The sequence below is a fragment of the Thunnus thynnus genome, chromosome 8, assembly GCF_963924715.1.
Source record: "Thunnus thynnus chromosome 8, fThuThy2.1, whole genome shotgun sequence".
Classification (NCBI taxonomy): Eukaryota; Metazoa; Chordata; class Actinopteri; order Scombriformes; family Scombridae; genus Thunnus; species Thunnus thynnus.
Window position 1 is genome coordinate 25,312,896 of NC_089524.1, and position 265,714 is coordinate 25,578,609.

Below are 265,714 nucleotides of genomic sequence, written 5' to 3' on the forward strand. Positions count from 1 at the left end.
AAAAGCTCAATTTAACACACTAAAGGAATAGATTGATATTTTGGGAGATATGTTTATTTACTTTCTTGGTGAGAAAGGAAAGATAGCACTGTGATGTCCATAGGGTAAATATGAGGCTTTAGAGCCAACAGCGGGTTAGCTTAGCTTAGCATAAAGACTGGAAACGGGAAAACAGCTACCCTCGAAAGGTAACAAACCAGCAAATCTAAAGCTAACATATTAACACATTACATATCCTTTGTTCAGTTTGTACAAAAACGTGCAATAATTACTTTACGGGGGGATTTTTTTTTTGGCCAGGGCCAGTAGGTTGATTTTGTTACCCTCAGCTGTTTTTATGCTAAGCTAAGCTATCACAACGTGATTTAGCCAAGGATCAGCATTGCGATCAACCAATCACAGCCCTCTGACATCATCAGTGTGCTGCTCCTGTAATTCTCTCAAAATTTCTTTTCGGCCCCAGAGACAGTTTCTCTTACGAATAAGTATGGTTTAACTAGCCACCAACAGGGGTAGTTCACATCATAAGTTGTTTCCAGAGAAACTACAATGTTCCTGTTCATTTTATTGATGAATTATTCTGACCACAGCAAAATTAGGGCTCTTTTATTATCCTTACCCTTTATTGTTAGTGAACAATACTCTAGCTTAACTTGCTAGTAGCTCATACAGCCACAGCTCTAGGTAGGTACTAGTCTGTAAGGATAAATATTAAATATTAATGACTTAAAGACATGCAGTTAAAGATTTTGTTGAGTTTTCTGACTATTAATAAATTAATAAATTCAATTAGGAAAACTTAGCTTACCTCTGAAGAAAAGAAGCACAACTGTCTCTGGGGCCACAAAGAAATTTTGAGAGCGTGACAGGAGCAGCACACTGGTGATGTCAGAGGGCTGTGATTGGTTGATCACAATTTTGATCCAGGACCGCAACGTGATGTTGATCCAGGAACACGTTCTACTTGGCTAAATCATGTCGTGCCCAGTTGCTGACTCCAGCTTCATATTTACTGCATGGATGTAAGAGTGGTATTAATCTTCTCTTCTAACTCTCGAGAAGAAAGCCAATGGGCGTATTTCTCAAAAATAAATTAAGTAAATAAATGAAGTTCAATCTACTTTCCTCTTAGGCCTTCAGTTATAACAGTCTCTGCAGTAATCGGTTAATTTCTACTTTCTTTGTCCTCTGCCTCTTTTCCTCCAGCTTCTCTAAGTCACCCTGCCTTCTATTTGCATTTCTACTGTTGCGTGTGTTTTATGCCCTCCATCATACAGCAGTAAACACGAGAGCCACAGAGACCGCTGGTTTGTTTTTTTAATTAGGTAAATGGACTTGGGTCTGCTGGACCAGACAGAGAAATCACTCTCTGGACTCCAGCGCTGTCATAACGATTTCTTAAATTAATGAGTTCAACTAAATGTTATTAAAATCTTACTGTGCAGTGGATTCTGTGTACTTTTACCCGCTGCTGTTGTGTTTGGGGTTTCTTGGGTTTGCTCTCAAGCTGACAAGGTGAACGCTCCACAGTCTGCAAAGAGCCAAGTCGAGCAGAGACAGATGCTCATGCCAAAAGGGATATTCACCCACGCAGCGGGCGGCCTCAAACCTCAGCCTTACCTGGTCCTGACAGGCTGCAATCTAACTCTCCCACACCCACAGAAGGTGAGGCCCGGCTGGGTTTGGCGGGTGGAGAGGTGGCACTGCCCGTCTTTCCAGGGAGGATCCCTTCAGACGCAACAACAAACATGCGCTCAGACAGAGGGGTATTATCTGTTGTTATTATTGGAGATAATTATGTCAGATAATTATATCTATTAGCTATGTTGTGTCTTTCAGCCGCTCCAATGTCAATATTATTCAATCTCAGTCCAAAGAGTGCTGTAGCCCAATGGGAAAATACTGTGGGTTGGGTAAAGAGGGGGTGAGAAGGGAACACAACGTAAGTGAGGTGTATAGATTTTATTTATCTCGGTAGTAAAGCTCTAACAATAATAATTAAATACACAGTAATTGTATTTTTACAGCAGTTGTCGAGTTATTTACAAGCTCTTATGATTAAAAAAGTAAAAGATGGAATTTTAATTTAGTATCTTAATCAAAACAAAAAATGTGAGAACACTGATATAAAAATGATCAATTGTCAAAATATGTACAGTACATCCAAGTAAAGACATCATATACTCAAATTATATAATTATATGATTTGACTGTCATCTGTTGTAACTTAATGAAAAATCAAATCTGTGTTTTTTCCCATTTCTAGAAACACTCTGTTATCCAAATTCCTCGTTTCCCTGTCCTACGTGAGCTTTTCTGACTTTTGAGTGACTGCTTTACTCACAGAGGGCCTTTGTGTGCTGCAGGTGTTGAGGTATATGAGGCTGTGCTAAGGAGTGTTTCACTCCTATGGGCCCCCTGAGGCCCCGAGGCCTGGTCCAAGAGAAAGACCAGAAGCTGTTTCAACTTCCTCTACTGTTGTTTTGTATGGAACTTCAAACACTGTACGTCAGAGCGCACAGCCGACCACAACTGCACATACATGCTGCATGTTTCTCTCTCTGTTTCATTACACGAAACGTTGCTGCAAAATTGAGGGCTCTTTCTGCTGGACTTTCTAAAATAAAGGCATGGTGATCCATTATTGTAGCAGCCTGTGGACAAAGAAGAATGGCAGTTTGCTAAAATGCTTATGAATAAAGATATTTTATGTGGTTTAAGTATGGTCATCCCCTTTCAGAGTCTTTGTATGTAAAATTTAAATCTGCAAAGTAATTAGAAACGATTATTGTCAGAGTAGAGGTATGAAGTTGTAAAGAAGAAGTACTTCAAATTGCACTTAAAGTAACAATCTTAAAGATCTCTGTTTCATTCTCTTTGGTGGCACCTATGGCAATAAATGGTAATTGCAGGTATGTTTTTGGGTCTCACTTCCCAGAGATCCAAACAGTGTCACCTGTGTGACATCAGTCAGTCGGCAGTTGAAGAGCGAGTCTGGTGCGTTAGCTCCGCCTACCCTCTCTGGTAGACCAACAGCTGCTGGGTGACAGAAAACGCATCACTAACTGTGCGCCACTTGTGATTTTCTCCCGGGAATGTCGCCACCAACACTCAATTCGTAATACTGCAAAAGCACAGGCTTTCATCAGTGGGTCATAGGCTCAATCACCATTACTTTGAATTACATTATTAGATTAGATAAGATTATTACTTTGAATACAGTAGTTAAACAAAATTTAAGTTTTATTCTGCATTTCTCTGCTGTTTTACGGCTGTTGCTGTTTTACAAACCTGTCCCTGATATTTCATCAATATTGTTAAAACTGAATTTAATTTTCTAAATGGCAACCTTTAATGGCTTATTCTAAAAACTCATTACATCGGCCTTTTTAGTTTAAATGTTCTTTTACCTTCTTCACTAAACAACTTAACACCCCCCCCCCCCCTTTTCTTTTTTGCTTTAAGACTTATGTGGTTACAGACACTTTTACTGCCATGGTTGATGCTTATTTTAAATTTTGTCTTTGTTGTCCTTCTAGTCTTGCATCTGTGCAGTTCTGGGATGTGCTACAAAGTGTTTATGAGATGACATTAATGATATAATTCTTTGTTTTGTTTCCCTTTTTTTTCTTTTGTCTATTCCAATTTGGGACCTTAATGTTTATATCAGGAAAAGGATCTTCAAAGCGTGGACTGAATATAAGAATGTCTCAGTTATATTTTGTCTGAAAGCATTCTGGGTGGGAGGGAGGGACATTTTGAGTGAGTTATAAAGGGGAAAATTAGGAATTTATGTGTTTTTGTTACTCTATTTTAATAAAAATGGAATTTGAACTTTTATTTTATTCACCCTTATATAAAAAGTTGCTGCTTGCAGTTAAACAATGATTGTTGGTTTGCTATGAGTTATCTTGAGAACATTTCTTGCTTTATTTTACTTTATTTTGAGGATAGCCATAGCAACAAAACAAAACCCCTAAAGAATCATTTGTCCTACATTATATATCCAGCTGAGAGTGACGATATACAATACACTTAATAACATAATATTAGGCTATAGCAGTAAATGGAGTCCAGTCAACAGGTAGAGCAGCGAAGCAACAGAGATCCCAGAATGGATTTTGTTAGCGTCTCTAAAGCCCCTGGAGCCACAACACTGACCTTTCCTGTTATGGAAATGTACTGCTGGCTGTTCTAGGCCCACAGCCACACACTGCTTGTTTGAATGGCCACACAGGCCCCCTTCTGCTGCCCGCCTCTTTCCTGAAGACTGCTTTTACTGTTTGTGCTGCTATGTGAACGCACGTTTGTGGAGCATTGTTCAACAGAATGGGCACAAAGTGTTCCCTTTTTTATGTTATTCTCCGTCTTTATTTTGGCAACCTCCTACCCTACTGTGTGGTACAATTGTGCGGAAATTTACTCTGAACTGGTTATAATACCTGATAAATAATGTCTGCTTCTATCTGTGTGTATGTTGGATATAAACCAGTTGATCTATGATTCTAAACTGAAAAACATGAATATAGAGTCCACTCGTTGCCTTGCCGTTAATTTCATGCAGCTTGCCATCACAGAACGCTCTCTCTCTCCTGCCCGTCACTGTGATTAAGGGCTAAACTGGGGCAAATGAAGTGACATGTTTTGCTTTGCAATGAAAACAGAGCTGTGTTAATACTTGCATATGAAGCTGTGTGAGTGTCAGAGCGGGGACTCATACTGCGCACCGGGTCAGCAGTGATGCAGCGCCACGCTCTGTCCGCCATCATCTGGACTTTCCACGTGTGATGTGATTAGAAAGCAATTTGCTCCTTGACAGTCTGACCCAAGAAAAACACCTGCTTTATTAAAACAAAACAAATTACCCCATTTAGCCCAAAAAACACAGAACTGAACAGTTTAGCGGCCTGAATACATCACATGGATGGATTACTATAACCAAATAGAGGTTTTAGGAGTAAATCAGTGCACCATGAACATGATCCTTATCATGACGTATGGCCGCACTCCACCAAAATCTCCAGTATTTTTGTTTGACCCACAGTCTGGTCAGAAAGGTTTAACTGAACTGAGCCAAACATAGCCGTTTGGATTATCAGGTATTGTAATTGCAGAGCAAGTAATCCACTATAGATTTACAGTGTGTGTCAGATTATTTGTCAAACATTTACATGTTGTACTGCGCTATGTGGCCATGCAGGGATTTTTTTGTGAACTGTGATCTGATTTTGTGCTGTGTGCTACAGAACTCCCAGGCTTGTACTATGAGCACACAGACTTTCTCTGAGGCCTCTTTCTGGATCGTATAATATTGTGGCTGTATATTTCACATTGTTTAGAAATGAAACAGATTGCGCCAAAGGGAGTTACACTGTGTTGGGTTACATAAAAAGCAAGCTACCTTGTAAAATAAATAGTTTTTGGATTGATGTGGCTAAAGTGTCAGAGAATCTGGAGGATCTACAGCAGTTTTTCCAACACGCTCTGCATAAATTGGAGATTTTAAAGACAACAATTTTGGCAAGAGAAGTTTGGCCACAAGAAAGCCCCTTAAAGCAGAGGGATTATACAGTGTGACGTAAACAAAGATCAGTCCTTCAGTGCTAGTAAAAATAGCTTTAACAAACATCTTGCCAGCAGGAATTTGCATTAAATTTGACTTGAAATATCCTAGAAATGCCATGCAGCTTAGCACTGCTTAGGTTTATGACGTGTCCCATTGTGAGGGGGTTTGTCCCCCTGCAAGCCCTCGGAGAACTGTAATCGCCTTGCCACCTTTTGTTGGATGTTAGCGTAGCATAGCATGCCCTCGCATTAGACTAGTCAGCTCTAAGCCTGGATTGTTTATGATTTGTCAGAGAAACTAAGCAAGGCATGATAATCACTAAGCTGTTGGGATGCCCTTTCAGTTTTGGCATTTTGTACGGTTTTTGATGCTGCGGATGCACAATGAGGCCTTTTCATATAATATGACCAGTAAAGCTCAGTTGAATTTTGTCGCTCTCAGAAACCTGTATGCAGTTTCCCTGGTGGGCCTTAACAAAAATCTCTGTTAGAACTGGTTATTTTTCAGTGTTTCGACTCCCACAGCACCAGGTGTTTTTTTTTTAACCAGGTCTCTCAGGCATGACTGGGGTCTTCTGTGGAAAACAAAGAACCAGCAACGTTATCTCCCCACTCCATACAGTTTCTCTCTCTCTCTCAATTAAAGAGGGGGAGGGGGTTACCCTCATCTATCTTTAACTCCTGTTAAAGTTACAGTAAGCTCTGTAAAAAGGAAGAACATCCGCACCTTCAATTCTAAATAAAGTATTTTCCTGTTCCTCAGTGTTGAAGATGAACAGTTTTTCACTTCCATATGCAAAATCTGAGACAGTCTTCTCTTTTTTTGTACGCCTCACTGAACATTTGCTTTCTGTCTGGCTCCTTTCAGTGTCTCTCTCTCATTCACTCTCCCTTCCTCAAAGCTGCTCTTACTTTATTCAGTTTTAGACGTCCCCTCTGCTCCTGTGTGTCTCTGTCTGAATGTGCTGTGTTTTCTGGTTTTTCTTTCACTGTGTGTGCCGACGGCGTACTCTACATACAGTAGGATGCAGCGGGAGAACGGCAAAAGCCAGCAGCCCTCACACATGAAAACACCAAAAATGTTCCAGCTCTACTCCACTTTCATATTAAAGTAATATTTTGTCATCAGGTTGTTTTATTTAGCTGGGTTAAGCTGCTGGACAAGAATCAGAATGACTGTTGGCATATCTGCATTTAATAAAATAACCAACACAACCAATTGTAAAACCGGAGGACAAATGACATGCCAAATAGTTTTTAAAAACATTTATCAATTTTTCAGCATTCCTGCTTGCTATGGTTCTGTTCCAGATGCAAATTGCAGCCTTGTTTACTTCCTTTTTTCTATCATGAGCACATAAAAGCCTGCTTTCTGATTCCTATTTGCTGTTACTACACAGACGGCTACTGTTTTTGCATGTCAAGATGGCAAATTGTTGTGTACTTTGGCCTCTATTTTAAATGTACAGGTAGCAATTTTGGTCTGGACAGTACAGAAGTATAGATTCAACTTCAAAAGATCTTTGTGTTAAGATCAAACTGCCTGCAAAATAACCCATATTAATATTTATGCCTGTAAACTGAATTAAAAATATAAGATTAGTGAAGACAGACTGGAAGGATTAATTAATGCTTTTGCAGTTAATTGCAAGATTAAACTATTTTACCAGTAAAAATATAGTTTTGAAATATTTTAAAACAACAACAGTTACATGTAAAAAAGTATTTAAATTCCAAATGAAGCCCTTTCACCCTCCTCCTGTTAATGTATTAGCATAATAAAATTGTCATTTTTTATGTACAAGACCAAGGGAACACACAGAAGAGAAATGTCCAACTCCAACTTATTTTTACAATGATTAACTGTGTGTTTCTAAAAGTAAGTCTGTCTCTCTGCTTTTAAATTACTGAGTCAACCAAATATAGTTCACAGGTGCTGCCAACAATCACATATTAATGTCTGTTAAGAATATCAGTCGTATATATCAGTGTTTGACACAATTTGTTTATGGGTTGAATTTAGAAACAGCTCGGGATTATTTGAAAATTGATCCGTGGCTCTCTGTGGAGAGAAACTGGCCGTACAAGGGATTCAAGCAGATGATATAAAATAGTCAGCAGCAGTGCTTCTTCCCCTAGTTTGTATCTCACTATTTATTAGCTCCAAAGTGACAACTCCAGGCCAACGTTAAGCAGGGATTTGTCTTTTGAAGAGTTGGCCTACTTATGCCAAGAACACAAAAGTCTAAATCTTTTCTTTCAGCGCTTCTCTGTGCGCTTCTTAGCATCACAGACAGACAGACAAGATTCCAGCACTGGTGCCAGCCTCACTAACGTCTGTGTGTGTGGGTGTGGGTGTGTGTGTGTGTATGTGTTTAATGGTTGAGTGCACGTGCATGTGTGTGTCTGTGTCAGCATATGAGCATTTTTGGACAAGAGATGGAGGGTGTTAGTGAGTTCGGAGGAGTCGGGCGGTTGGGTGAAAAGAGAGATGAAGCAGATGCTATTTCTCAGTTAGGGCAGCGTTAGTTTGGGCTGTGCCAAGAGGCTGCAGCCATTGGCACGGGACTAACAAATGTGTGTGTGTGTGTGTGTGTGTGTGTGTGTGTGTGTGTGTGTGTGTGTGTGTGTGTAGTGTGGAGAGTAATTGCAAATGGGGGGTGTCTCAGTATTGCATTAGCTGTGCCCTTATAAAGACGGCAGCAGGATATACTGTTCTCATACTGAAATGCCATATTAAACAAACACCAGGCAGTGGGTGGTGAGGCAGTGTGTGTGTGTGCTAGTTTGCGTGTGTGTTGTGCGTGTGTGTGTGTGTGTGTGTGTGTGTGTGTGTGTGGAGGGAGATGGTGTCTTTCTCTGTGTGAGGCCTTTAAGGGCTTTAGGAGCTGGAACACCGCAGTCCTCTTGATGTAAAAATAGACCGTATATACTTACAGTCTATACACTCTGTATAGACAGTCAAAAGATTCAAGCCCAATTACCTTCTGTGTGCACGAAGGACGATGGTCTTCTAACTTTGTACTAATGTGGAACAGGAACAGCTGTTGAAGAATAACAAAGGCATCTGTATCATTCTCTGTCATTTTTGGCATTAGTTTTGCAGCATCATATATTAACGTTAAAATTTTAATCCTGATTGATTTGGCGTCGCCTGTGGTTACCGGTGGTAACAGCAAATGTGGGTTTGATACCACAGGTAACTTAATGCAGCTCTGATATGGCTGTAGGAGAATGAACAGTAAGCAGTGAGGCTGATATCAATCATATAAAAATTCAAAAACACTAGATTACATGCATGCATCATTTCCTGTGAATCCCTTGTGCATAGGTGGGTAATCAGCGGGGGAATGGTAGACTCAACAACAATGAATACAACTACATAAAGAGGTAATTACAGAATGTAAATACATTAAATGGCTTTAGCTGAAAAAGCATAAATCAGAAATAAAATCAAAACTTAAAATCAAAATTTTAAATATTTAGATTATTTTAAAAATAAGTGATTTAAAAATCAATAATACAATCAGATTTTGAAAATACCATATATTAATTTATTGTTTTTATTACATATTGGCTCATAATCACTGTAAAATACTGTAAACTGTGGTGATCAGCGTCTTCTCCCGGCTAACTAGTTAAGCTAAGTTTTCAGGGTTAATGTGTATCAGGATCCGCAGCCATTTAAGATCAAATTGACCTTTACAAGAGGAAAGCCAGTGTGCTCCTTTTCCTCTTCCTTCCTTCCTTTCCTTGCTCCCTCCTCTCCTCTCCTCTCCTCTTCTCTCCTCTCCTCTCTCTTAAGGTCACAGTTCAGCATGTGTGTGGCTCACTCCATCAGCTCCAAGCAGCTGGCCCAGGTTGACCCCGGTGGTATGGTCCGCTCACACCAGCAATAAACACGCACGCACTGGCATGCATGTATACACGCTCACACAGACTTACACAAAGACGCACGCTCAGCAGCGACAGTTTTAGACAAACTAGAAGACACACACACACACACACACACACACACACACACACACACACACACTCTAAATGTTTGTTATGTCTGTCTGACCGGTATTGTGCGAATCAGGCTTCATGCAGAGCGTCTGATACACTTCCACTGTGTGTGTGAAACGTGCAGCTCAGTGGTTCACTGCTCTTTTTTGTAGATGAAAAACACATGGAGACTAAATTATTGGGTGGAAAAGACTTCCTAAAGAAGGCAGGAGACATACTGTGTATGTATGATTGAAGATCAACAGGAGAGGATTACAAACCCTGTTAGCATTAGACTCTCATTTCTATTCCACAGCACTCCTGTTTTAACCAACTTTCATGTCCAGCCAGCTTTCAGCCTAACATTGGTTTTGTTGCATGAATACAGCATTGCTGATCACTATCATAAGCACGTTTGGCCTCTAAGGCAGCAGTAGAATCTGGCAGAGGCTGCTGATTTCTGGGAGCTGTCCACATTTAAACCCCCTGGGCTGGCTTGGCAACAGAGAAGCGGAGTGGTGTGATTCTTCGAGCACTTTGGCATCACAGGCCAAATCTAACAGCCACATAGAGAAGCACATACAGTTGATCTGTCTTTCTCTTGTTACATTAGCGTGCTCCATCTACACACACACACACATTCTGTCCTGTCCTGTGCCCAACATTAGATAGTGAAGAAGACGTGTTCTCAAAAGGCCAGCAATATGTCAACAAAGAAGAAATGGGATGCTACTTGTATACAGGAGTAAATGCTTTTAATACGCAGATGAAGACAAGGCTGTTTCATAACTTTACAGGCTTTATGGCTCATGGTAAAGGAATATTTTGACATTTTGGGAAATGCACTCATTCACTTTCTTGCAAATAAGATAAGAAGATCAATACAGCCCTGATATTTGTACGTTAAATATGTTGCTACAACCAGCAGCCAGTTAGCTTAGCTTAGCATAAAGACTGGAAACTGGGGGAGAAGGCTGGCCTGGCTCTGTCCAAATGTAACAAATAAACTCACTGACACATTATATGTCATTTGTTTAATCCGTACAAAAAACATCATGTTTATGGAGGATTATGTGCCAGACTATTTCTTGGCCGATTTTCTCATCTAACTCTCTGCAAGAAAGTGAAGAAAAGTGTGTTTCCCCAAAATGTTGAACTATTCTTTTGATTTGCAGTCTACACAGTTTCACACTTTTCCTTTGATGAAATATTTTGTTGTCTCTTGTGCATTTGGAGACAAATGAAGGCAAAGTTACACTTTTAGAGAAATTTTTTAAAAAAAGGATAATTATTTCTGTACCATTTTTAATTGGCACATTTTTTTCAAGTTGCTGTTTTAAATTAAGCTTTTTACTCTGAGGTTTCAGCGGGTGAGTGGACTGTTGGTTTCTGTGACTGCAAACAGCAGAGCATCTTCACTTGAGAGAGACAATGGAAGAGAGAGAGACTGGGTCTTGACATTGTGGTGTGTATGTATGCTGTATGTGCGTGTGTGTGTGTGTGTGTGTGTGTGTGTGTGTGTGTGTGTGTGTGTGTGTGTGTGTATAGGGCTCTTTGCAGATGTAGGGCTGGTTGTGTGCCAGCAGCTTGGATCTCTGGGAGCAGACCCAGGAATGAAGTCATTACCAGCCAGACCAAGGAGCCGCAGTAATCTGTGACATTGTGTCTTCGATGGAGAGAGCCAAGCACCCAGTGTGTTTGTGTTTGTGTGTTAACATTAGTTTTGAAGTGTGTGTGTGTGGTACAGAACACGATTATGGTCAGTTTTCTGTGTCTGACTTGTATCAGTCACACTCCCTCTTCATATTTATCTCCCTCTGGTCATCATAAGATTTTTTTCAGAGTTGTAAGTTGTGTTTATGTGTCTCTCTCTTTTATGGGGGTGAAATGTGAGAATGTCTTGCTGTTTTCTCTTTGCTATTTCAGGATTATGACATTAGACAGACAGACTGACTGACAGACTGACAGACAGAGAGACAGACAGGCAGGCTGGCAGACAGACAGACGTCTGACAGGCTGACATTTCTGAATGGCCACTTGAGTTTACAGCTGATCTGATTTGAATGTGGCTGGATGTTGGAGGAGAGGCAGTGACAGACTGACGGTCTAATCCAATTGGTTGTTTTATTGGATAGAAACGACAAAACTCACCATGACCATTTTTCCTTTGCTCATTCACTTGAGACTGGCGTTTCTCTGAGATGTATGGGGCCTGTCTGATGCTTTCCATGTTATATTTGTTTATGCTTGGCTAGTGAGGGGGGATAGAGGCGAGGGGTGAGGCAGAGAGCCAGAGAGAGAAATCATTGAAGTTCTAGCCAATGTTTATGTTTGTGTCTGGGTTTCCCTCTCCCTCTCTCACTGTCTTTTCCCTCATACCCACAACAGCAAGCAGCTTCATTTCTTCAGCACTTCTCTTCTCCTCTCTCTCCGTACCTGTCTCACCCCCTCCCACTCTCAAGTACAATTCACTACCTCCACCCTGCTGTCTCTATACACCTGCCAACCTTTACTCTCCTGCCTGTGTTTGTGCTCCAGTCTGGCTCTTGGCGTGGTCCGTCTGGACGCTGAGAAGGAGGAAAACCCGTCAGGTGGAGCACAGCTGGGAGGAGCTCTGAGGCCAGAAAGAAAGAGGGCCTGTGGTACAGGCTTCAGGATTTTCCATCGGAACACCAAAACCCAGACGTCTGTGCAAGCTTTATCAGGAAGGAGTTTTCTCCGAAATGCACATTCTGTGCAACACACACCAAATATTGACTGGAGGGAGTGTGTGTAAACTTGTTCCTCCAACTGCAGTACATTTGTAATTGTGGAAATTTTAATGGGCAGTTTGACTCACGCTATTTCTCCACATTCTTTGTCTTTCTTGCCATCTGTCTTTGGCATTTCTTCATGTGATTGTGACTAACTTAAATCAGCACTACAGGTTTCACATATCAGCATAGAGCTCTGTTTTTAGAAGGTGGGTTTCCGATAACTACCCAGTCTCCTGTCTTTGTTTCTCCCAACCAAAACACATTAGCACCCGCACTGCTGTTCCAATAAGCCCTCTCACCTCTGGCATATGAGGTGCACCCCACGCTGCTTTTAACTCATTTCACCTCATTTTAGAGGTTCAGAGGTACCTGAGGTCATAGCACAGAGACATACAACACCACTAACCCGCCTGTCACCACTCACACAGGCAGACGTGTAACATGTCCACCACCCAACTCTGCACGACTGAACAAAAACTGAAAATATCATGCAATATAATGCAATTAAAAATATATTTAAATATATGGTAGGATTTATACATATATTGTAAATAAAAAATATATACTGTACATATATGATCTGCAGTATGTCCAATAGTAAGATGATGAAAATATTCTAATTGCAGCATCCAATTGAAACCAAAGTTAGCATAAACAACGACATCATTTCAAAATCAGTTTACTTACTTCTGATCTACTCATGTAAATGTCATAAGTTAGTGCCCACGCATTCAGTAAAGGAAGAGCATGGTTTTCCCAGAAGACAAACAAACTGTCAAAAATTGCTGGTCATTTACCGCAGAGCCATCAAGCTCACCAACCACCGTTAGTTGAGTTGAGATTTACTGGAAGTTAAACGAGCACCTTTCTATTTTCAGTATGACTCCTCCTATTTAAACTGCCAACCCCACCCTCAGTGGCTTTGTTTACATGGTGTTTGCTTTCATCTTCTTTAAGATTGCATTGATCCTGAAGAAATATGTTGATGTACACAACGTTTAGTTGGTCAGATAATTTCCCTCATGCATCTTTAAATATCAGGTATGAATCCACACACTCATACTTGTTATATTAAAGCCTCTCAGGGTGGGTATGGTTACTGGTTTACCTGAAATTACAGGAATAATTTTAAAAAAAAATTCCACTAACCCTTTCACCTGGAATTTTTGCTGTAAAATACTACTGAGAAAGTGTAAACGTGGAGAAACCTTTGACCTTTGGGGTTTGCACTTTCTGCCCACCTCTGCAACAGCTGCTGAGCTCTGAATCTCTGCTGTGCTTTAACATCTGCTGAAGCTCACCTTGTGCACTCATCTGTATCCCTTCTAACTCACCACACCTCTTCTGATCAGACTGACAGGGATTCCCGGTTAGTTCACAGTTAGTTTACCCACCCTCTGCATCGCTGTCACCTCTCGCCTCCCCCTGCGGTTTCTCTTGCCCACACGGTGTTGAGGTTTTCACTGCACATGAGTCAGTTAAGTTCTGGTAGAGGCACGCTGTGGTGGGCTGATCTTTATGTTCTACCTGATGAGAATCCATGAGAAGGAGACCCCCATGATGCCTCACTCAGAACCACACAGGGACACAATGTGCACTCTCTCATTTATGCAGAAGTGAAACTAAGTGAATGACAGCTTATTGTTTTTGCAATTATGAGATATTCAAAGTCATTTTGTAAGTATAGCATTGTGATACTATAACTAGCAGCACACTGGTTGTTAAATGAAGACAAGATGTCCTGTAAAATTTGATACATGTTTACAACAGACAGCGTGGGTAATAATATAACAATTTTCATTCCTTTTCTCTTCTGAATAGGTTTTTCAAACGTGGTGGTTTCCTTAACAAGAGTCTGCAGCGATGTTAGCGTTTCTTTGAGGCTGAACTTGCTTTGAGCAAAATGCTCATGCGTTGTGCTAACATGCTGATGTTTAGTAAATATAATGCTTATCATATTCACCATTGTAATTTAGTGTATTAGCATGCTAATATTTGCTAATTATCATGTAACATAAAGTACAGCCGAGGCTGATGGGAATGTCATTAGTTTTGCATGTACATATTTAGTCATAAAAAAAGAACTGCACAAATTAAAAATCTGGCCTGATACTAGTGCTATATAGAAAGTTAAGGGATCAGTTAGTTGTTAGAGTCCATCCTAAGAGGAACATGAATGTGTGTACCAAATTTCATGGCAATATATCCCGCCCTTCTTTTTTGCTTCGTTCCCAGATGTTAGCAGTTAAAGTTGCAATAAAGTAGAATTATCCTTTAAATGATCAGTCATTTGGTGTAAATATATCTCCAGCAAATAGAAACATTAAATTGGAGGCCTAATTTTTTTTATTTGCTAAGTCCACTATTTCAATAGCTGAGTGCTCACCCTGAGACAGAATTATCAAAACCCTTCTAACCTTTTATGAGCTTTTATTTGAATGTCATTATATGGAGCATTAACTTCTTTCTCAAAAGGGTGAGCTGTGTGGGAGAGGGGATCCTGTCATTGAGATGAAGCCCAACAGAGCGTCATAGATGCACAGCAGAGCGTTTACACAGACCCCACACAATGCGCGGGCGGATTGCTGCTCGTCACCTTCTCAGCTGTGGGGTTATTCTGAAACTGCAGGAGAAAGGAAAGCCCTCACTTCAAAGTGTGTGTGAGAGCGAGCAATGGCAGTTGACAACACTGTTGAGGTCGCAGGTACACGGCACGCTTCAGCGGGTTGGAGGCTGGTGGTCTCTATCACACCCACACATCCTCTTTTTGAGGCCTGAAGCTGCATCACTTAATTTCTCTAACACAGTCTTAATGTCACTGCTTCTGACTCACCCTGTTCTAACTGCATATCAAATCAGATTGTCTCTTAAAGATACATTATGTCTATCCACCCATCAAACATGTTGTTTCAAGTGATAGCCACCACTGATCATGTGCAGCAATGATGAAATTACAGGGTGTTGGGAGGCACTTTTATAGTCATTACCAGTCTCCATCCAGCAGAATTGATGGGAGCAGTAATATGAATATGATCCCTCACTGGCTTCCCACAAAGCCTGTTATGCCAATTCAGATGCATTGCTGAACCCAGTTCAGTGGTGGTGGTGATCAAGATGTTCCAGTTAAGATAAGAGACAACCTTACTCGAAGTCACAGCTTCAGAGTTCAGACAGGGATCCAGGCTAGCACACTAGGATGCAGGCCACTTAGCGAGTTGGTTTATATGTTGCTGTACTGTAGCTAGCAGAGGACATGGGGCCTCAGCATGAAGCTGTAAAGGTGCTGTTGTTTTCAGCAAGTGGGTGTCCTGGTTGTTAATTAGGTCAGCACAGCCCTCCTGGGAGGAGAGGGCAGAGGGGACACTGTAGAAACCCCTCAGCCCCATCACAGCCAGATGAAAAGAAAACACTCCCAGTACAAGTTCCATATGTCAGGGTGGAGGGTGAAAATGTGTTTTAGATTTCCCCGCTTTCCCCTTCTCTCTGGTCCTGTTTGATTCTGAGCTGGAAGGGAATAACCTCTATAGAGCTCCTATAACACCTCTCTGTCCACGCGTTTTGGTTTGTTTCTACACTAAATGAGTGTGTGTGCGTAGTGTGATCTGGTCCAACATATCTGTTTCTTCCTTCCTTTGGGTTTTAGCTAATCCACTTCTCTAGGCTTCCTTCCCAGAACAGCGAGACCTTTCTAAAGAAAACAGGGCAGAGCAGCACCTTGGAAATCCCTCCACCTCTCTCATTAAAGATGAGGATGAAGACAAAGTTGATTTTCCTGATTCAATTTAAGCCCATGAAACTGGACCTCAGCCACGCCGCTCTGAGAGTGGGATGAAAGGGAGACAGCTGGAGAGAGAGTGGAGCAAAGTTTAATCTTACCAAAAGAAAATTATGGTGGTGGTGCATGTTTCGGTGTGTGGCAGACTGACTGGCTGATTGCTGTAGGTACGATCACTGTTTTAAGTGCTATACATATTTGAACTGAAATTAAAATTTATTTTTGCTAAGAAATCAGTCCAAATATATATCCTTGGCAATTGTTTTGTCGTTTTTCTGCTGTGATAGTGCCCCTTACATTAGTGTTCTCAACTGGGCGTGAATTTTTGGTACCAACTGACACTGTAGTACTGATCCTGTACTGGTAATTTGAATGGTGCACAGTCTGTGTGGGCAAGCATTGATCAGTTTATATATAGAATATATCAATATACAGTTCCAACGGCCACAATGTTGCTTAGCTCACCTCTCTGTTTTGGGCCCTCCCTGCATTACTCCATGACTCAACATGTACCTTGTGTGTCGTGTTTTGAATCATAGAGTAGCGTGTGGAACGCTGAGGTTACAGGACTACCTTTTTCTTTCCAAATCACTCCCTATTTACTGTGTAGTGCTGCCATTTTTTCTGAGTGTCTGAATTCTGAGTGTGAAAATTTATCCACAATAGTTCCCTCAAAAAATCCACAGTTGAATGAAAGAAGTACTTCTGCTAACAATGCACAGCATTTATAGATGCAAAAATTACAGTTGTGTGACTGTACAGCTGACAGTGACGACACAAAATTAGAAGGATTAATGAATAAATCTAACTTTAATTTAGAAATCTCAGTTTAAAGCTCACTATTGAGTACATTTATTGAATGTTTATTATGTAGGGAGCAGTGAGTGAGTGAATGAGGGAGTGATTTTGAACACGGCCAATGAGCTCTGTCAATCACCGTAACTGACAAAAAAGACAGCTAACGCTAATTAGATGCTAACTAAACAACATGAATGAAAAGAATGTCTAGCGTGAACCTGCGCTAGCAAGCTAAGCTAACTAGTTAAACTAACTAGCTTCAACTTTCCATGTGGAAACCATTGACTGTATATAAATATGGACAACGTGTCTCCACTTCCTGCCACTATGCAAAAGTGAAGCCCAAATATCTCCTTTCCAGGAGCTGCCATCTTGCTTGTGTGACGTCATTTGGAGCCAGAATCTACGCAGAAGCGTCAGGCGGCAGGAAGACAGCCCGCAGGACACGCCCCCTCAACTGTTCTGCTGTCTAAAGGAGGTTTGAGATTGGCTGTCACAGCTGTCAATCATGACATCACCTTTTTATATGGTCAAATACTTTATATAACTTTTATATAACAGAAAAATTAGCACTTGGACAAACATCAGCATGATAAGAACTACCTAAAATGACAGACACCGTCTTTGGGAAAAATGTATTTGACGTGTACTTTGATTTTTTAGTTTGGCTCATGTCCCATCCACTAATATGGAGGGGGCAGGATTTATGACCTATACTGCAACCAGTGACCAGGGGGCAATCGAGATATTGTGGCTTCACTTTTGGGGAGCTGTGATGACGTCCATATTTATATACAGTCAATGGTGAAACTAGTTAGCCTAGTTTGCTAGCTTCCATTTTCTGAGTGGTTTACAAACTTAACAATATGATGGGTCCTCCTAAATGTTGAATGTTGAAAGAGACAGATGTCCTAAATTGAAAAACAATTCATAATAAACACTGTACGAGCACTGTAAGAGGGGGGCGGGGGGGTATCTTTTACCATCATTCATAGGCTATACAAGGCTATGCTACATGCTCCAGTCAGTAGCGCAGTTGACAGCGATACTTCTGGCAAAGCTGGTTGTCAAACGTCAGTCAACCGCTGCCACAGGAAATGTCCAACAAGAAGCTTGAAGCTTTGACATGTTTCCACAAATATGTGCTAAAAGGTTTTATCCTTGGTTTATAAAAACACAATAGCTGCAGTATCATTATTGTTTATATTTCCTAAAACTAAGAAGTCAAATTTCAGTTCAACTTTAAGTTGATAAGTCAAGAATTAATGTGATGAGACTGATTTGTATGTAGAGAGAAAGACAGATAGGCTACTGTGTGTGTCTGTGCAGTTGCACCCTGCACATGTATGCGTCTGCCTGTGCGCATGTGCAAACATGTATGCATGTGATTGTGTACAACATAATGACCCACCAGCAGAATTGCATGTCAGGCAAATGACAGACCTGCAGAGATAAAGACTGTTCTTATGTTCATGTAATTCAAACAATAATCTGCTGTGGACTCGCTGATCCTGCCAAGCTGGGCATCTTCTCTGTAATCACACTAGAAGAAAAGAGCAACCACTCCTGTCTTCTACCAAGCCCTTTATTTTTTATATCCGTCGTTAATTATACAAAATAACCTCTTTATCACAGGGGCTCCTGGACTTCAAATATGTGACAAGATCTGAATCAAAAGTAAGAATTTAATTCTTGTTCTGACTTCCAGGCTTATTTAAATATGTTAGCACTCTTGTCATGTGGTGACTAATAGGCCTGAACTGAGAGCCAAGCCATATTTTTCGTTTTCACTCCGCAGGCCTATAAAGCAGCAGTCATTTCTACAAGTACCTAGTGTGTGCGATTTTAACATCTTCCTCTGACATGACTGTGTCAGCTCTGTGGACAGCAGTGTATTTGTCTCTGTCAGCAGCCCTTCAGCGACAGCAAGGATCAAAACTGTGGAATAACAAGCCAGGAAACCAAACATGCTAAAACTGACTCAACTCCACAGTTTCAACTGGCAGAGGAAGTCAATGAAAAAAGAGGGATATTTTTGTTCTGCATTGGAAGGAACTAGAAGTGGAGCTTAAAACAGGAGAAACAGAATGATGGCGATTGGAAAATCTTTGAGAGGTTGGGTGAAAACTTTTTTTTCCCTCCTAAAGATATCAGTCGTATATGACCGATGCGGCAGTTGTCTGTGCGGTTGTTTCTGAATCAGGTGATGTTGTGTTGTATTCTGTATGTAGAATGCAGCACAACAAAACGAATGTAAAAGTACAAATGCACATCGGCACTTCTACTCCCACTCTGGTTTGAGGTAATGTAACTGAAAAGATTACATGGAGCAAGACTCAGTGTAAAAGCACTGAAGCAATGGCTGACCGTAGTTCCCCTCATAAGAGGGGATTCGTGTATTCAAAGTAGACCGAGAGTGTGTTTTCACAACTCAAATCTGAGACTTTTTCCTCTCATCTCACTCTACCAGCTGTGTTTTTGTTGTCTTTCCCCCTTTTTCTGTCTCTCTTTTCATTTCAGAATAAGTGCTGACAGGTCTTTCAAACACTGTAGAAACTTCTCTTTCTTCAGACTCTTTGACTATTGTTCACTTTGAGTTAAACTGTCAAAGCATTTATGTCCAGACAATGCATGCGTGGACCATATTTAAGACCTTACAAACTGTAAAGAATCTCTATTCTTTGCTGTGCATTTAAAGTGGTAACAGTGTTGAGCATGTTTGTGTGTGTGCCGTTGCGTGTGTAAAATAAAGCCCTATGTTCGTCATGTAAAATAAACAATGTTGTGTGACTAATTGAGCGAAAGGCATTGTGCAGATGTGGCTACACTGGATCAAAACCCGCGGTCGAACGCCACATATCTGCTTGACACATCATCTCTCCCAACGACATCCCTCCGCACCCCCCCTTTGGCCTCTCTGGGGAGCCACTCCAGGCAGCTTGGCTCCAGCGTTCTGCACAGGGGGTGTCCATGGAGGGCATACCCAAACTGTGATTCCCTCCTTGGGCCCACAGGTACACTCATCACCCTGGAATCACAGTGGAGGAGGAGGGTCACGTGTGGTCATAAACATGGTGCAAGCACAGTTAATGAGTCACAGTAAATCCCTGATCTTGGCTGACATTCTGTGTTGTTTGGTGGAAACATAAGTTATTGTGGGGAGCAGAAGGAAAAGGTCACTCTCACACTTTTTCCCTTTTGACTCACTCTTATTCATTATGTACTTCATGTGAATTCTTCCTGCACCTCTCTACATATAGTATATGTCTGCCAGTGATGAGAAAACATGTCAACTGAACGTCGTTAATGCCACAAAGGCTGCAAAATCCTTCGTCTTTCATTTCATGCTGTACATCTTGTGTAAAAACCATTTCCATGAAACCCTTTCCAGATGTCCCTTCAAAAATTTAAGAATTAGATAAAATATTTTCTTCTACATTATCTTTGCTATATTTATTTCTTCCTTTACATACCGTAACTGAAGCTACAGTAAACTGCTGTTTATCAGAGGTGTAGTGAAGTGTGTTGTGCAAAATTTCCCTGACATTTCCCAACATTCTCAGCTTCAGTGAAGCACACTTTTACACTCTTACTTTCAACTGATATCAGCTGACATTTCTTCTTTCAGCGCTACACTTCAACCGATAATTCAACTGCTTTCAAATGAACAGAGTACTGACAATTTTTCAAAATTTTTGACTTTTTCATTTTTCATCTCTTACCAACTGACTTCACACCCTTTCACTGCTTCTTTAACCGATTTCAGTATATGAGTACACTTGTTGAGGTTGAATTTTCCTCAGAAAATGCAGCCTTTTCTAGTGTATTATGACAAATTCAACATGTTCTGAAACTGCGATTTCAGATTCACTGTGATTCACCGATCCTGGATCTGGATCTGGTGAAAAAGTGAATCCACTGTATATAAATGCATAAAAGCAGTACTTTATTGTTGTATCTCATTTTAAAATTGATCAATCAAAAACTATAACCTCTTCAGTAGAAAAAAGCAGTTTTAGATGACAAAAAGAAGAAATGTGTCACTTTCCATCCCCAACAAATTCATGCAACTGACTGCACAACATACAGTATAACATGTAAATTAAACGGCACATTCATTCACCAACCAAATGAGCCAATCTTTACCGATGCTGCTGTGTTCATCCTCCTCTGTGGGCTTCCGTTTTCTTCTCGTTGTCACAGATTCATTTGCAAAATGCCCTGTTAGAGACCCCCAGGCCACTTAGAACCAGTTGCCCTCTGACCTCAGGGAGGGGTTAAGTATGGGAATGAGGGGGTCACAGAAAAGCTAAGGGTTAATTGTAGTCCCTCTTAGAAGTAATCGCCAACATCACCCATGCTTACCACCCCTCCTTCCCCAAGTGCCTCCCAGCACACCCACACATTTCACAGCAACATCAGCCGTCCAGCTCTCTATCCTCTACAGTGTCCCTTCATATCCTGGCCTGCAGGCAAACAGTCCCCCTTTTTATGTAGACAGATAGATGCTCAGCTTGTTTCCTGCTACATATTTAGCATACCAGAGAGCGCTAAAAGGTCAGGCCTTGCCCAAGCTTCTCCCCTCAGGACTTGATCTGGACTGTAGCCATGGGTCACCCAAATACACAACCAGACCATAGTCTCAGACAATCAGACATCCTCCAGAGACTGAATGCAGCAGGGATCCAGCACCGTCTACTCGTCTACTGGTAAAGCCCAGAACACACAAGAATGATGCCAGCTATTGCAGGGATATCTGGAGGAAGAGGAATGTTAATTGGAGAGGAATTTTCTCTTTTTTTCTTATTATAAAAAACAATTGCAGTTTGTCATCCTATTTGAGCTTTTCATATGAAGGACAGTTTATGTGTGTCTGTGTGCATGAATGTGAGGGGCGACATGTGTGTGCGAATGTGTTCATGGGAAGCAGAATGGATGAGATTAGAGGGCTGGATGGAGCGCGGCAGGGTAAGAGGGTGAAATGGAGAGACAGAGGAAAGCCGGGTTGGAATGGGAGGGTAATTGGCTGAGATGAAAAATGAGAGTCCTTGACCTTTTGTTACCTCCAGGGATGGCTGATTGCATGAGAGCCCATCCAATCGCCCCATCCCTGTGCCACTCCCTCACCCATAAAGATCTTTAACTATAGGGAGGGAGGACAGGAGGGATGAAGGTAAAGACAGGCAGTGGAGCTCAGGGGGGAGTCTCTTGGTTGTTCTTGGGCGTGGTGGCCTTTTATTACGTGTGTGTGTGTGTGTGTGTGTGTGTGTGTGTGTGTGTGTGTGTGTGTGTCAGGGTCTCAGCTGTCTCAGCCTCCATTAGCCTCTAATAGGGATGTCACTCTGGGCTTTTAACTCTGCTTGTTAGCATGGCAGACAATCATCAAACCTGCTGCCCCCTCGCTTTCTGCACACCCAGTCCCAGTCCCACAGATGTCCCCATTAGCAATGCTCTCCACCCACCCACTCATCCACCCACCCACCCACTCACTCATCAAGGACTGTGTTCAGAATAGCATACTAACGTACTATTCATACTAAGTATGATGTCAAATTGAGTATGTACTGCATTCCAACTGCATAGTATTTGTATATGTGTTCGCAAGAAATGCCCAGATGTATACTAGATTAGTGAGGGTTTCTGAGTATGCAGCGTGAGCTTACTGGACATACTCAACTACCCCAAAATGCATTGTGTCTCTTCAGACTGCACAATGGCAGAGATTTTGAGCCAGGGTTCAAGCTGTTAATATGCGAATTTATTAAGTTTTAGCGAGAAAGTAACCCTTTAGATTCCCAATATGTGGTCAATTCATCCAAATATCACCTGTTTGGAAATTTGCGGTGACGTTTTCAGAGATGTGAGGAGTTGCTGGCCAGGTGAGACCAGCCGTCATTCATGTGACACAGTCATGTGACTGGGCGAACACAGCCCAGGTCTCTACGCTTCATGTACAAACAGACACAAGCAAGTGCATGCAGGGTGAAGAGGAGCACTACCTCAACACCTGTGGGAGACAAAATCCTCGGCAGCGTTCTCACCTTCGCTGGAGACGATCAACAACGACATGCGGGCGCCGCAATCTGATGTGCAATACAGTTTTAGCGGGAATTCCCCAGCGTCCTCAGTATGACCTGCTGTGTCTGTTAGCAGTGTGGTGACAGGTGTGTCTGTTAATTAAAGCTCAGAGCTAATGACAGGGCGGCAGACCTGAAGCCTGGCTGAAAAGAAAAGCGACCCAGGGGGATGGAGAGCAGCCAGCACGAGCTGACTTGTTGGCTGAAATTCTCATTGAGGACAAAATGACTAGTCAGTTGAAGAAAAAGCATTATGATGTTGATTTTTTTCCACTAATTTCTTGAATTCAATTATACAGTACCAGTCAAAGGTTTGGACACACTTTCAAGTGAATGGGAAGGTGTGTCCAAACTGCTGACTGGTACTGTATGTTTTCAATTAAAACAACTAAAACAAAACCTATTTAAGTTAAATGTGCAGCTGCTGTCATTGAAACTGAGGATAAAGGTATTCCTCATATCTGACCAAGAGAGTGAAGGAGAAAGTATATCAATAGGTTTAAATTAACATCATCATTAGCTCAAGATTAGCCATTAACCTCAAGCATTTAAAACAATTTTTTAAAATTTTGACTGTAGCAAGACCACTCAACAACTGGAGCGGTGCAGTAGAGACAACACGACAAAATGAATTAACCAACAGATGAAGAATAACGGTGACTGGATGAACCGAAACCGTGGACTAATTTGAAAAAGGGGACAAAGAGCTCAGATACATGGGAAGGGAATTAAAGAAGAAAAAAGCAGAAACAGAGAAGGATTGAACCCGAGAGAGCAGGCAGCTGTGAGGAGGTGCAGTTTGTCCTTGTTAAACTCACGGCCATATGGCCGGCATCTGAGCTGGTTCTGGAGGTGATTTTTATAGCTGCTTTTATAGCTTGGCAAGCTTGCGCTGCTCCAATGAAAGAGTGCCTGCCTACCTGCCAGTGCACAGCCATTCAGCTGATGGAGAGGAATAAACATGAATAATGTCCTGAACTTTATTCTACATTTGGAATATTAAAAATCACCGAGATCCTATGCCTTGAAAAGAGATTAGGTAGGATATATAGTTGGGGCTGCTCCTCTGTCCTTCCCCTTTTGTCTTTTCTTTTCTTTACTACATTTCTTTGTCCCCTGCTCTATTCATCATTCATCCCTCCAGGCCCTTTTGGACTGTTAAAGGTTTATGGTGAAATGTGTCCATTTGAAATGAAAACAAACACTGCTGATTTCAGTCATGTCATTCTCTAACCTGATGGATAATAGTATTACGCTGCAATAACTGTGCACTGAAGACTTGTGCAGTGGTCACAGTCTCTGCTGGGAGGGAACGAATCACACTTTAACTTTCACCAAAAAACAGGGCAATGTTTCCAGTGTTCTCCATCACATGTACCCCATTACTACTATTATAATCAATGATAAATGCTTAACAAATGATTGTGCATGATACTAACAACACTGATTGCTGCATTTTTAAGATAAACATATCTATTTCTAAGTGCACACACACACATACACACATTTTCAGTACTTTGAGGTCGTTGTGTGCACTTTTTTCTTTCTTACCGTAAATAGAAGAAGAAGCACAGTTGATTCTAAGTAAAACCACACTCTGGGAACCTGACTTCATTCAGCCTCACACACATACATTATATCTGCCATGCAGCTAATTTCTTTTCATCTTTTCCCACAAAGTTCATTAGGTTTTGCTGCCGTTGTTGTTTGAGTTGCCAAGCCTCTCCACCAAATTGCATTTCTCAGGCATTTCTCTCAGCGTTTGAACTGGAAATATGAAGGGGATCAGGTTTCCACTGGGGGAATTGGTGTGTGTGTGTGTGTGTGTGTGTGTGTGGTGTGTGTGTGTGTATCTGTGGCTAAATGGAGGTTTCTTGCCCTTTGTGAGAGTTTGTGGACAGACAGATGCTCCACACACATTACGGTGAGGCACGCTGTGATGCTGCATTCAAAAAGTATTTTCAAGTATTTTTTAAATTTATGTCAGTTTGGTAAACCTTCCCAGCAAAAGTATAAGAGAGTCCAGTGCAGGAGAAAAATATGACCAAAGAGAAACTTATAACAATAAAAGTGAAACAAGTGAAAGTACAAAAGCTAAGTACAAAAGCAGTGACTAAGGCTCAAAAAGTTTTTCTATTTTTACACTGAATTACATGAAATGAAACCTAAAGCATTTTAAATGTACAAACTGTGGGGAAAAAAAAGTAAATCAAGTATGAAGTGACAGGAACTTGAAATGCAAGATCAGAAAGAGAACAATCTTAGATAAACTCGAGTCTTTGATCTTTTCTCGACGTCAAAAATGATCATGAAAGTTGGTTGGCTTGAAAGACTATGACTGTTCGAATTCAAAGTGTTGCTGTACATACACTGACGCACATGTTTGGCTGAAGAGGTGATGCAGAAAAGTGATTGTTTTTATCTCTGTTTCAGGTAACCACATGTGTGGGTCCTGTGTTCATGTTTACATCATGATAATAGAGTCTCGACTCACCACGCTGCCTCACAACAACTCGCCTGCTCTCTCTCTTTCATCGTGACACTGTGTCATGGAGGACTTGTGGATCATGGCCAGCTTAAACAGTTTCCTTTCTCTTCCCACCCTCCCCCCTCCCACTCGCTGTCACATCAAACCTGACCTTCAGAAACCGACTGCAGGGCCGCTTTGAGTGTGTGTTGTGGTTTTGGCAAAAAGTGGGTTATGTAGGAAGGTGATGAGAAAGAGAGGCACGAATTCAACTGGATGAGAACAGATAGTTAAGAATGTTCGATTTGACTGCGTTTGTGCAGATATAAACAGCAGGAGAAAAGCACAACTAAGAGGAAGGAGAAGAGCTGAAAAGAAGGGTGGTACAAAGCTGAAATTTGAACTCCTGCCAAACTATTGTAAGAGTAGCTGCTCCGCCCGCAGCTGTCCTGGTAATCTTTCCCACTGCTCTCTCTCCCTCCACATCTGTCCTCATTCCTCCTCTCCTCTGATGATGAACTGATCACCAAAACAGACGCTTTCCTAACCCAAGAAAATCTGGCCACACACTAACATAAGGGTACCTCTATGCACAAACACACTGCTGTGTGATAGATTGATGCGTTGTGAAATCTAAGTGCGTATTCCAAAGAAAGAGAGAAGCAAGGTGGAAACAGCGCCGAGTTGATGCACGCAGGGTGAAATGGAGGAGAAAGGAGGGGACGTTAAATGGAAAATGGCTGCGAGCCAAGTGGCAAAGTGCCCTTTCAGCTGTCTGCTTGTTTTATACACACTCCTCCATCACAAACATCTCATCGCTGTGGACAAGCTTCAGTGTATGTGTGTGTGCGTGTGCATGTGTACCTGCAATAACTTGTTCCTTTGACCATAAAATGTAAAAGGCTTTGTTTCGCAGAAGGACGGTTAAGAAGCGACTATTTTGTTCGGCAGACAGGATTGGGGACACGGAGACGTGTAATTTAAAGTACAGGCTTGCTTCCTGTCAGAGACTCATAAAGAGGGATGATAACACACTCATGGAGATGGGCCTGTCACAAAGCGCTCGACAAGCCTGCTAATGTGTGTGTGTGTGTGTGTGTGTGTGTGTGTGCCTGTAAGCGTGCTCATCGGTCAAACTCCTCTCCTCCCCGTCTGCGTTCAAAGAAGTGTATTGTCTGCTCTTATCTGTTCATCTGTGCAGAAGGAGTGGAAGAAGGAAAGGAGGAGGAGGTGCAAGTTTGTAGTTAAACCTCCTGTTGCCTCCCTGCTTTAAAGCTGTGATTTATGTTCGCCTCTTAACCCTGACAAAGCAGACAAAGACTGCATATTACTGAATGATGAATGTTACTATTGATGTGGAAGCCAGGGTCATGTCAGAAAACTTTAAGACATGAGCGACGAATGTGAGACAAAATCTAGGAAAAAAACCTGAATAAATGAGTGATGAAGCATAAAGAATGCAGATTCCTTTCATACGGGACACGAGGGCTCACTGAACTGTTTGATAAGTATGAAAATGATGTGAATGACGTGTGAGACAATGCACTCCACCACCATCATCAGCACACATAATGTGGGAATATCTTTTGGAAAAATGGTGTTCATCCCTGCATTAAAGAGAGTTTCACAGTTTATGCCAAGGAGCATTTAAGCTGTTCTAGATGCTCATGACGGCCCAAAACCTTACTAAGAAGTTTATGTTGTTGAGGATTTGAGTCAGGGAGACACATATAGACAGAAAACAATTCAGTCTCACGGTGGAAAAACGTGCCCATGGCTTCAACTTCATGACCTCAGCCCAGCCGAATGTAAACTAAGAGGAGAGTGAAAAATATAAAATGATAAATTATCAACACAATTATCAATACAACACTAGCTACTTAATATCCAATGTGCACAGGATGCAGCTGCGTCACATTCTGGCCTTGCTCCGGCTCAGTCATAGCTCTGTCATAGTTTCAGTGCCCACTGGAAACGTTTCAGAAAAGGAACGTCACTTTGCGGCACATTTGAAGCACATGTACATACTCGGCTGTACTTGAACATGACAACTTTTTCTAACTCTCTGTGATTACCAGTGGCAGCTGGTGACCCAAAAAATTGGGGAGGACAGGAGGAAAACCAACTCACAGCGTCATGCTATTTTACACCAGTTGGCTACTTATGTTCAATTGCAGGGCCGTGCAGAGACCTTTAGAGGGGCTCAAAGTTAAAAAGGGGCACATGGAACAAGATTTTAAAACACCACATACACCGACATAATTTATAGCATAACCTGTTGAATTATAGCAACCCATATTCAAACAGAACGTAACGTGGAATCCACAACAAACAGCATCATACTATATCATTGCCCCCCCCCCAACCAATGAAATTGGAGGGGGGTGACAACAAATTTATGCTCTCATCAAAAGCAAACAACATGTCACATGATTTACACGTGTTTCTTATGTATTTTCTCAGTTTACAGAAATATATAAAGTACCACAAAGCTTATAAGCTGATTCAAGTACAGATCAGTGCTGAATACTAGATCGAACACCAAAAACATTCATAGATCTAAAAGTGCAGGTTCTTATCACAAAGTATTAATGTGTATCAAATACATGACTGACACACTCTTATCTATATGCACAACACACAAAAATAGCCTACAAAGCTGACATATTAACACTGTTGTTATTTTAGTTACTTTTAGTATTTAAAAAGTCTTAATTCTAGTTACTTAGCTGAACTTAACTATTAAGCTTATTACTCATATACGGCTCAGCTTAAAAACAAACAGTGAAGAAATTCTCACAAGCAAGCAGTCAGACCTCCTGCACACTCATTCACAAATCACACAACATCAACAGGTGACTAAACAACCACTCAGTTAAAAACTGGACTTATTCCAAATGAATCAGACTCTTTCCATGTGAGTGCAGCCAGCTCACTGTAACTCCTCAACAAGCAAACTACCCACAGCACATTATATGATCTCTGCTGCATTCTTGTTAAGAAGATAAATTCACACAACAGTCAGAGAGAGACATTTAACCATCAGAGATGAGATTAGCGACCAAAGAGACAGAGAGAGAGAGGGAAGCTGTATCTGACTCACGTTATCTGATGTCTTTTTCTTTCTCTCATGGAGGTGAAGTATTCACGTCATAGCTTTCCACTGCGTTTGTTGCTGTTGGTCATATTGTTTGTTTGTCAACAGAACTTATCGTTGCTGGTTAACCAGTCAGATATCATTAGCAACGATGACAAACAAGCTAACTCTCACAGTTGTTTCATTTAAATTATGTTGTTAACTTTCTATTGTTGATAAGAAGAGTTCACTTCAGAGCAGCAGCACGTAAGGCCGCCACACGCCACCGTAGTCCCGCTGTGTGTCCAGCCTGGACAGCTGAAATCCATTCTCACCGTTAGCTTAACAGTTCTTAACAGTCCTACTACATTGGCTGCTACAGCAAGCTAACTGTTGTGTTGGCTAACAGAAGTAGCTATCTCAATAAAAAAGGGAAACGTAAATCTGAAAACAGAAATTTGGACTCTGTTGAAAAGGCCTAAATAAAATGTAATTTTTTAGTGACGTGTTTAAAAGTAGTTCACGATTTGCGCGTTATAATTTCTTTTCTGAAATGCTACTATATGAATCTATCACTTCACACATACACTGGTAGAGAATTGAAGATTACATTTGGAAGCTATTATTGGACCAACGCGATGTCAATATTGTATTCTGGATGTTGATTGGTTAGGGAGGTCGTCCTCCTTGGAGCATCATTTTACATGTTTTACCTTAGATCCCGCCCTAAGGAGGACAGCAGGAGCCCGTCCTCCTCTGCTCTCCTTTCTCCTCTTGCCTGTCCTGCAGGTGTCGCTGTTGAAGCATTTTAATCAGAATTTCAATGATGGATTTTTTCTAAACAAGAGAGAAAAATCATTTTATAAATGATACTGTGAGTTGGTAATGGTTTACTTCAGCCAGTTACTCTTATTTATATTTTGATCTCCCTCTTGCTCTTGGTGATTAATCATTTTAAAAGTCAATATAGCCGATCTACCAGCATAGATGCTGTCATTGACCTTTATTTTTCCTCATTTTGTCTGATGATGTTGAGATCATGATTTTATCAGTAGTTTGGTATGACTGCTGGTCAACATACATCGTATTTCTGAGCCGCCATCAAATTTCATACTCGGTCCGTTATCTGACAATAGAAACAGAAAAGAGCAACAGAGAGAGCGACAGGCTGAGAACATCTCTCTTTCTTCAATGCTTTTCTCCTTCACCTTCTCAGTCTCTCTTACACAAACTACAAACACAAAATTCTAGTTTTGTTTTGTATGTGTAAAGTCAAAGTCAGAAACAATCCATACTAATGCATGTGCATGTTTGCTAATCTGTGCACTTGGTTTGATCCATCCCAGTCCTTTATCCGTCTTCTTTAGCTGAAAGCAGCTGCCTGCTGTGGCTGAAAGTGTTGCTGATGAGAGCATGAGTACAACTACGATCCAAAACAATGAGCAGCAAAACTCTATAAAGGCCTGTAGAGCTGATGGCAACAGTAGAGTCAAGTCATAAGTCTCTGTGGGTTCTTCACAATGTGTTACTCCTTTCACATACAAGCAGTTATGGGATCCACTGTTAATATAAAAATATTTATTATAGCCACTTTAAATGGATTATCCTCCTGACTGAAAGATATGCAATAGTTCATTAAAACATTTCGTTTCATTAATACATTTGTGTAAGTAGAATAACAGATGTCAGAATGTGAGAAAAGTACAAGTGCATAAAAAAGCTATTAAAGTTACAGTAATGAGGGTACTTGTGATTAAAATGTTGAGCACTTCAAGCTGCCAAACATGAGCCTTCCAATACAATGCGCTAGTATTGGTATATCATACTATTCAATGGTATAGTGCAAGTTTTGTTTCTGCTGTATTTAAGGCTCCCAGCAGAGCAGTAACCACCATGAATGCAATAAAACAAAGACCTCTATTTAAAAAAGCTGTGTTTACTGTTAAAATGCTGGAGCAGTGATCTGTAGGTTTTGCCCAGTGTATTCTGTAAATGGTATCAAGTAGATTGTAGTTGCTATTTTGGAAAGGGAAAAAAAGCATGTTCAAAATCCCCCAGCATCCACTACGTTCCACCGTTCCTGATTGTCAGTGCCCCAACATGAGAAAACCTGGCTGGGTGCGGGCCAGCTGGAGCAGCTCTGAGCTCCTCTGAGAACCAGAGTTACAAAGGCTCACTGTGCTGGAGTGGCACTGAGAACTGCACCCTGGCAGCAGCTCTGAGACTTAACCAACACTGGGCAACACTTGAAAAGACCTGAGATTTTTCTGTCTGCCTTTCACCTCCATCCACCTCTATTTCCTACTGGCGTCGCCCTGTCTTAGCTTTGTTGTCTGTCTGTCTGTCTGTCTATAAAGGACATTACAGGTGGATGTATTTGACAGGCTGGATGACTCACCCTGGCTTTTTTTCTTCTTTTTGTTATCATTCTCTTTCCCCTTCTGTCCTTTTCTCTTTTCATCTCTCTCTCTCCTCTTTCACTATCAAAACGATCTGTATCAGTATTTGTCATGGCAGCCACTGCAGAGGACTAACACTAGGAGGAGCCCCCCCCCCCCCCCCCCTCCCCCCCACAGGGGTCGGCTGGAAAAATCATCATCAAATCATTTCAAAATTTCTAAATTGTCTTCACCCTGTTTGACACTTCATAACTGGATAAGCAGTTGCACCATAAGTGGAAATCTCTCACATTGCCATGACACAAAGTTTGGCTAACAGGTTAGCCTGGGCAGCTAATGTTAGCTTCTTCCCCGCCTAGCCTCAAACTGAAAGGTTGGTCTTGGAGTGAAAAGCACAATAAATACAAAGTTACACAATGAAAGCTGTGAAACGTCTAAGTCGTTTGAGTGCATGGATTTAAAATCTGAGGGCACAGTTCGAGGGCACGGATCATGAGTCCAAGAGCATAGTTTATAAACCGTGTGCAGAGGTTTCTAGACTACAGATTCACACATCTTTTTTTTTCTCAGCTGACCTCAGGGGGGCTCCACCGGCAGCCTTGTTTTTCAAACAGAGAGAGAGAGGGAATCTTTGAGATTTTCTGCCCTGTTTGCACGTGTTTTTACGTCACAATCCCCTAGCAACAAGGTTGTGATGTCATTACTGTGAGACGACGGGACTGAGATCAGGTGCACCGAGGTCGAAGCATGCCTCTAATCCCATTATAAGAGGCCTAAATGGCACCCACTAACTAACAACAGGGAAGGGGGATAAAGTATTGGGTAGAGGTGATAACAGAGGGGAAATCCCTGCTGAGGTCATACTCCTATTCTGAGGCCTGAGCACCCCCCCAGCTCTACCTCAAACTGGGCCCAAGTTAGGCTGTATAAAAAAAATCCCGACCAAAACCTTGTCACAGATCTTCAGTGCCCCACCTGATATAACCTACTTCACTTACTAAATTAGAGCGCAGGAGCAGAAAACACAAGACTTATAGATGCAATCTCTTTAATCTGTAACATTTCTTTAAAAAATAAAGTGTAACCCTGTGGGATATCTGTGGCATTTAGCAGGATTTGTGATATCCTATTTCGGTGTAGTAAATCAGGAGTAACGCAGAGAGCCAAAGAATGTCTTGGACTGAGTTTCGGGTCTAATCACTTTATCCCTGCTTGTGACCGCATTGCTACTGTCCCAAACACCTTAATACAAATACTGTACCGTTATAAGAATCGATGCGACTGAGGCCTTTGAGAAAGCTATAAATAATCAGGGTTACCCAGACAAGTCACATTGTAGCACCGTTCCTGTGCACACTGCCGCTGAATCAGGTGGGTTTGACCATAATCTAAAAACAAACAGCAAATATTTGACTTTCAGGCTGCTCTAAAATGTCACAGATAAGCTCAGATGCCACAAAGTGAGGTGATTCTCTGTTAAAAATGTTTCTCTGCCACTTCTGTGGATGGAGAAAGACATTCTTCATGAGCTTTTCTCTTGTGAGTCTTTATACTTTAAGACCAAAAAGTGAATAGTGTGTCTTAAAGGGGACATATTTTGCACATCAGGTCTATATTTTTAATGTGGGGCTCTACTGGAATATCTTTGCATGAGTGAAAAAATGTATTTAACTCACACTGACCCTTCACGCAGTCCATCTAGAACAGGCCAGCTCTTGGAAACTGCCCTTCAGCAGACTTCTGCCGGCTATAGTAGTAAGATTTCACCACATTTTCTTGTTCTTTACTCGAAATGTCTACTTCTCAAATACATCTGTACATGTTCAAGCCAGAATCCAATCTGAAATATGAGAGATGATAACGTGAACAACAACCTTAGCAACAAAGGCTACAGAACGGACAGCTGTTAATGGGCACACACAACAAGACAATTTCAGCAAACAAAGCATTCAGAGCAAACTGAAACTTGGGCTTTCGACTTGCAGGGAGCATTTTTACATAAGTTAACCACAAGTTTTGGAATTTTGACCATGTTTAGCATAAATATCTGACATCATAACAGTATCTAAATAACAGAAAATCACAAAAAGAATATGTCCTCTATAAAATCTTTTTTTCAGATCTGATAAATAAAGGTCAGTAACATTGCTGTTCTCATGTCAGAAACATGTTATGCACCTTATATCATTTCCATATGTGCAACTTTAATCAAAAGTCAGCTAAAAGTGAAGTGAAATGCAGGCCAGCAGGGAGACTTATGAGCTTTTTGAGGGCACACACGTGCATGTTAGTTTACAAAGTGTGTTTGCTGATAGTAGTTCTGTCATGTGGCAAAGCTTGTGTTTGCCTGGACCTTCAGGTGGGCTACACCCACACCCATACAGACATCAGTAAAGGGCAGCTCCTGACCCATGACCCCATAAAGGTTTGGGGCAGGTTGGAGGTGACAAGCAGCCACTTTCAGCAGGTTTATGTTCGGTGAGACTATGTTGTTCTGCTCAGCCTCTTAGGGATGGAGCTGACCGCAGCATCATGGCCATTAGGTCACTCTAAGGTGTGAAACCACTGACCGGACATCTGAGCTGTAGTCTCTTGTCTTTTTGTTCCCGGCAGACAAATGCAGCCCGTCGTCGAAAATCAAAGTCGCACTAACTCATTCTCGCCACCCCATTTCCTCCTCCTCAAATCTTTCGACCAACTTACGTATAAATAAACATGCATACAGGCAGTCGACTCACCTTTCCTCCCCACCATACCGTTAAATAAACATGCTGGGGGAAGCGAGGGGTTAATAGGGCCAAGTTTAGGGAAAAGGGGGAGAAGGGAGGGAGTGATGGAGGCATGGAAGGTGAGGGAGGCCCAGGGGAGCTCATTATATTCAGACAGAGGAGACATTAACATACACACACTATTACACACACTCTGACACACACACACGTCCCAACTTTTTTTTTAACACACACACAGAGACTTATTACTCTTCATGTGTAACATATGCTGGCTTAAAGCTCCATTAACACACAAAGTTTTATAAGCGTACTTATTGAAAGCAGTAACCCAGAAAACTCACTGGTTCCTGGTGGAGTGAAGCCCATAAGCTACATTATAACATGAGAAAGGAAAATATGGCTGCTTTTCCAGGATATTAAACTATGTGTTGCAAAGATTTGGTGTCTTATATCTGTCATGTTAAAGTGGGGTTTTGCCCGGAGTTTAAGAAAACTTAATGCACTTGAAAGTTTCTTTCAGGAAGTATATCTGTGTTATTATATTAATATTACAGTTCTTTTTTTCTTTCCCTGCCTTGTGTTAGCTTGGCAGTGTTTATTTACAATTTCTTGTTTTATGATCATCGCTATAATTGATAGTTAACTATGGCTCTGCTCTCCCACTGTTGGATGAACATAAACAAGTACTAAAGCAAAGCATGTGTTACTCACTCAGCACTCTGTGTGTGTGTGTGTGTGTGTGTGTGTGTGTGTGTGTGTGTGTGTGTGTGTGTGTGTGTGCATAACCCGGGGTGTGAGAGCCAGGAAAGCCAGACTGGTTTCATTATGCTCCAAACTAGCCCATTATGGTTAGGGAAAATCATCCAAACCCTAAACAGTTGCCATGGCGACGCCGTGTCACCTCTCTTTTTTCAACCTCCTTCACTCCCCTCCTTCGCTCTCTTCCAATTTCATCTCGGCCCTCACCTACGCTGCCTCCACCCATTCTTTTCCCCCCTCCTCCTTATCCTCCTCCCCTCTCCTCTCCTCTCCTCATCACACTGCCACGCACACACTCTCTCTCTCTCTCTCACACACACACACACACACACACAAACACACACACAAACGTGGCACTCGCTCTCTCTTTTCCCCCAGCGATAGAGTTTCACAGCCACCTTCCCTCTGCCCTCTCACACTGACTGCCCTCTGCTTAAAGAAAAATAAACCAGTGGAAAAGAACACAGAGGACAAAAAACAGCAACAGGGTTTTGAAATTGTAGGGTCTCTATCTTTTTCCTTTCTGTTTCATTTTGTTCAGCGTTTCTTGTTCCTCAAAAGTTTTTGGCTGTTCCACTTCCTTTCCTGTAATGTCCAAATCAGGTTTCTGTGTAGGGGATAAATAGCATGAGGAGTAACTGAATCAGATCCTGATAATGGTCAGTATTAACCAGTTCAAGACGATTGTTGTTGCTCTGGATTAACACTGTTCCTCAAATCTGTACTGGGAAAGTCTCACCTAGAAAACATTCCTCCCTTGATCAGGATAGAAATTGAATCTTGCATCAATAAGTTTTAGTATTCTGTATATTTTAATATACATATTATGGCCATTAACATTTTAAACATCACTGATCTGTGCAAACTCATGCTGTGCAGCCAAACTTTGTTCATACCCACAGAATTATTATGAATTCTAGTGCAGATCCTAATGTTTTTAATGCTGAATTTTGGGAAGATGTATGTAAAATGATGCACAAGACAACTAGAATATTTCCGTTCAATAATATAGCTATTTCACTCAGTGTAAATGTTACTGATGTATTAATGTAATAGGTTTGTATTTCACCATTAACCCATTTTCCATTTCTGTTGTTGTTTTTCATGTAAATACCTGTTTATGTATATATTTATTTCAGGGTGCCATTTTTGTTGTTGTTGTTAATTGTGTCAGGACAGACCGGCTACATAAACATCATTTAAGTTTAATGAGGAGCAGGAGCATGATGACACTGTCAAACAGTGTAGGATAATGTGTTTTCCAATCTTAACGGAATAGTTTGGGAAGTTTTGGAAACAGGAGGAAACAACTAGCCTGGCTCTGTCTGAAGGGAAACAAAATCAGCACCTCTACAGCTCACTAATTAATCATGATTCATCTGCTCAAAAAGAGAAGTGTAAAAATGACACATTGTGGTTTTACAGAGGGGTTATGTGCCAAACTATTTCTGGTCTGTGCAGGGACTTCCTGAAGTCACAGACAAACATGATTTAACATTAATTAGTGAGCGCTAGAGATTTCTGTTGGTGGATTTTGTTACATTTGGACAGAGCCGTGCTAGTTGTTTCCTCTTGTTTCCAGTCTTTGTGCTAAGATAAGCTAACCAGCTGCTGGCTGTAGCTTCACATTTAACTGGCATTTATGAGATTGGTATCAGTCTTCGCATCTAAGTCTCTGCAAGTAAGTAAACACCTGTATTTCACAAAATGTCAAGCTTTTCTTTTAAGACTACCTAAAGGGAAAACTGTATGTTATATGGTTAAAATGTAGAAATCCCTTGTGAGCACTGAGAGGGTGTCTTGAGGAGACTAAAACACACCTGCACACATGCTGAAGACATTATTAATGACTTAAAGTGGTTTAGTAGTGCTGTGCTTTAGAGCTGGTGGTCTGTGATTCTTATTGGGTTGTGTTTGATGTCTCCTCTTAATGGCAAGGTCCCCTGCGTTATGATCACACACATACAGAGGCACACTTTATTACAAGACTAGCCATTTTCCTTGTCACCATGATAAAGCTCTTGGCGCTCTACCGCGGTTGTTTTAAAGCCCAGACACCCTTAGCCATTACTCAGGTGATATGCCAGCAACTGGTGATCAATGTGTCTCTAATAGAGCGAATAAGGGGGAGCAAAAAGGGAGAAAAAGACAGCGATATTGATAGAGAGAGATAAAGATAAGCACAGAGAGTGATTGCACTTTTACCTTCTCATTCATCACCCAGTTCTTATAGAGCACTAACTGGCCCCAACCTGCTCTGCAGTAATAGCCTGTCTGGATGCTGTATTTATGAGGTGCCATCAAAACAATGGCATTTGTCTAGGCACTCGGATCATACACTTTTATCATCACTTTTATCATTATGTCTTCATCTGTGTGTGCACGCGTGTGTGTGAGTCCACTGAAAGGTCTGTTAACCCATGCGTTAGTAGGCGTGAGGAAAGCTCAAGGGTGAGTGTTGACTGCAAGGCGGTTAATGCTGCTTAAAGTTCAGCCAAATCCTAAGGTCAACATGCTTGTTTCTGTATATCTGTCTGAACTCCAATCTGTTCATCTGTATTACTGTCTATCACTACCTCTATCTTAGTGTTACTTGGTAGGTTGGTACACAGAAATGTCGGTAGGTTTTGCAGCAGTTTCAGGTTGAAACCACTGTGAATCATACAAAGGATGAAAAGAGCACCACGAGTAAGGAAGAAACAAAGAGGACTTCACTGTGCAGTGTTTTGTCTGTGCATGGGAAAGGGAAGCTGAAGAAGCAAAAAACTTTGATAAGCAGGGGTTGGGTGGAGAGGGGGAGGTGCTAGTGTGTGTGTGTGTGTGTGTTTAAGTGTGTTGTGTGGGAGATGTTGAGAGTGGGGAGAGTGAGAGTGCCAGGCGATGTAGGAGGGAGAGAGAGTGAGGGCACGTCTGGAAAGCATCAAGCCGTGGCTCGGCATATGTGCATGAACATGTGCATGTGTGTGTTGTGTAGCTCCTCTGGTCTCTGGCTTGTTAACCTGCAGGTCACGGGCAGCTTCAGGTGATGAAGTCAATGCCTGGCACACAGCATGGGAATAATGACCTTTTCCATAGAGAGCACATACTCATGAATAAACACACACACATAGAAACATACTTACATACTGTGTGTGTTCATGGGCCTCTCTAGTGTTTTTACCTCTCCATGTCAAAGCCTGCAACACCTTCAAAGGAATAGTTTGACAATTTTAGGAAATATGCTTATTTGTTTTAATGCTGAGAGTTAAGATGAGAAGAGCTTTCTAAATGACATGTATCTTGTTTGTTTAATTTGTACAAAAACGAAAGTGTAAAGATTACAATTTGTGGTTTTATTGGGGATTATATGCCTGCCTATTTCTAGTCTGGGTGCAGTGACTTCCTGGAGTCTTGTCACCATGACATTGCCATGCCAAACCACAAATTGATGTTTTTACACTTTTGTGCAGAGCAAACAAATTAAATAGGTTATGATAATCAGTGAGCTTTACAGGTGCTGGTGGGTGGATTTTATTACTTTTGGACAGAGCCAGGCTAGCTGTCTTCTTGTTTTCAGTCTTTATGCTAAGCTAAGCTAACCAGCTGCTGGCTGTAGCTCCATATTTATCGTACACCTACACACAACTGGTATCAATCTTCTCATATAACTCTATAAGAGTTTTTCCCAAAATGTCAAATATTCCTTTAAGTCTCTCAATCCTCTCATTAAGATGAATGTTACCGAAGCAACTCGTAGTATAGAGCTAGTAGTGCCTGGTGCATATTCTTGCCTGGTTATCACGCCTCAGGAAAACTGGAGCCTGGCGTGTCTGAAAGGAAACCATCTTCTCTGAGATAAGACAAGTTTGGTGGGAGGCCACTCCTTTCAGAACAGTGTTTATGTCTTTGATCAGCAGTATGCGTGTGTGTGTGTGTGTGTGTGTGTGTGTGCGTGTCTGTGTTACAGAGAGAAGCAAAGAGAGAGACCAGCAGCTGGTATTGTGTTTGTGTTTTGTCCTGTGAGACCTAGCCTGAGCTGGTGTTGTATTACATGCACTAGTGTTGGGGTGAGTTGGCTCGATAGCCAAGAAGTGAGGGGTGACAGATGAACAGGAGAGGGGGTGGGGTGGCAAGGGGAGGAGGGAGAAGGGTTGGTACCGGGCAATTAAGCCAGCATCTGACACCCAAAGCACTTCTCATGCTCTGGCACAGGCTATTGTAGTCTGGAATTTGAGAAATGCATTTGATCAGTACGGTGTGTCTGTGTGGGTGTTATTTTGGACGACTCCTGGGGACAAAACAGCCACCAGAGAAGGGATAGAGAGAATAGACAGAGGAGGTGGAGGGCAAGGGTTACCTGATGAATACATGTACTTTTATCACCGAATCCAGCATCCAGTATTTTCTTGTCAAGTAGAATGTGGGCCTTGTTCTACAAGGGAAAAAGCTCTGCAAACTAACAAGATACAAACACAATATTGCACTGTTTGATTAACCTTTATGGGGCGAGTCTGTTAAGTGAGAAACTGATTGAAAAGGAAAGAGAGATGTGTAACATTCCAGCTCACATTGTTTGGACGACAGGAGTTAAAAGGAGGAGGGCCAAAAGATATTTTATCTGGCAGTGCAAACTCTGTGCCTCCCTCCTCACTCAAAGGGAATCCCATCTTTTCTCTTTGACCTCAGCATTCCTCAGACTCAGGAGCGAATTCAAGGCCAAAGTGTGTACATGCGTGTGAGATCAGTGTCCACCTTCAGACGCCTTAAAGTAATTAATATGATCCTCAACCATGCAGTTTTGAGGGTTGAGTAACTCAAAGAGGAAACCTATACCTGGGTTATGGCTTCAGTTTCTCATCTACAGTTGAGGCCGACCTGCTGAGATGAGTTTACTGCAGCTGAAAAACGAGCATCAGTTCAGTCCTTCACCTCTGTGTGAAATATAGAGCTGTTGTGATGCTCTATAGACTTATACACACAGCTCTGCATTTATTTATTGATTTTGATTTAACTTTTTTTTTTCCAGCTGAACTGATATTAAATAAAATAAATGTTATCATTCTCAAAACACATGTTTAACATGTGTGTTCTAGCCTGTGTTGTTTTGAGCACTTCATCTTTTTCAAGCAAGTTAACACCCTAACAACACCAGAACATGTTATTTATAGTCAACATTGAGTTATCTTTGCATCTTCTCTTGTGCAGCAAGAGGATGTTGAAAATGTTTTAAGTATCTGAGTAATGGCACATAAAAAGCCTTGACACTGAGCACACAACAAACAGAACTATCAATTTAATAGACTAATCCGTGGTACATTAAAACATTTAGACAGCTAGAGCATTAGCCTGTAATGCTGAGTTGGCAAAAAGCTTAAAAAGACAGCGTAAAAGGGAGGAGAAAGTTTTGAAGATTTATTGTTTACACTGAGAAATCAGCCTAAACAATAAGGATGAAAGTAGATTTCAATTTGATGTGGCTAGCCTACTATTTACCTAATGGGAATGTAAATAAATAGTAATTTCAGTACATGTGGTACCACTCCCTATCACCGAAAATGTTTAGAGCAGGTTGGTGCTTTCACCCTAATGGCTGTCAGGAGGATACTATCACTGTGCATGTAGTGCCATCTATTGAAATCAAATGTAACTGCAGCAACAGCAGCACAGTGAATCTGTTTTCAGGTTGTAGAAGGACACCTAGTGGTGCAATGAGTCACAGCAGAGGAAGTTGTAACCAAACTTCCTCTTTATCTGTTGTTTCAAAATGTAATAAGTGTGAAAAGGCTCAGAGATGGAAAGAACTTATGTGAAAAGTCGGTTTATTACAGGAAGGTAAACAAGGCACTGTACAATGACACTATAAACATTCCTGGTTGGCTGCTGGACACATAGCATGATTAGAAATGTATGAGTGTAACGCTAGTAACCAAACTTGTTAAGTGCTACGATTTTGGTCAATTCTATGTATGGATTATCATCCAGAGTTTGCAGGGTCACAGAGCAGTAAACTAGAGAAGGATGTGGCTTTTAGTACATCTTCAGGGCTGGGTGAAGCGCAGGTATTTCTTCCCAGAAGGCACCTCTTTAGTGGTCACACCGTTAGGGAAGAGAGCAGCTGCTTCAGCATCAGAGAGAGAGGGAATCACCATGACTTTGTCGCCAGGCTGAAAGGGGTGTGAGAAACAGGAAGCGTATTTTAAATTGTGATACGTTTCTTTTTTTGGATTGTAGCCAGTGTCTAAGGCTTCCTTCAATTACTGTAGTGACAAGACTGTTTTCTAAAGTGATTTTTCAGTATTTCAACACAAGTGGAGCATAGAACAGTCGCAGCTTGAATTCTGATCATACAAATAAATAACATCACTGATCTAATTGTCTCCATTAGATTAAATTTGATGTTAGTCAAGCTCATGAGTTAATGTACCTGTCATTACATCATCTGCCTGTAAAGAGGGCATGCATCCAGGCATCTGACTGATATGAATACATGATGATTCAACTGTTTACCTTCCAGTCGACCGGTGTAGCGACCTTCTTCTGTGCAGTAAGCTGCAGAGAGTCGATGACTCGCAGCAACTCATCAAAGTTCCTTCCTGTGGTTGCAGGGTAGAGGATGGAGAGCTTCAGCCTCTTGTCTGGGCCAATCACAAAGACCTGAAGAGGATTACAATGATAGCGGTTTAACATAAGACCCAGAATATGCTACAGTTTTACTCTTGTGAAAGTTTTACTCTCCAAAAGAATTAAAATATATATTTTCCTTAACAGTTGGTCATCCATTTTCATGTACAGAATCAGTTTTAGACTGACATGAGGACACCATTACATTTCAGCTTACTTAGGCGACAACCTGCAGAGAAACCAGATAACATTTAGATGCTACCACTGTGTCTATTGCCTGTGTAACAAGTAGCCAATCAACAGCCTGTCTCACACAAAGGCATAATTCTGCTCTGATTTGATTGGTTCCCAGATAAATGTGGCCATCTGCAGCTAAATTTGAGAATAAAGGCCAAAGCCTTTCAGTGACAGGAAGGTCTGATCAGGGCTGATTTTCCTGAAAAAGGCAAATTTCGCTTGCAGTTGGTGTTAATTTTGGTTCATGATACTATCTTTTAACTTTTGTTTTTGTCTCATAACAATCACATGCTCTTTACACACCAAGAGGGTGGTGTAGTGGTTTAATTTAAAATACAGAGAGAGGCCATTTGCAGAAGTGTAACACTGAGGACGTGTGTCTTACACAGCGAGCAGTGAGGGGCATTCCATCCTTGTCGATCTCATCGGGGTCCAACATGCCCAACTTCACGGACAGCTCTCTCTTGTCATCAGCGATGATGGGGAAGGGCAGAGGGCTTTCAGCCACAGTGTTATATGCCATCACATCCTATGGAGCGGGAAGGGACACATTGTCATTTTTTTTTTTTAGACCTGTTAGTTGGTGTATTTCATCATACTCAGCAAATAAATCTCACCACCCTGACATGACCCTGCACCCTGCATGAGCCACAAACAGAGGTTCAATAGCATGTTACAAGGCCATGAGAAGATCCAACAAATACATGCTCAGACAGAGAAAACACTTGGCTCAAAAAACACGTGCAGCTGTTTTCTATTTTTTTTGGTAAGGGAGGTGGTATGGAAGATTTTAAATGCCTAAATAAAAAACAAATCAAACAAAGAAATAAAGTGAAATACAATAAACATTGTCATGCATTTCCTTTTTATGTATGCATTCTCAAAAAAGAAAAACCTCCCCCGCACCTCCTCAGGGAAACTAATGACAGCGCTTTGTGTTAAGGTCCAGGTATTAATGTACATCCATACATATGTATGCTTATATTTCTGTACCAGTTTATGTTATCATGTATTGGGAGGAAGTGGGAGCTTTTATTGTAAGGATACAGGAAGTGTTGTGAACATGACCACCGCCAGTAACTTAGTTGTTGAGTCAAAAGGCTGTGTTTTTGTCAAGTAACTCTTTGCATTCAGTGTTGGCAGGTCTATGCTGCTCTCTGCTGGACAAAACTGAAATGCACCTTTTCACTTTGTTTTATGTGTTGTGATTAGATTTCAATACGGTGTGGAAAATTCATATCACAGTGAAAAATATTAAGTTGGTTATTAAAGACAAAAAACAACTTATTGTCCTGTTAACACTTTTTTTTGTAATTATGACAAAGTTAATGCATACATAAAGAGGAAATACATTTAACAATGTGTGTTGTATTTCACTTCATTTCATTGTTTGGTTTGTAATTATTTTAGGCTTTTTTTAAATCATTTTATTTTAGGCATTTTGAATCTTCCATAGCTGGAGATACAACTGTTTCAAAATCAAAACCAAGCAGTTCATCTTATTGCCCAGTGACTCCACTCCCTCTTGGGCCAATCACTGGCCTTAGAGAGGAGGCGTTGTTATAACGTAGCAAAGCCAATCACAGGGAGAGTCCCGTCTGTGTTCAGGGGAACTCATGAATACTTGACCCCTCAGTTTCTGCCAAATACCACACGCACACATGCACAATAACAATGTAACTCAGCATGAGAGGCAAACAAGAGATAAGTTTTACAATTACCTTGACCGATGGATACAGTTTAACTCAACAAATCTACAGGGTTATAGACTCTGGGGCAAGGAAAATATGTAAAACAAAAATCCTCTCCACAAGAGGTACACAGGTGGAGTCTGAAGATCATTACCATTTGATTGCAGTGACTTCTGACTTAGCTGTCAAGGTTACTAGATAGTAAGCCTTTTAAATGTCATAGTTAATTACTATCATTACATGTCCTCCACCCACAGTAGCCTGACCAGTTTGACAGCCCTATCCTTTCACCTCTTACACACCAAATTTAAACAGATCGAGACACTGGCTGAAGTACACAGCATGTACCTTGCTCCAGTTGCGGTGATCCTCAACACTGTCAATTGACAAGGCGATCATCTTCACACCTCGCTTCTTGAACTCATCACTGATGTTAGCGGCACGGGCGAGCTCAGTGGTGCAGACAGGAGTGAAGTCCTTTGGGTGGGAGAACAGAATACCCCATCTACAGATTAAAGAGGAAAATATTGATATGTTAATGAAGCGATGAGATATGTGTTCTACACATCTTCTGTATAAAGGCCTGGCTTAGAATCATCAGAGTAAAAGATAAATGGACTTTTATCCAAAGTGCTATACAATTAGCCTCTCGTTCACCCATTCACACACATGGAAAGCTACCATGCAAGGCACAGACCTAACCATACAAAAGTACCAAAACTGTCTTTGTAAAGAAGCAAATAAGCTCATTGACGTACAGCAGTTTACCCTCACTTGCCCGTTAAAGACTGACCTTGCATAAAGCTCAGTTTTATGGACAGTCATGTTATGTCCTTCGATGCTAAAAGTTCAAGCAACCACACGCTAACTGAAATTCACTAGAAAAGCTCTTATTTCTTGTAGGGTGACCAACCGAGACATTTACATGCTTGAGGTGTCTTAGCATGTGCATTTATGTCTTATGTGTGTTATTATTTATGCCTAATTGCAACCATGTTTCCTGTTAGGGACACAACTTTCAAAAAGATTTAAAAAGAGGCAAAATACAGACAGGGGTAAGAGCACAAGGAGTGGAAGTTAAGACAAAAGAAGAGGAAGAAATGGCTAAGAAATGAGAAAAACACTAAACATTGTGTCTTGGGAGAGGAAATTCCAGCCACAGATTGAAGCAACAGGTGTCTGTGAGAATCTGGAAAACTCATGCTCAAGACATTAAACGCAGCTGTGCTGTACTGGGAATGTTCAGTGTATTTGACAAAGAGTGGGTGAAGGGTAGGGCAGACATGAGTTTTAGCGTGTAACATTTGGAATTCATCTCAGCGTCACATGAGTTTTCTGCCTCATATTATTTGTGTGGATTTACTCTTCAATGTGTCGCAACTTATCATCACATGATAGAAGCGACAAAAAGAGCTTTGCTCCTCCCAGGCATTGTGATCACCTGATCATGGGGTGACCAGAGGCTCCAATTAGATTGGGAACAATTGAAACAGAAGTGGAAACAAATGCTGGACACTGACACAGTTTCTAGCAGGAACATGTTCAGAGGCGGGTGTTGCTTTTAACATCAACAAGAAGTGAAAGTCTGCACATGGGTTATTCTAGGAAAAGAGATACTTCACGAGAACTCTATTTATGCGTATGAAATGAACACCATTTGTAGGCTTGATGGAAAGGTGGCTGTAAAATGTTTATTGTTTGCTCTGCTGGGATAATACTCAACCAACCGTCGCTGAAAGACCTTATGGAGCTTTGAAAGATAGTATTTCAACAGATGGTTTTCTCTCACAGGGGCCTATCTCAGCATCTTTTCCCACCAAGGAAAGAAGGAAGTATTTACGCAATCACCAACGGCAACTGAGCACAGCCCTTACATTGATAAGCATAGACGTTATGTTTGGACAATATGGCCGGTAACATTGCTGCAACATCACATCTGCTAACTCACTGTGTGTCCATCATTCAAGACAAGGAGATCATCACTGATTCATCTATCAGTTATAATCTGAACTTAATATTAAACATTTGGTTAAAAAAATGTATACAATAGTGAAAAAGGTGTCACAGTTTTCCATAACTCAAGGTGACAAATGTCTTGTTTTGTCTGGCCAACTGTCTAAAATCCAAAAAGATATTTGATTTACAGTTTTATAAAAACAGAGAAAACCAGCAATTCCTCACACTGAAAATGTTTTTGCTTAATAAATGACTTAAACTATTTATCATTATCAAAACCGTTCTGTCGAGTTCTTCACTTCTAGGTGGATGATACAGTCTAAAAGGTAGTATTGAGTTACTCTGATGTAGTTTCAGAAAATGACAAAACCTGTTTAACTTGAACAGTTATCTGTGTGAATACCACACAAAAAGCACTTTAATAGAGTTACTGGAGCATCATTCAACGAAACTGTGCACATTTACACCCATAAATGCAAAGCTTTGTGTGTGTGCGTGATGTGCATGTAACACTATTCCTTTCTCTCTGCTGTTTCGAAACAACCCAGGCTAGCAGTGTTGGGCGTTAGCGTGGATGCCAACATGGGGTGCAAGCAGTGAAGCGCAGTTCCAAGTTCACACACACAATACAGGCCTTGTCCTGACTGGCATAAGCACAGTCAGGACAAGGCCTGAAAACACTGTATCAGTTGTTTTCAACCTAGACTGAAACCTAAAATATAAACATCAGCCTTGCTTCTCTAACTCTCATTAGTCTGCAGCTAAAACATGTCACATCCAATCACACATATATGTATTATATTGGTTGGAGAACAACTGTGGTAGCATGTACATTATATTACATTTACTTAAACAAAGTAAGTATAATTTTGAGGTAGATGTATTTTACTTCAGTATTTCTATTATATTACATTTACTACATTTCAGAGAGAAATACTGGTCTTTTTACAGCATTACATTTATTTAACAGCAGGTTGAGATTTTACATACAACATGTGATCAGTGTATAATTTGTGACGCAGTGTTATAGAGTTAGAGACATTCTGTATTAATGCATATTAATTACAATATTAATGTATCATGACCTAACAATGCAACAATATAACACTGTCAGAGGCCATTGTGCATACTTTTATTTCTGGTACTTTAAGTACATTTTGCTGCTGATAGTTCTACATATGTAACATTTTGAATGCGGGACGTGAAACTGTTTTTATGGTGTGATATTGCAACTTTTACTTCAGTAAATGATGTGAATATTTCAGCCAAAGTCTTAATGTTACTTCATCCTTAACTAATCCTACAGAGTCATGCTTTTGTAATCCCATGTGTGCCAGCCAGCAGGTGTCGCAACACTGGGATGCTGATCAAGGTCTCTTTAAACCACGCGGTTTGTCTTTGTTATGCACAATGATTCATTCTTTCACGGATCAAGAGCTCGGAAGCGCCTCGGTCTGACAACGGGCCTCCGTTCACAGCTGCCGTGACGCAGTAAAATGTTGCATTGTCCAAAGCATTTCCAAAAACTCAGAATAAAGACAAAAGTTACATTGTAATGCTTGTACATGAAGCTGGCACACTTACGAGCTGCCCAGGAAATCGTGAAACTTGATCCTGCCGATGGTGGTGTCGGCCTCGAAGTTGGGGAACTCGTCTCCCAGCAGAAGTCCAGGCATGATGGGCTCTTCTCTGCAGCACACACACGACAAGCGACGAGGCTGCAGCTGGAAAACAAGCAACCTGTGATCTGGACTATCAGCGATCAGGACATGAGGGGATCCGGAAAGAGGCGGAGTTCACCTCCCTGTGTAGTTCACCGACCAACCAGAGCACACTCTGTTTTTTAAAAACCTTTTTAACAACGTTATTAAATGAACAATGATATTATAAACAAAACAATACAGGGAGTAAATGAAAAAGACCAAAAGCAGAAAAAACAGACACGTGTGAATAAACATTCCCACGTATTTATGCAAAATTATAAACATGTATACAATTGACCTGACAGTATTGCCCACAGTGATTCTTCAAAGGTTTTTTGTTTCACAGACAGAATTATAGCAATTTAGATATATTTGGTAGAAACAGCGGAAATATGTTATATGTTTTTATCAGTTTGAGTGCTGTTAGACTCCGGAGCTTTTGTTTTTTTTTAACATAGGCTATTTGTTAACATTTAGGTCTGACAATATGATTTTCTTTCAGGGGCAGTGGTGGTGGTGATGGTGTTGCCATTTTAAGTTCAGTCTGACGATTTCATTGCCTTCCATCAAGCTATAAATAATGTAGTCGTTATGCATTGGAGGATTTGGAGGACTTTATCTGGGCTGGAGGTACCTTTGTTGCACTTTTTGGGGGCTCCAATCTAAAATCTCACCTAGGTCCAACAGCTAAGTAAAACTGTGTACTTTTATTCATTGTCACCCTCCTGTGTGTGTTTGATTACAGTATTGAGCAAAATAAATGTGATTATCATTTTTGCTATTATCATGCAGCCCTTCTAGGACTGGAGGTTCTATTGTTGCACTTTATTTGAGTGTGAACCCATATTTGAAGGTCTATGACTGGAGGTACTGTTGTAGCATTTTGCTCAATTCTTGTGTGCAATTCTTGGAGTCTACAATCTAACAAAGAAAGATGAAGGTCTGCACACTGTAGCTCCCTTAGATGCAGTTTAATGAGACATCCACTAGTGACGTTTCAAGCCTCGTACATGCTCTTCTTCAGACTCAGACTCAGACTTCTGGGTGGGGTCTACAATCTAAAATCTCACCTAGGGCACCAACATAGTCAGGGCTGACCCTGGTTAGACTATTCAAAAATTAGACCATGCTTTCTACAATAGGGACTAAAACATTATAACTCTTCCAGATTACTAAGGCAATTTATGTCCAAAGGTTAACTGAATGAGTGAAAACTAAAAAAAAACACAAAAAGACACAAAAAAATCTGTCGAAACATTGATTTTATTGTGTGGAAAAATTACTTTCCAATACAAGGAGATAAAGGATTCTGGCAGTTTCTTTATATAATGAACAAATCCTATGAAAAGACCAAAAACAACAATGAATTGATCCTGTAGGTATATTGCCTGTGTGCCTTGCCTGATACATATTATTATATCTATGCCATAGAGCTCAATTGTCCAATAATCCATTGCTGTAAATAGTCCCTAACAAACAGGCCTTTGCTATTTACTCCTGTTTGACAAACCTTTGCTAAAATCTACAGTGCCCAACTGTTTAATAAAATTACTGAGCCTTAAAAATTAAACTAATTGTGACATCTTTAGTAGAAAAGAATGAACCTAAGTTCAGTATTAGACTGGTGTTGGTTGTCATCCTTTTGTTGAGTTTACTGACAATAAGAAAATATGCAAAACTCCAGCATTATCCTTTAAAACATTCCTGATATGAAAATAATCACAGCATTTATCCACCAAGCCATAATCTCGGGAATACTCATAAGGAAGTTTATTTTTCTATTTTTACTTTATCTTTATCGGTCAATGCTTTTATACACACAGTCAGAAGAAAACGGTCAAATGTACATTTATGGTAAAAACACAATTTCCCACGTCGCTTTGCGGTAAGGACAACAAAGATGGCGATTCAGCTCAGAGGTACTAGACGTGATGTGAATTGTCAAACGTACAACAGATGAGCTAAAGGACTGAAAACCCGCACAGCACTGCAGAAAAATCACCACTGCGGTGCAGCAACAGCACACTGACCTGTCTACGTCGGTAGATTAACAGACTAGATGCCCTCTCCGAAAGCAAAAAACCCCGGTCGCAGCGGAGGAAGCCCGGTGTTTGGCAGCTCCAACGGCCGCTACGAGTTCATGTCGCTGACGAAACCGCTAAACCGTTCCTCGACGCCGCCGCACCTCCTCCAGCGGCAGGGCTCCGACCCGACCACTGCCCGGCTCCGAGCCTCGGAGAGCCCCACTCGGCGCCGGGGCTCCAGCTCCTCCACCGGCTCGGGGAGCGGTCAGGGGATGCCGGAAGAGGACGGTATACGGATCAACCCCTCTTTCATCCGCGTAGCGCTCAGCTCGCTGCTCGCCATCGACCTGTGGCTGTCTAAGCGGCTGGGGGTGTGTGCCTGTGAGGACTCGTCCTGGGGCAGCGTGCGCCCGCTAATGAAACTGATAGAGATATCGGGACATGGCATCCCGTGGCTGGCTGGCACCGCCTACTGTCTGTACAAGAGTGACAGTGCTGCAGGACAAGAAGTCATGCTCAACCTCTTCATGGGTAAAACAACACTGCTGCTTGTCTTCCTTAATATGGTGTCACCCACTTCCTAACTGGGAATTCTCACACACACACACGTTTAAGTCACTTTTGGGGACATTACATAGACTTAAATTCATTTCCTGGATACGTACCCTAACCTTAACCACTGACTCAAAAATCAGCTTTTTCCCAATTTGGGACACGGCTTTTGTCTCCAATCGGACAAGCCCTCCCCAATGAACTGGTCTTTAGTTTGAAATATGTCCCCAAAAGTAGGCTAAGTCAGACTACATACACACAACTCTTGAGTCTATGCAGACAAGTTTATTGGCACTGCTGACATGCAGTATTTGTGTTTTTCTTTCAGTGACAGGTGACAGGTTATGAGACAGCAGGTCTGTCTCTAAGTCCATGTTTTCAGGTTGTTAGAGACGCTGTGAAGAATACTTTCTGCATCTTCTTCTGTGGTTTATCAGATTCATTGAGTCAAGATGTATAGCAGTGTTAAATTGTGATGAAACGATTAGTTGATGAATCAGCTACAGAAAATGAACTGACAATTCTGATAATTGAGTTATAGTTTTGCTGATGCACTCTCTTTCGTGTCATACTAAGTTCAATATTTTTTGGACTGTTGGGCAGATGAAACAAGACATTTGAAGATGTGAACTTGGGCTCTAGGAAATTGAAATGAGCATTTTTCACAGTTTTTTTTACCTTTAGTGTTTGCAGTGGTTGGTACTGTGGATGTTAACGTAGTATCAGAAGTTTAAATGTCATCTGACTATATTAAAGTGCTTGTCAGATGGTTGAATAATGTCTTAAACTCCCTCCTGACATCTTTTTGACTGCAGATGAGATGAATGCAGCCTAACTGAGAAAAAGAAAAGGCTGTTTTTAAGAGGAATTAAACTGTATAATGGACTGTGCAGCAGACGTGCCTCTCAGTGGTCATTTAATATTTACCAGTCGCCCTTCCTCCTGAATATCTGATGCAGGGCAGCAAGTGGCAGCCTCTGGTCCTCTACATTAAAGTTAGATGTGTCTTATCATGGATGCTTCTCAGCTGAGAAAGAGGAAAGCTTTATGATAATAGTATTAAATGTATGATTATGCAGGCAGCACCAAACCACTTTTCACTCTCACAAAAGATAACCAAGCTAACCATATGCTGCACAGCTGACCTGCTCCTGAGCAAGTCAAGTTTAGGCTACAGAACAAAATCACAAAAATCAAAAAAGGCCACTGTGTCCTTATAAAGGGCAAATATGAGCTGCAGTTTTTCTCCAGATATCATCATAGCACAGGTGTAAATGCTAAAATTAATGGAGGCTGAATTCCATTTAACTGTCACACTGTCAAGACTTACTGGGACACTTGAGTGGAACAGAGCCATCGTTAATGTTATTAGTAGCACCTGTGCTTTTCCTGCTGTGACAAGTCAAAGGCACGTTCCCGCTAAGTTGGTGAGGGCTTAGGGTTGTCCCACTATTAAATTGTCAAGTGCATGAGGGCTCTCTCATTGACATTTTGAGCCCTTTATGCACACTTCCTGTGCAAGTACGCATTGCTGCAGACTTTGCCTGAGGGAATTACCCTTAGTTCATAGCGTTGTGACGTTAAATCAGTGTTAAATACAGGATTACTACTTAGCAGGGGAAGCCTGGAAGTGTTAAAAAAAATGATAAACAAACTGGCATGTGGGTGTTCAGCCTGGCATAGTAGTGTTTACAAAGAAACACTACATTAACAAGGATTTAAGATGGTACATAAAAACAGATGAAATCAGAGGAATACAAGCAGAGGTTATATTACACACCTCGTTTATTCATCAACCATTTATTTAAATTTTTGCCTAATAATGCTGTTACCTTTCGTCCACTCTGTAAGGAAGACGTTCAAATCAGGCAGTCACTCCATTACTTGACTGTAGTGCATGTGATTATTTTATGGGATGGATTTTATACTTTGTTTAATATATTATGTGCTTTATGAGTGACTGGTTTTACTATTTTTGTCTTTCTATGTTTTTGTTTAAGTGAACCAATATATAAAGTATTGAAGTTTGAATCTTAGGTGCGTTGGCCATGAAGAAAGTCTCAAACCCACAATTGTATGTAACATGTTTTGTTACTTACCAGTTAAGTCCATGAGGATTCAGAGCTTAGGGATCTGGCCAGAGTGTCTGCTGTGAAAAAGACGTGTACCAGGGCATTGTTGTTTAATTACACCTGTGTTTGACAATTAGTTTGAAAGGTCTATCACTGTTAGGTTTTGTGAATCTGGATAACTCAAAACTACAGTGAACGCACTTTGTGAAACTTTTACGTCATATACTTTGTGCAAGAGACCAGGTAAACATTTGTCAAGGGCAATGCGTGAGTAATGGCACAAACTCAGTCTTGAAATACCACCAGAGGGGGCTGCAGCAAAGAATTCAAATCTTATGAATATATGGCTTTAACAAAATGAGTAATCTGCATGCATGTCTTCCTCTGTGGCTTATTCTGGTTACAATAATGTTCTGTGTGTTATAGGCAGGTTAGTCATGCATATAAACACCACAAAAAACATCACTGTGTGCCATCATGAGTCTACAGCACCCAGCAGCCATGTTCACCACTGGGGTTGACCTTTTATAGGCCGTGACACACAGTTGGTGGTTCTGATTATTTTCTATTATTCCAGTGAAAGGAACAAAGTTTTTAGTGCACTATTTCCCATAAAGCTGTGATGCAAAAATCTACCAATTACAGTATCATCTCTTTATGCCTCTAAATATTTAATTCCAGTGTCTCGTATCTGTTTGCCAAAGGCTTTTGCATTAATGTGACTACATTGCTGTTTCTTCATGCAGTGTAGCACTTCTTCTTCTTCATCTCCTCCTTTATGCTTCCAGGTCTGCTGTTGGACCTGGTCCTGGTCGCTATTGTCAAGGCTGTGGTGCGCCGCCGTAGGCCAGCGCATAACCGCATGGACATGTTCGCCACCTTCTCTGTGGACCGCTACTCCTTCCCTTCCGGCCATGCCACCCGCGCTGCCATGTGCGGGCGGTTCCTGCTGGCACACCTGGTGCTGGCCGCCCCCCTCAGGGTCCTCGTCCTGCTGTGGGCTAGCATGGTGGGGCTGAGCCGAGTGATGCTTGGCAGGCACAATGTGACTGATGTGATGTTTGGGTTCTGGATGGGCTATTGCCAGTATAACCTGGTGGAGATGCTTTGGCTCTCACCTCAAACCCTGCAGGGGCTACTGGGACAGTTAGCTTAACGTTGAGGACTGAAGGAGATGGAGATACTGTCTGTTTAAATCTTGATGGAAAGAGCTCCTGCACACGCTTTTGTCTTTAAGACAGATTTATAAGAAAAATGTCCTTTGACTAGAGAAGAGCACCCTGTCACACAGTTTTCTCCTGCTGTTTCATTACTCTAATACAGTAGCCTCCAAAAGTACAGGATTTTAATCAGAATAGACCAGAGAGGAACAAATCTAATCAGTTTACCTCCTGAAGCCACCTCACTCACCTCTACCACCCTTAGTGGCCTGAATCATGGGCAATATAAAGTGTATAAACAGTTCTAGACACTGAACATTATTTAAACTGCAAGTATATTTTTGCTACTAAGGGAATGTTAAGTTCAGTTCAGATATTTATTGTCCCACAAGAAGAAATTCTTTTTGCAGCAAGGCAGCATATAAACACAAACACAGGAAACAGTAAGACAGCTGAGTACATGTAAGTAAATTTAATCAAGTGGGGTCTATGAGCTCTCCACTTGTGGATCTGACTAGACACCCCCTATAATTTCACAGCACAGAGGAGAGGTTAAACAATGAATAATAATTATTATTATTAAATGAATAATAATTAACATGAATGCTTTACTTTGGAAAAAGAATTATAGCTATAATAATAGCTTATATACTTTATTCAGTTAATGTAGAGGCAAACTAGCCTGACATTGCCAGACTAATTCACACTAATTTGCAAATGCATATTAGGATTTCCAAGGGGCGATATCAACAGGCAGACCAAAATTCCTCTGCACACAACAGGATAGACCTACAACCAATCAGACCACGTTACTGCTAAACAGTACACTAAAATATGTTTGTGAAAACATTTGAGGCAACGCAGTAACAGAATCGTGATCCATATTTGATCAGCACTGCCTAGTTTGACAGTTTGATCTGAGTTTTGTGAGTCTGGTGTGTTGCGCTTTGTAGACTTTTTTCCTCAACTTTATTTACAACAGTTAAACTCAAACAAGAGACAACCCCCAGACCTGCAGACTGTCAGTCATCGTATCAAACACATCACCTGTTTGATAAATGGTTGTGAACCAGACAGTTCCAGGCCGGGTGGAAATCGTTTTGAATGTGGGGGCGGCCAGATGCATCTGCCAGAGCAAGTAAAACATGAGCTCAGCAGATACATCTGGTTCCCAGGCTATGATACTGTACTTTAACACTAATAGTATCAAGTAGAAACTAAATTTGACTAACTGTGTACAACTAGGATTTATATGCCTAGTTGTGTTACAGGTCACAAACAGTGTCCACACTGTTAGGCTCTTCCTTTAGGCCAGTTTTACCCACTGATTCAGGGTTCATGGGAGCAGCTTCCCCGACCTGTCTTCAGTTGTCGTCTTTCTGTAGCACAATTTCAAGGAACTGAGCTTGATATTAGCCTGTTGATTTGCCCGCCCAGCAGTTTATGCTGCTATTCCCCTCCAGTCCTCAAAGATCTTCTCTCCTTTCAAAAAGCACACTCAACTTTTACTTCACTCTTCCTCACAACGACATCTGATAGGATTAGACACTGTTGTGGATATTTTGAGTGATCATCAAAGTCATCTGCAACTTGGATGCTGTCTCTTTCCGTTCTGCCCCATGAAGGTCTGACCCTTAGTCTTTAACCTAAGCAGATCAGCCTACAATATGAAAAAATAGTCTAATTGGTTCACTTGTTTCTAAACAAGGAACTGCATTTTACCCGCGTCAGTTCAGGTCACGTTGCATGGAACTTCAAGTCACCATCACATCCTGGCTATGCATTCCACCTATCTGTGTTGTCTAGGAAAGCCCCCTCCGACCTTGGTGACAATGGTAATGCTGATTTACCCTTTATCAGAGAGGTTTGTGCTTTCCCCAAAACATCACAGACAGCTGGAGTCTGAAGGAGAGGAGAGAATATCTCCTTCCTGCATAAGATTTACAGTGTGACCTCAAAGCCCAGGCTTGACCCAATGTAACCCAATTCTTAACCCCATAGAGATGGAAAATTCCATAACAGACACTACATTGTTTCAAGGGGACTAACCCTGACCCTCATAAACATTAATTTCACCAATTTATTTCTCTATGTCATTCTCATTTATTTGACAGTATCACAGTTTCATTAATAATCAACCACATCAGATCACATACCACTGATTTACTAACTCAACTCTGATGGATTACATATGCTTAACCTCATTGTTATCATGTCATACACATAAACATAAACCAATCACTGTTGTCATTATATCAGATATGTGCTGTATATACGTCTAAGGTTTAGTATTTCAACACCAAATCACTACCTTTATTTACTAAAAATGTGTCTCCTTATAAAGGGAAAAACATCTGATGAGGGTCTAAAAACAGAAATGTCATAATTTTTAACAGTTTATTGCAATAAGCAGTGTGTGGGAGTCCTCTTCTCTAGGCATTGATAGTTTCAAATGATGTAACAAGGCTGAAGTCTCAGTAAAGTACTGACTTACTTTTACATTTGTAATATGAGGAAAGAAAGCTTTATATTGAATGGACTTGAGTCAAAGCAGTAGGGTGGTACATACTGTATCTTTACATCTTCATTGTTAAGTAGTGAGCCATCCATTCACTAAAGACAACGTGCCAAACTGAAGAAAGATCACCACAGTCTGGCTTGGTTTATGTTGAAGTTACAGATTGGTAAGAAGAGAGAAATTACAATTGAATGATGATGATAATAAGATTAACAGCTATGACTTGTGAGCGGTAGCAATCACAGCCGATCGATCCATCCAGTGTGATGCAGATGTATGGGTGATTAAAAACATATCAGTGCTCACGGGGAACTCTAAGATATGTTCCGTTTAGTTGATGGGTTTCCATCACCTCAAATTTTGTTCATAGAAGTGGCAACTTGCTAACATTTTGCACTGTGAAACCATTCCTAAAGACACTGGCATTGTACTTTTCTTCCATTATTTTGCTCCAGCCATGTTTCCAAGCACTGCAATAATTTTAACCTCACAGACCAGAATAGATTATTCATTAGTAGATTTTTGACACCATAATACCAGAATGTAAAACTACGCACGTCATTCCCTTTCAGAGTCTTGGTAGCATGCAGTTTTTTATTTGGGCTAGTGAGGGCATGTTAACTGTTTAATTTGTTATGTAACAGCCTGGTATACTGCCAGGCTTCATGGATCAGTGACCAGAATTGGAAGGTACTGAAAACTTTATTCCCTGCCGCATGTTGACCTACTGACTGAATCTGATTTTGTGTGCGTGTGCGTGTGCGTGTGCGTGTGTGTGTGTGTGTGTGTGTGTGTGTGTGTGTGTGTCTTTAGGTGCATGCACTATTTCCCAGAAGCAGCATGTTTGATGATTAATCCACTGATAGACCTACTGACTGAATGCCAGTCTGAGATCCAACATTAATGTTAAAACTTCCAAGTGACGCCAGCGGTCAAGATGTTGTAACACAGATGTGTGTTTGACGTTAGCACGGTCTTAGAGTCTGTTGACCCATATGTAAGCGATTAAAAGTTGCTGTGTAATGTTTTGTGCCCTTGGCTGTGACATGTGTAGTTAAAACTGATCTGATATTGCTTTTAATAACCAGAAAATCATTTTAAAACAAAGTCAGACAACCAAATCTGAAAAGCTTGTGACTTTTTGGGGGGATGTGTTGTTCAAGAAATAATTTCACTGATTTTAAACTAACCATGAGAATCAGTATATTAGCCTACGTACTGTACACGTCATCAGGCTTTTTATTTTCAGTGAACTGGCAAGTGAATCAAAATTAACAGTCAAGCCAAAGGGCAACTTCCCACCTTAAACCTGAGTTTTATGGTCAGTCCAGTATCATAACATGTAACTGTGGAGCTTAATCCAATACTTGATGTTGGACTGGGCCTAAAAAGATTTAAAGTAAAGGAAGTGTTGTGCATGTTTTACTGCTACTGATCCATTCATTCACTATGGTCTCCTGGCTGAGTGACTCCAGGCACATCTCTAGACTTTGTGTGTGTGTGTGTGTGTGTGTATGTATGTGTGAGAGAGAGAGACCTGACCACTTCTTGCTTACTTAACACACTTACATTAGAACTGCCAGAAACTACAACTTGTTCATCTGCAGGTGCATCCTAATTTCTGTTTATTGATCAACTTGATTTGTACATTAATCAGGACTTTATATATATGGTTTCTGTGTGAATGTATTTCAACTTATTACAATCTTTTGACAGAAAGAATGTTTAGTTCTCATGTCTGTAGTTTTTACTAAAATTGTACTTTACTTTCTGAAAGGTTTTTGACTGTGGCTTGTTTGGACCAGATCCAGGTATCAGGTTTGAAATAACATAATTTAACAGACTGTTCCCTGGTACACTGCCCCAATTGTAGACTGTTTCATTGACCTATAACATGCTGTGCATTCTGCAATAATTGACCAATGAGCTTCCCTGTGTGAGCGATAAGACGACCAGCGAGAGGTGGTAGCTTCCAGCCCTTTTTATTTCATGACGCTTCTGTGATAAATCTAAATATGCTGGATAGTGAACTTTGCAACAAAATGATTTTTATGGTTATTTTTTGTGTTGTTTTTCATGTTGACAATGAGAAGAAACTTAAACTTAAGAAAAATATGTTTATCACAATGACTACAGGCACAATATATTTATGTGTGTTATGAGTAGATGTTGCACATTCCACATGTCACCTGTTTACTCTCAAGCAAAAAAAAACACCAGTATCAAGAGAGATACATTTTGTTTGTTTATTAAGTTATTGAGTATTGAAAAAATGTCACATCAAGCTCTAAAATTATGAAATGTCTTGGTTGCACAGTGTCAAACATGAATCAATAATGTTCACTGCACTCAGTTTTGCCTGCTTATACACTATAAATGATATTGTGTGTTTTACTGTATAGACGTTATATTTATGTATCTTAATGTATATACATATGCCTGTATGGTCATGTGATTATACTGTGTTATGTTCAATGAATTTGAGTGTTATAGCAGTTATTCATGAATGATTTGATTGTAATTATTATTTTTAATTAAATGGGGAACAAAACAAATTGTTGCATGTCATGTATGACAGATAGATGGATGGATAGATAGATAGATTGACGTGTACGATCTTTGTTACTCAGTTACTCATCAGCACTCTTCCATATTCCACCCACTTGATTTAACTCAGATGACACAAATTGAACTTTAGTCAAAGTTAAACCTATTGGATTTGGGTCAACACAGTTAACCTTGATAGTTGCCTTTTTCGGGCAGGATGGGAAAAAAAAAAAGAAACCGTCAAAGTATAAAAGTCTGTTCTTTGATAATGCTCGTCCCACTTGACCGGCACTCGAAGCCAACATACACGAATCAAGGTAAGAAGGAAAGCTCATATTCTTGTAGTTCTGGTTTATTCTACTGCAGAGTGATGGTAGTTTTAGTGCCGCTGTACAGATAGTTGGTAATATTTTAGTGAGATGATTTATGTGGCTTACTGATGTGCATATTATTAAACTGCAACATGACTATGACTGAAGACAAACTTAGAAAATAAATACATTTTCTAAAAGAAAAAAAACAGCAGAACACAAAATTTTAGCTTTTGCTTTTGCTCTTCATTCTACTTCTAAGACCTGAGAAGGTTTTATTATTGACAGATTAAGGGTCATTATGTAAAGAACATAAGCGCAGATTAGAGTTCAGAAATGTAAGGGCTAGATCATTAATTGCTTTATACTGTATGCAATCAGAAATATCTTAAAAGCAATTCCATGATCCAGTGCAATTGCTAGTGGGAGGCAGTGCAAAGATGTGACAATGTCTGATCTTTATTGTTCTTATGTCACAAATTTGTAGTTATATTCTTGTTTCTGATGAAATTGATCAACAATTTTGTCTGTATTACTAAACACTCTATAGCGGTCTAATATTCCTCTGTAATAGAACATCTATATGCTATCTTACACCTTTTTCCTTCCACTTCTTTGCCCTTTTTTCCTGTTGCAGTTCCATCATGGTGCACAGAGTAGCAGTGATCGGGGCAGGCCCCTCTGGTCTGACCAGCATAAAGGCTTGTCTGGATGAGGGCATGGAGCCAACCTGCTTTGAGAGCAGTGATGACATGGGTGGACTGTGGAAGTTCAAGGCAAGACTTTGATCTCGAAAACTGTTGACAATATTTTTTTCTCTTTTTAGGCTTAAATTTACTTATAACATCGGATGAACTGGACTAAGCTGCTGTCAGTCTTACCATAATTTCTTAACATCTGTCCTTTGAAATCACATCTCCACAGGAAGTGTCGGAGCCCGAAAGAGCCAGTATCTACCGTTCCCTCACCATCAACATCTCCAAGGAGATGATGTGCTACAGTGACTTCCCCATCCCCGCTGATTACCCCAACTACATGCACCACTCCAAAATCCTAAATTACTTCAGGATGTATGCGGAACACTTCAAACTGCTGCAACACATTCGCTTCCAGGTAACAAGATTTACAAAGAACAAGGAAGACGATGTGGTTTGTTAGATATTTTTGCTACTGTTTGAAAGATATCTACAAATTATTATCTGCATGTTAATATTTCAGACCTCAGTGAAGAGTGTCAAACAGAGACCAGATTTCTCTCGCACTGGTCAATGGGAAGTGGTGACTGAGAGCAGAGATGGACAGGTTGAGAGTCACGTCTTTGATGCAGTGATCTGCTGCTCCGGTCACTACACCTACCCTAACATGCCACTCAAAGACTTTCCAGGTAAAGACACATCTAACATATCTTGTGCTTGATGTTATTACCAGGCTTTCATTAAAATGAGGCTGATTTTGCATTCAGTGTTGAAACAACAGCTACAACAGCTTTGTAGGATCAGGATGTTCTTCCCTTCTTGCTCTTGATTCCAACATTTGTCCCAGTACAGAAAAATATAATATATTCTGCTGTGTTGCAGGAATTGAGACATTTGAGGGAAAATACTTTCACAGCTGGGACTACAAGGGGCCTGAAGACATGTACGGGAAGAGAGTGGTGGTCATTGGCATCGGTAACTCAGGAGGTGACATTGCTGTGGAGGGCAGCAGAGTTGCAGAGGAGGTTGGGACATTCTTTGTGATTACACTCATTCTCTTAACTGAAATTAAAACTTTTTTTTACTATAGCAGACATATCTGCTCTGTAAATAATAAGAGAAATACGAGAATAAGAGAAATTCTTTAATTTCATGATTGTGCCCTCTAGTTTTGCATTATTTCGATGAGATGCCGTTCTGTTATCCATCTACGTAGCTGGAGCAGGTGGACTCCTTATTTCGATGCAGCAAATCAAATCTTGAATAAAGTGTTAATGTGGCATCAATCATGGGCAGAGCAAATGGTCACACTGAGCCTGATAGCATCCTGCTACACAACGCAAGAGCCACAGACTCTGAACAACAACCCGCATTAGCTTTACTACTAAAGTCTCCTTCTTATCTAACTTACAAACATGAATACATGTCTTGTCCTGAATCTTAGCTAGTTGACCGAGCCGCCAAACAAACATTCACTGGTGAAAAGTGCACCGCTAATGTCAGTTAGCAGGCAAGATAGCTAATTAACTACTCAGTTGCAGCACATTAAACTGCATGAAAACATACCTGAAAATGTTTCTTTGGTCCCATTAGATGCTGGTTTGGTCATCACTCTTCAAAATCCCTGTTAGCAAAACACTGTCTGTCCATGACTTGTAGCTACAGCACTTTGTTTACTTTGTCTCCTGTTCCGTATGGTGTAACACCGGTAAACTGCCAGCAAATGTCAATGAAGCAGACTCTGACACACAGCTGAGACAAAAAAGAGCATTTCAGATATTTTTCCAAAGACATATTTTCTTCATTCTAATAATACGGAACTATTAACAATACATTTAAAATGTGATTTCAGTTGGACTTTTAAGACATCACAAGACATCTTCAAGATCATTCATTGATGTTGTTTTTGTGCCTATCTCTCTCCTACACTCTTCTCTGGGCTCCACAGATGTATCTGAGCACTCGTCGTGGTGCCTGGGTCATCCGTCAGGTGTCTGACAATGGCCTGCCAGTGGACATGAAGTACAACACACGTTTTGTCCACATCTTGTTCCAGCTGTTGCCAATGAACATCCTCAACTGGATTGGCGAGAAAAAACTCAATGCCATGTACGACCACACCATGTATGCCCTCAAACCCACACACAGGTAAGGTATTTCTGTTTCCTCATGCTTTTAATACAAACATTATGGTTTATACTAATGCATTCAGGACCACACAGTATAATATAGTATGACAGTATATTCTCCCATTGTTGCTGAAGTGTGCAGGCAAAAAAGTCAATCATTACACTGCATTATGATGAAAGGTGTGTCTAATCTGTGGATGTACAGCTCCACTCTCATTCTGTCATTGTCATCAAAATATCTTAAACTCTCCCTTGTCGTCCACTTTCCCCTCCTCCGCTGCCCCTCACCTCTACAGGCTCTTCAGTCAGATCCCAGTGATCAACGACGACCTGCCTTTAAAGATTCTGGCTGGGTCAGTCGTCATCAAACCAAACGTCAAGGAGATCCGTGGCTCCACTGTGGTGTTTGATGATGGCAGCATTGTGGAAAAGGTCAGAGAACTGTGTGGATCCCCTCAAGAGTCTTCTTATACTTCAAGCTAAATCTAAAATCTCTAACTTATCTCTTTATCTGTCTGTGCTACAGGTGGATACGATTGTGTTCGCTACAGGTTATAACTATGATTTCCCTTACTTGCCAAGCAATGCTATGTACAAGTCTGGACACCGTATGGGTCTGTACAAGCATGTCTTTCCCCCCAACATGGAGCATCCCACTCTGGCTGTGGTGGGTTTCATCCATGCCCTTGGAGCCATTATGCCTCAGGCTGAAATGCAGGCCCGCTGGGTCACACGTGTCTTCAAAGGTGAGGCCACATGTCTGTTTCATGTCAGCATGTCACTGTGGTTCAATTAGCAATACTCACACACAAAAAGGTTGAATGGTTATCACATCGTAATGGCATTTTAGCTCATATCCGAAAAACATACACAATGTATCACCTGCTACTAGTCTCGATTCTTTCCGGGCACATGTCAGTCTACAGTATTTACCTCAGCGCTCTGTCTTTTGCCCTTCAGGACATAAAAAGCTGCCCTCAAATCAGGCCATGATAAAGGCTGTTGATAATGACACCAAGGACATCGAGAAAAGGTAAAGCTCTCAATATTTCTGTTTCTTATTATTTGTTGCAACCAGCGTTGTCCCTTTTTCTGTTAGGTCCTTTCAGAGAAAATGAATGCTCACACTCACATATCCTCTCTCAATCCTCTCAATCCCCACAGCTACATTGTGTCAAAGTTGACACCGCTGCAGGTGGACTTTGTTTCCTACATGGACAACATAGCTGGAGAGATCGGAGTGAGGCCAAGTCTCCCCTGGCTCTTTTTCACAGACTACCCCCTGTATAAGAAGGTACTGTGGGGACCTGTCACAGCCTACCAGTACCGCTTGATGGGACCAGGGAGATGGGAGGGCGCCCGCAGAGCAATCTTCACTCAGTTTGATCGCATGTACCAGCCCCTAAAAACCAGAAAGGTCTGAAATGAATGTTGTACATAATCTTTACATGTAATGTTAAATATACATACTGTATAGTCCTACATTATCTGAACATGGAGTACTGTATAAGTATGAGTGTCTGACCATTTAGCCAAATGTAAGCGTAATCATCTCCCTCCTGTCTCTTCCAGATGGAGGAACCACAGGCCTCCATCACTGGCCGCCTGTTCAAGTTCAGCCTGACCGTCATGGCCGGAGGAGCTGCCGTCTACTACATCCATACTCGCAACCCGACTGCCATCCCCACCCTCCTGTCCAACCTCCGCCCACAAACAGTCTGAACATGCTGCATCAGTCAAATGATGTGAAGAGATTTCTCAAACACACAAACTAAATACCAAATTCACTGTTTCTAGATCCTCTAGTTCAGTATACTGCTGTTTGGCTTGTGATTGTTGGAATGATTATTAATGCAAGAGATATCACTGTATCTATGTAGTTAGTCTATTTAAATGCAGAGCCTTGTCGGGTGAAAAAAAAAGTTCAAATGCAAATGCAACTATTTTACATGAACAAAATATGTCATGAAGGAAATGTAACACATCCTGGTTTACATATATTATCAACATGTCCACCAGAGGCCTGAGAGTTTGAGGGTATATATATATATAGATTTACTGAATTGTTAAAGGTCAAGAATAACTAAGTTAACCATTCTTATATAGGTCATATTTAACTTTCAGTAACAGTGAATGTGAATGTGTTTTTTCTGTGTGAAACAACAATATATGCTGTATATTAAACATCTCATCTGAGTGTCATCTTGTCTCAAGCCTTATTGAAATCATAATTGAATATTAGGCATACTGTTCAAGTGACTATACATTAAATAAAAGTTATTTGAGATTAACCTTCTGAAGACTTTACTTACACATAACTGAAACAAAAGAAGTTAAAAAAAAAAAACTGGTTCCACATTAGCACACTGTCTTTCCCTGATGTCCTCCTCTTAGTGAGTCCCCTAGTGATGAAACTTGTGATATACAAAAAGTAAGCAAAGTGCAAAGGAGTCCCGGGGTCCCCAAATCACTAAATGCACCCCTGTGTATGTGGAAACAGTTTTTTTTTTACACACCCTGTGATAGAAGAGACAGCTTTGCACTTTCACATGGTCTGCAAATTAAACTGGGCACACAGTCTGGGAGGCAGCATGCTGTCAATCATTTATCCAGGTGGAGTCGTGCACGCCAGTTAACGCCACACAAACAGCTTCACTTACAGTCTGGTTACAGTGTCACATACAGTCACTGCTCAAACAAATCAATACCACAGAAAAATATTATTGTCCTATTGGACCAAATAATACTCAACAACTTGTTGCCATATATATATATATATATATATATATATATATATATATATATATATAGTTGCACAGTTGCAATAGAGAGAAGCAAACCCATACAATGCAAAGTGCAAAAAAATCAAGAAGGTTATAAGTCTAGACATCAAAAAGGCAAGAAGATACTTGTTTTTGGCCGAGCAAATTACATCCAGAAGGGTTTCAGTGCTCTCACAGCAAGATAACCTTTGGTCCTCTTTCTTAACCGGCAGACAGACGTTTTATGACAGAAGCTGTGATTATGGGTTTCTGAGCAGGAACCTGTGAGTCCAATACAGAAAAATATGGACTAAACTATGCAGACCATAATATATAATCAGCACTATTTTGTAATGAAATCTCAAATGTGATGCAAACCAGTGCAGGGATGCTACAATGGAGGATATACAGCATGATCTTGAATCAGGTGAAGGAGACAATATGCTTTACAATTTACACTCTCTTGTTCGTGCATGTGTATCTGAGCACTCGGTACTTGGGTCATACGTCAGGTGTCTGACAAGTGGACAGGTTCAATACACGCTAGCATAAAGCTAAGTTTGAGTGCGATAGGACATAGGTGCCAACAGGCAGTGTACAGAGGCGATGCATAGTGTGCATAGATTGTATAGAAGTAGATTTTTTTTTCCTTCAATCCATCAGTGCAGAGGTGTTTGCGAAAGAGCTGGGTCTTTAGTCTTTTGTCAAAGATTGAGAGGGAGTCTTTGAATCAAACAGAGTTTGGTTACTTGTTCCACCACCGGGGAGCTACAGAAGAGAGGAGTCTGGCCGGTGACTTAAGGCCCTGTTGTGGTGGTTGTACCAGGCGCCATTCACTGGCAGAGCGTAGTGAGTTGGATGGAGTGTAGACCTGAATGAGGGAGTTCAGGTAGGCGGGAGCTGTTTTAGTTCCTGTTTTGTAAGCGAGTATCAGGGTTTTGACTTTGATGTGGGCAGCAACAGGGAGCCAGTGGAGGGATATGTTTGTTGTGCTGTTCTGGGGCTGGTAAAGACCAGACATGCCGCCGCCTTCTGGATCATCTGCAGAGGTTTGACCGTACATGTGGGCAGGCCTACCAGTAAGGAGCTGCAGTAGTCAATGTGTGATGTTACAAGAGCCTGTAGTAGGAGTTGTGCTGCATGCTCAGACAGGACAAACCGGCATGACCGAGCAATCGAGGCCACGTGACCCTTAAATGCTGTAAAACTTTTGAATGCAACTTAACATGTGGATACCTTGTTCATTATAATCATAATTGTGTGTCACATACTGTAATGCACGTTTAATGCAGTTGGTAACATTGTCACCAGCAAGTGATCATGACTGTCACTGTAACCAGTTTTACAGTAATATACTGGCAACATTGTTGCCATTAGAATACAGTGATGACCACTATTTTTCTCTGTTCAAAGTGATATTTTAGCAGGTAACATGTTCACCAAATCAAATAATCATGTTTTACTTAAATGGCATTGAATAGAAGATGAATGCAAACAAATTATTTTATGATTGTATAACGAATGTGTTGACTGCACTTGGTCTTTCTTACAGCTGGCTTAGTGTGCAGTCATCGCTTTAAATTATGTTATTACTGTAACCAGCACCTAGTCTCTGGTGTGCATTCACCAGACAACTCTTGCCAAATATAGAAACAGTAACCATACTGTGTGGTCAAATTTTTTAAAGTCTGTTTTGAAACAATACATGCTCATACAGTATGTGCATTATACAGTGAGGTATTACTCACTGTATTAATTTACTCTCTTCTTATGGGCCTAATGCGACTCCAAGGTAAGTGATGGGGGACAGAATAAACCGTCCTCAATCTGTGCAGTCTGATGTTCACCTGGGGCTAGTGTGTGGCTTCAGTCAAATCAATCTTATAGACCTACGGCCTTTTAGTACAAAATGTCCAACTCTGAGTTCATATATCCACTAAAGCTCAGAGAAAAACTGAAAACAACACTGTCCAATGAAACACAAAGAAGGGAATTTTTAAACGGTATAGGAATACTGAGGTCCATGCATGAAGTGCAGTTCATTATCTTTTTGCCCTTTTATGCTGTGTAACCCATTGTATCAAATCGGTATAGTGTAAATAGCAGTTATCATTAAGTGTCAATTTCCTTTGTCTAAGTTGGACCATGCAGACATTGATCACATTTGTTGTTACTTCCTACTGAGTGGAATAGGGAAACTCAACACTTTGCTCATTTTCCATCTTCACACTTGGACAGTGAAAAAAGACAAAGGAAACAAAGGGATGGGACCAGCCACCTTATATTTCACACTAAACCACCTGAGAGTCTTTGTTTTGAGGTACATGAAGCTGGAGACACGTACACTGTACAGATTTATTAGAAGTGAGATGGTGAGGAGTTGCTTCTTAACCAACTTTAATTACTTTTATTATGTCTGTAAAGAAAAATGTCGAAAAAGCAAAAGCGTGAAAACTTCAGCATGTGATAGATAATGAAATAATTTCATTTAATAATAAACATAATGCAGTAAATCTAAATATTGTTACAATCCAAAACCGAATAATGATATGTATAAAAATTTAATTGAATCAGCTTTGGAAACATGATATAAATCCTTTTGAACACTAGGTGGCCATTTTTATCCAGCATCCATTCCTCAGGCAGGGTGAAGGCAGTCAGGAAGACCTGCACAGGTATACTGTGTTCTTTATATTTTATGTATATGATGAGTTGGAATGTGAGTTCATGTGTCAAAATTGCTTTATAGTAAATGTGTTTTACCTTCAGTTCTACTGTGAGGGAGGACTTGTTCCATGTATATTAATAATTGTATCAATCAGGTCAATAATGAGTGAATAATTTATGAAGTAAATATAATGCTATATGATGTTTATTCATCAGGATGGTTAGATATCCAGATCAAAGTTAGGAAACAGAATCTTCCTCTTCTACTTTAACTTTCCTTTGCAGTCTCTTGTTGTTTTGCAGAACACAGCATTCTGCTGCAGGATATTTGGAGTATTTTCCGTTCCACCAAACAGGGTTAAAGTCCCTCCCCCGCAGTACTGTTTAACTGATTAGTTGATAAGCAACAGTTCAGCTCATATGAATTTACAAGCTGTTTAACATCTGATCGCAGCTGCACAGGACGTCAGGATCAGCTTAAAGGAGGAAGAAGAAGGTGAGAGTTCCTGACACATATTTCAGACTTCAACAATAAGAGACCTGTTTGATTGCCCCCTACCAATAATGGGTCACTTTACATGCAGGGACACACATTCTGTGCTTGTAAACTAATTTAGTTCCTCAATATTCCTATGAGTTTTAAAATAGTTAATGATTTGAGATAACTGACAGTGCTTCATTTTTTAACTGTTCTTAGGGAGTTATAAAAACACAAAACTTGGCTTTGCTGGAAAGAATCCTGTTACTCTGTGCTTGGGTGTTGAAGGGAAGAGACAAGAGAAAACGTCACTGTTTCAACTACTCATTTAATTTGTCTCTGATTTATTAAAGTGGTCTAACACTCAGCTTCTGCAGCATGCTTCAGGTTAAAGGTGCAGTGTGTAGAATGTTGTGGCATCTAGTGGAACAGACTTGGCAGAGATGGAATATAATATTCATAAGTATGTTTCAATCACCTGAAAATAAGAATTGTGTTTTCATTACCTTAGAATGAGCCCTTTATATCTACATAGGGAGCATGGAGCCTGCCATGTTGCACCGCCATGTTTCTATAGTAGCCCAGAATGGACAAACCAAACACTGCCTCTAGAGAGGGCGTTTTGCATTTTTCGTGGGTTTTGCAGCCACCAGTTCACCAGGTTCTCCTACATGCTTGGAAGAGGTATTCAGTTTGTTGCAATCTGCAACCTAGATGCCACTAAATCCTACACACTGCACTTTTAAGTGTTATTCTAAACATCCTACAGTGTTAATATGCTCCTATAGCAAGAGGCTGCTTGTCATGAACTTGTGTGGATTATAAACAGAAGGTATAGTTAAACTCTTGAGTATCTCCTTCATAGTTTTGCAGGTGTACAAAATCTAGTGAAATAATATTGAGATAATATTCACTGAGCTTATAATAATTGCAGACTTTATGTGTGTAATGTAAATACTATTTTCTGAAGTGGCCATCGAGTATCATTTGATGATGGAAATTATGCTGGTTTCAGGAAAAGGTGGAAACTGTCGGTTTTTCAATCTACCACAGACTGAAATATCTCAAAAGATATTTCATTGTCATGAAACTTGGTACACATGTGCATGGTCCCCAGAGGATAAATCCTAATAACTATGATCCCCTGACTTTTCATCTAGTGCCATCATCAGGTCAAAATTTCAATTTGTCCAATACTTTTGACCAGATACCTGTCAAACTAATGACATTCCCATCAGCCTTAGCTGCACTACATATTTAATTGTAATTTACAAATGATACTAAAAGGCTAACATGAATCTGGTAAATATAATCAGCATGTTAGTGTTGTCATTGTGAACATGTTCGCATGCTAATGTATTTAGCTCAAAGCATTGCTGTACCTGCTGTACACAACACATTTCTGATACTTTTTGTTCCTCCCTACACAAGTGTTCAGTAATGGTTCGACGTGTGGCAGTGGTTGGAGCGGGCAGTTCTGGTCTGGTCTGTATCAAGATCTGTGTCGATGAGGGCCTGGAGCCTGTCTGCTTTGAAAGCACTGATGACATTGGCGGCCTGTGGAGATTTAAGGTGCAGTTTTAAAGAGAATACACATATTTATCTTGTTGTCAGTTTCATATTTGTTTAAAATGTCAGCTCTATGTCTCAGTATCCTTTGTTTCCACAGGATTCTCCGGAGCCTGAGCGATCCAGCATCTACCGCTCTTTGGTGGTCAACACCTCCAAAGAGATGATGTGTTTCAGCGATTTTCCAATGCCTGCTGACTACCCAAACTACATGCACAACTCTCAGCTCCTGCAGTACTACAGGCTCTATGCTGAGCATTTTGACTTGCTCAAATACATTAATTTCCAGGTTATTCCTTTTTCATCATGCCAGGAGTGTCGCTGTCTTTTCACATGTTTCTATAGCATACTGTGATGTAAAGTTCTTAATGGATGTGTGTGTGTTTGTTCAGACCACAGTGAGGAGTGTTAAACAAAGACCAGATTTCTGTGTGTCTGGTCAGTGGGATGTAGTGACTATTAACAGGGACGGAGAGGAAGAGAAGCATGTCTTTGATGGAGTTCTAGTATGTTCAGGCCACTACACCCATCCTGTCCTACCCCTGTCAGACTTTCCAGGTCAGACATCACTTTTCAAATATGTCAAGCATATATTGTCATTCAAGTCTGACAGAATTTGATTTTAATGGGTTGATTTACTTTATATTGGCACATTCTTGCAAGAATCTATCTGTTTTACTTTGCACCATCTGTATCTCTCTAGGACATGAGACGTTTCCTGGAAAGTGTTTTCACAGCTGGGAATATAAAGACGCAGATGCCTACAGAGGAAAGAGGGTGGTGGTGGTTGGCATTGGCAGCTCTGGAGGGGATATTGCTGCAGAGATTAGTAGATCTGCAGAGAAGGTGAGACAAACAAAGAGTAGAAAAGTATTGTATCCAGTGTTTTTGGCAGCAGAACCCAAGGGACTTAATTGAGACAGATGATAAATGTGCTTTCACACAGTCCGTTCATTTTTGGTTTTATTCTTATGCAAGATTTTTATTTTACTATTGCTACTACTTATCGATAAATGTTCTAATCATACAGAAACAGTTTGTTGGTGCAAAAAATTATGCAACATTTTTAACTTGTAAAATTATTTCGGTATGTTCATGAGAATGTTACACTCCTTCGTTTCTATCTCTGACAGACATTTCTCAGCACACGGCAGGGGGCTTGGGTGATTGGCAGGATGTCCAACAGTGGTCTTCCCCTGGATATGACATCTATCACCAGGCTCAACAATATCCTCATGCTGCTTCTCCCCAAAACTGTGGTCAACTGGGCAGTAGAGAGAGCGCTGAACCACAGATACGACCATATACTGTATGGCCTGAAGCCAAAACACAGGTGACCCATTTCCCCCTGGATGACTTATCTGAGAGTCTGTTCCTCTCTACCTCATGATCCCAGGCCCCTTTTTACAGTTTATTGATGGATACATTCACTAGTTACACAGCAGAAACAACACAAATATTGATGCTGGTGGGAATGTCCTTAGTTTTGTAGGTATTTGGTCATAAACCAAAGTACTGGATGAGGGTGCTAGTTGAAAACTCAGGGGGGGTAAACAACATAATAATAATTCTGAGGGGGACATCTGTACCAAATTTTACCATAATCCATCCAATAGTTGCTGAGATCTCAGCCTTGACCAAAGTGGTGGACTGGCCAAATGACAGACCAACCGACATTGCCATCCCTAGAGCCATGTCACTAGCATAACTAAAAAAATGCTAATGTAAGCAAGCTGCTAATAGCACTAGAAAACTGTTTAGAACGAGCTCTTAAGTGTCAGTCTCTTGTCAAAAGAACAAGTAACTTAAGGGTTTGCTGGTGGGACTGCCCTTTATTTTACAGATGTAGATTGTGCCTTTACATGGAAGCACATTGATGACAAAAGATCTGAGAGAGCACAAAATAAATTCAGATCGCTACACAGTCTGCAAGTAAACATTTGAGAGTGAGCAGGTATGGATTTGTAAGGACAGAATTATATATACTGTATACTTCAATATACCTCCATAACTTTACTGTTTACACACATGAACATAAAGAACAAGCACAGAATACTTATCTTTTAGTTACTCTAGTTACTTACTCCCAACTATTTACGTCAAAATATTAATTTTAATTGCTAGATCCATAGATACATAGATATTTCATCAGCATTAATTACGTTGTAAGAAAAGGCTCATGCTCAAAGTCTGCAAATTTCATCAATGACTTCCGTCCATACCAGCAGGGTGTCAGTGGTGCAGACAATTAGATACAAAGGTGTCATTTTGTACGTGATATAATGTTTGAAGCAAGATGCATTTGATTGAATCTATTCATCATTTCCTCTCTTTCCCAGAGTTCTGGACAAAAGGCCTCTGATCAACGATGACCTTCCTGGCCGAATCCTTCAGGGGGCGCTAGTCATGAAACCTAATCTGAAAAGGTTCAGTGGCTCTGGAGTTGTATTTGAAGATGGTACCGTGGAGGAGAACATTGATGTTATGGTCTTCTGTACAGGTTATAATGGACACTTCCCATTCCTGCCTCCAGCTCTGTCTGAGGGGCCTCACAGACAGCTGACATTGTACAAGTAAGTACATGCTGGACAGAGTGTTGTATTTTCCTGTATTAATTATAGGACTATCACCTATATTGTAATATGAAATAATAATTTCTAAGGATCACCTTACAGTTTTTTCAAATTTCAGGAGACTGTTTCCTCCTTCTCTGCAACACCCCACACTGGCCGTCATGGGTCTTTTCCAGACAAAAGGACCAATCATGCCCATAGTAGAAATGCAGGCGCGGTGGGCTGTTAAGGTCTTTGCAGGTAAACATTTGTGAGCTTAACACACACACACACACAGGATTAAGAAGCAAGAGGTGTTAGTTTGTTCTGTATTATCTTTAAGGTTTGAGCCGTCTTCCGCCCAAGGAGAAAATGCTGGCTGTCATTGAGTCTGAGAGGAAAAGAAACATGAAGAGGTACACATGCTTTAGACGCTGATGTTGTTTAGATGGTGCAGCCAGATCATTCAGGGCTTGTCTGTGGAAAATGTAGAATTTCAGCTTTTATACTTAAAATTTGTATCGTGAATGATGACATATGAATCTGCTCCTCTTCTTTGTTTTCTCAGCTATCCCTGCCCACGACAGGCTGATCTCCAGGTAGATTACATCCCTTACCTGGATTTCATGGCTGATGAGGTTAGTTCAGTTCAGTTCTATGTAAAAGTATGTTACCATTTGTAAAAGACACAACCATTGTGACAGACTTTTAATCACAGGTTGGGGTTCGACCTAACTTCCTGAGACTACTACTGAGAGATCCTGTGCTCTGGGTGAAGGTCCTCTGTGGTCCCTGCACTCCATATCAGTATCGTCTCAATGGGCCTGGACGGTGGGCCGGTGCCCGCCAGGCTATCCTCACTCAGTGGGAGCGAGTAGCGCAACCTTTCAGAACCAGAGCAATACCAGAACCAGAGACCACACCATCTGTCCTCTTTTCTCCCTGGCTGCTCATGTTTGGAGGAACTGTGATAGTGACTGTGCTTCTGTCTAAAAATGAGATTGTTCCAGTGCTGCAGGGTGCATCTCAGGCTCTGGACAGGTGCAAGATTTACCTCAAGGACATCTGGTTCACTGGTTAACCACAACAACATGATGATATCTGGGTCCAGCTTGAACCATGGAAAGATAGAGAATACACAGGTCTGAGACTTGTAGACATGATGTATTGTATCTAAGGTGTTTTCCTTTGATGTTTGACATGTAGAGAGACAGACAGCCTCCCTCTTTTGATGTATGCAATGCTGTATAATATAATAATGTGGGGTTATAAAATTGTGAAAGTAGTTTGCACTCATTTACTTGCAGTCCCACTACAGGTGCGTCAGTTGAAAAGGTCAGAGGAACCTGCACACAACCACAACAGCAAAACTGAGGCTTACTGGTGCAGGAAAAATGAGAAAAATAAACAGTCACACAGACAAAAGGAGACAGTTCACATATAGAAAGGAATCTAAGCTAAAGGAAATAAAATGTTAGTACTGGACACATTGTCTCCTTCTTCTGTTTAAAGAGAAAGTTGAGATTTTTTTACTTCTCTCCTTTTTTATTTTCTTGGCATGATGCTGTGAGTAGTCATATTGATAAATGGACTACAACTATTGTTTTTGAAGATATCCATGCAGCCAGTCGCAGGTGGCGCCAGGTAACAAAAACATGACCTTACTGTAAAATCACAAGGTATCACCTGAGTAACCCTACCCCTAACTCACAGGGTTCTCACAAAACAAAAACAAGCAAATAATGAAACAAAACAAATAACTAATAAAAGAAAACTTGAGTGCTGAGTACAACCAACAAGTGTTGTAACCGATCATTCAACAAGGAGACAAGAATATGGTGAAGCAAAGGCTGAAAGTGTGAACCTATACAAAACAAAGACAGGCAACTGCCAGATTTAGAGACTTCCCTCACATCAAATCATTTTGGTGCAGTGTGTTTGCTCATTCGGTTTGGTTTATTTAAATTTCTGTTGAAATCAAACAAGTGCAATGAGACTGCTTAAGAAGACTTGTGTCTGCCTCCAAGTGAACTTGAAGAACACAAAAACAGACCAACCACACACAATTTTCAACCACAAAGACTTTGACAAAGACATGCTGTACTTAAGTTAGTCACTTTTACCTAAATCAAAACATGGTTGCATGGTTTTGTTTTCTGCTGGTCTCAGTCTGCGTTTGTTTTCCTGCTTCCTCTCCATCATGATGCAGAGGGTGTTAATGATCAGTGCAGGAATCTCTGGTCTGAGCAGCATCAAGGCTTGTTTGGATGAAGGTCTTGAGACCATCTGCTTTGAGAGCAGCCATGATATTAGTGGTCTGTGAAGATTTAAGTTGAGGGTCACATACAGTATTAGATGTTCTATACATTTGAGAAAGTGTGTTTGAAAATTATATCACATTTTTACTGACCCTGAATTTAATTGAAGTCCAACCATGATATCATGTGACTCTTTTGATAACTTCTCTGGGATTTACCTTCATGTGCACTCAGCAGTGATGTATCACATTAATGTCCAGTAGTGCATTTTGTCCAGTTATGGCCAAATGTTCTTCAACTTCCAAGAATCTGCACAGTAGAAGTGTAACCTTTGTAAGAAACATACTTTTTGCCTGTTTTTTGTTAATAAAAATGCAATAACAGACGCATGACATAAAGCCTTTCCAGCTGTAATCAAAAGGACACAAAGGTGAGATGCAGAACAGCAGCAACTGTATGAAATGGTATCATTTGAAATGCCATAAGAGACAAACAAATAACAACAAAGCAATGAAAAATCTGTAAAACTGTCAAACCGTTTTCTTTAGCTTTGTGTGTAGTGTTTATCTAAAATAAGCCTGTCAGTGAAGATCACAAGAGGGAGGTGAAGGACAGTCACTGTGTGTGTGGATTGTATCAAGACTGTAGAAATCAATCTTTGTTTTAAGGAACAAATTCTTTCATTTGTCCAAACTCAGTGTGCTTTTGATTTGGCTTGAACAGATAATCTATTGACTGCTCACCAGCTTCATGTTTGATTAACTTTGAGTTTGATTAACTTTGAAGAAAATGCTCCTTAAGAGGTGAGTCTGGGACAGTAGACCACAAAACCCTCAGACAGTGTCAATCACCTGTGGCCTCTTTGTGTTACTAAAACTACCACCAGAAACCCGTCCACCAATGAACAAACCTACGGCATATAAACTATTGTATCAAAACACAACACGTTATCATATCCAAGTCACAGTTTATCACACAGGTGGAGAATTTATTTGTTTTGTTTGTTGGGTTATTTGCTTCTACTTTAAAAGAGCACTTATCAGAAGCTGACTGAGGAAAACACTTTGAATGAAGTCACTTCTATACAGTATAAGAATTATTGTAATATGGTGACATGAAATAAACACATTGTGAAACTTGTCTTTTTTTAACATTTCTTAGAGGGTAAAAAAAACAAAACAAAAAAAACTTCTTTCTTGAATAAAATGTCTTTTATGTTCATTATTGCTGCTGGCGTTATTTTATCATTTTATTATTTTCGTGTTTGCTGTTTTCCTGTTTATGCTGTAATCCAACATGTTATTGGTTTTAATTATGAAATCACACCTTCACGTTTCTCTATGTTGCTATGATTTTGGCATTTCTCTCTTTCTCTCTGCCCGATTTATTTTATGGCATGATTATCAATTTAAAGACCACCTGATTTATTGCGATTCTACAAATAACCTCAGTGGAAAATATAAATAAAATGAAGATAGAAAAAAAAATAATGTTTTTTTTTCCTTTTATTATGTCTGAATGATGAATAATTAATGACAGTAGTTTTTCTTACTGAAGTGAAGTTTTATGTTTTATCGGCCTGCAGCTGGTTCAGTGGTTGCTATGCTAGTTGTCAGGTGCTTCATCAGACGTGATCATCATTCGAGCATAAACAAACTCGGTATCAGCAGAAAAGACAAGCTGTGTGATTTTCAACATTTCACTCGACGATTTCTTAAAAAAGACGACCTCCATATACGACTTTTTTCACTCTGACATCGACTGACGACTGACTAACGTGGATCAGAGTTGTTTGAGCATGAAAGATGTGAGATTTATTCATTTAAAGCCCATGTTTTTTTAACATGTATTTTACCATTGAGACAGAACTCACAGCGTCATCATGTCGTCACATCATTAACTTTCATATCCTTCGTTAAAACAAACTTAGGCTACATTAATCAAACTGGACTTTTGACGTTTTACAACTCTGTAAAGACCCCAGATGACTGTACAAGATTTAAACCAGATTCTAACAAATAAATAATCTTTGAATATGTATTAATAAAATGTAGAATAAATTCATTTTACATCCTTAGGCGGTCCCGTTCAAGAGATTTACACACAGATTAAACATACAAATATGACACTTTTCATAGCTGAACAAAACACATCAAATAGCCATAACAATCATACACATCACATCATATCCTCTGGATTCAGATGTTGGTTTACCAACAATATAGACTGATGTATAAAATTCTTCAGCCTGTTGCGCTTAAATTGAGGGTCTCTAAATCTCCTATAAGAGGTCAGAAGTTGATATTCTCCGTTTAAAACGTGAGCAGTCAGAAGAGACACTGTTAGCAAGTTCTCTTATTCCTGAAAATTATATTACAATAATAGTAATAAAAAAATAATGATCTATATCAATATGAGATGTGATATTAATGTAAATCGTGATAAAGCATCCAGACTCTGTAGGGAGACAATTAGCTGGATTAATAAATTATCCTAAAAATAACATTTCAAAACATACAATCTGCGTTAACGATTAAATGTGTTTATTTAATGTGAAAACATTATATGGAGACACTTTTTATACAAGAGAGTATATTAAAATTATTCTTATCAATAATGAAACAATTGTTGCTTTATTAATGTGGCATCATCAGGTGTAGCAGAGTCTGGAAGAACACTTAAGTCCTGTATCTGTACTGCACTCAGTATTTACTTTATTACTTCAACTGTGTAATACTTTTTTCTCTACTATATTTTGGGGGGAAATATTGTATTTTTTACTCCACTGTACATTTATCTGACAGCTGTGTCCTTGTTTGAAAGGAATTTATATATTGGTCAAATATTTCCTGACGTACAGCAGTATGATGTAAACATTCAGTCTTCATCAGCGCTGACTGCTCTCTGTCATTATTCAAACAGTTGATGATCATGTGACCTGCAGCAGAAGTTTAAAGGTTTCTGTCTGTTTTCAGATTGGTCAGCGCTTCACTTGGACATCTGTCCTCGTGCCAAACCCCAACTGGCCCACCAGCCCGAGACTGATCCTGCGGAGGGTACCAGCACCATCCCTCTCCTGCAGCTCCTCCCCAGGCTCCACACGCAAGTCTCCCCCTTACACACCTCCTGGCTCCCCTTCAAACTCCACCTCTTCCTCTTCTTTTATTTCTCTCTTAAGCCTCTCTCCAAGCTCCCCTCCTTCCTCCTCCTCCTCCTCCTCTTCCTCCTCCTCTCCTTCTAGGTTTTCCCCTGACTCATCCAGCAGGTGGTCACCAAGTTGCTCTCCTTCCTCCTCCTCCTCCTCCTCCTCCTCCTTCTCCTCCTCCAGGTTTTCCCCTGGCTCATCCAGTAGCTGGCATCCAAGTAGTTCTCCTTCCTCTTCCTCCTCCTTCTCCTCTTCCAGGTTTTCCCCTGACTCATCCAGTAACTGGTCTCCAAGCTCCTCTCCTGTCTGCTCCTCTTCCTCCTCTCGCTATAGTCTTTCCTCTTGCTCACCCTGTGGTTCTTCCCCAAGCTCATCACCTACCTCCTCCTCTACCTCTTACTCATCCCATCACTCCTTCCCAAGGTGCTCTCCTGCCTTTCCCTTTCTCTCCTCCTCTTCCAGCTCATCCTGCAGCTCGTCCTCCTCTACGAGTCCTCAGACACCCACCAGGCCTCGTCTGATGACAGCTGGTCCCGAGCTGACGTGCGTGAGGGAGCTGCTCAGGGAAACAAACAGGCAGCGAGGCGGCAGGAGAGGTAAGAGAGCTGCTGGACCTCCAGAAGGTAACCCCGCAGGGAAGCGCTCTTAACAATTCATTTGAATTTCATTTCATTCTGAATTGATTTGAAGTGATTTATTAGATCAGATCGGATCAGATTTTATTTGAATCGATGTGTTGTGATTTTGTCTGATCTGGTCTGACTTGATGTAAATTAATGTGATGATCTATTGATGATATGATCTAATATGATTTGATTTTATGTGATTTGTTTGATTGGATCGGATCAGATTTTATTTGAATCGATGTGTTGTGATTTTGTCTGATCTGATTTGATCAAGATTTATTTGAATTGATTTTATGTGATTTGTTGGATCGGATCAGATTTTATTTGAATCGATGTGTTGTGATTTTGTCTGATCTGATCTGACTTGATTTAAATTAATGTGATGATCTATTGATAATATGATCTATTCTGATTTGATCATACATGTGAACTGATATGACCTAACTTGATCTGATCTGATGGAGCTCTGATGTGGATCACATCCTCGTTGCTGCACTTGTGACTCTGGTCAGGGTGCCTGTCAGAAGGGGGGCTGATCTGGGGGGACAGTGTGAACCTCCCACGTGTTGCACCCTCACAGTGAAGCTCCCCTCTGGCAGAAGAAAGAAGGATCACTCCAAACTAACAATGCAGTCAACAGTGCAGGAGTCCACACAGGGGAGAAAGAGATAGAAACACAGTAACTGTGTATTAGAGGCATTACAGCCTCTGAGTGTCTCTCCTCACTACCAGAGGAGGAAAAAGGCAAAACAGTCCAAATGGTAAGTAAGGTAAGTAAAATGAATCCTCCACAAGTAGCTTGTGGTGGAATCTGGGAGTTGCTCATTGAAAAGGTCAGAGCATCACTTTTTCAGGACATCATGTGACCTGTTTGGCTCACTGAGAGGCAGAATTGACCAGCAGCACAACTGGAATAGGAAAAGGTGAGTTTGATTGCTACAGAATGTTTATTTTTTTATTCCTTATACTCTTGCAATTTGCTTATGAATAATTAATAATAATAATAATAATAAACATATAATAATAAATAATTGTTAGATAGATACAGTAAAGATAAGATGGTGCAAAAATGTGTCTGTTTACAGTCCTCATCCTCCAAGACTAGTTAAGAGTTCCAAGACTAACAGCACCGGCATAAATTTGATGGGGTTGATACTATTGAATATTCCCAAACTTTTACTCAAAGCCTGATTATATGTAAATTGATCTCCCTAAAGGTTCTGCTCCATTAACATAAATTATCCATTTAGAAACATCTAAAATGGCAGGAGAGAAATTTTGCATAAGATTTGGTTTGGTTGTTTTTCTCTGTTATTTTTTTCCTTTCAGTACAGTCTTCAGATGACTTCAGGACCCAAGATGAAAAGAAGATCTCAGAGGACCCCACCAGGAGAAAAGAGATGAGGGACACACCGGGAGGTCGACCATTGATGAGACCAGAAATGAATGAACCCAGGAGGAGACGCAAGCTCTATATAGTGGAAGAGCATGATACACTGGTAATCAATGGAAATCTACTGTAAATGTATAATATTATCTTTCATTGTGCTGTTGGTAATGTGACGAAGAGTCAACAAAAGGAGTAAAAGTGATCTAACAGATACTAGAAGTATTTAGTGTTGCTGTCTTAGAAACTGCAGAATTAATCAAAGTTTTAATTAATTTTATTTGTGTCTTTTCCCTTCAGGGCTGATTTTGGGTGACTCGAAGACCCCAAATCAAAAGAGCCTAGAGAAGCTCCAGCATGAGAAGCAAGATTAGGAACAGCCCCTGGATGCATACTGTAGGGAACAGGTCCACAGAGACGAGGGTGGCAAAGTCATTATATAGTGGAAGAGCAAGGTGAGGCACAATGGTAATAAAACTGTATTAGCTTTCATTTGTGACTTTGTGTGACTTCAATATCCTGAATGGTTTTGTTTTTTTGAAGGCCTAGAAGAGCCCCCAGATGAAGAACATGATGAACAACAGTGCCAGAATGATGAAGGACAAGAAGTAACAACCCTAAGAAGAGATGATGTAAGCAACTTCTACATAGTGAGCATGGTGAGGTATAATAGTGGGCTAATTACATTGTGTTTAATTATTTTGTGAGCAATATCTACAGTAACAAAGGATAACCACAAATCTTAAAATTGGCTCTATAGATACTGTATTATTCATCTCAGAATCAGTGACAGATGTACGTGAACTGTGTTTTCATTGTTAGTTGATCCCTGCAGCTGGTCCTCTCACATGTCTTCTATCTCATTGTCTTCTCTCTTCAGGTGCACCTGGTCCAGCATAACTGTGAAGAGAACAGAAACACTGTCTCTTTCTCCTCCCAGCCTGAGCAGCAGGAGACTGATCTGGTCCAACAGCCTGTGTTTCTACATTGATTTTGTAAGTTGGGTCCAGTAGTCATGTTTTTCTGGTTTAAGCTCTTCATAGTCATCTTATAGTTTAGGGGGAGTGAGGGTCTGATGGTTATTTCATGTTGTACTAGACAGAGACGTAAAGGTGCTTAGCAGACTGTATTTCCAAGCAAACTGGTGCTAATACTCCATGTAAGACTTCAGACATCATCTCTATCTGCCTGTCCATCTAACCTTTGTATTGTTTGCTTGTTTTAGCCGAGTGCCAGCAGCTGGCAGAGGACCTCTGGATCCGGACTAAACACACTCCATTTAAAGATGCCAGGGAAAAGTTGATATAAAACAATCAGGACAGTGTCACAGAGAAAAAAGATTTCAGCAATGATATTTAGTGTGATCAAAGGGTGCAAAGAGTATCTCGAATAAAAAGTCCAAAGAAAAAGACTTGTCTCAGTTTGGTTTTTACTGTTTAAATTTTGGCATTTTCCTTTAATGTTAAGTGTTGGGAAATCACATGATAAAAATGTGTAACAGTCAACATAAAAGCAGGAAGAATTTTATATTTTCTGAACTCCTTTTCACCTCATCACAGGTTTACGAGAACCACTTCACCATATATTATTTTGTCTCTGATCCAGTAGGCCACAATTGTCTGAAAGAAATTAAATAATTATCTATCAGATTAACATTTTTAGGATTATTTTAAGATTATTCTTGTGACTTTTGGATATTATAATCAGGGTGATGACATTAAAAGCTATTTACTGTAGTTATAGAACTGAATTAAGGTAAACCATCTTTGAGGAAATGAATCAATGTACCAAATAAGTGAAGAAAACCCAAAGATTAAAAACTGTAAGATACTGTAGGCAGGAGTTCAGAAAGCCCGAGATAAGAAAATGGAGGAAGCAGAGGAAGCAGTTTCAAAGCAGGATTGAATTAGTAACTTGCTGAACTACAATTATGTCTCAAAACTGTAGCAGTAAAACTGAGTAAATTAGATACAAGATGGTCTTAAAACATATAAACTGTTCTTAAAGCTGCAAGATCTACCAAGAATAAAATCTGTTTCTAGATCAATAAGATGTTAAAAAGAAACATCCTGTGACTGCTGGTGCTGTAGATCATGTGCTTGGGTTGAAGGTCTTCAGAGTATTGAACTGCATTTTCTCATTATCACAAACATGATAGATTTTGAACTGATGTAGATTATCAGACTGGTTTCAGACTGATCCTGGCTTTTATAAATTATATGCATATAAAGAAAACATATTTACATAATGACAGAGTTTTACAAATGTGGCACTATGCCTCCTGTTTTGCAATTTTTACGCAATCATAGTATTTATTTAATAGCGTGAACTCACTGCAGTGACACTCTAACCTCTGTGTCAGATCCTCTGTTTCAAATTACTTATTACTCATATTAACAAGACATTATAATGACAGTATTTTTTATTTACAGTTTGAACAGGATTCACTGTCCAGCAAGTTTTTGTTGAGTGTATTTCTCCATATCTTCATTCGTTCTGAGGACCCACAGTTGATCAATCACAGCCTCCACTGTCTGTCTGTTAAAACCTGACTGAGTAGGTAACAGATTTAAAGAGCGGAGATATCGAGACTGGAGGAGGGTGTTTTAGTCCATTATTTCTCTCTCCTTGTGACGAAGAGGTAAGACTCATGTTTGTGTTGGCTTATAATTGGTTAGACGTGGAACAAGAACAGTGTTTTTTAATTAATAAATGAGAGTGATATTCAGGAAAATTACTGCTGAGTTGCGGTTACTGCAGCTATTATGTGGAAGAGTGTGTTTCTATGTTGGTGTTGTAATGAGAGCACGGAAGTGTAATGGGTGCTCCTCTGACATGATCATCTGCATTTGAGTATATAAATAATTCTCACATGTGAGACTCAGTTTATTATCATGTTGTATTTCAATTTCAATATGTGCTTCCTCTGCGAATAAGTTACCTGTAAACTTGGTATTTTTAACCCTCTTAAAGGTTTAATGAATAACAAACTAGCCTTTGTCATTCATTGTTCAGTGACTGTAATTTCCACTTGAATCCAGATGTTCTGCAAGTAAAATGCACACAGTGGTACCCAAACAAGCTTACAAATTATAAATATTTATATTAGTTTAATTACATATCATCCATCACTGTTAAATATATATTTGAGCACGCTGTATATACTCTACATAAGCACCTACTTTATGTATATAAAGTAACATATCACATTTTTTTACCCATACAATATTTATTTCAGCACTCCTTGCACTCTTACACACCTTGTTGTGTAAGAGCTTTAACATATTTGTTTTTCTTTCCTCTCCAGCCAAACATCTGTCCATCTTGTAATTTATGTGTCATTTTTGCTCTCTTAATAAATCATGCTAACCACACACTTGATAGCCGTTACCATCAGAGCACCACAGAGAACAACGTTTCTTCTTTGTTCTTAAATGAATCAGATTCACCTTTTACACAGCAGACATTTTGACGTGTCATAGCAGAAAAAGCACAGGTGGAACTAATTAATGAAGGCTTCACTTGATGAAATGGATGCACTGAAGCAATAATTATCATTAGTTACACCTGTGTTTGACCACTCAAAAGATCTGCGGTGAATAAGGTCTGTTCAGCTGTAGTGTCACTCCACATTTTTCACCTGGTCATCACAGACAAAAGAGCAGCAGCAGCAGAAGTGAGCACAGAAATAACTGGTTTGATGGGTTTTTGAAGGAAAGGCGATACAGACGTTTTTTAAAATAAGATGAAACGTTAATCTTGTTAAATACTCATCTGTGTTTTACTCAAATTAACATCATTACCTCTGATTGACTCAAGCAACTTAAAAAAGTATTTCTATGCAAATGAATGACTCAAAAACAATGAGGTGTCTTTGTCATGAACTGAAAGACACTAAACATACTGGCGCTTAACACCACAAGACAGCACACACATTTCCTCATCCACCTTTCTTCTCACTCCAGTTCTACCCAGAGTCTTCCAGTGCAGCCAGTATCTCGTTTTCTCTCGCTGTTAGCAGTGCTTCCTCTCCAGCATGGTTCAGAAGGTGGCAGTGATCGGTGCAGGGCCGTCCGGTCTGACCAGCATCAAGGCCTGTTTGGATGAAGGTCTGGAGACCACCTGCTTTGAGAGCAGCCATGATATTGGTGGTCTGTGGAGATTTAAGGTGAGGGACAATATTTTTATCTGGTGATTTGTCACTAAATTGATACTCTATCTTTGATATTTTGAATTATGCATCCTTATACTGCAGCATACGCATGTTAAATAAATGCTTCTTTGAAAATTAACAATTTAAAGCAACATTCATTGGGTTTTCTACTGATAAAATATACATGAAATTAATCAGAAATTAAACTTTTCAACTTTCAAAAGAATGACCATAACTCCCTTATGGAAATCAAGCAGGAAGTTAGTTAGTTAGTTAGTTAGACATCTCAACTTTTGGAACTTTTTTTTGACACTTTTGGAATTACTAAAAATATTATACTTTGGATTTGGCAAGTTGCTGACCAATGGTCTTATACTTTAAAAGTCCTCTGAAATTTGGGACATGATGATATAATGTATAATGATATACTGTACTTGTAACAGTTTAATTGCCCACAAGCAGCAAAGTGAAATATGTGTCTATCATTATCTGTATCGTCCCTACTTTAGGAGCTGTCAGAGCCTGGACGAGCCAACATCTATCAGTCGGTGATCATCAACAGCTCCAAAGAGATGATGTCTTTCAGTGACTTCCCTCCTCCAGCTGAGCTCCCCAACAACATGCACCACTCTGAGGTGCTGCTTTACCTGCGACTTTATGCTCAGGCATTCAAACTGCTGCAGCACATTCACTTCCAGGTTAGTAACCCTCAGGTTTATTTGTAAAAGCTGTAATATGATCAGTTACCTTTTCTATATGTAACAGAAAGGAGAAAACTGAAGAATATGACCCTTTACTGTCAGTGCATTCCAAAAGGACAAGAATATAATAACAATATATATTTTCTGTTACTGTCAGTTTGCAAAACACTTTTTTTCTTTTATTACTCAAACTTTTCAGTTGTATGTGTGAATACAGCTATATGACAGTGAAGTTGTTTCAATTTTTTTGATTTCACATGTCAAATATCAACGTCCTTCTCAGACTACCGTGGTCGGTGTGAGGCAGAGCCCAGACTTTGCTGTGACAGGCCAGTGGGAGGTGGAGACACAGAGGAGAGACAGTCAGAGGGAGACTCATGTTTTTGATGCAGTGATAGTTTGCACAGGACACTACACCCAGCCTCACCTGCCGCTCAAAGACTTCCCAGGTACCAGGAATCATGATATACAATATTTCACCTCCAGTCATCACATTCTCAGTGCTCTTTAATCGGGGTACAACTAAGGCTATGTGTAAAATAGTACATGTTATTTAGTCTTTTGTCTTATTCCATTTCAGGTATAGAGAGCTATGGAGGCAGGTATTTCCACAGTTGGGAATACCGCAATGCTGAGGGTCTGCAGGGGAAAAGAGTGGTGGTGATTGGGATTGGGAACTCTGGGGGTGATATTGCTGTGGATATCAGTCGAGTGGCTGAGAAGGTGCACAACTAAACAGTTTCTGTACTTTTGTCTTTGTTTCATATCAAGTAAATGACACTTTTAATTGTATTTTTAAAAACACTGTGATGCTGAAAATAAAATAAATGATGAGCACGTGAATCCTCCCTGTGCTGACTGGACCTGCAGGTTTACCTCAGCACCAGGAGTGGAGCATGGGTGGTCGGCCGTGTAGGACCGGGGGGGCTCCCAACTGACCTTGTTGGGACTTCTCGAGTGGATATGATGATAAAGAAGCTCTTCCCCTCATGGATCAACAGCATGTTGGAGAAGAAGCTGAACCAAGCATTTGACCACAGACTATATGGCCTGAAACCAAAACATGGGTAACAAGATCATATTAACATTCTTGTGTCTTCAAAGAGTCCATTAAGGGATTGTTACAAGTCTGGAAGTCCTGACAGTGCCTCAGGCTGCAATGAACATGTGTAGCCATACCAGTAATTTAATGCTAGTCCTGAGGGTCCTGTAGTTCTGTCCTCTTTATTATTTCTTGTGTATAAATGGCAGCTGAAAGTCTGCTCACAACATGACAGACTTTTCAGTTTTTTTATGTATCCATATTTTAAAATTCTGACTGCCATGCACTACACTTCATTATTTCTTCACTATTATTTTGTGTAGAAGTAAAACATTTGATCTGGTGGTGACGCTAGACTACAGAGTGTGCTGTCACATCTTGCCTGGACTTAAGGTGTTTTTTTGGTGTTATGTTGTGTTCTGTATGGTCTCCTGGTTTTGCACGTTTGTTTAGTCCCTCGGTTCATCACTGCATCATTGGTTTGTTGGGTTGTGTGCTTGGGTTTGTGTTTGTGGGTGGTTTTGGATGGGTTAGTGTAGATGGCATTCAGTTTGTTTTCTGGGTTTTTGTTCTGTTTCATTTGTGTGTTCATGTACTCCTCCACACCTGCCCTGCATTTGGACTCGTTAGCCCTGCCCTGCTGTCTTCCCCACACCTGCCCTGTGTTAGCCTCGTCAGCCCTGCCCCGCTCCCTGTGTGTCCTCAGCCAATCAGCTCCCTGTATGTTCATTCCCCTCTCGAGTTCTCCACCCATCTCCCCACCTGCACCTCATCTCCTTGTTAGTTCAGTTTCTTTAAGTTCTGGTTTTCTGTTCAGTCTCTGTTGGATCGTTTTGTGTTGTTCCTTCTGCGAGTTCTGTTCAGCCCTGTTTACCTGTCCGTGACCGTCCACTATTAAGAGTTTTTCGTCATATCTGCATTCCGGCCTCTGCGTTTGGGTCCACTCCTGCATCTCCTGAGCCCTGACAGTGTGCAGGTTTAAATGCCTAAACAAGAAGAATACAAAAGACCTTTTTTGAAATGGTGGTAAATGAGATGCTTGCAGGAACTACTTACTTTGTTCATGTGATTTTCTTCATTTGTAATAAGGGAGTGTGACCCCTGTAGGCAAGCTGTGAAATACAACTTTAACTTTCTGATCTAATTGAGACTACAAAGAACAAACTGACCTCTACTCTGTCCTGCACTCGTGTACCTATTCAAGCCTTCACTGTATGTTTGTGCCTCTGAAACGCTCCTTTATATATGGGTCACTTATGCAGCTCTAATGTCCTGTCGGCAGTTTTTTTGCACAGATCCCTGTTGTGAATGACGACCTGCCCGCTCGGATCATCTCAGGTCGTGTTCAGGTGAAACCAAATGTGAAGGAATTCTGTGGTTCCAGTGTGGTCTTTGTTGACGGGAGCATTATAGACAAGGTGTTTATATTGTGCATTCATTACACTGTGGGTCAACAAAGTCACATAATGTGGAAATGGCATTTCCTCTTTAGTTTTTTTTTTTTGTTTTTTTTAGTTATTATCATTTTGGTTATGAAAATACAAAAAATCACAAGTTAATTAAATATTCATGACTTTTCTGTGCATGTCATACAGGTGGATGTAGTGGTGTTTGCCACAGGGTACAACTACAGCTTCCCCTTCCTGCCCTCAACTCTGCAGGCTAAATGTGATTACAGGCTGCATCTCTACAAGCATGTGTTCCCTCCTGGACTGACCCAACCTACGCTGGCAGTGGTGGGCTTCATCCACGGTCTCGGAGCCATCAACCCTCTGGCTGAGATGCAGGCTCGCTGGGCTACAAGGGTTTTTAAAGGTAAAGTACAACACAGAAACTGAGTTTTATGCTCACGGGTGTGCTGACTGTTTGAGAAGATACCTTACTTAATAGTGAAGGCATTTATCGATACACAAGATCTATTATAATTTGTGGTCTTACCATGAACACTGAAACTTGAAGCTGGGATGATAGTAGTAGCTGTCTTAAGACTAAGGCTGTTAAAAATTAGTCTTCTCTAGGTGTCCTTTGTGTATTTTTTAAATTGACTGAATTTTCTCCATGCAGGCTTAACGACCCTCCCCTCAGAGGAGACCATGAGGAAGGAAATTGAGAAAGATACAGCAACAATGCATCAGAGGTAACAAATAATTGTAACACTGAATTATAGAAAGTCTGCAAGCTCCATATTAAACTGTCTGATGACTACAAATAATCTAATCTATTGTTGTGAATGCAGATTATTATTATCATTATGTACAAACCCCTCTTGGCCTGATACACCAGGTATGATAAATATGTTTGCTCATCATATCCTGATCAACTTAAACCTCCTGCTGCTACAGACAGTAATGAACTGTAAACTAAATCTTTAGGTCTTTAAGAAAAAAAACTTTGAACATTTCTATATCTTCAAATCAACCAAAGGTGGTGCCAAAAAAATCCTATGCTTGAAATTTGGTCCACACACTCCTTGATAATAGCTTTTTGATAATAGTTATAATTTAACTGCTTTTGGGAAATCCATAAAGGCTCAAGTCTGACCTGAAGAAATTTCAAAAATTCAAATGGCCCAAAACCATTTGTTCACTGTACAGTAATCTGTCCATGTTTTGTTTTGTTTTTTTTTCTCTACACATTTGCTCATGGGTTACATTCAGAGCACAAAAAAAACGCAACAATTTAGCCATCTAAGAAAAGTGATAGGATAGTCAGTGACATATACTCTGAGGAGGGTGTACTATGAAACCTTATCCAGTAACCAGCAGGGTCTTGATCCACCTGTTCTAGTTGTAAATGAGTATTTGTTTTTGATTAACTTACCTGTTTAAATAAAAGTTAGATGAAAACATAATGTGCAAATCTTCTTGTATGTACATGTGTTACCATTATTTGTGTATATAACTTCATTACTTGACCAATGTCTTAAATTTCTCAAATCTTTTATGTAAAGCATTTGTAACTAAGTCGAGTCAGGAAGTGTTTTAAAATGTGTTTTGTTGTGGGGATTTTTTTGTTCCCTGTGCTCACAGATTTGCCTGCTCAGAGCGTAACCCCCTCCAGGTGGACTACATCCCGTACCTGGACTCTTTGGCAGAGCAGGTGGGGGTTCGACCAAACGTACTGTGGCTCTTGCTGAGGGACCCCAGACTGGCACTGCAGGTTTTGCTGGGTCCATGCACTCCATATCAATACCGTCTGACTGGACCGGGTCAGTGGGCTGGAGCCCGTCAGGCCATTCTCACTCAGTGGGAGAGGGTGGTTCAGCCTTTCAGGACTAGAGTGGAACCAGAACCAGAGACCAGACCCTCTTCAAAGCTGAGCATCATCATGGGTTTCTCAGGTGCTGCTCTGCTGTGTTGCTTCTTGTACAGTAAACAGCAGCTGAAAATCTGTTGACTTCTCATGTGGTTTACAGAACTGTAAGATGTTAGATCGTTTTACATTGAAACCAGCAGATGGAGACAAAGCAAGATCTGCCTATTTGTAAAATTGACCAAAAGTTATAACCAGTGATTTTTATTAATGATGATAAATTATTAATGTTTTATAAACTAATAAGCGAGTAAATACACCTTTTTGGTTGCTGAGTTGTGAAAAATACATTTTAGTTTATGTCCTCTTCTACCATAACTTGCTCATTTTTAATCTAGCTTTTTTTGTTGTTGTTGTTTTGTTTTTTTTGGGAAGATACAGTCTTCACTCCAAGGGCTTATTCCCTAATAACCCTACTGCTCTGGTAAATACTTTTTACCAGAGCACAATCTGTTCTCCACATGTAAACCAAAGGGCATCCCCACTAACAAAAGTCAAAGAACAAGATTAAAACCTAGAGGACTTGCAGATCTTTTACTAATACAGATACTATCACTACACAAAAACTCTATTAACATGATGTTTTCTTAAGCTGTTATTGAGGTTGTTGACCTCAGTAACTGACGCCAGCAAAAAAATGTATATTTAAGAATCCTATAAAGTTGAGACTTTGTTCTGTGAAATCTCCATTTTGGAACAATTACAGATCCAGCATCCAATAAAGTATTTCAGCCAGAATATTTTGTGAAATACAGAACTTGTTGTTCTAGGATTTATAAATATTTTTCTACTGTGTTGCTTGGAGCTGTTAAACATATTGTCTGTCTCTTGCACTACTTCTGAACTCTGCCTCTCTATTATTTTTAGCTGTATTTTACAGTCTTTAATGATTCTCCTCTTTCCATCTCAGTTGTTGTCTTGTAGTTTCTTTGTAATTATGGGATTTGAAAAGCTACATGTTATGCTCTGGATCAGAGAGATTGTCACCATATCAAAAGCATAGAAATAATATGTATATGCTAAATGTCTTTAAAGCCTTTTCACCTCTGTGTCATGCCCCGGCTGGATAGCTGAGTTATCTTTTGTTTCTCCCAGTGTTCTTTGTCTTGTACTTGTTTTATTTTAATACTCACCTCTTGTCTCATTTCAGGTCCTTCACTTCCTACCCTAGTGTGTCTCCCTTTGGTGTGATTACCTGTCCTGCCCTGATGTGTTGCACCTGTGTCTCATTGTCTCCCCTCCCCCAGAGTATATAGTCAGTGTTTCCTTCCTTCTGTGCCAGTTGATCTTGTTCCTGTGTGACAGCGTTCCAGCCTTTTTTTTCCCTTGTGAGCCTTATAGTTCCTGACCTGTTTTTGCCTTTGACCTTGCCTTTAGCCAACTGATTTGGATATTGTTGTTTTGCTGACTGATCACCTGTGAACCGACCCAGCTGTGATTTAAAGGGCTGATTTTTGAACTTTCCAACTGAGTCTGTCTGCATTTGAGTCCAAGCCATTGTTCAGTAGGGGAGAACGGGGTAATATGAGCCACTTCTTACATTTGATGATTTTACTGCAAAATGAAAGTGTATTTGTTTCAAATAATAACTATATATATACCTCAGGTTGTTGTGCACCCATGGAAATGAAAACAAATGATTTAATTATTATGGTTTTAGAACAATGAACCATCAAAAAAGTTAGTCTTATGGCACAATTTGCCCCAAGGTAGGGGTAAAATGAGCATGGGGATGGAGTAAATAGTACTACCATTAAATACTGATATAAAAATCACACAAAATCAAACAAATCAATTATAAAATCAAAAATAATTCTGAACTTTATTAATGCCATCAATTTAACAAAGGCAAAAACTTGTACTTTTAAGTAAAAACATATGTTTGTGTCTTGTTCAACATGTTACCTAAACATTTTCAGTAAAGATTAAACTGTGATCTTTGAGTGTGAGCTACAGAAAGAATGTGTGTGTAAATGTGCTTTTGTGTATACAGACAAGTGACAAATTAAAGAAAAAACTGGTACACGTCTGAATGCTTGACCCCTACAGTGAGGGGGTCTGGGGGCTATGTTATGCTGGCATGGTTTGGGTCCACTTGTACCCTTAGAGGAAAGAGTCACTGTAAATCAATACAAATTGTTGTGAGTCATTACCTTTATCCTATGATGAAACATTTCTATCCTGATGGGAGTGGTCTCTTCCAGGAGGACAATGCCTCCATCCATAGGGCACGAGGGGTCACTGATGGTTTGATGAATATGAAAATGATGTGAATCATATGCTGTGGCCTTCACAGTCACAGTCACTTATGGGAGATTTTGGACTGACATGTTAGACAGCGCTCTCCACCACCATCATCAAAACACCAAATAAGGAAATATCTTTTTGAAGAATGATGTTCATCCCTCCAGAAGAGTTCAGAGACTGTAGAATCAATGCCAAGGTACATTGAACTTGTTCTGGTGGCACATGGTGGCCCAACGCCTTACCAAGACACTTTATGTTGGCTTTTCCTTTAATTTGTCACCTGTCTGTATGTACAGCATGTTTGTGTGTGGCTTAAACTTAACATTAGTCAACAATTAGGTATTTATTCATCAACATTGTAGCACTTGTAACAGGGATCAAACATGAACAGTGTCTCTAGCCTCTAGAATATCAGAAAATAATGTTTGGGGGGTAAATTGATCCATTGACTCAACTTGCCCCAACATCGCTGGCACGTTTTACCCCACAACCTCCATTTTGACAAAACTGTTTCATACAGTGGCTCAGATCCACAGTTATGCTAGGTTTTGACCTTGTTTTGTAGTTTACACTGACTTAAATTAACATAATAATGTCAAAATGTATCTATTTTAATTATGACTGATAATTTTAGTAACGTGATGAATTCACTTTCCATGACAAAAGTCTTTTTTTTTGCTCTGTTTTGCTGACCACTCTCTCCATGTGCTTGAGTCCAAGATGGATTGAGTAATGTGAACTTTACTTTATTAATTTGTGATCACATGATTACTTTCGTTTATGGTTACCTAGATAAAGGGGGTGGCTCATTTTACCCACTGGCTCTATTTACCCCGTTCTCCCCTACCTGACACTCAGGGGTCTCTGTTTTAGAAAGCAAATTGTTTTATATGTTATTCAGACAAGCACTGTAAACTGAGTCCTTCAGACAAAAATACTTGAAGCCTTTAACTAATCCTGCCATTCATTTACTCTTACAAAAACAAAACCTCTGTGCTCACAGTTTATGATTTACACCGTAGTCATTATGGTTCTCAGCTCTCACTGTGCCTCGTCCAGCCTGCAGAGAAAGTTGCCCTCCGCTGTGTGATGTTTAATAGGTACCAGCAGAACAAACACACACACAATAAAGAGCGAATCATAGCATATTATAGCACAGCATAGCAGGTCATCCTGTAAATTATGTTGGTGTATGGTGTTTTAAAATCTTATTCCATGTGCTCATTTTTAATTTTGAGCACTTGCTCCTCTAAAGGTCTCTGCACAGCTCTGCTTTCTGTACATACATTTTGAAACTGCTGATTTCTTTAGACAGGGAGAAGCTATGTTTGTGTCTTAGGCCTATTTTATGTGATCTTTATTGTATTGTATATATGAACTATGGTCCAAAGTAAAGAAAGCTGGCTGGTTGGTTATACTTAAAAAAATTTTTAATGTGAGTGTGTTATCTGACTTCCATTCACTAAATATAGAAATTCAGATTCATATTACCTGTGAGTCTAGTGATCATCATGTTGTTTTCAAGCAGAGGCGCTGTCTGTCTGATTGCTTTTCCACTAACCTCTAGTAACCCTGACGCTACAGAGAAATGGGTTAGTTTTGGCTGTTTTATGCATTTGCACAATCTTTTACCCAATCACACTCCGCCCACTGCTGAGATACAATATCTACATGCAGCGCGAGCAAGTCGTTTACCTCCCCGAACTGCGAAAGGTAAGAAAGTGTAGCTGCATGAACTTGGTTACAGTCGATGGTAACTTTACAGTAACGTTATATAGTATGCATATGTAACAGTCTGTAAAATAAATAGGGTTAGCTGGATTAACTGATAAATGCTGCGCTCTGGAGATTGTTGACAGCGACTCCACAGATTGACCAACCAACAAACAAGAGTGAAGTTTGGTCGGACAACGCAATTTACAGCCTTTATTATGTCCGTCAAAATGTAACTGCAAGGCACATATACTCGTGTTGAACTTTTGTGGAGCAGATCAAACATTTAGCGAAATATCCATATCATGTGACTGCTGTCTGTTAACTGCATGCATCTTCTTACTTGCGCATTAGACATTCTGCAAATCAGCTGTAATTGCCTAATAAACACTGTATAGTCCATGAAAGGAGAAAACGTGTCCAACTTGCGGTTTTGTGCATTAATTAATGTTGTTGTTGTTGTGAGATAAAACATTGTTCAGACTAATCTGGGTCATCCTTCGTGCAGTTTAAGTATGACTCGTCGTGTGGCTGTGGTTGGAGGAGGTAGTTCGGGTCTGGCCTGTATCAAGTGCTGCCTGGATGAGGGGCTGGAGCCTGTCTGCTTCGAAAGCAGCGATGACATTGGTGGACTGTGGAGGTTTCGGGTGGGTCACACTATGTGCAGGTTGGACTTTCTTTCACTCACAGAGTATATAAGTGAGAATGAATAGTCGATCTCTTCCTGGCTGTTGTGGTTTATTGCAGGAGAATCCCGAGCCAGACAGGGCCAGCATCTACCACTCTGTCATCATCAACACCTCCAAGGAGACTATGTGTTTCAGTGATTTTCCCATCCCCGCACACTTCCCCAACTTCATGCACAACTCCCTCATCATGGACTACTTTCGGATGTATGCTGATCACTTCCAGCTCACCAAATACATACGCTTCAATGTGAGAATGCTTCACTCACTTCCTTTATTTTTATTTCTGTTCATCAGACATCAGTCTCAAATATAAAATGTTAGTTAGTTCAATAGGACCTACCTAATAAAGAAAGGCTTTTGTACTGTTATCAACAAACTGTTATCTGCTGCTGCTTTTCTGTCACACAGACCAAAGTCTTGCAGCTGAAACAGAGATCAGATTTTTCTCGTTCAGGCCAGTGGGATGTTGAGACAGAGAACAAGGATGGCAAAAAGGAGAAACATATATTTGATGCTGTGATGATCTGTATTGGACACCACTGCCACCCCAACATGCCTCTCCATGACTTCCCAGGTACCGCCTATAGGCTATAAAAACCTTCAGTTCACTTCAACATGAAGAAGAAATTGTTATTTAAGAAACAACCTTTGACACGGTATGGTCGAGTCTGTAAAGGCAACCATATACAACGTGGTTGCATAATCCTTTATCAACAGAGAGCGGCACCACCCAAAGAGAACAGTATTGTCAGTATAATGTTGTCAACCTTGACCTAAATTTTTTTAGGTCAATGCTGTAGTATCTATTTCAAACACGGATCAAAGTCCTCTCGCAGCAGTAAGTAAATAAAGAAGCACTTTGTGTAGCAGTTACAAATTTGTGTTTTTTTTTTCAGGCATTGACACTTTCAAAGGAAAGTACTTCCACAGTCGGGACTACAAGACTCCTGAAGAGTGGAGGAATAAAAAAGCTGTAGTGATTGGAATAGGAAACTCTGGAGGAGACATAGCAGTGGAGCTGAGCAGAGTCACCAAGCAGGTTGGGTTGACTGAGTTACATACAGAGCAGATATATGTGCTTGGATTGTTTGTACATTTAACACGCTTAATGCAAAAAAACCCACTTTTTTTCTTATTTTCATTGTATTTGTCAGTCACGATAACATTTTATTCCACCAGCAGAGTGCAGAAAGATATGAGCGGCCCTACAGTCAAACGATGAGTAAAACAAATCAACAATGAACCAAATTATCTGGAAGTAAATTTAAAGTTGAACACATTCAGTCTAGTCATGTGTAAATCTGCATGCACATACAAGTCCAGTAAATGCTGTAAATCAGTGTTGAACCAGGTCGTAACTCTGCAAGATATTCAGCACATTTACAACAGAGAGTTATTGCAAATTTACCTTTGTTTTCACATTTAGATGGGCAGATATTTACATTTATGACCACATAGCTGCAGAACATTTGCTGGATTCATTTGATACACTGATTGAGTGAAAGGTTTTCTTAAATGAATACTTCAACATTTTGGGAAGTACACATATTCGCTGTCTTGCCGAGAGTTAGATGAGAAGATTGATACCACTCTCATATCTGTACATACTATATGAAGCTACCTCTGTCATGCCAAGTTCTGCCTGTCTGCAGACGGGCTGTGTCCCCCCATTCACTTATTTACATCTCCCTATATGATAGACACTCAGTAGGTTTTTCTATATTTAGCTGTAAATTTCAATATTAGACACTTAATAATAATCATCATGTTGCATCTCCCAAAATGTCAGACTTTTCTTTCTGATGTTTGGCTGTCTGGCTAGAGACAATGGTGACAGTGGCACACAACCACAAAGTTACACACTGGAGAAATGAAATGTATTTACAATCACTAATATTCAATTTTTCAAACTGTTCATACTAAACAAGAACAGCTGATCCAACCTCCATGTCCTCTCTTCATGTTTTCAGCTTTACCTGAGCACTCGAAGGGGAGCCTGGATTCTGAACAGAGTTGGGGACAATGGCTTGCCCATTGATTTGTTGTTTAGTCGGGCAATGACATTTCTAAAGAAAATCCTTCCCTTTAGTGTTTTCTGTGATCTGGGAGAGAAAAGACTCAACCAAAGATTTGACCATAGTCTGTACAATCTAAAGCCAAAGCACAGGTACTGTATTACTCTGTTCACATCTGTTTTCTACAATTATATCTATCAAAGCTATAGCATTGTGTAGCTTGGAAAAATAGCTTTTGAACTATAGCATGTTTTTACCCCCCAAATGGCAAAAACTAAGAATTGCAATGTCAGTTTGTTGGTTTGTATGTACCTTTGCCATTGCCTCATGTTACTACAGAAGACGATATCTTGACAACATCTATCCATGAAATTTGTTGTAGCTATTAATGGTCTCTATATGATTCATGATTCAGTTGACAGATTGGCGTGAATTTATTGAGCACAATCACCAAATGATTAACCTTCTATAATTCGATAATTCTATAATTCAAAACTTGAACTTTACTTACATTATATCTTGTGATAATGTGCAAGTTACCAAGGACTCAGTTGAGCATGTTCATGCTCAAAAGGGGATAGAACTGTTTTCATTTTAATGACTTATAGCCTCTCATTGAGCACTGCCTTAAGACAAACTTTACAGTTATAGCCTCACTATTAGTATGGCTCTCTAGTACAGTTATAAAATTATCAAAATGTCCTTCCTGTGCATCATGCCTTTATGCTTTTAGGCTTGTTTTAATCCAAATGCTTGCAGTATTTATGTGATTGTAATCCTTTATTCATTAGTCTGAATTTAAATCTCAGGTTGTTCAGCCAACATCCCACAGTGAACGATGAGCTGCCTAACCGCATCCTATCTGGAACAGTTCAGGTGAAACCCAACATCCGCAGATTTCAAGGGTCCAGTGTGGAGTTTGATGATGGAAGTGTAGTGGAAGATGTTGACCTGGTGGTAGGTTATATGTGTATAGACACTCACCCACTCACACTAACAGTTTGTCTGTTCCTCTTCCTTCCTTACACTTCCATAGACAGCAGTGCAGAGGGCCAGTAGTGTGTGTGACTGAGATGAGTTACCTATCTTGCAGGTCTTTGCCACAGGCTACAAGTTTTCCTTTCCATTCCTGGCCTCACATGTGGTCTCAGTGTCTGAGAACAAAGCATCTCTGTACAAGTATGTGTTTCCTCCTGAGCTAGATCTCCCCACTCTGGCTATCATTGGTCTAGTACAGCCACTGGGAGCCATCATGCCCATCTCTGAGATGCAGGCCAGATGGGCCACACGTGTCTTTAAAGGTAGCACAGCTTCTGTAAAAAGTGCAACAGTATTTTTAGTATTTAGTGTTTAAGAAGGCAAATCACTGTATCACAATGTCTCCTTTAAACAGGCTGCGTCAAGCTTCCTTCAGTGGCTGCAATGCTTAAAGATGTCCAGTGCAAGCAGGAGACCATGGCTAAAAGGTTCTGCAGTGCAACTTTGAGATTATTTACAGATGTGGGGTCTGAAACGTACCCAATCTTGTTATCCACAACATGTTCAACTCGTGTCTCTTTTTCAGGTATGTCACCAGTCTGAGACACACTATCCAGGTTGACTATATGACCTACATGGATGAGATAGCAGAGCTGGTGGGGGTTCGACCCAGCATCCCGAGGCTGATGCTGACTGATCCCAGGCTGGGACTGAATGTGATGTTCGGTCCCGGGTCCCCGTACCAATATCGTCTCAGAGGGCCAAAAAAGTGGGCTGGGGCCCGCCAGGCCATCCTCACTCAGTGGGAGAGAGTGGCTCAACCCATGCAGACCAGGCCCTGTGATGAGCCCAAAGCCAAGAGGTCACTGAAGTGGCTTCTGTTTCTGTCAGCTGCTGTTGTGGGTTTGGCTATATACATTAACAGGAACAGCCTTCCAGCTTTCCTACAAGATCCCACAGCACTGTTGGACAGGATAAAGGTGTACTGACTGCTCAGTGATGTGCAATTAATACTCAAACCAATTCAGCTGTGATCAGTCTTCTAACACATTTACACACATGAATGTAGTTTTATATAATAGCACCCCCTCTCCTGAAATGAACAAATACAAGGAGACTGTACATAAGTCCACGATGCCACTACATGATGCCTTCAAAGGTCAACTTAAGTTATACTATATTAAAAAATATTCAACATATTACATTGTGTGATTGCTAGGATCTGGGTCATCCTTTAAAATGATTTAACACTCACCTGTATGGTGCAGTACTTTGGGCAGAAATGTGTCTAATGCTTTTGTGTGGTTTCTGATTTCAATCGAACATATTAGAAAATCCATGTAAACTAACTAACTAAACAGTTTGTCAAAAATGAAACATGAGTTAGATAATCAAGAAAAATCTGTGATTCTTCTATATATTTCATGGCTGAAACCAAGTATAGATCTATATGTATAGATCACTATTACATCCTTTGTCTTTTCACGTGAATCATTTTCTTTAATTTGAAAAAATATATATATTTCCTTACAGTATTTGTTTATCAATAACTTGCACTAACCTGACACATTCTACAATAGCCAATGATAGTAATAATAATGATAATGGAAAACCACATGTAACTCCCTGCAGAGAGTGCAACAACTGATGACTACAACAATAAACAGTGATACAATACCGGCTCAAAGTCTCTGTATCTTCTTTGTCTTTTATTTAGAAATATACATGTATTTTCAAAAACATGGTTTTCTTCCTCTTGGAGCTTCCAATGTGTCTCCAGGTAGGTCAGAAGGGTGGTGGATCCACGTCTCTGTGCCTCAAGTGGCTCATTTGTTACCTTTTCTGTCTATTTATGTAGAGACAGGTCGATAAATCGGCCAAAAAGTACAAAAATGCCAAAAACACTGAATGTTTCAGATTATTCAAAAACGGTGTTGCTGTGACATAGTTTGTCCACCAGAGAGCACAAGTTTAGTGTCTAACTGTCTGGTCTAGTCCACGTTTCTAAAAAATCCTGAAAAAAAAAAACTAATTTGATGAATGTTTGTCAAAAGTGTTCTATGTTTAAGTAAAGATGGTTTAAGATATGTCATTATAACATCATTGGATTTTTGGATATCTCAAATATCAATAATAGCCCTAGGCTCCTTGATTTATTGTTATCTGTGATTGTTTGTGTATGCCCACCTGAAAAATTATTGTTTTCAGAATCAGATTTTTTTTATAATAACAACATAGACCTTTATAAGGACCAAGCTGTCCTGTAAAATACCATGACTCCAACTTACACTTCCTGTTTGATGATTTCTTCATCTTAAGTTGCATTAGTTCACAGTAAATTAAACTGACTGACTTCAGTACATCAATGAATTTATTGTTTTCAACATTAACATTAACACCATGGACAACAATAATAAGACAGAAATGGGTTCGGTCCTCGTCCTCAGGCAGGCAGCAGCAGAAAGTTTGACTCCACCCTTCTTCTTCATTTTGGTCTGGACTGGAGGTTCAGCAGGAGGACGGGTCAGAGGAGGTGAGAGAGCAGTAGAGTCTCGTTCTCTGATAGGTTCATTGTTCATGTTCTCATCCTCAGGGACTGAAGTGACTGGAGCTTTAGTTGGAGGCGTCAGAGGAGGTGGAGGAGGAACCTCAGCAGGGTCTGGTTCTCTGTTTGGCTTTTTGGTTCATGGTTTCATCTCACAGCAGATGGGAGCTGTTTTCTCTGCTGAAGTCTCAACATTTCTGCCACCAGTGCAATCTAAAGAACATACAAGAGATCACATGTCTTTATGTTGAATTACAAGGCACAATTAATGAGATTTTACCTGGCATTTTATGTTAGTGTGGACTTGACATTATAGTGGGTCTTACCTTGAAGACTTGCTGAGCCCACTCATATATGGGTGTGTCAAATAGCACCTTTGAAGAAAATAAGATAATATTGCTCATTAGTTGTTATTCGGAGTTTTAACTACATCTGAAAATGTGAAGTCTAGTAAAAAAGACTCACACTCACCCTGAGGGGTCTGTACATTCCTCGGCTCCCTTCAATGAACTGCCAGGGTATTTTGGTGCTGCTGTACATCTCTAAACACAACAACCAACCAACCATAAATAAGTTGATCCTCAAGGCACAAATGAGCAGAGTGAGTTCTGTTTGAAGAGTGTGTGAAGTCTACAGAGAAAATCTGATTGTTGAGTTGATGATCGAGAACTCATGTCTATGACACACACACACACACGTTTTCACACAGACTATTACAGTACTTTCCAATAAAACTGATGTTAATGTGTTGAAATTGTTTTTACATTTATATGTTACATTAACATCACATCTTTTAAATGATCATGACAGGGTTTAAATCCATAGACCAGTTGCTTCCTTCAACACAGAAAAACACAGTTGGTGGATGTATATTGACATAAAATAGTGTGAACTGTTCACAGTGATATCTGATTATTGTGATTAACCCTGTCATTCCTTTTAATAAGACAATAGTTCCACTTCACCAATTTAACTGGACTGTAGATGTCGACAAATTGATTTTTGACAAATTGTCACTTGACAACAAAGAGCTTAGATATAAGTTATGTTGAAGGCTTAACACATACATTTTGATACCCTATTATTATCTAAATGCACTGAAATGAAAAGTAAAACCTACCAGTAGAAATCACAACACTGGAACCTTTTATCACTCTCAGATGAATCCACTGGTATTTTAATACTCAGCCAACTGAATCAAATCTTTTTTTTCTGTGGCTATGAAAGATTTGTTTAAATAAGTCATGTTTGTCCACTCTGTTGGACAAGATAAAGGCATAAATGTTGTTAATTAATATCTGTTGTGATTAAGAATGTATGATACATTGCTGACTTGCTACGAGGAAGATGCTCCTTATAATAATTAACATAGTGACCATAGAAATTGCAAATTCAAGAGGGGAAAGAAATATTTGCATCTTTACTTAAGTAAAAGCAAAGCAAAAAAAAGCAAATTAATTAAAATAGATATAAATGTAAAAAAAAAAGAGGAAAAGTACACAGCCAAGTAAGTGAAGAGTTTAATGTTTTGTATGTATTTTGTATACAGTTAATTTAAACTAAAGTGATGCTTTTTTATGTGGAAAATATGAAGTAACTACAACTGTGCAATAGTGCTTTAATAAATATAATTTCCTCATTTTAGGGTAATGTTGGACAAAGGTCTATCTACTTCTATACTATATAGAAGTACTTCAGAATTGTTCCTGGGCACTGGACTTCAGTAAATTATTATTAATATGATATACATTGGTAAATGATGCCCCCTGATGGTGGCTTTAAAATCTACCTGATATCAGGTTTGAAAAAGCTTCATGAGCTACACTCCTTTGTGAAATCATGATTACAAATCTCCCTCTGGTATCTCTTTCAGTCTCATGTAATCCAAGTCCGTATTTGAGACTGTTTTCTTTTTTAAGGAAGACATAGTTTTGTGGCACGATTGCCCGTAAATAAGAAAGACATGAAATTACAAACCATCAATACCAATCAATATGGTGCAGGAAGAAGTGAGCCTATTTTGTGCATGTTGTTTTTTTTTTTTTTTATTAAATTGACTGAAACATGTAGAGCAGCAGAGACACTGACACAGCCTTGTTCAACGGATTTTCACCCCATCATCAATAAGTTCACCACTGGCTTTGTTAGTGTAAAAATCTTGAAAACAGTAGGCTTGATTGGTTTTGCCATGCACTCCATTTGTGGACCAATAATATTTTAAACAATTTTACTAGTTGTTCTGTTTTTTTGGGGGGGGGAGGTGGGGGGGGGGGGGGGGGGGGGGGGGGGGGGGGGCAGTGTTAAAATTATCCCTAATCAATATTCATTCAAGGTTAGGTAGAGGTGCGTTGATTACTTTTTTATTGTTCTTTATGAATATAGGTTTGCTGTTTGTCATTGATTGGAGGTATTTTGTCGTTATATCTATGGAATCAGGTATGTGAATTTTAATACGCTTAACTAGGCTATAGAGCATCGATTTGGAATTCATAAAACCCAATCAATCAAACTAGCTAGATATCATAGACAGGGAGAGAGGGAGCGGTAACGTCAGCACGTTGATATCTATAGCCTACGGAAATGTATTCTAAAAATGGAGAATAAAACCTGTTTACTGAATTTAGTTTGAGATAGACTTTAAACCAACCGCCGGTAGTAAACCACCGGTAGACCCCGGAACAAGATTCGTCCACGCGTGACTCGTAAACATTTGGGTTGCCAGGTTCGGAGATGCCCACGATATGAACGTCATTCGAGGGATTACAAAGATTTGAGATAAAAATTTGATAGGCTATAATTTGAGCATACACTTTTCTTTTTAATTCAGCTGTTTGTATAGTTGCACAGTTAAACACCTCGTTTATAAAACTGTATCATCTTATACTTTCTAGGACTACTGATAGATAGATAGATAGATAGATAGATAGATAGATAGATAGATAGATAGATAGATAGATAGATAGATAGATCACAATACATACGACAAGTGGAAAAAACATAGAACAAAGACATCAAAAACATGATAAAACGGTAAGTCAGTCTGAAAGACAGCACCGGACACATGGATAAGTGATGTGTATGACAAAACATAAGGCAATAAAAGCTTCACAGAGCAAATAAAGTGTAAAAAAAAAAGAGCTAACAGCCAGCAGTAATAAATAATCAGAGAGGCCACTTAACATCATTGAAAAGCTTCACAGCAGCAGGCACAAAGGACCTTCTCAATCGTTCTGTTGATCATCTGGGCATAAGCAGCCATGCACTAAAAGAGCTGTTCAGTCCACTAAAGAGATTATTGAGGGGATTGTTCTTTATAATTTAGGATGATCCTAAACTTTGTTCTTGTTGTATTTTCTAAAAGAAAATAGCAGCATAGCCTATATCTAACTGTAACACAGCAACAACTGGCTTCATTCACTCATTTAGATGAATTTAGGCCTACCCCTAACCCAAAAAGATATAGGCTACAGGCTATAAACACTTGTAATGTAGAATAGACTTGCCAAATTGTACTCCAGTATAACATCACACATTTCACACAACATCAACCACAGCTGAGGGTTCACATTTTCAGCTTATATTGTATATATTAAAAGTAAAACATATTTTTGGCTTTGTGTGGTTAAATGTATGTTAATTTACAGTGATTAACACTTTGATAATGTATCAGAATCATCTTTATAGGCCAAGAATGTTTACGCATACAAGGAATTTGACTCTGGTTTAGTGGCTCTCAGTGTACTTACACAGAATAACAACACAACAATCTTCAGAAATATACACAAGGAATGACTATATACAGGTGAAACGTTTCTGTGAACTGTAAACAGGACACAAATAGTTCAAAGAAGTGAAGAGTGCTGAGGTAAATATTAAATGAGTAAAAAATGGTATGTTACTTACTATATATTTTAAATGAATTTAAGCCTACCCTTAACCCAAAAAGACTATGAGCTATAAACACTTGTGATGTAGAATAGACTTGCCAAATTGTACTCCAGTATCACATCACACTTTTCACACAACACCAACAACAGTTGAGTGTTCATATTTTCAGTTCATGTTTGTGTATATATTAAAAGTAAAACATCTGTATGGTTTTGTGTTTAAAAATGTATGTATAAAATGTAAAAATGTAAAAATGTATGATAATTTACATCACCTGACACTTTGATAATGTAGATTTATATGAAATATTAATGTCATTGATGTCAACCATTTCAACAAGTAATTAATATATTTGTCATCTGTAAAGAAAGCTGAATTTTGGTATCTGAATCTACGGTGAATGTGGTATGTTGATGTGTGACTGAACACCTGTACAGACGTTAGAGGCTTTGAAAGGGGGATATGAGAGGATCAATCTGGCAACTACAATCTGCCATCTTTGATTGTGCGACAGGCCGCGGCTCGAGCGGGGCCTCACTCAACTAGAAAAACGGTGTGGCACCAGGTAACGGGTGCGGAGAGACACACGGAACCACGGGACGCCCGCGCACCGGTTCCCACAGTAACGGCCGAACCGACAAGGACAGACTGGCGGCTTGAAACGGCGCAGAAGACACAAAAACAGAAGCCGTGCATGTGGAGAGCGGTTTGTTGGCAGCCAACGAGCAGAGCAGCTAACCGTCGTTAGCGGGCTAGCCAGCTTTTGTAATCTGCCGGCCAGACTCATATTCGTCCACCGCAAACCAGGCCGAAACCGGATCCAGAAGTCAAGCTGTACGACAAGCGAAAGGACAAAGAAGGCACCGGCGGTGGCAGGTGGGTCTGCGTGTCATGCAAGCTGAATTTTTTGAAGTTTTGCACAGTGGCTGATGTGTTGGTGCTCACACAACGTTAGCTGGTTAGCATGCTTTGGCCACTGAAGGGCTGGAAGTGGATGTGATGGCGACTAGTGAGAAACGAAACTATGCTAAACGATGCGAGCTGGCGGCCTGCTATCTAACAGCACCACGCTACACATTAGACGTCAAACTCTGTCCTGCTGGCTAGATGAATGTGTTGACATTTTCGTTCATGCGTTTTGAGCAAATTAAACTGTAATTTGCGCCCGGTCTGGTTGAGTTCCGGGCGAAAAAGGGGCCTGTATTCCCTGCCGGTATGAGCCACCCAGCCCACCAGCAGTTTGATTCATGGAGACGGATGGCCTGCAGACTCCTCAGTAGCACTGATTTACAGGAACAAAACGATACTACACGTTTGGCTGTCATCACGTTTGGTTTCTTTTTCACTGAATTGACCTAGGTGTGGCGATATACTACGTTTTATACTAATATGTCATGGTATGTGGGGTTGTGTGTACAGATGAGCACAATGCTCTCCTCTTTAGCCATGAGATCTTGCAGATCCAACGAATATGCCCCTTAAAGGAGCACATTTTTTCTGTGTGAGTGTGCACATTCAGGGGTTTGGCAGATTTGGAGAGTGTATGGCTTATAATCTCTTATCTGAAGATGTGTAAGATTGCTAAAAGGCTACATGTATTGATTTCTATACATTCATCCCTTGAAAGGAATGGGTCTACATCTGGCTAGTTTTAGGGAGGCCTATTCAGACATATATTGATTGGAGTAGGGCTTATTGATTGAGCAGTCAGTGACTAAGGCCTGATCAGAGATCTAGTGGAAATATCTGTTGCAAGGCTCAACAAAAAAGAGATGTTAATGATTTCTATGTTGTGACCTGCTTGGCTCTAAACTGATTTAATAAAAGTGATATCAAACTTTGCATTTCATACAGCTCATCAGTCAGTCCCCCCAAACTGGTCCCATGTGTATACTTTCAACTGTCATTTGCAATAGCAAATGTTTAACTTGTGCATTGAATCTAAGCACTGAAGCACTCAATGGGAAACATAGCCACCGTCCAGTTTCTTGTGTATTTAATGAAATAACAAACAACTCTCAAGGGAGATCATCTCATGATATTGATGACCTGACTTTGGACAACCACAATATTCTTAAGTGGCAGCCGAGCCTTATCTTTCTCCATGCTTTGTGTTTATCAGACCAACAACAGTAAGTAATTGTAGAGATGCTAGAAGAAGCCTCTTGCACTGACCCTGATCAAAGTGAAGATTACGTGGTAGATACGGAACATGTCCGAATCAGTTCAAGTAATGGTATGACACAACATTTTGTCTGTACGGGCCGAGCTATGTACTACAGTAGTACTGTATCTGTGAGGAGTGGTGATTTAATTGATATGCCTGTTCACAGCCAGTGTAGAATACATACTAAAGGAGAATAAACGTTGTAGTTCTAGATAGTGCACCTACAGATGTTTAACATAATATACAAACCTTTGTCATTGTAGATATTTTGGACCAGAAGTCTTCACTGGAGCATTTCAATAGAGTCCAATGAAGTCAATGACATACAAGTTTGTTGTTTCAGTAAAACATTTTTGTGCATCATTCAGGCCATCTACATGACTTCTTATTCTTCACAGTTGCATTAGCTAGGTCAGTAAACAAAAGGGTAGGGCGCATGCACACTTTACAAGTAAGACATCTGGGTCAAACTGCAGGTTGAATGTGGAAGTTGATCTGCTGTGCAAAAGATACTAACTTTAAGTGTTTATGTAGACCACCAAATAGCAGCTGTGAGGCTTGTATTTCTTTGGCCCTGTTGGATTTAATAATTATAAAGCTGTTTCCAGCCAAGTATTTATTTTCACAGTCTCTAGAATGATAGTGGTGAGTGCATTGCTATGCTGATGTGTAAGTTCAAAACTGTGACACACAACACAGGTCATAAAAAATCTGAGTTTGTCTTTAAGATCTTAGGCTCTTGTGTATCCGTGCAGTGTTTTATTAGTGGTAAAGATGTGGAAGCAAATTCTTATGTGGTGGCTCAGTGAGATCACTGTGGGGACATCTAATAAGCAAGTCATTCCACTATTAAGGTTAATAATTATTCAAGATAGAACTGATGCAGGACACTTTTATGCTGTTTCTTACTGATAGGCATTATCAACAAATTTTGTACTGGCCACATGGTTTGATGGATGGAAATTTTGCCAGCCATTTTATTTTCATCGAGCCAAAATCTGTGAAGAACATGTACACACAAAGTAGTTCTCATTAAGCAGAAACACCAAAATGCTGATATGTTGTGATGTGTCAGAAAAGAACTTCCCCTGATGAATGAACTGTGATGCAGAAGTAGTTATAGGGGTGCAGGGTCATGCTGGAGGTCAGGCTGTGCTGATTAAAGCTGGGTAGCAGGGATGCAGTAGTATGCCAGGTGAGGAATATGAGATTTTTTTTCTTGAAAACGTGTCAAAAGGAAGGATCCAAGGTCCCTCCCTAGGACTGTTGTCATTTAGGCTGTGTGGCCTCTTATCACTGTTCTCTCTTCCTGTTTGATTCCTTTTTTTCTTCAAACACACCCTTATACATCCCACATCCCTCAGGGACAGATGGAATTAAGTAAAATCTGCAAATGTTCAGTCAACTCCCAGTGCTTCAGCTCTGAAATCCAGAGCTGATGTCTCATCAACAAACACAAATCAAGAGCACAGACTGGATGCAGAGTCATTTTCAGTCTGCTCCTCTTGTAGATGAGACCATTAAATTCACTCCAAGATAGCCAGAGCCAGCTAGCCAGCATGAGTCACAGCAGGTTCTCATGTAGTTTATCTGTTCACTTCACAGTTTATGGGACTGCCGTGACTCAAGATGACTAATTCAGTCAGTTATCATTACATTACTTTTTGACTAAAAGTAACTTTATGTATGTTGTAATAATTTTATTGTCACAATTAAGACATTTTACACATTGTGCAAAAACAAAAATTCTAATTAATTTGATATATCCTCCAGCATTGTTTCTGCTACATTCAAATCGTTTTACCTCCCATCTCCTGTCAAGCATCACTGCTGCACCTGACAAAATTAAACACAGACAATGATTTGTAATGATGATTAATGCAACTGCGTCACATTTTTCAAAAACTGAGCTGGCATCTGTAACCAGGAAGGATATGATTCGACGGGGACCTCTCAATTAGATTCCATCGGTTAGATTAGAAGCTTGGTATCAGTTTCAGCCTATGGCTAGCAAGGTACTAGTCACTACTCAGCTAGTAACATTCCCACCCAGGTTTGAAACTACAGCCTCTTCAGATATTTTTTGTGTCTTTCTATTGTTCCACCGTACACAGTGTTCACAAAACAACAAGCATGTGTTCAAGAGACCGAAGAAGGCAAATTTGTGACAGCACTTAGGTCAGCAGGGACTCGTGTCACTCATGTGTTGCAGTGTGTGCTCAGCTTTACACTCTGGCATTATTGTTTTCTGGAAGGACAATTTTTGAGACAGCTGGAGAGTGTATCTTCAGATACAACTGTATTAATTGTTTTGCATCAAGGTTTTGCCATAGCTCAGCCTTCAATGATGAACAACCACTATCGGTACTAGAAAAATGTACAGCAAGAGAAAATACAAAGACAGTGTACGTATAGCCTTTACTGCCCCAAATGCATTTTTACTCATTTGAAGAGGTGCATATAAGCTGCGGTACCTTGCCTACTTCTAATGGACACTGTGATACAGTAGAGGCACAGAAAAGATGCATTAATGCCATTTTTTTCCTGACAGACACCTTTTGAAGTATTAAGTATCTGAAGTTGACTATGAATCCAGGTCCTGATCAAATTGTGCATTCAGGGATGGGTATCTTTTTTTTTTTTTTTTTTTTAATTGATGCCCTTCCAATACCTCATTTTCAGTAGTGACATATGATAAGCTGAACTGGACAAATTAATTTGTCAAGTACAAGTACTAAGGCACTGTACTGCAAAGATCACTACCCACACCATACTCCCACTTAAAGAACCAGTGTGTAGGATTTGGTGGCATCTAGCGGTGAAGCTTCAAATTGCAACTAACTGAATACCCCCCCAACCCCCAGCGTGCAGGAGAACCTACAGTGGCTGCAAAACTCCCAAAAAACATGAAAGGCCCTCTCTACAGCCAGTGTTTGGTTTGTCTGTTCTGGGCTACTGTAGAAACATGGCGGTGCAACATGGTGGGCTGCATGGAAGAGGACCCGCTCCCTATGTAGATATAAAGGGCTCATTCCTAGGTAACGAAAACGCAACAATTCTTATTTTCAGGTAATTATACACTGTAATTAAAACATACTTATTAATATCACATTCCATTTCTGCCAAGTCTGTTCTGCTAGATGCCACTAAATTATACACACTGCACCTTTTTAAAGAAAGAAAGTAATTACAACCTGGGTCTTATGGTCATTGTTTGGACCATCATTGCTTTTGACAGTATTTTTACTAAACAAGATGCAAGTTGTTTTTAAAAGAAAGGCGTTTTCCTTTAAGTGGATGTTCCTTTGCAGAAGTGTTCCAAGGCCAAGTTGCAGATAGAGACTGAGCTCATCAGAGCTGTCAGCTCCCCCTGACACACACTAACTCACACTCTCGCAGACACTGCTCCACCACTGCTACGTTAATAATAAATGACCTCTGTGTGACTTAGGAAAGACACTGCAGCCCCAAACATGCTGTCTCTCTGTCCATGGTATTCCTCATTCACTTTCTGGCTTTTCTTTCTACGTCTTCCCATATCCTAAACCATGAGTGCCCCCCACTGGTCAGTAAATGGTAAATGGTAAATGGACTGTACTTGTATAGCGCCTTTCTAGTCTTCCGACCACTCAAAGCGCTTTTACACTACAAATCACACTCACCCATTCACACACATTCATACGCTGAATGGGTACTGGGGCTACCATGCAAGGTCCCAACCTGCCCATCAGAGGACACTAACCATTCACACACATTCATACACTGATGGCACAGCCATCAGGAGCAATTTGGGGTTAAGTATCTTGCCCAAGGACACATCGGCATGTGGACAGGAGGAGCTGGGAATCGAACTGCTGATATTCCGATTAGTGGACGACCCACTCTACCTCCTGAGCCACAGCCGCCTCAGTGTGTCCAGCTTTCTTATATCAGCTTTATACCACGCGCAAAATTGAAATTGGTGTTTTCTCACTGGCAAGTAGGGCTGGGTGATATGGACAAAATCAAATATCACAATATTTTTTGACCAAATACCTCAATATTGATATTCCGACAATATTGTAGAGATGACTATTTGTGCGTTCACATAATAGCTACATGATGAGATTTTTAATAAATAATAATCAGTAATGTGGATAAAATGACTAAATAGGTAAAGGCAAACAATAGAACAGCTACAACAGTCTGGTAAGTTCATAAAATTACATCACTTTACTGTACAAAAACACAACACTTATGCTATATCGCAATATTACGATATCCAAAAAACACGACATTATATATATATATATATATATATATATATATATATATATATATATATATATATATATATATATATATATATATATATATTATATCATGAAATTGATATATTGCCCAGCCCTACTGGTAGGCATACCCAACTGCGTTTTTTGCCCCGGATCCCAATGCAAATGAATCATCCTCCTCCTTGTATTGTTCAGTGACACTCACCGAAATATTATTAATTGAAACCGCTGGCTGCAGCGTGCTATGCAGTTCACACTCCAGTGTAACAAAGTTTAGTGTGGCATTTTGACAGGTAGTTTACCTGGAGAAAAAGGCTCAGAAAAGGCATTAGGCTTCATATAGCCAATACAAATCCATCAAAAGAACTTTGAGTGTCTGCGATCCTGGTGTGGTCAATTTCTATTCACAGGCTATATAGCAGCTTTGCAACATTAAAAAAATCAAGTATATGCAGGTCTCCAGTCAGAAGTTTTCTACGGCTGAAATTTAGGGATGCTCTGATCTGCCAGACCGGTGTTGAGGTCAGTATTGGCCCTATCACATGGATCATGTATTGGCCTGACGTGACCAATACATAATTTTTTTTTTCATCAATATCTTTATTAAATTAAAGGTGCTCAGTAGAGTGCTCTAGTTTAAGAAAAACACATTGAGTGTTACCCACCAAAACGCAAAACAAAAGTGTTACATTTCTTTCCTTCCTTTTAAAATATATTTAAAATTCTGCATTGTTCACATCAGTGGTTCTTAGCATACATTCTTCTCCTAGCCAGCCTTTGCTGGAGTATTGCTGCATTTTTTGGCACATGACTACCACCTGTACATCACTGAAATGGTGTGAAACATTCGCTGGACTGTGTAATGCTTCACCTGCTTGCATGTGCATCCTGATGCGCTTGCATGCAAACAAAAAAGGAAGTGTGTGTGTCTGTGTTATGGTATACTGTGCAGAACCAACAACCTTTGTACCTTCGTGTGTTCTCATTTTTGTCTCACCCTGTCTATAGGAGGCTGGTTCTGGGGGCGAGGCCAAAGGACCAGACTCAATGAGTTTCCAGCGAAATGTCCGAGAAGTCAGGGCAGAGCACCAAGGCAAAGGATGGCAAAACAAAGTATGCAACCCTTAGCCTCTTCAACACCTATAAGGGCAAATCTCTGGAAACCCAGAAAACTGCAGGTAAGCACCCACTATTATTCTGTTAGTTGAACACTATACGACTACTAATGAGTGCGCTGTGAGGTTGTATTCCTAGAAAGTGTGCACAGCTTGTTTTGTCCTTAGTGACTTCAATATATCAAGGCAATATAACATAAACTTTAAGGATCAAGTTTTTACCTTGTCCCTCTTGCATACCTCTTTTTTTCTGTTCTCCTACATCTGATTTTTTTTGTTCACTCCAGTGGCAGCCAGACATGGGCTCCAGAGTTTGGGCAAAGTTGCTGTCAGCCGGCGTATGCCCCCTCCGGCCAACCTGCCCAGCCTGAAGGCAGAGAACAAGGGAAACGACCCCAACGTCAACATTGTCCCCAAAGACGGTAGTGGCTGGGCATCCCGATCTGAGGGAGGGGAAGAGAGGTAAATTTAAGAACTTGATGCACGTTTATACATTCACACTGAAATTGGACACCATCTTTTTCGTAGCTCTTCTCAAAACAAAGGTGTATGTTACACATCTCAGTTAAAGGTGGAGAGGTTTGCCATCAAGAACATTTCAAATCATGAGTGATGTTGGAAATTTTGCCCTGTTTTCTGTGCCATAGGCAACAGGAGACCCCCCCACCCCAGAACAAACCAGCAGTGCTCCAGTCACAAGAGCTTTCTATTGGGGGCAGTCGTTCCTGGGCCAACAGCAAGCAGACACAGCCAGACGGTAAATATGCTCTTTACTTCCTTGCTAAGCATTACACCTACCCATGCAATAGAGATTGGTTGCGAACACCTTTCTGTAAATTTCCCACTTCTGTCCATGCAAATAAGAGGAACAGTATTCAATTGGTTTACAGCACTCAGCTATTACAGCCAGCATGGAATTCAGAACATTTGTTCTCTACTAAATGTGTTGGTTGGCGTGGAAGGAGCACTGTACACCAACTCAGGATTAGACCTTCTAATTTCTGTGTTCATAATAATGTGCTTGTATTGTGCAGGAGCTCCTCGTGTGAGCAGCCATTTTCACCAGGAGTTTCCCAGCTTGCAGGCGGCTGGTGAGGTCGAGAAAGACGGTCAAGAGGAGGAGCCTTATGGACCAGGCCCCAGCCTCAGACCTCAAAGTATGGCCACACTCATACACATAAATAATATCCAGTGTCCATAGATTACAGTGTTTCCCCAAGGATTTTTTCCAGCAGTAGTGGTGTTGTGCGCATGCAGAGCCCGCGATGCCAGCACCCATATTTCATATGGGTCCATAGAATCATGTGCATGATAATTTACCAGGAGCTTTTGACAGCAGAGGTCCAGATAGCTGTAGTTATAATAAATGTCAAGGATTAAATGCCTCAACACAGAAAATGTACACTATTTTTTTTTTTTTTAAGAGATGCACCAATATGGAATTACAGGGCCAATAACGATAATTATAGACTAAATGACTAAGGTTCAAAACAAGATAATTATGTGTTTGTTGTGGCGGATAGAATACGATAACTGGTAATTTTATTTGATTGATATATAGATATATAATATATTTATTTAGATCTTGTTTGTCTTTTTAATATGTAGACTAATTGGCATCAGACCTTATCGCCTTATTGACATCCTTTCATACTGTTGAACTGATTAATGGTTGATGCCCTCAGACTCTACTGTTCAGAAAGGCTGCAGGTCTTTAACAGTAAACTGGTTAACAGCTCTGTGGCATCATTCATCCTCTCCTCTGTCCTCCTCACTCTGCTGCTGCTGGTCAGACTCACTGCTGCAGGTACTGATGGTAGAGAGGAGGGGCAGGCTGGTGTCAGCCTAATGTCTTCAAGAATTCAACTAATGTTCAGATATTTAGATAATTAGACTCTTTGCTATTGCTATTGGGACAACAAGCTCCATAGAAACATAGGCGCTGCAGATGAGAGGGAAGACAAAGACATCGTATTTAAGTTTATGTTCTGCTTGTTCAACAGTTGCTACTGTTGATGAATTGCTCGTACCGTCTCCCTTACTTCTGGGTGTTGTTGCACTTACGGCAGCTGTGGCCTCTGCTCTGCTTTCCACTGTGTGTGTGTGTGTGTGTGTGTGTGTGTGTGTGTGTGTGTGTGTGTGTGTTTGCCATCATGCAAACAGGCACAGACCACAGATAGAGGGCAGGGCAGAAGAGAGAGAGACAGAGAGGCAGAAATCCTGTTCGCTTACCACTAGCTCTAGTCAGCTGCTGGAAGTGGAGAATGTGCGTCTGGTTTGCATTCGCCGTGATTATTATGTGCGATTTGAAATTTCAGCAGTGGCGTTTATCATTTAGCTGTGCCGCTGTTGAAAGCATATAGGGGAAACACTGAATTATTTTCTTCATCAATGTTTATTTTCTTTTTGTCCTGTTAGATGTTGGCAGTTGGCGTGAAGGTGGAGGCAGGAATTTGAACACTGCACCCAGCCCCCCTGAGATGGAGAACAGGGCTCCAGAGGAGGGTAGTACGGCCCCTGGTACCTCTTCACCTCCTGAAGAAGCTGATGAGCCTGGACGAAATGTAACCACTGACGGCCAGAAGGAGAAGAGGGATGGCAGGGAGAGGTTGCCCCCCTCTGCCCCTCCTCAGCCTAAACTTAATGGGGGGCAGCAGCCTCCTGCTGGGGTGCCAACACACTTCGACCCCGCTTTCAGGAGCATGATGCCACCCTACGTAAGCCACAGTTTGTTTTGTTTTGTTTTTTTTTGGACTGACCACATGAGGATATCGCAGTTACTGTCTAGTTGTTTGTCTCTTCTTTATCCTGTTTGATGATTTCTGTCTTTCTGTCTTTAGATGTTCCACGCCTATCCTCAAATGACTTTTGGCCCAGGGCAAGCAAACTTCAGATACCCTGTACCACAAGATGGAGCAAAGTGAGTTCACACCTGAATGGCAAAGCCCTAAAAACTTGAAAATCCACAGTCAATGCTAATATATAAAGTAAAACATGAGATATATTTTTATTTGTATTGAATTTTATAATTGCATAAATGCATAAATACATCATTCTTAGTAATAAAGAAGAAATGACTCAACTCAAAGGTGATAAAAGTTACTATACCAGCTGATGTAATATCACACAGAAGAACATTGTTTGTTATTATCAAAAAGGAATTTTTTACATGTGTTCAGCACAGATTTGACAAGTGTCAGACCCACGACACTGCCCACAAGTCTCATTACACTGTATAGAGTTAAAGAGAGAAATTTGTTAATGCACTAGACCAGGTCACATAATGAACTTTCCTTTCCGTTGCTCCCTGTTGGATGATCAGGGGTCCTCGCTCAGCACGACCCCAGCAGCCGCCCCCTCAGTCCTGGCTCCAGGACCCAGATAGACCCTCTATCATTAGCGCCACAGAACTGAAGGAGCTGGACAACTTAGACACTGATGCTGATGAGGGCTGGGCAGGTCAGTAGCTATGCATTATCAATGAACTGCTGTGTTTGACTAATCACTTAATCAGCTGGGGAAAAGGTCACTTTACTGTAGTTCTAGCTTCTATCAATTCTGTCCTCTCTACAATCCAGGAGCTCAGATGGAGGTGGACTACACTGAGAAACTAAACTTCAGCGATGATGAGGAGAACCAAGCTGCTAAAGACAAAGGAGAAAACTGGTAAGTATTTTTATCTGAATCACTTAAATTGTCTTGCATTCACTATTTAGCTTCTGTAATTCACTATAAAAGAACCACAAATGAACCACACAAAGGTTTCTCTCTATTTAGCCTATTTATTTAATTTGTTAATAACTATTTTTTTAAAAAATATGAGGCACCATAGTGACATGAAAACAAGGTAAAAATAGCAACAAAAAACAACCAAACATAATAAAAGATAACATAAAATACAAACAGGCATATACACTATATACACTCTAAGCCCCCACATCTCTCCCCCACTCACCCTTAAATCTTCACTATAATTAATTCATTTATTCATAAGTCACTCTCTCACTTATTCTATCACTGCCCTCCTTCATTCACTTCATTGGTAAAATAGGTCATACAATGATACAAGTAAAATTTCACATATCAATATTTAGCCAATTTAGTCAAAATATGTGTAATTTACATTACTGCCTTTCATTTTACAAAGCATGCCTTAAATATTTAGATTTTCTTACCTCCCAAAACTCATCTCTCACACTTCTTTGAAAATCAACTTTTGGAGACTCGAGATAGGTGGGCATCACCGTTTATTTTATTAAAACTATGTCATTGTGACATCGAAATCCAGTGCAAACCTTGGATAATTATAAAGCTAGACTTTATGGGTACTTTGGGTTTCCTATCTCAAGCAAATCTTTGTGACTTTATTTTTATACTGAACACATATGAATGGAGAGGCATGACTGCCTGCTAGGTAAGAAAAATGCGTTCAACAAAAATTCATATCACTATGGCATGCCTTCAAACTTAAAACATTGAAAAACACCGGTAATGACCTTTCAGGTTTAAATTGAATTAATTTGACATGTTTCATCAATGCTAAAGCGTTACAAAACAATCTCACAGTATAGTGACATGTTCTCCAAGTGCAGGACAATATATAATGGAAATCAATATATTGCGGACAGAACACACTGTATGGTGGATGATTTAACATACCACAGTAATACATTCGGAGCCAAATGCTTATTGCACAATGGCATCAGCTAGTGCCAAACAGTTAGTAGGGATGCCATGGTGAGGAAATTTTCCCACCGGTTAATAACCGTGACAACAGTGACAACACTGGTATTACCAGTTATACCGAGCATTTTACAAGATAAGATATTCGTTGATAACCGTCAATATCCATGGAGCTTTTACTTTGATCTTTAAAGTTAGATTTTTAGTTTAGATCTTCCCCTTACTAACAAGTTAGTGATGGTGGACTTCAGACACGGGGAAGAGCCAGAGGATGGCCGCTGCTTAGAACCAAAACCGGAGCAACCCGCCCGCCATCCAGAGAGAGACGCACTGAAAGCAAGCTGAACAGTCAGAGAGTGCTAACACGCTTATTGAATTAGAGTTTTTTTATTTGATGAATGTGGGCACTGACACGTGAAAATGAACTAAATGGGTTTTATTTCTTTTTCTTCTTTTTTTCTTTTCTTTTTTTTTTTAAGCGCCAAACGATGGTGGGGGCAGTGAGAAAGTAATGTAATTGGTGTATGCCCAAACACTATCTAACACCAGTAACACCAACTACCACGGCAAGCCTAACAGTTAGCGCGAAGTAAAAAATTATTTAGACATGACAAATGTATCAACCTGGACAAGGATCAAAAATATTTCCAATTCCAGGAACGTGTTATCAAAGCCTGTTTTTGTGTGTCCAGTGAGATTATGTGTTGTGATAGTGATAGGGTTTGATGTGCAGCTTGAGGATGAGGCAAGCAGGTGAGGACCTGTGATTTTTCCTTTTTTTTTTTTTTATTCTTTTTTTAACCTTTCCAAATTAATATTATTTTCAGGGAATGGATGGGTAAAGTGGATCGTATAAGATCACGGCCACCAGACAGTCAGGAAGGCTGGAAGGAGGGGTCTGAGGATCGTGGAGGCAGTAAAACGTCATGGGCCGACAGCGTAGATCCAAGAGCGCCTTCACCTGGCAGTATGGGGCAGTACAATAAAGCAGCTGCTCCACAGGACTACCAGGTAAAGCTGGTATAAATTGCACAAGCTGCCAATTGGTTTGCACTGATATTGTAACGGCAGGTTCATCAGTCTGTATGCATACTAATTTTTCTGTTCTCAAGGGTGGCGGTCGTTCTGTTGTTGCTGGGGCTCCACGTGGGAGCAAACCATCAGCTACAGCGGCACCTGGTGCCGATGAGGACTCTGAGGCCTGGCGACAAAAGCGCAAGAAGCCTTCAGACGTTTCTGAAGCTGTAGAGCGAGCAAGAAGGAGGAGAGAGGAAGAGGAACGGCGGATGGAAGAACAGCGGCTTGCTGCTTGTGCTGAAAAACTTAAACGTCTCAATGAAAAACACCGCCAGGCAACTGAGGGCAAATCTTCCCCAGCTCTGACCACCAACGATGAGGCAGGAGCTGCCCATGAAGAAGCTTCCTCGTCAGCTCCTGCTCCTGCATCCAGTCCTGTACCTTCAATCCCAGTTTCACAATCACCGGCCCCAATCATGCAAGCTCCTCTACCCGAGAGGGTGGATCGAGACAGGGAGAGGATTGAGCGAGAAAGAGAGAGAGTCGAACCAAATGTAGAGGAGGAGGTTCACTTGCCTCGTCAACCCGGCTCCCCAGTCCAGCGACCTGTGGCCAAAGCTCCAGAGCCGCAGAGCGAAGGAGAGAGCACCTTGGCTGAGGTCGGCCCCTTGACGGAGGAAAACCAGGCTGACAGGACAACAGTGCCTATTCGAGACTATTTCAACATAGAGGACAGCAGAGGTAAGCCAGCTCAGTGTCTACTAGCTGTATGGACTGCATTTACACCTAGCTGAGATCCAATCACAATGTGAGCCAGACCACCTCCAGACGTGGTCTGGCCAATCCCGGAGCATTCCGATCACAATGTGTTCTTGGATTTACACTTTGCATGACATGTTTTTTTTTCTTATCCAGTGAGGATATCCAAATACAGATTTAATGGTAATGCCAGGTGTAAATGGGGCCTCACTGATCGTTGTGCTTTTGCATCTGACTACCATTTAGTTGTACATGTCAATATCATTGGTTTTGTTTTCCTGCAGTGGATGAGCCCCACCTGCCGATACCTCACATGGACACCCCCAGTGGTGAGGAAGTCCCTGTGGCACCACCACAACTGGAGGGAGAAGCAGCAGCTGCTATACGTCCCTCACTCACCTCAGGCTATTCCAAACAGTTTCAGAAATCTCTGCCGCCTCGCTTCCTCAGACAGCAGGTAAGGATGTCCACACCTGGCTTCTTAAGTCACTAGCGGCTGGGATGTTGCTGTCCATATGGATGTGGCAGGGGGGCTAGTGGGCTAAGTAGTAGTTTCCACACTGTGCACCTAAAAAGGACTTTTGGAGTTTTCAGGTTGTCACAGCAAGATGAATCAGTTTAATTTAACTCATCAATGTAGTCCATTAAAAACCAATTAACTTTGTTCATCTTAAATGTACATTTTCTCCATTACTGTTCCTCATTGGTCTTGTAGGAGCAGATGAAGCAGCAACAATGGCAACAACAGCAACAGCAGAGTGGGGGCTCCGTGTCACCATCAGGTGGTGGTGGAGTTCCAGCTACCCAACAACAACAGCAGCAGCAGCAGCAGCAGCAACAGCAGCAGCAACACCGCTCCATGTATCAACCCATGGGCCCCCATCACCAGCACCTGGCCTCCATGGGGTTTGACCCCCGCTGGCTCATGATGCAGTCCTACATGGACCCCCGCATGATGTCTGGACGTCCTCCCATGGATATGCCAGCTAACATTCACCCTGGTAGGGAGATATGTGAAATTAAAATGGAGAATATGTGTATGTTCGTGATTAATGTATTCAGTGTTGAGGGCAGTGTGCCAGACAACCTTTTCAAAGTTGTTCTGTTTTGCCCTCTTCAGGGAGGATGCCCCCTAAGCAGATTGTGCGCAGAGAGCCAGGTGACAACTCCAGCTCTAGCTCTGACTCCTTTGACCACTTGACGCGACCAATTCGTGACCATGGCCTGCCCTCAGACTCAAGGATGGTATGGGGATCTGACCCATACCCACAGTCAGAACCATTACCGTCTGTAACTCCACCAAAAGGACGGGAAGATAACAAGGAGCCGAGGTAAAAAAAAATTTAAAAAGGCAACTAAGCATAAAGAACTTGATCAATTATAATCAAAGGATTTTTATTTTCTGCACATAAAACTATAATTGTTTCTCTGCAGGATGGAGTCTGGTTTGGATCTAGACAGGGGTCTCCCAGCTATGTACCCCCAGGACCACAGTGCATTGGACTCTCGTAAAAGTAACTTCTTTCGGGACCCCACAGAGTCCCTGTCTGCGTTTTCCCAGGGCTCAGAGGATGTGCCGGGGCCTTTAGATAGAGTCCCTGTTGGCTCAGGCTTTGATCCTGAGGAGTCAGGCCTACCAAGTGGGGAAGAGGTAGAAGCTCTAGGTCAAGCTATGCTCCAGAGGAGTGTCTCCCAAGGCTCGAGCCACTCCCTCAAGCTGGATGAGCCCAGGTTTGATGGGCTACCTCTGGGAACAAAATCACTAGAGCTTCAGGACACAGTGGATAGGGCTGAGGATAAGCCTCAGAATGAGCTCTACTCACAGGCTGCAGTGACCAGCAACAGGGCAACACCCCCTGCTGATGGACTCCACAAACAAGAGAAGCTGCCTCTGCCGGCACCTAGCAAGCAGAAAGCTGATCTGCGCTGGGGTGGGAGATCTAGCACTGGGCGTAGAGAAGGACCAGGAGGAGAGAGACCTGTCCGCAGGTCTGGGCCAATAAAAAAGCCTGTCCTAAGGGACATGAAAGAAGAGAGGGAGCAAAGAGAGGAGAGAGAAAAGCGTCACGAGAGAGGGGAAAGAGGAGAAAGGACCAAAAAAGATCAGTCCTCTAAAGCTCCTTCTGCAGCTGCTGCTGTGTCTGAGGGCTCCAGACCTCAGGGTGAGGGGAAGAGAGAAACTCCTGAGGCTGAGGAAACTCAGACTGGCCTTCAGAGAGCCAGAGACTCCCAGCCTTCCTCCGGGGCTCCCACCTCTTCCTCTCAGGAGGAGAAAGCAGACAAACCTCCCAGCAACGACAAACATCCAGAACCCAAACTGCCCTCCAGGAAAGAGTCCAATCTACCTCCGCGTGCCTACCGACGAGAAGAGAGAGAAAGGGAACGTGAGAGGGAGAAGGAAATGGACAAGGACAGAGAAAGAGAGTGGCCTGCTGACTCAAGTTTCAAAGGACGTGGTCGAGGAGAGTATTACTCCAGAGGACGGAGCTACAGGGGGACATACAGTGGCCGAGGCAGGGGTAGTCGTGGTCGAAGCCGGCCAGAGTACCCTTACCGAGAACCTCGATCACGGTCTGACTTACCTTCTGCTGGTGGTGCTGCTGCCTTTCGTAACAGGGAGGAAAGTGAGACTCGCAGTGAGAGTTCAGACTTTGAGGTTATACCGAAACGCAGACGACGCCGTGGCTCGGACACAGATTCTGAAAGTGAAGGTGGGAGGGAGTCTGCTAGTGATACTGGACCTTCTGATCGTGAGCCTAGCACGAAACCTAGCCGTCCACTGAGACGTGAGCTCCCCGGGGAGGCCCGGTCTGGCCCACACAAGCCAGGCTTTGGACCTCCTCACATGGGGGAAAAGGTTGGTTCTAGAGGGGATGATGAAGGCAGACCCAAGCCAGGATTTCTTCCTAAAGGAGAGCCTTCACGGCGAGGAAGAGGAGGATTATACAGTAGACGAGGTGGCCAAAGGGAACGTGGAGGCCCTCGTTCAGCCCCTCTTAGACGACCAGCAGCCAGAGATTCTTCTTCTCAGTGGCCCTCTAAACCCATGGAGACATTCAGGCCTGAGGACACAGAGTCCACATCAAGATATGACAATCCTCCAGCTGACCGGCGGCCACCTAAGTCTGATGGCAAGAAATTTGGGGACGGGGCTCCTCAGAGTAGCAGAGAAAGGCCTCGTCGATCCAGACCAGCACGACCCCCCAGGCAAGATAAACCTCCCCGCTTCCGGCGGCTGAAGGAGCGGGAGGCTGCAGTGTTAGCTAGTGGAGAGGCCCCAAGTCCCCCTGTCCCTCTGCCCCCAGTGCCTGCTGCTGCTGTCCCTAATTCTGCCCCAGCCAAAATATCCCTCTCCCCTACCCTGTCTAGAGCTCCAGGAACCCCTGTAACTATGCCTGCAGAAGTGGCAGCCACTATGCCTGCACCTAACTTACCCTCTCCTATAGAAGCACCCTTGCCTGAGACTAGCAGCCCCACCATCACTGCAGTCGGCACCAAATCCCCTGACTTGTCCAACCAGAACTCCTCAGATCAAGCCAACGAGGAATGGGAAACTGCCTCTGAGAGCAGTGACTTCAACGAAAGGAGAGAACGAGAAGAGAGGAAAGGAGCACTGGAAGCTGCAAATGAAGCAGCCACTGCTTCTGCCCCTGCTCCTGCACCCTCTCAGGGCTCTTTAACACCCAGTAAAAGCCCCCCTGATGGAGGGCTGACTCCAAAACGTGAAGGACCTCCTACAGCCAAGAGAAGTTTCTCAAGTCAGAGGCCTACAGAGAGACAGAATCGTAGAGGCAACAGTGGAGCCAAACCAGGCCGCAGCTACGCAGGGGGCAAGGGGGAGAGGAGGGGAGGGGCCAAAGGCGGCCGCAAAGGGTGAGTTTGAAACAAACAGTCTTTTGTCTGTTCTGAGGCTTTTACTTTGTCTGCTTACATTAACACTTGCACAATGAAGTTGACTCAATGAACAGTGTGCGGTAGAATAACAGTGCAGATTTATTCACACACAATAAACCTTTTGTTTTAATTGAATTCTGCCTCATTAATAGATGTACTGAACAAAACTATAATCTACATTAACATTCTGTAAACTGTTAGTATTATCTGTCCAAATTGCCTGGGCGGTTTCAAGTATTCTCCACTTGGGTAGATTACTGAGCTCAAGTGTGCTGTAATTGGCTATCAAAGTGTTCTGGTTAAATATAGCTAAATATAGCATCTGTATGATGGTATTTTTAGACTCATATTGTACCTTTGCTTCACATTTCTGAGTCAAAACATGTTTCTCCCTTCATCTAATACACTCACGGTCTAGTGGCTTCTTGCTTCAGTCTTACTATGGTAATAAAATAAGAAAGAGGTGTAGTTTTTTGTTGGGATGAGATCAGAAAAAATGGCAAGAAAAGAGCAAGACCAAAAATAAAGTAGAAAAAGTTTAATTAGAAAAAAAATCATCTTTATGCTAAGAAGGGGGTTAAGGTGCTTAGGTTTTTATCTTGATGAAATTTCTGGAACTGGGGTGGCACAATTCTCACCTGAAGGTGGTATATTCATTTTTTTCTGAAGTAACTAATATGATGTTATTATCCATCTTTATTTGCACAAAACACGTCACAACATTATTTATTGTCTCAGACTTTACCACCACACTGTTTTATAAAACATAAAGATGTGTCAATAAGTATCTTGCTGGGTCTCAGTTTTTCTTGTTTCTCTAAACTGTGCAGCCCTTCAGCTCAGCAAAACTCAGAGGGGACAGCACCAGCTGGAGGAGCAACTCAGAGACCTACAAAGGATCAGTCTGCCCGTCGCAAAGATGAGGCCAAGCAGGCTGCCAAGAAGCCCAAAGAGAATGCTCTTTCTCAGTTTGATCTCAATAATTATGCCAGTAAGTAGACCTGTGTATTTGTAATCAGAGATTTGTCTAATGATCTGGCTTCAGCTGCTTGTCACCTGAAAGCTGAACATAAATATCTATTTTTGTCCCGTCACTGTAGGTGTTGTGATCATTGATGATCACCCAGAGGTCACCACCACAGAGGACCCACAGTCCAGCACCAACGATGATGGTTTCACAGAAGTGGTCTCCCGAAAGCAACAGAAACGCCTGCAGGATGAAGAGAAAAGGAAAAAGGAAGAGCAGACGACTCAGGTAGCAGGATGATTAGCTTGTGCCATATAGTTTTTCAAAAAAACTTTGATAATGAGCCATACCTGTTTGATATGGTATTAATATTGATCTGTTTCCTACAGAACTGGGGTAAAAAAGGCTCTGGTGACAAGAGCAGAGGAGGTGGAGGAAAGCTGCCACCAAGATTTGCTAAAAAACAGTCATCGCAACAGCAACAACAACAGCAGCAGCAGCAGCAGCAACAACAGCAGCAGCAGCAGCAGCAGCAGCAACAACAACAACAACAGGCCTCACAGTCTCAGCCTCCTGTAGCCTCCACCCCCCAGGCCCAACAGCAACCCCCCATTTCTGCCCCCCAGCATCCTCACCTTGCTCCCTCCCAACCTGCTGCATCCCCTCAAACTCTGGAAGGAACGGTGGCTCCTCTGTCCTCCATCCCCCCTGCCACTGTGGACTTTACCTCAAAGAGCCTACCCCCTGCATCTACGCAGACACACAGCACTCTGGGTACAGAGCTATGGGAGAACAAGGTAGCAGGCTCCACCGTCCTTTCCGACGTCAAGAAGCGTGAGTTGATAAGTCAGTTCTTGTGAAAAATATCTAAAATTTGTTTTCGGCTCGTGAATCCCACTGTGATGTAGGAGTGAATTTATCATTGAGCTTTTCTTAAAAATGTCATCTGTATATTCCAGTTGGTCCAATCAGCCCTCCCCAGCCACCTTCTGTGAGTGCCTGGAACAAACCTCTTACCTCCTTTACTGGCACTGTCTCCTCTGAGGTATGTTAAATATGCCTGCCTCATCTTTTGCAACTGTATGCTCCACTTAACCCCATGATAAACTATGTAATATGTTGTTTTGTTGTTTGTTTAGGGTGTGAAGCCTGGATCAGAGGGCAGTGTAGAATTGGCAATAGATAGTATTCAGTTTGGAGCACCATCATCTGCAGGCAGCACCGACAGTGATGGAGTTCCAGCAATGCTAGAAACTGGCTCCGACAACAAATTACCTGCTCCCAAAGAACAGAGACAGAAACAACCTCGCGCTGGCCCAATCAAAACACAGAAGGTAGGTAACTGAACTGTGGAGTAAGTTTTCTTCTCACTTTTATTCATATTCATTTTATAAACTCCACTTGATTGTAAACAATGTTCAATCTCTTGTCCTCAGCTCCCTGAGATGGAACCAGTGGAAACCAAGGAGTACAAGCCAGGTCCCATTGGTAAGGAGCGCTCTCTAAAGAATCGCAAGGCCAAAGACGCACGTGGAGGAGAAGGCGAGGGGATGGAGGGAGGAGTAACCGGAGGAGGCGTCAGCAGAGCCACAGAATCCAGTCCTCCCATCAGTGACACCACAGTACCAGAGTTGGGAGGAGACATCGAGGGCATGATCACAGTCCCCTCGGCAGAGTACACCAGTAACTCTAAGGTATGTATCTCTGTCAAATTAAATTGTTTTGGGTTTTTTATGATTATTGTTTTATCAAATCGTCAAAGTCTTAAATAATTAAATCAAGATAAAATTTAAGGGCAATTTATCATAAAATCATGACTCTGTGTGTGTGTGTGTGTGTGTCTAAACTGTTTTTCTGTCACAGGAGTCCGTAACAGACTACACCACTCCCTCCTCATCGCTGGCTGACAGTGTTCCAACAGGAGGCAACAAAATGGAAGAGAGTTTGGTAGCCAATGTGAGTACACATGACACTGGACTAAAACCTCATACACCTTTCTCTTTCATTTTAACGGATTATGGAAAATGTCTGTGTCGTAGAGATTAAAAAAATCCCAGAAATACTTTAACACTCAACACATAATTAAAAGATTGCTTTGGGAACGTTTTGGGTGTGTTTTAGGTGGCATTACCACATTCGTTGCCCCTTCCTCGGCGAGAGACCCTGCAGCAGAGCTCCAGTCTAAGCACGGTCTCTCCTGCTACTGTTGACCTAACTCTTAAGGTACAGCACACTATAGGCGACATTAGATTTGAACTGCTTTCTACAATATTAGTGAAACATAGTCTAAGCACCTATGTCTTTCTGTCTCAGATGGAATCGGCTCGCAAAGCGTGGGAGAACTCCCCGAGTCTGGAGAAGAATTCTCCGGTCACCTCCTCTTCCTCCCCCATCACCTCCTGTGCATCCTCGTACTCCACCTTCTCCTCGGCCTCCATGCCACAGATCCCTGTGGCTTCTGTCACCCCCAGCACCTCACTGACAGGTAACATCCCCGTTACATTTACCGTATCTCTTATAATATTGTTTGTTGGCACCTTGTTTATCTCTTGTTTTACACTGCTGATATTCTACTAGACACCGACTTATCTGCACTTTTGTTTTTGGGATTGTTGGGCTGTGTATGTGAATGAACTTGCGTGTTTATCTCCACCCTGCAGGTTCTGGTACCTATACGACATCATCCCTTGGCACCAAGACCACCACGGCCTCTGACCCTCCTAACATCTGTAAGGTGAAGCCCCAGCAGCTGCAGGGTGGAAGCCTGTCCTCCTCCAGCAGTAGCAGTAGCAGCAGCTTCTCTCAGCTGGGCTGTGTGCCTCCCCTACTGCCCCAGCAGCAGACCCCTCAGGTGTACGTCTCCCAGTCTGCAGCAGGTGAGAGAAACATGGCACCAAACTGTTGTATTAGTTTGTAGATGTTTGCTGAATTTAGTTGATTGTTTATAAGTGTAAGTTTGTGTATAGATCATCCATGTTTTTACATGAAGTCTTAAAACACAGCATTGTATAAACCATATATCTTTGATGTATTACTGTAATGTAGCCAAGGATACAATGTTGGCAACTATTGCTGATTTGGATCCTCTTCTATAATTTCATGCCTTCAGCTGAGGAATTTTGAATTGCATTATCAATACCAAATGTACCAAAACATGAAAGAGAATGAAATTATAGGGGAACTTTCTGCACATGTTTACCCAGGTTCTGCAGCTCAGATTCCAGCCTTCTACATGGACACTAGCCACCTCTTCAGTACGCCCCACCCTCGCTTGGCTCCTCCCTCCTTGGCGCAGCAGCAAGGCTTCCAGCCCGGCCTGTCACAGGTAGGATTTTGTTTGTTAGAGGTCAGAAACACACTGCAGGAAAGTTTTAATGGTGAAGGTAACACCACCTGTCTGTGCTTGTCTACACTATAGCCAACAGCAGTGCAGCAGATTCCCATCCCTATCTACGCTCCACTGCAAGGTCAGCCTCAGCACCAACACACACACCAGGCCCAGCTAGGACTCAGCACTGGTCCTCCAGTCTCCCAGCCACAGGACTTGTTCAACTCTTCACTGCAGCCTTACAGGTAACAAACAACACCACAGGTTGTCGCCACAGCTGAAACACACAGCACAGTGTTGCTAATGTGCCACTTTCCTCATTTTGAGGCCCCATCGTTCCTGTTATCTGATTCTATATCCCGACCGTGTCCTCTCTCAGGTCTCAGCAGGCGTTCATGCAGAGCAGCCTGTCACAGCCCTCCATGATGCTGTCAGGACCATCATTGCACAGCTATCCTGGCGTGCAAGCACCTGAGCTGGGCAAGCCTCAGTCCAGTCTGGCCTATCAGCAGCCTTCCTCCACCCAGCACATTCCCATTCTGTTTGAGCCCCAGCTCAACCAGCCATCTGGCATGGGAGGCTCCCAGCTCATTGACACACACCTGCTTCAGGTAACCCGTCACCTCACAAGAAATATTTGACACCACCTTAGGATGCTGTCTGTTGTATACAGACATCTGCATTATATATATATATTGTTTGGATATTATATCTGACATCTGTGTGTCTTTGGTTCAGGCTCGACAGGGGATGAATCAGCATTCAAACATGTACTCAGGGCAGGTGCAACAACATGGCCAGAGTAGCTACTACAGCAACACCCAATCGCCCAGTTCAGCAATGCAACAGGTACCAAACATGAAATCATAAAGATGGCCATCCAAACCTTAAGCTCTTCCACTTCCCCCTCCCACCATAGTCCAATTTTTTTCTTTTTTAGGGAGTGGACAGGGTTTCTTTAGAGGGAGATAGCAGGTCAACAGTATATGCCACATAGAAGTGGTATACATCATCTGAAAGCTGGGAACCTGAAGATTAATTTGAGATGCACTTCAGCACTGTGTCAAGTTTTTCTAGTCTTTAATCTGTAATCAAAGTTTAGAGTGTGTAAGGGCTTAGAATATTATGATGGAAGTATATGATGGCCATTATCATGTTCAATTACGTCTCATAAGTTGCAAAATTTAACCATTTTTGACCACTCGAGTATTGATTAAAAATGGTCTCCACCAAGATTTTGAGGAACAGCATAGACAAATTCAAGCTGTAATTTGGTACCTTAAAGTTTTGACATTTGGAGATTTCTGTAAGAATTGTATTTATCAGTAATTGGACGGTGAACACTTCTGTTCTGGAACTTGTTCAGAAACCCCTTTATTGTCAATATACCTAGGAAAGTCAGACATCCTCTGAATGCTCCAGGTCTCTAGTTTGTAGTTTTAAAGTTTCATGAGGCTGTGATTATCCTAGAGGTCACAATAGGTCATTTTTATACAGTGAGGTTAAGTTTCAAAAATTTCTCTCACTACAATGAAATGGCTACTATAGGGACTAATATCATCACACATGAACAAAATTTATGCAATTCCAAGAATATTGAAGGGGACCCAAAAATATTCAAATACAACATTAGAATAGGCGAAAATAACACATTTATACTTCACGCAAAAACTGCATGGGATTAGCATAGAGTTGGCATGTTTGTAAAGGGGAGACTGGCAGTACCCATAGAACCCATTGTCATTCATATCTTGAGGTGAAAGGTCAAGAGACCCCTTTTGAAAATGGCTATGCCAGTTTTTCCCTCTCCAAAATTTAGCCTAACTTTGGAGCACTATTTAGCCCCCTTCCCAACAAGCTAGCATGACATGGTTGGTACCAGTGGATGTTTTAGGTCGTCTAGTTTCATGTGATACTAGAATCATCACTCTGAAGACAGTAATGTCAGCCAAGGACACTAGTGTCCTTGGGTAGTTTAAGAGATTAATAGTTTGTTTTTTGACCAGTCTTAAAAAAATTCACAATTTTTTAAAAAAAATTTTTCCAATTTACAGTGGTGTAAAAAAACAGAAAACATCAAACCCTTTCATTTGAGAAGCTGTAAACTGCAAATGTATTTTTATGTAAGAAATCAACTCAAAATTAATTCTGGTTAATTTTCTGTCAATTGACAAATTGGTGGATCAATTCATCAGTTAAGTGTTTCAAGAGTTGTCACATTACCAGCCTGTCAGTGTGTGAAATGTGTGTGTCTTGTCTCTCTCCAGGTGACGGTCCCTCTGCCTGGTTCACAGCTGTCCCTGCCAAACTTTGGCTCGGGTGGAGGTCAGCCCCTCCTGGCACTGCCGCCCACTCCTCCCCAGGCACAGCCCCCCAACATGAACCGACAGCCCCCAGTCTCCCAGCCGTACCGAGGGATCATGGGCCCCAACCACAACATGATGCAGCCTCCCACCAGCAAGGTACTGTACTGTGTGTGTGTGTGTGTGTGTATGTCTCAATAATCTGGCTGGTTTTGATTTTTAAAAGTGCAGCTGTGACAGATTTTTTATTTATTGACATGTTGCAGATGGACATGGATCTGAAACTCTTTGGCACTGGGATGGATGTGAAGCCTGGAACCCCACCTGTCAGCGCCAGGAGCACTACACCCACCTCTAGCCCTTACAGGTACACCACACACACACACACACACCTAAAAACTACATACATATGCAAGCAGCACCATTAATCCAAAGATTATGCTGCATGCTGTGTTTTTCTTAGAGTTTAAATGAAAGTCATGGAGGATTGAGGATTTGACAGCACATGATAAACATGCAACAAATTTGTCTTTGACGCTTAATTCATGTGAATTTGATTTTTGGGGTGAGTTGTGTTTGATGTAGTTTGCAAACAACAAGCATGACTATGAGTGTATGACAGCTCAGGCAAGCTGATTTCACACCTTAACTGAAACTTCAGCTTTTTCTCTTGTTTTCTTCAGACTCTCATTCTGTTCACATCAACATGAATTGGACTTGTATCGTTTAGAAATATCAGCTCAACTCGCACAGACATACATCTGCCTCAGTTTGCAGCTCCCACAGTAAATATACTTCCATTGACTCAGTATGCATTCATGCTGCCTTCACTTCACATTCAGTTTGACACCTCAAAGGTGAAACATAAACTTTGCCTCTATATCATTTCTCTGTGCCTGTTTATTCAAGTACTACTTAATTGCCACAGTCCCAATTTTCACTGTGCTGAATGATTTTTCGATGAAAGATCAATGTATTAAGAGTTGTCAACTAGTGATTTGTAATTTTAATGCACTTTCTACAAACCTCTCCCTGCAGGGCCAGCTCCACCTCCCCTTGTAGTCAGTCCAGTAAGATGAACAGCATGCTGTACCAGAAGCAGTTTCAGCCCAGCTCTGCCGGCATGAGAATGACGCAGCACTTCCCTGGCCAGTTCAACCCACAGGTTAAACATTCACAATAATCATAAAACCTGCATTTTGATTGTGTTTATGCAATACACTGGTTATCAACATGAATGTCAACTTAATTGTCATTCGTTCAACTGAAGTATTAATTGATTTTTCGTTCTTTGTCCCTCTTCATTCAGATTCTGTCTCAGCCCAACATCGTCTCTCCTCTGGTTCGACCTCCTCACGCTAACTCGTTTGCTGGAGGTGTCCAGCGCTCTGCCATGGGCCCTCCGATGTCACCCAATGTGGGTGGCGGTCTGATGCCTCATCCCAGACCCCAGCACCCACAGCACAGCCAGCACCCTCCCCGAGGACCACCTGGTCCCTCACTGGGACCCAGAGGCACACAGGCGGCTCTGAAGGCTGAACAGGACCTAAAGGTTTGATGCCATATTCTTTTTATCTGTGTATTTTGTTACCGGTCAAACAGATGAGATGATCTTTCAGTATAAGGTTGGTTGATTTAAATTTTTCCTCCACCCCACCAGGCAAAGCAGCGGGCTGAGGTGCTGCAGTCCACTCATAAGTTCTTCTCAGAGCAGCAACAGCAGCAGCAGCAGCAGCAACAACAACAACAACAGCAGCAACTCAAGGCCCCGCAAGTTAGCAAAGCATCTCGGCTTGATCAGGGAGGAAAGCCTCCCCTCGACACCTCGGCGCCAAACCACCAGACAGGGAGCGAGCGCCCAGATTCTGACAAACCCCCCATCTCCACAGCCAAGCCCATACGGACTGGCCCCATAAAACCGCAGGCCATCAAACCAGAAGAGGGCAAGTAAAGAGCTGCACACCCTCTACAGATGACAATATGAATGGATGGAAGAGAGGAAGAGAGCCCCATTCACTCAGTCACCTCCTCATATCAGCCCTGGGGGACAGTGTGGGGGGGGAGGAGGATGGGTGGGATGGGTAGAGATCCAGATGGTAATGGTTTCTGAGAGTAGACGCTGTCCTGCGTATACATAATCCTCTTCCTCTTCTTTCTTCCCGTCTTGTCCCACTGTAGGTGGGGGCGTTTGAGTTGGATTCTTCCATCATATTTAGATGCCGATAAAATGGCTGCACAAGTTGTTCCATAGAAAATCTACTGTGACGGTAGATAAAGAGGAGAGCTGGAGAGAAAAAAAATTGAAATGAGATTTGCTGCTGAGTTTGCCATTTTTATAGCTCTTCATTTCTGCTCCTTTTTTAATCCCCCCCCCCTCCAAATAGGATCACGCATATTATAGGAGAAACATGTTTTGTTAACGAAAGAATGAATCAGTTTTGTTTCTGTAGTCAAAACAATCTTGTTAAGATGTCATTTAGTGAAGCACACTTTTTGTTGCCCAATCTCCCGTCATAACTAATCCAGAGAATTGTGCACGTGGAAATGCTCTTGCACCTCATGACCACACGCACGCACTCGCTCAACGGTTTCATCCACGGTTACCAAATGGAGACATGAAATCAGAAATTCTGTTGTTTTGTTCCTTTTTTGTTTGACCAGAATTGAAATGTGAAAATTGCAGCAGTTGATTGAGTTTAATGATTGATTTTATTGATTAGTCTGCCTGTGAGCCTTTGCTCCTGCCTTCTGCTCTCATCTCCTTGCCTGAGAATTACTGATGTGTTGGGGTGTGTGTGTCAGGTGTGTGTTTGTGACATAAACAGGGGGGGAAAAGCTTGTAAGCTGGACTCTCCTGTATATATTTAGCCAAAGGTTAAAGCAGCGCAGAGATGATGTCACAGCCTTTAGGATTGCTGTTGCCGTGGCGGCAGAGTTTTGATTGGACTGAACAGAATTACGCGGAAATGATCACTACTTTAAAGCAGTTCCAGTTTAGGGGCTACTGTCACACACCCTCTCACCGCTTTCACACCCATCCTTGCTGTCACACACAAACACACATGTATACACACTTCACTGTAAAGCACCCAGACCTGCTGCTATTGACTGATTTCAGTGCCCTTAGCTAGAATATAGCAGGATAGGGCTATTTAGAGGAATAGAAACGATGAGGAGTTGATTGTTGAAACAGTAGAAAAACACGAGTGTGTGTATATGTCAACCCTCACAACGAGGGGGAACAAGAACAGGACCGAGAACGACAAAAAAAGATGAAATGAGAAGCCTCAAGTTCTGAAGCATTTGGGCAGAAGGACACTTATTGTTTTGTTGTCTTTATTGATGAGAGCAATCAGTGCTGTTTTCTGTCTCTGCCTCACCTCCGCTGGCTGTCCCACCCACAATGCTCTCATCTCGGGGTTGTGGCGACAAGGGTCCTTCAGAAATGTACAGTAGTATGCACCCTGAGGTGGGGAGGGCGTCTTCCTCACCTCTGCCCTAGCCGGGGGAAGAGTCCTTGCTTTGGAGGATGGATGAGGGAGGGAGGGTAATGATTTTTTTTTCTTTTTTTTTTTTTTGTTTTGTTTTTTTTTTTGTTGTTGTACTTGTACAGGGGTTTCATCGATTAAAATATGTACGGTCTTATTTACATTCTCTTGGTTTGGTTACAGAAACTAATAAAAATAATATACTGTTGACATGTTTTTCAGTGACGCCTGTTTTTTAATTAAAGCCATTTTTCCATCATTTTTCTCTGTAAGTCAGCACGAAGTGCAAATAACCACTAGGTGTCACTACAACACTTACCATCAAAAATGAGAATGACTTGAGCCTGAAACGAGGAAAATGTTTTTTGTTTGGTACCAGTTTCTGGTAAGGCACTCTGCACAAAAGGGTTTATAAGTTAGTTATGAAAATGGCTTTATTAATAGTCAAACTGGTTACTAAAGCTTTATAGATGGTTATAAGCCATCATCTTTTAAGGTAGCTCTTTAATTTATCATGAAGACCCCTTCAGTAGACTGTTTGACCTCTGACCTTCTGAAAAAGGGGCTGCAAGGCATCTGGACCACAAAACCTATTAAAATATTAGTCTGCAGACTTGATTGATTAATGAGAACCATTTATTCACGACTTGAGATATGTATATATTGTATATTTTTAATCAATGGTTTGACTTGAGTAATTATTTAACAGCCAAAGAGATTTTTCACAACCTTGATATCAAAAAGCTTTGAACTGACTTATAAAACATTACCTTGCAGTCCTGTGAAAACCATGTATGGTGAGTTCAGAGTACTTCGTGCAACACTTTTTTTTTGTGATGTAGATTTAATCTTGAATGGATAAAATTACCCAGGTCTACAGAGAGTTCCTGGGCCTTCATGGCTTTGACATGAAATATGAATTGTGGGACCATATTAACATTGGCGAGTGATTTACTAAACTATGTCCAATCAATTCAGTTTGCTGTAGGTGGACTCCAATCAAGTTCTAGACATATCTCAAGGAAAATGAAAGCAAACAGGATGTAAGTGATCACAAACCCTAAAAGTGAAGGGGTCTGAATCCACTGTATCTAATCAAAGTCAACTTTTCTTGAGCTAAGAAAAACAGCCCAGTTTTCTGCTTTGTGATAATGTATTTAGTTCTGTAAATTGTTTGTAAGATGTTTGTAAGATGTAGGAGAATTTTCTCAACCCATGCAGAAGCATTCAATCCTCAATTTACTTGAAACATTCAAAATCACCAAATTTAGAGGTAAGTGGTTTTCACCGGGCAGCGACCAGTGAATTATGACTCATTAACCTTAATAAAGCCATTAGCTACAGCTTGTAAACCCTTTATAAGGGGTGATTAATCAGAAAATGTTACCATTATGTGTCTGAGGTGTATAATACCACATTAACAACATGAACTGTTGTCATTTAAGAAGTTTATTTCATGATGAATTTCAACATTAACAATGTTGACTACAGTGTACAAGTACATGCAATATTTCAATACATGCTGAGTGAGAGAGCAGTTTATTTGACGAAAGATGTTGATTGGTGAAACACTGAAGGGAGCGTACTACCACAGGAGTTTGTGTTGTGAATAATATGGAGTAATTTTCCCACTTGGCGAATGAAACTGAGCAACAGCAATCGCTTCATCTTTGAAACGTCAAATACATATAGATATATATATTTATATATATACAGTATATAGCTTAACATGAAAACAACAAAATCATACATCTGACTGAAAGGCGGTACAAAAATAATTCCTCTAAAAACACGTGTTGACTGTGCCACAGCAAAAGCCCTCCCACTGAAGAAAAAAAAGGGCGACACTGTTCCTCAAACTTCTTCATCTCACTCTGTAGCTTGGTTGTTCGGCTCTTCTACATGGATTCTGGTGGTGTCAGGTTTCTAATTGCTGCTATCACACATATTATGGCCTAAAGCTCTGAGTCTCTGAAGCAGGAACAGGTGAGCAAATGTCACTTTTCAACAGTCACCCATGACGGCCTCAGTTGGCCTGCTGGCGACCCAGCCGGATGTTATAGGACACTATGTGGAAGTTGTCCCAGGCAAACAGCTTCCTCTGACTTGGGTTGTAGTCGATCATGCTGTTGTAGCGGTGCTTGTTCCTGAAGGGGATGGCTATGGCTTTTCCCTGGCTGCTTTCAGTGTCATACATGTAGTTGATGGTGGTGTTGGAGGCCGTGTAACTGGCCACAGTGTACAGCTTGCCGCAGATGATGAAGGAGTTGGCCACAGAGTTCTTCCTGATGTTTGTCTCCCAGCTCTTCTTCACCTCCAGACTGTGCGGGTTCAGCTGCGAGATCACGATAGCCCCTTTGGCCTTGTTGGTGGAGTAGACGGCCCACAGACCCTGCTCATCCACGGCCAGGTCGATGTCCGTGTAGCCTCCCCAGGAGTAGGGGGCCTGGCCGTGGAAGTTTGCGTGGGGGAGGTCACGACGGGCTGCGATGCTCTCAGAGGCGAGGTCATAGCGGATGAGGGTGCGGCTGAGACGTCTCTGATAGTACAGAGAGCCTCTGTACAGAGTGGCACCAGTACTCTCCACCGACTCTGGCAACAGCAGCACCTGTCGGGGAAAAACATTAGACAATAACAAGGAATAACCCAACAAAGGAGACTTCATTTTCTTTTACATCAACCATTTGACTCCTACCTTGGATGGAAAGCCCTTAGAGAGTTGATCCATGTCTTCATACCCAAACAGCTGCCTGATGTTGGAGCCAACAGTGTCAATGCGCCAGATCATGTTGGATCCATAAGGGGGCACAGCTTCAGGGTCCTGCATCCAAACACCATATTTACCCGCTATGTTGTCGGCCTTCTTGTGAGTGACCGGCTCAGCCACTGAAACCAGCACCCCACAACCTGAGAGCAGGGGGGAGAGAGGAAACGAGGGAAAGAGATCTGTGAGACATTTGGTCACTATCGAGAACCTGATAGCATATGCTGACTGTTGTTGGCGAGTTGCCCTATTTTGCCCAGGCAAGTCGGTTTCCCCCTTCAAATACTTTTTCCTGTAGCCCTGCCCTCCGTGGTTGATGTCAGGACTTCAGTTATAGTTAGACATTGCAGAAATGACTGGTTGCTGTTGGGGCTCTGTTTGGGTTGAGGTTAAGGTAAAGTGATGGGTAAAAACACAACATGTGCAGACTTTCCATAATCTTGAAAAGCAGTCATCCTGATCAAATCAGTGTTATAATCTCTCTTTAAACTGTCAAGTATGTTTCCAGCTTTAGGAGATAAATCACATGAAGGTAATGCGAGGTGATCATTTGTCATCATGGAGGCAGACAGCTGGTCTAGAGATGCTGACCGACATCTCTGTTGTCTGAGTCACCACCATCACAGCAACAGTTGGGCTACGACTCATCCTAAGCAGGATCTCTCTTCTGCTGCTTCTCTTACTGGAAAAACGATAAGACAGCCTGTATATTTACCACTTCCTAAAATACACCCTCGCTCTCAGGTCCAGGACGTAGCACCAGATTTAGGGTTAGATAAGAATATGCCTTATAAATACACCCATTACCATGTTGCTTCTCTGTGGTGCAGCCTCATCGGATTAAATGACTTCACATGTCGAGCGCACAATGTATTTCCATGATCTCCAAAAACAATAAAACCTGCTGAGAGCTGTTCTGTAGGATGAGCCATGATGTGGTTGTGGGAAATCCATCAGTGTTAACAGTGTGAGTGACATCCTCGTTAGAGGTGCTTTCCCTTTACGAGACAAACATGAAACTCAGGGGCGGGCCCTCATACCTTCGCGCTGGCACGTCTCTGGTATTCTCGCCCCAAATGCTGCAGTATTAATAGCAGTATTTGCTTTGAGGCTGTCAGCAGGGGGGGCGAGTGTCATGTTTGCCAGGTCAGATGGACGAAGGGAGAGGAGGGAGAAGGGGTGAGGACTGGATTTTAAAGGACTATACCGGTGTGTTTGCAGGTTTTAGCTCCTCTTGTGTTTTTTATGTTTTCAATAACCATTTTTGAATGGTTGTTATGCTGTTTTTTGTTTTGTTTTTTTTCTCACTAGCAACAGGCAAACTTCTGGTTTCTTTCATTAAACATTCATGTGCACAAATATGATCTTAACTTTTGCTTATATGCAAAATAAAAACTTATTTTCAAATAGTTTTTAAATAAGAAGTAAATTTATTGATATACACACATTCTTACTATAGTTTTTGGTCAGAAAAAAACAAAGTAAAAGATCTGGAAAATACCAAATAAAAATAATAAATAGAATGAAATAATAGCGTAATAGAGGTAGTGTTATATTTCCAAAAGGCTTTGCTTTGACTTTTTGTTGAGTTTACATTGTCGTTGGATGCTATTGTTATTAAAGTACAGACTGATTGTAGAAGTTTAATGCAGACTTGATGTGCTATTTGTACTATATTGTATATATATTGCACTATGGATGTACTATATGTGTTCTTTATTAAACAAGTCTGCTAATAGATGTTTTTTATCGCACAGAAATGAATGTAGAGCAGTGGAGGCCTCAAATGGTAAAAAAACTAAATTCAGTGTCTAAGTCACAGCAGCATGGTTTGTTATTTGTGATAAAAGTATGTGATTTGTAGTGGAGGGACTAAAAAACCACTGGTAAGGTGTTTTAATTGAAGGAGAGTTAATAGACATATTTAAAGCTTGAGATAGAGACCTGTGTAATCCTCAGAGCTGTCAGGAGCAGGTACCTCCGTCACCTCGGCCTTCATCTCCTGAAAGCCTGGAGGTCCGTACTGCCACGCTGAGTCTGACAGAGAGAGAGAGAAATGTAAAAATGGATTCAGTTGAATAAAAAACATCAAGGTGGAGGTGATGCTGCAGAAAACTCACCTCTCAAACTGCTGCTGTCTCCCTGCTTGTTGGGCCTGTTTATCAGGTGAGACATTACGCTGGAACCTAAACAAACACACACACATACACACACATGCATACACAGTTAAGTGCTTTCTGCAGCACACTTTGCATGTAGCACACAATAGTTTGTGTTTGTGTCCCCAAACATGGCTATGGCACTACTGACAGCAGGGAATGTGACAGCAGGAAACAAACACCCCTGAATGGATTCCCAGCTGCTCTGGAGACAGACAGTCGGTAGATCGGCCGACCATAACACACACACACGACACACTCGACACCTCATCCTACCCCAGCCCTGTCAACTTCACGTCTTCAAAACTTCAAACCAGCCATTTGGCTCCGTTTCCCCTGTATCACTGTCAGATCGTCTCTTCTCCTTTCTTCATTCCTCCTCTTGTTTCTCCCCATTTATCCCCCACCACTGTCTTTATTTTCCCATTTGGCTCCTTCTTCCCTTCTTTAAACCATTACTCTTAAAGTTCAACAATGTCAAACAATGTCTGTAAACTGTATACTCCTCCAAGGCTTGGATAATACAAACATGATGATGTTCACAAAAGAAAAATGAACTCCTTAAATGGATTTTCATAAAATGTGTGTTTGTGTGTTCATCAGTGACTACTTTTGTGTGAGCACGTGCCTGCTGTGCCTTTACACGTGCAGCGTCCGGCGACTTTAGGTGCATAACGAGTCCTAATGATCCCGAGAACATTAAACGTTAACATCTGGAAGCTGATGTTGACTCTCTGTGTTGATGAAGAGAACCGTGAAGTTGGTAATGGGGCACAATGACGAACACCAGTCACTACAAGGGTGTTTTAAGCAGAAAAATACTTATAAAAGCTAAAGGTAAGGGGTTGAGCTTAGTTGAAAGTCTGTAAAACAAAAGGTCAGTAGTGTTTGGAGGAGGGAGGGAGTTTAATGACTCACTTTCAGTTATGAGGCAGTTCCCACAGGACAAAGCCATTCATCATCATTACTGCAGGTAAACAGCCACATTCTCCTACTGTCTATACCTCAGTGTGTGTGCCATATGTGCCCTCATATCCGGCCTCTTTGTTTTGGATGCCACTGAGTAGAATAACGTGAACCTCAGGGGCCTTATTTCCCAGAGGAGACTCAGTCTACTCAACCCCTGCTAGCAGAGGTCAGCAGAGATGTTAGATCTTATTTAGATCTGGTTCTCAACAGGGTTCAACTCTGCATTGGTGTATCGGTGTTGTCATGAAACGTTTTGCACCTGGAATACACATTTATTTCCCCTCTCTATTCATAATTCATGCCTCAGTGTGTAACATACTCACATGCGGATGAAACAATCATTCACGTTTGACTCAGAATTGGCCACAAACCAGCCATGTTCTCAGAGTGATTGAGACGTCTTAGGAGTTCATTGAACATTGTTTATGACTGCATTTCCTGCTGGCTGCACATTTAGGAAACTGAAAGAAAAATGTACATCTGACAGACACGGTGAAATTGATCGTTTTGGGAACCGTTTCTTCTCTCTGACTGACAAGATTTATATAAATGTGGCCCATTAAGCTGCATCCAGCTGAAGCAAATGCTCATTTTCATGGTGATTTTAAAAGATTTTGTCCTTTATGTGTTGAATGCTGTTTGTCTACACCTTTGAAATTTGTCTTAGTTCTGCTTTCAGCACAGGCCAGGTTTCCCTTTTAAAAAGAATGTTGCCATTTTTAGCGCGCAGGCTTGCTGGCTTGTGTTGTCACTACTGGTGCCAATTCTATGTGGAGGTCTATTTTTAAGGTCATTAAATAACAATATGTTAAAGAATATCAGTTCATGTACTTTGAAAGGCAAGTGTTATTAAAGGTCATAAACACTGCTTGGGTTTTAAAACATAAATTGATCCTGTCAAAGTTGCATCCTAATTTCTTACATACTGTATGAAATGGTTTAAGTGATCTCCTCTCTCCTCTGGTTCTGCATGTGTCCCTCTCACTGTGATCTATTCTACATCTGCCTTTCACCCCGAGGGGCCCTCTCTCTATATTTCAGCCGGCAGGTGCGAACATGAGGAGCTAAGCAGATAACCTGGAGTATGCAGGAGACGATCCTGAGTATATAAGCTATCCTGATGCAGAGGGAGTAAAGGGAGTTGGTAAGGAAGGATTTATTGCTGCTGGGAATCTCAGCTTCACAAGCAGCAATAGACTCTGAAAGCCAAGAGGGCAAACAGAGCGATGGCTTCACTGAAAAAAGAAAAAGGGGGGACGGTGACTTACATGAGATGGTGGGTGAATAGAATAGACGAGCTCGGAGGCTAATTAGAGGGATGTTTGGCAACTGCAAACACACAGAATACCAGAGCTTAACCTTACTGGCTCCAAGATAACTCCCAAACTCTGTGGAGCCCTCTAACCCCTGGAAGTAAAGCACTCCTGGCCCCAAGCCCCCTGTGCCCCTCATCCCCACCAGCCCTGACCCACCAGGCTCTCTGTGTCTGGCGTCATCAAAAGCCCTGAGATAAGACCTGGGCACGGAACCTCCACTTCCAGAGCATGTATCACATTTCAGCCCCCCTTCCCCTCCTCCCCAGCCGGGCTATTCGCACCCTGCTTGCCAAGAGGAGGGAAACACCAGTCATAAAGAAAGAAGGATCTGCTCATAAATACTCATCCGACCCTCTCTGGACTGCCACCATCACCCCTAAATGCAGGCAGGAAGTGGGAAGCAGAAACCTGAGCCTCTGCAGACTGATGGGGCAACAAAACCACACACACACATGCACACACACATCATAAGACCGTGCACACACATTATTCCCCTTTTCTCTTTAAGGGGATTTGTGGACACACATGGGAATCCCGACCACACAGACACACGGAGCATTGCACTGGAATTTTGCATGGCTCTGCATGTGCATGGTCTTCCATACATAGATGACATGCATGTGTCATCACTCCTCTGCACCAATTAACCCATTATCTGTCAGCCGGAGTCACCAAATACACACTGTATTTCAACAGAAAGACAACCTGTCTACAGGCAATGAGGTCATCAAGTTGGGCATCCTAATTGCAGGATGGATAGGGAATATATTTATTTAAAATAAAAACATATGGGCACCACTATCTAAATGTAGGACATTTATAACAATAGAATGTTCAGTGATAAAAGCTATTTTCTATTTATAAGTGACATCAAGCTTTGCATATTTTTGTAATGGCTATGAATGTGTGTGGTAGTTTTGAGTGTATCTCTTACCACCAGCAGGTCTCATCAGGCCACTATCCTGCAGAGGGGTGCTGGGTGGCACCATGGGGGTCTGTGGAGGACAGGGTTTGTTCCTCAGCTTCTCCGTCTCCCTCCGCATATCCTCCATCCTGCGCTGAAGCCCCTCCAACTCTTTCTCTAGACGCTCTTTCTCCCCCCGCAGCAGGTTCCTCTCCCCCACGGCCCGGTTCAGCGCCTCCTGAAGCTCAGCCTGAGCTTTGGCTCCAGTACCCTGGGGACCCCCAGTTTGTCCTCCAGTGAGCCGGGACACCAGCACCTCCAGCAGGTTGAGTCTGGTCTTCAGGCCCTCCACCTCTGGGCCCCCAGTCTGCGGGCAGCTGGCCTCGACGGGGCTGGGTACAGAGAAGGTGTACTGGCATCGCCCACCTCGGTCATTCCCCTTCCACAGAGCAGCTCGGTCCTGTGCATCACCTCGCAGCAGAAGACCACACAGGCACAATGAGAGAAGGAGGAACATAGTAGTGACTCTAAAATCTCTTTCTGAAGAATTACTTTCTCTCTTCTATCACGTCTTCTTTTATTTCTCAGCTCTTAGGTGGAATTCTCCTTTAAATCCCAAATTTCTGTTGCAATCTCCTTTCAGGTATCTCTTCTTTTCCTGTTGATATCAGTGTTGCTTCTCTCCCTCCCCTCTCTTGTTCTTCTCTTGTTCTTCTTCTTGTCTGTGGACAGGTCTGTTGCACTGAGCTCTCCCCTACAGCTCACAGATATTTATACAATCTGGAAGGGAAGGAAGGAGGGAAAGAGGGGAAGAGAGGAGAGGTGAAAGGGAGGGGAGAAAGAGAGAGGACTTTAGAGGAGGGAGGGGAGGTCAGAGGCAAAGAAGGAGGGAGGGGAGAAGTAAAAAGAAAGTAATGGGATGCTGCTTCTTTTGGGGACAAAAATCCACTATTCTCAAATGTTTGTGTGTGTCTGACTTTCTGCAAAAGCTTTTTTTAGTTAAAGGGTCCAACATGACCACATTGTCTATTTCTTGTACTCAGTGTCTCAATAAATTGAATATGTAAAAACATCCCCTGATATGCCAGATGCAGTCCCATGTGTTCAAGGGGTATTTGGCCCCAGCATGGCAAGGAAAGCTGGGCCTCGTTGGATACAATTACCTCCTGAGGAGCCGGTGTCCCCTTTCGTATTGGTAGGGGGCCAGAAGGTGACGCAAGCAGCCGATAAGGGTCGAGGTTACAAGTCAATCGATGACCAGATACCTGACGCTGACCCCGACCCAGACTGTGCCCCCCCCCCTCAGCTGTTTGTTGTGGACAGTATGTGCTTGTGTGTATCCATGCTGCACACTCCACTCCACAAATCTGTATTTAACACATCATGAGTGAGCTGCCAGGAGCCATCCGTCCCTCAGCTCACTCCCTGTCGCTCGCTGCCTGGGTGGATTTGTTGCAGTCTGCCTCTCGTCTCTTTGCTTTCACACAATATCACAGGCACGCTGAACCGCTGCCCGCTGGGCTCGTTTCTACAGTCATGCGATATAGAGGATGATCCCTTGTTTATTTTCAGAGGGGTAGGATGAAAGATTTGAAAGTGAGACACTTGCTCAGAGATGCACGCAACGAGGCAGGTGTGCAAACACACACACACACCTTCAAATCCCAAAAATGTTCACTTTACAGCTCGCAGCTTCCCCTCATATCCTGCCTCTGTGTTTCTCTCCTGGCTCTTCTCCTCCATCTCTTTTCCTCCTGTCTCCTCGCTCTTCATCCATCTCTGCTGACCTGCCAGGCAACCCCTATCCCTCAAAACATCACCTGACCCGGATCCTTCACCTCAGGGAGGTCAGAGGGCAAACGGTGCAAAGGGGAAGTGCACATACGCTTGAAAACACACACTTCTACTTGCAGGTTGATGCCATCATCTTCCACTTCTGTCAGTACTTGTTTACAGACAGCTGGTGGTACCCATGACAGTTATGTTGATCAATGAGGCAAGCCTGCGATTGGCTGGACAGATGGATAAATGTAAGATACAGTAACACACACACACACACAAATATATGTTTAGGATATATCGTATATGTATATAATTAATATATATCAATTTTCATGTTGTGTTAATGTTCATATGATTGTTATTTTGTACTGTCCAAATATTTGAACAAATTGTATTTTGATGCTTGGCAACATTATTCTCATGTCAATAAAGCCCATAGAATTGAAATGAATTGAATGTGTCTGAAAGCAATGATTGTAATATTCAGACGTTGGGCAAACCCTCTTACAGGAAATATCTTAACAATGAGAAACTGAAGAGAGGGCAGACGGTGAATGGCGAGACACGTGAAAGAAAGCATCAAATGAGGAAAAGATGTGAGTAAAACCATATGTAAACAGACAAGGGGAGGATAAAGAGGAGCAGGAGCTCCTGGGAAACTAGAAGTGAGAGGAAAAGGTAAACTACTAAGAACGGAAAGGATAAAGTGTACTCAGACATAACACATTTTTTTTTGTTTGCTGGAACTCTATCTAAAAAATCTCCAGTATCAAATATAAATGAATCTCTTTTTCTGGGGATTTATTCTCTACTTCCTCTGTCTACTGACACGTCCACCTCTCCCTGATGAGAGGCAGGATTTCAGCTGGACAGTGTGTGTGACTGACTAATGCTGGTTGGCATATTGTCCGCTCTTCTTATTAAATTCGCTTTTATATGACTCATGTAATTGCTACTATGCCTGGAATCTGAAGTCATCTAATATGAGCCCCTAACAGAGGACCAAAACATCCTGTACCGCCAATGTGGGTGTGTCTGTACAGGCAGAGAGAATAAAAATGTGCTCTCATGCACACATATAACCTACAGTATAGTGTGACATGGATTTTTTTTTTGCATGTGGATGGACAATGTCTTGACCAGAAGCAAACCTCTGGTTTCCAGTTAACTCAAACGACTTGTCTCAGCAAGACCAGGAGGAGCTGTAACATTTTACAGCCAATTATCCTACCAGAACTTTACTAGCTTTGATTTCACTGTCAATGCAGGCCTTTCACCACAGCTATCATCATTTAAAGAAGTGTAGAGTGTATGACTGCTCTCCTCTTCATCTTCAAAGCTTAAAATAAAGCCATCAACCCCACCATGTGCACCAGCAAGGCAATCTGCCATTAGTCAATGAAATAAAAAACCACTGTGGGACAATTTATTTTCTACTCCCTCAAAAAGGTTGGACAGTGTTGGCTGAGGAGATGGTGGAGCTGTCAGTGTGTGTTTGTGTCCACTGTCCAGTGAGGACGAGAGCTGAGGGTCTGTCAGAACAATAACGCTTCACAGGCTCAAGTCTCTCCAACTTAAGTGCCATCTTGGGACTCCACAACTGCCAGTGAAATCACAGAGCCAATAAAATGGTCGGGTAATGAGAGGAGATAAAAGACAGCGCAGGACTTCTCTGGCTCTGAGAGCATGAGGATATCCAAAGTGGACAAGAATGGAGGGATATCATTACCATTTGATTTTCCCCTCAACATCTCCAGGTATCTTTCTTTCCAAAAACTTTTCACCTTTCCCTTCTGTTTATCCATCTTTACTTCCCCTTTTCGGACTCCCTCCTCCCAGGAGGACTGTCGACCAGTTCAAACCAGATAAAACCAGAGAGCTGCCCTTTAAAATCACTTTATTTCAGAGCAAAAAAAAGGATCCGTATATCAGTCTTCCAATGCAATGCCAGAGTATTATACATCATTACAGAATCAATATTTACAGCTAAAATAAATTACATTAAAAAAAATAAAATGACAACGTATTATACAGTTATTCCTGACACAAAGACAACTATGTTTGTTTCACAGCTCAACTTTTGACTTGCATCACTTAAATTACCCCCTTTTTTAGCATAATGTAACAGCACAGAGGAATAAACGCTCCCTGTTTTACAATTTCAGTGGTGATTGTGGATACCAGCATTCATACAAAGCATCACATTGAGCAACCGGCAGAAATAAGAACTTCAAATAGTGGTTAAAAAAAAAAAAAGACAAGCAGTATTAAACCAAACAGAACCATCTGCAGAGTGAGAGACAGTTTAATGTCACTAGCAGGAAAGTAGGACAGCCGTGACCAAACTGGCCCAGAGCTCAGCACACCCAAAGAGGAAGGTGAGAGGTTTAGAGTGCACACTTGAGAGGAAACAATCATAACCTGGATGTTTTGGTTTGACATGGTCCTGCTGTACAGTATAACAAGCTATCAAGAGGCAGACGGACATTGACGGCGGTGATTTACGAAGTAGCATAATGTTAGAAAGTAGGATGTTGTCAGAACAGATGTTCACTTCTAGTCCCTTTTTGTGATCATCTGTGCTGATGTGAATACATACCTGATAAGTGATCAGTTTTCTGACAAAAAAATAAAAAGCCTCTCTGATCATGAAAGGGAGTCACCTTTGACTACAGATTTGCAGGTGAACCTCAGATGTTCCCTCGCCTTGTGCTGGGCAGAGAAAATGTGCTCGTGTTCACAAAATGTTCCCTTTTAAACATTCTCATCCTCTGTGTTTCGGAGCAAGAGAGCACACAGGGAATCATGGGTAGACATCTGAGGTTCATCTGCTGGATGTTACAGCCCCTTTATAGAGTACAAGGCTGCTGCAGCACATTCAGATCAGCTGAGCTAACAGAGACAGTTGGCATGGATTCCCTGCCTTTACAGCATCTATCTATATGATGTAAATAAAATGCAGGACCTGGAGTTTCCCTGTTGTCAAGGCAAAGTCAGGGCCCTACACGTGATATGTATCATGGAATGGAGCACTCCTTCACATTGACTAGAGGGCTGAGCGTTTTCTACCAAACAGCCCTAATGGCGTTAAAATATTTCCCCCGTTTTTTCTCCCGTGTTCCCTTTCTGCAGTTTATTTTCAAACCAGGGATCAAAACACAGCCTTAGTACTGATCTCAGAGCAGATGTTTGTGAAAATGCCAGCGATAAGATCTGTACTAAGGGCCGAGTTGAGGCCAGATCCTTGGGGGCACAAAGGCTGACACGGAGGAGGGTGTGGGAGGGTGGCTGGCGCCCCCTAGCTGGAGTGGAGAACTGTGTGCAGAGTAGGGAGAGAAAGAGTAAGAAGAAGAAGAAGAGGAGGTCAGTTCTTCCACACCCTCCTCGTTGGACACTAGCGATATCGCAGAATCACTGGAACTGAAAGAGAGACAGAGAGAGAGAGGACAAAGAGTATTAAGTACACGTTAGGTAAATGTAACATGAGTTGGTGTGTTTGGAATAATACTCACTGATAATAATCAGCAGGAGAGCAACCACTACCAAGGCAATAATCATCTTCATCTGGGGAAGAAATGATGCATGTTAAACACTTTCCTCATCATGCTGAACAAGATATGATGAAGGTGTGTCTCACACACACACACACACACACACACACACACATCCAGATAAAACAGACAGACCCACCTTCATGTCTCTCCACCACATCCTCCTGTGCAGCTGTTTGGCTCGGCTACTGAAGGCAGACGCATTGTCCGATAGGCTCTCTGGGACATCACGTGACCGAAGAGCAGATGAGGACACGTGAGGAGAAAAATTAAATTGGAGAAGGGGAAAAAAAAAACAACAAAAAACATCTGTTAATGACAAAATAAATAATACACGGACTATTATTTTTACTTTGATATTGGATATGATGACTCAAACTGTTTGGCTCTGTGTTGTGCATGTGCGGTCATAATGTGTTGCAGTTATGTAAGTCTTTACCTCTGCTGAGAATTAACAGATTGTTTTGGTTTTTTTTTTAAAGTCAACTCGACTCTGTTAAACAACAAGTTGCCAGATGTATACAAGACAGAACAAAAACACATTTCCTCTAACTTCCTCCCCAGACTGCTCGCCCACACTGCTCCCTGTCTCTTGGATACTGTTGTTAACTTGCTGTTTACATGAGTTAACAGGAAGGTTACAGCTCTCTGTCCAAGCCCCTGTCCCTCCTAAGAGTCTTTGTGTCCGTCATGTGTCTGCTCTCTCCACATCCATGTGCCTGTTAACGACCTTTCACTGCAACAAAGAGAAGTGCTCAGACGAGGCTTCTGAGAAGATGCTTGTTAATCTTGAGGAATTTAACGACGGGCTACCTTCACGTGGGTCAGAGAGCAAACTACAAATGTCAATCACAGCATATTATATTGCTCACATGAAAGGCGCCACACGTACTGTAGAGACACGCAATCGGCCACGCAAATGTCCACAGACACACAAATACAGCGACACTCGCATATGTACAACACACACACACAAATGTGCACCAGATGTGCATCACTGTCTTGGTTGGCTGGTGGACATGACAGTAAGAAGTGGTTACACAACATTTGTTTAGATGTCATAATGAGGTCTAATAGACCGGCACTTCAGCCCCATCTCTTCATCCATGGAGGGGAAAATAGAGAGGAAGACCAGTGCGTGTCTTGATGGAAGCTTCGTATGCGTGTGGAGTTGCGTAACAACGGGAGCTAAACACGTTTTTCACACATCTGTTCGGTATACACACACCCAGTGAAAAAGAGTGTGAGACCTGTCAAAAGCTTTCACACACACACACACACACACACACACACACACACACACACACACAGACCTGGTAAAAGACTAAACCTGGACATATCATTAACAATTTTAAAGTATACTGCGTGTAGTATACTACGACACACGGCGGCTCCCACGAGAGAAAACTTGAATGAAGTTGTTTAAAAGTTGAACAGTGGTATGTTTTTCATGCTTCTAACTGAAATAAATAACATATATCACATATTTCTCTCACATGTCTGTCTCACATGCCAGCAGGTTCAAGATCTAACCACAGATTTTTGATAACATTAATGTTGAGGGAATAGCCAAACCTTCATTACAGGTTGATTTAAAAAGGCAGTTTAGGATCACTGGTTGGGCCTCCTTAACAAACATTTTTATCTTAAATTGGATGCACATTGCAGACATTTTGCCATTAACATGAGTAAATGCCCAAATAATCCAAAATAGAGTAAGGTCGGCAATCAGCAAACAGAGAAATGTGTACACCATCTGTTGGCTACTTGTGGAAACTAAAAAGTAGAACAAACATGGCTGATTAAACATTCCCTGTAGATCTTGTGTGTTATCTTCATTTCACTTCTGTAAATCAACAAAACACAGTTTTGCACATGTGGACACACACAAACACACGACACTCACCCGACTTGTCCTGCAGGTCGTCCAGACGCTCGCCCCTCTCTATCACCTTGGAGATGTTCTCCTGCATCACATCGATCACCTCATCGACCTGCGACTGCACCCTGATGACAGAAGTAAGTGTGAGACAGAGAATCATAAATAAAAGACAAGAAATTATGAATTATAAAGGGAAAATTTGGTTAAGGATTTTTTTTTGGGGGGGGGGAATAACTGACCACAGCACAAAGCACCTGTTCTTCTAACAATATCCTCTTCTATCTGTCTAGCCTTGTCCAGTTGGCAGGCAATAAAATGCCAGTCAGACTGGGTTCAGCCTCACTGTGACCTGCCTGCACCTGTTCAGTATCTGCAGAATTATGCTGAAATGTTTGCTTTATTCACGCTACTCATACCTGAGCACAGCATGACTGCTCCAGATTACCCCTCAATCACTTATATTTCAAAGTAAATCTTAGCGATACCTCTTGGAGCGATGCAGGGTCAGAGGGTATAAGCGCTTTGGCAAAGAAATAAAAAGGTGGAGAGAGTCACGGGGGAGAAGATGTGATACAAGACAAAGGAATTTCCCTGATCGCATTTTCCAGCACCATCAAACTAATCAGTTTGACTGCAGGAAATCAGTCTTGGACTTCAGCATGATTGCATGTCGAAGGTGATAATATTAATCCGTAGCCTGAAAGCACAACTTTGGGGACTAAGGGACACACACACACACACACACACACACACACACACACACACACACACACACACACACACACACACACACACACACACACACACACACACACACACACACACACACACACACACTTTAAAGACCAGACCTCAGGAGTTCATGTTCAGAGAGACAGGGGTGAAGAGTGTGAGGTCTGTGCACAACACATTCCTGGAATCTGTCATAACGGCATCCAGTTACATGTGCGTGGACAACAGTGACAAAAAATAGGAACAGAGCTTGGAGAAACAACTACGGGTACCAGACTGTCTTAACAATGACCTCCTCTGTTCTCTTGCTGGAGGTTAATGTGGAAACAGACTGCAGAAGGACTGGGGCGTCCTGGAAGGGTTACACAATAATCTGTGCATGACGGACTCTCTTACACAATCCACTAACAACCTGCAGGTTCTGGTAAACATGACAAACCACAGTTATATAACACCAACGCCAAAACTTGAGTGTGCTGACAAAACAATGCTGACAGTGTGTTAGTACTTACTGCTTGATTTTGTCATTCTGAGGTCCAAATCTGGGCCCTGTTGGTCCTCTCCTGGAAAACAGGCAGTAATAAAGTCAATGTTACTAAATTTAAACCTGTAGTGAAGAACTTTTACATATAAATGAACGTCCATTGCATTCAAACCCTTGCCAAACAAGTTCACATGATGTTGATTAAGCATGTCACTGCTAGATAAATCTCTCTGTATTTCACACCGACACCGGAGTTTTTCATCTGGTGTCGGGTTTGACATTCCCGCGCTGGCTGGATGAATGCATACTGCGCATGCTCTATGGGCAGAGCATACTAGAGCGCACTAGAGACTTCCATCAGCTTTCACATAGAAAACCCACTCACACAAACACACAAACAAACACACAAACACACACACAAACACACATGCTTGTTATTTTGTTCTTGTTGTTATTGCTGCTGTTTTGCTTTTTTTTCTTTTGTTTGGGTTTGTTTGAGTCTAGTTCTTCCTCTTTTCTTGTCCTGTGTCATATGTGTCTACATGTTAGTCACCTGTATGCACTATAAACAATTAAAAAAAAGAGAGAGAGATTACTGCTGGCCGAGCCGGCCGACTTCCAGTTAGCTCTCTGCTAACTTGAATGAGGATAAAATAGTTTAATTGTGCAGCTCTTCTAGATTTTCCAAATGTAATCAGACCGAATGGATCGAATTCTGACAGTGAAACAAGTCATTTTATGTGGGTTGTGTGATGCTCAAAACAATTTATCGACAATTTTACAACCTCAACAGCAGCGACGGACATAGGCTACAGAGCCTATGACATAAGCACGTGTTCACAGTGTATTTGTAATTACTTTCACTGTCAGAGGGGGGAGACAAAAGTCCCGCACTCCAGCTTTAATGAATTTTTTTTGATTTGGAATTTTGATTTTGAGAGCAACATCTTTACGGTCTGAGTTTGAATGATTGTTCTCAACAATTGCAATTCTACTGTGTAAAATGTTCTTCATTTCATTGCCTGGACTCAACGTATTCACACACAAACTCACAGAAAAAAGTCTTCCTCCTCATCAGAGTCCTCTTCCAGCAGGTTCCTCTATAAAAGATGAAAAAAGGTGAGAGGTCAGATATGAGTTAGCTCACGGTCTCCTGATCAGAGAACAACCTGTGAGGGAACTTCTAGTAAAAAATAGGATGCGCCTTCACTAATTTACAATCAGTTCACACTTTCACTGCTTTGTGAGCCCATCAATTGCTTAAAAAAAAGGGATTCCCCAGCAATAATTTCCCTGGGAGGTTCACCAAGTGTCAGGCTGCATTTGACAATTTTGGTTGCATGATAAAAACATTCGATATGGGCGATGACTATGTCACCTGATCCTTGAATGTGGACAAAGACCAACAAGTTTAAAAGGCCAGAATGAAATATGGTAGCACTTAAAAATGTTTCCTGATTTGTTCAGGAACAAGTTTTTGTACTAGTGTCTCGTCAGTTGAAAAGCCCAGCTGCAAAAACTAGTGCTGCTGATACAGAGATATGAAACTGACTCCTCCAGACACAAGATAGCTGCTGTACTGATCGATATACAGTACCAGTCAAAAGCTTTCCTGACTGTCTTCAGAAGGCAGATATGGCCATATACACCATTATTACAGTGCACTTATGATATGATAAACAACTAACAATGAAGGTTATCATGTCTGCTGTTCTGCTTGACAAGGCTCAATAAAAACTCATCTTCTGCTCTGCTAAAGCTGCGGTCACATTACATTTCCATTCACCAAAATTTCCCTCCGCTCGCCTCCGAAAAAGGACTTGATGTCTTGTTTCTGATGAAGGTAATAAATAAAGACGGGTGACAAATTAAAGGAAAAACCAACATAAAGTGTCTTAGTAAGGTGTTGGGCCACCGTGCACCACCAGAACAGCTTTAATGCGCCTTGACATTGATTCTATAAGTCTCTGAACTCTTCTGGAGGGATGAACACCTTTCTTCCAAAAGATATTCCCTCAGTTGATGTTTTGATGATGGTGGTGGAAAGCGCTGTGTAACACGTCAGTCCAAAATCTTCCATAGGTGTTCAATTGGGTTGAGATCTGGTGACTGTGAAGGCCACAGCATATGATTCACATCATTTTCATGTTCATTAAATCATTCAGTGACTCCTCATACCCTGTGAATTGGGGCATTGTCCTCCTGGAAGAGACCACTCCCATCCGGATAGAAATGTTTCATCAAAGGATGAGGGTGATCACTCAGAACTAATTTGCATTGATTTGCAGTGACCCTTTCCTCAAAGGGGACAAGTGGACCCAAACCATGACCATGACCATGAGCCACCAGATCCTCTCACTGTAGGGGTCAAGCATTCAGAACTCTACCAGTTTTTCCTTTAATTTGTCAGCCGTCTGTACATATTGATTATAGTGATTACAAACTGCTGGTGAAACACACTAGTATAGTAACTTTTCCATTTCCAAACACATTGTAGCAGTTCTCATATTGGCTGACCGAAGTTAAACAAAGGTGAACTCTGACCTGCAAAACCACCAGAGTCAGCTGGACATCATACCGAAACAGAAAACACATACTTTTGAATTTGTCCGTCGACTTGCTTCAGTATAAGTTAATGGAAAATGGACTGAATATTTGCTGACTTCATGTGACTGCACCTTAAGATTCCCAAACAACTCTGACAAGAACAATGAGTTTGCACAGAGGCCAAAATAAACCAGAAGAAAATTTGATAATATAACCAAGAGAGGTTTCTGGGAACTTAAGGACGATTATATAACAAAAGGACTGCCTTAATCGCAACCATGTATGAATCACTGATGGCTTTAATAGGTGCAGAAAGTGCCCTGTGTAAATACTATTCATAGAGAATTAGTGAGGACAGCTGGATTAAATTCTCACAGGAGTCTGTTTCTCACTGGAGGGTAGGCACTAGTGGAAAAGAAAGACCTTCATCAAGAAAACAGATTATTAAGATGGCAACAGACATTGCCTACAGTATGTTGTTCCATGAGTTTAGACACTAAAATTCTTCCAGGTTTGTGTAATGCAAGGAACACAGTGTTTAGTGTCTAACAAAATTATACTCTGAAAAGAATAAAAACCTGCTGAATCCAATCAATCATAGTGATCACCTTCTAACATCCATGACACAATGCCACTGAAAAGAGCTGAGAGGACAGTAACCGATGGATGTGCTGGTAGGTAGACAGCTGCAAGCCAATGCCGTGCAAACTAAGATATTTTGTTTGGCTGTAAATACAAGGTCATCTGCAGAAAAAAGAGCTGAGGGAATGGTGGCCATATGATGATAAAGTACTTTATAAGTCGAGGCACTAACGCTCTCCTTCTGCACGTCTTTCTTTCCACTGGCTAGGATGGGAGACATGAAGAGAACTGGTAGCTATTATACAGGACAGGAGGTAAAGTGCTGAAGGTGGGATTATTTTAATGCAAGCCTCCCAGGAAGCTTTGATCCAAGTTCAACACAACAGCAAACAGAGGAAACAGAAGACTGAATAAAGTAAAGAATCAGAGGGAGGACACGGAAAGTGGAGATGGGAACAGATGATCACTTTGATGAGGACCACACATTTGGCCACAGGAGCTTCTTCAATTAACCCTCCTTTAATCCCTCACCTTCCTCAACGGTCCTCTCTCATTCGCTTCCCCTGTTTTTCCACAGTTATTTGTTTGATAAACAGAGTATCTAACATCTGCATCTGTTTTGAACTAAAACAGATGTTCGAAATGAAATCTAAGCCTCTATCCTGATTACCACACTGAATTTAATTTCTTAATCCATCATGTTCTTCTCTCATCCTGCACGCTGACGTCATCTGCGGCTTCGCGGTGGCGTTAATAAAATCCCAACAAACATCACCCCTCCCTCCACCTGTGTCTCACCCTCTCGCTCCGAATGGATCCCGTGACCTCGTCGTCATTGAGGTGCCGTTTAAACTTGGGGGGCATGTTGTCTTCAGGCTGCTCCTCCCGATCTGGCTCCCTCTGTAGGACAGGAAGAAGACTATTAAGGATGTGAGACAGTGGCATCATTGGAGAGCTCATTTAAAACATGCACATCTGCACCAAGCCACTACCGTCCTATCGTCCTTGAGTGATACACATAGCAGCCTGCAGCATGAGAGTACTCTTAATACTGTGAAAGTGAGTAATTTAAATTGCAGGAATAACCACAGCCAGGCCCCGTCTGGGAGCACAACATGAAGAACAAAGAACAAAGTGTATTAACAGAGTAGTGAAAAAATCTAAACTTTGCTCGTGACTATAAAATCCCCTCGCTCAGGAATGATTGCAAAAATGAGACTGTTCATGGTCAGACGATTTGAGGAGCCCCGACACTTCCTGTCAAGCAGCCTGATTTTGTTATTAGACATTTCTTTCATTTCCTCTGCAGTCTACGTCTCCACTCTGGAATATGTTAAGAAAATGTTTTTTCCGTCATGCCTGCTGTCTGTTGAAATATTTGTTTTATAACTCATAAATGTATAAAGACATATGAACACATCACGCTGTCTTATTTCCTAATATTTCTGGTGTGAACAGGCAGTGGGTCTCACTGGTAAAGACAGGAAGTGTCATCATTGCTCTGTGTCCCTTTGGGTGAAAAACTCCACCTTGTCAGATGAAGAACATGCTGTTCTTCCAATTATACACCCTCGGGCCTGTGTTTGAGTGTTACATATTCCAAACAGCCCAAGTAACAGTGTGACAAAAGCACAACAGTGGCTCAATGAAAGAAGTGAACAACATGTGATCCTCAAGCCTCACTGGAATCACTGGAGGACGGCTTTAAATGTCAGAGAAAACACAGCGGCCTCACTCAGACAAACACAACCTCTCTCAATCCAACAAACAAAACATATACCATTGAATCCAGTTCAGTCTGACACTGTGGCTTTGTCAGCGTCCTTTTCTGGCACTGCGATCGGAAAAAGGCCTTTCAGTGGCCAGTAGAGGAGAGGAACTTTCCAGTAAACAGAGGAGAAGAGAAGCAGGGACAGGACTCTCTATCTGAAGCAGCGACAGTGTGAAGAGACACAGAAAAGAGACAGAGGAGAAGCCAAGTCTAACATATTAGAGTTGTAGAAGGACTGGAAAACTAGTCTATTTCAAGAGAGGGATGTTAAAGTTGAAATCCATAAAACAAAAAAGATGTATTGGATTAATTTAAATATGCAGATTGTAATTAGTAACATGCAAAACAAAATATGTACAGTGTGAGGTCAGATTTGGAATAAGGCACTAAAGAAACTGCATCATGAAAACCACAAGAGAGGAATGTAAATAGTTAATGATCACAATCAATATATGGATTGCAACTTTAAGCACATACTAAGAGAAGACTGTAATATAATGCCAACATTAAACTAATCAATTTCTAAGAAGGGAGGAAAAAAGAAGCTGCGTTCATTGAGTCAAGCATACTTATTTTTAGCTGAGTATTTGGGGGTGGTTGTTTGTTTGTTTGTTGTTGTTGTTGTTGTTTTACAACTAATAAAATGGCTTTAAGGTCCGAAAAGGAAGTAATTACTGGAAATGAAGCTGACATCTCTGGAGCTGTTTTCAGGAAGAGTAACGTTAATCATATCACAGCCGTTGACAACTTTAGCCGGTTGAGCTGTTGGTGTATAATTTAATCAAATACAACAGATTATCGTTGTGTGACACACTTAAACCTTTACGTTGATACACACATTGAAACAGCAAAAAATATTTTAAAAGGATATCAAAATAAACGCTAATATAACTAGCTACTAGCTAATTTAGCTTGTTCAGAAAGGCCGCTTGGTTCACTGACAAATGTAGCTACCCGGCTAAGCTAAGCTAAGCTAAACTAAGAATGCTAACGTGGCTAGCTACCTGCTGTTTCCCACAAGATCCTCGATGCTGGCGACAAACACACACACTCAGTTATTAATCCAATGGTTTCAAGGTTTGAGGTGGCTTTAAGGTTTTATCCGTGCATTTTAAAAGCTGTCCGGACGATGACACAAGATTATCATCATGGATGCTAGCCGTCCGCTTGTCTTTCCTCCGTCTCAATCAGCTGACCAGGAAATGAACACAAACAGCTGGAGGAGGAGAGAGACCGCTACAGCCGTCTGAGAGACCGCTGCAGATGTTTGAAAGAACTGAACTCTCTTCTATAAATTTAATTTTCCATAATATAAATATGTACATTTTTCTCAGCCAATAACAGCAGTTAGATATTAAAAGGGGCTGTTCACAGATGCCCTGCATATAGTTATAGTATTGATGTTGTGATGATGATTATTGTGATAATAATGTTTTATTATATAAATATTGTAGGAGCTATTTATTTCTTTGGTCATTTTGCTGATAATAATTAGCATTGTTTGAATATTCTAGATGTTTGCTTTATTTAGATTCAGTTTTGATTTTTGATTTTTCTAGTTATTTGTTTGGTTTAGTTATTTGCTTGTTTAGCATATTTAGTTTTTAGTGAGGTTATATAGGTAGGTAGGCAGGTATAAGACTAGCATGCACCTGGGTGGGCCTATAGAGAGGCAGCAGGAACCATGATTTCTTTGTTCCTTTGTCTGTTTACTTGTTTTTGAGGAATAAACCATAAGAAACGCAAAACTTTGCATGGACAATGGACTTCTTTTGCCTGTGTACTTCACATGTTCAGGGTGCGTCAGTGGCACTTTGATTCTAAGTTTGATTTAAGTTTGATTTTGATTTTTGACAAATGGCCACTCCAAATATCCTCATTATTCTTTATTTATAGATCTATATACTCAGTTTATTCTAATCCACTTCTTTACTTAACACACTCACATATATCTGGCAGTATTGAGTACATTGATAGGTTTACTGATTCTTTCCCTGCAGGTTAATATGTATAAATGATGAATAATGTTTACATTCTTTTATATTTAAAAGGAAAATTAATCTTAAAATAGAAATTGTACTGTTCCATTGATGTGGGACATTATGATTAGGGCTGAAACAACTAATCGATTAGTCAATCAACAGAAAATTAATCAACTGTATTTTGGGATAATAGGTTAATCATTCAGGTAATTTTTTTCTTGCAAAATGCCAAACATGGATTTAATTTAGTTTCTTAACTGAATATCTTTGGGTGTTAGATTGTTGGTCAGACAAAACAAGCCATTTGAAGACATCACCATTGAAACTGTTTTTTCACAATCTTCTGGCATTTTATGGACCAAATAATTGATCAATTGATCAATTGATAAAATAATCAACAGATTGATCGTTAATGAAAATAATTGTTAGTTGCAGCTCTAATTAAGATATCTACAAATGCAGACAACTGTCTCTCTCAACTGGAAATCAGAGGATTGAGAATTGAGGATATCAGCAACACTTGGAGTTCCTCAATTTATGGAGGTCCCTTTACAGTGAAGTAGTGACTGACTACATGAGCTTAATGTCGACATAATTTCAGGATATTACATCCGACTTAAGTTTATTTAAATGTAGGGTTTATGGAGCAGTTTCAACATCTGTCTCCTTAATACATCCATGATATGTCTCCATCACTCAGCCTGTCTCTCTGCTTTACATCTTGTAGGGAGACTTCCTAATCACACATTTAAACTGACCTGTGCAGTGTTAAAGACATATGCTGTTTACTACTATACTGTTTCTGTGCACCAGTCCTGTTTTCAAAGGGTGAATGTAACAAAGTAGCAAACATTTACTTAAGTGCTGTTACTGTATGTAAGTGTTTTAGGGTAACTGTACATACATTTGGGACTATTTTTGATCCACCATATTTCAGAGGAGAATATTACTTTTTTACTTCATTATATTTATTTGACAGCTATACTGATTATTTAGATTTTACAAACAACACCACCCAAAACAAAAACAATAAGTGGATTTTCAATAATGCTTTCATATATTACTTTTTACTTCTATTTGTAATTGTGTATTATGACTGTGGTAAGATCCTAGTACTTCTTCTTCCACTGCCTGTTTTAGGGCAGATGCATGTCTGTCTGCCTTACTGTAGATGTCAGCAGTGCGTCTACCGTCGCAAAATAAGTGATGAAGAAGAAGAAACTAAACTTTTACCGGAACAGCGCGCACGTCAAGTTGGTGAGCCACATGCTTATCCCGCTGTATTTATAGCATATCATGTTTTCTTTATTCACTATTCTGTTTTGAAGCAACGTGCATTTGTGTATCTGCAGGTAGTTAAAACAGGCTGTGTGTGTGCTGCAGTTTGTGCAGAGCTGCCCACAGAGAGATGCAGAGTGCCGCAAGCAGCGCGGACAAGGCTCATCCTCTGTTTGGAGGAGGACTGTCAGCTGTCATCCCTCACAGCTCCACAGACGTCAGTGAGCTGAGGGAGATCCCGGATAACCAGGAGGTGTTCGCCCATGCACACACCGACCAGAGCCTGATCGTGGAGCTGGTGGAGTACCAGGGTCAGGTGGCAGACCAGGATGCTGCCAGGTACCACTTTGAAGACATCGCAGGCAGTAACAAAGCTTTAGAGCCAGGTGCTTTTGAAGTGACTAGTGTTGTACCCCTACCAAAGTCTGAGCTGTCCCTGTCAGAGTGCAGCTCCGCCTGGATGCTCACCGGCACACAGTGCGTATCCAAGTTCAACGAGGAGGCCAGGAATACAGTGACCCTTCACCTAGGTATGTTCCGTCTGCCACAGTTCTCCACAGACGTCCTGATAACCTTCAATGACCCGCAGAGTATCAGCCCTGACAGCAGCAGTGCCGCTGCAGTGGGGACGCACAAGGAGCCGTGGACGGTGCAGGACTTCCAGCGCCTGTTACAGTCTCTGACTCTGCACAACCCAGGACTGTTTGGGTAGAGCAACTGCTGCTTTCTCAGTGTGGGACTTCGCCTGATTATATTAAGTCTTTCTCTACAACACAGGCACATTAAAACATACTAGATCTGTGTTTTGCTCCACGAGAAATGTTTTAGAGGGACAAATAGGAATACATGTTCTGTTTTGCCTTTTGATGTTGACATTGTTCTGGCAACTAAAAATGAACTGAAAACCAAATATTAATGCTGTGAACACAGCCTTTGTCATAATAAAAGCTTTGGATGAAAAATCTTGGACTGTTGTGTAATTTATGAAGTGCCTGACAAAGATTTATTTGTAGGTTTAAAGTGTTCAAGAGTTGGCCTGTGCTGCTGGGATCTACAGACCCGATCAATGTTATTTTTCACAGTATTTTATTTTATTTTATTTGAAAAATGCATCTGAGAGAAATGGCAAATGTCACAGTCATGCACATTTTTCATTTTCTGTGTCCCACCACATTCCCCTTTGCCCACCCTTCTCCTTCTCATTCATTTTCTCCTTCCTCCTTTCTCTTTATGCCTCCCTTCCTTTATGTTAGTCCACCCTTAAGCATGTTACCATGCATACACATGTAGATACAAACAGCTAACAGGGAGAAGAGCCTTGCCAATATAAGTAATGCAGAAACCAGAGATCACGAAATATTCACTGATTAACTCTCAAAATATGCAACAAAGCTTCAATCTTCACATTCTTTACAATGAAATGATGGTAATGAAAACACACAAGTGATGACAAAGGTCAAAGCAGAAGTCAGAGGGTGAAATCAGATACCACATATAACCTTTCTGTGAGGCAGTTAAAATGCAGGTAGTATTCATGGAGCCCCCAGTGTCTTCAGAGGGACTTGACAGTCATAAACATTGGAAATCGAGAAGAGGGGTCCCAGCAGGTAGATGTATCAGGTCAAATGTTTCCATCACTCACTTCATGGTGGAATAATTCATTAGCCTGAACCCTGAAACCTCTTGGAGAGACTTCATTTGAGGGTTTTGAGTTTTGTCGAAACACAAAATTTATGGAATGGAAATTGACCCTTGTTAATTGTTGCTTTGAAGTTAAAACCAAATCTCTCAGAAGTCTTAGGTCACACAGTACATACTGGAAGTAATTTTTCTTCAGTTACATGTGCTGTTATTTGGAGGGGGGGAAAGCATCTAAAGGTTTTAACTTGAGTCTACCATTAAATAAGACTCATCACAGCAGCGGAATTCAGGTAAGTCTTGCATAACAAATAAGAAGAAGCACAGTCTGTCTCCTCAAAGCCATATCAAATCCTCCTCATCCTCTGGTGCAATCACGATGGATTAAGATCTCATAAAGTCAGGCATCCTTTCATGACGTGATCCCTTTGTAGCACATTCCTTCATTAACCACAACGTCCACAGTATCACAACAGCAAAAGCTCCTTCTGACAACTCAGATAAACATTCTGTTATTGGCAATAAAGTCTGAAAAACACTGGCGTCAGACCTGATGAGGGTCTGGGAACAGGGTTCTGACTTGCAGGTCATGTCAGGAGATGATTTTAATACAGAGGGAAGGTTTTTTCCAGGTTCCAGTGTACAGACTGGCTCCTGGACCTGGTTAGAATGGTTGTCTCTTTATAGGTTGTTTCATTTATTCAATTATTAGAGGAGGAAGAAAAGATAGAAAGATAAAGCTGATGGTAAAGATAAAGCAGAAAGATAAGGAATATCAAAAAATGTTTAGAAGTTGTTTTTGGTGGGATTTTTTTTTTCCTATTTTATAAATCATGTTATAGTCCTCAAACATGGATGTCCACACCAGGTTGAGAAGCATCAACTTAAAGGACATAGCTTATGCAACTAATTGCATTAAAATATTGCAATAAGCGTCAATCTTAAGTATCTCTGAGGTTTTCTGAGTGTAAAACCAAAAACTGAAACAGTCTGTCATAGATGAACTCATTAAACATCAAATATGTAATTACATGGCACCAGTGGCAGACCTCTTGATTTTCCTGTAAGTTTGAAAAATAAAAAATCCTAAAATACCCCAATCCTATAATAAAGGCATGAGAAAGACAATTTAATTAGAATGTCCCAAAAATAAATAAACAAATAATCCCATAATGACCTTTAAACAACTTATGGCACACTGTTGGCAAGAAAGGAGTCAGAAGAACTATAAAATAATAGCATGTATTTTTTTGATCAACTCCCACTCTTTCTCAGCTAATGTTGTACATGTTAAACCTTTTAAAATTCCCTGTAAGTCATACAGGCAATAGATGTCTGGGCTCAACTGAACACTACAACACTGACAGTAGCTGTGTTGACTTTGAGTCACAGAGGAAAAGAGGGATGCCTTCATACCGACGGTTCTGACCTGTAGTGAAGTCTGACACACATCTTCCATGTTCTGTTAAAAACATGGCTGACAGGTGGGGTTCCTTCCTTCCTGACAAGTCCCCCAGCAAAGCAAACAGCTTACTGCATCCAATTCATGTGGAAATGATTTCATGACCTACAACAACCTATTTTTCTTGAAAAGGTGTCACTCTGACAGGCAGGAGTATTATTGTTAATAACTAAGCACTTAAAATGTATTGTAAATGATGAAAAACAGCTTTGTAGTAACCAGTAGTCAGGATTAGTTGTGTCTACTGGCTTTGGTTTTACTCAGAGGATGCGTGTGTGCACATGTGTGACACTTTGAGTACATCTGGGAGGCATCAGTCACAGGTGTGTGCATAGTTCCTGTTCAGAGACTTCCTACTCCAGGGTCATTTATTACCCAAACTCCCCTGTTATCACTGTTGTGTTTGTACTGAATACCCTCCCTTTCTTTAGAGACCCACTCCTCCCACATCCCCTCACCACTCCCTCTGGACTCCAGCCTGAACAATCCTCTCCTTCCCTCGCCAACTCCAGGAGTTACTCTCAGTAACAGAGCGGTCTGCTGCTCTCATCAGGACCCTGGAGCTCCTCTTTTTTTTAATTTATGCTCTTCTTCAAGTCTATCTTTGTCAGCCCATGGAAGTAAAAACTAAAAAGGTCATTTCTGAGTATTCACTGTGGAACAATGAAACTAGTCTTGAAACAATTTCCAGCATTTTTCCATATTAATCTGGAAGATATTTTTAACATGCTCATTTCCTAAAAAATTCTAACTGCAAACGCAGGGACATCTTCAGCCAGAATAAGAGAGAATGGAGAGGATTTGTTTACAAATTAACAAAAAGTTTATTAAAAATACGCAACAGAAAACAGATATTATACAGCACCTTTTTTACTACAGACTCTATAACTAGATGTTGTGATCACACATCTGTTATCTGTCACAACCGTCATGTTCTGCATCATTATATCTGATGAATTGAGGTTTAATATATTCTGCTCCAGAGCCTGAAGTTGGCCTAAAATAACAACTCAATGCTCCAGCTTCTTCCTCTTGCTCTGTGGTGAGAAGTGCTCAGCCATGGCAGCCAGCGCCCTGTAGCGGTGAGAGATTGTGTTCTTCACCTCTTTGGGCAGTTCAGCATAGCTGCAGATGAGAGGGAAGTAATTAAGGATATGTTAAGTAAGGATATGTTTTCATGCTTGGAACTAATGTGGAATAACTGTGATAATAAATCTCAGATGCTCAGAATAAGGATAGGGATCATCACTATTGTGCATTTTGCTGGATGATTTGAACCCAATTGGACCCTAACAGTGTGTTAACCTCTGGGTCCACCTAGTGGTATGAACAGGGAATTTCAAGCCCAATCCTTGCTTACGTTTTGTCATATCCCTCTGGCTGGAAACAGGGATCCCATCCAAAGTCTCGAGGTCCCCTGGGTTCCACAATGTGCCCCTAAACATACACACACACAAAAATATACATCAGAGAAAAGAAAATAATAAAAACATAAACCGAGGCTGTGAGACAGAGAGAGAGAGAGAGATGCTAACCTGTGTTATCCCTCTGAAGAGCTCAACCGGTTCGTCTTTCCCACCAGTGAATGCAAACGTGCAGAGAGCCCACGCTGATTTATCCTCAAACCCAGCAAGAAGTTTGTACAAGCCTACAATATAACATGTGACAAGAAAGTTCACCGTTTTTCTATCCAGCTCTAAATATCTATTTAAAAATCATAGGAACCATGTCTTCTATTACTTACCTTCTGGTTTGAGTTTATCCAGGAACCATTTTCTACAAAACAAGGAGTTTCAGTTGTAATTATTACTACTTTTTACTACTATTTAAGATTAAATGGTGGAATAGATGTGGAAATCACTTTACTAACATATAAGGACCAGGCAAGCCTCCCAACGCTTTGAAACACAGACAGGTGTCCTCCACTATGACAGGGCCATCAACCTGAAGGAGAAACACAGACAACATAGGATGCATTTCATCTGTTCAACAGCTATGTTCATGCTGTGTTTACACCTGTATTATTACTGTACCTGACGTGCAGCCTCTTTACACTTCTGTATGGAAATTTCATCTGGCTCTCCCTGGTATTCAGGCACTGGGTGAGGAAATAGTAATGTGAGCAATGACTAGGATGCATGCATTTATTTTTTTTATCATCACTAATTCTTTCTTACTTACAGTCAATCTTTTTTGAGATTAGTTTGTAGGGAAACTTGTCTCCGAGGATCTGAATGACCTGATGGATGTGAACAAAAAGAGTAAAGCATACATCTGGAAGGACTGATTCACATGAAATGAAGCAAGAAAGGAGTTGGATTAGATTACAGGTGGTGCTCACTGCCTATTTTTAGCAAGACCAATGTGGAGCGACAGCAGCAAAAATAGCAATAAAAGCACAAATATCCTGTTTGAAACTGCTTAAACACAACAGCACAGTAGTGAGCATACAATCTGCCTCAGAAACGAGATATTTGACTCTTACCTCTTCTAGTTTTTTAGCGTTTCCAGTCACGAAAACCACAGACCTTCCAGCAGGCACAGCCATGATGACGGACACCCGGAAGACTTAAGAATGACGGACCGAGTACTACCGGCCGAGCAACGGCCAATAAAATCAGCTCGGAGGGTCTCAGCAAATCACCGAGCAGTCTGGAGCTCCGCCTACAGAAAATTCTCCAATCAGAGAGCGGTACGGCTTGCAACGCAGTCCGGGTTGAGAAGTCTGTGCCGGAGTGCCATGTGGAGAGGCGTCTGTAAACAGATACTGAGGAGTATTTTAACAACAGCAGCCGACAATGAGTCTGTTACCTCGCACCGCCGAGGAGTTCAGCTCCGCGGAGTACTGGGAGAGGTTTTTTAAGAAGCGCGGAGAGAAAGCGTTTGAGTGGTATGGAGACTACAACAAACTCTGCGGCGTGCTGCACAAATACATCAAAACCCAAGATAAGGTAAAGACAGGTGCTTATACAGGATAAGCAGGGGTGTGGCATGTCAATACAGTATAAATCATGTTTGCCCGACTATTAACCTCACAAGAAGTGTAGCAATAGATTTCTTGCCTAGTCATATAAATGAAGTACAAAGTAGCATTGAAATACTTCAGTCTTGTGCATGTGCCTCAAAAAATTATGTAGGTACAAAGCTTGAGTAAATGTACTTAATTACTTTTGACAATAATAAATGTTTAATCGTTTTGTGTTTCTGTCCTTCAGGTGCTGGTGGTCGGCTGCGGTAACTCTGAGCTGAGTGAACAGCTGTATGATGTTGGCTACAAACATCTGACCAATATCGACATCAGCGAGACAGTTGTGACTCACATGAACCAGCGAAATGCTGAGCGCCGACCGGGCCTGACCTTCCAGCAGGTGGATGCTACACAAACACCGTATGAGGATGCCAGCTACCAGGCTGCTCTGGACAAGGGCACCCTGGATGCCATGGCATCTGAAGAAGAAGGAGCACTGGCCAGGAACATGCTCACTGAAGTAAGAAACCAGTGTGGTAGGGGTGTGTTTAGATAGTATGTTTAAAAGCTTATCGTTGCATTCTCCTCACAGCAGTTTTCTTGTGTCTGCAGGTGGGCCGCGTGCTAAGTGTCGGGGGCAGGTATGTCTGTGTGACATTGGCTCAGGAGAGTGTGATCAAGTTGGCTGTGGAGCAGTTTGTTCAGCTGGGGTGGGCGGTGAGGCTCCACTGCCTGCAGGAGGAAAGTGGGAAAGATGAGGACTCCTTTGCTCTGCCTGTTTTTGTTCTGGTCTGCACCAAGTTTCGTCAGCCTATGCCTACACCCATTCTGGAGATGTGTCTTGGAGAGGATGGAGCTCCAACCCGTCTCACACAGGTGGCAGAGTTGTTGTCGGCTGTGAGGGAGCATCAGGCTTACTCCGTGTTGAGAAAGAGGCTCCGCACAGGCACAGACGCCAGCTCGAACCTCTCACTCACTCTCTGCCACGCCAAGACTGGTCTTCCCAGATACACCCTCACAGTTCAAGACTCCCCCCCTGGTGCCAAGGTGCCAAGATCGAACCCGTTTGCTATATTTATTGGTGAGCTCTCCTGTTGTCTAATCATGTTTCTGTCACACTGGTTGTGTGTCTTTCTTCTTTGTTCATTTTTACTGTTTTTTTTCCTCTACTTATTCTTTTAGTGCCTCAAGGAAGTGAGACAGCTTGGCTCTACAGTTCCAGCGAGGGGCGAAGGCAGCTGGCCGCCAGTGCTAACTTTCGGCGCCTGGTTATCGTGGCAATGCACAGAAATCAAGAGTACACAGACATGCAGGCTGTCCAGTCAGAACTCTCACCAATGGTGATGGACCTGGCTCCTCCAGGAATGCCAGACAATCAGCAGGTAGACACACACATACAGTAAATAATCTTTTTTAAAATGTGCTTTTATACAATAAAACATTTTATGTCACCAAAACAAATTCATCAGTGCATTAATTTCAACTCTCTATCTCTCATTCAGGTGCCATTTCTGTCAGTTGGAGGTGACCTAGGTTGGCGAGAGGAGGTCAGCAGGGGTGTGAGTGAGCTGAGTGGGGATTACTGTGTGGAGAATGTCAGAGGAGAAGACGGCGAACTGTATCGTAGACTTGTGTTCCTTTCTAACGCTGCCCTCGTCCAATCAGAGAGCCGCCTTGTCTCTTCAAATACTGGTCAGATCTTTTTCCTCATTCACTGTACTTTGTTATGCTCTCTTTCTTTTAACTTATGATAATGTATTTTTCCTTATTGTCAACAATTTATTAACCAATTAAGTATTGGAACAACAATAAATATCAAAATAATCTTTACATTTTGTACACAAAACAATACCAGTACAACAGTCAAAACCAGGACACAAGTGAATGAAGACAGAAAAGACCCAACAAACAAATGTCCCAGAGAAAAGATGAAAAAAACAATAAAAGGGGAAAACAATAATCAAACAATTAAAAAAGGAAAATTATTTGAACTATTTTATTTATATATTACTACAATATTGTTATCATTTATCAAAATGTAGATTAAAAAACAATTTAATATTTGTGTTCCCGCAGCCTCAAGTCACAAGAAGAAGAACAAAAGGAAGGCCAAGTCAACAGCGCCTCCAAAAACATCCTCAACCTCTCTGTCAGTGGACAGCGGCTTCCTCTGCTGCGCTCACCATGAAATCATGGTGGCTGGCCTTGCCATGCTCGGAGTGGGCTCACCACAGAACAAAGGTAGGTGTGTGTGTCGGTGTAAACTGAGTTTCACACCAATTTTGTCCAGTCATGTCAATGTGGTTCAGGTGGATGGCAGGAGGAAAGATCAACAAAACATCCACAGCTTTCCATTGTCTTACATGAAACATCACACTTGATTTAACTTTCCTGTGACTTCTCGTCCCCTCTATCTCCCTTCTCAGACGTCCCAGTGTCAGTGCTGCTGGTGGGGCTTGGTGGAGGAGGTCTGCCTCAGTTTCTGCGGGACTTTGTGCCAAGTGTTGCTGTTGAGGTTGTGGAACTAGACCCTGTTGTGCTGGAAGTGGCAAAAGAGTGGTTCGGGTTCCGACCGGATGATCGTTTGACTGTCACTCTTGGAGACGGCCTTGAACGCATCTGTGCCCTGGAGAAAGAAGGTTAGTGATGGAGGAGTGGGAGAAAGGGCAGCTACAGCTATGCCAATAATACCAAGAAGTAACTTTTTTTTTCTCTCTATAGGTGGACGTTTGTTTGATGTCATCATGTTTGATGTAGACAATAAAGACAGCACTGTGGGTATGAGCTGTCCTCCTGCTGCCTTTGTAGAAACCTCCATCCTGCAGAAAGTCTGCAGCCTGCTAAACCCTAAAGGTACAGTATCTTTGGAATTTGCTGTTTTCTATCAAATAATAATAAAAGAACTGATATTATAACAAAGTGTTATAAAGAAAACAAATGTAAACAGACACCTAATAGGCAATTAATAAACTGTTAATAAACAATTACATCTTCAGAACTGTCTTAATCACATGTAAAGTTTCTGTTAGAAATACTTCATCATAGTTGTGTTTCACTCACAATAAATCTTCTCTCGCCTTCTCACCTCTCCTTGCCCCTGTACAAGGTGTTTTCATACTGAACCTCGTGTGTCGAGACTCCGCCTTGAGGAAAAACGTGCTGGAGCGTGTGACGGCTCTGTTTCCTACCATCCTCTCTCGAAAAATTGAAGGAGAGGTCAATGAAGTCCTTCTATGCTCTCGCGGAGAGAACGAGACATCGGATGCCGCCCGCATCCTTCCATCCCTGAACCAAGCAGCCAAGAATCTGCAGAGTGCGCTGTGCTCTAACAGGACTGGAGACAACCGCAGCCCACATATTGACATTGCAGAGCTGTTAAAAGACCTGAAAGTAGCATGAGTTTTTCTGTGCACAAATGGGATGAAATTAATTATTGTGTCAAGTTTGAAATTATATGATAAAGATGCTGAAATGTGAGGAAGAAGTACATTGATTTTTCTGTTCAGTATAATGGAATGATGATGTACGGTGTATTACATACACAAACACTAGTAAAGAACATTTTTATCATTAATTGTAGTGTGGTGCTTCTACAAAAGTGAATTCCCATTGCTTTTACTTGACCCTCACATAAAATGTAATCTGAACTGAACTCAGTAATATGAACACTTTGCATTATTTCCCCATTAAATTTAGCCTTCGGTTTCTCTTTCACTTGCTTCAGGATTCCAGTGTACTACACTGTGCTCCCTCCTCACTGCCAAAGAATGCAGCCGCGTTATTTACAGTAGATGAATCGTACACGCTGGTTCTGGTTGTAGTGTTTAAGGGCTGCAGTAGAGGGTGTGTTGGATTTTTAAATAGCTTCTGTCGGAGGAGGGAGTGTTTGCCTGGTGTCTGATAAGTTAAGGTACTTTTATAATTGGCCATGAAGTTTGTCTGTCTAGCACCAAGGGGGTTGCCGAGTTAAATTTTCCGATGAACGCGCATGCGCTGAAAACTTGATTCCGTTAGCTGTCAAAGTAGAATGTTTTGCTGTTAAACTATCCAGCAGCGGCTAATAAGCTAGCGGTTAGCTTCCCAAATGTATCCAGAGGTCAAGGGAAACAACTCACTGCGCGCTTTTGGAGTTTTAAAAGACATAAATGTCTATAGCAAGCTGTTTTCGAGGTCTCGTTGTCTGTGAGCACAAAGTCGGACACTTACGTTACCAGACGCACTAACAGTAACTAAGTTAACGTACCAACGGCTGCTGAAGACTCGGAGCTTTAAAATCGGCAAGAACCGACTCTCAAGAGGAGTATCAATTTTTTGGTTTTTCTACATTTCAGCAATGAAAACAGCATAATTGTAAGTAACCATTAACTATGGTAGCTATTCTGTTGACTGGTGTAGCGTAGAACCTGCGTTAAACAGGATTTAAAGGAGCAGGGCAGGTAGACGGGCTGCCGCTCCGTTGCGATGGGCAACCGTGGGATGGAGGAGCTGATCCCGCTCGTCAACCGCCTTCAAGAAGCCCTGAGCGGCGTGGGACAGAGCTGCAGCCTCCATCTGCCGCAGATTGCGGTGGTGGGCGGACAGAGCGCAGGCAAGAGCTCCGTGCTGGAAAGTTTTGTGGGCAGGTAAGCCACATACAGTGAACTGTGAATGAACTGTGCATATCAACTTACTGAAAACAGGCACAGATGACGCATGAAGCCTTTCTGATAAAGCATAGGTTTTAACTTGTTAGTAGTGGTTTTATTAATGGTTGATGAATTTACTGATGCTATAAAAATAAGTTATAAGACAGGAATCTGCAGTTAGGATTCATCAAAATCTGAATTTGTAATATAGCTACTGTTCAGTGCTTGTAATGCTTAAAGTAAAGCCATGTCAACTGTGATGCAGGGGCTTGGACAAGCCTTATACACAAGTATCCACTGAATTGTAACCAGAACTTCAGACAACTAACGTAATCAGTTTGAATGTTCTGTTGAAATCACTGTGTTCATACCTCATACCTCATACCTCATTGTCTCCGCCCAGCACCAGTGATATGGCTATATTTGCTAGTATGAAGTAGTGGATGCCAGAGTTGGCAGTGTCTGTATGACAGTAGCCAGTACAGCATCTTATCTCACAGGCAGGCTCTTGGAAAACAATGAAAGCTTTTCGTAAACATATAAGTCATTCAGACAATACCTTTCAGAGATTTGTCGAGTTAAATCTTATTCTGACCTTTCACGGATCTAATTTTGAGGTCTAAAGGTAGCGAAGCCCAGTTAGAGTTGTTTTGGTAAAGTTTAAATACTAGTAAGACAGTGCTGTTAAATGCGATGAGAGGGTTAAGTGCTGCCATCCCGTCAAAAAGGAATGCTGTTCAGTCACAGTAGTTTCCTAGCTTCCTCTTACCATTATATTCTAGACACTGGGGCTTTGTTAAGTGAAGGGGACCCATGTATTGTCCCGAGTAGTATAGCATCCAAGCCAAAATGTGAAGCCTTGTCAGTAACTGTAGAAGACTCTTAATACTTGCCTTCCTGTGTGTGTAATATTTTATCACGTCAGTTCTTTGTCTCAGTCATGACTATGTTATGACACTCCTCTGCTGAGTTCTGTGCCAGATGTTTGATCTGGAGCAGGATGCAGTAAAACAAACTTCCTGAATCAGATTTTTTTCATTTTTCAGGAGGTGGATTATTTTTACCCTGTGCATTATGTGTTTTATAGTTAACACTACATTCAGCTTTTAGTACTAGCCTTCCTGATCAAGTTGCTGGTATTTTGGATGGTATGGTAACCTAACCAAAACTAATGTACAGCTGACTGTTTAAGTCAGACAGTTCTGACAATACTTTATTAGGCCTATGTCTCACAGAAAAGTATATTGTCGTGTAATGGTCTTATGTGTGCATGTAGACTATGTAAAGTCATTTAAATGGTGCGTGTCAGGCTAATTTTTCAGACAAAGATGCAAGTCTGCATTGGCATCAAATACCAGCAGCAGTTTGCCTGCATGTGTGTGTGTTTGTGGGTGTGTATCCTTTTCCAATTCAGTGTTTCCTCTCCAACAGAGACTTCCTTCCACGTGGTTCAGGAATTGTCACTCGTAGACCTTTAATTCTCCAGCTGCTTAGTGCTAACACGGGTAGGAAAGACACTCTCATTCACCCATGCATTTCAGGTGTCATTTTGTAGCTTGTATTTGAAGCTGCCACCAGGTGGCAGTATTACATTTCACAATGACAGAGCCAGACTGGTGAGACATTGCTTGAATTGTCATCTAATGCTCAGAATGATAAGACCGTGTCCTGTATTTTTTGGCCCTCTAGCCTCTGTTGCAGAGAAGCAAAGTGGTATGATATGCAGCATTTGCATTATTTAAAAGACAGTCTCAAATAACATATAGAAACTTGCTGGAAGAGTGCAATCACAAATAAACTTGACTTTATTAAATTGTATTTATATATCATGGTTTATCATTCTGTGCTCTTATAACTTGACCCATAAAAACATAAAACAGCAGCAAATGTTTTGATGCACTGGATGTGCTTGATATTTCTAAGATATTCTAAAATTAAGATCACAGTACAAATGTATCATTGTTTAACTGATGTTTTTCCAGAGTATGGTGAATTTCTCCATTGTAAGGGAAAGAAGTTCACAGACTTTGATGAGATCCGCCAGGAGATAGAGGCAGAGACGTGCAGAGTCACAGGATCGAATAAGGGCATCTCTCCTGTCCCTATTAACCTACGGATGTATTCACCACATGGTAACATTCACACAAAGTCTATTTCTCTGACATTTTTATAACGTGTGTGTTTATGTGCACTCTTCTGGATGTGCTTGTGTGTGTTTGCAGTGCTGAACCTGACTCTTGTGGATCTGCCTGGTATCACCAAGTTGCCTGTGGGCGACCAGCCAGCAGACATAGAGTACCAGATACGAGACATGATCATGCAGTTCATCTGTAAGGAAAACTGTCTCATCCTGGCTGTCACGCCTGCCAACACTGACCTGGCCAACTCTGATGCACTCAAACTGGCCAAAGATGTTGACCCACAGGGTAAGCCAAGTGTGTGTGTGTGGTGTGGGAATGTGGAAGCTTGATTTATATATAAAATAGTCAGTAATGAAGACATCAGGTTGGCCTTGTGGTTAAAGAGACCATTGCTCAAGAAGAAGACATACTGTACTGCGCAAGACATCTCACTAAGGTGCCTTTGAGCAAGGCACTGAATGTACACCAGCTTAATGCTGCATTTCTGTGGCTGATAACTTCACCTTGACGTCTGTAAGCAAGGATTAATGATCTCATTATTACAAGGAAAATGTCTAAAAGGTTGAGGGAGTTGTCATATAATATTCTTATTCCACAGGTTTTAAAATCACATATTGAGGCCGTAAAAGTTCCTCCTGTTTTTCTTCTTCCCTTTAGGCCAGCGTACAATAGGTGTAATCACTAAACTGGACCTGATGGATGAAGGAACAGATGCCCGGGAAATACTAGAGAACAGGTTGCTTCCCCTACGCAGAGGTGTGCTGCTTATGTTTGTGTGCATGTGTTCTTGTGTGTGTTGATCCACCTAGCTGCAATCTAGTCATATTGCATCTGGTGGAGGCTCTCTGGAGAGGACTGACGTTATAATTGTGTCTGTAATCACCTACCAGAAGCTCACTCTCAACCAAGCACTCATTCCCTCTGTCTTTTTCTCTTTCTGTATCTCTAACTCTCTCTCACTCTGTCTCTTTTGTTCACTATTTGTATATCCATGTACAATATTTCATTAGCTTGTGCCATGTGTTAAAAGATGACCATATCTGTGCACATATGTGCACATTTGTTCTTGTGTGTATTTGAATGAGAGATAGACAGAGCAAAAGTGATTATATTATTCACTGTACTGTTTTGTGTAACAGCCAAGAGTGTGAGTAGGGGGACTGATACCAGCATGCCTGATGGCTAGTAAAAGTGTGCTGTGTGTGTGTGAGAGAGAAAGGGGGAGGTGGGGGGATACAGAGAGAGAGAGAGAGAGAGAGAGAGAGAGAGAGAGAGAGAGAGAGAGAGTGAGAAGCAAGGAAAAAGGCATTGCAGTAAAGCACCACCAGGTGCAAGCTCCCTCATGCTTCTCCTATAGTGCTAATGCATTAGCCATGGAAGCCCACTGAAATAACTGCCCTAGTAGCAGCATAGAGCTGAAGCATTAGATATGGAGCCTAGTGCTATTACATCTATTACTGTATTAAATAGGGGATTTGGCCCGCTTTATACCACATGCTCTGCTGTTGCACAAACACACTCATTTCCTGCTTGTATGCTACAGTCTTAATGGAACAAATGGCGGTCTGGGAAGAGTTCCCAAGGACACGTCAGAAAATGCGAGTTGAATCTGTCTTACATCAAAGCCCTTGATTGTTCTTCTCTCTTGTTGCACATTGTCTTCTTTACAATGATCACATGCTCTTCATTTCCCTTTTCATCTCTTCTTCCCCAGGTTACATAGGGGTGGTGAACCGCAGTCAGAAAGACATTGATGGGAAAAAGGATATTAAAGCAGCTCTGCTTGCAGAGGAAAAGTTTTTCCTTTCCCACCCGGCCTACAAACACATTGCTGCAAGCATGGGCACACCATATTTACAAAGAATCCTCAACCAGGTTAACACACCCACACACGTACACACATAGAAAAGTAAATAGGTTATGCGTGTGTGTTGTTACCCACAATTTTTATTTTTCAGCAACTGACAAACCACATTCGGGACACTCTGCCAGCCTTCCGTAGTCATCTGCAGAGCCAGCTTCTGGCTGTGAACAAAGAGGTTGAAGAGTACAAACAATATAATCCTGATGACCCTGCAAGCAGGACCAAGACACTTCTACAGTCAGTCAGTCATTCTGTGTGCATGTGTATGCAGATTTTGTTTTTTTGATTATTTATGTATCAGTGTTTCTCCTGGTCTGTCTGTTTCTTCTCCTCAGGTCAGTTCAGCGCCTGGCTGTCGACTTTGAGAAGCTAATCGAAGGCTCAGGCGATAAAGTAGACACCATGATTCTGTCGGGAGGTGCAAGGATCAACCGAATCTTTCATGAGCGCTTCCCCTATGAACTGGTCAAGGTGTGTGATTCTGTGCATTGCTTTTGATTGTCTTTGTGTATATGTAGAGCTTGCCATAGTCACTTGGCCAAGTGCTCATCTCTGACTGACAATGTACTGTGGTTGACTTCAGATTGAGTCTGATGAGAGTAAGCTGCGGCGGGAGATCAACTATGCCATCAGAAACATCCATGGAGTCAGGTGTGGTATAGTGTTCTGAGCATGAGTGTTAAATGGTTTTACATCCTTTTACATTTTTCTGTTGTGATATTTTTTGTTTGCACCAGCCAACCTAACATTTGTTTTGTATTTCTTTTCATTTTCTTCCTTTCCTCCACCTGCTGCTCTTTCCCTATAGGACAGGTCTGTTCACTCCTGACATGGCCTTTGAAGCAATAGTGAAGAAACAGATATCAAGGCTTAAGGGACCATGTATGAAATTCGTTGACATGGTCAGTCAAGAACTATTCACCACCGTGAACCAGTGTTTCAACAAGGTATAAATCTCCGTGTGAGTTTTGTACTTGTGCGATTTGTGTTTCAATGTGTTGAAACAGCCTTTTAACTGACTTCTGATATGTTCTCTCTATAGCTTAGTTCCTTTCCCAAACTGCGAGATGAAACAGAGAAAATTATAACCACTGAAATTCGAGAGCAAGAGAGTAAATGCAGAGATCAGGTCATTCACACACATTTGGACTTTGCATTCAAAAATTAGTTTGAGATCACACTACTGGATAAATTGTACAGGTTGTGTTTATCTCTAATTAATGTATGTCTGCTCTATCCAGGTCTTGTTGCTCATTGACATACAGCTTGCGTACATAAATACCAAACATGAAGATTTCGTTGGCTTCACTAAGTGAGTAACCTCTCATCAGTTTTAAACTGTCACTAAATATTTTAATAAACTATAAAAAATTATAACACACAAATATATTAACATGTGCTCTTCCTCTCTCTCAGTGCCCAGCAGATGTACAACCAAAGCAATAAGAAGGTTGTTCTGGGGATTTCAGGAAACCAGGTGAGAATTCAGCAGGAAAATACCTTTTTGCAGTATTTTTCATCACAGTAGCAGCGCGACTCTTGAGATGGTGATAGCAACAGATAAAGTCAGAGTGAAAGATCTACTACTGTATGGATAATTAAGATATTTAGAAGACATTTAGTAAAATCTTTCATGGTCTCCTGAAGATGCATCCTAATTACCTTGTTCATTCCCTGATTTTTCGTCTAGTGTCTCCAAGAAGTATAAACTGTCAACTAAGTGTCCCAGTGATATCTCATATCTTTTACCATACCTTGACTCTGACTTAATCACCCTCAGACCAAAAAATAAGGCTGGCTATACACTTTTACTATTGTTTTCCCTTCTCATTCAGAATTGCCTTTGTCACTATAATGCAAAACAAACATAATATGTGCATATTTGTGCATGATAATTTGCACATCTTAGATGACGATATATACACTCACAATTGACCCTTGCAGCCAATGGTTGTCTGCAGTGCACAATTTGAGTGTGCATGGTGCTGAACTAAACCTTTTCCATCCATCTTACATTTTTATTTTTCCCCTTCTTATTTCCAGTGATGTCACCGCCCCATGTGTTATGTATTAATCAGCATTAATCAGCATTCATAGCTGCAGTTAAATTGGAGATTTTTGTGTTTGTGTGCAGATTTTACTGAAGTGGATCAAATCATGAAACCAGGGTTGTTCTTGGCTTCTCACAGGAATGTAGTCAAGCAAAAAGGAGGCGTTTTTTTTTTTCATCTCAATCTCCTATGATTTATGTGTAACATAATATTTTTGTGACACATTTTAAAGCTGGGATCATTAAAGACACAATCCCCAGTATGATTGTGTTTATTCTGTAATCTCGATGTAATAGGATGACATTTGTAAAACAGCAGTAGATTTCAAGCACAGCTTTAAAAAATCAAAAAAATGTGTCGTTTATTTACACAAACAACTTTGATGTTGCTTTAATAGTAGTTAACTATTAAATAATCAATATTAGTGTAATCTCCAACAACATTAATATAAAGAACAATTAAACACTATCCTAATTTTGCTTCTTCATCTCCTGTTTTTCTCCAGGGTGTGGTCCCTTTCTCAAGTCTAATAGTAGGAAACCAATCTTTTAAAGCCTACTCTCTCACTGCTGCCTCTACTGGATATATGTGTGTGCAGGAAGCTAAGGGGTTGTGGGTTGGCATGCTACTTATGGCAGCAAACATGCACACTGGCAAAATGGCTTGTTGTAGCTTTATTAATCACGTTTTTCACCATCTGCCACTGATACACTGCTAATGTCACAAACTTTTTTTCCCCTCTCAGTGTTCTCAGTATTCTTATATTCTTTACCTCTGGCTCCATAAATATTTGCAGATGTTAAGACTTTCCAGTTTGCAGGATGTGTATGTCATTTCTTGGTATCTGTATGTCATCTCATACTTCCTGTTCCCTAATTCATCACACATCTTTCTTTCAGTCTCTTCCATCCTGTTCTTATCTCCAAATATGCTTGGTCCTATGCTTACTGTGTTTGCCTTTACCTGTACATCTAGTCCTCCTCTCACTGACCAATGTCCACTGGTGGTCAGGAAACATGGCTGAATTATTTGGTGATTGCCTCACTGTTGCTACGTCATATATCTCACAAATGTCTAACTTGCAAATTTTTTTTTCCTCCAGTGTCAACTTTCTCTAACTTTTGCTCCTGTTCTCACTAGTAAGGTCCACTCTCATTACGTGATCTGCTTTGCACACCTTCATAGGAATTATACCTTGCTATGTCATTTTCCATGTCCTCTCAACACCATTGCTGCTGTCAGTTCAGCCATCTGAGCTCCATACCCTTACCTTTGGCTGTTGTGCAGGTCATACGAAAGGGCTGGCTGACTGTCAGCAACATTGGCATCATGAAAGGTGGAGCCAAAGAGTACTGGTTTATTCTCACTGCCGAGAGCCTGTCCTGGTTCAAAGATGATGAGGTAAGGCCTTCACTTCCATCTAATTCCCTGTCTTTTCATCATGCGTGACAACAAATAGATTAATCAAAGCAAGTTATAATTTGGACTAAAATGAGAAAATAGCGAAGTCAAAACACAGCAGTACACTTGAGTCATCATGAGTTTATTAACACATCTCAGCTTGAAACAGTATGTTAATCGGAAAGTTGAGAGATGATTAAGTAGAAGGGGAAATCTGTCATCAATTGAAAATACAACAGTTTCAGTCAAGCTCCTGCAGTTTCATTGAAGAAGTTGGAAGAGCTGTCCTAGTGTCCCTGTTCTGATGTCAGTGGGGCTGCCATCTGTCTGCCTGTCTGTGCCTGCTGTACAGGAGCAGAAGGTCTGCACAGCAAGTGTAGACAGGCAGACACACCACAACAGTCTCATCCTGTCACAGTTGATGTCATGTGAAGAGGGAATGGCAGAGTACAGGAAGTGAGATCAGAGGAGGAGAGCATTTGTGCGTACATTTGTACCGTTGACTAATACATTACATTTGTGATGATGCTGTCGTGGATAAAATTTAGTTGTATTGTTTGACAGGCATAATTGACAGTGTGTAGAGTGCGTTTACAAATAAGTTATTGTTCTTGGTAACCACACTAAAGTTCGAAAGCCGCGTTGTGGCTAAAACCAGACAGATGGACCCTGTATTTATGGAAGTGACATTTGACACCATTATATGCATAAGTAGAAGAGCATCTTTCAGCCTAGCTAACCATTTTTCCTCTTTTCTCTCCTGCCACCTGGACCTGCAACTGAGCCCCTCCGTTTCCCCCATTCATTCCTCTGACGCCCTCCCCTCTCCCCATTCGTCCCGCTCTTCGTTCACTCTTCCCCTTACTCCCCCTTTTCTTCCTCTTCTGGGAGTTCAGGCATTTGGAGCGGCTCACTCTGACACAGCTGGAGCTGCCCCAAGCCAAACTAAGACACACACATACACACATACACACACACACACACACACACACACACACACACACACACACACATGCACGCTCAAACACACACAGTGGACAGACTTGTATATACAGTATACAGTACACATGCGGAGTCTGATGTAAACAAACTGGCATGCAAATAGTGGAGAAAAATATACACTCACTCAGACAGACACGGTCACTTTTCAGATAAACACTGGTTCGCTTGAACACAGTGTTCCCAGACACAGCCCCAGGCATGCATATTGTACACAAACAGTGTTATACGTTTCCTCTGGCTGTCATCCCCTTACTAAGCATTTACCAATCAACTCACACGTACACACAGACTTAGCACATCTGCAATAAATAATACAAAGACAGGCAAGCAAGTATTTCGTGACCACATCAGAGCAACAAACTTTGACTCAGATCACAATGAGACACGTATGTTTGACCACAAGGATTAAAGCTCATATGAGTGTCTAAACCTTTCCAATTAATTAGGTTCAGTTGGATTAGTCATTGCACTTCCTCCTTATGTTGGAAAGTTTATCAGCTGTTTATGTGTTTTCAAGGCCTGAACGCATTGTCAGTCACCCATATTATCACAGAAGATCAGATCTACTGCTTTTCCAAATGCAACTTTGTGCGCGCACGCACGCACACACACACACACACACTGTCATGCAAGCCAACTTCTGCTTCTTCTCTCTTGCAGTTCCCGCTCTCACTCTCCCCGCCCACACTACCTCCACAGACATTTCTTTTTCTTCTACTGCTGCCCCCCCTCCCAACTTTTATTTTCTCTTTCTTTACCTCTGCTGCCTTTTCCTTTCCTCCTTTCTCTCTCTCTATGTCTGTCTCTCTCTTTCTTTCTCTCTCTCTCTGTCTCCCCCTCTTTCTCTTTCTCCCCCTTTCTGTGGTTGGCAGTCTCCCTGGGACTATGCACATTCCTGGCTGGAAAATTTGAAGCTTTGTCCAAACACCAGCTTCCAAGATCTGCCCAGAGAAATCCCACATGGCTGTTTCTACACTGCAGACCTCCCCTTTTGACTCCCCCTCTCCTCTCAACTCCTCCACAGTTTCTCTCACAAATACCCCTGTCCCCCCACCCCCCACCCCCTACCCCCATTGACTCCCCTTCCAACCTCCCTTCTCCATCCCTCGCTTCTACACACTCCAATTTTTTAACGTCTTAAAAGCCATACGGCGCATCGCTTTTCCGTGTACTACGACAGTTGTACCCTGCTTTGACCTCATACTGAGAGTGCAGCCTAATAGTCCAGAGTTTAATCTCTGTAGCACACTGAACAGACATACATTCCTTCACCCCTCAACTGCCAGGGCTCCACCAGGCAGCCTGAAGAAAAACAGACGGCTCATGCCTATACACTTAATCTAGACGCTCCCCTGTGTGTGTATGTGTGTGTGTGTGAGAGGCCTGTTCCATATCTCAAATCCATTAGTCTATAGGAAGAGAAGACACAGCTTCAGACATAGCAGCTCTGATGTATGATACCCCACAACCACCCTAGAGGACACACACACACATACACACAAGCATACGCAAAGCAGTGCCATGATGTCTGTGAACACAAGAGTTATCATATGGCCACACAGATGCACATGCAGAAACACAAAATACCCAATATGTGAGGCAAAATCAGTCAATTTCAAGCTTTTCTACACTGAGTGTGTGTATAAAAACTCAATAGTTTACAGCTGTTTTGCCTTGAATGTTTGTAAAACATTAGTCAGTCACTAGTTACAGCTTCTCTTGCTGGAATTTGCCGTATGTAAACTTCTCTGCCTTGAATGCATCACTCGCCATTTACACAGACACTCAAGCTGATGAATGCTACAAAATGGATCTCATTACGCTTGAATTACTACAGAGTTGATGACTACAGTTTGAAGTAATAAAAGTAAGTGTTAGTGTATGCACATTTAAACACATTTCCACACATTTAAGCAAGAAACATCAGAAAATATTAGACACTGGATTCGCCCCAGCGTAGATGCATGCATGCAGGTTTTCATGTTGTCCTGAGTCTTGTGGGTATGTATATGTTATTCGTGTAGGCTGCTGAAGCGCTTCCTTGCACAGTCTAACCAATGTGCAGACTACTGTACACCAGTAAGATCCTGAACAGGTAGTCTGAACACTGGGATGACGGAGCAGGACCCTTTCTCACTTTCTCTTCTCTTTGGTCTCGCCTTTTTCCCATTCTGGTTGTTTGCTAGCAGTCCTGCCTGTGGTGGAAGGTTGTCACCAAAAGGTTTCCTCTGTTATTCTCTTCTTTCTTATCCTGTCTCGATGCTGTGTTGCGGGGCGAGGGGTCTCACACGCACATCAGACATCCACTCCTACGGGTGTCCCTCCTCCGGCGATGTCAGTGTATCTTGGGTCAGGCGTCCACAGGGCTGTGTCCCGGCGTAGTATCCAGTCTTGACGTGGCACATTCACTCATTCAGCTAGGGATCTGCCTGTTCACTCAGGGAAGGCATAAGGAAATAAGGGGAGTGAGAGATGGAGAGAGAGTTAGGGAGGAACTTAGCAGCCATATATGGGTTGATGGGACCCATGGGGAATCAACTTTGGAGTGGTCTGCAGTTTCTCCCCACTTCTCCAGCACATTCTCTCCTGCTCTCTATGTTCCTCAACCCTTCCACATCTAATCGCACAAAATTCACTCCTCTCTATCCCTCTATCCACCTCTATCCCTCCTCTTCCTCTCTTCCTCATCTCTACTTTCTATTTCTACCCCATCAGAGCACCCTATACTCTCTCCAGTCTCCTCCCCCTCTGTCTAAAGCGATCCCAGATGTTGCAGTATGAGCGCCAATCCCGTTCTGTCATTTTTTTCAGCCTCTGTTACAGGAAGTGGGCCCCTTTGGAAAAAAGGAAAGAGGAACGAAGGAAGAGAGTCGTAGGGTTCAGGGGAGCACTGAGAGAGGGAAGACCAAAATGTACTACCAGCACACTCACATCTAAAACCACATGTGTGCATGTCTTCAAATTCAGATGCAGGCGTGCACACCCACACATGCACATACACACACACACACTCACACAAACACAACCACCAAGACAACATCCAGGATTTTAAGGAAACCCTCTTTTCTCGCAGGCATGCGTTAGTTCTATTTTCCATGGAAGTCAGCCTTCTTTTTCCTTCTCTCCTTCATCTCTATCTAGTCCACAGCTGTGAATATCACCAAAGCAGCTTTCAGAAAGCCCCCTTCTCAAAGGTTAGAAAGAGGGAGCAGGCCAGAGTAGAGAGATGGGGGGGGAAGGGCTTCACTCGAGGAGAAATGTTGTGTTAGAGCTTGAGTCTGAGTAATGACTTTCACATGTGGGCCCGGCCTCTCTCCCTCTTTTTTTTTCGTACTCCTTCTCTCATTCCCTCCCTCCCAGCTTCAGTTCTCTGTACCCTGCCTCCATACTGTCTGGTTCTGCTCACTCTGTCCGCTGCAGTCTTCCAACTGTTTACTGTCATTCATAAGTCCCTGCGGTGATGACAGACTATAGACTTATGGCATCTCTTTCGCCTTCTCTCTCCCTCGTCCACTGTCTCTCTTCCACAAGTTAGCGGGTTGTTAATGTGAGTCAGTCTTGACAGGCAGACAAAATCTGATATGAACTCGGATGCGCTGCTAGCATAGTGTTCACACAACTCCTCTTCGCCTCACCCTCTGACACTTTTCCTTTTACAGTTCAAGTCTCTTGATCCCACTGGCTACTCTCTTCTCTAAGCGCAGCCTGAAAAATATTTAGTACCAGACATGCAACTATTTTAACTAAAGCCCCCAAGTGAACTGTCTTCAGTCTGTGTTGTTTTTTGCTATCAACACCTGTGCTACCTCTCTATGATGTCCTATTTTACTCTGCATACCTCTGTCAACTTTTATCTTACCATATTTTGTCTTTTCTAGGAGAAGGAGAAGAAGTACATGCTCCCTCTGGACAACTTAAAACTCAGAGACGTGGAGAAGGGTTTCATGTCCAGCAAATTCGTCTTTGCTATCTTCAACACAGAGTCAAGGTTTGTGTGTGTGACTGGAGGCCTGTGTTTGTGTACGTGCGTTTCTGACAAGTGAGCACATGAGTCAGAATAGGGAGTTCTGTTCTTGTCACCTGCTTGCTGAAGTTGTAGTGATATTTTACAAGGCGTGGACATATCAGGAAGAAAGGGAGGAGATGTCAGAGCAGAGTCCTGCCCTTCCTTTGACCTCTTCTATTGAACTTTGCCACCGGAACTGAAAGGATATCCAGTGGGTGCTGGAGCGGGTGTAGTTTTTTATACCAGGCTGTTGAGGGCAGGGCTGGGTTTTGGTTTGTAGGTCTAATGTGTGTGTGAAACAGATTGAGAGAGACGGAGAAACAAAGAGAGAGCATAAGAGAAAAAGAAAGAGAGCGAGTGTTTAGGAGCTGGAGCCAACCCAAAGCCTGGCCGATTGTACCAGAGCATGTGGGCTTTGTTTATAATACTGTGCTATGCTGCATTCGGACACACAAACTGGATTTGTGTGTGCATATGCGTGTGTACATGTGTGTATGTGCCTTTTGCCAATGTGTGTGTATAGACCACAGCATACCGACGGCAGGCTCATTAAGCAGCTAATCAAAGCCAGAGAGCTTGGATCAGAGATGAGGCTGCTCTTGTTTGGAAAGAATTGCTCGACTCACCACAAAAAGGAGGGAGAGAGAAGAATTGGAAGGGTTGAGAGGAGAAAGAAAGCGGGAGAGAGAGTATCAGAGCCATCGGCCAGGAATGTGTCAAAGTCTGTCCTATGGCGCCCCCCCCACCCCCCCACCCCCTTTTCCTGCGCCCTCACTCTCTCTGTTTCTCTTTCTGTATTTGCGTGTGTGTGTGTGTGTGTGTGTGTGTGTGTGTGTGTGTGGCAGACATTGCAGTGGTTTTGTCCCTGTCTGACAGTAATCAAAAACCTCAGGAAACTCTTCAAATCTAAAGCAGTCAGGGCTCTGTGCAGGAATTCCTCAAGATGAGTGAAAAAACTCATACTGGCCACAAGCAGAGGAGAGAATAGCGAAGGAGATTAGAAAAAATGGTTGGTGTGAGTGATAAATCAGCATAGAGAACAATTTTAATGTGTGCTCGCTTGTCGGTGCGTATGTTAGCGTCCTGATCCTAGTGTAATAGCACTCTAGTATTGTCATCGTTGGCCTGGCTCCCTGTCTGTTAGCCACCACGCCCTGACTTATTAGCCTCACCCGTTGTAGCACAGCCATATGCTTACAAACGGACAGCCTATTTCTTGATCTTCTCACACACACAAAAAGGTTTCACATATTTGAGGTTAATTGCTATGTGTTCTGAATGTGAGAAGGGAACAACAAAAGGAGGAAAGAAACAACTGAGTGATTAAAGAAAAATGTTTAACAGATGGGCCACAGCCTGCTCCAGATCCTTTGCTTGTTTCTTGCTTTGCTCTGCTGTCTCCTCACAGCACAAGATGTTATGATGGTGTAAAAGGAAAGACAGAGGGAAAGAAGAGCCCAGGAATAAAAAAACAGGGAGAAAATAGATGATGAAGATGAGGGGATAAGTTGCAGGGAGGGAGGTCTTGTCAAGCATAGCGGTTTGGGAAATTGTTTTATTTTGTGTGAGTGCATGTGTGTCTGTAGGTGTGTATCTACCTTGTTGCAAGTATGTCTCTATGTTGTATTTGTCAGTAAATTGTTCTCTCTTTACATGCTTTTGTATTATATACCATAATGCATTTAACACACCAAATTTTGGGGAGACTGGCTCAACTCTTATACCCCTTTTCCACTGAGGATCTGTGGTCAACCAGTGGTTACTAATACAGGGCTGACTCACATAGATCACTTTTACACCAATGAACTGTGTTACCCCTGCATCAAATAATTTACACAAGATGGGGAATGGGACACAGGTCAGCCAGTGTACTTCCCAAATGGGTGGTCATTATGTATATTCAAAACATCACACCAGGCTGGGAGACTTGGACTGCTTGGACTATAATTATTCTCAATACATATTCTTAATTTTAGTCTCTGACGCTCTAAACTAAAGGAGAGTCAAATGACAGCCTGCATTAGTAATTCACACACAAACTCAGCCAACATTTATTTAGTATCTTCTGTAAATTGCTTGATAATGCAAACCAAATAATAGGGAACAGGTTAACAAATAATGAATAAAGGTACATTTTCATTAACTCATTATGCGGTATTCAAAGGACAACTATGTAGAGTAGCAGCAAAGTAACATAAGTTTCATGTTAATTATCAATTAATTATGCAAACACAATTATTTAAATGTGTTAGATGAACAACTTTAAAAGCCAAGTTTTGTAAGTGAGCCAAATTGAAGATGTGGGAGAGATGTAAGCATTTTTAAAGGATAATTACAGTGTTTCCCTCATCAGCACCTGTGTATAGGGACTAGCTTTATCTATCTGGAAACTACTAAATCTCTTTAAGCTCACAGCTTATTGTGTTGTCAAGGAATATTCTCTATAATTATATCTACTCATATCTGCCAGGTTGACATGTTACACATAGAAGTCCAATCCTAAAAAAGGTGGGTGATCTAGATGTGCCGCTACCCATTAAGGTCATCCTGTTGGCTTGTGTACGAAATGAGTCGACAGATGAGTGAAATGAGGTATTAAGAAATTAGAACACAAACATCAAAATCATCCATGTGGTCTTGGTGCATTTTTTTTCTTTGCTGATTCATAATAGGTGACTGGCATTATCTCAAAAATAGCAGCTCTCGAGCGTAGTGATAATTGAATTGAGTGATCGAGCACAAAGCTGTGACGTTTCTTTTTATACCAGAGACTTTTTGTTTTTGTTATTCCACACAAGATATTTGTTTATTTGTGGTAAGAAAGAGGAGACAGCCTACAGCTAAAAATTAATTTTAACATCCTAACATTGTCGCTGAGCAGAAAATGATCCCACACATTGTGAATAAAAACGGTAGCTACATCACCTACACTGAGTTCATCAGAGAAACCAGTAATTATTTTTCATTACTTTATATAGATTTATTATAAATGCCAGTCTTCCTATCTTGGATATTGCTTGTCACATATGACATTAAACAGTGTGTATGCTAGTGTTAACCTGGAGCACCAGAGTGATCAACCTGGGTACAAGACACATCATGATGATCTTGTTATGTACTGAATATTCTTATGACATAAAGTTTTGGTGAGATTGGCTCATTGGCTATCCTTACAGGTTTGTTTAAGATGTGAATATTGTAGAAAGCCCCCTTGAATTTAAACTGTTATCGCTGGCTAGTGTAGTTTTTTAAGGCATCTGACAGTATTGAAATGAATTGCAGGAACGTGTATAAGGACTACAAATGCCTGGAGTTGGCCTGTAACACTCAAGACGAGCTGGACAGCTGGAAGGCTTCTCTGCTTCGGGCCGGAGTCTACCCTGAGAAAGTCACCGTTAGTATCCTGACCCCCAAGTCAACCTAATTAAACCCAACCCTGACCTTAGCTGTGGGGAGCTGCACCTGCCTGCACCTTGCCTTTGTGATGTATGCACTCATAGCCTTTGCTAACCTTAAACCCTTGCCATAACCCCTTACCCCCCTCTCTATGTCCATGTTCCCCCTTCTCCTCCCTTGCCAAAGCGAAAAGGCAAGGCCCCCACCCCTTCCATCTCGCTCTGTCGTTGGCTCTTCAGCACAGCATTCTTGGCCCATGATGTCACTACAATGTGTGTGTGTGTGTTCTAGTCTGTTTCTAATCAGCGGTTCCTCGTCCCTCACCCACTCCCCCTTTTTCTTTCTTCTGCCCATTCCTCCCTAGCTCCCTCTTTTGTGTTCCCCTCTATTCTGCTCTCTTTGTTCCTACCACAGTGGCTCTGTACTCCTGCTCGTCACCAGCATAGAATAGATGACAAGATATGGCAATACATGAGACCAATCTTTATCGCCTCACACATCTGTATTAGCATGAAATCAGCAGCTGTGTTAGCTCAGGAGTCACTGCAGCACATCGCACTGGACTATACATCATTGAATTAAAAAAAAGCCACAATCTGTATGTAGTGTATGTAGCAATTACTCCAAACTCCATCTTGTCTGTCTGTCACCCAGGTGGATGGACAGGGAAACGGGGCTCCAGAAAACTTCACAGACCCCCAGCTGGAGCGCCAGGTGGAAACCATTCGTAACCTGGTTGACTCGTACATGAGCATCATCTACAAAACCATCAGGGACTTAATGCCAAAGGCCATCATGCACCTCATGATCAACAGCGTAAGCTATCCAGACCAGACTCTTAAATGTTTAATCATTTTTTCCTTTCCAGCAAAACCTGCTCTCTTTCTCTCTGAGTCTTTCTTCCTCTCAAACATTCTAAAGTGACTTTCATCAATCATCAATCTTTGTCATAACTTGGCCAGTGAAATCTGTATTCCTTTGTCTACAATACAAGTATTCACAATTTGAAACCCTATTTGAGTATTTTCCAATGACGTGAAAAAGAAAGAAGAAACCATGGGGGGAAAAAAAAAACATTTTTCAACACCCCTTTAAGAATTTAGAGTCATAATCCCAAATCAGAGTAAAGTATCACTTTACAAAGTCTTAACATTTTTGACTTGTCACAGCTGTTTATAATCCCTCTCCATAGGTGAAAGAGTTCATTAGCTCGGAGCTCCTGGCCCAGCTCTACGCTCTGGGAGAATGCTCAGCACTGATGGATGAGTCACCGGAGCAGCAGCAGCATCGGGAGGAAGTGCTCCGCAAACATGATGCCCTGAAGGAGGCGCTCGCTGTCATTGGAGAGATCTCCACCTCTACCTGCTCCACCCCCTTGCCTCCACCTGTAGACTCTTCCTGGATACAGCCCTCCAGGTACAGACGCACACATACAGTTGGACTACAACGATGCGTAGATACATGCAGTAAATAAAAATAAATAAATCTGTGTTACATATGGCTATCACTTACGGGCCTCTTCTCCACACAGCCCTAAAAAGTCAGTGACTGGTGCCAAGCCAGTGACTCGTGGCCATGCCCCACCTGTTCCTCGGGTTCCCACTCACACTGGACGCACTGCTTCCCCGAGTACCGACGGCGTTCAGCAGCTCGCTGGCCAACCCCACCGTGCTCCACCTTGTGTGCCAAGGTAGCTCTGAAACCACACAATTAGGTCCTGAAATCTGAGCGGTTATATCATCATAACCTCCGGTCTGTCACTCAAACATTGGCATAACAACTGGCATATATGCATATACACACTCACATATTCACAATCAGACTTTGCACTGCAGAGGCACAGGGGTACAGGGAGTTGTTATTTGAGCTGGGTGGGGGTCTGCTGGAAAATGTGTTTCTCATATTCTCTTTCCCATCAGCCTCAGTAGACAGGACTTCTCTCTGTGCAGCTTTCTACTGGAGCCAGAGACAACAGGCTGAGCACTCTGTCAAGTTTTCATCTTTCTCTCTGTCTTCATCCCCCCTTTCCCTCTTTCTCCAAGCATGCATTTGTTTTATTGCCTTCCCCAGTTTCCCTCATGCAATAGCCGTTATTTTTCCTTTTCCCCCTACTTCTTTTTCTTGTACATTTCTTCACTTCTCCTCTTTCACTGGTTCCTCCCCTGCTTTTGGCCTGTCTCTCCTTTTTCTTTCTGCCTCATTTCCTCTGTGCTCTCCAATGGTTCTTTAGGTTCTTTCCCGCATACAGTCTGCCTCTTTCCTCTCCTGACACTTTCCATCCAACATAATGTCTCTTTTCCTTACTCACCGTCCCTCCACTATAGATATAAATTGGGCATGAGGTTACTTCTATGAGTCTATTTTTTGTCTTACATATTTGTTGTCATCATTGTCAAGTCACTGGAAACATATGTAACAATAAAACATGTGGCATTGTGGCAAATACAAAAAAATATGGCCAAATAAAAATACAAAAAGTATATGCATGGAAATTTATGAGCAGGGAAAAACTGTGAACCCTGATTCACACAGCTCCAACTTCTTGATGAGCTCCTTGCAAAGTTGTGCATCTCTCTGATGTTTAGGAGTAATAAGTAATCATTATTCCTCAACCTTACTCACCACTTTTTCCACTCTTCGTCTTTCACATTCTGCCAAACCCATGTAGTACTCCATGTAACCATGTAACAGTTTTAAAAAAAGCTTTTCACATCTTTCACGACACGCCTCTCAACCAGGGGTCAGCAATTAGGTGACAGCATGGGCCAGTTTTTTTTTCAGAACTGTTCCTTGGACGGCCAGCACACTTTTATAGCTGCAGTAGAAATGTGGGTCTGTGTTTTAAATATTTGCTTTATTTGAATATTTTTTTATCCATTCAGGAATAAAATGGGCATATAAAGCTGGAGAGCTTGAAGTTCTTTCCATTTGAAGATTCAGTTAAAGTCCTGACCTGTGTTATAACCCGGAGTAGACCCAGCCGCTGTATAGCTAGACTTAAAAAAATATGATAGCTGATGAAACTGTGTTATATGGTCATTTTAGGGATTTACATGAATGTTCTGTTAATACAGTTATATTATATTGAACCGTACAGAAAAACCTTTGATCTAATCTTCTCTCCAGGAGGCATCCGCCAGCAATCCCAAATGTGAAATAACGGTCCTTATGGGTCAGAACTCCATTACCCATCTGCCTCAGTGATCCATCCAGCTGCAGCTGACTGCTACCCCAGAGACAACCATGACCTGTGTGATGTGTAATCCAGCTGAAGCGCTATGCTGGGCTTCTCTGTGACTCCTCTGGGAGCTGCAGTCTGCAAAATTCACTGAGTCTCGAGTCTGTTTTGTACATATTATCACTGGCCATAAATGCTGGAATGTGCTCGGCTGTCTGCTGCCTTTTCTCAAGTGCCTAAGCGTTGTGTAAATAAAAATACCAGTTATTCTACAATAAGAGGAAATAAATGCACTATTTTTACTGTTTTTGAATAAACAGGTGTTTTTATTTTTGAACATGTATCTTGATTTGTCCTTTATTTGAAAAGCTTCAAATGAAAAAAAGAAAATTTAATCCATTAAATCACGTTATGACTTAGTATTCCACTTTATTATTATTATTATTATTCACTTATGTAGCTAGTGGTGTATATCAGCAGTCTTATGGGACCTTATGGGCGTTTTAGGGGTCCCCAGCAAAATAAAGATTATTCAGTCTCAGTCACTAATACCATTCACCATCATGAGAAGTTATCAGAATAATTATTAAATAATAATTACTATTAAATGTTATATCTCCTCCAATTATAGATTTAAAAAAACACTTTTGGTGAGTATCCAAGGCTATGTCTTTTGACTTAGCTCATAATTAGTGCCCTGGTGTGTGCTGTATTATCAGTAGCCTATTGATTTATTGAGTTTCCGATATAATTAAGACGTGATCTGATTGCACGTGGGGGAGACAGCATGTCATCCATCCAGCCTGTGACGTGCTGTTACTACGCCGCACGCTGCCTGCTGGTGGAAACCCGGCTCTCTGAGGCGCAGGGAGGCCGCACAGATACAGGCTGCTCGACTGAACTTTGTGTTAAAGTCGGGCTTCATCTGCCGCTTACACCATGGCGCCACCACAGCAGTCAAAACCAGCTGTAAAGCCCGCCGCCACATTTCATAGCAAGCCGAGGAAAGGAGAGGTGAAGGTACGACACCTAGCGTCCACCGCTCACTGCTGTCACTGCATTCAAGCTTTATGGTGACACACACGTTATTTCGTGTTCACGCTATGAATTTCTTGGAAAGCTGGTTCACATGAAGGGTCCTAAATCAATAGTCTGGTTTGTTTATGTTGCATTGAAAGCCAGAACCAAGAAAGGAAAATGTACCGACGCGTAGCTGGACTTTATGGATTGAAACAAAAACAAAAACCTAAAAATAAACATGCAATGATTCCAGTCTCCTTCACAATGAATGCTGAACTAAACAGGAGAGTTCAGTGGCGCGGAATTTAATCAAAGTACTCCACTTAGCTTAAATCTCAGCAGCAGCAGCTATCATGGCAGAAAACTGTCGCTGTGCTGCTCCCTGTAGGTCGGAAATTTGGAAGCAGCATGAAAATTACAACAGGTGTTTCTCATCAACTGCAAAACGCCTACTGTGTGACGTCACCGGCTGAGGTTTGGGCTCAAGCCAACGTGGTTGAAGGTTTCAGTCCCTGCAGAGCAGCCCTGCAGCAGTTTTCTGCACTAGATGATCCACGGGAACTGGTGGTCCCGGGTTTGTATGTATGATACCACATTATTAGAAAGGAAGTAACGTCTACATGGAGGACCATAAAATTAAATAAAAGCAAGCAAACTGGCCCTCTAGACAAAACACAACTTGAAAACTCAGTAGTCTGTCAAAATTCAGTTTTTAGGTACAAATGTGCTGGCCTAAAATGTTAAATAGATTAAAACTGCAGTGTGTAGAACTTAGTGGCATCTAGCAGAATGGACTTGGCAGAAATTGAATATAATATTCATAAATATGTATTAATTAGTTTATAATCACCTGAAAATAAGAATTGCGTTTTCGTTACCTTAGAGTGAGCCCTTTATATCTGAAGAGGGAGCAGGTCATCTTCAATTTGTTGCAATCTACAACCTCAACACTAGATGCCACTAAATCTTACACACTGCACCTTTAAAATGAACCTCTGACAGTATTTGAGGCTATAATTGAATTATTGTGTATTACATTTTCACTTTAGTCCAGGTAGAAAATAATCCCTAAGTGTTTTATTAAATAACTTACAATGAGAATTCTCTTAATGGCAAAATCCCTTAAAATCTAACAATTCTCCTACTGAAATTTAATTTCAACATAGTTTGCAATGGAATTAGAGCCCTTGTTCATCAAGCCACTGAGTTAAACACAGTGCACCTGTCCATCCAGTCACAGCATCAACAACATACTATACATAATGGAATCTCCCACACATTAATTAAAACATCACTGATATCAAATAGGTGCATAGCATCAGAGTGTGTACAGTAATGTAAGACAGCATTTCACATTACTTTTCATACAAATTCTGAGGTCAACGGTTGAAAGACAGTAGCAGCTCAAACTTTAAAAACATCTTCATATTCTCTAGAAGAGAATAAGTTGTCATGGCTGTCCAAACACATGTGGACCAATGATAAGAGTTAGCGTCTGTCCGTTTGAATGTGCAGCACCGATATAATACTTCAGGCTGACAGTAAATTCATTCATACAAAGTTTACCGTTGGCTTACACCTTAAAAGTCAGTTTGGTCAGGAGAACTCTGCACTCTGTCCGTTAGTGAAGGAAGCGGCTGAGGTCCTCGTGAATTTCAGCCTCATCCCAGGGTCCCTGGATGTTGTCCTTATGCCTCTGCAGCCTGACTAGCAGCAGGGGACAGAGCAATGTAACACTCATCAGCGCTAGGGCGAAGAGCACGGCTCCGCCTGATGACTGGGACCCCAGTCCACCTACGCCTCCGATGCACACTCCCACACACACTCCAGTAAACTGGCGAGGAGCGTTCTCCCTCATCCTCTGCAGCAAGCAGGGCCACAGGGCAAACACCGCCAGGGCACAGCTGAGCATGGCGAAGGTGTGCAGAGCGCCGGGTAACCTGGAAGCTAAACACACAGATGCAAACAAGGCTGCATTTAAGGAGAGGCTACCCGGGGGTGAGGGCTGAGCGTAAGGGAACGACACCAGGTGGGCCAAAAGCATCACAGCGGACATGGCATACACTGTGTCCGTACTCACGGACTCTGTTAGTGTCTTTAGAACTGGCGAGAAGCCAAAGGTGAAAGAAAGGAAAATAGTGGCACTCTGTAAGTCAGCCAGACGAGTCCGCGGCTCACACCCCGATTCAACCTGAGACGTCAAGGCTTGGTACAGTCCATACCCCAGCAGGGCACATACAAGGCTGGTCCACAGCAGTGTCTCAGGGGACAGGAGACCCTAAGAGGAAAGCAGAGAAGTGGATTAATTACGCATTTAATGAACATTAGTTCATACAGAAAGACCCAGTGTGCTCTACAAGGTCCATGGAGCTTTTCTAAAGCTTTACCTGCTCCATGTAGAGCCAGAGGGTGATGAAAATGGCCACGCAGGACAGTTGCTGTCCCACAAAGCCTGCTTCTTTCACCACAGCCCAGTAGCGGTACTGCCGGATGCCCTCATTCCTCCGCAATTCCTCCAGGAACCTCTGGTCCACATAGTTATCAGGGAATGGCTGGCGCTCCCATAGCACCTTCCTCCAGGGCACAGCTGGACCCGGGGCACTGTCTGGCCCCATCACCCTGACCACAAACACACATAGTCAGATTTATGTGTAGGCATATTTGATCCACTGCTCACAGTCGCTGGTGCACTACAAATTCAATACTCACTATTATTTTAACCACACACACAGCTTTACAGACAAGGCTTTTCTACCAACCAGGTAACTTGCCACAGACCTAAAAACTCCAGACTTACTGGTGTGAACTAGTTTGTGCTAATTTATTTGAATAGTTTAGGGAATATCCAGCATTATAGCAAAATATAATGTCAAAATCTAGTTTCAATACCATCATTATTTCAGTCTTGAGCTTACATACTGCACATTCACATTAATTGAATCAGTGGTTCTCAAACTGCAGTCCGGGGACCCCCAAAAAGGGGGAATGATTTATTTTCACTACAATTTAATCCATAAATAACACAATGACAGAATGTATGACTATTTTGGTCATGGGTTTCATACACTTTCTGTAATAAAACATCTAAAAGCAAAAATCTCATCAGACAGGGGTCCATGGTTTAATTTGTGTCAGTTCAGGGGACCTTGATGTGAAAAGGTTTGAGAGGCACTGAATTAAATAATTCATTTAGGTTTAATCAAATCACCACACAGCAGACAAGGGGCCAAAGAGAATCCCAGCATAGAAAAACTGGACACATTAAACAGAGTAAAGGAGGCCTAATGAGATTCATAAAAAGACAAAAGTATATTTTGTCAAGAGTTTGCTGGATTATTTATCACGTGATAGATAATTTCTCCTGAATACAGATAGCCTCAGTTAGTTTCAAGCTTTCGATGGGTCTGAAGCTGTCATATAATGGATTTTTTGCATTAATGATTTCCTCAACAGCTCTGTGACAAATGAAAGCTACTTGCAGTTGAATCTGTTGAGAGTTTTTGGCGGCTTGCTGGTGCTGCTAGAATGAAACTACCGCTAAAACCAGACATGGCTTATATATACGGGTCTATGTGAGCATTAACATGTTGACAATCTGCTGAACGAGCCCCATAATTGTCCAAAAAAGATCCTTTCACCTACCTGGGATTTTGCTCGGTGCCGCTGCTACAATCTGATGATCATTGTCCCGGAAGTGAAGCTGTTTCTGAGAGCTCACAGCGCCCCCTGTTGTTGGTTATAAAATAAAGCACCAAGCCAGCTGTCAGTCAGCCACAGCTGTCATGAATGCTGATTGCACTACGTAACTATGTTTTGTTGCTGGGTAGTAAGCGATATTTCCTAATTGCTTATGCCTAAAAAGAAATAAAATGGCTGTTATTCCCTTCAAACTTTGCTTTTGTGACCTGGTCTGTGATATTTTGAAACTTAGCTATTTCCAATGGAGAAACATCGAATTTGCATCGTCTCACTATCTGAACACCTGACTTTCCGTATTGGCATTAAGGGGAATTTGTGACTGAATATCTACTGACAACATAAATGTGTGTTTGTGGCAATGAGAGAAATATTTTAAGTCTTCGCAAACTTGCAAATGGCTGGTAGACAACTACAAAAAGTCAGTATACATAAAGTCAGAAAAAAACAACATATGAATCACCAGATACAATGATGGAAGACTATATTTGGGGGCTGATTGGTGAGAGTGATTTACAGTATAATCGTAAATCTTGAATAACTACAGACTTCTAAATCCTTTGTGCTCACTTTTATATAACTTTAGTATAAATACGTGTTCATTTAGATTTTTTATGACTTTATGTGAATGAAAATGTGCAAATAGGTTCATTTCAAAATATCACTGTCCTGCTCACAAAAGCTAATTTTGAAGGGAATAACAGCCATTTTCTATACTTCTTAGGCATAAGCAATTAGGAAATAACACTTTCTACCCGGGAACAAAAAACAAGTAAAAATTAGATACACGGTGTTACTTCATCTTCTTCTCTTTGACTAGGTGTCTGTGATAAACATATGTTGCCCCTTCTCTGTTGACATCTTAAGGCCCAACACACAGACTAACAGGTAAACGTAGCATTTTAAACTTAAATTATTCTCACAATGCTGATGGTTTGTGTCTCCTTTTAGAGTTGTTTACCATGTTGACCATTAAATTTGATCAATATTCTTGTCATATAGCTGTGTCCCAGCGCATAGACCACAGGCTCCCGTTTCTCAGGTGAGGAGGAATCAGGCAGTTTCAAAGGAACCACACACAGCAACCACCACGGTAAATTCTGCCAACTCAAAGAAACCTGGGATGTGAACAAATGTGAAATCTTGCAGTTCCACTTTGTGAGAGGGAACATTTACACTATGACACAGTCACAAACCGTCTGAGTCTCTTTACTAATCCACTGAGGTGTCTTTTTGTTGCTGCGTGCTTATGTCTGTAACATATAATCTATATCTTTAACTCTAGTTGCAGACGGGATCATGTCTTAACAGAGACGGTGTTTGCAGAACTGGATCATCCACACATCATCTGATAGGCCAGTAAGTGTCATGAGTTTGATTCTGTGGGGATAGTGTGGTGATGATGATGACCAAATCAAACAAACCCTATCCTGCTTCCTTTTCCTTCAGCTCCCCTCAGCTACGTCCGCGGCGCTTAGCAGGGGTCTCTGATTCTGCACTAAAAGAGTGTCTAATCATCAGACCTCTGCACAACCAGATCCAGAAGACACCAGATGGACGAGCAGCTCTGTGATTTAGATGCTGCAGCTGGATAAAGCTCTGACTGTCCTAAAGGTTTTTGCATGACTGTTTAATGTTGTCTTTGTGTGGTGTTTACAGTGCATATAAACAGTACAAAAGGTCAGTAAAATAATTCAGGTTTGTGAGCAAATACATTCTTTCTGTTCAGTAGAAAAAACAACATCACACAGAGGTCAGAAAAGGGTATTATTGTTTAATTTATACACATTTACAACTACAACAACATAAATTGAATAAATATCTTATGTCCCATTGCCTCTCCCGCACAGCTCCATCAGGGTGGTAAACATGACTTTTCAAAGACAGTGTGGCTGTAGTCAAAATCCTACTCAGTAACACAGAAATACTTTTTTAAAATATGTAGTAGGTTTTATTTTTGTAGAACTTTAAAGCACTTTAAAAGATAAATCAAAACCCTGCTATCACTTCATATAACTAATCCATCACTTGTGAGATATACAGGATCTCCACATACAGTACTTCAATCATTTAAACACTGGAGACCACAGTGAGACCAGATGGGCAGAGAAACTATAAGCACTTAAACTGAGGCAGAGGTTGACCTTTCCTTATATGTGTGATTATGCAGGGACACACAAAACTCCAGTTTGTTGTTATGGCTGAACAGTATCATTTTAACACAGTTTGACTGATCAAAGTTTGGTTTACAGCACTTCCAACATAAGGCTGTTTTCGTAAAAGCATGAACTCACTGTATGATCTTTGTCTTACAGCACAGGACAAATTCAAAGCCCCGTCAGAAGATGGCAACATGGAGCTATCATGAATCAAACACATAAATAAACAGCTCGCACACTGCAGGGCTCCAATGTCTACTCATTTATTGTACCAAGGTGACTTTTCAGGCACGACTGTTCTTCATTAACACAGAGCTTTCATCCAGGTTTCAACTGTGGAGTTCAGTGAATACCAATATATGAAAATGCTCTCAGCAACCATAATCACAAGCCACAGTATCAACTTAATACTACACAAGCAGCCAACGAGAAAAATCTCTTGATCAGTGCTTCTTAACACACATATGAGGACAGGTCGTGGACCCATCTCTGGTGGGATGAACCCAAAATATTAAATTATCCTAAGTACATGAAGACAAAAAAAAATGTTGTTCTGTGGCATCAGAGGCAGTGCAATGATTAGAGGGCAGTTTATAGTGTTGGCTGATAAAATGTTAATATCAGATCAAATACAGATACAAGCATCTTTTTTTAAAAAAAAATGCTGATGTAGCCAAGGCAATGAATGGCATATCAAACTGAGCAGTGCTCCAATGTAACAGTGGTAATGACCTTCCAGATGTCAGTAAAGTTAGAAATAGACTGTCACCAGAGAGACAAGCAGACCCAACATCTTCACACACTAGGTGGCTGTAAGTAGACACCCAACAGCAGTGAGGCTTTACAGCCGCGGGTTAGCAGAGCTGGCTGCCATTTAAACCACAAGCACACAAGTCACAGCAGAGAAGTAGGACAGTAGTCATTAAGAGATTTGGAGATGACCCATTTCCATTTCTCCTACTCCACTGTCCCTTGGGTGCCAAGGAGCAGCATTAGCAGCGTCTCGCTACCTGAACACCTGACTTTTCAGTATTGGCATTAAGGGGCATTTGTGACAGAATATCTATTGACAACATAAATGTGCGTTCGTGGAAATGAGAGAAATATTTTAAGGCTTCACAGACTTGCAAATGGCTGGCAGCCAAATACAAAACACTAAGGCATCTCAGCAACACACAAAGATCATTTTTTGAGAGTACAACTAATGTGTGGGGAAGACATGTTGATGGATTGGTTGCACTCACCACTCCAGTTTGGGAGAAATAAATCAAATTCTTCAGACACCATACCATTTCTTCATCTAGTTCAGCTTAATACTCAAATAAAAACATGTCCAAAGAAAAAAAAAGGACATTTTTGCAATTGGCCACTGGCCTTATAACTTTAGGCTCTGTTAGAAAAATAGTCACATCATTAGCATGATTGTTATGTCACTTTTTTGTGTAGAATTACAGCAGCTAAAGAGATCTATAAAAGAATATACAAGTTTTAAAGAGAGACAGAGACTTTTTCGAGTAAAGAGACAGAGGTTGACAAGTAGAGGGGGCTGACAGTTCCTGTCCCACACCAGGGACTCCCACTGTCCCACAGACTCCAGTGGACTGAAGACCAGAGCAAAAACAGTGGCTAATTTGTTGTTAAGGATGTCAAAACGTCTGTGTGTGTGCATATGTATATGTATATGTGTCATCAAGTCAGGAGATCTTCTGAAATAATCCTCAAGGTATTTGTGAGGAAGCATGTTAGTTTCTCTCTCTCTGTCACCCCCATTTGGGATGGTGTTATGTACGAATTTTCCTTTTATCTTCGAACAGCGAGCGGACTAGGTAGACCTGAACCGCTGATACCAACAGCATAGTAATGAGATTGATCACCGACCAAAAGTTCACCCTGTCAAAGTTACTCTCCTGGAGGTTCCTGTCACGAGCCTCGAATGCTCGAAGCACCGTCTGGATCTGCACACTTTTGCCCAGCCGAGACTTCACGTTGTTGATGGTGTCCTGAAGGAGAGGAGCCAAACAGGTCAGATTGAGTGGGTCTGAGACTGTAGTTAATACAAAAACTGTCCAACAACATTGTTTGTCTTTGTACCTGACCCAAAGTAAATACATTAACTACAAAGCAGAGTGATAAAAATGAGAGTTTGATCTCTAGGGGCAGCTCTATGTTTTCTAATTAAAGCAGCTCAATCTGGTGTATTACTTTTTCCATTAGAAAACAACATGCTCCACAGCTGGTAGATACATTTCCTGTCTCTTACTAAGTGACGCCCAAGTGACTTCTGACACAAATTAAGGGGGTTTCTGGTGAGGGGGTGGTGCAGGCTACTGTCGTGCAAGCTGAAACAATTGGCTGCTCTGAGCAAATAAGTGAAAGTTCATGACATTGTTTATTCTTGTGGCATTTTCCTTGTGACTTTGCCTGTATGTGGAGGATTGCAATACTATCTTGTTGGCAGCATATTAGGTCACTTTGCACCACATGTGTCATACTGCGAGCATAGGTGGCACACTGACAAATATCTCAATAGCAGTCAGCAGAGGGACAAAGTCTAAAATACACAGAGAGGAAACACAAACTTCTCACCGGTGCCATCCATGTCCAAAAGTTCCCACGATACACAAACCCATTGACAACTCTTGAGCATGTTTCATGTCAAATTTGACCTTTTCTAAATAACATGAGATAGAGAGAGATATCAAACTAACTGCACTCTCACCATGATGTCTTCCAGCTTCATGTCCAACATGTCTGTTCCATGGACATACTCCTTCCAGTCGTCTGGGTCCTCATCTGCATCCATGTTGTCCATGATCAACTCAAAGAAGATGATCTTCTCAGAGACGGTACTGAAGGTGTTGTCAAAGCAGAACATGTAGTCTCCATCCTCAGTTTCAACGCTGAGAAAAAAGCAGAAAGCACACCATAAGAGCTTGCACATGTCTTTGTCATTCATTTATGTCTCTCAGGTGGTCTATGTGACTTACGTGTGCACTCCATCTGACTTGTGATAGTCACTGAACAGTATCTGGCCAGAAGGAGAGGAGATGAAGAAATCTACATCGAGACCTGCACCATCTAATACCTGTGGGCGGTGGAGGACACACACTTGAGAAGTGGGTTGTGTGGGTTGACATTTCTCCTGGGTGTGTGTAGCAGCACTCAATTTCTGTAGTACTTCATACATGAAATGTGAGGAATTCTAGGTTTAGATAATCCTCTGAAAGTCTGCTACATTCTCCACTTGAAGCAAAAAGCCTGGAAACCTTGTCCTCCAAAAGTAGACAATACAACAGATAGGTAAAATGCTTGGGATGTCTCCCACAAGCAAAAACAAATGGCAACACCCTGACTTTGAGATTTATTCAGTGCTGTAAGCTACGCACAAAGACTAGCATAACAGGTTCCCAACAATATGTAAATCAAGGTGTAAGCCACATAACTTGCTGCTTCTATTGCACAATAGACAATTTTACATAATATGGACATATGCCAGTGTAGTTTGTATCAACGTACCTCACACAACATAGCAACATACTGCAATACATGCATATTAACCCAAAATAAAAAGGGATAATCAACAGGTTTAACAAGAGTAACGTTATGTCAATGTTGACTCTCATACAGAGAGCTAGTTATGGTTTGTTCAGCTAAATTTACAATTTTATACAAGATTATCTGAGTAGTGAGAATCTTAATGACCTGATATTCAATTTCCAGTGAGGCACCTTTCTTCATAGTCTGGTAGAAACACTCCTTTCGACCGGCGGGTAGAGTAAATGTGAAGTCGCTGTCCAGAGACTGAGAGAAGGACGCCAGCACCATAAACGTCTCCGAAACTAGAGCAACAAACACGGACAGGACACACAGCAACATCCGGGCTGTCTCCATGGTCAAGCCTGCAAGCCTAAAAGTCAAAAAGAGACAAAGCGGTGTTACAGTAGCCAGCTACTGTGTCGGTATGTGGGCGGCCAGTAAGCTAGTAGTGTTCGCCCAAACTTCACTACTGTTGAAATGTTCTCACTCAGGACTGCAGACTGTCGATAGTTCAGGACCCCGCCGGTTTAAAAAAACAACTTTTTAAAATTTATTGCTGAAAAACAATGTCACATCAATTCTCCGTTCTATTTTAAGCTATTTATGTAAGTCATTTTTTATCATCATGTTCAACAGTCGACGCTAGATGTAATAAAAACTACAGGCAAATTGATAGGGTTCTTGTCGAATTGCACTTTGGGTAATGCAGTTTTTGTTTTGTTGTTTTTGTTCCACGAGGCTTAAACTGGGGGAACAAAATTAAATACTATTAATAATAAAAGTGTGACTGACCAATACAAGTACCCTAACCAAATGGGGTCTTTTTTGGTGTGTGTGTCTGTGTGTGTGTGTGTGTGTGTGTGTGTGTGTGTGTGTGTGTGTGTGTGTGTGTTTGGGGGTGGGGGTGGGGATTCATATGGGATTATTAACATAAATTCCCACAATCTTATATTTGTACATCTGTGATCTTTGATCCACATTAATGATTATTATCATCATAATTGCACACTGCATATACTGTTTACTCCTGGTCAATATTTTGTACATTTCATCTCATTCTCTTCAATTTAAATTTAAACCTGTAGCAGCTCTTCTCACTTACATCATCAAATAAATTTTACATCTTGTTTTATTGTAAATTTCTTTCTTTCTTCTTATATCATTTTGGACTACCTAATGTTGTGTATATTTTTGACTGTTATGCACCACAACACTAAGACAAATTCCTTGTATGTACAAACCAACTTGGCAATAAACCTGGTTCTGATTCCGATCTGATATGATGTTGCTATAATTTTAATGATCGATGAATTCCACAGAAGACTGTCTGGCCCATTAAATGAAACAAGATTAAATTATATGATTTATGTCAGAAAAACTGAAATAATACAATTTGCTGCACCAAGCATTGACCTTTTTCTCTTTTAAATAACCAATGCTTGCTTTGGAAAAATCTGGATTTTAAAAATTATACATTTTAATACTATGCGAAGGTGTTTTGCAGTGTTGAAGAGAAAAAGTACACAGTGTTCACTTTCCCTCGAGCACTCACACTTCATCCAGTGATTTGAACATGAACATGATTGCCTTTACAGAAACAAAGGTATCAATACAAGTCATTCATAATGAATAGTTTGACGTTGGAAGCTTGTGCAATAACTTTGAATATTGCGTGCTTTAATGATTTGCTTATCAAAAGATAGATGACGCGTCCCGCTTCACAGCTTCCAACTCACCCCCAGTCCAGTGGGCGGTGATCTTGTCAAACAAGATTTTCATAAGTCTCCTCTGATTGGTCGACAAATAAATATCTCTGTTTTTATTGGTCGGTCGTAGAGCAGGGGTTGAACATACCGAGAGCCAGCTACCCGTCAACAGCAGTAGCAACAAGAGCTGAAAAAGACGCGGACAACTGGACCACACGATGATAATTAGCACACCTCCAGTTTAGGCTTTAGGAACAGACTACAGTTGTTTGTTAACTTGTAACTAACACAGGGCCTCAGCCGACTAAAAAAAGCTTGTCTTCGGTGTATTGTGAAGCCACGAGAGATCAGAAAAACCCCAAAGAGCGAGGATGTTGGTCCCCGCGGGAAGATAATGAAGAGGCTGCGCGTTTTGTTGGTGTGCCTCATTGTAGCTCTCCTGTGCTGGTAAGCTTAGCCCGACATTTCTATCTCCATTCTCATTATTAATGAAGTGTCAGTCAAATGACAGCTATAACAAAAGATGAACCACGTTTCGTGATGATCTTTCCGTCCGTCGCGTCCCTCTGCTTGATGTGTTTTGCCGCATAATATCCGTCAGTCATCATTGTTCAATGACATGAATTATCCTTCCATTGAGCTAGCATCATCAGCTAACTACTTAGTTACAATGTGGTGTGATATTTAGTTGATCTGTAAGTCAGAAAAAGAGCCTTGAGAAGGGACTTGGCAAAATTGGTTGACAAAGTTTGTTGTTTAAATGGCTTTTAGGTGGTTGGTCGTTTAGTTAGCCAGCTGTTGAATAGCAGCATTGCTAGCTAACATTAACCGATGAAGTTGTGATGTTACACAAATGTTTCTTGTCTGGTGGCCAGTAACGGTCATGTTGATCCAAAAATAACTTGACACTGACAAGTTCTGTATCCTGTCTTTCCCAGGATTGATAATACCGCAATTATACTTTCTCTCTGTATAACGTAACGTTCAACTAACCATTATTTTATTGTGATTTAATCAAATTATTTATGTCTACCAAAAGACCTTGTCAAATCCACTTCACCAGATAGTAAAGTCCAAACTGATGTTGTCATTGTTTGCCTAATTAAAAAATCACTAAAACAAACAATCAGTGGTCCAAACTTAAAAGGTTTCAACCTTCAGTCATTAACCAGTAGATATTAAACCCACTGCAAAACGCTGAGAAGTGACAGTCAATATAAAGGTGGGAACACAATGTAAAATGATTAATTAAACACAATTATTCTTGCACAGATGTCACAGATATATGTTATTACTTTCCACAATGTCAGTGAGTTCCATTATTGTAAATGGTGATTGTAAGTCTTCTCCAAATGTACACAGAGGTGACATCTGGTAGATCACCTCAACTCATGACTTTGTTTAATCCCATTGGCACGGAGCAGGTAGCAATATACAGGGTTTGTGAAATGAGATTAACAAGTCAGCTAATATGTCACCTTTATCCAGATTGGTTACTCAGGTCAGGAGCAGCTAACTATCCAGTGTGTGGCCTGCTGATGGCACACTTCTTTCTCCACTGCCCTGATCATTTGTATGTGATAGCCATTCACTATCATTTAATTTAATTGTATAGAGGGTAGATGGACTGTATAATCTGACTCATAATAAGCAAATACATGATACCTTTGGTGGATTATTAGTTGTAGAAAGTACCAACTAAGGTTTGTACATCTCGAAAAACTGAGCTTGTAAAATTATACTCTTAATTCAGATGTGTTGTCACTTCTTTCATTATGATGTTTCCAGGAAATGATAACCTAACACCTGTGATAGGAATACAGACCCATCAATGGTTCTCTAGTGGTGCGAAATGATCGTATCCATTTATTCATACTTGAATGTTCCTGATCATTATAGTGTAAAACCAGTTCTGTTTTTTTTTCTCTGTTTCCTCATAGCATTGGAAATTGATTTTAGTGCTCATGTTTTATTGATCATGACAAGGATTAGCGTTGCGTAATGTCTTCATCAATAAGTAAAACATTCTGAAGCATAGAATTTAATATACTGCCTCAATAGTTTTCCTGTTTTGCAAAAGAGATGCACATTGGTATAAAATAAGTATAAATATTTGGTCAGACTGGTAGTTCAAAAGGAAAAAATTCTAGCTTGCTGGTTGCTGAATTACAAACTGTATCAGACAACGATAAATCATCCTCTTAGTCTCAGCCTTAGGTTATTTGTAACCCTTGTACTTTTTTCTGAAGAAAAAGAGATTAGATTATTTTAAAAGGCTTTAGATATTTCTTAGATAAGATTCAACATACTATTGACTGAAGGAGCAACAGTAGTTAGTCATTTAAATTCAAATAAGGTTTAAAGGAATATTGAATTATAAATTAAATCAATGAATGAGAGAGCCTTCAGTCCCTGGTAACAACTGGAAAGATTGAAGCCTTGCATGTCAGGTGTTTGCTTGTTTAAAATGTTGGTGTACTTTTTTAACTTCCCCCACAAACGAACTAATAACCATGCAACAACACGCACAGGCTTCATTACTAATGCAAGCCCTTTTTAACGTGCTGCTGTCGGCTTCTCGCTCCCCTGTGCCAACTCTCACACGTCGCAGTGGGAACAGAGAAATGGGGAATGCAATCCTTGCAGTAATCCTAAGGTTTCCAAGGCAGCAGTGATTTTAGGCAAAGGAAAGTGGCTCTGTATCGGGAGATTTGTGGCAAAGGACTGTGGGGGGCATCATTCAGTAATAGTGCCTCACCTGCTGTTTTTAATAACCCTGTGCTGGTTGAAATGGTCACGGCTAATGTTGATATTTCTGGTTCAGGTTCCATGTTTTTATTTGTTTCTTGGTTTAAAAAAAAAAAAAAAAAAAAGCAGCAATGTGAAGTCTTGTCCTCTGTGTGTTACTGTGAGACTGCTGTAGCCGGTCGGCAGTCAGCTAGAGATCTTCATGCTGCAGTGCTCAAAGAAGCATAGCAGACTGTATTCAGTGTGTGTTATGCTGCCCCTTCACTCACACAGTCAGCAACAGGGGTCTTACTGTGCGTTCAGTATGCTAGCTCAGGCTGTTGACATCAGCATCTCTGGGGAACCTGTGCGCATGTGTACATGAGTGTTTGTGTGAGGGTGCACGTTTCCAGCCAGGTTGATTGTCAGTAATGATTACTTACCGCAGACGTATACATTACTTTCTCCCCATTTAGATTTTAACTGTAGTGCCCTGATGTCAGCTGACTGAGGTGTGTCAGCACCCCTCTCAGATCACATCCGTCTGTTGATTATATATTCTTTAAAACTGCCCAATAGACAAATAAACAATTGGATTTTGTCTTATTGTATTTGCACAGGGGCATGTTCTTGTCATCAGATTCTATCCTTGTGTCATAGGCTTATTAGTTTCACAGCCGTTTGAAGATTATTGTTATCATCTAATGTGATTAGCACTCATGAGATATCTGTTCAGCCAACTGACCAGCTAGGGATCTTATATTATATTCTAATAGGCTAAAGACTTTTTTTAATCAGCCACATTACAATTCTCAGATCATGTGCGGGTAAATGAAGTTGTACACATGGTGCTGCTGATTTGCTTGACTATTGTATAATTTTGCCTTTGAGCTGTTAATTAGTCTTTTAGCCAATTAAATGACCTTGACACAGTTGAGATTTCTTTAGGATACTGTGGTGTGTTTCTATTTTGATTATAACACTCAAAACAGGTGTTAGGAGGTTTCCGCTGTATGTTTTGACACCAGTCCTGTAAGAGAACACTGCAGGGTTTTGCTGGTCCAACCTGTTTCCTTTCCTAGATCATCTATAGAATGAGATGGTCTATATATGGGCTTCGACTGGCTTCCTGCTGCAGGATCATGTTTTCCCAACCCATAGCTTCAGGTCTTAAGCAATCCTGCTTGTGAACGTGAACAAGAGCTCACAATCAGTTAACAAGCTAAGTGAGTTTATCCAATATAGAGTCAGGTAAATTCCAGTGTGAAGCCTCAGAAACTGAATCACTTTCTTGTGAGTCCCCTCCTGGGTAATGGTTGTACATAAACAAAGGCTTAAAATATTTCTTGTCTGTGAGTTCCTTTGTGTGAACGATGTCCTCTGTAACCTTCTCATAGGAAATGTGAGCGCTGCACAGTGAAGAAAACCAGTAAATAGCTAGAGGACCCTCTCGTTAAAAGAACTACGTGTTCTGCCACATCATAAAAGTTCCCTTTTTTGGGCAGTTGTTACATAAGAAGATCCTCCTTGTGTTGCCCATCAGTGCCCAGAGAGCCTGTTGCCACTGATAGTACTGCTTGTGTTTCTCACTAGTAGATACTCACCAGCACCTGTACTGGGCACTGAGAGTGATTAATGGAGAAACAGAGAAGGCTCTGTGTGTGTTTTGGCTACTCTGGCCATGAAAGGGGGGATGGGGTTGAAACTCGAAGGTAACAAAGCCTGCCTTGGGACAAGACAATGTGGCTTACTTTAGCCTTCTCCCGAAGCTCATCACCTCCCAGCTATTCATTTCATCCAGCCTTCTTGTTGTAACTTTTATGGTCCTGTAATACCATCTGGCTGCTGTGATTTACAGCATGTGTGTCCTTACACGTGTTTATTTTTTTCCTCTCCTCTAAGCTCTGCCATCATTAGCAGACTCCCTTTTTTTTGCTGTTGTTGCCCAGTTGTTGTCCAGCTGAAGGCCCAGGCCTTGTGAGTGCAGACTAATCAAAGAGTGAAGGAACAACTGCAGTGTGAAAGTGTATACCTTTTGGTATTCACCTTGTTTCTACCGCATTTCAGCAATTTTAACAGCACATTGCCACATTCTGACCTCATGTTGAGTCAGAGTCTGGTGTTTGGAGGAGTGTGATCAGTAAAGTGATTAACCTAACTTAGAGAACTTGAAATACATTGCCCATTCATGTATAATCTACACTAACCATTATGATATCAAGAGCTGCAATGATGAGTCATTTGTCAGAAAAATAACCTGCAATCATTTTGATAATTGATTAATTGATTTGTCATTTGTCAAGCAAACTGAAGCAATTAAACATTTTGGGGTTTTGGACAAAACACAGAATTTGAATTTGAACTTGTGATGTGTGTTTTTCACTGCTGTCTGACACCTTACAAGCTAAATGATTAATTGATTGGAAAAAATAATCATTAGATGAATTGAAAATGAAAATAATCTTTGGTTGCAGCCCTAATGTAGTCTCAAGGACATCATTGATATCAATTTAGAATGAGTTGCCGATGTCTGAACCCTCTCACTTATGCATAGGCCTCCACGTTGGTACAGGTCATGTGCATGACACACATGTTGAAACACACATGCACAGATAACACATGCATGATCTCATGACATTGTATCCACATATACCTACTTTGACCAAGTGCAACGGTGTAAACACACTAGGCTGTATTATATCTAAGGTGCTCTGTCTCAAACATAGGAATCTAAAGCATTGATTAACTAACAAAGAATGGAATCCGATATGTTTCTAAAGCAAAACAAAAAAGGCACAAGGTTATCTGTCAGAGCAGACATAACATTTGACCTGCGTGTCAAAAAAAGGCAGAATCATCAACTTCAGGCTCAGGCTTCTTGTTTTCCTTTCCATGTCTCACTGGCACATGAAGCAACATGTCACCCATCAGCACAGCCCCTTGCATTGTTCAAACGCAGGGCTATTTTCAGTCTGAATCCCCGTTAAGTCAAATACATTTATTTGACAATTCTGAATGTATCGTATAAGAGTTGCTTTGGGTTTTCAAATTGAATTTTTTTTTTATGAGGTAACTATTGATTGGTCAAAATAATAATCAACAGATTAATCAGTCTTAAAAATGATTGCATCTCTAAATCAGATTTTATTTTGATCAGCGGTTGGCAGCTTGTTAAATGTACAAATGTGTTGGGATCAAATCATCTATAAGACTTCTTTCATTTGCCTGGCTGAGGTGTGTCTACTCAGCTGACAGTAGTCGCATTATACCTTGAAAATCCCTGAATTTAAATTTAGCTATAAAAGGTTTCTCTTTTCGATACTGCTGCTTCTGTTTTCAGAGACTAGCGGCTCAGGAACTGAGAGTTCATCTTTCCGTTGTTTTTGTTGTAGAAGGCCAAGGTCTAGCACTGCAGGCTGGCAGCTCTGGTTTTATCTGGGGAGACAGAGCTGAACTGGCACTCCAGAGCACACTATTGTTCCTGCCCACTGGCCATGGAGACTGCTGAGCACACTGAGCTCTCCAGCCTACCAGCCTCCCTGGCTCCCTGCTACCCGTCAGTCTTTATGTTAATGCTGGTACCTCTTTATAACATGAGTCATGTGAAGTAGTCAGAGTGAGCCAACACCTGAGGTAGAGCCGGTGTTATTAGGTGAAGTGACCACACCGGAGTGTCTAAGTCAAGAGCTCAGAGGTAGGGCTGGGTAAAAACAATCACAAAACTGAATAGCAATAACAATTTCCTAGATAATAACAATGAAAAGATGACACTTGTTGTGAGTCTGGTGCGTGTAATCTTAATCCAGACTGCAGTTCAGACAATAATACCATGCTGTTTGTTTTCACTTCTCACAACTGTGGCAAACAGAAAGTAGTCATTGATTGGTAGAGAGAGAGAGAGAGAGGGAATAACCAAGGAGTAGAATCCCTACAAACCGGCTAAGTAGTTTGATATAACAGTATTTGAGTAAAGTCTGAATGAAGACAGTTATATCTGGTTTTATTTCTGAGGGAAAACAAAAATAACAAAAAAAATCTCGATAAAACATCTAAAAGTGTCTCTTCAACATTCTTTGCCTTAAGTAAAAACCGAAGAAAATGTTCAGTTTCAGTTTTGTGTTAGTCCATCGTGTTTCTCACTTCCTTTACTCAGAATACCTTCCTTTTACTAAGAATTCAGTAGATTCATTTGAAGCCTGATGTCCCTTGTAAAATATTAGCAGCTCTGTTGGAAACATTATATAAACTCCACAATGCATAGAAACATATTTTTGTCAAGTGAATTTTGTGTCAATAACTTGCTTCAAATTATTAAAAAAGAGCATGATATGAATTGTTGACTGCAGTGAGCTCTATAATAGCACAATTTTGCAATCATGATGCTATTTTCTTTATTTTCTGCCAGTGGGAGCTTCTTTGCAGGATCCTGTAGCTCACATAATATTTTTATGGGAATAGGTAGGCAGTGAGAGCTGAGTTGCTGGTCAGTCAGTGGTTAGAAGGAAAATAACACTGTTTACTGTGTTAGTAAATAGTATTCTGAGGGTGGAGATTGTTAGGTCTTAAAGGCGGAGGCAGGCGTCAGAACACTAATGCCATTTTGTTGTGTGTGTTTTCATGTGTGAGAAGAGGGTATGGCAAAGGGAAAAGAGTTGATTGATTTGACTGTTTGACAGCAGAGCTTTCACTTTGAACTTATGTATTTGAACTTCTTGTCATTGTGCAGTGAACTGTGTTTTCTGAGCGCTAGGGGTTTACCAGGTTTTTGTGTATGCATCAGAAAATAATTCAAGGCATGGACATTTTCAATCCTCGGTTATTTTAATGTATCCAAACATTTGTGATTGGATACTGTATATGCTCGGTCTCAGTTTTTTTCTATCAGTTTATTACATTAAAATCAGTGATTGCTCTGCATTTTCCTGCTCTCCTAGAGAAAAGCACTATTTTTCCCCTCCTGAAAATGCTCTGGTTTTCCTCTCTTCCCCTCCCCCTCTCTCACTCGCTGCTCTTTACTGTTTACCTTTTTCAGCTACCAACTGGCTCTCCTACTTGTCTTGTGTGTCTCTCTCTCTTTCTTTGTGGGTTGTCAAGTCTTGTATGTAGCAAGTGTGAAACCGTGTGTGTGTGTCTTTTTAAATGTCCGGGTGAGGTCAATGTACAGAAAGAGGCCCCCCCACCCCCATAGCTGACACACATGCCTACTAAAGAACATTTTGTACCAAAGCTATTAGGGGCATGTTTTGCAGAAGCTTGCAAAGAAAGACATAGCAATGTCATCAAACTTACTTTCCTCAATTCGCCTGTTAAAAGCAAGATCACGTTATCTTATTTCATGGGCCAAAATTATTAGATTTGTAATGGACATCGAAATCAAACAGGGAATATACAGCAGACTTATTGTTTCAGCTGATGTACGTACAATCAGTGTAATTTATTGTTCAGAACCAAAATAGCATTAGTATTCATGTCAGTTTCCCGAGTTTTTTTTGTTTTAAACATGGTGTTGTCTTGCTATTTAGGGCACCACTGTTTGCATTGGAGTATGTATAGTAGCTAGGAGCCCTCTGTTTGCACTGGAGAATGTATAGTAAATGTAAATGTTCACCACGCTGCAGCACATCGGTACACTTTGTCCCGAGGTGAATGTTTCATGAGTTTTTGTTCTCCTGCTGTGCCTGCTGATGCATACATACTGACTGAGAATGTGCATGCATTGTTGTATCCACGCCCACCCATGCTAACCCACACTGGCAAAGTGGCTTTTCCTATCAAATTACATTATATCACATGACTGCGTCCTTCAGTCCTTTTCTCTACGCCATTGTCCTCGGCCGATGTTCCTGATGTCGCATTCCCAAGCCTCTTTGATCCCTGTCTGGCTGGGACTAGTGTGATGACTCCCATCATCACAGCTTAACTGTTGCCACCATACTGTGACTGTGGATGTTTTGTGTGGCTCAGTATCAGAGAAGGGATGTGTGTCTAATTTCACTGCTGATAAATGTGGTGTTATACAGGCAGTTAACAGATTGGTATAAATACAGCAGAAACAGATGGAAATCCCAGCACTTCAATTGTTCCCTTAGTCAACTCAGATGATATAATTACTTCATTTTATACCCAGAATCTTAAATAAATGTAAAATACAAGCTTGACACCTTTTTATATGTAAATTATCCTTGGTAATAATGTGTTTGCTCTCTTGATATAGCTGTTAAATTTAGTTTGACTAAAGCATTTAAATTTTCATATGTATTCTTCTGTTATGTGTTTCACTGTCTAATAAGTCTTAATTAAGCAACAAGGGATCTGTGTTCAAAGCCAGTCCCCCTGAAAACTATGATTTTAAAAATAATAATAATTTATAAAATATTTTATATTTTTTAAAAAGTATGATATATCATTTTAAAAAATATCTATTTACACTTATTTTGACTGATATTGCAATTGTGATGTGATTTTTGATATTAGAGGGAATCATTTTTACATAATTTTTCCCATTTTCATTGAAAAACATATTAAAATGATTATGGTGTGATTTTTGCTGGGATCTGTGCCAAACAAAGATGTTTTCTTAGAATTTGATGTGGAGGCCAAGATATCTCTGCAGCATGACAATATTTAATTTAAAATGGTATTTTGACACACATTTCTCCTTTAATAAATATTGCCCCTCCTATGATTTGAAAATTGCTGTAGGCCATATAGCAGTTTCAATGAAATATTGATTAATTGCTCAGCCCTAGTACACTTTATTCAATCTGATCCCAAGTATCCACCCAGCCCACCTGCCTACCCACCAGATCTACACCACTTAATTAAAGTCAATCATTTTACACACTTGCACAAACAATCAAAACAAAACAAAAACAGACAGACAGAGACACACGGCAACAGAATAAGTCAGAAGTTTATAAATATTATAGGATTACATTCGCTTCTTCCATTTTTTCCACAAATGATAAGAAAGGCTGCCAAATTGCATAGAATATCAGAACAGATCCTTATAGAGAACATCTTATCTTCTCTACCTTGAGCTTTTGCATAATCTCTCACATCCAATGAGAATGCATAGGCGGGAGAGGGTCTTTTCACCTGAACAGTACAAGTTGCCCGCCTAACAAAGTGCAAAAGGCCAAAATGTTGCACTTATCGGTGCACACCCTGTGGTTCAACACTAAACAGAGCAATAAAAGGGGATGGATCCATTGGCTCCTCTAATATTTTAGAGAAAGTAATGAAAATAGACTGCCAGAAATGATATAGTCTTGGACATGTCCAGAACATAGACTTGCAATAATAGACTTGCAGGAGCTTGCTTGCATCTATCACATGTAGGGTCCAACTCTGGTCTAATTCTAGACAACCTAACCTTCGACCAATGAAGTCAGTGTACTGTCTTGAATTGTACAACAGCATGCTGTTGACAAATGGATGAGGAGTAAATCCTTTGGATAATTTTCTGCCAAATTGCATCTGGAATTTTTTCATGAAGTTGCTATATAAGTGGAGTCCATTTACCTTTTTAGTATTGAAGGGGTAAACATGGTTTTTAACTATTGGCGCTAGCGCTCGAAGTTAAGGATGTCCAGTTGTCCCGGGGACAATACAAATAGCACCTGGGACACAAAGATACGGGGTTTGGAACAATTCTTGGACAGTAAGGAACAAAAACGTCGAGGCAAATTTCCAAATAGGCATTTTTTGGATAAACTGACCACATATTGGGAGTCTACACTGTTATTTTCTTGTCTGGAAAAATTATTAAAACTTAATAAAGCAACATATTAACAGTCCTACAGCAAATATAAATGACTACTAGCTCATTCTGTTTTGACGTGCGTCCAAGAACCTGTATAGCTACTCATATGACTCAACTCTGAATCTTCACTCGCCCCTCAAAACGTCTGTGATGTAAGTTAACATCATACAATGTAGAAATGTAATGTTAGTTACTCATTAACACTGCATGCGTATATGTTTACATTCGTAGTAACCTTTTGAAACTTGAGATGGTAGGTTTCGTTGCATCTTTGTGCTATTTTTAGCTTAGAGAAAGTGTATCCATCAAGCTAGCAGTGCTACACCTGAGAGCAGCTGAGTCTGTATTTTCCCTACATGTTGCATCCTTGGTAAGTGAAGTGAGGTATGTAACATTTGGCTCTGTGTATAAATGATCACAAAAACTGAACACTGTAAAAATGTTAATATGCAGTGTTATTCAAGGTTGCTTTGTCGTAATATCTGTGCCAGAAAAGTTGCATGTGCTAATTGAGCTGCACCATATTGGTCATCGTCAATATGTCATCTAATGTGTGGTGTATCAAAGAGTCTAAATAATAATTGTACTGTTTAAATTTATGTGTACAACCTATTGTACTGAGGTTTAATGAGCAGCAATTTTAGAAAGGAAAAAAAGAACTTCAATTTGGGACAATGGTTGTTAAGTCTGGGAATTCGGGACACTGAGGAAAAAAGTTAATTTCGAGCACTGATCAGAGCAGAGAGGGAGAGACAGAGGAGAGCAAATGACCTCCTAAACTGGTTCCAAATTCTTACTGACTATGCAACAATGGGGTTAGTGGTATAATAAGAAATGGGCTTTACCACTGGGAGTTCAGAGCACAATAGAGTTGGTAACGAGGTGAGTCCACAGGATGTATTCTCCAGGATTAGCCATTTAGGGGTATCAGAGTTGTCTTTGTCACTCATCCAGTTAGTCATTGCCGTAATGTTGGCTGGCCAGTAATAATATAAAAGAAAGAAAGGGGCAGTAAATCCCAACTTTTAATGTCCCGTTTCAGATAGGCCATCAAGGGCAGGAAGTTAACTTTGTAGAGGTCTTTATAATTCTGTGTAATCCAGATTCCCAGATATTTGAACTTTTTTGTGTTGATTTTAAATGGGGTCAAATTGAAGGAGATGTTCTTGGCAGCTATGTTGATGGGCATTAACTCACTTTTTTGAAGATATGTTTTATAGCCGGATATTATAGCCGCCCCCTTAAGTACACCTTCAACGATTTCCAGACCTTTGAGGATGACATTCCCCAGGTCTAATTATGGGTGAGAAAAAATTCAATTTCAGATTTAATGAAATTAACAATAGGAAACAAAGGGTTATATCTCCATGAGCGATAAATGGGTTCTGCACCGGGAATGCGTACCCTCATAGTCAGGGGGCCATGGTCAGAGATGACTATGGACTGATATTCACAAGAAGCTACCATCGGGAGAAGTTTGTTGTTGATAAAGAAATAATCTATCCATGAGAACGTCTTATGGACCGGAGGGAAAAAGATGTAGGGTTGCGGAAATGCCAAACATCAGTTACGCCATATACCTGAAGAAAAAGTTGGATTGATTGTACTGATTTTGTCTCGGATGTCGTCTTAGAGGAGCGTCAGTCTAAAATTAGAGTGTACGCAGTTTGTGTCCCCACCTAGAATGAGGTGATGTGTATCCATGTTAGCAAATTGGGAGAACATATTGATGAAAAATGCATTGTCATCCCAAAATTGAGTCATAAATGTTACCCAAAATAACTGGGAATCCGTACAATCAACCAACTACAATAACATACCGCCCCATGGGGTCAGATTCGGTGCTAGACATCACAAATGGTACATTCTTACTGATTAGGATCACTGCCCCCTCGCCTTGGAATGATATGCTTGTCCTGTCCATCCCCCTCTCAATCTGAACTGGTCAGCAGTGCGGAGATGAGTCTCCTGGAGGAATGCAATATCAGCCTTGAGATGATTAAGATGTGTGAGTACCCTTCTGCGTTTCACAGGATGATTTAAACTAACTTGACTTGACATTCCAGCTTACAAAGTTAACCAGACAACCCATGCTCCTAAATTATTTATGTCAGACATTAGGAATCATGGATAAGTAAATGTCAGTCCTTTGAGTAGGATTGTTTATGACCCGTTGCCACATTGTACATCAACACAATGTTGGTGGTAGTGAAGTTTGGTGACAATAACCCGAGGTTTTCCATTAGACTTTCTCGGTGCGAGACCTCTGTGCGAGCAATCAACCAGGACTTCTTTACCCATATGCAAAACTTCTTTCAGAAGTTCAGAAACTGATTCAGTGGAGCTCAAACCACTTTCCTCTGCAACACCCACAATGCGAACATTACATCTGGGCGTCCCCCCTTTCATGTCCTCATTCTTCTCTCTCAAATTAGCCAACTGCAGTGACCTCACCTGACCATGTTGACAAGCCTTCTTCCACGTCGCTGATAGTGGCCTTCATATTATCCATTTCAGAACGAATAGTCACTTTGCTGTTTACAATTTCAGAATTAACCTCTTTCAGCTCACTTTTAAGAAAGTTAAAGTCTTCAGTGGGTGCATTCTTTATCTCTGAACAGAGATGTTCGCTCTCAGTGAGCAGAAAATGTCCACTTTCAAATCCACGGCGTCCATTTCTGACTCTGGCCGTGGAGCAGGTGGTTGGTCACAGCAGTCTGTAGGAACTTGTGAAGTGACATATACAGTTCATACTTGCTCCAGGGCTTCTTGCATATGTTAGAAAATGATATTCACATGAAATTTGCAGAAAGTGAGTAATGAAATAATAGTTTAGAAAAGTTAGGCAGGTGCTCAGCTCAACATGTCCTACTCCACTGCTGGTTCACTAGCGCCACCATGATAGAAACATAAGTGGGAACACAAATCAATTTATTTGATTCGCACATGGAATGACCCCAACGCTTATTTGGATTGGTAATTGTAGGCAGTGAACAAGCATAAAAACTTGCAATGAGCTCCTGCTTCCTGGCAAGTTTTTTGCAGCAGTCTTGTGCTTGTACCTGGTGACTTGGCCTATTTTGTGCTACAGCAAGCTTCCACATAGAGGCATGTCTGTTCATTCACACTACATCCTGTAGAAAGGCTCCTGTGTACATTTTGGAGGATTTATGTGCGTCACAGAGCTGGAATAGCCAAAGAGAGATCCTTTTAGATCCTTTTAGAAAGTCAAACAAGCTTTACAAATGGCTTAAGTTAGTGTTGATCATAGAGGGTACATGGACTTTCATTATATAAAATGAATTCAAGTGCTTGATCGAATTTTACTTATCTCAAACAGGATGAAGTGTCATTCTGCTAGGAACTACTGGGCTTGTTCCAGTGTGTTTTATTAGCATGGCATTTTAAGAATAATAAGCCACCGATCAAGTTCTCTTCCAACAGTAGTGTGGCTTCATAGCCGTTCAATTGCTTAAACACAGCTTCATAAGCCAAGCAGATATAATAAACCACACAATTACATAAAGTTTTTCTGGAAATGCAGGTCGTGCATTGATATTTTAAGCTTTTATGCTGTTACTTAATCATATCAGTAGCATACTGTATATGCTGTATATACTGTATATACTGTACAGTATACTGTTTTCTCTTGAGTGTCACTGTTATTTTGAGCATATATGTATGTTTTTAACTTTGTTCACTGTTATCAGGTAAGATCCTGTTTGCTGCAGTGTTGACAGTTTTACAGATGAAGCGATGTTGGGCACAAACAGACAAAATAAGTTTCAATGTAGTCGATGTCTTTGAAGAAGCTTGTTGCTATTTCAAATCAAAGACTGTTCATGTCTCCACACTTTTGTTTGTCCTATCACTTTCCACCTGCTGGGAACAGGTCAGAACAGCTCTGCAGCTCTCCTAAACTCTAGAGGACATTGATGATTGTTGATAAGTTGCTTTTACTACTGCTCTGATGGGCTTGATAATTATAGACCCAGATTCGGGTGCCAGGAACAGGGCTGGGTCATAATTCTTTGAAAGGGGGGCAGTATACATGGCATGCCTCTACTCAACACAACATTAAAGCACTTAGAGAAACCACTCCAACCCCATTCACCACTCAAGTCTTTCTGCTCCGTCTCTGTGTTTTTTGAGTGTTTTCTGAGGTATTGATTTGTTTGCTTGTAGAGCGAACAACTAGGAGCCATGCAATTGTGCCTAGTTACAGTAAGGATGCATTGACAACTTGAGCACTAATAATAAGTGGGGTCTGCCACTTAGCCAATATTGATCTCATCTGCCTCGTCCAAAATAAAATACTTTCACTTACTGGATTAAGGAAGTGGTCAGATGTGCAAAAAGTATGAGCCAAATGTGCAGCAGTCAGCAGAACATCTGACCCTGAAAATTCATACCTGAGTCTGTGTTTTGACTTGGACAGTGTTCGAGTGAAGATCAGAACCATTTGAATTGCAGACAGAAGTCAGAGCTTTTGCTGTTGCAAAGAAAACCTTGTCGTGCCCCAAGCTTGAGGATTTGCAAGTTTACATAGAAAGTGGAGTGCAGGGAAAACACACGAATTCTCCATGCCTCCAAGAATTCAAGAGAGGCTCTACTAGGGGGGAAAGGTGAGCTTCATTCAATCAATCATTGAGGAGCTTGTCTTTGTATACTCCTCTTTCAATAAAAAATAAATTGCAAAAAGACCCACTAACCAATCAGTAGCCAGGACTTTGGGTGCCTCAGCTGAAATCAATGAGTATTTGGTTGACAGATTTACTCTCGGTGAGGTGGCTGCAAGTAAAGTCTGGTTCAAGACTGCATGTATGAGTGTGTGTGAGAGCTGGAGAGATATTAACCAGTTCAGCCACTGTGTCCTAGCTGCCCCGAGGATGCATCAGTGGAGAGGATTATGGAGGGATCAGCAGGCTTTAGAACAAACTGCTGCTCTACATTATTCCATGCTTCAATGTGGAGGAAAATCAGAACGCCCACGCAAACGTGTGCACAAAAACACTCTCAGTCCTCTCAGGCTGGGCTTTTAAAAATCTGCCCCCCCCCCCTCTTCTTCTAAACAGTGACGGCGTGTTTTTGTCTGCCCGGCAGATGCGCTGGCCTACTTTTACTGGCGAGCCCTGGCATGTCTCCCTGCCCCACAATCCACCTCGGCCCACGTGGATCCTAGATTCTCTCTCCTCAGCTCTTTTTCTCCTTATGTGCCTCCATGGCTGATTTTTTTTTTTCTTCTCTCGGTCAGCTGTGTGGAGGTAAAGCACAGAGAGTGATGGTCGAATATGCATCCTCGGCCTCCTCGGAGGATTTATTCTCAGAAATGTGGCTCTGGGAGAAAACAGCTGGATTAGATTGGCTTTTTATTGGGGGTGTGTATATGTGCATAGAATATGATTGGGCCTTGTTAAGTTGACAGTCAAGTTTAAAAGGAAACTAACTCATTACATCATCTCACTGTTCTCCATCAGCCTCAGTTAACTCATCTCACTGCACCACATGTTGTATATCAAGAATTATCTCAACTTCTACGGAAAACATCACAAGACTCTCTGCTGCCTCGGGACAGACGGAGAGGACAGACCAATGTAGTATTCAGTTTTCCTGTTGAATTTATAATCACGGCCATAATAACATACACCCAGATAAAATCACTCCTCTTGTTTTTTTAAAAAATGTATCTCTCTCCCTTCATGTTTGGTCACAACAGTTGACACGGTTTAAGTTTTTTTCATTTAAGACAATTAGGATAAGAAGGACTTGGTGTACATGATGTGCTGTTGGATACTTAAAGGCTGTGCGTGTGTGTGCGTGTGTGTGTGTGTGTATAATCAAGCTGCTCTGAGATCTAGGCCAGGGGAAGGAAAAGCAGCAACTAATCTGTCCTGGTTCAGGTAATGTACCTGTCTGTGTTGCAGTGTCATTCTCTGACTAAGGGCAGAGTGATAAAGGCAACGCTCTCCTGATTTTTGCATAATCAAACAGCAAAACTACACATGGGAAGAATGTCAAAGGAATTAAAAAAAAAAAAAAATACAGAGAGAAAGAGGAGGACCCAAGGCTGTAAGATGTGACACACAAGCATACGCACATACCAGTTCACATGTGTTGTCGCGCTCGACGCCTGTGAATATTTTGAGTCACCGAGCAAACATCCTGCCTTGAGAGGGGATCAGAGCCCAGTTGGCATGCCGTGCAGCTGGTGATAATATTTGACTCGCCGCTAGCAGACGAATCCGTCCTCAGCCTGCTGTCTCTGCAGTTTTGTCTGCTCTCTGTCAGTTGGTACAGTACAGGACTGCTGTTGATTTGGCGCAGTTATACCATGTCTCCTGATTCTGTATGATCCCAAAGCCAACAGGAAATATGAGGGGATTTGGCTGCGCGGAACCAGGAGGGACAGTGATTTAGGACATGTAGCCAGTGTATCTGTGCACTGATATGTTGCTTTTATTTTCTTTATTCCTGTATATTTTTCTCAGTTTGAATCTATGAAAGGCATTATAATGGCATAACAAGTAGAGAACTGTCTGCTGCTCTGTGGCTAGCTGTGTATTCATGTTTCTGTAAAGGGCTCCAGACAAGCTGATAATGTCTTCTTCAGCAGCCATAGGAATATCTCACAATGATCGAGCCATTTGTATCCATTAGGAGTGAATGTAAAAGACGGAAAGACTTCTTTTAAATCCCAGGTGCTTCTGAAGTGGGACAGGAAACGGGCATAGAGAGAGAATGAGGAAGAGTGTATTTTCAGGCTGCTGACTCATTAGTCTTGCCTCAGGCTCTTCCTTCATTAGCTCGGCATTGACCAATTACTGGTGTGTAGCATACATGGCTCACTTAAACACTCTGTTTCAGTGGTCTCTCTATAGCTATCCATATGTGGGTCATAACTTCCCCCTCCCACTGTTGCGTAACCATTTGAATTAAAAAGTAGGTCACAGTCCACCCCCCAAAGAAGGTCCTCTCAAAGCAGCTCCCTCCTCACCCTTTTTTTTCTCTTTTCATGTGCTCTCCTTTTTTTTTTATCTTGGAAGGAATGTCAACACTCAGGTCTTTCCATTCATTCACAGAGATGACGCTGAGCGGGGGTGGAGTGGGCATCTTTCCTACTTGTTTTACAGCGTGGGCTTTGGTTAACACTTAGATCGGTAACCACAGGGTATTTGTGGTCTTAAATTGCTCCACACATTTTAATCTCTGTATTTGAATATTTATTATTTGAATAGTGATCTGTGACTAGGCAGGTTTCAGTCAAACATTGGTTCAGGGAGTCGCATTGTAGAAGTTGGTCAGATTTGCATGTGTCGTCACAAGTTTATACAGGATTGTTTACTCTGTGAGGTGTTGATCTTAACCTGCTCAGTGGTGTTTAATGTGTTTGTCATTCATGTGTGTTTACACAAGCACTTCCTTATCAGAATTATTGAGGGCATTTTTAAAAAGGGGAATTAAAAGCAATGTTTGGGAATATAAAGGCATCATTATTGACATGAATTGTATGTAGTTGGTTTTTACTATTGGATACTACTAAGAGCAACAGTAAATTCACATTAGATGGGATTTTACAATTTTGTGACTTATAAGTTTCATGAAGTGACAATTAAAACAAGCTTACAGTTTCTTTTCTAAAATAGAAACTGCAGCGGACTGTGAAACTAGACTGTGAAACTGTCAAGGTTTCTGTGAGAGATCATGCAGGAAATTGACTGAGATCTTGAAATAAAATAAACATATCACCACCCAGAAAAGTTTTCAGACCATCCCAGACTTTTGTAATAATGATAAAGCAATTCTAAGGCTTTGTAGCCTCCCGCACAAAGATGCCAGCACTGATATTCTGAGGGCTTCCAGTAAACACATCATGCTCCAAGGACAGCACTGAAAATGCTTTCCTGTAAATCACGTGACACAATGTTCTGACCAAAAAGGTATGAATTCTGGTGTGTGGAACCATATGGAGAAAAAAACACAGTTTAAACCTACAAAATGAACTCCACATTAAACAAAAGGTGTTTTTAATGTGAATCCTGATATGCAGTCTAACAATTTATAAGCTGAGTGGATAGACTCGCAGTATGTTTCAAGATCAGAATCAATATAAAACATGCACAGAAGCATCAATTAAATGTAGTGACTGCATACACAATAGTCATGTATCCTTAAGCTCTCCTTTTTTCTGCATTCCTTTCCTTCTTTTTCTCAACTATCTGCTTGTCTCAGGATAGATGCATATTACATGTGCAGGCAGGCCAAGTTATGTATAGGCTAATTATGTATCATTTCTGGATAAATGTCAATGGTTGTATAGACTCTACAAGGCTGAAGGGCTTTGAAATACTGCTGCATCAGGAAAGGTGTCAATTTCTTTGCTTTTTGACTTGATTTTCACTGCTGTCTTGTGCTGTTGTCCATGCTCCTCCAGTGTAAATGGCTTTTCCCTATATAGCGGTGCCCTTCTGTACCTCATACTACTTTATGTTCTTTAGGTGTGTTGTCAGACATGATGTTGTTTGTCTGGAGCAAAGAGTAGATGTGACTAGATTGAACATGTAATTTGACAACTTTATCTCTTGTTTGGTTAACCCTAATAGTCAGTTACTAGATTTGAAAATATTTAAATATCAAAAATATAATATAGCTATTAATCATCATTTTTTTACGTGTTGTCCTCAAAATTAACTGTCACTTCATTTCAACAGCAGTCTGTTAGGTAACTTTGCTCATCACGTCTGCCATCTTCCAGGAAATATGTGTAAGGTGTCTTCCTTGTAACTCTATGAGTGGTTGAGTGTGGGGGTGGGGGTCGGGACGGGACACAGGAGACATTTGAAACGCAACACAACATAGTTTAAAGCTATGGATCTAAGTTTAGCCAGGAGCCTATATTAGCCCATGGTTCATATTTACTCTTAGTATCTGTACACTGCCTGGCATTTAAGTTTCCAACACTGGCTTTGTGGTCCTTTCCAATCCTTTCGGGGAAACTGTATATTACCAGGTGTTGATGTAGTATATAGGAACATGCTTCACATTTCATCGTCAGCAGGGATCTAAAACGTCAAAGGTAAATGTCATGCCTCGGTGTCACAGTCAGCTGGTCTCCATCATAGACATGACATTTTGTACCTATATACAACGTCCTGACAGGCATGAATCCATCATAGAAGAGGCAGACATATGAACTGCGACACAGCCAGAAGATGTCGTGTTTTAGAGTCGCCAACACTCTTGTCTGGAAACACTATAACACATTTAGTAAATAGCATGTCAACCTGAGTAGAAGCAGCTCCAGTATTTGGATTATCACCTTGTCTTATTGAGTTGTCATTTGTTCATAAATCTGATGGAGGGATACAGAACAGCTATCAGAAGATCCTCTTACAAATTAAGTCAACACTGGATGTTCTTGTCATCTTTTATCTCATCATTCAATCACCTCAAATCTTAATGAACAGAATACAGACGGAGAGGCTCTCTTAGTGACAGGACACCGACGTGCACAGATGGTTGTCTCTGTGTGATTGTGAGTATATGCTGCTCACTACTCATCTCTGTCCTGACAGCTAGGCTGACAGGGTGCTAACATGACTGTCCATGTGTCCCACTCTCTCCTGAAATTGATATTTGACCGCTCAAGGGGAACCGTAACCTGACGCACCAGATGGTTTGTCACACAGAACCATCTGAGAAGTCGTTCTTGTAAACTGTTTGGAAAATCACCGTCTGTCACCGGCTTACCTTGCGAGGCAGCCGGATTCGCAAGATGATGAGATCACGCGAGAATCTTCATAGGATGCTGATTGGTGGGTTCGGACATGACACATGAGCATGTAACTTGAAGCCTGATAAGATGGATTCTCTCTTGATGTCGTGATTTCGCGAATCAAGCTGCCTTGCAAGTTGAGGGGAAGCGCTCCAGTTTTTAGAATCACATGGTGTTTGAATCTGAGCTCTGTGTCTTTGTGTGTCACTGTGACAGTCACTGAAGCAAGGTGTTGTCATTCTCCAAATTTGATTTTTCCATTTAGTATTTCCATAATGTGCTCAGCCCTTCAGGTCTAAACAAATGTAGAAGGCACATGCTGGTGCTTGTGGTTCTCCATAAGAGAGCACGCGTGAAGTCTTTGAACACTGAATAATTAATTCAAAATGTTTGAGTGTCTAGTTTTGGCCTTTCTGGTCTTCAGTATGTGAAAAGCTCTTTGTTTGATGCCGGCGCAGTTCAGTTTAACTCAATCTGTTCATGATGAGTTAGCCTAACAGCTCTAAAGCAGTCTGCTGACTGACTTATTAATGTTCAAAGAAGTTAAGCTTAGATATAGTTTGTGGGTGAGTTTGCATCATAGCAGAGGGAACATGTTTAGACAGACCTCTTGCCAGTTCAGCTTCGCTTCTCTCCTGCTGCTCCATTCCTCACTTTATATCAACTCTACTGATAAGGTAACCAACTGAGAACCAGCTGTCTCTTACTCCTGTTGCTATCTCTGTCTGTTCCCTGTTTCCTTATCATCCTCTTGCCACGTCTGCCTTCTATTACCTCTGCTTGTTTCTTATTGCCTCTCATCCTTTCCATTCCTATCTGTTTTGCACTCTCTGTCATCTATTATTCAGTCTTGTCACTGCAGAGCTCTGACATTGATATGCTAAAAGTACATTTTTTTTCCCAAGGACTCATTATTAACATGCATATTAAAGCAGCAGTTCTGTATTTAAAAGCCGCCTGTGTTTTTACAGTCGCCTAGTAGTCTGGCAGAGATAATGTAGGTTAGCATGTGCTCCAGGCCTCTGCTCTTCATATTGGCCCAGTATGCCTTGGGTAGCTGCAGGTGCATAGCAGCTACATTTTGCTACTGTTCTGTACTGTATATTATGGGTAGCTTTGGAAACTAGGCGCTAGGTATGCAAAAATTTAGAGGCTGAAATGAAACTTGGATTGAGCTGTGCACGTTGCACACGTGCAATCACAGGTGACTTGTGTTGAAATAACATTGATGCCTAAAAGAGTTGCAACAATAACCCGGGTCCTGTTAAGCCTTATGGGCAGAGAGGAGGAAAACAAAGAGGAGAGTGTAAGGAAGACTGATTCGAAGAATGCAGTTTGCCTTGAGCAGCTTATAAAAATACACGCAGTGGAATTTTGTTTAGGCTTGTTATTTATTCTTGATTATTCAATTTAGGCATTTCTTTTACTCTCTGTCTCTCCTTGTGGACCTCATTTACACTCTCTACTTTGTTTTTCTCTCTCTGTCCCTTTATTCTCTCTGTGTTTCCTCATGTACATACAGCCTCCCTTGCTCTCCTACACTCAAAATGCTTTCAGTGTTTGTGCCCAAAGAGTTTGTGTCAGTGGCCCTCCCCCCTGAGGGGAAAAAAGTGCTTCACTGTGGAGGATGTGATGTAGTTTGCTTGTTATTCAAAGGCTGATGGTTTTTTACAGCATTTTGTGCTTTTGCCACTGAATCTTTCATCTTTGTGTTGTAGCCACCATATGATGCACTGGCACCGAAACTTTCAAGTGTTATGGTAATAAGGTGGTAACGTCTAAGCCAGGTATTACAGTCATAGCGATAATGTCTAAGCCTAACAAATTGGACCTTTAAATCCAATTATAATCAGAACACAGAGGACCGTGAGTAGCCTATTTTGGCTGCCAGTTCAGACTAGTTAAAATAATTTAACCACCAAATACAACATTTGGCCATATTTTTCGTGATAGTGCAACGACCAGCGCAAGCAGCACATGGACAGTTTGGTATTTTCCTGACCTTAAAATTTGCTTTGCCCGTCTGTGTGGTATTGTGGTGCCCAGCGCTGCATTCTTGGTGAACTCTCAGGAGGAGACGTGCATATAGGCAGTGCAAAGCAAGATGTTGGTGTATTTGTGGAAAGTGGGTCTTTTTGTGGAGCAAAGTTACTCCACTGCCACTTTGGTGAATTTATCAACAAGCGCAAACTAAATAACTCGATATTTAGCTTTTTTACGAACGAGACGTCAGGTTAGCAGGGCTCATCATTGCCTCTTTTCCTACTTTCTTTTCAGCAAAAGTAGCATCTCATGTTTTATCCTTGAAGCACATTGCAGTGCAAACACTGTTGTGTAACATTAATTATTAAACTATGTGACCATTTATGAGGTGAGATAGGCTACAATTAGAGTTGCGGCTGAAATAGCATTGGTCTGATCATGACGATTACATCATCCAAAGCTGGATGTCTCCACACTTCAAAACTCATTCCAGCACTGCTGCCATGACTTGCTGTAGAATCGTTGTTTTTTGCTACTAAATGTACATTGACTGGACCCCCCCGACTTTACTTTCCCCTTGTTCCCCTTGTATGATGATGATGATGATGATGATGAGTTTGCACTGTGCTGATACATTCTGCCTTGTTTGTATTTCAGGTACCCCAGTCAACATGTGTATTGTTCAGAGCAGAGCTTGTCTGGTCCAGGTCAGTCTGCCGGGGACAAAAACCCTGATGGCCACAAGCAGGAGCTGGAGCAGGACACTACACAACACAAGGTGTGTTGAAGTTTTGTGCCTTTTACATGTTTTACAATCAGTCAGTCAGATGAAGCAATGAACGGCTGTAATACACTATTGTAGAAAGGAACAAACCTTTTTAATGCTTTTTAACTTCTCAAAGTCTAAAAATTCCAACCACGCCACCCTGAAAATACTTTTCTAACTGTCATAGCCGCAACAGAAATAGACAAGTTATATTGCTGGTTCTTTTTTGTTTGTTTGTTTTGGCTGGCTGTGTGATGGTGAGCAGTATTATTAGACTCATCTCTCGTGGTGAAATGTATGAGTTAGCAGAACACTAAGAGGGTGGTGGTGGGAGTTGCACTTTACTGACCCTGTAACCCCTGGTGAAAAGTAGGAGGAATTGAAAGAGGCGGAGTAGCTATAAAGAATTGGTGTGAACAATCAGGGAGGTGCTGGATTATGGAGGCCATGTGGATGGTGGGAGGGTGATGGTATTACATAAGTGCTTATAACTCCCACCAAGATAGCAGTTTTTGTAGAAGAAAACAACATATCGGTTCTCTGACTTTATCTTTCTAACTTTACAACTGATTATTGGAACTGTGTCAAGAACATTTAAAGGGTCCAACGATGTGCAGTACTCTACATAAAGATTAGAGCCCCTTCCAGGTCAAGAGCTACTTAGAAAGCAGCCCAGTTACACGTCGTCAAGAACATAGGCTCCTCTGTATAAGTTATGGAGGAGCTGGTGATGTAGGTTACGACCAGTCCTGTGGGGTTAAAGATCAGGGTATACAAAGCTTTACAAATTCTCAGCTTTTTGTCCTTATCGCAGCCTTAGTGGCTGAAAAGGATGGAGACTAATCCATCTTAAGGCAGTCTGTGGATGTTATTATTTGCATTCAGTGGAAAGTAGAGCAGTAACAAAAGTTTGCCTAAGGTGGACCAACGTTAGCTCTGGGTTAAATATTTGATACCCTTAGCTCTCATGAATGGGCCCTCAAAGATGTGTGTGTGTAGTAATGTGTGCATGAGAATCAGAATGAATGATAATTTACGGAAGTGAGTGTGTTTTGGTATGCATGTGTGAGCACAGAAGAAGGGGAATCATTGTTTGTAGTCCAGCAACAAACAGGCATGGCAGGGCAGTTCAACAGGCCTGGCAGTCTGTCATTGGCCCTATAACGCAGTCTTTGTCCCGTCAACAAAAGGCTTTTTCACAGCCTGAGATGCAAAAACCTTTTGTATCTCACAGTTTCACATAAAAATGCATTTTTAAAATAAACCTAATCCATCGATAATGTCTTGAAAAGAGTTTGAAATTTGGTGCTGTGACGATGGTACCTAATTGTGTTTAAAGTTCTTATTCAAGACTGTGAACTACATGATGATGTGGAGTTTATTTTATTTTCCTTTAGGTGGTGGAAGAATGGATGACACACACATCCTACGATATGGGACTAGAGACAGAGAGAGCAGCACAAGAGAAGCTAGCAACACACAATATACACCAAGAACAGGTAACAGTATACGTTTATCAATTATTAAAAGATTACAAAACTGTGTCTAGTCAATATTGACCAAATGAAAACTACAATATACAGAAATGGCAAGACAGAATTAGTCAAAGCAGTTAATAAAAGACCTCTGTCCATTATAATATCACCTCATAAATAGGACAAAGCACACAAAAAAGGGAAATGAGGGGGGGAAAAGGAAATAATGAAATTCGTCAGTTACTAGTCATGTTCCAATTATGGCTTATTTGTGGCTGCAATTTCTTTCCATTCAAGTATCACAGTAGTTTTGACCAAATACCTGCATATCAATAATTAGGCAATATGTTGAAGATGAAACTATTGGAGGATTCAGAGGACATTTGTATACAAGAAATTTTATAATTATCATTAATATGTGTGTTTTTTTTTTGTATTTTCTTTCTCCAGACTGTGAATCCACGGGAAGCTGAGGTGGAGGAGACGAAGCCCAACCCAGAGTCTGATACTGTACCTGTTGCTCCTGAGCCAGAACCCTCCCCAGACCAGGTTGATTTGGACCTGCAGACTGACACCCAGGATCAGGACCATGACCAGGAAGCCCTGGTTTCCTCCACTCCAGAACCAGTTCCAGCACAGGGCCAAGTGTCCACAGATGCCCCAAACCCAGCAGAAGTCCTCATTGACACCCCTGCTGCACATCCCAGCCTGGACTCAAACCCAGCCACATCCCCAGATGAAGCTGAAAACACACCTACCTCACAGAGTGCCAGCCCGACCCACACAGGGTAAGCTCAGATTCCAATCCTCATTCCAGCAGGGACCCGCGTCTCTGGTATTAGAAGTTGGCTATAACCACAGAAACATTAGTGAACTGTAATTATATTCTTATATGTTAAAATATCTGTTCCTTTAATGATGGTTAAAGCCAATTTCAACCCTATCGAGGTATAATATACATATTAAATATAGGTAACTGATTTCCATTGTCATGTCAGACATTGCACATTTTCTTTGATATTTTTGTTGGTTAACTTTTTTTTCTCCTTAGTTTGTTTTATTTAAGTTATTTTGTTTTCTAATTTAACCACTATAAATGACTGATCACAAACTGAAAGTGAAACTCAAAGGAGAGCTGGTCTAAAATCCTGGATATGTTGAAATCACTTTCCGTGGAACTGGTGGCCAGCACTGTGAAATTACATGGAACTACTGCGTGAACTTTGTAATCGAGGTTTTTGGAAATCATGGAAAATCCCCTGTGAGGACATGGAACTAGTCTAGATGTCTCCTGGTTGGAACCATCAAGAAGAATTTGTCCATCGCAAGGAAACTTTTGAATTCAACTCCTTTCTCAAAGTGGCTGTCAACATCAGGACGTTTCAGTCGACATTTTAAGACCTGCGCATCAGCTGCCCCACCTGCAAGCAACCTCTCCTTCCCTTTTGTCCATCCATTTCTCTCTCTATTTGCTCTTTCTCTTGCCTTCTCTCTCTCTCTCTCTCTCTCTCTTACTCTCCCTATGCTCTTTGTTGTTTTTCTCCTCTTCCTTGTCCCCATCCCCTCCTCTCTCCTACCCCATCCTCCTCTCTCTACCCTCACCAGTGTAGGGAGGTGTGGTAAACGCCATGTCCTTTCTTTCCCTCAGTGCAGTGCGGGTTGCCAGTGCAGGAGATGAACTCCCAGTAGACAGCTTTGTCTTTGCTGAGCACTCTGTCTCACAGTGCGGGGTCATTCCCCCCGAACTGGCAACCTGTGAAAACTCCCCTTATGGCAGCCCTCTCCTCAGGTGAGTTTCTAACCCCCGGAAGCCAATCAAAGCACAGAGACAGGTAATCAAGGTACAAGCTACACCTCTCTGCTGCGCGCAACCATCGACCGCTGGCCTTGCTCTCCACTTACTTCTCCTTTTTTATTTTTTATTTCCTTTTTCCATCGTCTGCCTGCTCACAACCAAGGATTGTCAATACTGTCAAATAAATGTAATAGCTTATGTTTTACATCATTTGTCCAACATTGCTGCACACTCATTTGTGTTCTCCACTCCTCTTTGTCCTCCCCTCTCTTTTTTCTTTTTCTTCCCTCGAATTCCTCCTCTCTCTCTCTACATCATTGGACCCATGTCTGTGCTGTAGTGTGGATGAGGCTGGCAAAGAGGACCAGCAGTCAGACCAGAGCCAGAGTTCTGGTCCTGAAGCAGAGGTCCAGTCCACTTCTGTCCATGTGGACAAGGAACAACAACAACAACAACAACAACAACAGCGGCAGCGGCAGGAGCTGGAGGGTGGGCTGTCTGATTTGGACCGGGAGGAGAACACCTCCCACCACCACCAAGAACAGCAGGTCAATAGCTTGCAGTATCTCTCATGTTTATATCATTATATTTAAATTGACAGGCGAAAGAAATAAAAGTCAATAACATCCAAAGCTTTCTAATAAACGTAAGAAACTCGCACTAAAAATTATGAGCTTATTTCGTCAGCAGCATAATATGGAAGTTTAAATAAATCCAGGAAGCAAGTTCAGTTTTTAGCAGTATCTTTCCAGTAGGCATGGGCAGATACATTACAGTGCTGCAGGTATCATGATGGAAAATTTGACTGCTGGATTGTAATCAGACATAAACATGAACAGGTGGTGGAAAAACACAGCTGTCAGCTTCCTGGACAACTTGTAGTTGGCATGCTGAGCACAGTCCTCATATGTGGTTCAGGCGATGCAGTAGTTGATAACTCATCTTGCTTAAAAATGTCCTTAAAGTTGTATATATTATTACACTATTCTGCGCAATTTCAGTTGTTAATGTTGTAACAGACAGACATTTAGGTGGGATACTGTAAGTATGATCAGTGACTTAAATATGCTGCTGATTGGTCAATCAGTCACTCTCCCTACACATTTTGGCCCAGTATATAACTATGTGTGCTCACAGCTGCTGGCTAGATTGCCATGAAAATGATGAATATTTAATATGCAAAGTCATTCTAGCAAAGAGCAGTTTGTCAATGTTTCAAGAGGCAAATGCTGAGTGAACTTGCTTTCAGTTGCTTTTTTCCAAGGTTGACGGATGATGAAAGATGGGAATATCCTGGAGTATGTATTTATTTTCAGGGGGATTGTGCATACATTGTGTATTTGTACACAAAGCTAAGATCTGGTGACTAATCTGTTTGCGGCTGGCAATGACTCCTGTCGGACTGTCGGGGTGTTTACATAAGAGGCCGTCTGAGTTGGTGGATTTTTAGGATCAGACTCTCGTGAGGTCCAAAAGGTTGCTTATATAATCCATCAAAATATTATTCACAGCTCAATGCATCTCAATGCTTTAGTGTCCAGGGGCTAGCGGACTACTGTGGATGAGTCTTTTGATTTTTCTAGTACACACAGTGCTTGTGTGTCTCTGCTCAGCACCCATTTCATATTGTGACTCAGTGATGCCAGGTATCTGATCAGCTTTTAAGCAGTATTAGATTCGTTCTCTCATTGCATGTCAAGATTAAAGCATATTAGTAAGACGATTGCAGTTGTGATGATAGATACAGTTCAACCGTCACTCTGGGTCTTTGTGTGACACGCCTGTCTTTGTGTTTCAGGCTGGGGACGCCGGTATTGCCAGGGAGACTGATCCCTCAGTGCCCAGCAAAGAGGACATCCCGACCTTCGACGAGTGGAAGAAACAAGTCATGGAGGTGGAGAAGGAGAAAAGTAAGTGCATACATCCTTAAAACACACATTTAGGTACATGCACAGAAACGGATAGCGAGATATCACAACAACATCAACAACTAAGTGCAATATCCTGTGAAATTCTGTGGAAGTGCCTGTTTCAAGGCTTTTAAACTCAAAGATGGCCTGAGATCATTCACATGCCAGTTTTAATGTGCTTCTCATCTTATTACTCTATTGTTCTTTTGTCCTTCTTACTACTGTTTTCTGTGCTTTGTCATCCTGTGTCTTTCTCTTTAGCTTCCTTCCGCCTGCTCTATTTCTGTCTATCTCTCTTTCCATCTCCCTCTCTCTTCTCCCTCTCTCTGTGCACGCCATGTGCAGCGGTCAGCAGAGCGTGCTTTTATGTGTGTTGCATAACTTCTCTAGTTGTGCCTCTCAGGCAACGCTCTTTTTCCAGTGTCTCTAATGGGCCTAATGTAACACTCCCTCCTGTCCAGGTCAGTCTCTCCATACCTCAACCAGCGGCAGCCCCCATCCAGTGAAGAAGGTCCAGAAAAACTTCAAGAATAATTACGCCTCTGTGGAGTGTGGTGCCAAGATACTGTCTGCCAACAACGAGGCCAAGGTTGAACACACCTGTCCCCTGTTGCCTAAACACAAACACACACACACACACACACACACACACAGCCGAGGATACAGACGTCATACTGTCATGTTGCATCAGCAGATGGGTGACCACTTCAGGATCCCTTTTGCATTCATGAGCTTAACCAGTGACGTTTGTTTTTTATGTTTTATGTTCACCGCGTTTGGCTCCATTAAATAAATGAGCAAATAAATTTATCAGAGATCTTGTGGAAGAAGATGACTGGTATGTTATCTAGAAACGATAACCAAAGAATCCCAAACACTGTCAAAACAAGCACCGTGTAAACAGCACCATAGATATGAAGGCTATTGGTTTTCAGTCCTGCCTGCAACTCCTCCATTATGCGTTCAAATTAAGGTCATTGAGCTTCTCAAATGCACAAACAAAAAGGATACTGAGCTCTTACAATTGTACATATACATAATGTATTTTCCAATGTTGTAGAAGATTGTTTCACATTACACAACAGGGTCCTCTAGGGACATAAATCACATATTACTCAATGTAGCCTTTAATACTTCAAGAAAACAATGCAAGAAAAAAATAAGAAAAAGCTACAAGAAAAGATATTACAAGACATTGACAAGACATTATGACATTGATATAATATCTACAAAAGCTCCATTGCCTCTGATGCTGCCAAACCTGTACTATTTTCATTGTCATTGTCACTGACACTCTCATTCCCGTGTCTTTTTCAGAGCACTTCAGCTATTCTCATGGAGAATATGGACCTTTACATGCTGAATCCTTGCAGCAACAAAATCTGGTGAGAATACTGACACATACTACTGGTATACTGTTTGTCTGTAACAGAGTCTAATTGGAAAGGATGACTGTTTGATTCTAAAAGAGAAAAAGTTTTCAACTGTCTTTCCGTAAACCTCTCTACCTCTCTCCAGGTTTGTGATAGAGCTCTGTGAGCCTATTCAAGTCAAGCAGCTGGACATTGCTAACTTTGAGCTCTTCTCATCTACACCTAAAGACTTTTTAGTTTCCATCAGTGACAGGTAAACTCTCTTTCTTTCTTGTATCTACATACAATCCAACATATGCTGGCAGTGTATTTAAAATGAAATCGGCATGTTCTCATAGGTAGTAGGTGGGCTTTACTGCAGTACACCTAGGCCTCCAGTCTAAATTTTGCACTCTTGCAGGAAATGTAGCATTAAATAATCAAGTTTAGCATGTACAAAATTTTGCAATTACCACATTTCTTTACGTGAATCATAGCTGTTTGTCAAAAGGCGCTCCAATTTTTTAGTTTCATTTGTAAGGTGAAACATGTAAAATATAAAATGCACCAATAATTAGCCTTTCAAATTTAGTTTCTTAATTTAATAATATAAATGCCAAGTTAATTATTTCATGGTTACTTTTTAATGTGAAAAAAGGAAAATAATCAACCTGGCTAGCACCTTTTTCCTCAAACAGCACCAGCACTAGTTGAAATCCTTTTCTACCTCCTATATTATCAGCTCTAACTTTAGTGCAGCCAAAGCTGGTGTTGTCTTTGTTTTCAGTTTCACCCTCAAGATTTATTTCCAGCGTCATCTCGCACCGCAACTCATAAATTCCACCCTCTGGCAGGGAAGGAGAGACCTCTAGTCACACTGGGTGCAGTGAGTGGCATTTGCAACCAGGACAAAATTAGGAAGCCTTTGAGAACATGCCAAATTTCATTTTCAATTCACAAGGCTGGCAGAAACACACGCCTTACTTTTCCCTCGCTCCGCTTGCAGATATCCTACCAACAAGTGGGTAAAGCTGGGTACGTTCCATGCCCGCGATGAGCGCATCGTGCAGAGCTTCCCACTGGACGAACAGCTTTATGCTAAATACGTGAAGGTACTGCCTTTTTGTCCTTAATGCTATAATAGTACATTTATGTCTTAAGGAGAGGAATGACAAACAATGCACGTATTCATTCTTGCTAGTATATTACAGTTCCTAGTACACACACAAGAAGACACAGACACATTCATACACAAGGTTAAAGCTGTGTGTCAAGCTCAGGAGACCCTCTTATGACTTCATGGTAAATTAACCATGCCATCAGCGCTGTCTGTAACCCCTCCCTTGACTGGATGAAGAAATGTGACTCTGACTGACTGTGAGGATGTGTGTTCATGACAGAGTTCCACTTGTAAGAACTAAAGGGCACATACACATTACTATTTTGTTGATTATGTTTATGATTTGGGTGTCACGACTGAGCAGGCCAAGTTGGACCCAGTCTGTTGAAGGCTGGGCCCATTACTGAGGACAGACAGGAACTGAAATCATACAGAGTGATGTTAAAGGATTACAGTTGTTCACCTTCTGCTCAAGTCGGTTATAGTTCTTCCCACTAAGATTCATTTAAACTTCAGATTTTAAAACATTTTTAAACAAAGAGAAACAAGCAAGTTAGTAAGCAGGAAAATAGTCCGATGTGAAATGAGTCCGACTCTCTCCGCATCTCTCAATCAACCATTTCAACCAAATTAGTCTTTATTGGCATAAAATGCAGCATAACTAAGCAAGGCAAGTTGTTCTTTGATGGACATCCATTTCTCTTTTGGCTCAGTCACATGTAAGAACTCGTCATTGAATGTGTGCTGCAATGTGAGAGACTAAAGACCAAAACAAAGTGTCTGATGGTGAAAATAAATATGTCGGGTGCCTGCTTACCATCTTGTCTTTTGTACGTCTCAGTTATTATCTAACCCATTCATGAGAATGACTCAAAACAGAAATGTTACTGTTCATAGGACAATAAAAGTGTTGATGTAATAAATTATAAGATTTTGTGCTTTTCTGAACTGTCTCTCCACTCACATTTCTACCCTCGTTCTTGCTCACTTGAGATTCACTGTGTAGACTTGTGAAACAGTTGATTAATGCTCGGATGATTTTTATGTGGAGAGCGTGGGTGTTATGTGTGGGTACTTACTGTGATTCATGCTCTATTATTAAATAATTGTGTTATTACATAACTGATTTTTGTCTAGAAAGTTTCAGGATTATCTGCGTCAGTTGCCACAAAGATGGCACTAACTGCTATGTTATGTCCTGTTCTGATGTTTTAAATCTGTCCTGAGCTTATCGTCCTGCCTGTCTGTCCCTCTGACTTGCTTGTGTTTCTTTCTAACTGCTCTTTTAAAAACATCTCTATAGTATCTTCTTGTCTGTGGACTGTTGCAGACCAATGATCCAGATTATATCAGCAGCGTGTTTGTCTTATAAGAGAGCCAAACTGTAAGCAGATGCTTGACTTGCTTATAGCTTGAATCAGTCTCCACTGATCTCTTTTTCTTGTTTTATTTCTCTCTCCTCCTGTCTCTCTCCTGTCTTCCTCTCGCATCAGATGTTCATCAAGTACATAAAGGTTAGCACTCTTCTCTCTCTGTCAGAGGTTGTTAATGGTCACACACTATAATTGGTGAGCTTTGGCAGAGCACAATTTTCATCTTTAATGCATGTGAAAAAGTTATTAAACAAGTGGAACATGCACACAAATCATACTCTCAACGCTTGGCAATTGTAGTATTTTATTTTTATTTGTTTGGTGGGTTATGGAGTGGGCATTCTCACATTACATATACACATTATTTGGACTAGCACTTAAATTGCGGATGATATTTTCAAGAGTTTTTTTTCCATTTTCCTTGTAGGTTGAACTCCTCTCCCACTTTGGATCAGAACACTTCTGCCCCCTCAGTCTCATCAGGTAAAACCGCACTGTCTCTTCCTGTCTTTGTGATTTTCAGAATCTGAATTGTAATTAAATAATACAAAGCTCAATATTTTATACAACACTTCTATGTAAGTATTTATCTTAATGTCAGCGTTTTAGGTGAAGAAAGACAGTCTTTCATAAGTACATTGCCACTGTTGAACAGTTTGCTGTAGGAGCAACCACTAAGGTTACTGTCCTCTTCTTCTAAAGCAAATAGAAACACTGGGGGGAGAACAGGAAATTGGATGCATCTGTACTTAAACACCACACACAGCTTTCTTCAGCCAAAACTAGCAAACCAGTTTTCAACAAGTCATTTGACTTTAATTTTGCATGGGTGAAAAATGTACTGTTCACAGTGTTTTATTATCCTAAATAATGACTCCATTGTCTTACTTCACACTATACTGAACCATATTTCCAGGAGCTATTAGATTATACAGGAGACCGCTTATCAGATCCAGAAAGCGATTATTGGGATGGCTGCACATTACGATTTTGGTCATTTTAATACGTAAACAGATTAATCAAAGTCAGAGCCTTCTCTTGTACACACAAAACTTTATACACAGCTCTCTCCCAGATGAGTAGAACCCAACCTACGCTGAGTATTAACTCTAATTTCACACAAACATACATGTATTTACATGCCTATCCCAGATCATTGCAGTCATCAGGGACTTGCCCTGTGGGAATTGCTGTTGGGGGTTGAAGGGGCTATAAAACTCCCCTGCACATTCTTACAAGAAGGTCAAAGTAGACTTCTACAGATTTTCTCAACAGTAAAGACCGTTGCTGGACCCTGAAATGAAAAGAAGAATGTGAAAAACTTTAACTTGCCTTTAGCTTATTTACCTTAGTAGAGAACACTATTGATCATATTAAGCTTGTTTTACATGTTAAGACACTTAAGTAAAGTGTTTAAATTACTTGAGGTGATCGTTTTTATTGTGTTTTTCTTTAAACGTGATCTGAGCAGTGTGGTTTAGAGGGCCGCATTTCCCGACAAAGATTTCACCACCTCTGCTGCGTGGTAATAACAACCCTTAACCTTTTATGCAGGCGGGTTTGTAGGTGTAACAGAGCATTTGTGTTTGTTTTGTGTAGGGTGTTTGGTACCAGCATGGTGGAGGAATATGAGGAGATAGCAGATTCCCAGTACCCCTCAGAGAGACTGGAGTACTTGGACGAAGACTATGGTAAGATTATACATGATCTATTGTCCAAAGACTTCACTCTTTACTCAGAAGAAATATTAACCTATTAAAAAGAAAAAAGTTGTATGCTGCCTAACCTGGCAGAACAGCCCATGTGCTGCAAATCATTAGACTACAAAGGACCCTGAGAAAAGAGTCGAATTACATTCTTGTGCTCAAACTTGGTCACCAAATACCTTCTGCCAGAGTTAACTATTAACACCAGCAACTGAGTTTCTTGGACTCTTCATTTCTGACAAATTCTGTTGTATTTCATCGTTAACTCATTTAAAAGTGTAACATTTATTTACTGTTAAATGTGATTTAATCAACATTTTAACATGTGACTATTAAAATGTTCGTCTCTTCAGACTATCCTCCTGGCTACCAACCATCAGAGGACAAGGCTTCTAAAAACCTGCTTGGCTCAGCAACCAGTATGTACACACAGACGCACATGCAAACATGGTAATATAACTATGAAAATTATATGACAGGAAATAAGCCACAGCAATACAGCTGATGAAACAGTACTGACACTGAGATCCACTATGACAATTGGTTTTGCATAACCGTTTTAGAATGATTGAAGGAAGGATATTTAAGAAAACATTACTCAGCATTTTGAAGGGCTAGAAGCCTCCACAGTACTTTTACTTTTTCAAGGCTAAACAACAAATTTCTTCTACATTCTTTTGCAGCTTGTGGCAACAGCATACAGTTCAGAAACTTCAAACCATAAAAAATACATAAAATTGTTTAGTGAATCTGATACTGAATGTAAAAGGAGAATTATTACCAAATTAGTTTAATACACATGTAAGTGCAGCAACCCATGCAAACACTAGATCCTTTACATTCCTCAGGAGACAGTGCTGAATGTTTCCTCAGCATTTTAACCTACTTGGCAACATACATGCACATTGACATAGATTGGGGTTTGGCTTGCAGAAATTTTCCTGCTCACACTACCTACACACACACACACACACACACACACACACACACACACACACATGCGCAATCACACTGGTGCCCCTGTGTCTCCTGATGTAGCAAAAGGAGGACTGGTGCACCACACACACACACACCACAAATCATTGTGGCTCAAACCATAAAACCATTAAAAAAAAAACAGCAGAGGAACACAAACATTTTTCCCTCAGTTGAGCAGGCTCGGAGAGGAGTTGAACAAGAGAGAATGCGGACTGAGGGAAAGCCTTGAGGGAAAAACTAGGAAAGAAAGTTAGTGAAGGAAATAATGTTGATGCAGTTCAGAACAGCAGTGACAAAGAGGAGAAAAAGGAAAAACAAAAGCCAAAGCATTTTGATTCACTATCACACATTTGTTTTCAAGCTGCTGCCCGTCAATTTATTTACCAGGAACTTCATGACCTCCAAAATAACTACATGCGTGTACTTTTCTTTTAGATGCCATCTTAACCATGGTAAACAACATTGCTGCTAATGTGCTGGGCGGCAAACCAGAGGGTGGAGCAGAACCAGGAGGTACTCATCTTTCATACACTTATTACATCCTGTTTCACCTTTCATGTCCACAACTTCCTCATGTAAATGACCATGTTGCTGATTTTTCACCAAAATCCTGTCCTGTCATTCTAATGTGGGAAAGATAAAAGTCTGACACAAATATGATGACAGCAGCCTGGGTTTTTTTCTATATGTTCTGTCTTCCTTTTTACCCTTCAAAAACTGAATTATTTTCATTCCTGAACTGTAGTTTTTTGGAGAAATTGACAAAATTTATTTTGGAGGTTTTGTTTATGTGAACTGAAATTGTAAAAGTTGTTCTGCAGTCTTGCAAGACTATAGATTTCAGTTTAACATGCTACAGTTTAACAGGTGAAACTGGTCCAACATTATAAAATATTGATTCTACATATTCTTCCTCACTCTTAGAAAAGTTAGGCCCTGACATGCATTTGCTTTGTTCTCTTTGAGCAACCACACCTTGTTAACGGGTGTTATGAAATATAACTGGATTGTCCATATAAAACCTGATAGTTTCCAGATCATCAGAAAACTCCCCTGCAGATTGTTTAGCATGAGTCATCATATTAATGTGACAAACTCATTCTTAAAGGCACTCTTGACTGCTTCACTGACAGTTCTGAGTAGTAGGTATAAAGAATGCCTCCATTAAGCTTTTTTTTATACACATATTTTTTGCCCAAGAAAACCTGAATGGAAAAACCAAGGATTTCAAAAAACACGTAAATATCACACCATAGTTTTTACACCTGGCTGTGGTGGAAGACTTGTATAAATAAAAAGCAAATGAAAGAAAGGCAGACGGAAACAGATTTACATAATGATGATCTGTGAGCTTTTTCTGCTTTTCTGTTTTTCAGCCACCCACCATCACATGTCTCCCAAAAAATAATAAATCAAAAGGGCTTTAGAATATTTGCAGAGCAATTATATAGTTGATGGAAACAAAGTTTTGCATCCTTTTGTAAATCGCTTCAAATTGTACAGAATTTGTATGAAAAGATACCATACTCTCTGTCTGTCTACACTCTATCCTCACTGTTCAGCTGCCATTTTTCTCCATTTCTCTGCCTCCAACCACTGGCATGCCGGTCTTCCCACATATTGTTTAGATTAACTGCTTTTAAAAGTAGGTCACTCGGTTTCCTTCCCTAAAGTGCGAGCATATGTATATCTTCAGCGTTCATATGTATACGTGCAGAAACAGCCAGATGATTATATGGTTGTCGGCAGGGGGTCTCCAGTCGAGTTTCAGCAGAACTTTGGCTGTGTGTGTTGTACTTCTTGGCAGAGGAGCTCACATGCATGGGGGACTGAGGGGGGCCCATGATGTCAAGTTTGCTCCTTGTTTTAATTACCACACAGGGAGCTGCATCAGAATGACTATTACTTAGCTCTACCTATGTGAGGAAAAATCCACCTGAGCACATATTTTACCCAGCGCTAATAATTTATTTATGCTTTTAAACAATTTCTTTTCTTTCCTTCTTTAAACTAAAAACAAGTCTCTTTTTTGGAAGACCAACTTTGTAAAATACTCATGCAACTTTTACACACTTTCCAAGTGTATTTTTTCTTTTATTCTTAACAGCCTTTGTCACACAAGAATTTATTTGAACCGGAGTCCACAGAGTCTGCTGTCCATTTACTGTCTAACTCTGTTAAGTGTCTTTTTTTTACTGCTGGCTCTCTCTACATTTACGGCTCTAATTCAGATTGTGGGAGAGAGAGATCGGTTCTAACTGGACTAGACTGGTTCACAGTATTTCTGACTTCCCAAAACATGGGCTTGCCAGCCAAACTGCAAGTAAAAGGGTGTCTGTTCTACAGCGTGCTTCCTGCCGCCACATATACTAGGACTGGGGAGAAACATCTCACTAAGTTATATGACCAAGTGTACCGTAGCTGTCCAAGTGTTATCAAAGTCCTGTAGTGAGTTTGTTGATTGTTTTGTGTTTATGCAGGTAATACGACAGCAGAGGTCCAGACTGAGAAGGAGGGGAGCACAGAAGTTACACCAAAACTGGTAGAAACCCGTCACAGCACTGCAGTGTAAGACCAATTAAAGGCATATAAACCATTACGCAAACCATTACACAAGGAGTAAAACAAAATTTTGGGTGTTTTTACACAATTTTTTCTTCAAAACCTCTCCAAGAACACACAATGAATATGCTGCTTTCCATTTCCTTCCTTCAGACTGGAACCTGCAGAGCCAGAACATCCTACAACCCAGGAAGACTCCAATATATCCAGTGACTCTTCCACACCCTCCCCCACATCACCCGAACCCCACGAGGACAGACAGATTGTCACTCTGGTAGAGGAGGAGGAGGATGAAGAGCCCAGACAGTCGACTGTCACTCTGATGGAGGAGGAGGGAGAGGAGGAGGAAGAGAAGAGAGAGGAGGAGACAAGGAGGGAGGCAGACAGGAACCAGTGGGAGAGCCAGGCGTACTGTCCTTTCTCCTCCTTCTCTTCTCTGTCTCTGTCCTGCATGGCCACCCTGCCCGAACTGCTCCATCGCTGGTGCTCAGCCAGGCTGGCCAAGGAGAGACTCCGCAGCCTCAGGCGGAGGCAGCTGAGCTCTCAGACACAGACACCCCCTGTTGCAAACACCCCCGCCCTCACACACACACCTCCACAGATCCCTGTCCCTGTTCCCACACCTCTACAAGAAGCCCTTCCCCTCACAGAAAAAGCTCCAGAGCCTGAGGTTCCTCTTAAGGGCCAAAATGAGGGCAAACCTCTGGGTGAGGCACACACCACACACACACATCTCACCCCTGACGCACACACTCCAGAGCCCAACATCCTCCTAGAGCCTAGTAGAACCTCTACCATCCCCCCTCACAGTTTCTCAGACATCCACAGTTCCCTAACACGCCCTACCCCCACACATGAGGAGAAGCTGCTACCTCCCATTAAAGACGCAGCCCTGGACCCTGTTCCCACTCCACCCCTCCAAGCCGTCTCTATCCTAGAGACACAGCAGGCCAGCAGTGCCACACCCACTTTTACTGTTAGCTCTCCCCCACAGCCTCTGGCCTCTGAGACAGCCTCTCCTGGTGTTGTACTTCCCCCTGTCAAGGAGCAGCCTGTTCACCCTCTTCCCACTGTGTCAAGACCTGAAGACCTTATCCCCCCTCCCACCGAACTGCCAGCAGCTCTCCCTCTGACTGACACTCACACAGACACAGTTAAGTCAGGCGCAGACAGTGGGGACTCACAGAGACACACTGTCCAGGCTTCTCAGTCTCAAGGGGAGCACGGGGACTCACTCACTCAGACTGGAGAGCCCCATCGCATAGAAGACACGGTGGACGAAGACCTGTTAAGCACTAATGGGAATGGGAACGTCCACCGGACAGCTACAGACTTCTATGCAGAGCTGCAGAATGGGGGGGATTATAATGGCGGCGCAGGGAACGGGAACAGCGTATTATTAAACGGTGGAGCAGTGCACGGCTCCAGCCAGAAGGAGAGTGTGTTCATGAGGCTGAACAACAGGATCAAAGCCCTGGAGATGAACATGAGTCTGTCCAGCAGATACCTGGAGGAGCTCAGCCAGAGGTGAAACCACTGGACACAAAGAACCTTATAATTATGTAGTAATAATAAAACTGCACATCGACACTGGACGTGTCTTTTAACAAAGCTGCAGTTTGCTTGGTAGAGTCATACGAACATGTAAGAGAATCTCACAGATTGTGACTTTTGCATTTGTGTTGTTCAGATACCGTAAACAGATGGAAGAGATGCAGAGAGCGTTCAATAAGACCATCATCAAACTGCAGAACACCTCCCGCATTGCCGAGGAGCAGGTCAGTTTGCATGAAGTCACACACAGAAAGAGAAATTGATGCACTGACAGTTAATAGTCATGTAACAGATCATTCACTGTTGTGCTTTGCTTCCTCTTGTACATTTTCAGGACCAGAAGCAGACCGACTCCATCCAGGTTCTGCAGAGCCAGCTGGAGAACGTCACTAAACTGATGCTCAATCTCACCGTTACAGTTGGCCAGCTGCAGAGAGAGGTGACCAGCCTGCTGCTGTTGATTGCTAATTATTTCAAGCAGTATTGCCTACTGCTTACATGTTGATTATACATCAGTATGACATTTTCCAACCAGTTATCAGAAGACAATAGATCTGACATCCTGTCTGATTGAGGCAGGAATGCAGTCTTTACTAGCTTATACTCTTCAGAAAGCAATTAGTGTCATAATGGAGTGATGTTTTAGTCATTTATATAAATGCAAACAATTATCAATCTGACTAACTAGAGCTGACTAACACTTGGGTTTCCTGCTGTGCTTTTATAGCTGAGGTGAGGATACTGGATTCTCCTGATGCAAAACAAATGTTTAACATCACAGTGGTTGTTTAGAGCAAACCACTATTATTCAAACAGGCACATATGAGGGGACTTTTTGGGGGGTTTGGTCAGATCTGTCCATGCCTAACACAATCCAGAGTCAGGATATTGATTTTGCTGCTCGGAATGCATAACGATCTCGGCAAAACAGGTGTTTGAAACATTACATTAATGAACAGACCATATGGAGATGGGGCTAACAGCTAAAAGAACATGAACAAATTATACTAATTGTAGGAAATATGCATTTTGTCTCAGGCCCCAGTTGACAGTTCGCTGGAAGTCCTTTAAATATTAAAATATGAGTCACAGTTTGTTGATAAGTAGTTCATCAGCAGTTGGAATTTGGTGGGATGACTGAGAGGGAGAGATCCCACCGGGCCATGTACATACAGAAAGGACATGAAGACATTCACATGAGTCAACTGTGCAGCAGATTAACAAATATGTTTGGAGACCAAGCGAACACTAATTCCAGTTGTCCTAAATATTTCTGTGGTCATTCCCAGAATTTTCTATCTGTGGACTCAGGCAGGGTCAGTGGTTGATTTCAAAATACCCTACTGACCTTTCTCTGAGAGCATACAGTTACAACAAGAAGGACATCTTCTGTGCTCATAAGGATTGAGTTACATTGGGAGAGTATAGATTTTATGAAGGATAAACTAATATGGAATGCAGTGAGCAGACTTGACTGTCAGGCAGCTGCCAACAACTGGGAATGAATTTCCATTAGATGTAATACTCCAAAACTGCAAATCACACCACGTTGTCTAATAAGTGAAGTAGTGAAGAGTGCACTTTGTATTTCAGGCCCTTTGCTGACAAGTTGGCAGAATGACAAAATGGCAAATTGTTGATACACTTGGAGAGTGTATCATATCTGAATATAATCCTAATAACCTTTTAAAATCACCACCTGTATAAGTGAAGAAGAAGAGGGAATATGAAGGGAAGTCCTAAGTCAGCTTATTGATAAACAGCTTGATTCCTATTTGTATCTAAACATGTCACATAAACCTTTTGATGGTACGGTGGTGCGTAAGAAGTTTTAATGTATGATCTGTGATGTAATATGTCACTTTAGGACAGTGTGAAATGCCCAACCTGCTACTAACATACTGAATATTTATTTGATTCTCTGTAATGTTATGTGGGGAAAGGTTTTAAATGTGTGTTTTGCAAACTTGCGCTGCATTTCACTTTAGCCGATGGATTTTTTTTTTCTCTGCAGGTATCTGACCGTCAGAGCTACCTGGTGGTCTCGCTGGTTCTGTGTCTGTCTCTGGGCCTCCTGCTGTGTCTGCAGTGCTGCCGCAGCTCTTCTCCCAACCCCAACACCAACACCGCTGCCCTTCCCAAGAGCCACCACTACCCCAGCCCCAAGAGGTTTGTTTCTCTCTCTCTCACACACACACACATGCACATGCTTAGTTTATTTAGACTTTTTGTTTGTCTGAGTTATTTATGAGGTTTTTCATCTAATATTCAGTTTTATTATTCTGCTTTTGAATAGAACATATTGAATCACTTACACCATAATTCAGCTGTTATGTGCTCATCTAATGCTGTCACTCCTGTCCTGCCACTAACTGAAGTTGGACTAGTGACAATGTAAACAACACTTTATGAATGCGAATATCATCTTTTTATTGTCAGATGCTTCTCCTCCTATGACGATATGAGCCTTAAGCGCAGGGTGACCTGTCCGCTTGTTCGCTCCAAGTCGTTCCACCTGTCCTCTACAGAAGGTAAAAACACCCTCACCTAAACACACACTACACACAAGTCTCTCCTCCAACCTGCCTTCTCTATGTGTTCTCCATCTATCGTGTTTCTCCCTCTGCATTTGTCATTGAAACATAAGCAACAGTGAGGCTCGATACTTCCGTCAGCTCATTGCAAAAACCGCTCTATCGCTACCGTAAACCCTCTCAGGCTTTCTGCGTCAGACTGCTGCAGCTCTTGCCGCGTAACTGTTCACATCCAACCATTCTCCAATCTCAAGCACTTTTTCCTTTACTTCCGTCTCTCATACTGTCAATATCTTCGCTGTTTCCTCTCAGCACATGGTGCCATGCTTAGTGGCTGATATCCCTGGTGTTGCCAGCGCCTCCAGCAACACAAACGCACAGGGAGAGGCTTGTGCAAGCACTAAAAGAATAAAGTCTTTGATTCATGAAACCTAAAACTCCCCCTGCTGTTCATTATCCCTCAGCTGTGTGTGTGTGTTTGTGTGTGTGTGTGTGTGAGTGTGAGAGAGAGAGAGAGTTTGCCCTTGAGGCTGAGAGGCTGTCATTGCCAGCTTGTGTCCACATGCAGGCTTAAGGAGTGTAATAATAGAGCACGATGCTTTGCTGGCTTATGGTAGACATTTGCAAGTAGTAATCAATAAAAAAAATAACATGCTTTCCTGTGATATTAGCTAAATCTTTCTAGTTCTTGTCAAATTTGTTGTAAATATATACATATCTAACAAAATGCATTGTCAACCATGTGAAGCTACTCGCTACCTTCTGTGTAGACATTATTAGAATATGGATTATCTTTTGCCGTTGCACATTTAATAAAACTACTTGCAAGGTCACGTCATGCTTGTTACATGTATGTTTTCCTGTTTCCCATTCCATCATTAACCTGGCCCCTCTCTCCCCTCCCCAGTAGGTCCAGATGACTTGTACATTGTAGAACCTCTAAGGTTTTCTCCAGAGAAAAAGGTACAGTGTCTGTTCCAACTGCTGCTGTTGGCTGTGACGGCCGCCTTACATAAGTGCTGTGTGTTTTAGTGTCAGTCAGTCTGTACAGTAAGTGTGTTGGAGCAGGGATGTGTCTCAATGCTGTGGAATGACTTCTTCCTTAGTCACTGATCTCATCTGATCTGACGCGTGTTAAGATTCAGCCCACTCCAAAGATCTGCCGTGTCTGTTAACCACTTCTTTGCTGACACTGCGGACTTTTTATTTTTCGTACTTTGAGAACACACACACACACAGCGAGGTGCGGACAAGTGAGAGCACACACTAGTCCATCGAAAATTACAACATGTCACACACTTGTCAAACATTTTCATCTGAAAGTGTTTGGCTAGGAGAATAAAGCATGGTGTACTGTGGCTTTATATCACAACACAGCACTGGGTCACTTGTAAATACTTTGTTTGGCAGTTTTAGTAATATCTGTTTCCTCCGAATCCTATCTTCCATCTTTCCCTCTTAAACTTTCCCACCCTTCTCTGACTCATTTGTGTGACCTCATACTAAATAAGATGGCACATTGACAGCATTGACAGCCTTTTGAAGGCTTGTAGTCAGTGTTTGCTTCATTTTTTTAGCTGTTGTCATCGTCAGCAGTGTCTAGCACAAAAGTGGTTAATATGGCATTACATAATAAGATGCATCTTCGCTTTCTTTGAGCATTGTTTCAAATTTCTTTCCTCCTCTCTTCTGTTTTTCCTGTAGAAAAAGCGCTGCAAAACAAAATCGTTGGACAAGGTTGAGACTGTGAAGTCATCTGATCCCTCTGCTCCTCTCACCAACGGGGCAACCAAATGCAATGGCTTCCACCCATGCCTCCCTGCCCTACCCCCACCCCCACCCCCTCCTCCTCCTCTTCCTCCTCCTCCTCCTCCTACTCCTCCCCCACTGCCTCCCCCTCCATCTGTAGAGGAGGTGTCATTATTGCCCACTTGCACCTCCAGGGAGCTTCCCTCAGAGACCAGCAGCTGCAGCTCATCCACCCACTCTGAGGAGTCCTACACAAGCCGCCTCCCCCCTCCCTCTCCCATCTTCCCCTCCGCCGGCCTGTGCAACGGCCACGCCCTGGCCTTCCCCCTCCAGCAGCCTCCCGTCAAATCACGTCAGGAGAAGCGCTCAGTGAAGCGGCGAAAGTCACGGCAGACGGAGCTGCAGTTCCCCCACATGCCGGGAGGCAGCGTCGGTTCTCTGCCCAGCCTGCAGCAGCTTATGAAGGGAAACAAGGAGATCAGTGTTGGGACCATCGGGGTGACAGCTGTCACCGGACATGTCTGAGGACTCACACTCATCAGTGTGTTCACTCTTTACGAAGTTCACTTTTACACAACTTTCTTTACACAACCACACACACACACACTATATGGTAGCAGACTCTATTTGCGTAGTGAGGAGATGAGGTTACTGCATCCCAAAGAACCACATTTCCCATGAGCACCCAGGCGCACCGTGGAACTGAAGCGGCTATGGCAGCAGTAGCTCAACATCCTCCAGTCCTTATCCACTCCTGTCAAAGACCTGTTTACGGTTACGTGCCTTTATATCTGTTCTAGACCTTTTAATGCTAAAAACATGAAATTTAAAAGAATTGTTGATGTTTTCGTTTGGGGACAGAGGGAGACACTGTGGTGGGGAGTGAAACATTAATACAAGTCAAGTCTATGTTTTTCTACTGGATAAGCACATTGTCCCACGACAGTTGAGCACCAGTAAACTTTCGTTCCCCCACTTTGAGCACAGTGAGGAGAAGTGTCGGCCTCAACTCCACGTTCCTTCACCTACAAAGGGCATCAAGAAGTATTAGGCTGCTCTTTTGGATGAAATGTGTCATAATGAGAGAATTGTGGAGCATGACAAATTACTTCTCTTATCCTTATTTCCTTCTGTCTTCCATTGCCATCATTTTTCATCCTTTCTGTCCGGTATTGCATCCTAAAATGACTGCTGGGACCAGAGTGTTTCACGTACACCAGAACTCTCTCTATTTCTCTTCCTCTGTCTCAGTCAGTGTACTCCAAACCAACCGTCAGAGCTGAATGAAGAAAATCATTTTTTGCATGAGTTGAAACTGTCTGAACGCGTTAGTCCTTTCAGTTTAGAGTCCCACTAAACCTCATGTTATAAATACAACAGCAGCAGATTCGAGATCCTATTAAATCAATCGCTACTCAGCTTGGGCTGGGCCCAAAAACACGTGTACATACAAACACCATGTGAAGAGATATTGTGCTGTTTATAGTAGATATTGTGACGATGGAAGATAATATGGATTTTAACAGGACAGAGGCAAGCCATAGTTTTTGACAGTATGTTGAGAGCATCGTGTAGGAGCACATTGCAGAGCAAAGTTGAATGTTTACACTCATCTCACACGCACACACACACACACACACCCTACTGGGACCCTGCAGAAGAGTCTGAAAGACCAGTTTTATTTATCTATTTATTTATTTAAATGTCTACAGAGTTTTCTAACTTAGGCGCTGGCTTCCCAGTCTACCAACCCTGCAGTGTCTCAGTAGTATATTAATGTTACATAGAAATATTGCAGTAAGATACACTCAACGGTACTGATACATGGTCATGGTGGACGGCTCAACCACACAGGGGTTTTTTTTGTTTGTTTGTTTGTTTGTTTATATATAGTTTCTAATAATATATCTGATAAGTATGGCATGTCGTACAGCAGCATATACTGTACATCCAACAAGATAATTGAGTATCGATACAGATTTATTAGGATCATCGCTGCTGCTTTTGTATATGTTCAGAGCTGCTAGGTGATCGGAAGTAGTGAAAGTTAGTGTTTTTATCGTCTTCATTTCATGCATCTTCCTTGTCTCGCTAATTTTAAATCACCCTATTAATGATTTCATGACTGACCTACAATGAAATTCAGTTTAATATTGAAGCGCTGTCAGGACTTGGAGATGTGAAAAGGGTTCTTCTTTTTTCTTTTTTTTTTTTTTTTGCTTGCTTTTAGAGAATAAAATCAAATATTTGTTTTTCTTAATGTACGCAATTTCTGACTGGCTCTGCGTGGTTGGACTTGGTGTACATTTTGACAGAGACAGAGAATTCTCTTCTAACTCTTCTCTCCCATTAGTCTTCTGACCAGTTTCTACGGCTTTCTTCTTTACATCTCCTCATCCTCCAGGGTCACCTCTGACCCCCCTCCCCCCACATTGCACGACTTTCTCTGTGACTGTGAAGAACAATTTTTAATATGCCTGCTTTTATTAACCACTCTGTGTTCTCATTTGGAGTTGGAAATGCTCCGTCAGTCTACATGCCTGCTTTACTGATCTTTCCGTGCATCCTCACTCTCATCGTACACTCACTCGGTCTTTTATTCACTTGTCATTGCTCTGTGAGTTTGTGTGTTTGCCCCACACTGAATGATAGTTGTGGTTTGTGAGGAGAAGGACATGAATTGTTGTTGAATAAAGGGAACGCAGCAAAGATGGGTATGATTTGGAACACTATTCACGTGATTCTCTATGTTCCACAAGCCGAGCAAATCATGAGGTTTTTGTTTTACCCTTTTTTTTTTTTTCTTTTTTTTTTTTTGAATGTGTATGATGTTATGTATGTGTGCGTGTGTGTGTGTGTGTTAACCTGCATTCATGTGAGAATTTATTTTGTTGATCTCATGTATGTGTATGTCTGTGTTATGAGAAAGACTACTCTGAATCTACTTATCCCGTAACACAGCGACTAAGGAGAACGCCCTCGGAGAGAAATTCTAGGAGCTTGGTGTGCACTTTGTATGACTCCTCATGCCTTTTTTGTTTTTCTACCTTCTATGTCAAGTGCTATCTTTTCTTTTTTCTCTCTCTCTCTCTCCCTCTCTTTCTCTCTGTGATTACTCTGAAGAGCTGCACAGTATTTTTGAGCAGGAGTGAGTTACTACAAAAACTGTAGTGCCATTAGAAACTGTGAATTTCTAAATAAACCTTTTTTTGTCGTCTTTCACTTTGTCTTTTATTGTGGGCGCCACAGTGTGGATCCTGTAGGTTAATTATAAAGGAATCTTTAATCATTCCAGGTCTATGAAGGGCTGCAGTATTTTCACTTGAATCACAACATTACACAATAAAATATGTTTAAATGGATCATGGGAGTATAATTGAAATTAATTTATATAGTATATGCACTAAAAGTGCGTTACAGAGTGTAAAACTCTAGACAATTATTTTATACCATAAATACAGACAGCACTCACATCTTTCAGAGACATGAGAACTGATGCTTTAGAAAGCTGAAGTTTCTGTTCCTGGTTTGGGTCTCTGTAAAGTGTAAATGTTACAACTGTGGTCTGCATCCATTCTCAAACAATAAGATAAGGTAACGTTTTCTATTTTTCAATCATAAAACAGTCAAGCAACCAAGAAGTGACATTCAGGGTTGAAGAGCAATAAAAAGGCAGCGTTTTTGGATGACAAACATTAACTACAAAGCTGATCTAGACATAAAAGGTGAATTTATTTCCATCACTCACTGCTATGGATGGATGATGATATGATTTCAGCCATTGGGCCTTTTGTTGGGTATTATTAAAAAAAAGAAACTGTGGGACACTATTCAGAATATTATAGAAGAAACCTGTGGTGCATGATATATTTTCTTAAGGCAAAACTTCTCAGCTGTCAAAACATTTGCAGTCTTACTGGAGCCCACGTGAGCATGTTTAACTGTAAGCCTATGTAGAGGGGAAGAGATAAAAAATAAATAAATATTGGATCATATACAATATTTTGGCAAAGGACTTTGATTAGGATCAGAAACTAAATATTGTGATCTGCACATTTTGACTGAACTTTTTGACTTTTCAGGAAACAAATGTTAATAAATGTAATTTCTAACAGAAGGTCCTTGAGCCCCGGGGCTCCTGGGCCTGTATCCAAAAAGGCCTGTTTCTAATTAATTTATGACTGTAACACAAATAATCAAACACCAGCCGCAAAAAAACTACTTCTATTCTGGCAAATGTCAGACTAAAGAAACCAGAGTGAAACAAAATCTTTGACCTTTCACAGTGAATGAGTGGGAAGGTGGAACAGGACTCGGGCCATCTAAGGGGCAGAGGCCAAAAAATATATAAAGGGCACCCAATGCATTCAGCAAAGAACAATGATGCATGTTTGGTATAAAGGCTAGATCCTCAATTAAGATGAACATTTTATAGGGTAACATAGGGAAACAACACCTCTGTATTACAAAGGATTTCCTTTTTAAACATTTATTTTGCCCTGTAATAAAATACAGGGAGTGGGTAATGTTTTAAAAGTTTTATTTCTCCAACACATCTGTAGCTAAAACATGGAACTATTAACATTTCAAGAATTAGCTGTTTTGAGCATCTTGTCAGGGAAGGAAGAAGCAAGACTGGTGAAATAAAAGGAGAATTCTTTTGGCCATGAGTTTGTAAATGTTAATGACCTTGTTATGGTCAGTTGGGACATCCCACTCAATGGACAACAGACGATCAGAGAGTCTCTGTTTCTAAGCAGGGTCTTGATCAGCTTGAGTTTGGAGAATGATTCCTCGACTAATGCAGTTGTCACTGGCAGTTTAGGCTGCACACACCCAAGGAACAACATAAAGGGGGTGTGGTTGAGCAAACTACTGGGTAGCATTGTACCAAAATCAGTTGGATGGAATAATGTCAGCTACAAGAACTACAACGTGTTTTAAGAGTGCCTTATTTTCCTAATGGTCAGCCTACATAAAGGATACATTCATCTCTGACGTAAAGGCCAGCTTACTCCATCATAAGGGCATCTTATAGAGCACAGTGTCTTCTTAACTGGAAGGGCACTTCACAGTGTTTTTCTCACATACAGTGCACCCTATAGGGTACTGCACCCATCATGCTATCATGATTCCTCACACCTGGGGGCACCCTAGAGAGCACTCAATCCCTTTTATCCATTGAAATAGCACCCAATTCTGTGCTTCAGTATGTTAGACTTAGGGGAACCCTAAATGGCACTTTTTCTACTTTTTTCCAGTAGAAAGGCACCCAAACAGAACATCCAGCTCACAACATTACAACAGCAACTCATAGGGCACTGCTTTACATCTTGTGGGGGTACTTTACAGGACACTATCACATTTTCTTCTACTGAAAGGGCACCCATGAGGGCACTTCATCCTGATTTACCCATAACTAAGACAGCAATGTTGTTTTCTACTTTGTGAGGGAACCTTAGAGGGCACTTTAGCGGTATTTTTTTGTCCTCGGGGGCACCACGGGGGCACCCCTCCCCTACACTAGAGAAATCCGTACATCCCACCACAGGATGTCGCTGTAAATAAAGCTATACACTGTTTTCCTCCAGTCATCTCTCTCCTCTCCGGTGTTTACGTTTATCCAACAATATGGAGGACGAGGTGGATGTGGATATCGAGGGAGACGAGTTTGATGACAGTGTTAGGTAAAGATACTTACTTATTTAGTAGAATAGTCATTCATACCGTCAGCTGGTGGTGTGTGCTGTAGTCCACGCTAGTTAACGGACACCTGGTTGTCCCGGTTGTTGTGTACTGGCTGTCTTGTGTATGAGACAGTAGATGTGTGTGTGTCCTCGTTTCCTTCATGAAGCTGTTCTTCTTTCTGTTTCAGCGAGTTGGACGGAGGAGGTTTAGTTCACGACCAGTTCGCACAGTCTGCATGGAAGAGTAGCGCTGGGATACTGGTATGAGTTCATGAAGCTTAGTCTTTCAGCTGGCTCCAGTCTGACTGTCAGTACCTGTGTTGACTCTCTCTTGTCTGTGTGTGTGTTGTGCAGCCATGGGAGCTGGACAGTTCAATCAGCGCAGAGAACAGAGAGGTGATAGAGAGGATGCTGCTGGAGGAACAGTATCCTTTTACCAGACCTCAAATGCATCACACGTCTTGGCACAAACTCAGTAGCTGTACTGACATGTACCCCTGTGAAAGGACAGGTTCACAGTTGTTCAAGTTTGTTCTAAATCAATAGTCAGGTTACCCAAATGAGCACTGACACGTTGTTTTACTGTAATCATTCCTCTTGTTCATACTGGCTAGTAAGAGATCCCTTCACAATGCATTTTCAATGTAAATGATGATCGACAGCTCTGCTCCTGTGCGAAAATTCAAAATATTCAAAAGTTCACTTGAAGATAATATGAATCCTGCCCCATGAATGTCATCCACATTAGTCAAATCAAGTCAATATCTTTCAATTACTGTCATTTTAGGGTCAAATTTCCTCTTTTTGTTCAGATCTTTCCGCTGAAGCTGAACAGGAAAACACTGTCCGTCCAGACACTAAAAGAGCCAGTAACTGTGGAAGATATTCTGTTTATTTGACTAACTGAGACAGCTGACGCCACATATTATCTTACGATAAACTTTTAAATCATTTTTTCTCAAAACGAGGACTGTGGATTTTGTGTCGATTATTTTCTTGATCAATCTATTAATAGTTTTGTCTATAAAATGTCAGAAAATAGAGATAATGCTAAAAAGATATTCAGTTAAATGTCATGTATGTCACAAAGACGCTTCAAATCCTCACATTTGAGAAGCTGCAACTTCTGAATATTTAGCATTTTCACTTAAAAAATGACTAAAATGATTATTCGATTATCATAAAAAAAATAAAATTGTTGCCCTTTAATTTTCTGTTGATTTATTAATCAATTAATCAGCTAATCATTGCAGCTCTAAATAATTATTTTACTGAATTAAATTAAATTTTAGTAATTTAGTTGGTTACAGCTTCTTGGATTTTAAGATTTGATGGTTTTACTGTCTTTTCTCAGTTTCTTGTTGTTGTTAATGAACCTGTACTGTGCTGTGCGGTCATGTTGATCCTAAACTAAACTTCCAGATACTATCTGACAGGTGAGGAGATTCCCAAACATATTTGGCACAGTGATGCCAACAAGCCCAAAGTGAAGAAGTGAGTCAGTTACTCTTTCAACATTCACATGAGCACACTAAATTGATTCCTCGTAGTGTTGGCTTTCATTCACATCACACTCTTCTCTGTTGCATGTTCAGGTCTCCAGCCAAGACCTCGGCCTCGACCTCTTCCTCTCGTTGGTCCAAACAAGAGAAAGACTTGTTCGAGGAGGGACTGGTAAGCTTCCCCTCGTGTCTTGGGAAATACTGTGTTCTGTTTACAGTCCAGTACCGTGTTTGAAGCAAAGTGTTGTCTAAATAACTTGGTGGCTTTGTTTTTCTTCAGGCTCAATTTGGTAGAAGATGGACAAAGATTTCCAAGTTGGTGGGCAGCCGTACTGTTCTTCAAGTCAAGAGCTATGCCAGACAATATTTTAAACACAAGGTGAGACTTTCCTTAATTTTCTCTGTGTTACACTGATACCAGTAATACTTTAAATTAAGTCCACCTATTTAGCATTTGTAAGCTGTATATAAAATGTAATAAATGGCTTATAACACACTATAATGTAAGCAGATATATTTAAATGTTTATTAATGTACAGTGTTTGTCAACAATTATACCCTCTCCTATGAAGACACATTATTACAACTGTGTTTTACTACATAATCATTAATAATCTGTTTATACAGCAGTCTTCACTCATGAGTGTCCACAGTAGGAGTTATAGTTATGATAAATACATTAAAAACTCTTATATCAGCTCACAACTACATTATAGTGTGTTATAAACCATGGAGTATCTCTATATATGTACTTCAAGTAAAGTGTCACCCTGATAAACTAAGTAGCACACAGGTGTTAATGAAAGTTTAATGATAGTCTCTCTTCACAATTTTTTTTCAGCACAGTTAAACTTCTTATTGTTATTATTGTTATTATTCAGACTCTTTTACAAACCAAATGCATTTCTCTGGAAGGTTTGGGAAATAATTTTTTTAACTTTTTTTTTTTCCAGGGTAAATCTGAACCTGGAGTTGCAGCTCCCTCTACAGGCCCCGTGCTGCACATGCAACCTCCTCAGCCCACCTCCAGTCATGCCCCCACTCTAGCAAACACTGTGCGTATAGAGAAGCTTTCTGATGATGAGGATGAGGACGTAGACATCACCGATGACCTGAGTGATGATGGAGAGGCAGACGACAAACCGCAGGCTGTGCTCGAAACTGAGCTCTGTAAGGCAGATCAGCCAACAGGCCATGAGATCCAGACAGACAGTCCCACACAAGAGCAGAAAGAGGCAGGTCCAACTGAGACAGAGGAACAACCTGGCCACAGCTGTCTGTCTCCACAAAGTCCTCAGCCTTCATCTTCACTTCTTGGCTCAGAGGAGCCTGCTGTGACTGAGTTAGATAAGAAAGGCAAGGAGACTGTATCACTTGTTCCAATAAACACTCATATGACTGATGAGCAGGAGAGCCAGAGCTCCCAGTCTGAGAGCTCTGCACAGACTACACAACAGCTGGAAGAGGCCTGTAGTGACGGCACAGGTGAGACTCACACCTGTTGTTTGGATGTAAATCCACCTCTTGATGATCTCTTGTGATTGTTAGGAAAATTCATATTTTTTTTGCCTCACAGATCCTTCTGATAAGGCTGAGGAGAGTCTAAGTGACAGACCAGATGAAGACCAGGATGAAGAGGAGGAGGAAGAAGAGGAGCTTAAAGTCCCTGAGCAGGAAATAGAAATGGACATGGAGACAATCACTGAGGATGAGAAACAAGCCATCCCAGAGTTCTTTGAGGGACGACCATCCAAGACTCCTGAGAGATATCTGAAGATCAGAAACTACATCCTGGATCAATGGTAAAACATTGCAACGCGACTCTGCAGATGAGCAAACATGCCAGAATTAACTGTCATCATCATCATTGTTGTTGTTGTTCAACAGGCTGAAGAGCAAGCCCAGGTACCTGAACAAGACATCGGTTCGTCCCGGCCTCAAGAACTGTGGTGACGTCAACTGTATTGGGAGAATACACACCTACCTGGAACTTATCGGAGCCATCAATTTCAACTGTGGTAAACCTGCTGAGCCTTCTTCACTTCTATTCTTTTTATCTTTTGAATCTTGCTTCCCTTTTTTCTTTAAGGCTCTGTTTTGTTTTTTTCTTTCTTTCTGTAGAACAAGCAGTGTATAATCGGCCAAAGGTGGTGGACCGCTCCAAGCACAAAGAGGGCAAAGATGTGCTAGAGGCCTATCAGCTGGCACAGAGGCTGCAGAGTATGGTAGGTACCCATAAACTCTTCAATTCTGACATCTAAAGTCAAATATCCGAACCGTGAGCTTGCCGGACCTTGAGCTAACTGCTGATTGGTTGTAGCGGACCCGGAAGCGCCGTGTGAGGGACATCTGGGGAAACTGGCGTGACGCTAAAGACTTGGAGGGACAGACATATGAGGTTTGTACACTCTCAGATGGGCACATTCACTGGGGGATTCACACCAGTATGTATTCTGATCTCGTATTGTTGGTGTTTGCATCAGCATCTCAGTGCAGAGGAGCTCGCCCTGCGGAGAGAGGAGATGAAGAAGCAGCCTAAACCCTGCAAGATCCCCAGATACAGAGGGTGAGTGTGATGCGACACATGCCGAATTACCGACATCCTTGTTTTTATTAATGTGTAAATACTTAAGGTGTCACTCCTTCTAGATCGGTCGATCCCTTCCAGCTGATCCCCTGCAGGTATTTTGGAGAGGACGTACAGGTCAGTGACATCTGTCTCATCATTCTGTCACCAGTAATACAGTCTATCACGCAGGATGGGAGTCATAAACACCCATTTAATGTGAGGTTATGTCTCCATAACCCTCATAACAGTTAAAAATATGAGTTTTATTACATCTCTATATGTAACATGCACTCATTGATCCAACTGCTACTGTACAGTACTTACTCTATTAACCAGCAACTACATTTTAATTGTCCTCATCTTTAGGCATCATTTATATCAAGTTAAAAAGCTCTTGTTTTGTTTTCCCCAGGAACCATTCCAGGTTATTGTGTGTGCAGAGACTCTTCTAATCATGGACATGGTACGCACACAACCACACAAACTATATGTTTTGTCTCTTTAGAGCAGGTCCAGAGTTAGTCGGCTAGCTCTTTATGAATTAAAGATATTTGCTTTATTACATACTTGTTTTTTAAATTTATTCTTATTTTTATTTTATTTCCCTTTTCTCTCTCTTGGTTGGTATGGGATAAAACCTTTCCTGTGTTGCTTATTGTGTCATACATAGTGTTAACTAATAATTTTGTATTTTGTGTTATCTTGCTCTATTTCTTCTTGTTTTACTTGTTAGTTGATTGGACTTGTGCACCATGAGCTAATTAACTGGGCTTTTGATTTTTTTTTTTTTTTTTTTTGCTGGCCTACAAAGCATGACACTCTCTACAATACAACCAATTATCTTTCTTTTGCAATATTTCTTTTCTTTGATGTTGCTCAAATGATCAAATACGCTGTGATCTTCAGCATGCCCATGTGTCACGGGGGGAAGTCATCGGTCTGCTGGGCGGAACTTTCAACAAGGAGGAGAGAGTATTAAAGGTAGGAGGAGTTGGGAGCAACAATGGGGTCGACAAGGCTAGAGGTTTTATTTACAACATGTTTTGATTACTGACTTTATGGAAAAGTGTTTCCGTGTTTGTGCTCTGGTGCAGATCTGTGCAGCAGAACCGTGTAACAGTGTGAGTACAGGTCTGCAGTGTGAGATGGACCCGGTGTCTCAGACGCAGGCCTGTGATGTGTTGTCATCCCTGGGCTTCAGTGTGGTGGGCTGGTACCACTCGCATCCCTCCTTCCACCCCAACCCCTCAGTGCGGGATATAAACACGCAGGACCAGTTCCAGAGTTATTTCTCGCGTGGCGGAGCCCCCTTTATCGGGATGATAGTGAGCCCATATGACCCAGCAAATCCCTCCCCCCACTCTCAAACTACCTGCTTGTTGGTGAAAGAGAGCCAGGAGCCCTCGGGTCCACAGAGTATGTATAACGGACACACACACAAACACACAATAAGGCAAGACTCAAAACTTCAAAACAGTTCAGATCAAAAAGCTTTGAAATGAAGCTGACAATGTAGGTCAGTGATTTCTGCACACAGTAGCATATTTTCTTCTCTGACTGAGTTTCTCTCTTCCTTCCTTCCTTCCCAGAGCTGCCCTACAGATTCGACTTCCTGTCATCACAAGACATTCCAGACTGGGAGCAAACATTAAGGAGAGCCCTGTGGATCATCCATAAATACTCTCAAACACCCGGGTGAGTGACACACAATCTGAATGTGGTCAAATGTTGATACAGTCTTTTTGTGACATTGAACAATTTGTCTTGTTTGTAAACCAGGAGGTGGAAGTATATTTCTAAAATATTCTTTTCTACTCTGGGTAGGAGTGTGCAGATGGACAGATTTTTCCGGAAGGACTCCCATCTTACCTGTCTGGAAAAGGTCAGTCTAGCCAATCAGTCTAATCACAGGACTAGTTTGACATTTTGGGTAAACTTACTTATTTGCACTCTTGCCATGAGTTAGATGAGACTATTGATACAACTTTCATGTCTGCACAGTAAATATGAAGCTATTCTAAATTGTGGTTTTACGGGGGATTATGTAGTATTTCTCGGCTAGGAGAAGTCACTTCCTGAAGTCTGTGCTGGTTATCCGGCTATCTCACAGTGACTACAAGACTCTAAAGTTACATATTACTTAACTTCCTTCCTCTAGATGCTGTCATCTCTGGCCAGGTACCTGGAGCACCTGCCAGAGGAGGAGGGAGACCCATTCCTCACCCAGATTCAGGCTCTTTTCCACTCAGACTTTATAGCCAAGCAACAACCATCTGACCAGGAAGAAGGTGAGGCTTTAAATATCTCACCTAGACCTGTGGACTCAGATGACCTCGCTTTTGACCATCTGATCAGCCAGGAGAGGCCCCTGGAGGGAGGAGACTCAGCTTCAGACAGCGGTGTGCAGCCCACAACCTCAGAGACAAACAGCAGCACAGTGTTACATCTGGGCTCCGTGTTGTCAACTGGACATGACTATTTACTGTGATGGACCAAATATCGGACTGTACTCTTAATATACTATATTAGTTGACTCACTATAAACTTCAGTGTAAGTACTTTTAAGTTTTATATCAGTATTACCAACTTTCTCATTTAGTTTTTTAACATTTTATGAGTCTAGTATCAGACTGTAAGCAGAGTTCTCATTGAAATCATTTAACCAAAAACCCTGTAGAAGTGTGTGTGTGTGTGTGTGTGAGAGAGAGAGAGAGAGAGAGAGAGAGAAAAAAAGTGAGAGTTTGTGTGTGTGTGTGTAATGTAGGTCAAAGCTTTTCATTTTCTCAGTTCTGTTGGTGTAATTTTAACACGGAAATAAAAATATATTTTCATATTTTGTGCTCTTGTTGATCTTTTTTTTTTGGTGTAGCCTAATAGCTCGATAGATATATTTTTTGGTGTAGTCATTTACAACACAATGTCCAGAATTCAGGCTATAACTTTGACTTCCTCATAAGGCAAAAAAGTAGCTGCAGTTTCTTGTCATTAAAAGGAAACCGCAGCGATTATTTTAAATTTGCATACGGGAATTCATATCAATTCGTTTGATATTTGTAAGCATAAATATTTCATTTCATGATTTAACCTACGGCAGGACGCTAAAGGGACGAGAAAGCGTCAATACCATAGACTATAAAAATACAAAACATGTTAAATTCTAGATTGGCTTAACCTCTCTCGCGGGACTAGGGTTAAGGTTAGGGTTAGGTTAAGCATAAAGGTTAAGGTTAACGTCAAGATCTCGCGAGGGTTTAGCAAATAGTCCCTCCGGCTGATCCGATCCAGCACCAACCTTCATTGCAGGCCGGTCGGAACTGTTGTCGCGGAGTTGTTTCTGGGGGAGACTCATTCTGGAAGCAGCAGCGCAAATATCCCAAACAACTTAAGTTCCTTTCAGTCCGTGTTGAACGTATCGGCGTTTCGGAAAGGGATTTAAAGGCTTTTAACTCGATAAGCATTTATAAATGAAACTTTTTGTACAGTTGCAAGCATGTCCGTTAGCGGCTGTTGGATAGTGGTAACCAAGGTTACACGGAGCTAGCGCTGACATTGACAGCTGAGAACAGGTATGACTGTTCGCTATCAAATTAACTCAGGAAAAAAGTACCATTAACGTGCTCTGACAGTACAGTCTGCTTTAGGATGACTTATTTTAGCCCTCTCAGACAATAGACGACTGTGTTGGCGTCGTCTGCAGTTACTAAAGACCTGGCAGCTGTTTTATCCGCCTGAACCAGGAAAGTTAAGAGTCCGCGGCACAAACTATGGCTTTACTTTGTGTTCATGCTTTAAGGGGAGGTCGCTTCTGTTCCCTTTCTGCACTCCTGACTCGAAACTTCCAGGTGCGCAAACAAGCCGGGCATCCTGTGAAGAAGGCGGGCTGGTCTCTGTCCTCTCAGTCCAGCTGTCACACAGCTCACCTCAGAGCCACTCCGGCTGGACTACCTCTGTCATTACATGGCAACGCTGGGAGAGTGTGTTACCAGATTAGTCCCAAAATCACCTCTCCCCCGCAGTCTGGCCCTGTCCTGCTCCAGTGCGGACACCATTTCCACACCTCAGCTGTTGTTAGGGCTCTGCCTGCTGCTCCTCTCATATGGATGGTTCTCAAACCTCTGCAGAAGCTCCTGGCTATAATACTGGGCAGGTAGGAGACATAGTGGAGCTGTAGTCTTACAGTTAGGTGGCTTGTCAGTGTTGGTTAATCAGAACATAAATTAAAACTTTAATATGACATAATGAAACCGATAAGTAACATGTCCCATACATACAGTACATGTAAAAACGCAATTACACATAATTATTCTGGATAAAATGTGCCCTTTAATAAGTTGATAACATGGACGCAGAAAAACAGGCAAAATCTTGATAATTTTCCATTAAATATACATATAAATTGATAAATGTATTCATTGGTTAAAGGGAAAGTGTTCTTTAATCATACATCTCATAATGAACACATTCCTAATTGCTTAATCAACAGTTGTATTAATTGTGTCATTTGACTATAAACAAATTAATTACTGTAGGAATTGTTGCCTTGTTTCTTTTAATTAATTGGTTTTGATTAACTGCTAAAAAATTAATCACCGGACTAGACTGTCTATGATAGTGTGGTTTTGGCACACAAGCTCCAGAACACACTATCAGTGAGGCTTCACTTTGGCTTAAAATTGAATTTGCAACTCCCTGCAATACACAGAGTTGTTTTGTTCAGTCACTACTTCAAAAAGTATCGGCCCCCATAGTACATTGTCATGAGCCTGATTTATGCATGTTTTGATGCTATTTTCTTGGCCATAGTTAGTTTGAAAAGCAAATTATTCATCTCAGTGAGTCTGTTTGGATTCTTAAACTTCTAAATGGAACTTTTGCTACTGATTTTTCTACTTGCCTTTTCTACTAAATGCCAAACTTTCTGGCAAATTATCCTCCTCTTTTCATCTTTTACCACTTTGGTGCAGTATATGATGTAAAATTTACTGCCTGAGGCTCTTTAAGCTACATAAAAGATATTTCAGAGCTTGTGGCCTCCCTCTGTGCACAGGAGTATAAGGAAGTGGTGGGTGGCACTACCAGCCAACCGCCGGCAGCTCATGCGCGAGTGGGCCTGGCAGCGCCGCTGGCAACTGGCAGCAATGACAGGAGTTGCCATGGTGATTGTAGCCCTTCTTCTCCTGACCCACCTGGATGAATCCCCTGTGACAGGACGGACCCGCCTCCTGGTGTTCAGCCGACAGAACTACATGGAGCTGGCAGCTCTGACTTCAGACGCGGTGAGAGGAGGAGGAGGGATGGGAGCAAACATGATGATGGTGATGATGTGCTTGGAGGGAGTTTATTGGATGATGATGGATCATCAGATCACCAATCATGCTTTTTACATACAAAGCCCATATTTATTATATATGTAACATTGACCGGTGTAAGAGGCTTTTTGTACTGATCTCTGTGTAAAGAAACATGAGCTGTCAACTTCATACTTCCCAGAACATAACATTATTAATTGTGAGCGAAGATTCATGGAGTCAGTGAGTCAAGTAAAATTATATTTAGTTAAAAGAACAGAGGGGGAGAAAACGTAATAATATGAGAATTTAAGCAAATTTAAATTCTTCCTTATATGTTTGTTTATTTGTGTGTCTTTCAGTACATGGAAGAGTTTGCGGAGCTGTTTGTTCCAGAGACTGACCCTCGTCACCAGGTGGTGGAGCGGGTGGTGCAGCACCTGGCGCAAAGAAACAGCGACATCCCTGAAATGTCTGAGGTCACCTGGAGCGTCCATGTGGTGCAAAGCCCCAACACCAACGCCTTTGTCCTTCCAGTAAGTAAAAGAAATACAGAACAAGAATTAGATACTTAAGTGTCTTTCAATATTATTGCATTATTGTATCTTTAAACTCATGTGTGAGGAGGTTTTCACATGACGGAGTGTGTCTTTACAACTGTTTCTCCTCTCAAGTTTCCTTGTTACAGCAATTGAAGAAGGCGGAATAGTTTTTCAAACTCTAGTTTTCTTGCATTTGCTTCCTGTTCACATGACAAATAGCTAAGAAAGTAAAATATGAGTGAATATTAGGTAAATAAGGTAAATAGTATTTACTATAAGTTGCTCAGAGAAGGTGTGGTTTGCAGGTCTGGGATAATTAACACATGTAGCGGGATGAGACAGGTGGTCACAAACAGGTTGACAGTTTTTTTTTTTGTACAATCTGTACAGAATATCTGTAAACACCTTGTGGCTCAGATTTTGACTGTATTTTGCTTTGGGTAGAACGGAAAAGTGTTCATGTTTACTGGGATGCTGGATGCTGTGGCAGATGTTCACCAGCTCTCCATTGTCCTGGGACACGAGATGGCTCATGCATTATTGGGACACTCTGTAAGTACACAACCCTCTGAAGACTGTGTTTGTGTCTGTGGCCTCTTCTTTCCGCCCTTGATTATATCACCTTTCATGTGAGTTTTCTGTAGTACTTTACCTGACAGTGGGAGTCAATCAGTTTATGTGACAAGACAATATCTTGTTCATCTGCTCATATGAAGTGCAGGACATATAATAGGCAATGTATTATACCTGTCACTTTATTCATATACAGAAAGCAATCTCTCATCATGTGCATTTATTCATTCAATACAAGTTGTAGTTGTGTGAGGGAATCAAACATTAAATGGCACAACACACAAATCCACAGCTGAGTTTGATGCTGAAAACACAGAAATCTGTCAGCTCTGTCGAGCATGAATATAGTTCCTCCGTCTGAATTGGTGCAGTGTACAAAAAACAGCATGGTGTTCTGAAATATGACAGGCTTAGTTGATAGCGGCAGACCTTGCTTTGCATGAGGATGAGTCACTGAAAACAATTAAAGTGCAAATATGACAAAGAACAAAGTTTAGTCATTTAGAAGCCCTGGGCACACGGAGAAGAAGTACAGCTGGAAGTCTTCCAGGTCTCTCCCACACAAGGCTGTAAAATATGTATGCGGACCTCCTATAGCTATGCCTTATACACTATACACTATTCATCATCAGCCCCCACTCTGTCTCAGAAGTATAGTAATGGCTGAAGTGGCATCAGTTGCAGTGTTGTTGCATCAGCCGGTGATGAAGACTCACTGACAGTCAACCCCTAACACTTACTGATCCTGTCAGGGCTATGATGACCAAAGTCCTGTCGACCCAGGGCACTGTCGTGCTTTATTAATTCTCCACAGATGGCTGTTTTTACTCCGGCTATAAAAGCCCAATCTTCTTGTTCTAAAAAAGTGTCTAATGAAGTTGTGGGTATTTCGAGACTTTAAACGTCCTCGGAGGAAATGCTTGAAGGAGATTTTAATAAGATGAAGGGAATGAGCATTGATGGGCTTGGTATTACCCAGTAGATGTGCTCTATTGGATTGGCTGTTAAAACCTCTAAATCTGTTACAGCGTTAAAGATTCGCTAAAATAGATGGGAACGATCGATATGTTCCAGCTGCCTCTCTCATCCCCCAAAAACTTTTTACCTCTATTTTTCTCTCTCTATCCCATTCCCTTCTTTTTCTTACCCAAATCCCTCACTTTACTCCTTCCTTCATTTTCTCCTCTGTCACCCCTTCCTTGTCATTCCACATTGCTCTGTTCTCCTCCCCCAGGCAGAACAGGCCAGTCTGTCTCATGTCGTGGACCTCCTGTCCGTTGTTTTGCTGACAGCCATCTGGGCCGTGTGTCCTCGAGACAGCCTGGCACTGCTGGGACAGTGGGTACAGGACAAGCTCACACAGGTGACACATATCACTGTGAATCATGTTTTTTTTGTTGTTTTTTTTACAGAATGTTAACCATATATCCTGTATAACACAGTTTCCTGGTTGCCTCTCAAGTAAGGAAACGTTGACACACCTGATATACAATGTTCACTGACATGGCAACATGTTACTATATGTTGTAATGCCATTGTTATTGTAGATCTGTCTGAACGTTAAAGCACTGGAATAAACTCTGACTTTCGCTAAATTTTGCTAATCTTATAGTTCTCATACATACATCATTTGTTTCTCCCTCAGTTTATGTTCAACCGTCCTTACAGCAGGAAACTGGAGGCTGAAGCAGATCAAGTCGGATTGCAGTTGGCTGCTAAGGTATCATCGTCCCTAATTTGTTATTACTTAAAAGGGCACTCCACGATTTTACACATGAAGTTCAGTTTACTCCCTGGTGATCTCATCAGGGTTATCTTGGCTTGGGCTTGAGACTTTTAACAAAAAAACTACATTACAAACTGGACATGTGGGGTTTGGCAGGTGTCTAAAGCCCCTTTCACACATACTGTCTATCCCTGAAATGTTCGGGAACATTTCCTGCATAGGGTCATGTGAGAATGGGAGCAGGAATCGCAATTCAGGGAAATTTGTACCGCCAATTTCCCACCTAAAGACCTAGTAACATTTCAGGGACAAGGCCAGTACGGCTGTAGTAACATTGCAGCAGTAACATTGCGGGGACAAGCACCTAAAAGGTTACGTCCATCTGACGAAAGACGTTTTCACGTGGAGCTAGCGAACCAATCGCAAGACTCATCATGGCGGCCGCGTCACAAAATTTCTTATATTACGGCTTAACAGCAGACTAAAATATGTTCCAGGAAACATTTGAGGTGAGAAATAGGCAACGCAGTAACATAATCTTGATTCATATTTAATCAGGACTGCCTAGTTTGAAAATTTGATCTGCGTTTCGTGAGCTTCACCCTCTTCTGTTGAGTCTTATGGCGGTTGGCATCCATAAGTGTTGCATTACCGCCATCTGCTGGACTGTCCCTTGCCCCATCTATTCCGGCATTGCCATGGCATGTATGTAAAGGCACAAGACGGAGATGCTCTTGAATGTAGCTGCATGTGTGAATAGTGAAAATCACTATCGGTGCCTGAGAGGTTATCCCAGTAATTTACCGGGAACTATGTGTGAAAGAGGCTTAATGAAAGATGCTATTGAGTAGCATTATGGGAAATGTAGGATCCAGCATTGACCCATACAAGCGACTATCAGTTTGCATATCTCAGCCTCTGCTGCTTTGATTTTGACCATTGGTTTTTCAATCTGTCTCTTTTAGTTCCCCATCTTTGTGCAAATCCAATACAAAATCTTTGGAGTACCCCTTTAATATAATATGACAATACTAAAGATCACTAGGGCTTTTGGAGCGGTTATGTTTAATGATTAAGGCCTTGTCTAAACATGTCTTGCTCCTTATAGGCTAATCAGCATTTTAACATTTCAGACTTATACTGTAACGTAGCTGCTGTTATCAAGCCCTGTAATCTCTCAACAGGACACTAGGGGGCACCATTGTCAAACTAAACTAACCTTATGTTATTAGTGAAGATTTTCAGCTCAAGACACAGAGATGCCACACTGTATGTGTGTGTGTTTCTAAATCTATGGGGTGTGTGTGTCCTTCCAAGGCATGTGCAGATGTGCGAGCGGGCCCTGTATTCTGGCAGCAAATGGAAATCAGAGACCAGCTGAGTGGAGAGCCCACCTTCCCCGAGTGGCTGTCTACACATCCATCGCACAGAAACAGAGTTACTCAGCTGGACCGCCTCATACCACAGGTACACACACACAGGAACAAAAGATCTTTTCATGCTACTTTTTTTTACTTAAATTATATAAGTAGACAAATTTCTGTAGCTTTGATTAATCTCTTTGTCTAAAGTGAAAGTATATTTGATCCCTGTATGAAGAGAGAGCCCGACACCTGTCTGTTGTTTAGGAGAATCAGTGCAGCTTGGGAGCTGTTGGAAGGAGTCTTAATGGAGCTAATGAATCGTCTGGAGAGATGTACATCCACCTGCAGACATGGAGAGGAGGGCAGAGAGGAAGGAGAGACTTGGGGAGGAGAGGAAAGATTCAGGGTTTAAGGAAGACAGGAAAAACATTTTGCCACTCTGGGGCCTGGATATCTGCTTATCTGCTTATAACTTAATGTCTTGGAGGCTTTGAGCTGAGGACCTGAAAGAAAACAGCCCTGCGGTAGCAGCTCGATCCCACAGGCTCACACATGTTCCTGTACTGTGGTGAGACAATCAATCGTATCTTAAGGCTAGAAGGGAAATCAGCAAGTGGTTAAAGCAGCAACTTCTATGGTAGCGTTAACATCCCAAGTCATTACATCTCATGTATGAGTGAGAGAGAGAGAAAAAGAAAGAGAGAGAGAGATTAACAATGTATCAGGCAGCAGCGACTTTAACCTTGAGCGTGAGTTGGATTGTTGGTACACCATCAGATGCTCCAAGCACCAAAGACGAACAGATGGGTAAACCACTAATTGTCCATCAGGTGCCTGTGTTATTGAGTGTGTACATGTTCTATGAGTGTGTGTGTGTGTGTGTGTGTGTGTGTGTGTGTGTGTGTGTGTGTGTTATAGGTATGTGCCCGTGCATCATACTGAAACCCTGTGTGGTAGATTGACCTCTAGCAGCAGTCGCTGGCGAGGCCAGGCTGTAGCCACAGGCAGCGAAGTGATGAAGACTATTGTTTAGGGATTCATCGGCCTGCATTGTGTGTGAGAACTCTTTGGCTCTGGTATCTGTAATACCCTCCTCACACCAAACTGCTCAATCCAGCGTAGCAGCACACACAAACCAGTTAACAGCTGAGCTCGGTCGGGTGAAAGTGAAGCATAATGTGATGGTTTTAACCTTGCAAAAAGGTGACAGCATCAAGCTACTTAACCCAACTCTTCTGAGGGCACTCCGCCTCCACTAGTGTGCTCATCATCCTTAAGCAAAGCACATTAAGTCCACTGGTAGCATGAGAGGGAGAGCCTGTTGAGTGGGAAGCCGAGTGCATGTATGTGCTCAGAGTCTTGTAGGTGATTCAAGTGAGAGATTAATGAGTTGGTTGTATGTGGGTGTGTAAGACAGTCTGTAAATGCTTGCTGGTGATTGCAGTTATATCCAACCTCTATGAGACTGATTCAACATAGAGGAGTCACATGCTCTAATATCTTTGATTATCTTTGTGGTGTCTGTCCTATTTAGTTTCCCTTTAGCTCAATGTATTTGTTTATCTTGGTATCTTTGTTGTCTTTGTTTGTCTCTGGTTTCTTCTGTTTTTGTTTCTTTTTCTTTCTTCCACATTCTCTGTCTATCTGTCTCGCTCTCTTTTTGTCTCATTTCAGTTCACAGCTGTGTTTTGATTAAATATACAGTAGAAGTCCTTATCACAAAGTAAAAAGAACAAGAAGCTGATAATAATGATACTGAATCAGGGTTTTTTGGGGGGAGGGGTAGTTGGGTCTTGGGTCTTGAGGAGTTGTCGCATGTATTCACTGACAAATAGCCTTAACTATACACACACTGCACTGCTATGTTCACAACTATAACGACACTTGCTACGCACACAACCTACACTCTGAGCTATTCCTTACGCTATTTTTGTAACACATTTTAGTTCAAAAAACATCTTAAAAATACATTTAAAAATAGAATTCCCCAGTGCTTAGGCCCGCCGGGTTTACAATACACTGGTGGAAACCCTGCTGCATACAAAAACAACAAATGGCTCTCCACCAAACCAATAGACATTTATTACAGGACATACAACAGCCATCTTATATTGTGTTTGTTGTCAATGAGCTTTTTGTCTGAAGTTTAATTATGTTTTGTATTTTTTTCATTTGTGTAAAGACATTTTTTTTTATTTCATTTTGAATTGAGCAAGTTAAGTTTTCTTTATGTGAAAGTGTCTGTGTGTTTGTTCTTCTTTCTGTCTCTGTCCAGGCCCTGGAGTTGAGAGAAAGCTGTCTCTGCCCTGCTCTACCTGCTACTGACCCTCGTACCGTCTTCTCCAAGAGTGTCCGTGTGTTGCTGGAGAAGGCTAATGACCATGGGAGAGCAGGGCCAGGGGAGTCACTCAAGCCCCTTCCCCGCAGCCCTACCAGACTGCCTGCAGCTCTGCTTGCCCAGACTATGCTTCCTCTTTCCCCAAACACGGATCAAGAGATCAAAGGTCCAGTCCCAGTCATAACCTCAGACAAAGCTGTTGCACCCCCTGTTCCTGCTGAGAAACAGCACAGGGTGCAGAGCACCAGCTGACAGGGATGTTAAGTCCTCACAAACTTCAGATTTTTCACATGAGTGAGTGATTGCTATAATGCTCAGCTGCTGTATTTGCAGAACTGCAGACTATTTACTGCTGCTAAAAGACTTTTCATGCTTGTCGTCTATTAAATGTCAGAGTTCCTGAGTGCACATGTGGTAAGAGTTTGTCTCTGTTGTTACACTAAAGACTCATACTGGTTGCTCACCGTTGAGGGTGGAGCTGGGGATGGTGGTGAGGAAAGAAGCAGATAAGGTCATTCTGAACTGAGAAAATGTTGGGAAAAAGTCAACAAAAATAAATAGGAGAAGAAGAAAAAATCAGTGGCCCTTCCTAACCTTTCTTTCTACTGCAGCTACTACTGACTGAACTTCAGGGAATGTTGTCCATGCCTAGTGACTACAAAGATGCCATATTAATTAGATAACCTCGGATGGGGAAATGCTGAACTGATTAGCAAAGCTTCCATACATTTCGAGATTAATATGTGCATTATTCATCGACACACGGCAACAGACGAGAGTAAGCACTTTGTGCATGCATGTTGGAGGCTTCGTCCATGGCAGGCAGAGGACATCTACATTCTCATTATGACTGCTGCATTCTCATGCCACACACACAGCATTTATGCATTCTCTAGCCTGAGGGACTTAATGGTGTAAATTTATGCTCGGTTGTTTGCAGGTTTTAAAACGCCATCTTCTGCACAGGAATGCCAATATCCACCGTCAAGCTTTGAGAAATCTTTCATGGGATTTTGTAAAATCTTATTTAACAAGGCAAGTTGACTGAGAAAACATTCTCATTTACAGCAACAGCCTGCGAGCACAGTCGCTCGATGACAAGGGGAGGGCAGTTATGGTTCATATCTCGGTAATCTTTTGTGTGTGGGTAATCTTTTGAGTATGTGTGTGCTGAAACAAATAGCACACTTGTTATACTGTGAAATCAAAAGGGTACTACTGTGTTTTCTTTTGGGATAAATTATTTTATTTGTGTCATGCATCTTAAGAGCTGAGCCTGCAACAGCCTGTAAAATATCAGTCAACAGTCAGTAGAAGCTTTATTTTACTGCAAACAGGATAGGTCTTTATCAGTCTACAGGTATATTAGAGGAAGTGGGCAGAGATAGGATTTGCATAAAATTGTGCAATAAAGAGCCAAGGTGAATGTTGTTTTTTGCATATCAACAACCAAATTGGTTGCCAAAAAAATAAAAGCTTTGAAAGAAAAAAAGTGTTATTTTGGATTTTTTATCGTAACATCCACTAAAATTCAAATGGATCAAACATGTACATATATGATCAACAAAAATGAAGATTAGGGGAACACAATTTAATATGTACTCTGCGTGTGAGAGATTAAGAGGAAATTATGAGCCTGTGTGACATTGCATAAGAACATCAAAAAGCTCCAACCAACCAATTTAGCAGTGAGTGAAAGATGTGCAGAAATGTAGACTTATGCACCAAGCAGTTTGTTCTATAGTGTTCATATATGTATTTGTGTGAGTGTTTGGCAGCTACAGCAGTTACTCATTGATGCAAGGCTCCTGGGGGAAGTCCTCACTGGCCTCTCACAGCTGATCAGACAGATGAAAAGTTTGGAAATCACATAGACAAGATTATACCAAGACGGTCATAATCAAATGAAAGCTCCTAGAATTCCCATCAGTCGGCCTCACTGCAGAGCTTTTGTAATTTCTGCCAACTGTTACAAGTTCTTGCTTGTTGACTACAAGATCAATCCTACAGTCTGTTTTATCTCTGTGTACTAAAAAGAGCATAAGAGCAACCCTTTTAGCACATGGGCCTTCTTACTTTCTGCTGCCGAAGGCAAGTTTCAATAAAAATGTGTAAAGGTGTTGCTCTCCCTGCTCTCACAGATTTGACCTTTTTCAGGATTTTTGGATACCCAGCTCCCATTTATTCTCATGGAGACTTCCCATTTCCTTGTCACATTGTCGTGTGCACATTGAAGCATCTGGATGTGGCTCCCTCACCACTCAGAGAGAAATTGGAACATGAGCAGGCAACAGATGACACACTCACACCCAGAGGTAATTGTAATGAGTGTGATACAACACACACACACACACACACACACTGCGCTGAGTAATTGTAGCCTACTGCTGGAGTCTAAACAATACTGCGACAGAGGGCTTAATCAAGCAAAACAAAGACACAGCAGTCGGATGGATTGAAAGGACAGAAATAGAAAATAGACAAAGTGGAACCAGGGGGATTGACAGGAGAGAAGAAAAGAAACAAGAGCCTCCTTTTGGTGTGATTTACATTTAAATCAAACATTTGATTTTTAACATATTTCTGCACTAATGCTGGATGAGAAAGTCCCTTTCTGTGTCGTGTGTAGCCCTGGGCGTAGAAGAAATCTGTTCCATGAAGTGAGTCAGAAATCAGATGTCTATGTCTGTAACTTCACCTCAAGTCACAGATTGTTTTGTGTTTATATATTCTCCCGCCCACTAGAGACATCAGACCGCTTCTGAGACCTCTGACAAACTGCTTGCAGGTATTTCAAGGTATTGACAAGTACAGCACTGCTGAAAAGTAGGAGAAATAGCAGAAAAGGTAGCACACCCACAACAGAGAAGGCAGAAAGCACGGTATACGGCAAACTCAAGATGCTGTTTCCCCAACAAAAACACTCCCAGAGAGAGTCAGGGCAGTGAAAGAGCAACCCAACACATCTGCTGTGTAGGTGGCTGAATGATGTCCCAGAATGCATCCTGGCTACCCTCTGACCTCCCTGTGGAGTGTTGCTCGAAGTGGCTCATCCACAATTCCATTTCTTGGATCCGCACCGACACACACACACATAAATACACATGCAGCAGCTGGGCTACGGCATGTAGAGGGAATATGGTGATGAAAATGTGTGTGCGGTTGTGGTAAAAGTTGCTGTGTCCTTCCGCTGTGCATTAATTATACATGTGGCATGTGGGTGTCTGATTGAAATGAATATTTTACTGCTTTTAATCAGTGCCATTGCCAGAGTGATGGAGCATCTGGCTGTGTTACCTGGGTAATTAAAGATGCTGTCTCACACACGCACACATGCAAGTCTCAGAGGTTGTGTCTGCAGTATGAGACAGAAGTACTCCAGAGGTTTACTAATGAGTCAAAATTAGATTTGGAATGTTTTAAAGCAATGGGGCCCCATGGAGAAATAAAGATCGCTTCTTCTTTTTTGCCTTTGTCTAACTTTGATCAACAAAAGGCTTTTCAAACAGGCTGGGGTACAATGGAAAAACCTCTTTTAGGTCAGGGATTAATCTTAGCAATATGAGTGTCAATGTTGCTGTGGTTAAATCTTACAGTGTGATATGTACCAAAAGAAAAATATAAACTATATGTGTATCATGTACATGTACTTCAAATGGCAGTTAAGGTATATAAATACCTGTTGACATTAATAAAACTGCAAACACCTCAGGCTAAAATGTCTAAATGGAGGTGGAGACGAGGTTTAGACATCGTTGAGGGCTTTCTCTTGATGTAGCCATTTCTTTCTGCTGTCTAAGAGAAAGTTTTGTGTTTCACTTGTTAATGTAAATTTGCTACTTCCTGTGCACTGAGAGGAAGATTTCTCCCCGCTGAGCATACCTGGAACTACATTTTATTTTTAGCAAATAGGGCAAAACTGAAGCGCTCGGGAAGGGCGGGGTTGTTCTTCTTTGTTGCAGTCTTGTCTGACCTAAGTAGGCTGATAACGCACTACTTTCTTCCTGACATAGAAACCTTGTGTAGTGCAGCTCAAATTAGACATAATGTTGAATCTAATGTCTGCATTAGACATAATGTTTCACTCAAAAAAGCTTTAAGTTGTGATTTATGCAGACAGTTAAAAATGAACACAACCCTGTATAAAGACACTTTCTGGCCTATAATATAATATTTTTGGCATATCTTACTTGTTCAGTGATTTTCCTGAGAACTGTGCTTCTGTTATGTGAACCACAGTGAAGGAAGAGTCTGGCACGGGGTCATCGAGGCTATCTGGGTATTCTCTTTCAACACACAATACAGGTCTTCCTCTAATGGCTCCTCGTGTCCTCTCCGTCTGTCTTATCATCTTGATCTGTGCCTGTGTGTGTGTGAGTGTGTGTGTGTGTGTGTGTACGCACACGCTCATGGTTGAACTGGTAGAGGTTTTTATAGTCTGGCTGCTCTGATGCTATTAGAGATTAGGATGTTAACACAGTCCCTCATCTGACTGCATCGATCCCATCCCTCGCAGTGGAATCACATTAATACTAACAACGTCAGGTACAAGCTTTGTAGCTCTCTTTACCCCTCTCTCTCTTTTTTACATTTGCTTCTCTGTCAGTGTTGATTTAAATTTGAATAACCAGCTTTCTTGTCGGTCTTTCAACAAGGAGAGGGGTGCAATCTAATGAAGGGAACGAGGGGAAAGAAGATTGCAGAAGCAGAGGGGGACTAGAGGATGTGGAAATGAGATGAGATGAAATGGTTTACATCAGTCTTCCCCAGATGCTTTGACACTGGTAGCTTTCAGTGTTTGAGCGCATACATCAAGTCACATCTCAGGGTAAGCATATTAAGATAGTGAACAAGTTCTTTTTATGGGCTTGTGAGAAAAATGAACAACATGTAACGGTTTATTCAAGGACAGGTAGTGAAAAAGTGAGATTAAAGATTGTTGATGACACTGGAATTAGATTAAAGATGACACTGAAATTGTAAGAAAATTGTGCTCTACTGTTGTAGACTACACAGAAACCAACACGTGCCTTTTTCAGTCTTTGTATCTGTCAGAGCAGCAGTGCATTATATTCTTCCTCTCACCTCCTCTGTGATCCCCGTGAATCCATCAGGACAGCATGAGAGAGAAGAACTCAGACCAAAATGC

At 41.3% G+C, this 265,714-nt stretch overlaps 17 protein-coding genes across 29 annotated transcripts; 11 read left to right on the forward strand and 6 right to left on the reverse strand.

Moving 5' to 3' along the window:
* Window positions 1-40,169: 40,169 nt before the first annotated feature.
* prdx6 (peroxiredoxin 6) lies at window positions 40,170-46,660 on the reverse strand. The gene is made up of 5 exons (XM_067597466.1): window positions 46,457-46,660; window positions 43,265-43,421; window positions 41,611-41,754; window positions 40,875-41,021; window positions 40,170-40,531 (listed from the first exon to the last, which is right to left on the reverse strand). Exons 1-5 carry the CDS (start codon window positions 46,546-46,548, stop codon window positions 40,406-40,408), a joined length of 666 nt encoding a protein of 221 aa, XP_067453567.1. The 5' UTR covers window positions 46,549-46,660; the 3' UTR covers window positions 40,170-40,405.
* A 1,817-nt stretch (window positions 46,661-48,477) lies between these two features.
* plpp6 (phospholipid phosphatase 6) lies at window positions 48,478-57,163 on the forward strand. Its single transcript, XM_067597465.1, has 2 exons — window positions 48,478-49,130; window positions 52,012-57,163. Exons 1-2 carry the CDS (start codon window positions 48,635-48,637, stop codon window positions 52,377-52,379), a joined length of 864 nt encoding a protein of 287 aa, XP_067453566.1. The 5' UTR covers window positions 48,478-48,634; the 3' UTR covers window positions 52,380-57,163.
* Window positions 57,164-57,673: 510 nt separating this feature from the next.
* Window positions 57,674-62,874, forward strand: LOC137188073 (flavin-containing monooxygenase 5-like). Its single transcript, XM_067597462.1, has 11 exons — window positions 57,674-57,765; window positions 58,397-58,535; window positions 58,684-58,872; window positions 58,978-59,143; window positions 59,337-59,479; window positions 60,403-60,602; window positions 60,880-61,015; window positions 61,110-61,329; window positions 61,544-61,616; window positions 61,748-62,000; window positions 62,156-62,874. The coding sequence occupies exons 2-11, from the start codon at window positions 58,404-58,406 to the stop codon at window positions 62,303-62,305; spliced, it is 1,662 nt and encodes a 553-aa protein (XP_067453563.1). The 5' UTR covers window positions 57,674-57,765; window positions 58,397-58,403; the 3' UTR covers window positions 62,306-62,874.
* Window positions 62,875-67,921: 5,047 nt separating this feature from the next.
* LOC137188533 (uncharacterized) lies at window positions 67,922-87,975 on the forward strand. The gene is made up of 23 exons (XM_067598179.1): window positions 67,922-68,062; window positions 68,160-68,348; window positions 68,452-68,617; window positions 68,763-68,905; window positions 69,193-69,392; window positions 70,399-70,632; window positions 70,751-70,872; window positions 70,955-71,027; window positions 71,180-71,249; window positions 71,330-71,690; window positions 77,970-78,059; window positions 78,571-78,691; window positions 78,908-79,022; window positions 81,608-81,703; window positions 82,046-82,195; window positions 82,690-82,878; window positions 83,165-83,330; window positions 83,462-83,604; window positions 83,752-83,948; window positions 85,206-85,341; window positions 85,519-85,738; window positions 85,988-86,060; window positions 86,953-87,975. Exons 1-23 carry the CDS (start codon window positions 67,931-67,933, stop codon window positions 87,317-87,319), a joined length of 3,753 nt encoding a protein of 1,250 aa, XP_067454280.1. The 5' UTR covers window positions 67,922-67,930; the 3' UTR covers window positions 87,320-87,975.
* A 2,639-nt stretch (window positions 87,976-90,614) lies between these two features.
* LOC137188074 (flavin-containing monooxygenase 5-like) lies at window positions 90,615-96,557 on the forward strand. Its single transcript, XM_067597463.1, has 10 exons — window positions 90,615-91,195; window positions 91,704-91,842; window positions 91,943-92,131; window positions 92,293-92,458; window positions 92,781-92,923; window positions 93,855-94,051; window positions 94,709-94,856; window positions 94,993-95,200; window positions 95,293-95,365; window positions 95,464-96,557. Exons 2-10 carry the CDS (start codon window positions 91,711-91,713, stop codon window positions 95,864-95,866), a joined length of 1,659 nt encoding a protein of 552 aa, XP_067453564.1. The 5' UTR covers window positions 90,615-91,195; window positions 91,704-91,710; the 3' UTR covers window positions 95,867-96,557.
* A 5,252-nt stretch (window positions 96,558-101,809) lies between these two features.
* On the forward strand, window positions 101,810-129,512 carry prrc2c (proline-rich coiled-coil 2C). The gene is made up of 34 exons (XM_067597467.1): window positions 101,810-102,186; window positions 108,757-108,926; window positions 109,151-109,325; window positions 109,511-109,620; window positions 109,898-110,020; window positions 111,282-111,580; window positions 111,704-111,783; window positions 112,186-112,322; window positions 112,442-112,529; window positions 114,374-114,557; window positions 114,659-115,304; window positions 115,607-115,779; window positions 116,038-116,323; window positions 116,443-116,653; window positions 116,757-119,195; window positions 120,047-120,207; window positions 120,317-120,471; window positions 120,573-121,017; window positions 121,143-121,228; window positions 121,323-121,517; window positions 121,620-121,877; window positions 122,047-122,139; window positions 122,305-122,406; window positions 122,497-122,668; window positions 122,844-123,059; window positions 123,387-123,508; window positions 123,602-123,756; window positions 123,891-124,122; window positions 124,250-124,360; window positions 125,779-125,973; window positions 126,081-126,181; window positions 126,853-126,979; window positions 127,124-127,366; window positions 127,475-129,512. The coding sequence occupies exons 2-34, from the start codon at window positions 108,812-108,814 to the stop codon at window positions 127,763-127,765; spliced, it is 8,526 nt and encodes a 2,841-aa protein (XP_067453568.1). The 5' UTR covers window positions 101,810-102,186; window positions 108,757-108,811; the 3' UTR covers window positions 127,766-129,512.
* A 1,223-nt stretch (window positions 129,513-130,735) lies between these two features.
* Window positions 130,736-138,169, reverse strand: myoc (myocilin). The gene is made up of 5 exons (XM_067597468.1): window positions 137,445-138,169; window positions 134,187-134,252; window positions 134,011-134,103; window positions 131,998-132,209; window positions 130,736-131,910 (listed from the first exon to the last, which is right to left on the reverse strand). Exons 1-5 carry the CDS (start codon window positions 137,929-137,931, stop codon window positions 131,329-131,331), a joined length of 1,440 nt encoding a protein of 479 aa, XP_067453569.1. The 5' UTR covers window positions 137,932-138,169; the 3' UTR covers window positions 130,736-131,328.
* A 4,178-nt stretch (window positions 138,170-142,347) lies between these two features.
* vamp4 (vesicle-associated membrane protein 4) lies at window positions 142,348-151,966 on the reverse strand. 4 transcript variants are annotated; one of them, XM_067597474.1, is made up of 9 exons: window positions 151,750-151,966; window positions 150,755-150,900; window positions 149,773-149,874; window positions 146,895-146,945; window positions 145,874-145,921; window positions 144,654-144,754; window positions 142,887-142,966; window positions 142,709-142,760; window positions 142,348-142,616 (listed from the first exon to the last, which is right to left on the reverse strand). In XM_067597474.1, exons 3-9 carry the CDS (start codon window positions 149,808-149,810, stop codon window positions 142,591-142,593), a joined length of 396 nt encoding a protein of 131 aa, XP_067453575.1. In that variant the 5' UTR covers window positions 149,811-149,874; window positions 150,755-150,900; window positions 151,750-151,966; the 3' UTR covers window positions 142,348-142,590. The 4 variants fall into 4 exon arrangements, with proteins under 4 accessions (XP_067453575.1, XP_067453572.1, XP_067453574.1 ...); XM_067597471.1 differs by having other exon boundaries at window positions 145,874-145,924; window positions 146,899-146,945; window positions 151,750-151,963; XM_067597473.1 differs by lacking the exon at window positions 150,755-150,900 and having other exon boundaries at window positions 151,750-151,965.
* A 1,936-nt stretch (window positions 151,967-153,902) lies between these two features.
* Window positions 153,903-154,972, forward strand: rangrf (RAN guanine nucleotide release factor). 3 transcript variants are annotated; one of them, XM_067598127.1, is made up of 2 exons: window positions 153,903-153,984; window positions 154,080-154,972. In XM_067598127.1, exon 2 carries the CDS (start codon window positions 154,136-154,138, stop codon window positions 154,715-154,717), a length of 582 nt encoding a protein of 193 aa, XP_067454228.1. In that variant the 5' UTR covers window positions 153,903-153,984; window positions 154,080-154,135; the 3' UTR covers window positions 154,718-154,972. The 3 variants fall into 3 exon arrangements, with proteins under 3 accessions (XP_067454228.1, XP_067454229.1, XP_067454227.1); XM_067598128.1 differs by having other exon boundaries at window positions 153,909-153,984; window positions 154,111-154,972; XM_067598126.1 differs by having other exon boundaries at window positions 153,919-154,007; window positions 154,111-154,972.
* Window positions 154,973-157,905: 2,933 nt separating this feature from the next.
* itpa (inosine triphosphatase (nucleoside triphosphate pyrophosphatase)) lies at window positions 157,906-159,699 on the reverse strand. The gene is made up of 8 exons (XM_067597480.1): window positions 159,591-159,699; window positions 159,287-159,344; window positions 159,139-159,203; window positions 158,976-159,049; window positions 158,850-158,881; window positions 158,641-158,753; window positions 158,466-158,542; window positions 157,906-158,230 (listed from the first exon to the last, which is right to left on the reverse strand). Exons 1-8 carry the CDS (start codon window positions 159,651-159,653, stop codon window positions 158,116-158,118), a joined length of 597 nt encoding a protein of 198 aa, XP_067453581.1. The 5' UTR covers window positions 159,654-159,699; the 3' UTR covers window positions 157,906-158,115.
* Window positions 159,700-159,799: 100 nt separating this feature from the next.
* On the forward strand, window positions 159,800-163,647 carry mettl13 (methyltransferase 13, eEF1A lysine and N-terminal methyltransferase). Its single transcript, XM_067597477.1, has 9 exons — window positions 159,800-160,056; window positions 160,321-160,593; window positions 160,686-161,154; window positions 161,256-161,455; window positions 161,576-161,765; window positions 162,150-162,314; window positions 162,500-162,712; window positions 162,795-162,926; window positions 163,180-163,647. The coding sequence occupies exons 1-9, from the start codon at window positions 159,904-159,906 to the stop codon at window positions 163,470-163,472; spliced, it is 2,088 nt and encodes a 695-aa protein (XP_067453578.1). The 5' UTR covers window positions 159,800-159,903; the 3' UTR covers window positions 163,473-163,647.
* A 227-nt stretch (window positions 163,648-163,874) lies between these two features.
* Window positions 163,875-184,074, forward strand: dnm3a (dynamin 3a). Of its 3 annotated transcripts, XM_067597475.1 has the most exons (21): window positions 163,875-164,695; window positions 166,130-166,203; window positions 166,681-166,830; window positions 166,921-167,124; window positions 167,497-167,595; window positions 168,554-168,714; window positions 168,798-168,940; window positions 169,039-169,174; window positions 169,287-169,354; window positions 169,512-169,650; window positions 169,746-169,832; window positions 169,945-170,015; window positions 170,120-170,180; window positions 171,260-171,286; window positions 172,042-172,155; window positions 177,036-177,145; window positions 180,446-180,557; window positions 181,214-181,375; window positions 181,752-181,975; window positions 182,091-182,249; window positions 183,686-184,074. In XM_067597475.1, the coding sequence occupies exons 1-21, from the start codon at window positions 164,535-164,537 to the stop codon at window positions 183,717-183,719; spliced, it is 2,496 nt and encodes an 831-aa protein (XP_067453576.1). In that variant the 5' UTR covers window positions 163,875-164,534; the 3' UTR covers window positions 183,720-184,074. The 3 variants fall into 3 exon arrangements, 2 of the variants coding, with proteins under 2 accessions (XP_067453576.1, XP_067453577.1); XM_067597476.1 differs by lacking the exon at window positions 171,260-171,286; XR_010929322.1 differs by lacking the exons at window positions 181,752-181,975; window positions 182,091-182,249; window positions 183,686-184,074 and having other exon boundaries at window positions 180,446-180,649; window positions 181,214-181,349.
* An 856-nt stretch (window positions 184,075-184,930) lies between these two features.
* On the reverse strand, window positions 184,931-188,491 carry pigc (phosphatidylinositol glycan anchor biosynthesis, class C). Its single transcript, XM_067597478.1, has 3 exons — window positions 188,400-188,491; window positions 187,145-187,376; window positions 184,931-187,035 (listed from the first exon to the last, which is right to left on the reverse strand). The coding sequence occupies exons 2-3, from the start codon at window positions 187,370-187,372 to the stop codon at window positions 186,379-186,381; spliced, it is 885 nt and encodes a 294-aa protein (XP_067453579.1). The 5' UTR covers window positions 187,373-187,376; window positions 188,400-188,491; the 3' UTR covers window positions 184,931-186,378.
* A 1,716-nt stretch (window positions 188,492-190,207) lies between these two features.
* On the reverse strand, window positions 190,208-194,656 carry tmed5 (transmembrane p24 trafficking protein 5). Its single transcript, XM_067597479.1, has 4 exons — window positions 194,315-194,656; window positions 193,600-193,697; window positions 193,332-193,512; window positions 190,208-192,612 (listed from the first exon to the last, which is right to left on the reverse strand). The coding sequence occupies exons 1-4, from the start codon at window positions 194,501-194,503 to the stop codon at window positions 192,394-192,396; spliced, it is 687 nt and encodes a 228-aa protein (XP_067453580.1). The 5' UTR covers window positions 194,504-194,656; the 3' UTR covers window positions 190,208-192,393.
* A 1,351-nt stretch (window positions 194,657-196,007) lies between these two features.
* suco (SUN domain containing ossification factor) lies at window positions 196,008-242,198 on the forward strand. 5 transcript variants are annotated; one of them, XM_067597482.1, is made up of 24 exons: window positions 196,008-196,302; window positions 218,760-218,880; window positions 220,266-220,367; window positions 220,794-221,131; window positions 221,992-222,132; window positions 222,479-222,686; window positions 223,937-224,048; window positions 224,510-224,637; window positions 225,366-225,433; window positions 225,567-225,674; window positions 226,407-226,512; window positions 228,014-228,034; window positions 228,321-228,376; window positions 229,493-229,584; window positions 229,953-230,018; window positions 231,013-231,090; window positions 233,058-233,145; window positions 233,293-234,666; window positions 234,830-234,917; window positions 235,028-235,132; window positions 236,708-236,862; window positions 237,133-237,224; window positions 238,135-238,190; window positions 238,932-242,198. In XM_067597482.1, the coding sequence occupies exons 1-24, from the start codon at window positions 196,250-196,252 to the stop codon at window positions 239,499-239,501; spliced, it is 4,326 nt and encodes a 1,441-aa protein (XP_067453583.1). In that variant the 5' UTR covers window positions 196,008-196,249; the 3' UTR covers window positions 239,502-242,198. The 5 variants fall into 5 exon arrangements, with proteins under 5 accessions (XP_067453583.1, XP_067453584.1, XP_067453585.1 ...); XM_067597483.1 differs by having other exon boundaries at window positions 238,138-238,190; XM_067597484.1 differs by lacking the exon at window positions 228,014-228,034.
* A 2,361-nt stretch (window positions 242,199-244,559) lies between these two features.
* On the forward strand, window positions 244,560-251,584 carry mysm1 (Myb-like, SWIRM and MPN domains 1). The gene is made up of 19 exons (XM_067597487.1): window positions 244,560-244,663; window positions 244,852-244,924; window positions 245,018-245,088; window positions 246,086-246,157; window positions 246,259-246,337; window positions 246,446-246,544; window positions 247,119-247,650; window positions 247,742-247,967; window positions 248,053-248,183; window positions 248,287-248,390; window positions 248,486-248,563; window positions 248,649-248,731; window positions 248,815-248,869; window positions 249,147-249,197; window positions 249,641-249,715; window positions 249,829-250,150; window positions 250,324-250,429; window positions 250,559-250,616; window positions 250,893-251,584. The coding sequence occupies exons 1-19, from the start codon at window positions 244,608-244,610 to the stop codon at window positions 251,220-251,222; spliced, it is 2,601 nt and encodes an 866-aa protein (XP_067453588.1). The 5' UTR covers window positions 244,560-244,607; the 3' UTR covers window positions 251,223-251,584.
* A 440-nt stretch (window positions 251,585-252,024) lies between these two features.
* oma1 (OMA1 zinc metallopeptidase) lies at window positions 252,025-261,761 on the forward strand. Of its 2 annotated transcripts, XR_010929323.1 has the most exons (9): window positions 252,025-252,881; window positions 253,782-254,010; window positions 254,385-254,558; window positions 255,009-255,116; window positions 256,372-256,500; window positions 256,783-256,857; window positions 258,181-258,330; window positions 258,492-258,795; window positions 260,503-260,589. XR_010929323.1 is itself a non-coding variant. In XM_067597488.1 (8 exons), exons 1-8 carry the CDS (start codon window positions 252,499-252,501, stop codon window positions 260,815-260,817), a joined length of 1,563 nt encoding a protein of 520 aa, XP_067453589.1. In that variant the 5' UTR covers window positions 252,029-252,498; the 3' UTR covers window positions 260,818-261,761. The 2 variants fall into 2 exon arrangements, 1 of the variants encoding a protein (XP_067453589.1); XM_067597488.1 differs by lacking the exon at window positions 258,492-258,795 and having other exon boundaries at window positions 252,029-252,881; window positions 260,503-261,761.
* The last annotated feature ends 3,953 nt before the right edge of the window (window positions 261,762-265,714 follow it).

Bases quoted from the DNA above. Each gene is read 5' to 3' on its own strand.
- prdx6 (XM_067597466.1), bottom strand. From the start codon at position 46,548: ATGCCTGGACTTCTGCTGGGAGACGAGTTCCCCAACTTCGAGGCCGAC. The intron at 43,422-46,456 runs GTAAGTGTGCCA...TTTAATCTGTAG, and splicing joins CACGATTTCCTGGGCAGCTC to ATGGGGTATTCTGTTCTCCC. The intron at 40,532-40,874 runs GTAAACAGTTGA...CACCCCTTTCAG, and splicing joins CTACACCGGTCGACTGGAAG to CCTGGCGACAAAGTCATGGT.
- plpp6 (XM_067597465.1), top strand. From the start codon at position 48,635: ATGCCCTCTCCGAAAGCAAAAAACCCCGGTCGCAGCGGAGGAAGCCCG. The intron at 49,131-52,011 runs GTAAAACAACAC...TTATGCTTCCAG, and splicing joins CATGCTCAACCTCTTCATGG to GTCTGCTGTTGGACCTGGTC.
- LOC137188073 (XM_067597462.1), top strand. From the start codon at position 58,404: ATGGTGCACAGAGTAGCAGTGATCGGGGCAGGCCCCTCTGGTCTGACC. The intron at 61,016-61,109 runs GTCAGAGAACTG...TCTGTGCTACAG, and splicing joins ATGGCAGCATTGTGGAAAAG to GTGGATACGATTGTGTTCGC. The intron at 61,330-61,543 runs GTGAGGCCACAT...TTTGCCCTTCAG, and splicing joins GGTCACACGTGTCTTCAAAG to GACATAAAAAGCTGCCCTCA.
- LOC137188533 (XM_067598179.1), top strand. From the start codon at position 67,931: ATGGTTCGACGTGTGGCAGTGGTTGGAGCGGGCAGTTCTGGTCTGGTC. The intron at 68,618-68,762 runs GTCAGACATCAC...GTATCTCTCTAG, and splicing joins ACCCCTGTCAGACTTTCCAG to GACATGAGACGTTTCCTGGA. The intron at 71,250-71,329 runs GTTAGTTCAGTT...TTTTAATCACAG, and splicing joins TGGATTTCATGGCTGATGAG to GTTGGGGTTCGACCTAACTT.
- LOC137188074 (XM_067597463.1), top strand. From the start codon at position 91,711: ATGACTCGTCGTGTGGCTGTGGTTGGAGGAGGTAGTTCGGGTCTGGCC. The intron at 92,132-92,292 runs GTGAGAATGCTT...TCTGTCACACAG, and splicing joins CCAAATACATACGCTTCAAT to ACCAAAGTCTTGCAGCTGAA. The intron at 94,052-94,708 runs GTACTGTATTAC...TTTAAATCTCAG, and splicing joins AATCTAAAGCCAAAGCACAG to GTTGTTCAGCCAACATCCCA.
- prrc2c (XM_067597467.1), top strand. From the start codon at position 108,812: ATGTCCGAGAAGTCAGGGCAGAGCACCAAGGCAAAGGATGGCAAAACA. The intron at 122,669-122,843 runs GTAACATCCCCG...TCCACCCTGCAG, and splicing joins CCCCAGCACCTCACTGACAG to GTTCTGGTACCTATACGACA. The intron at 126,182-126,852 runs GTACACCACACA...CTCTCCCTGCAG, and splicing joins CCCACCTCTAGCCCTTACAG to GGCCAGCTCCACCTCCCCTT.
- myoc (XM_067597468.1), bottom strand. From the start codon at position 137,931: ATGTTCCTCCTTCTCTCATTGTGCCTGTGTGGTCTTCTGCTGCGAGGT. The intron at 134,253-137,444 runs GTAAGAGATACA...GTGTTTGTTTAG, and splicing joins CCTGATGAGACCTGCTGGTG to GTTCCAGCGTAATGTCTCAC. The intron at 134,104-134,186 runs GTGAGTTTTCTG...TCTCTCTGTCAG, and splicing joins AGACAGCAGCAGTTTGAGAG to ACTCAGCGTGGCAGTACGGA.
- vamp4 (XM_067597471.1), bottom strand. The intron at 145,925-146,898 runs GTGAGTTTGTGT...CCTGTTTTCCAG, and splicing joins GAGGAGGAAGACTTTTTTCT to GAGAGGACCAACAGGGCCCA. The intron at 142,967-144,653 runs GTGAGTGTCGTG...GTGATGTCCCAG, and splicing joins CGACCTGCAGGACAAGTCGG to AGAGCCTATCGGACAATGCG.
- rangrf (XM_067598126.1), top strand. From the start codon at position 153,934: ATGAAGAAGAAGAAACTAAACTTTTACCGGAACAGCGCGCACGTCAAG. The intron at 154,008-154,110 runs GTATTTATAGCA...TGTGTGCTGCAG, and splicing joins AGCCACATGCTTATCCCGCT to TTTGTGCAGAGCTGCCCACA.
- itpa (XM_067597480.1), bottom strand. From the start codon at position 159,653: ATGGCTGTGCCTGCTGGAAGGTCTGTGGTTTTCGTGACTGGAAACGCT. The intron at 158,543-158,640 runs GTTAGCATCTCT...GTGTATGTTTAG, and splicing joins TCTTCAGAGGGATAACACAG to GGGCACATTGTGGAACCCAG. The intron at 158,231-158,465 runs GTAAGCAAGGAT...TCTCATCTGCAG, and splicing joins CCAGAGGGATATGACAAAAC to CTATGCTGAACTGCCCAAAG.
- mettl13 (XM_067597477.1), top strand. From the start codon at position 159,904: ATGAGTCTGTTACCTCGCACCGCCGAGGAGTTCAGCTCCGCGGAGTAC. The intron at 161,456-161,575 runs GTAGACACACAC...TCTCTCATTCAG, and splicing joins GAATGCCAGACAATCAGCAG to GTGCCATTTCTGTCAGTTGG. The intron at 161,766-162,149 runs GTCAGATCTTTT...GTGTTCCCGCAG, and splicing joins CCTTGTCTCTTCAAATACTG to CCTCAAGTCACAAGAAGAAG.
- dnm3a (XM_067597475.1), top strand. From the start codon at position 164,535: ATGGGCAACCGTGGGATGGAGGAGCTGATCCCGCTCGTCAACCGCCTT. The intron at 181,976-182,090 runs GTACAGACGCAC...TTCTCCACACAG, and splicing joins TCCTGGATACAGCCCTCCAG to CCCTAAAAAGTCAGTGACTG. The intron at 182,250-183,685 runs GTAGCTCTGAAA...TCTTCTCTCCAG, and splicing joins GCTCCACCTTGTGTGCCAAG to GAGGCATCCGCCAGCAATCC.
- pigc (XM_067597478.1), bottom strand. From the start codon at position 187,372: ATGGGGCCAGACAGTGCCCCGGGTCCAGCTGTGCCCTGGAGGAAGGTG. The intron at 187,036-187,144 runs GTAAAGCTTTAG...CTTTCCTCTTAG, and splicing joins TCTGGCTCTACATGGAGCAG to GGTCTCCTGTCCCCTGAGAC.
- tmed5 (XM_067597479.1), bottom strand. From the start codon at position 194,503: ATGGAGACAGCCCGGATGTTGCTGTGTGTCCTGTCCGTGTTTGTTGCT. The intron at 193,698-194,314 runs GTCATTAAGATT...CACCGCCCACAG, and splicing joins CACTGGAAATTGAATATCAG to GTATTAGATGGTGCAGGTCT. The intron at 192,613-193,331 runs GTGAGAGTGCAG...CCTCTCCTTCAG, and splicing joins TGAAGCTGGAAGACATCATG to GACACCATCAACAACGTGAA.
- suco (XM_067597482.1), top strand. From the start codon at position 196,250: ATGAAGAGGCTGCGCGTTTTGTTGGTGTGCCTCATTGTAGCTCTCCTG. The intron at 236,863-237,132 runs GTTTGTTTCTCT...TTTTATTGTCAG, and splicing joins CACTACCCCAGCCCCAAGAG to ATGCTTCTCCTCCTATGACG. The intron at 238,191-238,931 runs GTACAGTGTCTG...TTTTTCCTGTAG, and splicing joins GGTTTTCTCCAGAGAAAAAG to AAAAAGCGCTGCAAAACAAA.
- mysm1 (XM_067597487.1), top strand. From the start codon at position 244,608: ATGGAGGACGAGGTGGATGTGGATATCGAGGGAGACGAGTTTGATGAC. The intron at 247,651-247,741 runs GTGAGACTCACA...TTTGCCTCACAG, and splicing joins GGCCTGTAGTGACGGCACAG to ATCCTTCTGATAAGGCTGAG. The intron at 248,870-249,146 runs GTCAGTGACATC...TGTTTTCCCCAG, and splicing joins ATTTTGGAGAGGACGTACAG to GAACCATTCCAGGTTATTGT.
- oma1 (XM_067597488.1), top strand. From the start codon at position 252,499: ATGGCTTTACTTTGTGTTCATGCTTTAAGGGGAGGTCGCTTCTGTTCC. The intron at 256,501-256,782 runs GTGACACATATC...TTTCTCCCTCAG, and splicing joins TACAGGACAAGCTCACACAG to TTTATGTTCAACCGTCCTTA. The intron at 258,331-260,502 runs GTACACACACAC...GTCTCTGTCCAG, and splicing joins TGGACCGCCTCATACCACAG to GCCCTGGAGTTGAGAGAAAG.